The 286,510-nt window shown below is 38.3% G+C and overlaps 23 protein-coding genes across 40 annotated transcripts in view; 19 read left to right on the top strand and 4 right to left on the bottom strand.

Annotated features, from left to right (window-relative positions):
- Window positions 1–1,013: 1,013 nt before the first annotated feature.
- Window positions 1,014–11,616, top strand: wasf2 (WASP family member 2). The gene is made up of 9 exons (XM_079590856.1): window positions 1,014–1,137; window positions 3,127–3,283; window positions 3,363–3,497; window positions 4,824–4,977; window positions 5,567–5,684; window positions 5,783–5,907; window positions 5,987–6,154; window positions 6,998–7,449; window positions 10,622–11,616. The coding sequence occupies exons 2-9, from the start codon at window positions 3,151–3,153 to the stop codon at window positions 10,777–10,779; spliced, it is 1,443 nt and encodes a 480-aa protein (XP_079446982.1). The 5' UTR covers window positions 1,014–1,137; window positions 3,127–3,150; the 3' UTR covers window positions 10,780–11,616.
- A 411-nt stretch (window positions 11,617–12,027) lies between these two features.
- On the top strand, window positions 12,028–27,191 carry cd164l2 (CD164 sialomucin-like 2). Of its 3 annotated transcripts, none has more exons than XM_079591591.1 (6): window positions 12,028–12,234; window positions 22,164–22,268; window positions 23,824–23,901; window positions 25,736–25,771; window positions 25,876–26,017; window positions 26,127–26,917. In XM_079591591.1, exons 1-6 carry the CDS (start codon window positions 12,198–12,200, stop codon window positions 26,140–26,142), a joined length of 414 nt encoding a protein of 137 aa, XP_079447717.1. In that variant the 5' UTR covers window positions 12,028–12,197; the 3' UTR covers window positions 26,143–26,917. The 3 variants fall into 3 exon arrangements, with proteins under 3 accessions (XP_079447717.1, XP_079447715.1, XP_079447716.1); XM_079591589.1 differs by lacking the exon at window positions 12,028–12,234 and adding an exon at window positions 21,144–21,483 and having other exon boundaries at window positions 26,127–27,191; XM_079591590.1 differs by lacking the exon at window positions 12,028–12,234 and adding an exon at window positions 21,144–21,483 and having other exon boundaries at window positions 25,739–25,771.
- Window positions 14,403–23,476, bottom strand: gpr3 (G protein-coupled receptor 3). 3 transcript variants are annotated; one of them, XM_079591587.1, is made up of 6 exons: window positions 23,416–23,476; window positions 22,348–22,498; window positions 22,137–22,257; window positions 19,894–20,137; window positions 17,148–17,481; window positions 14,403–15,964 (listed from the first exon to the last, which is right to left on the bottom strand). In XM_079591587.1, exon 6 carries the CDS (start codon window positions 15,960–15,962, stop codon window positions 14,979–14,981), a length of 984 nt encoding a protein of 327 aa, XP_079447713.1. In that variant the 5' UTR covers window positions 15,963–15,964; window positions 17,148–17,481; window positions 19,894–20,137; window positions 22,137–22,257; window positions 22,348–22,498; window positions 23,416–23,476; the 3' UTR covers window positions 14,403–14,978. The 3 variants fall into 3 exon arrangements, with proteins under 3 accessions (XP_079447713.1, XP_079447712.1, XP_079447714.1); XM_079591586.1 differs by lacking the exon at window positions 23,416–23,476 and having other exon boundaries at window positions 22,352–22,421; XM_079591588.1 differs by lacking the exon at window positions 23,416–23,476 and having other exon boundaries at window positions 19,894–20,068; window positions 22,352–22,421.
- Window positions 27,192–31,508: 4,317 nt separating the features above from the next.
- On the top strand, window positions 31,509–42,041 carry LOC306987609 (uncharacterized protein). 3 transcript variants are annotated; one of them, XM_079592027.1, is made up of 14 exons: window positions 31,509–31,655; window positions 32,352–32,383; window positions 32,486–32,557; window positions 33,722–33,855; window positions 34,647–34,760; window positions 34,847–34,904; window positions 35,267–35,317; window positions 36,023–36,709; window positions 37,361–37,519; window positions 37,688–37,830; window positions 38,921–39,034; window positions 39,138–39,195; window positions 39,273–39,356; window positions 41,221–42,041. In XM_079592027.1, exons 2-14 carry the CDS (start codon window positions 32,359–32,361, stop codon window positions 41,898–41,900), a joined length of 2,379 nt encoding a protein of 792 aa, XP_079448153.1. In that variant the 5' UTR covers window positions 31,509–31,655; window positions 32,352–32,358; the 3' UTR covers window positions 41,901–42,041. The 3 variants fall into 3 exon arrangements, with proteins under 3 accessions (XP_079448153.1, XP_079448152.1, XP_079448154.1); XM_079592026.1 differs by having other exon boundaries at window positions 31,520–31,655; window positions 35,939–36,709; XM_079592028.1 differs by lacking the exons at window positions 31,509–31,655; window positions 32,352–32,383; window positions 32,486–32,557; ... (1 more) ...; window positions 34,647–34,760; window positions 34,847–34,904 and having other exon boundaries at window positions 35,261–35,317; window positions 35,944–36,709.
- Window positions 42,042–43,365: 1,324 nt separating this feature from the next.
- On the top strand, window positions 43,366–47,032 carry LOC306986565 (synaptonemal complex central element protein 1). The gene is made up of 10 exons (XM_079589909.1): window positions 43,366–43,707; window positions 43,811–43,858; window positions 44,096–44,155; window positions 44,239–44,313; window positions 44,733–44,780; window positions 44,949–45,003; window positions 45,285–45,374; window positions 45,675–45,738; window positions 45,866–45,932; window positions 46,889–47,032. The coding sequence occupies exons 1-10, from the start codon at window positions 43,692–43,694 to the stop codon at window positions 46,984–46,986; spliced, it is 621 nt and encodes a 206-aa protein (XP_079446035.1). The 5' UTR covers window positions 43,366–43,691; the 3' UTR covers window positions 46,987–47,032.
- A 154-nt stretch (window positions 47,033–47,186) lies between these two features.
- Window positions 47,187–56,542, bottom strand: fam83hb (family with sequence similarity 83 member Hb). The gene is made up of 6 exons (XM_079589907.1): window positions 56,063–56,542; window positions 52,638–53,107; window positions 51,946–52,110; window positions 51,736–51,860; window positions 48,844–51,649; window positions 47,187–48,419 (listed from the first exon to the last, which is right to left on the bottom strand). The coding sequence occupies exons 2-6, from the start codon at window positions 53,085–53,087 to the stop codon at window positions 48,399–48,401; spliced, it is 3,567 nt and encodes a 1,188-aa protein (XP_079446033.1). The 5' UTR covers window positions 53,088–53,107; window positions 56,063–56,542; the 3' UTR covers window positions 47,187–48,398.
- Window positions 56,543–65,744: 9,202 nt separating this feature from the next.
- LOC306987173 (hyaluronan synthase 1-like) lies at window positions 65,745–71,533 on the top strand (the record flags this gene model as incomplete). Its single annotated transcript, XM_079591245.1, has 4 exons — window positions 65,745–66,431; window positions 68,143–68,368; window positions 69,776–69,908; window positions 70,062–71,533. 4 exons carry the CDS (start codon window positions 65,745–65,747, stop codon window positions 70,735–70,737), a joined length of 1,722 nt encoding a protein of 573 aa, XP_079447371.1. The 3' UTR covers window positions 70,738–71,533.
- An 8,716-nt stretch (window positions 71,534–80,249) lies between these two features.
- LOC306987596 (hyaluronan synthase 1-like) lies at window positions 80,250–85,299 on the top strand (the record flags this gene model as incomplete). Its single annotated transcript, XM_079592009.1, has 4 exons — window positions 80,250–80,936; window positions 81,055–81,280; window positions 83,362–83,494; window positions 84,624–85,299. 4 exons carry the CDS (start codon window positions 80,250–80,252, stop codon window positions 85,297–85,299), a joined length of 1,722 nt encoding a protein of 573 aa, XP_079448135.1.
- A 7,083-nt stretch (window positions 85,300–92,382) lies between these two features.
- LOC306987597 (hyaluronan synthase 1-like) lies at window positions 92,383–97,051 on the top strand (the record flags this gene model as incomplete). Its single annotated transcript, XM_079592010.1, is given in 5 exon segments — window positions 92,383–93,024; window positions 93,028–93,069; window positions 93,182–93,407; window positions 94,556–94,688; window positions 95,900–97,051. Coding segments are annotated over 5 exon segments (1,719 nt in total). The 3' UTR covers window positions 96,576–97,051.
- Window positions 97,052–104,922: 7,871 nt separating this feature from the next.
- On the top strand, window positions 104,923–126,707 carry kiaa0319l (KIAA0319-like). Its single transcript, XM_079589730.1, is given in 23 exon segments — window positions 104,923–104,935; window positions 106,720–106,846; window positions 106,967–107,084; window positions 110,925–111,259; window positions 112,293–112,548; window positions 112,678–112,776; window positions 112,854–112,860; window positions 112,862–112,949; window positions 114,104–114,191; window positions 114,295–114,387; window positions 115,396–115,528; window positions 116,718–116,946; window positions 118,565–118,688; window positions 118,788–118,920; window positions 119,861–120,009; window positions 120,129–120,280; window positions 120,468–120,606; window positions 121,879–122,038; window positions 123,580–123,722; window positions 123,804–123,926; window positions 124,444–124,534; window positions 124,629–124,717; window positions 125,394–126,707. Coding segments are annotated over 21 exon segments (2,925 nt in total). The 5' UTR covers window positions 104,923–104,935; window positions 106,720–106,846; window positions 106,967–106,987; the 3' UTR covers window positions 125,591–126,707.
- Window positions 126,708–127,599: 892 nt separating this feature from the next.
- On the top strand, window positions 127,600–141,376 carry cap1 (CAP, adenylate cyclase-associated protein 1 (yeast)). Its single transcript, XM_079589729.1, has 13 exons — window positions 127,600–127,819; window positions 132,460–132,570; window positions 133,006–133,106; window positions 133,203–133,280; window positions 133,811–133,954; window positions 134,744–134,829; window positions 134,921–135,026; window positions 135,102–135,264; window positions 137,071–137,243; window positions 137,461–137,584; window positions 137,972–138,054; window positions 138,285–138,428; window positions 140,230–141,376. The coding sequence occupies exons 2-13, from the start codon at window positions 132,462–132,464 to the stop codon at window positions 140,311–140,313; spliced, it is 1,395 nt and encodes a 464-aa protein (XP_079445855.1). The 5' UTR covers window positions 127,600–127,819; window positions 132,460–132,461; the 3' UTR covers window positions 140,314–141,376.
- Window positions 141,377–142,256: 880 nt separating this feature from the next.
- On the bottom strand, window positions 142,257–147,546 carry ppt1 (palmitoyl-protein thioesterase 1 (ceroid-lipofuscinosis, neuronal 1, infantile)). Its single transcript, XM_079591884.1, has 10 exons — window positions 147,302–147,546; window positions 146,965–147,093; window positions 145,780–145,889; window positions 145,575–145,702; window positions 145,421–145,491; window positions 144,672–144,774; window positions 144,234–144,324; window positions 144,054–144,152; window positions 143,905–143,976; window positions 142,257–142,603 (listed from the first exon to the last, which is right to left on the bottom strand). The coding sequence occupies exons 2-10, from the start codon at window positions 147,077–147,079 to the stop codon at window positions 142,481–142,483; spliced, it is 912 nt and encodes a 303-aa protein (XP_079448010.1). The 5' UTR covers window positions 147,080–147,093; window positions 147,302–147,546; the 3' UTR covers window positions 142,257–142,480.
- On the top strand, window positions 147,424–159,589 carry LOC306987533 (sialin). The gene is made up of 11 exons (XM_079591883.1): window positions 147,424–147,704; window positions 149,859–150,023; window positions 150,639–150,856; window positions 152,090–152,323; window positions 153,708–153,882; window positions 156,341–156,459; window positions 156,633–156,794; window positions 156,875–157,007; window positions 158,312–158,459; window positions 159,059–159,149; window positions 159,234–159,589. The coding sequence occupies exons 2-11, from the start codon at window positions 149,927–149,929 to the stop codon at window positions 159,378–159,380; spliced, it is 1,524 nt and encodes a 507-aa protein (XP_079448009.1). The 5' UTR covers window positions 147,424–147,704; window positions 149,859–149,926; the 3' UTR covers window positions 159,381–159,589.
- Window positions 159,590–167,536: 7,947 nt separating this feature from the next.
- eef1a1l1 (eukaryotic translation elongation factor 1 alpha 1, like 1) lies at window positions 167,537–170,933 on the top strand. The gene is made up of 8 exons (XM_079591621.1): window positions 167,537–167,741; window positions 168,348–168,504; window positions 168,938–169,117; window positions 169,212–169,508; window positions 169,617–169,767; window positions 169,851–170,107; window positions 170,190–170,424; window positions 170,514–170,933. Exons 2-8 carry the CDS (start codon window positions 168,361–168,363, stop codon window positions 170,636–170,638), a joined length of 1,389 nt encoding a protein of 462 aa, XP_079447747.1. The 5' UTR covers window positions 167,537–167,741; window positions 168,348–168,360; the 3' UTR covers window positions 170,639–170,933.
- Window positions 170,934–171,012: 79 nt separating this feature from the next.
- On the top strand, window positions 171,013–176,297 carry eef1a1l2 (eukaryotic translation elongation factor 1 alpha 1, like 2). Its single transcript, XM_079591622.1, has 8 exons — window positions 171,013–171,268; window positions 172,144–172,300; window positions 173,272–173,451; window positions 173,570–173,866; window positions 173,985–174,135; window positions 175,312–175,568; window positions 175,651–175,885; window positions 175,977–176,297. Exons 2-8 carry the CDS (start codon window positions 172,157–172,159, stop codon window positions 176,099–176,101), a joined length of 1,389 nt encoding a protein of 462 aa, XP_079447748.1. The 5' UTR covers window positions 171,013–171,268; window positions 172,144–172,156; the 3' UTR covers window positions 176,102–176,297.
- Window positions 176,298–177,244: 947 nt separating this feature from the next.
- LOC306986954 (cyclic GMP-AMP synthase) lies at window positions 177,245–185,251 on the top strand. Its single transcript, XM_079590790.1, has 7 exons — window positions 177,245–177,372; window positions 177,678–177,769; window positions 177,870–178,093; window positions 178,981–179,209; window positions 182,515–182,778; window positions 182,910–183,009; window positions 184,213–185,251. Exons 2-7 carry the CDS (start codon window positions 177,742–177,744, stop codon window positions 184,772–184,774), a joined length of 1,407 nt encoding a protein of 468 aa, XP_079446916.1. The 5' UTR covers window positions 177,245–177,372; window positions 177,678–177,741; the 3' UTR covers window positions 184,775–185,251.
- A 602-nt stretch (window positions 185,252–185,853) lies between these two features.
- rpl11 (ribosomal protein L11) lies at window positions 185,854–190,169 on the top strand (the record flags this gene model as incomplete). Of its 2 annotated transcripts, XM_079590762.1 has the most annotated exons (6): window positions 185,854–185,951; window positions 186,506–186,656; window positions 187,897–188,003; window positions 188,893–189,024; window positions 189,300–189,410; window positions 190,091–190,169. In XM_079590762.1, 6 exons carry the CDS (start codon window positions 185,946–185,948, stop codon window positions 190,118–190,120), a joined length of 537 nt encoding a protein of 178 aa, XP_079446888.1. In that variant the 3' UTR covers window positions 190,121–190,169. The 2 variants fall into 2 exon arrangements, with proteins under 2 accessions (XP_079446888.1, XP_079446887.1); XM_079590761.1 differs by lacking the exon at window positions 185,854–185,951 and having other exon boundaries at window positions 186,488–186,656.
- Window positions 190,170–202,086, bottom strand: klhl43 (kelch-like family member 43). Its single transcript, XM_079590750.1, has 6 exons — window positions 201,893–202,086; window positions 197,823–198,443; window positions 196,447–196,793; window positions 194,616–194,915; window positions 193,912–194,087; window positions 190,170–193,003 (listed from the first exon to the last, which is right to left on the bottom strand). Exons 2-6 carry the CDS (start codon window positions 198,235–198,237, stop codon window positions 192,247–192,249), a joined length of 1,995 nt encoding a protein of 664 aa, XP_079446876.1. The 5' UTR covers window positions 198,238–198,443; window positions 201,893–202,086; the 3' UTR covers window positions 190,170–192,246.
- eloa (elongin A) lies at window positions 193,758–219,170 on the top strand. Of its 9 annotated transcripts, XM_079590759.1 has the most exons (21): window positions 193,829–194,090; window positions 194,628–194,937; window positions 195,023–195,142; window positions 196,454–196,764; window positions 197,948–198,194; window positions 198,354–198,415; window positions 199,224–199,335; window positions 199,414–199,497; window positions 202,507–202,577; window positions 205,261–205,405; window positions 206,964–207,020; window positions 207,119–207,234; window positions 209,089–209,594; window positions 210,034–210,311; window positions 210,383–210,494; window positions 211,635–211,787; window positions 212,054–212,151; window positions 213,289–213,469; window positions 214,210–214,336; window positions 216,935–217,086; window positions 218,558–219,170. In XM_079590759.1, exons 10-21 carry the CDS (start codon window positions 205,334–205,336, stop codon window positions 218,617–218,619), a joined length of 1,914 nt encoding a protein of 637 aa, XP_079446885.1. In that variant the 5' UTR covers window positions 193,829–194,090; window positions 194,628–194,937; window positions 195,023–195,142; window positions 196,454–196,764; window positions 197,948–198,194; window positions 198,354–198,415; window positions 199,224–199,335; window positions 199,414–199,497; window positions 202,507–202,577; window positions 205,261–205,333; the 3' UTR covers window positions 218,620–219,170. The 9 variants fall into 9 exon arrangements, with proteins under 9 accessions (XP_079446879.1, XP_079446882.1, XP_079446877.1 ...); XM_079590755.1 differs by lacking the exon at window positions 195,023–195,142 and having other exon boundaries at window positions 193,782–194,090; XM_079590754.1 differs by lacking the exon at window positions 199,224–199,335.
- Window positions 219,171–219,938: 768 nt separating this feature from the next.
- On the top strand, window positions 219,939–223,553 carry pithd1 (PITH (C-terminal proteasome-interacting domain of thioredoxin-like) domain containing 1). Its single transcript, XM_079590210.1, has 6 exons — window positions 219,939–220,364; window positions 221,274–221,317; window positions 221,471–221,548; window positions 221,656–221,760; window positions 222,258–222,366; window positions 222,561–223,553. Exons 1-6 carry the CDS (start codon window positions 220,170–220,172, stop codon window positions 222,660–222,662), a joined length of 633 nt encoding a protein of 210 aa, XP_079446336.1. The 5' UTR covers window positions 219,939–220,169; the 3' UTR covers window positions 222,663–223,553.
- Window positions 223,554–224,302: 749 nt separating this feature from the next.
- On the top strand, window positions 224,303–237,849 carry lypla2 (lysophospholipase 2). 2 transcript variants are annotated; one of them, XM_079589906.1, is made up of 11 exons: window positions 224,338–224,381; window positions 225,904–225,933; window positions 226,048–226,140; window positions 229,002–229,033; window positions 229,120–229,185; window positions 229,308–229,355; window positions 232,786–232,856; window positions 233,085–233,158; window positions 233,252–233,353; window positions 234,484–234,660; window positions 236,019–237,849. In XM_079589906.1, exons 3-11 carry the CDS (start codon window positions 226,063–226,065, stop codon window positions 236,067–236,069), a joined length of 699 nt encoding a protein of 232 aa, XP_079446032.1. In that variant the 5' UTR covers window positions 224,338–224,381; window positions 225,904–225,933; window positions 226,048–226,062; the 3' UTR covers window positions 236,070–237,849. The 2 variants fall into 2 exon arrangements, with proteins under 2 accessions (XP_079446031.1, XP_079446032.1); XM_079589905.1 differs by lacking the exon at window positions 225,904–225,933 and having other exon boundaries at window positions 224,303–224,381.
- Window positions 237,850–239,712: 1,863 nt separating this feature from the next.
- On the top strand, window positions 239,713–279,376 carry ankib1a (ankyrin repeat and IBR domain containing 1a). Of its 2 annotated transcripts, XM_079590744.1 has the most exons (21): window positions 239,713–239,940; window positions 246,212–246,491; window positions 257,865–258,165; window positions 260,041–260,223; window positions 261,645–261,762; window positions 264,741–264,949; window positions 265,045–265,133; window positions 265,895–266,039; window positions 266,351–266,511; window positions 267,567–267,655; window positions 267,821–267,951; window positions 269,796–269,930; window positions 271,115–271,201; window positions 271,300–271,366; window positions 271,510–271,655; window positions 273,430–273,608; window positions 274,347–274,398; window positions 274,588–274,662; window positions 275,996–276,116; window positions 276,217–276,260; window positions 277,629–279,376. In XM_079590744.1, exons 2-21 carry the CDS (start codon window positions 246,304–246,306, stop codon window positions 278,337–278,339), a joined length of 3,231 nt encoding a protein of 1,076 aa, XP_079446870.1. In that variant the 5' UTR covers window positions 239,713–239,940; window positions 246,212–246,303; the 3' UTR covers window positions 278,340–279,376. The 2 variants fall into 2 exon arrangements, with proteins under 2 accessions (XP_079446870.1, XP_079446871.1); XM_079590745.1 differs by lacking the exon at window positions 246,212–246,491 and having other exon boundaries at window positions 239,759–239,940.
- A 3,274-nt stretch (window positions 279,377–282,650) lies between these two features.
- The window catches only part of gatad1 (GATA zinc finger domain containing 1), a 4,555-nt gene continuing 695 nt past the window's right edge, over window positions 282,651–286,510 (top strand). Inside the window, exons 1-5 of the mRNA XM_079590747.1 lie at window positions 282,651–283,092; window positions 283,687–283,809; window positions 283,893–283,952; window positions 284,032–284,215; window positions 285,060–286,510. The exon at window positions 285,060–286,510 is cut by the window's right edge and continues 695 nt beyond it. Of these exons, the coding sequence (XP_079446873.1) occupies window positions 282,913–283,092; window positions 283,687–283,809; window positions 283,893–283,952; window positions 284,032–284,215; window positions 285,060–285,241 (729 nt within the window). The 5' untranslated portion in view covers window positions 282,651–282,912 and the 3' untranslated portion in view covers window positions 285,242–286,510. The remainder of the gene's footprint in view (window positions 283,093–283,686; window positions 283,810–283,892; window positions 283,953–284,031; window positions 284,216–285,059) is intronic.

Raw genomic sequence — 286,510 nt, 5'->3', positions numbered from 1 at the left:
TAAAACTTTTTATTCATCAAAGAATATCCTGAAAATGTATCTCAGGTTATATAAAAAAAATATTGAGCAGCACAACTGTTTCCAACATTAATAATAAATCAGCATATTAAAATGATTTCTGAAGGATCATGTGACACTGAAGAATGGAGTAATGATGGTAAAAATTCAGCTTTCCATCATAGGAATAAATTGCATTTTAAAGTATATTAAAATAGAAAACCCTTATTTTAAATTGTAATAATATTTCACAATATTACAGTTTTTTCCTGAATTTTGATCAAATAAATTCAGGCTTGATGAGCATTAGAGACTTATTTTAAACGCATTAAAAATAATAATGTTTCCAAACTTTTGACCGGCACCGTATGTATCTAAGAGTACTTTAAACCAAAGCAGGGATGTTTAATGAAGTTGAGATGTAAAATACATCACATTTTAAGAGGTAAAGTTGCATATTAGTATTTGTTTGATTGTTTCTGTCTGCGTTATTTGTTCTGCACGCCGTCTAGTGGTTGTGAACGGCACTGCAATAATTCAACCCTGCATTCAATCTATCACTGTGATAATATTACATTCACTTTAAAGTCATTTTCATACTAAAGGGCTACGTGCAATATTTTTCAAGTGCATTGTTTAATATGAAATAAACTATACGCAAGAAAAAAAAGGTCATCAGAGTCGTATTTTTTTCCGTGAACATGAAATCCTTGTTATAAACAAAACAAAAAAACATGTATTGCATGTTGTGGGGTTCTCTGAATTTCGCCATGTTTCGGATTTGTTCGGACTGGCCCGACCGACGTTCAGGAATTAGCCCTCCCCTCAAAACAGATGTTTTCAAGCCGCTAGGGTGGAGTTGCGCTTTCAAGATTCCAGTTTCCATATACGCCCCCTTTTTCTTTGAGTGACAGACTCATCAGCCAATCGAATGTTTGGATTCACACCCACCGTCCAATGAAAAGTTACCAAATGCGGGACTGAACTGTCGCTGCCGTACAGCTCTTGTTACAGTACTTGTAGACATTTTGTCGGCTCAGAAAATTATGGACGGCATGAAACTCAGGGAATGGAAATGCTGAGGTAGTTGAAAAGCCAGAAGACGTCGGCATCTAAGGCCAAATCCATACAAATATCCAGGTAAGACTGTGAAGTACTTTATATGCGCGTAAAGTGTGAAAGAGTTGGCGAGTTGACAGTATAGAGAGCTAACGCTAATCACTTCCTGTTCTGCACAGACGCTTCAGAGAGTTTAGGCCTTAGCTACTAGCTTTTGAAGCTTTTTAAACATTCGTGACAAATAACCCGGTGTCATTTTGATATCACCATTGCTTTTACTTCTGATGTAGAAATCAGTTTAATGGGAACCGCATTTGATTTGATTTGATCTTATCTTTTTTCCCCCCACAAACAAACAAAGTTAGGCTGGTATGTTGTGAGCCTCCACTCCCTCCCAATGTAGGAAGTCTGATGGGTGAACATTTATTCCTTCACGCTCAGGCATATAATTCTGGTATAGTCAGGATTTAAGTGTGTTAAAATGAATCCTAGTATTTTTTTAATGTATATTTAACACTCTCAAAACAAGTTATATCTGGTCTGACCTAGGAAAATTGACATATTCACCCTTTATTCAACAACAACAAATTATTTCGGTCCTCACAGTCAATTTTTCATAATAAAAAATATACATAAGCGAATAAGCCGTTGCTTATTAATATTATGCCTACACTTTATCCTACATGTGTATCTAAAAGCGTCACTTTGCTCAATAGATTTGATTCATACGAGATAAACAAAGTTACATACGACATAAATGCACATGCATATTTGTGTCGTTTTTACATTATTTATGTGTTTTCCAACATAATTTATGATCTAATATAACACCCAGAAATATATTTTCATGCACTCTTTCCGTTTCCTCATTATTAATTCTAATTTTAGCTTTGTTATTACCGGTAATTTGCCGATTACTAAAGATTATGAACTTTGTTTTAGTTAAATTCAATGACAATCTATTATCATCAAACCACCTTTTAAGACTATAAATTTTTTTCCCCCTGTATTCAGAAGCTGTTCCAAATTTTTAATTTTTAATATTTTAGACACTTTACAAATATAATTTATATACAGTACAAACAGTTTGGGGCCTAGCACCGAACCTTGTGGAACACCACAAGTGACATTCATTAGATCCGATTTAACATTATTATTATTTTTAATTTGTACAAATTGATATCTATCATCAAGATAACTTCTAAACCAAGATAAGCCTTTCCCTCTTATACCATATCTCTTCAGTTTCATCATTAATAAGCCGTGATCAATAGTGTCAAAAGGTTTTTTGTTTGTTTTTTAAACTTAAGAAAACCCCCACAGTTTATTCATTATTATCCTTCGCAGTGGAAATCTCTTCTACCAGTTCCATCACTGGCATTGAGGTTTCTGGAGGATCATGTGACACTGAAGACTGGAGTAATGGCTGATGAAAATTCAGCTTTGCACCAGAGAAATAAATTATATTTTAAAAGTATATTAAAATAGAAAACCACTATTGTAAATAGTGTTTGTTTTTTCCTGTATTTTTGATCAAATAAATGCTTGATGAGCATAAGATACTTTCAGAAACATTATAAATAGTAATGTTTCCAAACTTTTGACCGGTACTGTGGCCTGTAAAAACCACAGATGAAACACATTTTTTTAAATATACTTTTTATAAAGAACAAATTTATTAAAAATAACTGTTAATTGCATTTGCTTAGGTGTTCTTGACAATGTCACAAAGCCTGGTTTTAATATCAAAAAATGGTGTAGTATTTATTAACAGCATGTATTAGTATTGTATATTGTTTAGTGTAGCATGATGTACTATTGCCCAAAGACAAGAAGTGTTAAAGCAAGGGTAGTTGCTTGCTGGTGTTGAACTGCAGAAATTAGGCTATAAGTTGCAGCTTGGCAGAAGAAACACAGCAGCAGTTTTGGTTCTGCTTTAAGCACATATGAGGCTGTGGGTGTGTTGGATATGTACGATCTGAATAGAAACACTCCCCGTTATAAGGGAGTGTGTTATAAATGCAGCTAATGACAGAATTTGTATGTGAATTTTATTTCTGTCTAAAAGAGGAAGGTGACTGATAAGCTCCCATCATGCCTTTGGTGACGCGAAACATCGAGCCACGGCACCTCTGTCGCCAGTCACTGCCAAATACAATCAAGAGTGAACTGGAGTGTGTGACCAACATCACACTTGCCAACATCATTCGCCAGCTCGGATCACTTAGTAAGTGTTCGAGTAATGGGGTGTTTACTGAAGAAAATCAGGTGTGTGTTTCTGCTTTTAACGTGTCATTTAATCATAGGTAAGTATGCAGAGGACGTGTTCGGCGAACTGTTTATTCAAGCCAGCTCGTTTGCTGAACGGGTCAATACGCTGGGGGAGAGAGTGGACAAGCTGCAGGTCAAAGTCACCCAGCTGGACCCTAAAGAAGAGGAAGGTAAGACACAGACTGGGTTATAGTCAAGGCATTTCATTCATGTATGGCGCTGAGGAGTCATATGTAGATGTTGGACCACGTTGGTTTGTTGCAGAAAACAGAATTCATATTCAATATTTTGTTTTGTTCTTTTAGATTATTATTTTGTTGTTTTATTTTTCTTTGCATTTTCCTTTTTTTTAAATGTTAATTTAACATTCCTCTTATGTTAATATTTATTTATATTTTTCATCTTTTGTTTAGTTCTTTTGACTTTTATTTTATTTATTGAAAATAAATTATTGACTATTTATTTTCACTTTTTGTGCACATCCATCTATTTTTAGTTGTTTTACTCTTAAGGTCCTTGCACACGTTAAAAAATAAATACGACCTCACGTTATGTCAATCACGCTTGCAAACTTTCGTCCGTCATAAAAAATTCGGATCAGGCTTGATTTTCTGCATTTTCCGCATCCGTAGCAAGTATTTTGAATGTTTTTTTTTGACAATTCAGAGCCAATGAATCACGAATATGAAAAAAACGAATGCAAAAATTTCGGACTCGGTGTGCAAGGACCTTTACAAAAGAAGTGCATAATTAGATTTTTACAAATCAGTTTACAGTGTGTATGACATTACGGTGTATCACTGTAATGTCATACATAAAGGGCATTGGTATCTATAACTGTATCTGAATTTACTGTTTTTTTGCACACACACATTCATTGCATTGATATTCTGTATAAATAGAACATTAATGCCTCTGACGCACATGTTGTCTGATGCACTTCAGCATCATGTCAAGAGCAGAGGCAAAATAAGTGGTTTTCACCCATTCTTTCCAACAAATACTCCCCTATATCACTGGGCATCATAGTCATTACTATGGCAACACAAATTTGACATCACTTGCAAAAATGACTTGTCATAAAATAGGATCTATGTGCAGTGTGAACTGTCCACACCAAGGGCGATATATATTCAAGAAAGGTCTGAAAAACAATATGGTTGGAATTACTTTCAGAATGATTTATTTTTTCAGCTGATGCACGATAAAAACAATGACAGCCAATCAGAATCCACCAGACTTTAAAGAGCTAGACTATTTAAAGCGACAGATGACGAAATTGCAGTGTGTGCTTAGAATAAACCGAACTATATCATCCGCTGGTGTGGATGGACGCTAATATAGTTATCGTTATAGTTACCTTTATAGTTATCTTTCTTGGTGTGAACGGGCCTTTAGTTTGTGGTTTTTGAACAGTGATGAATTTATTTTAAATGTCATTATCGTTCTTTGTTTCTCTGTTTCCCTTTCCCCTATTTTATTCTTTCTTGTTCCAGTTTCTCTTCAGGCAATCACCAGCCGCAAAGCCTTCCACTCCAACTCCATCATGGATCAGCAGCTCTTCATTAGGTTATCACTACCACAACCGATCTATGAGACCTATCTGACCTGCAACGAGCCGCCCCCCCTCAACAACCTGAGCTCTTACAGGTATACACATTAACACATCCGTTTACCATCCAAAGAAAGGCAGAATGACGTAGTATTTTCATTTAATTTAACTTTAAAGAGGACCTGTTCTGTTTATTTACATCTTTAACTTTCTTTAGTGTGTAATGTTGCTGGTTGAGTTATGAAAAAGCTCTTTAAAGTTACAAAGTCCCTCCAGCGGGAGTTATTCTCTATATCAGTGTCACTGTTTCTGACTCCATTGTAGTCTTGATTTTTTTCTTCCGGAAACGAACACGTCACAATATTCCTCATTTAAATAATTCCCATCCAAGGCATATGCAAAATCAAGGGGTTAGCGAGTTAGTTAGTAGTGTGTTGAAACTGGCGGTTATGATAAGGGGTGTGACATTTCCCAATCACGCTCAAAGCGCTTGACCAATCACGTCACACTGATCCAGCCGACCAATCAGAGCACATTGTGCTTTTCATAGGTGTTTTTTAAACATTCAAGCATGAAAACAACAAAATTAAGGGCATAGTAGGTCCTCTTTAACTTAATTTGTTTTACCAATTCATGTTTTTTATAGTTTGTTTTTTAAGTGTTCAACAAGTGTTTTCTGTTTTCCAGGGATGATGGTAAGGAGGCTCTGAAGTTCTACACTGATCCGTCTTATTTCTTTGACCTTTGGAAAGAGAAAATGCTTCAAGATACCAAGGACATCATGAAAGAGAAACGCAAGCACAAGGTGAGTGATGCAAGTACACCGCCCTAAAATACCGTTCAGAATGCACGAGCTTCTTCAACGTGTCTGTGTTATTGTATTTCTGTGTTAATCGAGAGCAGAAGAAGAAAGACGACAACCCTAACCGAAGGAACTTTAACCCGCGAAAAATCAAAACCCGAAAAGATGAATGGGAACGCCGGAAAATGGGGGAGGAGTTCGTTGTCCCCAAACTCGATGCCATGGGGTAATAAAAACAACATGCACAGGATACTATTGATGTCTATATGCATTTAATATAATTTTTATGTATGTGTCTTTAACAGTAACTCCATAGAAGGGTTGAATGGCAGTATTGGCTCTGCTGATGATGGTTTTAATCAATCGGATGGGTATTTGGACCAAAGCACGAACTCCTACAGCTATGATCCCGCCTCTCCTCTCCCGCCTCCAATGCAAGAGGACTTCCCACCACCACCACCTCCAGACGTGCCGTGAGTGTCTTAAAATAGCCTACGATTTCCCTGTTGTTGAGTATCAAATTCAGGTTCATTTCTGAGCTTCTTCTAACTAATCAATCAAAACTACCGGTAACTTTAGCTGGACAATAACATTATTCTAGAGCTGCTGTAAAGCCAAAACAATCTGTTACTTTAATTTCCTATTATCACTGTAAAGCTGCTTTGAAACAATCTATATTGTTAAAAGCGCTATAGACCTTATGCGCCAGAGAATATTGTCTTTGAACTTCCGTTTTTTGCGGTAGCTCTGTATATTTCTATGGCATTGCTGTCGAAGACTAATTAGCTGGTGAAGTGGATTTACTTATTGTAGAGTTAACGAAAGTTATCATGAGTATTGTCATTTTTAAAGCAGATGTCTTAACAAATGTCAGAAGATTTTAAAACGGGCAGTTCATTCATAAATGTGTAAGATCGCTGTGGAAATACAAAGCGGAAGACGAAAGACAACAAGCGCAGCACTGAAAAGGGGCGGGGCTACATAAGGTCTATATAAATGAAGGTGACTTGACTTCTCTCTCAGGCAAATTGGCAACGTGCATTATCACAGACCAAAACAATAACAAATATTCCATCCTGGAAACGCACATTTCAAACGTGTGCGTTTGAAAGAGTGTTTTTCAGAGAAACGAGTTTGTGAACTTAGCATGTTTCCTCAATATTTGCAAACATATTATGGTATTTGTATGCTTTAGTAGAGTGAAAAAGTTACATACAGCACCTTTAATTTCCTATTATCACTGGAAAGCTGCTGTGAAACAATCTATTTTGTGAAAAAGCGCTATATAAATGAAAGTGACATGACTTCTCTTCCAGGTATAATGAATCTGGTGGTGCGACTACAAAGCGTGGCAGTCTGTTAAGCCCCAGTCATCCTCCTCCAGCTCCTCCTCCAGTAATGCCTTCTTCTCCAGGCCGTCCAACTGTGGCTCCACCTCTGGCGCCACCACCACCTCCACCTCCCGGTGGCATGATCCCACCTCCACCACCGCCAGGTTTCGATTCGCCCCCGTCTCCTCCCCCATTCTTCAGCAATTCTGCTTCTATGCCACCTCCACCACCCATGGATGCCTCTATTCCAGCTCCTCCTCCTCCACCCATGGGTGGTGGACCACCTCCTCCTCCCCCTCCCCCTCCCCCTCCAGGCCCTCCTCCACCCTCCGCTCCTGCTCCTTCAGTGGGACTTCATGCTCCCTCCGCTCCCAAAGCCCAGCCTCCTCCAGCCGAGGGTGATGTTCGCAGTGACCTTCTTTCAGCCATCCGTCAAGGTAACATAATTAGATACATTTACACACTTTTAAAAGCTTAATTTAGTCAGATTAAACAGGAATTTAAATTATGCTTCAAGGTGTGTCACATTTACCGTTACCAAAGACTATAGAATAAAACAAGACTCGTTTTTTTGGTCAATATGAAAAAAAAAGAAGTTTTCTGTCATAATTCGAGCATGTAGGAACAAAATTTATAGGGGCTTTCGCACCGGAGGAACCTTTTCATTGTTCCTAGACCTATTGGCAGAAGTGCCCGGCGTTTTCGCACCGGAGGATTTAGGAACGATTTTAGTTCTAGGAACTCCTTTTGGAGGAACTGATTTAGCTCCTACTTCAGAGTCCCGGTCTAAACCAGCACTATAGGAACTATCCGTGACGTTAGTGTACGCCGATTGGCCGAACGCACGTAATACACCAGCACCCGCCATTTTAAAAAAAACTGTGGAACATGGAAAACAGTGATAGATGAACCTCTTAACCTTAAACTCTAAGGAGAAAATCCAACGCAACTTTGAGGGGACCAAGCAAAACATGATTGTGTATTCATTTCTGCTCAGCTAGCAACACTTGACATCAACCACACGGCATACGCTTATAACTTTTCATTACGGTCTACTTTCTATGGATGATCTAATAACGTATTAGACAGATCGTAAACTAATGAACACGGAGAATGCGAGCACTGTTTGTTTGCTCAGGCTCTGACGTTCTTCTCAGTGCAGTCAAAATAAAAGTCACAACAACAAGCGTGGTTTACGTCACTTCAGAGTTCCTACTGGCGGTGCGAATGCAACCAGGAAAACGTTCAATTTTTTTACCGGTCCAATCAGCGGACAGAGGGAGTGGCTGAGAACGATGATGTTGAGGTCGTGCGTGGCTCTGGGCAGATCCAATAGTTTTAAACTTCAACAGAGTATCCGCCTTCAAGGAAGTTAACGCTTGTCAATGGAGAGTGGCCAGACTCTCTGTACAGATGAAATGTACGAGAGTCTGTTAGGACCAGGCTACCTAATGAGACCGTTGTTGTCAGATTTCATTGGTAATTTCAAATATGACATTTAATCGTAAGATTGTGAACAGTTTTGGGGAATTTGACGTTTCCCCATTTGAAGAGTTAGGAGCTGCACTTGGATGACTGAGAGGCGTTTCAAAGATGGCCGCCGAGTGAAATCCAGTCATTCCAATAGAAATCCACTCTATCCTTGAGGGTGAAAAAGTTCCATGCAGATTTTGCTTATGTTCAAGTTGTCATTCCGCATTCAAAATTATGTCACTACTGTTTTTGCGAAGTCGGACTAATAGACCTAGATGATGCAATAGTAGCACGTTTTCACCCGGCATGTATACACATTAATCACACTAATTGTCCTTGGGATTGTGTGCACACTACAAAAAACAGAGGTGACGCACGTTGTGCATTTAATTCTTTAAATATTTGATTGCGCTTTGTGCCACGTATACTTCGATAGACCGATGAAGACTGTAATTCAACTATGTAATAAAAATCTATTTCAGGTGATCTGAGCTCTAGTGGTAAGCTTTAACTTTACCAATTTATCTTAAATTTAGTTCAGTTTAGCAAAATCTTGTCACTGGAGGTCCTTAAGGTGCACTTGAGAACTTTATTCGGGGTTGTCTTTCAAATAATTTCTACTCTGGGTCAAAGTTTACAGATCAAAATAGATGTTTATGTACAGGTTATGAACAATGTGGTTAATTGTCAGCATTTAACAGCCTTTACTTACAAAACATGGAGGAAAGTGTATATGCAGTGCTTAGCATAAGTGAACACACCCATGCTGAAGTTGACTAAAAAGAGGAATAAAAAAATCATCGTTTGGAAATTGATCTTAATGCCTTAATTACAAAAATGAGGAAACCTCCAACCTTTTAGGACACCAGTTTTCTTTGTGAATGAATAATGTATTGTAATTAAATAAATGTTCTTCCTTAAAATACAGGGTGCATAAGTCAGTACACCCTTATGTTAAATTCCCATAGAGGCCGGGAAATATTAATTTTTAAAGCCCAGTTATTTCACGGATCCAGGACACTATGATCCTGATAAAGTTCCCTTGGCCTTTGGGATTAAAATAGCAGCATATAATCACACATTACATATTGTAATTAGGGCTGTCAAACGATTAAAATATTGAATCACGATTAATCGCATTAATGTCATAGTTAACTCGCGATTAATCGCACATTTTTATCTATTCTAAATGTCTCTTGATTTCTTTTTGTCCCATTATTTTTTTCTCATTTTAACGCTCTTATCAACATGGAAAAGTGGATCGGCTTGCTTTGTGTAAATGTTTTTTATTGAAAACAACATTGACATATACTGTGTTCAATTTCACACTAACATTCTCACTTGGAGCAAATCATCTCTCACACAATGTAACACTGTCCATCAATAAAAGGGTGAAAGAAATACTGTCGAGGTAACGTTACTGATATTGAGAATTCGCATCAGCTGTGTGTGAGCTTGACCATCAAGTGGTATTTAGACTGGACGTGCTGCGATGATAGCTCAGTTCACAACGACACAACACACAGATCACTTTGGTCTTGTCAACTAAACCATTTGGCAACTTTTTAAATGTAAACTTTCCATTCAGAATCTTATTGGCATCCATTTCGGCGTCTCGCGCTCATCATTCATCCTCTCAAAACGTAACGTTAAAGGGGGTCGCAGTCGCACACCGAACGAGAAGCGCAGCGCCGCGTATTTAAAATTCAAAAACATTATTCTCTCTGAGTGTACACACACCGGCGGCGCCATTCGGCGTTTTTATTGCTGGCCATAAACTGAGAAAGTGCGCGTCCGATGTGCGAAACGAGTTGTCCTAGACGCGGCTCGGCGCTTCTCGTCCACTCTTTGGCGGCTCGCAAGCCCAAACAAGTGTGTGCGGCGCGCCTGTTGTTTTGTTTCTGGTCTAGCTAGATCCGGTGTGGTGTTGTAGTTTTAACAACGTTACTAGTTGTTACAAAAGCATGTGAAAAAAACGACAAAGTTTGCTAGGCGTTAATCTCGCGTTAAAAAAATTGACGCCCTTAACATGGGTTTGCGTTAACGCCGTTAATAGCGCGTTTAACGGACAGCCCTAATTGTAATGTTTCTTAAAATGTGACAGCTTGATGAAATTGTGTGTGTGTGTGTGTGTAGGATTTAACCTGCGTAAAGTGGAGGAACAGCAAGAGCTGGAGAAGAGAGGTCGCACTGATAATGATGTCGCAGCGATCCTGTCCCGTCGCATTGCCGTGGAGTGCAGCGACTCCGAGGACGACTCATCCGAGATGGATGATGACGACTGGTCTGACTAAAGCTATCGTCCTGCTCTTCATCACCTGTGCTATGACATTAAGATCATTCCTTTTAGACCTCACACTTCTCATATTACCTGTTTACCTGCAGTGAGGCCAAAAGCAAATAAGGGGAAGAGGGCCAAAAAGTGTGTGTTAGGTGTGTGTGTGTGTGTGTGTGTGTGCGTGTGTGTGTGTGTGTGTCCAGAGGGTTGAGTCTAATCTAAATGAGAGAGTGAATTATTTAGTTGATAAGCCTTCTCCTGTTTCAGAACGGCTGTGCCTCTGTACAATGTGGCCAAAGGTAAACCGAGACTGTGTGTACTTGTGTGTGTGTGCGTGTGTGTGTGTGTGTGTTTGTGTACACTTGTATGCATGTTCTTCTATACTTTCTTCTTTATGCATCAGTATCGAGTAATCCCACGATTTAACATTACTCTGTATAAACTAATCAACTAAAGCCTTCCTTACAACTAAGACAAGACACGCGTTATAATGCAGATATTTAAAATAATAATATGTGTGTCTATGAAAGTTCTTGCACCTTGTAGGATGAAATAACCTTTTATTCCATTGCAACACATATTCATGACCAAAAGTCGTTGTCTGTTTCAATGGCACCGGCGGTGTCTGTACGGTTTTACAGTCCTCAGGTCTGACTGATGTAGTGTTTCTCTCTCTGTTCAGCCCAAGTGCCTGCTTCATAATGCCTGTTGTTTTAATGCCAAAGTTTTAGAAATTATGCAAGATTTTGAAATCAAAGAAAAGTGAGGTTTTTTTTATTTGATGTATGTGGTTAATAATTTTCTATCAGCAAATTGAAATAAAATCTTAAATATAATGTTGTGTCCTGCTGCTGTTACAGTCATTTCATAAGTGTGTGTGCATAGCTGAACTGTTTCTACAAGTTTGAGCTTGTGTGTGTGTGTGTAGGGGCTTCAGAGAGTTTACATGCCATTCATACTGCTTTATGTGGGGTAAACATTGAATCCACACACAGGTGCTCTACAGCTTTATGAATATTTTGGTAATTCACAGAAAATTGAAGAATGCGATAGTCCAGTCTGTAATATGACTTAGTTTTTATGGGCCTGATTTATAAAATGTTGCATAGAAACCGTCCAACGTTAGACTGGGTAAACTCAGCCCGATCTGCCGGCGATTTGATTTCAATCTTAAAAGATTGAGCTTGGTGATAGCCAGACTAGTCCAACGTTTGATCTTACGATCATTTCTCAAATGTGCGTCAGTGTGTGATTCAGAGAACCAACGTACACCCGTGTCTCTTCCAGACGGAAAGGTGGACAAAGTACACAACTTCCGGTAGTCACTTGGACTATTTTAACCATGATTTTAACGATGTTTTTACTAACTTTCTGGTCCGGCAAGTGAGACAGCTCTCAGAAATAATACAAAATATCTTAATTTGTGTTACGAAGATGAACGAAAGTCTTACGGGGTTGAAACAACACGAGGGTGAGTAATTACTGACAGAATTTTTGGGTGAACTAACCCTTTTAAGACCGTTTTTATAAATATGAACGTTCGCGCGGATTTTTGTTTTATAAATGAGGCCCTAGATCATTTAAAAAGATTAGATGTTTTTTTTTTCCAATAATTTATGAATGAGTATATAACTATTAAGTTATAATTCTATGTAAACATTAAAGTCCACACCACAGCTGTAACGACCGACGAACAATATTGCAATTACTTTCAGAATATTATTATTTTTTTCCTAGCTGATGAATGAAAGACACTGACCGCCAATCAGATTCCACCTGACTTTAAAGAGCTCGTGCATTTAACTCTTTCCTCGCCATGACAGAATTTTCAGAAGCTTTCCGTGTTTTCACTGATTTACGGTAGGGGGCGCTATTACACGTCTTCTTCTGAAAGAGTAGAATCTCCAAATCAAAACACAAGCAAAAAAGGAGCAGAAACAAGCGATAAAAGAAGGGCCTAAAATTAACACTCGCCAAGCACCAATGCGAGTAAAAATCGGCATCTGCAAGTATATGAGACGGTGTTAATCGCCAGTTGACCGCCGGTAACATTTTTATGAATCCTAACAAATAAAATGTTGTAAGAACATGAACTTGATTAAACGTGAACAACGCTAAGGACAGTTGTGCTGCATTATCACGAAAGTTGAACCTTGCCAATTTAAATATTCAAGCACAAGAAGACATTAAAGGGAACTTCATTAAATTCATTTTCTGAGAACACACATCTGAAGCGTGCGCCCAGAAAGCCGCATCTCAGGCAAATACTGGTACTCACTGGTATCTAAAATGTTGGTGTCATTGCCGGTTTTTGCAAAAACAGTTTAATGGCCATTAAAAAATATTTATGGTGGCTGGCTGGTAAATTTCAAAAAGTCAACGGCCATTGGCAGGTGTTGCAAAAAGATAGTTTTAGGCTATAGATACAAGATCATTGCTTATGCACGTTGTTTTATTTTTAAAAAACGCTGACGGGGAAAGAGCTAAAGGTGCAGTAAGCGATTTCTGAGAAACGCTGTTGATATTAAAATCACTGGGGAAAAAACACGCCCCTGCCCAAAAGAATCACACCCCTATCTTGATAGCTCCGCCCCCAAATACATAAACACGCTATGCAACACAGGCACCTCCCCCTAATGAGTCTAAACGCCCCTTAAAGGAACACGGCGACTTTTTGGGACTTTAGCTTATTCACCGTATCCCCCAGAGTTAGATAAGTCCACACATACCCTTCTCATCTCCGTGCGTGCCGTAACTCTGTCTGACGCACCCATCGCTAGCCTAGCTTAGCACAAACACTGGAGGTAAACGGCTCCAGCTAGCACACTGCTCCCAATAAGTGACAAAATAACACCAACATTTTCCTATTTACATGTTGTGATTTGTATAGTCACAGCGTGTACAAATAACAAGGTCACATGAGACAGCCATCTTCTAACCGTATACATACTGGGAACTATATTCTCAGAAGGCGAAGCACTGCTATGTGGGAGGAGTGAACAGCGTTTCTCAGAAATCTCTTACTGAACCTTTAAAGTGGCAGATGACAAAACGGCAGCGCGCGATTATAATAAACATAATGTTGGTAGTTATTGCTATAGGTATCATTCTTGGTGTGAACGGCCCTTACGTGTCCCACTCAGTATCAGCAGCACATTTAGTATACATTTAGTAATAATAAATATGACACTAGGTTGATTTTTACTGTTGCAGAAGGTTAAAAACCATGTAATTAAATTCTAGATATTCTTAGCAGTGTTCTTTTAGTATCGCTGAGATACTATTATAGTTTTTATTAATATTTAGAAAAAAAAAATCTGTTTAAAGTGTAATATTACGTAAAGATTAAGACATTTTATGTTTTAGCATTTTTTTGTAATGTAGCCTATATATCGTTTTTATTTCAGTTTTATTTATTTTATCAAGTTAAACTAAATGAAGTTAAAAACAATTGCGACCTTGGCAACTAGCTAAAATAAAATACATTTATTTATTTAAATTATTGCAGATGTTTTTTATGGTTTTAGTCAGCTTATAACCCTGATTCATATTTAATATTTAAATTTAAATTAAAGTTAAAACCACAAACTTTCCCACTTTCGATATAATAAAAATACTTGCAAAAAACACAACAGAAAATGTACAAAAGTTACAATTTATTATTTATAAACATATTCCATAAAACATCTCATTTCAACAATAAAACATTCACTCATACATTTGGACATTTTGTGCAACATTAATACATTGTAAGTGCAAACAAGACATTTATGAAGTATAAAAAACATCAGTCAGAATAACAAAACGGCAAATAATTTTGATTGTTAAAAACAAAAGTTTCAGCTTAAAAGTCAAGTCATCGTCGTAAAGTGCAAATGATTTTGATTCCATCAGTAACTCTGACCTTCAGAGGACATAAAATGAGGCACAAATCTGAGACGATAAAGCGGACGGGAGACTTTCTGCTTGGATCCCTTTAGTTGGCAACTAGCTAAAAGGATACAGTGGCAGTTTTCTCAATCAAAAATAAACAACACTGCTACATAACCCCTTTTAGAATGACATAACTTAATGCGGAGTAGCTCAGGTCACTGACAGTGGTCATGGTAACTGATTTGGCAACTGTTCCCAAACCGGAACAGACATAAAATGTGAAACGCAATCTTTAATGGCACCATAGAATCTTCTGAAGCGTTTTCTGATCGTTCTGACGTGTCAGACGTCACTGGGGGTGTGTGTGTGTTTGTTGGGTGTGTTGGGAAGACAGCAGCAGCAGGCCTGTCGCAGGACTCTCTGTATGTGTGTGTTCCTGTAGGCGTAGATCAGAGGGTTCAGCAGAGAGTTTCCAGTGACCGGAACCAGCGTGGCGTAAGTGTAGAGAGCCGGTGACGAGCCGTCGGCCAGAAGCCCGTACAAGGCGAAGGGCATCCAGCAGCTGGCGAACGTGGTGAGGATGAGCGCGAGCGTGTGAACCCGGCGGCGCGTGTGTGTGCGAGCGGACGGGAGTGTGTGCCTCTGGAGGGCGATTTGATGCGAGTGGCGGAGCACGACGCTGCAGATTCGGGCGTTCAGCTGCAGCATTAAAGCTAAGGTCAGCAGGAAGCCTCCACATAGAGTCGCCAGGTGCACTCGGGTCAAAGGTCGGAGCACGCTGCAGGATTCTCCATCATGCAAGCAGTTCCAGCCCAACGCAGGTAGAGCACCTTGCAGACCCGCAAAAGTCCAGCCGACGGCCAGAGCGCAGAGTGTTTGCGCGTGTGTGCGGCGGGATCCGTAAGTCAGCGCGCGGTGCAGCGAGAGGAACCGGTCCAGGGTGATCCCCAACAGAGAGAAGACTGACGCGCAGAGCGCGCTCACCAACAGACCCACACTTCCCAGCTCGAGAGCCTCCGAGTAAACGCACCGGCGGGACAGGAAGTGTAAAAGAAGCCCCGCCCCTGCCAGGAAGTCGGCCCACGCCAGGCTGCCGATCAACAAGAACATGGGAGCCCGCAGAGACGACGAGGAGAAGATGGTGGCCACCACGATGGCGTTCTCGCAGCAGATCACAGCTCCGGATACACACAGCGCCACGTCCCATGGAGTCATCACTGTGCCGGACTCCAGGGGTATAGGGGTCACGTTGGACGGGGTGAGCTCCAGGAGTTGGTCCATCGCCAAGATGACTTCTAAACCCACTTCAGAGTTGTTCAGGGCCATTTCTGTGGGGGAGGGAGAGAAGGGTTAGTCACGCAGTCCACAGCAGGGAGACCCCTGACCTCATTATGACACGCCGAGGAACCGCTGGGAACAACATCTGACAACCAAAGCTCACTACAAGCACTGCTCGAGATGCTGGCAAGGGAACACTTCTTTACATTAATGCATTTACATTTTAATGTACAAATAATATTGAATTATAATATATGGATGAATTCTGCATTGAAACATATAATATAAATACACTACTACTATATTTTATGCTCACCAAGGCGGGATTTATTTGATCAAAAATAAAGTAAAAACAGAAATATTATTATAATTTAAAAGAACTGTTTTCTACTTGAATATATTTTAAACTTGAATTTATTCCAGTGATCAAAGCTGAATTTCCAGCTTCATTACTCCAGTCTTCAGTGTCACATGATCCTTCAGAAATCATGATGATTTTCTGCTTAAAAACATTTATTATTATTATCAAAGTTGCTGTTATGTAGCCTAATATTTTTTTGTGGGCAGCATGGTACATTTACCTAAAATTATAAATGTCTTTGATGTGAGCTATATTATATAAAAATTATAAATTCTATATTAATATAATAAAATATTAATATTTCTTTTTCATTCTTGTGTCTGTATACATGCTACATTTTACGCATTTTTTTCACTGCATATTGCATTATTTTAGTGTTACCTAGGTGTGGTAAGGTATTGTTGGTAACATTTTACATTTACATTGTTCATAGAAAGGCTGATTTTAAACTTGCGGCCCTATTTTCATATCATCCTATCTATTTCAAAGCAATGTTTTCCATCCTCTTTGCAGCTGTAAGTAAATCTGAAATCTGAAAATTGAAAAAAAACTGAAATCTTTTTCTTTCACGTGACACACGAGTCATTACTTCAGTAGGTTTTGTAGGTGTATAATCAAAATAAATATTTTCAAGTATATCCCCTGAATCCTGTGGGGTTACACGTGCGCGCGCATGGGAATCACCGTTTTGAAGTTCTAGCTGATTGGTCTATACATACACGGTTATGTAAAATAAATACACAATGCAACCCTGTAACAATGCATTCAATATTCTCGCTGTATTTTCACAGCGCATTTCTGACAACACAGTAACTCAACTCAAATTTAACAAGCTTTCACATAGTACATATAAAGATGCATAAAACACTTACGGGTGAAGATTGCAAAGCTGACAATTCCTCACGCCAGCATCCAGCAGAAATCTGAGCTCGAGCCGCCAGTGAATAACAGGGATCCGTGCAAATCCAGGTCTCGTGAAAAAGATATCTGGCGAAGCTCAGCTGTCCTCGGTGTTTCCAGCGCTTCTGTATAACACTCGGCTCCGGTGGGCAGAGAGCTATACCCTCACCGATTCCCCAATGACGTCAGTTACGGTGATGACGGGCGATTCTGCCCCGGTTGGCCAATCAGGAGACTCGCAGGAACACCAGCCTCTGTCGTAGCTTTTTTCATTCATAAAAATACCGCATTCTTTCACCCCGCCCACTGCGACGGCGCGCGCGCGTGAGAGAGGGAGAGAGAGAGAGAGGGAGAGAGAGAGAGAGAGAGAGATGAATTGGCCTTGTTAAAGGCAGCCCTTGCGTGAACCAAAAGACACAGTCAGGGTTTTCTTAAAAATCTCGAAATATTACAACTAACTTAGTTGACTAACACAGCACACATAATGCACGCACCAATGGGTGTGTTGTGTTGCATGCATGCCCGAGCGAGTGTGATGGAGAGTGAATGTGCGAGTGAGTCACTGCTGTCCATGGTGCTGAAAAACTTGATGGTGACGTCAGTTGTGCCGCACTATTGGGGTGCGTGCGTGGCACGATTATTGCTTTCACAAAATCCCATGTGTTTCATCTGTAACCTTGACTAAGCTAATTGTATCATGTCGCATGCACGCACGCACACAACTGCCTAATTAAGCATTTGTTTTAATATGCTGCTATTCGGATGCCTGAAGGTTATACAGCTGAGCTATGACATAATTTCCCTGCAGATGAAGGAGATTATGGCGCTTCCCGGCAGATTCGGCGCGTGGGCGTCGCAGTGCTCGCGTGGCTCTGCATGTCAATGAAGCGAGTGGGCGCGCGCGCTACAATACGGGGAAACTCTCCTGTTCTCCGTAAAAGGGCATGTGCTTCCGGTGGTCACCAGCTAGAGGAATTTAATATCAACCCCCTTAGATACTGACTGATGATACTGTCAAGCAATCCTGTTTTTAAGACTACCCTGTTGCGGGAAACATCCAGCTGTGTTGTGGAACTGGTTTCTAACTGGTCTAAGCTGGACATTAGCTGGTACTATTAAAACATAAATTAGTTGGCTACCTTAAGCTGTTATGGAATGTATTTGTACCTTATGTTCATCGACTAAGCCAGGATTAGGCCTTCAATTAGGGCATTCCTATAAACATGTCTTAGAAAAAAACATTACTGGTGTGCATCTTGAGACAAAACAATGGCATTGACATATTTTAAGACGTGCCAGTGCAAGTTGCTTTCAGTTATAAACTCAAACATGCATTTTAGTCTGGGACTAACTTAAGCCTTGTCTGTGAAACCGCGAGTACGTATTAACTGGTTTGTTGGCACAATATAGTCTACAAGTGTGCACCAGCTAATTACTAGACCAGCTATAAACTAGTCACACTGAAAAATATATAATAACAAATACATCCGAATTAATATAAAATGTAATATTATTTGAAATCACTGAATCAACCGAAATACATTAGAATACACCAACCAGACTAACACAACTGGACCGTGTTGCATAAACACAGCAACAGTTTTCCAGGATTTCTGTCTGGGTGCAGCTTTAGTGTTCGCTTTATCAAACCTGTACAAATCTGTTTAGTAACAATCTACGTAATTAGCAATAAAACATCATTGGCCTAATGCAGTTCACGTGTCAGTCGGCACGAGCAGATATACAGCAGAAGCTCATTTCTGAGGTTCGCTGAGATTATGTCAATGAGAGAAATAAGAGGACAGACACTATTTAACATTCTAGCGCTGTCTCTCCTTGTCCTCAGTTTCGGCGGGAAGTCTGTGTGTGTGTGTGTGTGTGTGTGTGTGTGTGTGTGTGTGTGTGTGTGTGTGTGGTGGGGGGTGTACTGCGGAATTTCTCCCAGTTACCTAATATCTGCAGAGCGCATGCGCGTCTTTATCTCTGCACCTAGTTCTCCCTAGAGGAGGACGCCCACTCTCTCTCTCTCTCTCTCTCTCTCTCTCTCTCTCTCTCTCTCTCTCTCTCTCTCTCTCTCTCTCTTTATCTCAAATTCAAATTCAAATGAGCTTTATTGGCATGACTTGTACAGTATTGCCAAAGCATTGGCCATTACATTGGCAATGAACAGATCAATAAAATGAATCCGTAAACAAATGTATGAATACATTCATATATATATATATATACATAAAAAAAAAAAAAAAACACTTTTGTACATTTGTACCAACATTCAGACTTTAGTTTTGTCCACTGGCTGACTCTCGTAGTTTGTGGCAGGCTGTTACATACTTTGCTGCTGTTGTGATTGAGCTAGAGTTTATCTTTATCTCTCTCTCTCTGTCAATTCAATTCAAAATTGCTTTATTGGCATGACTGTACACAATACAATATTGCCAAAGCTTGGAATACATATAATAATTATAAACACATCAAAATAATAAAATATTATAACATCTGTCTCTCTCGCTCTCTCTCTCTCTCTCTTTCTCTCTCTCTCTCTCTCTCTCTCTCTCTCTCTCTCTCTCTCTCTCTTTCTCTCTCTCTCTATTCACACAGCCTTGCACTAACAATTGATCTTGCAAGTTTACAGAGTGATGGTGAGATTCTCAGTGGGTTTTAATTGAGCGGTGGGTCGGCACTGGATTTATTGTGTGTGTGGATAAAACAAATGCTGACCTGATTTGCAGAGATCCCAGATGTGTAAAATGATGTGGCACTGATAGTGGTGACCGCCTCCTCCTACATAAGATGACCTCCTGCACCCACATTCATTACATCATCACCTCCTCTGCCCACTTCATGATGTTGTGACTTTCGTGATCATCCAGGAGGACGGCGAGGATGCAGAGGACTTGAGGGATGGAGAAAGGGGAACTTGTTACGTAACTAAGTCAAAGTCTCAGTCTCTCCGGCTCTGACCCTACAGCAAAAAACAACAACATTTAAAATATACACTAAATATATGTTTGTTTAAACGGTCAAATGCCAAAATATATTAAAAAATGCACTTCAGGGGGCGAAAAAATATCTGTAGATACCGATAGTTTGATTTTCTTAAGGAAAAAAAAATCTCTCCCAACTGTAAATTATACAGGGAACCCTCTCATTTGGTACGTTACTATAATATTATAGCTATTATATTCAAATGCTATTTATTTTCTGATATAATAATTACACTAATAAAAACTGACATGTTTGTATACAACTCAGTTACACATGAGGTAGTTTTAAACACTTGTCTTCATGACGATATAATTGGCTTTTTAAACCGATCTTATGTAACAATCGGCTGATGGCCAATAAATAGGCTAATTGCTTTTATCGGCTGATATATATATATATATATTGTACAGTATAAATGTAAATAGAATGAAAATATACTCAAAAATGGCCAAAAAAAATACATTTAAGTAACTAAAACTTATTGAAAATATATTTATGCTAAAATCTATTTTTGTATATTTTGAAACATATAAATATTGTGACATTCCTGTTGGCCATCATTTGTGTTTTTTTCTTTTCCCTTTTGGTCTGTGTTTGTGTGTTATATTAAATATATAAATAGGCCATAGGCATCCACACAGCCTTTTACCCTTCCGCTATATTACAACTGGATCCCTAAAGCTTTTCTGGGCCACCAGAGAGATAGACAGATAGACAGAAGGTGGACAGAACCAGTATGGACCTGAATCTGGGCTGAGGTGTGACACATTTCTGCAGTCGGCTCGTGAAAAGGCAGAATTTCTTCAGTGGTGTGGATGTCAAGACATGGTCATGTCCCATTTGGTTGCTATGTTACCCGTCTCGCATTACACACCTTCCAGTCCCACTGAATCAAAGTGCATGACGTCAACACACACACACACACACACACACACACACACACACACACACTCCTCACAGTTCACAACGACCTTTCATCTGGAGGACACAGACATTTAGGACTGGATGTTAGCTTGACAGACACGTGTGTGTTTATGACTCCTATTCTTTAAGTTTTTAGTTTTCGGCTTTTTGGGGTGAGGAAAAGTTATTTGTGTGTTTCTCAGTTCATCGGGCGTTTCACTTTCAACCTGTTGGCTTGTTTCAGCTTTTAGCTGCTTTATTGGGCTCGTGTTCAGCCGAGTAAGTCTGACTATAAGTTCGACTGATTCGTTATTATCGGTGGAATCACCGTCGAGTCTTTGAGGATGAGGTGTGTGTTGGCCGCACTCTGTGGGACTGCACTTCTAACGCAGGTTATTATAACCAATTCACAAGAACCAGGTAAGAAGATTGTATGCTGAAGAATCTTAACTTTAAAAATAGTTTTCCCTTATCTTTATCTTTCTCTGATGTATCTCAGCCATGACATAAACTTTTATTTTAATCATTATATTTATGATTTTAGCTTATAAACAAGACATGTTAGTAAGATCTTAAATTAGTATTTTTAAAACATTACTATAATCCTTGCAATTTTTGAGATTGCAGAGTTTTGCTCAAATTTAGAGTAGCTAAGCCTTTATAAAAAAGTCTGTTTTGTTCAGTTGTATTTGAGTGTGTGCTGCTGAACGAGACTTACAATTATTAAGAGATTATTATGTATCAACTATTAGCATGTCCCCCTGTAACATTTCTAACTTCCCTCTCAAACATAAGGGCCTTTACAGACAGGGTTTAGATTAAGCCAGGAATAGGCCTTAGTTCAATTAGAACATTTAAATAGCTTTTTTTATTATTTTTTACATGCATTATACAACAATACTGGTGTGTTTCTCGAGACAAAACAATAGCACTGACATTGCTATTTTAGGATCAGTGCAAGTTGCTTTCAGTATAAAACAGCTCAAACATGCATTTTAGTCTGGGACTAGCTTAAACCTTGTCTGTGAAACCAGGGGATGAGGTGTTATGTGAGCAGGTGAATATAAGCTTACATCTTTTATCTCTTGATGGATTGACAGATGATTCACTCGGGGACTGTTCTCAGTTTGACTCGTGTGATGGCTGTATCAGCGGAGACCCGGCCCTCAACCTGACTCGATGTGTCTGGCAAAGCTGTAATGACGGTAAAAAACACATGTAGCATAGCATATGAGTTTGAATGTATTCTCCTGTGCAATGTCTCTGTTGTTTATGCACACATACATACAGAGGATCCCACTGACGGACATGCGATCCGAGCCACGGAGAGAGAGCTCAGGAACAACCCGGTGAATTATTCAAACACAGGCAGTTACAGCTCCCGTCCACACAGACATCAGACTCTGTAAATAATTCAACGCCATTATCCACCCTCCTGGAAATAAGTGTAAGGGAGACATAACGAGAGAGAGAGAGAGAGAGAGAGAGAGAGAGAGAGAGAGAGAGAGAGAGAGAGAGAGAGAGAGAGAGAGAGAGAGAGATGTTCAACAAGAAGTAGCATCTTAGTCTATTCATGCTCAGTTGCCAAGGCAACCATTTCTGTAACACAGTCTCTTTCTCGCTCTCATTTAGACCCATTTCTAAAATACAACTATAGGCTTACATGCTGTCTATAACGTTACCCACCCAGCTTTACACAAACACAACTTACATTACATTACATTTATTCGTTTAGCAGACGCTTTTATCCAAAATTACTTACAAATGAGAACAATAGAAGCAGTTTAACTAACAGTAAGACAACAAAATACAATTGCTACGACCCTTCTCAGTTTAAGCTAACGCAGAACACGTAACGTGTGCTTTTTTATTTTTTTAATAAATAGAATAGAAGAGAAAGTGTTAGTATTACTGGATCAAGTGCTGCCGAACTTAACTATTTAAAGGGATAGTTCACCAAAATACAAATTCTGTCATCATTTACTCAAGTTTACTCATTTACCTTAAGTTGTTCCAAACCTGTATGAATTTCTTCTGCTGAAAACAAAAGAAGATATTTTGAAGAATGTCTGTAACCAAGCGGTTAATGGTCCCCATTGACTTCCATAGTAATTTTTTTGTTTTCATAGCCTAGGCTACTATGGAAGTCAATGGGGTCATCAAATGGATTTGGTTACAGACATTCTTCAAAATATCTTCTTGTTCAGTAGAACAAAGAAACTCATACAGGTTTGGAATAACTTCAGGGTAAGTATTGGTATGTGGTAATGACCACATTTTGGGGTGAACTATCCCTTTAAGGACGTGTTTTAGGGTAGTGCTGCCCATTGGACAAAGCGTAACGCGGCCAACCTTGATAACCAATCACATTACAGCCTTGACGTCATTGAATTTCTCTCAGAGTTGTGCGACAGTCAATCACTGTTTGCGGATAGCCTACCATAGAAATTAATGAGAAATGCTGTAAATGGAATCCTACCTGTCGCAAAATAGTCAGCAACTTCTCTTATAAAATAGCATTTTCTCCGTAAACTCTTAAAATAGATCAATCCAAAACGAATGTTTAATGGCAAACATGTTGAAGCTTAGACGATAGCTGTCGATTCATTAATAACCGATTAGCAGTTTTACTGCAAAAGCAGGAAGCCTCTCCTCCATTGACATCATTAAAAAAAGTCCTCTGGCCTCTTCACTGTGTACTGTATTTTTGCTAACGTTGGAGGCTTGCCTTAAAGTGTAAAAAATGTGTTTAATTTTCAGGAAATGACACAAGATGCATGTCTGACACTGAAGACTCTGGAGGCTGCTCTGTCTACAATGAGACCGGCATGTGTCAAAGTGAGCAAAAAAAAAAAACTGATAATCTATGGCAAGCCGTTTTAACATTTAATCATTTAAGCCTACTAGTATCTATTTTCATGCTACTAGTACTTATTTTTTAGATACTAGTATCTATTCCATTAAGTACTAGTACTTATTCATTAGATACTAGTGCTTATTCTTTAGGTACTAGTACCTTTTTAAAGATACTAGTACTTATTCATTAGATACTAGTACCTAATAAATAGATACTAGTACTTATTCATTAGATACTAGTACTTATTCAATAGATACTAGTACTTATTCAATAGATACTAGTACTTATTCAATAGATACTAGTACTTATTCATTAGATACTAGTACTTATTCAATAGATACTAGTACTTATTCAATAGATACTAGTACTTATTCATTAGATACTAGTACTTATTTAAATAGTGACTAGTCACTATTTTTTTGTTACTAGTAAAAAAAATTTTTTTTTGCCATTGACTTCTATGGGATCTGTCATTTAGATATCAACTATTCACATCTGACTAGTATCTATTCCAATTGTGACTAGTACATATATATTAGATACTAGTACTTATTCATTAGGTACTAGTACTTATTTTTTAGATACTAGTACCTTTTAATAGATACTAGTACTTATTTTTTAGATACTAGTACTTATTCTTTAGATACTAGTGCTTATTATTTAGATACTAGTATCTATTAATTAGATACTAGTACTTATTCATTAGATACTAGTACTTATTCAATAGATACTAGTAACTATTTATTAGACACTAGTATCTTTTGTAATTGTTACTAGTAACTATTCTTATTTTACTAGTCACAACTGCTTTTTTACTAGTCTTATGTTATGACTAGTCAGAACGGCCACGGTAGAGTTCAATTAAAAATCTTACTAGTAAAATTTAAAATCTTACTAGTAACATTTGGAATAAATACTAGTATCTAATAAATAGGCACTAGTATCTATTAAATAAGTACTAGTATCTAATGAATAAGTACTAGTATCTAATGAATAAGTACTAGTATCTAAATAATAAGCACTAGTATCTAAATAATAAGCACTAGTATCTAAAGAATAAGTACTAGTATCTATTTAATAGCTACTAGTATCTATTTAATAGGTACTAGTATCTATAAAAATGTACTAGTATCTAAAAAATAAGTACTAGTACCTAATGAATAAGTACTAGTATCTAATATATATGTACTAGTCAAAATTGGAATAGATACTAGTCAGAAGTGATTAGTTGATATCTAAATGACAGATCCCATAGAAGTCAATGGCAAAAAAAGGTTTTTTTTACTAGTAACAAAAAAATAGTTACTAGTCACTATTTAAATAAGTACTAGTATCTAATGAATAGTATCTATTAAATAAGTACTAGTATCTAATGAATAAGTACTAGTATCTAATGAATAAGTACTAGTATCTAATGAATAAGTACTAGTATCTAATGAATAAGTACTAGTATCTATTGAATAAGTACTAGTATCTAATGAATAAGTACTAGTATCTATTTATTAGGTACTAGTATCTAATGAATAAGTACTAGTATCTTTAAAAAGGTACTAGTACCTAAAGAATAAGCACTAGTATCTAAAGAATAAGCACTAGTATCTAATGAATAAGTACTAGTATCTAATGAATAAGTACTAGTACTTAATGGAATAGATACTAGTATCTAAAAAATAAGTACTAGTAGCATGAAAATAGATACTAGTATGCTTAAATGATTAAATGTTAAAACGGCTTGCCATAGTATATCACAACCTGCGTACATTTGCAAATGAATGTTTTCTAAAGGGAGTGTGTTGATATATGTGTTGTCTTTAGCAGCAGATGGTGGATCCGCTGTTGGTGGAGGCAAAGGTGAGGCGTTTCATTTTCTCTGTATAAATCCTCACATGTCTGTGTTTTAGTTGTTTACTGAATTCTCTTTTTCATTCTCTGTCATAACACACTCTCACACACAGATAACGTGAGCTCTGAGTTCTCTCAAGCATCATTTGACCTGTCCAGCTTCATTGGGGGGATCATCCTGGTGTTGGTGTTGCAAGCTGGGGCTTTTTTCGCCATGCGGTTCCTCAAAACGAAAGACAGCACCTATGAAACTATGTGAGCAATATGCATTTATTAAGTGAAGTTTTGTCCTTCAATATTGAATGCAGTGTATAGGGCATGCACATGCAGAGCAGATCAGTAACTGTTCCCCCTTCTCTTACAGTGATCCTCCCCAGTGAGAAAAGGAGTTGTGAATGAGAGCGAAAATTACAAAACAAAACATAAAGAGAAGCAGATATTCAAAGGAAGAGATGTTGCATTTGGCGAGAAGTCTACAGACACTGTTTTCTCTGTTTGATGGTCCTAAAACATTATTAACCCTTTAATTGCTTTGGCAGTTCTTGAATGACAAAAACTATATTTGTGTGTGTGTATATAAGAGAGAAATGTGGAAAGGAAACAATATAGACGTGATATGAGAAATACATTAGAGGATTATTCACATTTGAATGTAGGTTTATGATGGTCTTAAGGTGTGTTCTTATCAGTTTAAGGTGATTTAAATCTCTTTGGTTTGCCTCCGTTTCTGTTTGTTATATTGATTTGGAAACCTATTCCGTTTCATATTTTGATTAATTGCATGCTCTTTTATTTGCTTTTTATTAAATGTTATGTTTTGTAGTTAGTTACCTGGACTCATGTAGCACTGAGTTTGTTATTCCTTTATGAATAATGAAGCAATAAAGTGATTAGACTCTGGGATGATATACAGCATTAATCCTATAGGTGTCAGTAGAATGCAGTTATTAACACAACACAAGATAATCTGGCAGATTTTGGACCCTATTCTCGTTTTCTGACAAGCCTAAAGTCCCGATTGTCTTGATGGTTCCACAGATTATTTGATCAGATCTTCCTGTGGTGTGAGGCTGAATCTTTTGTATGAGTTTATTTCTTCTGTTGAACACAAAATAAGATATTTTGAAGAATGTTGGTAATCAAACATTTGACGCATTTAAAATATCTCCTTTTGTGTTCAACAGAAGAAACTCGTACAGGTTTGGAACAACATAAGGGTGAGTAAATGATGACAGGATTTTCATTTTGGGGTGAACTATCCCTTTAAACTGCTCCTTGTTGACCTCCAATACGGGATATTAATGAGCCAGGAGCATGCATTATTAATAAAACACTTACGATTAATAACATATGTTGTGTTTTTGACAATATCTGAAATGGTCCTTCAGCTTTTTTCCTCAAGTATAGTATTCTAATAAAAAGTTTTTATAAAAAAAATTTTTAATGCCTGAAACATTCTTATATATAAATCTGTATGATCAATTTCCAGAAAGCACAGCAGACAGTTTCTACCATACATTTCAAATTTTACCATAAAATGACTGTCTCAAGTTTTTATCTTCTCACATAAAGAATATGCGAGTGTGTGTGTGTGGTAAGGGTGTAAAATGTGTGTCTGTAAATCAAACACAGGAGAATGAGAGAAGAAGCCTATTCTTCTCTCATTCTCCTGTGTTTGATTTACAGATTTGATTTGTACATTTCTCATCTATTACCACCATTTGCTACTTAAACCAACATTGGAAATAAGAGCATAGCAATATATGTGGGAGAGAGCATCTATGTGACTATTTCATTGCAATTAATATTGCATCAAGACAGGGTTATTATCAATGACTAAAACAAAACAAAATCTTTTAATTGTGAACTTAAGCTGAAATAAAATAAAATACAAATATAGTTGAAAAACTTGAGAAATTATGCCTATAAATAAACTAAAATAAGTTTAAGTTGAAGCTCTAAAATTATTAACTGGAAATACAACTATACTAATACTGAAACTGAAAAAAAAAAAAACTAAAGCCTTAAAAAAAAGAAAATAAACGGAATGGCAAAAGCTTATTTTTATTTCTAAAATTAAACAAGAGTATAATATACATGAAAACTAAAAATATAAAAAGTTACAGTTAATTCAGGATTAATTAAAAATAGATGTAGGCTATGAAATAATACACACGTTCATTGTGGAATACCCGAGAGATAAAGAAGGAGAGAAATAGAAAGAAAGTGTTGAAAAATGCCACTGAAGTCTTGAGTCTGGCATATGGATATAGGGGGCGGAGCTACAACAGCTTGCACTCACACACACACACACACACACACACACACTGAACATTTCAAAAACTTTTAGCCTTTTATGTTCAAACCGGAGTCAGACAATAATGGAGCGACTCAAGAAGAAGTGACAACATGTAGAAGCAACAGGACATTTCTGAATGGTTAGTTGATGAATTTATGTAGTTTATGTGTAGTTATCTTCTAGACATTGATTAGCATATTCTGTCATGATAATCTATAAATCTTGTTGCCGGGGGCGGGGTTTATGTAAATTTTAGGGTTAGTGATGTCACTAACCCCGGAGGAATGTCATGTAGTTCCTACCAGCCGTTTGTTGTAGTCCTTAAAAAACAATATCTTTAAAAGCTAATATCTCCCTTTGCTTTGAACTTTGAGCGTTGTAACTGCAGATGTTGTTTATAACAGCAACATTACACACTAACTAAAGTTAGAAAAGTGAACAAAACATAATCAACCACCCCTTTAAAAATGACTGACATTAATTTAGTGGTCAAATTTAACACTCTTATGAAAATATGATAATATTCTGTAATGATCATTTAAATCGGACACATTTTTAAATTGTTCTTAATAAATAAACATCTCAGGAAAATGTTATGGGGTTTCAAATCAAAATATGACTTTCTGTTACGAAACAAGACACTGATTTATCAGGCATTTTGGAAGACACAAGTGAATAGGGAAAGAAGTTATATTTCAATATATGAAATATTAGATATTATTACGAAAATCTTGCCAATTACTACTCCCTCACGCTTCTTTTTTGATTGCATGTTGCCCCAAGAACACATAATATGCAAATTAGATAAAATGTATAGATACATTGTTAGAACAAACATAGTTTTTTCTTACTCAGGGTTGACTGTCATCAGGACAGACCTCCACCAGCTGCAAAGGAGTGAATCAAAACAAAGAGATATGACAGAAAACAACCTTCACACAGACTTATTGAAACATTCTCCTCATTAATGTAGCATGAAGCAATGAATCAAGCGGATACACCTGAAGGAGTCGCTAGGAATGCAGAGGGAAAAATGTTTTCCCCATGGATTTAAGTTTTCTGAACCCACTGGCAGTTTTTTCTTATTATTTCAGGCATAAACTCACTCAATTTTATTGATTTTTCTCAGAAAACAAGTCTTAAGTAAATGTATCTTGATTTAAGAATGTTTCGATATTTGTACTGGAAAACAAGACAAAAATACTGAGTAAGAAAATCATCTTTTTGTTGTTGTTGCAGTGCATGACCCCAGGCATAGCTGGACTATATGGGGGTTAAAAGCATTCCTCTGTTGGGTCACCCTCAGGTCGCCTCTCAGATAAAACATGGCATGAATAAATGCACTTAAGAAGACTGTGATTAACTATAGACTATATAATAAATATAATTTGGTAGCTCACAAGTGAGTTGTATCATCTGCTTGTTTCTACCGGAAATACATATGTGTGTACTTTCCAGTTCGGCCTGGTTAAGCATATGCCTGGAAACATATGTCTTAAGAATAGATAAAGAGGGAAGTGGTGGTACGGTGAACTTATTAAAGTAGCAGTAATTATTTTTTTTTATCCACTGCCAAGGCTGACACAGTCACACTGGGCTTCAGAGAGACAACACAGAATTTGTGGATAGTTTATCACTTCCTCAGCCTTGAAGGGGAAGGAGATCACATTACAAAACACACTTAATAATAAGTAAAACTATTCATTCCTAAAATCTGAAATCTAAAGACAATGCATAAGATGCAAAGAATTCAAAACAAAAATCTTGCATATTTAAATATATCTTAGATCAGAACGAAGTCACTGATAAATGCAGTGCAGAGTAGAAGTCTACTGGTACCAGGGAATAAAGAATGACACACAGAAAATGTAGTTCATTCAGTCAGCTTTACAGTGTTCCCAATTTAGCAATTTTGTTGCTAGATTTAGCAACTTTTCAGACTACACTAGCAACTTTTTTTTCAAAAAGCACCTAGCAACAAATTTAGCAATTTTTAACATTTATTTGGCAACTTTTAGCAACTTATGGAAAGTGGCTCTAATCAAAACAGCACACTTACAAGCTAGCTAAATAGACTGATGGGATTATTCATAATTCCTTAAGATCGCTGTGGAAATTGCTGCAAAAACCGGAAGACAAAAGACAACGAGTAGGGGCGGGGCTACACAAGGTCTATTAAAGCCAGGCACGCACGAGACTGCAGGCGGCAGTAGCAAAAATTGTTTGTTGAGTGCAGCAGCAGTAGCACGCACGCATTTCACATTTTTGGCAAAATAATTCACATTTTTGGCAAAACAATTTAAATACATTAAGTTCAGTGTACAATTGTTTGGTTAGCAAGTCACAATTTAAAAACAAAAAAGGACAAATTGATAATTTCCTACACAAGTACCTTTAAAACTTAAAAAAGGGCTAATGCATGCTATTTCACTCACTGCTCACAAAACTTTAGTGAATTAAGTATTTTTTGTTTTTTAAAACTTACTTAATACATTTAAATAGTTCAACAACCAGTTCAAATCCAGTGAATATAGCTGTTAATGAATGTTTGATTAAAAAGTGTTGTTTGTATTCATTTTTAAAATGCTGTGTCTATATGTGTGTGTGTGTTTTTTTTAATTTATTTTACAAACAAATCTAAATTAGCATTTCAAATAATATTTTATATTTCAATAATTGCGTCGCGATTACGTAATGACGTCACGGCGCAATTACGTCACAACGTCATTTAGCAACTTTTAGCAACAAAACGATCTGCCTATAGCAACTTCCCCTGAAAATTAGTTGGCAACACTGCAGCTTTATTGTGCTCTCGTGCCATAGTTTATATAGCAAGTCTAGAGCGTAGGCTGAAACCAACAAACAAAATAACAAGTCCATATAGGAAAGAAAGGAGACTTTCAGCTGAGCCGAAAGAGTCCATAGAGAGACAAACAACTCCATTCATGATGCAACATTGCTCTTTATGGATAATAAGTAGGCCTAGCACATCTCTCACGAGTGTGTGACTCAGGGTGTACAAGAATTTATTCGATAGACAGAAAAGGAGACGCAAACATATTTATCCTAACACTGGCCTTCAGAGAGACAACACAGAATTTTTGGAATGGATAGTTTCACTTCCTCAGGCTTGAAGGGAAAGGACATCACATTACAAAACACACTAAATAAGGACAACTATTAATTCAATCTAAAGACAATGCATATGCAAAGAATTTTAGAGAGGAAAAAAAACGTGCATATTTAAATATATACAAAGACAAAGTGCAGCCTATGTGTATTTGTTATTTGAAAGTGTATGTGTATTTGTTATTTAAAAAACAACAACGAATGCAAATTGTGCAATTGTGTCCATCCGTGAGATTGAGCTTGCTTCACATTTTAATTATTTTTCAGCTCTTGCAAGTTTGTCTAGAAGAGTTTTGTTTCTTCATTCGTAGATTCACCACAGAAAACAAGATTCGTGAGCAAATATACACGAAGTAACTTAGTGCTGCTGACGTGTTAATGAATATTCACGACTCTATGCACACCTCCAAACCTCTCAGCATGCGCGCGTGCATTTAAGTTACCTCACAAAAGAATAAAGTACAGGTAGGCACGCGGATGATCATTTAACCCTTTGATAAACCACCTCTTATCTGTTTTTGTGTGCAGAGTTCAGAGTTGTATCGGATTGTAATCGACAAGCTAATCGCACGTGGTTTTGTGGTAGCGATACGTTCAGACTTTTACTTTTACGTGATGTCTCTATTCTCCCCTCCCAATGCTCCCAACGACGAAAACGGATGGATTGCTTGTTGGCAGCTTGTCGTCATGTTGGGTTTATAGCCGTTTTCTCTCTATTAATCAACTAAGTTCTATCAAGTTCTAATTTGATTAGAGTAAGAACAACCAACGATAGGTTACAATTACTGACATGTTCGCCAACAAATTCATATTCGTATTATCAATATCATCGGATTACGGTTTAGTGAGAATCCGTTGGTTTTTGTTTTTTTAAACAACGGCAGCAAACGTTTGTAACCCTTAGTTACGGCATACTACGTAGTTGAAATAGTTTGTAAAACAGTACACGTGATCAAAGATAAACATATTTAAAAAATTGGCATAACTTACTCCACACAGTATACATACTGTAAGTTACACGGCAGATAAAGTACGAGTATAATGTTAGTATGCTATTCTGAATGTATCTGTGGATAGCTTGCAAGTTTACTCTGTTTTGTTGTTTCTCTCTTTCTCCTTCATGTTGTTTCTTGACATTCTTGTTTGTTGTCTTCTCTGCAGCCCAGTTATGTTGTCTTCCAGCAGCTCGGCAGGTTTGTTCTGTCACTGATTCAGTCACACTCAGACTCCTGCTGCTATTATATAATATATTATGCCCTAGTTGTATTCCCTAATTGTTGTGAATTGTGTTCCAGGGTGCCACAGTCAACTGTATAATGCCATACGTTCATATCTGCACAATCAGAACAGAGAACAGCCCATCATTGGTGAGAGACATTCCAACATCTAAAAACGATTTAGGGGTGTGTGTTCACGGCACGCTTGACATGTTTGGTTTGATTAAAACTGTAAGTGTGGCATTGTTTTGAATGTTCGGTAAGTGCCATCTCGAAATATACATCATAAAAGTCAACCAATCAGGTTGTGAACATATCTCTATGCTTTTAGGTTCGGTATCTTTAGTGTTAAAAATGCTGATGTGAACGCTAAGCAGACCTGGGGCCCGTATCATGATGGAAGTGGACAACTAAAAGAAAAAGTCTTGCTATATCAGTGCAAGTAAAAATTGTGAAGTTACTTTATACAGTTGATAAAGGTATTGAGAGAATTTAACTTTTAAGCTCACATGTAGTCATTTTATAGCTTAATCTGTTGATTCTAAAGCGTATTTATATAACCTTTATATTTATAGGATAGGATAAACTTTATTTGTCCCTGAAGGGAAATTTATCTTGGGCAAAGTGCTACAGTATTACTCTGACCATACAATAACAACTAAGCAAACAACACAGTTAAAACATAAAAAAACATTGTGTTTTACTAACACAAGTTAGTAAAAGTTAAAACCTTTTTATTTAAGTATCTATTTTTTTTAAAGTATTTATTTTGTATTAATACATAACTTCACTGTATTAATTTTATAATGTAACATTATAGCGTGACATTTTGTCAATAATCGTCAAGCACAGGTGACTCCGCGTGGTGGGAGGGGGCCCCCAAATCAAATTCTGCTTAGGGCCCCCAAAAGCCTCGGGCCGGCACTGTCCATAGCCATCTTGCAATGTTTACTAATGACTTCGACGTCGCAGCGCTGTCCTCATCTCGCCTCTGGCCCGCCTATATCAGATAACCCGATGTGATTGGTGCAGCTCAGATACAAGGGCATATTTAATGAGCATCATTACTCGACACCAGAGTAACTCGCTGAGCAAATTCAACTCGTGCTCTCGTGAGAACTCAGGATTTCCAGGGTGCCTAAAACCCAGGGTTGGCGCAAACTAAAATGAAACACAGCTGGCTAGCCACCTAAACCGGCTTCATGGTATAGGCCCCGGACCAAACGAACCAAGCAAAACGAACACACCCTTAGTTAAGAAAACATCTGAAATCTGCTCTATATGTGTTCACTTGAACCTGTTTGGATGTTTCAGGCCTGAACTCCATCACTGAGGTGTTGACATACTGTCAGCCTGCACTGTACTTCTGTGATGTCTGCTTTTTGAGAATAACCAAGCCTGACATCAGAAACCACATCATGGGCAGCATTCACAGATACAATTACATAGTAAGATATTGAGATTTTTATATTTTTAAAGGGCTTAAACTTGAAATGACACGTTCTTAAAGAGCCCCTAAAGGGACATGGTAAAAAATAAAATATGAAATGGGAGGAAAAATAATAAGTCAGTGCTTTTGCGACCGAACACAAAGTTTCTCGGGGGAATCCAAATGTTTTTGTGAGCAAACGCAAAAGCATTGACTTATTATTTTTCCTCCCATTTCATATTTGGTTTTTTATTGTTATTATTTTTCCACCACCATGTCCCTTTAAGGGCTCCATAGTTTCTTCTGTTTTCTTCTATATTTTATATATAAGGAAATATGAAAATATATGATTTTATGATATATAATTTGCTTTTCTTATATTACGTATCATTATTAAGTATGTTTTGTTTGTTTAGCATATTTATTGTTTACAATTATTATGTTCTATTGTATAATTTTCTAATGAGCATATTTTTGTTTTGATTTTCCTCAATGCACTATTAATTTACTCTTTTATGACTCTTTAATACTGTATATACACAATTCTCTTGTGCTTGCATAGACCACTTCCATACAGAAGTACAGTATATTTTTATTAGATTTTGTAGTATAATGTGGTTATAGCAAATATTTGCGATTAGATCAAATAACCATGATTAAATGATTAATCCATGATCGCGATAGGCCTGCTTGATTTTTGTATTTGCTTCAAGTACTCATTTATTCAACTCGTTGTACATTTTTTTCCCACCGTCTGTCATCTCATCAGTTTTCTTATGTAATTATTTTTTGGGGTAATTTCCATAACAGAAATATCACCATGCATGTGGGTGGAAAGCTGACACAGACCTGACTCTTCTGGCTCGGCCTCTCATGGATATCGCCAAAATGGTTGAAAAGAGGGATGGAACAGGTGATGTACAGGTAAAGTAAAACTGCTGAGTATCAAACTAGTTTTGTTATTTATTAAAATATAGCTTCCCCACTAACCTTCCCTTTTCTCTCATAAGGTTCTGTGTGTGGATGAAGTAATCTACAACACGTTGACATCATTGCCTGTCACTGAGGGTCTGTCTTTAATGTCTTAATTTGCCTTCATTCAACACTTAAAATGGCTGCAATTAAAAAAACATGTATATTTATATTTTAAATAAGAGCGATCATCTCAGAAATATTTATCTTAGTTTTTGTGGAATTATGTTGTTTGAAGGCTGTTGAAACAGAAGTTTAATGTAGTTTACATTTATTAATTTAGCAGAATCCTCTATCTTTCTTGAGTGACTTTTTGTTCAGCTTTGCTGTTTACGGTAGTTCACATCAGATTTGGCCATTTTCACATTTTGTCACTTGGTACTAAATGCTCACTGGACTCTAAACAGTATTTTTGACATGTCTACCTACATAAACCGCTCTTTTCTAAATGTTCTTAGCTTTGGCTCAGATGAAGACAATTAAGAATCAGCAAGACAGCCCTTCTGAAGGTATGCATACTGTAATGTGTTTAACATGATTTAATCTGTTCTGATATACTGTAGTAATTGACCCTTCGCAGGGAGTTTGATTGACAGGCGATCTGACCAATCATACTTCGCCATCCGCCATTTTGTCCGACAAAGCAGTCAGGAGAGTTAGTAGATTAACATGGGAGGATTTGAACTTGAGAAGCGGAGTGTACTGACGCCTTTCCACGGTTAAAACTACATTCCTCCTGATGTTCATTCATGTTTATTTGATGCTATAAATGAACTAGAAGGAAGAAATGATCGGTTCACGAGCAGCTTTAACTGAGGCGACACAGCGATCTGTCACGACACATTAAAGAGCCATAAAACGGTATTTATTGTTTACATTTCTTTTTAAAAAATGACCAAATTTGAAAGGTGAGACTGTTTAATATCTAAAGTAACCTGGTCTAATCTGTCTGTCAGCGTGTTGTCAGTCTCCTCTCTGCTCCGCGATGTATTTTTCACTGTGTGAGAACATGGTGTGGCGTGAGAGCGGCGTAGCTTGTCGGACATAACAACAGTAACTAAAGGGGGCGGGTCTTTGCGAACGGTCAATTATATTGAAATATGTTTGGTATATTGTAATGTTTCTACAAGGACAGCGAGAGTCTGGATACACAGATGGGACTGCACAACTTCTAACTTCAGGATGTTTGTTCCCAACACAATCTGTATCTACAGCACCAAAAATGATTGACCTTCAAACAGTCTCAACCAATCCAACACTAAACGCATCGCCCCCTAGAACCGCAGGTCCTGCCAAACCATTACTCAGATGCCAGGAGGCATCTACACATCAGAGTCTTGAGGATTCTCATGTTTCATCGACGAAATCTTGTCTAGAAAGCTCCCCATCTCCAGCCTTCAGCCAACACATAAATCAGGATCAACCTCTGATCGCAGACAGAAATCAGAGTCTACAACGAAATGTGATGCCATCTGAAAACCAGTGTCTAACTGACACGAGGGCCATCACTGTCGTTAGACCACCAAGACAGTGGAGCCCCATTAGAATTGATTTCCAGAATGACACTTTGCATGCTAGGGAAGAAAATAATGTCATGCATTCATTTGGAGTCGGCTATGAAGCGCATCCTCTGCATCTGGCCCAAACCACGCCATATGAAGCCCAGCTGCAAACACCAGTGAGCAACATGGTACCAGAGATGACCCAGAGTCTAACAAGCAGGCATAGGTTTTTCATAAATGAAAGCTCACCTGATAGTCCAGATCCTGTCGGGGATGTGGAGATTACCAGTGTTATCATCAGAACCCAGATGCTAACAAAAGCTGCAACGCACGATTCAAATCACTGGCATGATGAGGCTAATCCGAAGGAACCAATCGTCATCAACCGGGTAGCATGTGGTAGTGTACTTTTTTTTTAGTTTTTACTCTCATTACAATGTTTTGATTTGGAACTTGCTATATTTAGATTTATTTTGAAGAAATTATTACTTTTATTAATTAAACAGTCATGTTTCAAAAGATTTCTGATTCAAATAAATGCTGGACTTTCTTGGTTTGCATCATCATTTCCACAAAAATATAAAAACTGTTTTCAACATTGATAGTAATGAGAAATGTGAGCAGCAAATCATCATATTAGAATGATTACTGAAGGATCATGTGACACTGAAGACTGGAGTAATGATGCTGAAAATTCAGCTTTGATCACAGGAATAAATTACATTTTAAAATATATTAAGTAGAAAACGGTTATTTTACATTGTAATAATTCACAATATTACTGTTTTTACTTTATTTTTTTATTGCTTGGTGAGCAAAAGAGACTTGTAACCCACAGCTACAATAATTGTGCAACTTAATTATCAAATATACTTGAATTTAATCCCATGGTTTCCCCAATGGAAAAGTGTAATTATATAAGTTGCACAACCAGATACTAATTGTGCTGTTCTGATTTCTCTAGTTGAATATGATAAATGTTGCACGCATATATTTTACAATATCAATATATTTTACTTTATTTTCTTTAATACCTATTTATATTTACAGTGGAGGCTCACTCAGACAGCTTTGATGAAGAGGACATCTTTCGGTTCTCACAAAACCCGATTGCCCAGTCCCCTCTTGCTCAGACTCAACGCTCTTCTAATCGAGTTGAATCCGTTGAGGATTTTCTAGAAAACTACAAGGGTCGAAAGCCTCTTATCGGTGAGTGCAGTCACATAGTGTGCGATCTCACTACACCCCAGATGAAATTAAGAATAAACTAAATGAATGAACACACTTTTGGTAATTTAGCACAATAGTCACGTACAAAAGATGATGCATTGATTCAAATTCACTGCACTAAACTGTGTGTGAGCATGTTTGTCACAGGTCTACAAGCTGTTATCAAGTGCCAGAGTGTGGACGGGAATCCACCTCCATGCTGTTACCTGTGTCAGTTGTGTGCTATGAAGCTGAAGAAGAATAAAATATTCAGCCACTTGACTAGCGGTGGCCACCGGCAAAACTACCTAGTAAGTGTGTACAGTGCTTCCTTTAACTTGTGAAACTTAAAGGGTTACTATTATGTCCCTCCAGCAGGAGTGACCCTGGACCACAAAACCAGTCACATTTTTTTAAATTGAGATTTATACATCATATGAAAGCTGAACAAAAAAGCTTTCCATTGATGTATGGTTTGTTAGGATGGGGTAATATGTGGCCGAGATACAACTATTTAAAAATCTGAAATCTGAGGGTGCAAAAAAAAATCTAACCATTCGGGAATCTCCTTTAAAGTTGTGCATTTATGTTCGCGATTGTGCTCCATTAACTCAAGAAAATACATGTTTTATATATTTACAGTAGGAAATTTACTAAATATCTCCATGGAACATGATCTTTACTTAATATCCTAATGATTTTGGCATAAACGAAAAATCTATAATTTTGACCCATGCAATGTATTGTTGGCTATTGCCACAAATATACCCGTGCGACATGTGACTGGTTTTGTGATCCAGGGTCACATATCAGTGTCAGTGTTTCTAAACTCCCTGAAACGCCTCCATTGTAGTCTTGAGTTTTATTCCGGTAACAAACACGTCACAATATTCCTTATTTAAATAATTCATATGCAGAATAAAGGGGCGGGGCCTGTTTGAGTTAGTAGTGTGTTCAAACGGGCGGTTATGGTAAGGGGCGGGACATTTCCCAAACACGCTGATCCAGTCGACCAATCAGTGCTTTTCGGAAGGAGGGCCTTCATAGAGACTAACCAGAGCGTGACCAGGGCTGCGTTCAGCCCCGACAAAAAGTTGAAATTAAGGTGTTTTTTGAGCATTCAAGCATGAAAACCTATTATAGTTGAAGAGCATAATAGGTCTTCTTTCATGTCTGGCAGCAACTAAATGAACTCCTAAATAAAATGTGACATGTAAATATTAATTTCTAGTCTAGTTAAAGGTGCTGAAACTCCCTAATAATGCATGTGAAACATTTGGATTATAACACTTTAAATGATTAGCTTTAATTATTCAATAATTATTATTTTTTTCTACCGTATGCTTTATACTGGCATCATATTTGTAGTTGCTGCTCATGCAAATATCTTCATGTTGGCAGAAAGTTCTCCACCCGCAGCTCCTGTCTATTAAGCGTAAACGCTGCATCACAAATGAGATGCTTGAGGATATTGCTATTCAGCTGGAGAAAGAGGACGGAAGAGGACAAATAAAGGTACCACCTATGTTCATATTATAAACTAATGTGATTTTCATAACCTTATTGGAATTAGATGTGATTGTGTAGAGCTGTTTGGTAATTTAATCTTGTTCTGAAGGTGATGAGGTTGTCCGCATGTCTCATAAGTGATGTTCTGCTCAAGGATTATCAATGGTGTAAGTACAGCAGATGAAAGCAAAATACGTTATACTTTGTCAGTGAGAGACAATATTCTCCTTTCTTTACCAAAAAGGTATGAATGTGTTGAACTGTGGAGCTGGTGTGGAGTGGAGATCAGATCTGCTGTCTTTCAAGGATAGAAGTGACAAAACCACAGGTGTGTGTGTGTGTGTGTGGGCGTGTGCGCGCTCAGTTTCTTCTGTCACTTGACCAATATCTCATGTTATAAAAGTTAAAATGCTTTTTAAGACAGTATTGGCTGTGACTCGACGACAAATGCTAGACGTCTACATTAATCCGTAGACATTTGAAAACGGTTTTATAACATTTGAGAAGCGTTTTCGGGACGTTTCAGTGTGGATGAGAAACTTTTGAAAAACGCCTGAAAACGTTAAATTCACCTTTACGCATGCGTAAAACCTCCACAAAAGATCACTTGATTTGATTCAGATGGAAAAATAAATAATGAAGTTATCGCGCAATTCTTCTGACAGGATAATTTTATTTAGTAAAATATCTCACCATCCACTGATGCGGTCCAGCTCGCACGCAGTCACCGTATGTTAGGTTTAAAACGCTTCTGCTCTCCTGTATTGCCGCAGGACAGCAAATGTGAGTAAATTCTGTCATCTTTGCAGGACTGTGATATGTGCAATGTAGAATATTTTTTAGCAACAGTGTGAAAGTGAATAGCACATAACAGGCACAATACTGGTATAAACAGGAATATCTATTGGTACAATATGACTAAATTTACGTCATCGTTTTTAAATACCCCCGGTTTCACAGTCCACACTACAACGTGAAAACGGCGTTTTCAAATGTATCCACTTTGGAGTGCGTTTTCAAAAAATCTTTTCATTAATAAAAACGCCGTTTCAGTGTGGACGGAAGGCCAAAACGGAGAGAAAAATAAACCAGAGAATGTCTAATAAGGGGAGAAGGTTCACTCTCACTACACTTCCGGCTTCTGAACTGGTTGCAGTTCCACTCTGATTCCATATGAGGGCGCTCACAGGACGAGTGCAGAATGAATGGAGGTCTATGGAGCTATACCCATCAAAATCCACTTTTCTCAAGATATAATTTTTTGTCTAGTAATTTGAATGTTGTATTCGAAAGGAGATGCAAAGAAATTGCACATTGCTGGGTGTTAGATTTTTTTCACTTAATTGCCTTAAAAAGTCTTTCAAAATGTCAATGACGTCACACACATCGTACGACCAGAGATACTGCTTTACGGCAATCTTCAGTCACTTTGGTGCTTTCGCGCTCTGCACTTTATTTTCTCTCGAGGCATCGCCAGCACAGCCGACACAGGTAAACACACGTGCTAGAAGAGTTTCTGCTAGAATACATTCTGTTCCCGCTTCGGATGCCACGATGCCATCAAGCGGTATCTCTGGTCGTAACCAGTCATTCACTGACCAATCAGCGTTCATTAGCAGAATGCTAGCGTGTTATGGGCAACAACAACTCGACCTGTAAGAAATCGAAAGGACATAAGTACTCGTTCATTAAATTTTCGACCTATAACCCATGTTGAACTTGCCAAACCTACAATCAAATCTGAGATTTCTCAACGGCAATCGGGTGAAAGAGACACATTTAGCCGTCTAGCCCCATAGACTCCCATTCATTTTGCACTCGGGCGATCGCCCCCAGTGGACTACAACCAAAAATTTGGTACAATAGGACTTAATAGGGAGTGGGCTGGCTCTCCGTAGACGGGCTCTGGTAAGACACTCTTCTCTGCCAAGCAATGTAGTTCCAGAGAGGTTGCTAAGCAACACATGCAGCAACAAAGAATCACAAACGGCAGTTGCGCAGTAACACTAATGTAATGTGGTCGGTAATTTACAACGGTTTCGAACACGGCTCAACCAATCAGAATCAAGGACTGGAACTACCCGTTTTATACGTTTTTTTTTTTTTCAAGGATCTTGTGATATTCATACTGGAAAACAAGACAAAGAAACATGGTTACAGACAGATAATAACATATTAATCTATTTCTGAAGGTCCCAGTCAGACTCTTAAACGCCCAGCCGAGTCTCTGCTGCCCCCTTCTGAGAAATGGCCCATTAAAGCTCCTGATGGACCTCCAACTCATCAGATGCCCAAAAAAATGAAGATTGACCATCCTAAGCATGGCATGAGCACTAACAAAGTAAAGAATCCTGTGTTTAAGGTAAGCCTGTCACTGCAGGAGGGACCCGTCGTGATTGAGAGAACTTCTCTAAGAGACACGGTCACAGTGGCGCCTGAGATCGAAGGCCAAAGACGTGCGTTAACATGCGTGGATGATGATGATGATGTGACGAACACACATCCTGAGGGACGCCCACACACAATACACTGCGAGAATACACATCAGTATCCTGAAGGAGATGTGCTCGCTCAGTCGGACGTTCCCACACACACGGAGGTGGTCTCACACACAGACAGCCGTACGTTTGAGGGTCCGTTCACGAATCCTGCTCATTATGCATACTCGGGGCAGTTTGACCAATCTCAAGGCATTCAAAAGGTTGACCCTTATATCAGACCTATGGACTGCGGTTCGGTGGAGGAGGTGGTCACTGTCACGTATGCTGATTGGCCGGGGCAGGACTGGTCCTTCTTTAACAACGAATGGATTGCGATGAGGCAAAACCATGGGAGTGATCATCCTTGGTGTGAAGGTCACATGCAGTACTGATGAGAATGAGTCTTCCAGCACTTCAGCGTCAGTAACAAATAGTTTGGGCATGTTTTTGAGAAGACTTTGCAACAGTATTCGGTCCAAACTGTATTTGTCTTTATTTTTTATTATTTTTTTAAGACGATTTTGTGCCGTTGGTAAAAAAAGAAATTATTGAACCATCACTGAATTTTTAAGCTGTATTTAGAAATCTGAGGAAACAAACACACAAAATGGCTTCTATCGTTTGTGTTTCTTTAGTTAATGCAGGTTAATCTATTGAATTTGTCTTTTGATGATGTGAAAACCTAAGCTTTAACTTCTTTTTGTAGATTTTTCATCAACGTGATTCATTTAACTTCCTCTATCAAAAAAACATTGATTATTTGTTGGTTAATACCTGCCTTTGTAGTTGTTGTATCAATTATTTTGAGGTGTGTGTGTGCTATATCTATCTATATATATATATATATATATATACACACACACACACACGTATATCTCAAAATAATTTATACTACAACTACAAAGGTGATGAAAAATCTACAAAAAGAAGTTAACGCTTAGGTTTTCACATCATCAAAAGACAAATTCAATGGATTAACCTGCATTAACTAAAGAAGCACAAACAATAGAAGCCCTTTTGTGTGTGTTTTCTTCTTCAGATTTTTAAATACAGATTAATAATTCAAATAGGTGTTGTTTTGGTTATACATGTAAAATGCATGTTATCCTTGGTTCAAATGTATGTTTTAGAATCCATGAACGATGGATCTGGTTTACAAGCATTACGTGCAATTCAAGTTTCTTTTGCAATTTTCAGTGTTAATGACAATTCATATTCTTTAAAATTCATTTAGAGAGAGACAACAGTTGAATGTTATGTCAATACTTGTTTAATCCAGTATTTCTTAATTTTTTTGTCACTGCTGTCATAATTGAATTTTAAGTTCGTTATCACAAGTATACTAATATAAAATTATTTTTATTGTAACTGATTGTTTTAACAGTAAATTCCTATTTCTAAATAAAAAGCTTGTTTTCCCAGACCTATAATTTTTTTTTGTATGTTACATATTTATTAGTCTGTATTTTATAACCAAGTTGATTAGAGAGAGTATTTAAAAACTTTGTAACATGGACACCCTAAAATAAAGTATAAATCAGTGTAATTATACATTTAAGGTAATGAGTAATAATAATTTAACTACATGAACTTACTATAGGGTTAGGATTAGGTTCGTTTTATGTAATTAAACACAATTTATAGTAATTATATACTATACTAAATGTAACCTGCAACAAAGACACTGTAAAATAACGTGTTTCTTTAGTTTAAACAAATCCCTTAGTAGTCTGATCCAACACTTGCTTAAGCGAACTGTAGTTTTGCATTTAAACGAGTAGCAAAGGATTCAAGAAAAGAGACTTTTAATTTGCCTATTAATTTTTATTCATAATTCCACGCTGCGTGTAATTCCGTGCTTTACCAGATGATGGCGCCAAATTACCAATTAACAAACCAAATGGCGTTTAGAGGTCTCTGTGATCCCTTGCTAAATCAATATTGATGAAATTAAGTTTAATTCATAATTGTATATAGATGTTATATAAAGGCATGGTTTAAGTTTTAACGAGAATACTCAATACAATTATTCAAAAGACAGCTGCGCGTGAACAGCAGTTGGAAAAGTGCGCGTGGACGATCAGATATTCCAACTGACAACAAACGACATTCTCATTAACATATTTATTCACTTTACAAATTTAGAGATATTTCGTTGTATTTAATACATAACTGGCGTCGTAATGAGTCTTCTACTTGGTAGGTTGTTGTTTTATTTTTGTGTAGAGGTGTTGACTAACGTTTGTCAGCTAAGCAGTTTGAGTTTTGAGTATTGCAGCTTGCTAAATATCGTTTTGTACAGAGTCATCATTCAGCATTGAAGATATTATAAAGACACCAAAAAGCCCAGGTATGACATGAATCGCTGACAAACTGTTATATTAATGATTTTCTATTACATCTCTTTTTAAAATAGTTAATTAAAAAATAATTCCACTAAACCGACGAGTTTGTGTTTGTTTCGTTACTTCTCTTAGTTTTTCCCATAGAGAAGGCCTCACCCATAAACCAGATTTTTAATGTTTGTCCACTCAATGGAACTTAATGCCTTTGTATTTCTTACACAACATTTGGTATTGTTTTATAGACAAGCGAACAGAACCGAGACCAGTGGAGCTGTTGATCAAACTCAGGAATCTGCAACAAGGTAAATTGCCAATTGGCACCTTTAAGACTGTAAATTAACACTTTTTAAAAAGCAAAAAATTAACACCCATATATTGATTTCAGCGAAGAAAAGCCTTGAAGATGAGGTGAAGGAAACTACACTCTTCATATGTGCTAGAAAGGAGGAGGAAGATACCTGTATGTATGATTGCATTACCTTAAAGGAATGCCAAAAATTAAAATTTTGTCATTGCTTACTCCACCTCAAGTTGTTCCAAACCTGTATGAGTTTCTTTGTTCTGTTGAACACAAAAGAAGATATTTTAAAGGATTATAGTAATCAAACAGGCGACGGTAGCTCTTGACTTGTATAGTAGGAAATAAATGACTCAATCAATGGCTACTGTCAACTGTCTGGTTACCAACGTTCTTCAAAATATATATTTTTTTGTGTTCAACACAAGAAAGAAATTAATACAGGTTTGGAAACACTTGATGGTCGGTAAATGATGACAGCATTTTCATTTTTGGGTGAACTATCCTTTTAAATGGCAAATGACCATGAATTATACATTACTATTCATTCAAATTCGTTTTCTTTTCTCTTTTTTTTACAGTAACTGCTGAAGCCTTACAGTTGGAGGGAACATTAAATGAAAAGGAAGGTGCTCGTCTAAAACCAAATACTGAGGGATTTGCATTTATATAACACTGTATAGAACCACACAAGTTGAATGATCATCATTACTGTACATGAAATCACCAATAAGTTACATTTAAGCCTTGTTATCAGATATATTTACAGTATTACCACAAATATTCTTTTCATACAGAGTTAAATAGATCTATGCAGCTCAAATGTGAGGACATCCAGCTAGAGGCACAAAGGTAGATATCCAAATAACACTCATGGGTATTTAAGCTCTGAATTACTGCACACCATATGGAAACTGCTAACGTGTAAAACACAACATGAGTCACCTAAACATTGAGCTCACTAAACATTGAGCTTTGGTCTTGTACAGGCCAGGGTGTGTATTCACTCAATACCAGTCCAGTACACACATCAGATTAAAAATAGGATGCCGTTGAGAGAAATTGTTGACAGAAATGTTTGTACCGGGTGTCATCTTCATGTCTGATTTAAAGTCTAACTTGTAACTCTGTAGGCAGCTTGAGCAGAACCATCAGAAAGAGGAACTGGTAAAGCAGTACTGCTTTCAGATCCAGGAGACGAAACTAAAGCACAGAAAGATTCGGTATGACTCACTGTTTATAGCAGCGAATGGAAACTCCTCCTCCCATTTAATTTAAGCATTACTATCTCTTTAGATATCAGAATTAGAGATGAGATGCTGTCACAACTTCTTAAAAAAAATAACATACTGTACATTTTTGCATGTATCGCTAGAACATTAATGCAATGCCCTGCCCATATTCTTAATGAAATGCGGAAACCTACTAGTTCAGCAGCCGTTGCTGATGGTATCAGGATTAAGAAATGTAAAATAAAAGAGCGTATTGTATATTGAAACTGATTTTTATCTCATTTATTTTAGAATGAAGTTTGAGAATCAGCTCCAGCAGTTAATTGAGCAGCATAAAAACCTGTCTACTGTCTTTGTAAGTGGTCTAATTAAATGGATATTTAAATAAAAACATATAAGCTTTCTCTACTTATAAAATGTAAACGGCTTTATTAGTTACAGATTGGTTGCATTTTGCGTTCCATTTTCTTTTCTTTTTACAGACTCCACAAAGACTTCCAGCAGAAATACAGTCTGCAGAATACACCACTGAGCAGCTGCTGAAAGCTGGTACGTTTTGTTCATTTTGTTCCATTGCTTAAGTTTTATGGCCCTTTCCAGTGTGACCAGTGTGTAGCTGCATGTTCAGTGTGACATTTGATGCTTTCTGGTTTCATTCAGCCATTGAAGTCAAATTAATACAGTCATTTTTCCGAAATGACTCATTTGACCAGTCCACGAGGCAGAATAGCGTATACAGTAGTGGCCAAAAGTAACGTCTGGAGGGGATATTTGTTTTTAATAACCCTAAAAGTTCAATTGAACCATCAAAATATGAGGAAAAATATTTACCGGTAAATATAAAGGAGGAACAAAACGTTAAACTTGGTTAAGGTATTTATCTGGCAAAATTATTTAGCAAAAAAGGCAAGCTACAGGTTTTATTTTATACTACTTTAAATTAAAATAATGTTGTGAATTCTTTGTACGCCCGTGTTTTAGCGCTTAGGAAAGAGCGTATCCACACCTTCATGACTAGGACTAGTCAAGTTTGCATGTGCATTCGCAGCATTTTAAAGCATTTCTCGCTTGTTTTTGCATGTTCATAAATTCTTTGTATGACAGCTTGGCCAAAAATGATGTCTGTACAATTTGGCATGTTTCAATACGTTATCATAAATAAAACTACATAATATCCTTACAATTTTTTGTATAATATTTTACAAAGGGTGAAGATGTCAATTTTCCAAGGCCAGACATCACTTTTGGCCACTACTGTATTAGCATGCTAGTGCTGAATAATGATAGTATAGTAAGAGTTGTATGGTATTCTGAATTCAGCCGCCGCCTTTTTTTTTTTACATCCTAAGGTTAGATGACTTGCAAGGATAGGATTGCACAGTAACCTCATTCACAAGTGTCCTCAAAACCTAAAACTGAGCTCTCCACATCCTTAAACAAGAGACCAACTTCATCCTCAGAGTAATCTGATACTTTCCTGTGTGTTTGTGTGTCTATCCCTACAGAGCAACAGAAGCTGGAGCAGTTGACCAAGCTGCTGGACGGGTTAAGCCACACCCAGCATGCAGAGATGCACATGGACACTTATGAAAAAGCACCATGAATGTGTCGCATTTCGCAAACTTGAGTTGAGTCCCTACTGAATTCCAACAAATGCTAATTTTACAGCAGATAGAGAAGTTAGAGAAGTGTTTTCTAACATCTAACTTGTTGCCATATGTACTGTTGTTGTGTTATGCCATCAAAAAAAAGTACAAATACTGATATAAACCTCAATTAAATCATACCCATACCTAGAATATACACGTTTCTAAACCATTTATTCAGAATTTATAAGACACAATAAAAAAAAGTTTGTAAACAAGCCTAAATTCCCCAAGATTTGTATTTATATACATAAACTGCATTGATGACACTCTATCAAATTCAAACTCCTCCATCCGATAATCCTCATTAGATCAACTTCCAGTTTCCATAAATCAGTCCTATGACACATCCAGCAGGGCACTCTGGGAATTCTTTGGTGTTCAGTAATACCATTCTATCTTAATTTCATTTTGCATTGACAAAATACAGGCCAAAGCCCAGTCCTGAGAACATCTTTATAAACCTAATATTTTACAGATTCTCCTGAAAACACAGTTAATGCAGGAATGTACATGTGTAGTAGGTCTGCAGCTATTATACTGCAAAATCTGATTGCTGGTGTAATAAAATTCATTTATCTTCCCCACATCACTTTCTCAGCTTTCAATCCACTTCCTTGACAGCACCATTTAAATAGAGGAATGAACAAGCATCCTTTCATTTTCATACATCCCTTTCCAGTCATTCCAGTCATTTTGTTGTAGTTTACATTTTCAGTTTCAGTGTTCTTTGCCTTCACAAGTAAAAGCGTTGTCTACCAACCATCTCCATTTTCCTTTATGCCTGTGATCCATTGGCACAGTCACCGCCAAAGCATAAATTCAGCATGACGTGTCCAGGGGCGTTTGTGTGGTGTACTTTAACGAGGGTGTGTTTTAGTGCCTTCAGAGTAGCATATCTCAGGTTCTGCCGTGACATGTTTATATATATATATATATGGATCACAAGGAACTAAAAGGTCCAGTAGAAAAAAAAAAGCCTCTTGATGTTCAAACCCTCCTTTGGCCTGATTTTGTGATTCTCTATCCAGCAGGGATTGTGTGCAATTACTGTTGAGGTATGCCCTGATGCCTTATAAGGACAAAGTGAATCATCTGTGGGCTCAGATTGGCACAGAGCGAGGAATATTTCTCCTGCTGCAGCAAGACTCCTCATATTTGAGCTTGTGCTATTTTCGTGGTGTTTATATGAGATCCATGGACCATTTAGGTTACTAGTCATTTAGCAGACGCTTTTATCTGAAGCGACTTACTTGCTTCTCTGTCAGTTCACAGCAGTATTGGGGATGTTTGGTACAATTTTTAGTTCAGTTTCAGGTTCTCTTTACAGTTCTCTGGGAGGAACATTGGCCCCTTCCTCCAAGTTTTGTTATCCCAGGTTATTCCCCATCTGTTGAAGTAGAGTGACAGATATGTGAATGAAACATCCCACAAATAGTACAGGAGATTCTGTGATAGTCTAATCCATTTATTTCTATCATAAATGAAAACATAAATAGATGAAACGCTGCATGAAATAGGATATAACGACACTGAATTTTAATGTTGAAATGTAAAGAGATTTGTAAATTCTATGCATACCACAAGAGAATGTAAAGGCAAATAATAAATAAACAACGTAAAGGGAAAAAGACAATTCGTCAATAAATATAACTAGACATTAAATGCTACATTATGCTTAGAATTTATATATTTCACAAAATACATTACAAATATGGTACAAGAATCTCATGTGATTAATGTAGTCAGACTTGCTCTGCCTTCTCTTTATTTCCCTGTTCCCAGCAACACTCTTCTTGGTTACGAAAAAGTACCTCAAAGCGACTGTAGACTTTCTTTTCTTTGCGCATGCTCTCTATTCTCTTCAGCAGATTGTCCCTCTCCTGTGGGTTGACTGGAGTGCGGCCGAACCGGTTTCTTTGAACCTGTAAGGATGAGTTGGAAACGTCGTCTACCTTGCTCCCCTCGCTTTTCCCAGACTCTTCATTCTGCTGTCTGTTCTTCTGGCTATTTGCTGAGATTTGCTCAAGGATCACCTTGGTATCATCCCTGAGGTTGCTGCTGAATATTACATTCGAGGTAGAGGACTGATAGCGTGATTGAGTCGGTTTAGCATTGGGCTTGTTGGTGTCTACTGTGGTTAAAGATGATTTGGATTCAGAGGGTTTCTCTTTGTCTGAGGGATCCTCTTGCACCTCAGGGACTGTTTTCATTGACTTGTCGTCTTGAGAGTTGGACACTCCTGAGTGCTTCTTTTCTCCCTTTGGCCCAAGCAAACCCTTCAGTCTCTGCGTTTGTTTCTTGAGGAAGTCAAGGGCCTTCGTATCTTTGCCATCAGAGTTCCCGAGGTGTAGGGAGCTCAGGCTTTCTTTGGACTCTGTGCGGGACATGCCCGATGAGCTGAGGCTGCGGGACTTCTTAAGCTTTTCAGCATCTGTCTTTTCAGCATCTGTCGCATCCGTGAGAATCTCCTCACCGCATGAGATCCGACGATGAGAGGTGGACTGAGAGCTTTTGAAAGGTTTTAAGAACTTGGGTGAAGGGAAAGTCCGGAGTGACTTAGTTGGTTCCTTAGCAGGTTCCTTAGCAGGCTCTTTCTTTGCTGCATCAGCTGTGCTCTCTGTCAGAGATTTGCTGTTTGTGTATGGCCTGTCCACACAGACTTCAGAAGGTTTTGGATGTGATGTGAATGCCAGGTGCTGTGTTACAGGATCTGATAGTGTATATGAGGGTTCTTGTGTCTTTACAGTGGACTCCTCTGAAGAAACAAACAGATTTGGAAGTTTGGTTGCTGTATCAGAGACGTCTGGCTTTTTCATGGCTGCTTCTCTACTTTTAACTAAATCTAACTCTGATTGTGAGGTCTTTCTCTTTTTTTCCTGATCTTTGAAATACTGAAGTCGGCTTGCTGGATCATTCACGTTTAGGGAAGAAGTTGTTTGCTGAGATGTCGAAGGCTTGGTTGGCTGTGTAACTTTATTGTCCTTAGGTTCAGGGTTGTCGGGTTTCTCCTTTTCTTTGATAGGCTCCTCTTTGGAGTCTCTGATCGTAGTCAGGTCACCTGTTGATGCATTTTTAACATCTTTTTCATCTGGTTTTTTATGCTTAGTCCAATCAAATGGCTCTCTTGACAGCGATCTCCTCTTCTCAAGAATCTCTGCCACAATGGATGAGTATCGAACAGGCTCACTCTCATCTCTCTCCTCTTGTAACTCCCCACCAGACTTAGCTTGCAAGGAACTGTGTTGCTCCAGCTTTGAGGAGCTGAAGATTAAAGAAGACCGTAGTCTTGAGCTCCTTTGCAACATTGGGTTAATTCGAGATCGGAACGACTCGTGCTTGGTAATGCTGATTTCCCTTGGTTCCCTTGTTTCCGCCTCCTTCTCATTGTCTGTTGAAGATGCTAGTGATGAAGCTGAAATAGCTGGCTTTAATGTATCAGTACTTGTGGGACCCAGGTCAGAGAGAATATCTTTTACCGGATTCCTATCTTGGATTATGGGTTTACCATAGCGCGGTCGCAAGTCAATGTTTGGCTTAGTTGGGATATTTGGACGCTCTCTATTTGGAAAATTAAGGCCTGGCCCCTCTGAGCCATGAAGTCTGCTGTCAGGTTGTTGATGTGGCTCATCAAAAGCATCAGGACCCATGGGCTGATGCAGGCCCTCCTCTCCTGTATCTTCATAAGTGCTGAGATAAGAGTTGATTCTCCAGCTCCGCAATCCCTGCTTCACACTGGGATCCTGGGACTGGCGTACCTGCTCTCCAGAGGAGAACAACTGCTTCTGGTCTGGAGGATGAGGCTGAGTTGGCGAACTCTGACAGGCATATGAGTGGCCCGCAGCAGGCCTCTTGTTGTTTTGTGGATCATAGCGTCCCCCTCCTGCGTAATATTGTTTTTCTGAATCACTTTTGAGGTCATCAGAGGATAAAACATTCATATTTCCTGGTGCTTCAAGTTCAGGGGGATATGCAGAATCAGACTGTTGATCTGTCTGGTACGTGCCATAGTTAAGACGGTCATATGGCCCGCGCTCAGAATCAGGTCCCATGCCCTCGCTCTGATAGTAATGCTGTTCTCGCTGGTAATGCGATTCCTTCTCCTCCAAGTTGTTCATTACACGATGTTTCATGTACTGCCGGGAGGAGGAGTAGGTCTCGCGGGTTCCCTCTGCATAGCTATGCCTCTTAAAGGCGTTCATTTCCAGCTGCTGGGACGCCATCATTGAGCGTCCTTGATCCAAGAATGACTGTTGCATCCTGAACTGCTGTGTTGCATATTTTGTGACCTGCATAGGACCTGCAATTGGTTCAATCGTATGGCGGAACTGGTCATCCCTCCGAAAAGGTAGTAAAGACTCAAGACGATCCCCGTATGGGTAACCAGTAAGTTCAGGCTGGCGAGGATATCCTCTGGGATTCCTTAGTGATTGAGTCCTTTTAAAGCCAAACTGGCTGCCAAGGTAACTATCTTGTGGCATGGGTACAAGGGCATTTTCAACAACAAGAGGCTGAGACTGAGCAAACAAAATACGAAACTCCTCATCAAAACTGGAAACTAGTTCTCCAAGGAACAGATGGGCGATGCAGCGGTGGATCTTCTCAAAAGACCACATAAAGCTGGAAAAAAGAGAGAAAGAAACATTTAGAATGCCATATGATCCAGAGAATAATTCTTATCTGCATTCAAATGTCACTGAGCTCACCTGTAATTTCCACTGATCACTGCTCTGCAGTCGGTCAGAAGAAAGCGGTCCATCACTTGACCTTTAAATGATTTCCCTGAGCGGCAGAAATAGGTAACGCCTGCTACTGTCCGTACCCGCATCATCTGTAACCAGTGAAGCCACCATTAAGCCTGTATTTTCTTAAACTTTTAATTAAAACTTAGGCTAGTTGAGATCAGCTGAACTTACATGGATCATATCCAGGTTAACTTTACAGCTTGCCACCATGTTAACAAAATGATGGGCATTTTGTTCATCCAGCAAGATATAGACAGGCACATGACGTGCTGTAGCATCCAGAAGATCAGAAAATATATCAACATCTGTGAAAATATCCATCACCACTGCAATGACCTGTTAGAAAGAGAGAGAAAAAAATTGCAATAAGGAATCACCTTGACAATTAAAACTAGTCAAGTTACAAGATACAAGCTTTTTTGCACTTTTACTAAACTTTACTTACAATTCAAGATTGTAAGAATGAAAAAATTAAAAAAGCATAGCTTTTTCCTAAAGAACCAACTGATATCGTCTAAATCTGATTTAAAATGACATGCAATTATGGCACAAAATGTGTATGATTTATGTTCTCAAAAGGTGCACAGTCATTTTTATGTTGCACTGACCAATATCAATGTCAGCGATATCACGATCAGCACTGATCACACAAACGTTTTCATTTACTGAAGCCATTGCAAAAATGCCCAATTTGCAGCCTGCTATGATCATTTTATTCTATGTGCAATAACCAACGTAAAATAAGTATTAATTGGCTGGTCATAGTCTTCATTTCATATAGCCTAAGTGCTCATCATTTTAAACATGTTTTTTTACAGAGGAAAATCCAGCCTGATGTTATTTATAAATTAGAAGTCACTAACCTGATGAGCATTTTTGATGAGTCGCCGTGCCTGCTCCTTAATGTTGGGCACTTCGGGTACACCAGGGTTTACCAAAACTGTGACCTCTGTGGGTCCCACAAAACAGTGTTGCTGCAGAGGCCAGCCGAGGTCTAGTTCTGGTGCATCCAAGTCAGAATGCATTGGCCAGTATGTGTCAGAAGACCCATCCTCATCTATGTCTTGATATGGCAGTTCTGGTACATTTCCAGCACACTGTGGTGAATGTACAGTGCTTTTAATATGCTCAATCTCTGACCTTGATAAAAAGTCAACTACATTAGCACTTTGTAAAAAGTTGTAGTAGCCCTCAGTGTCCTCCTCCACCAGGGCATCAATAGCCATGCGATACTCTTCCCGGTAATGCGGACGCAAATAATTGGGATCCAGGGGGTTGTCTCCCAATGAAGAACTCTGGGAGCGGTGGGCCATGGTGGAGCCGGGAAACCAACCTAAGAAACAACATTTTTCAATAAATAAGCATGTGGAATAATCTAATTAGAGCATCTGGAAACTATTCTATTACACTATTCTGTCCAATATTATTGCAGAAGATTTTGTGCAATTTTAGCACAAACATGTTTGCTGTAAGCAACGTCTGCCTACTACTAGGCAACAGTCATTATCAAATAGGAAATAACACTTATATAATTTACTATATGCACTATGAAACAACAGGATCCAGGAAGCACAAATTCTGCATGCTAAGACAATATTATTTGTTGTACAACTCAGATCATGAATCAGTCAAAAGACTAGAAGTGTATTATGAAATATTTATGCAAAAAAAAAAAAAAAAAAAGTGCATGCAAAGCATGCTAAGTAGGATCGACCTGCCGAAAAACTCTGCTTGACTCATTGTGTACATATGAAATTCCTATCTGTTCTCGGCCTTCAGACAATGACCCCTAAGCAAGGTTAGGCCACAGTATGAACGTTTTTGAAGGTTGTTGTGGCCACTTGTGTACATTTGTTTGTATTTTAGACATCACCAGGGAAACGGTGTCAGCCTGTTGGCGAGTGACTCATTGTGGGCAAGAGGGGAAGCGAAAAGACATAAACAGAAAGGGAAAAACTGAAGACACATGACTGAATCAAAGAAGGGAGTGTTTTGCTCTTGTGAAAGAGACTCGCTGCGTTAACTACGCAAGTTAGAATCAGACTTTGAGCAGGTCATAAATTAACCAAGACATGTTTCATAGCATGCCTATTATATGTTGTTAACTCCCATATGTACAAGAGACTCATAAAAATTTGTTAACGGGAATGTTATGTGATGCCCCCCAAAAATGCATCTACTCATGTCTAGCCTTGATTAATCATCATAATTAAGTTTTGTCAGCTTATCTGAAACCTGTGCTGTCAGCATGTTTCCTTAAGAGAGTCGACACCCAGACCTGTAAATCATGTTGGAGTGGATTCATCCGCACTGCTTCACTTTATTCTGAACTTAATGTAAACCCAATGACTGACTTATAATAATAATAATTCAGACTGTGTTGGTTTCGCAAATGGATGGCCAAATGTGAAAAGAAAAAAATACCCAAGAGATGTTATGAAATTACTTTGAACCAGAGCAAACCTTATACATGTGGGTCTACACTGCAAGTGCCAACAGTTAGATATGATTCACTTTTGCTTTTGAGAGTATGTACTGTATGTCTGCACATACCGAAGTGTCATTTTTGGATGAACTATCCCATTGACGACAGGCAGTGAGACAGGCAGTCACAGCTTTGTTTTTGTAATTATTTTCAGCAGGCAAAAAAATATTTTTGCATGACCAAATACATTTTCATAATGAATCCTTGACTCTTTTATGAAGAAGGTAATATTCGGCTCATAGTGAAATTTTGTTATATTTACAGCAGCAACAAATTGCGTATGATATTAAAATGAAGAAAAAAACTATATAACCATCTTTATTTCGATGCTTAAAAGGACAGTTCAAGTGATTTCTTTAGTTATCCTGACTAGACACACAATATATCAGTATCATAGTGGTTATTGGCCGATATTAGAGATTTTTATTTATTTATTGGTATGTTGTAGGCCTATATTCAGTTGTTATTTTTTACATTTAGATTACCTTTGCCATCATCTAATTCTCATTTACAGTTAATCTCAAACACTGATAATTGAATAACACTGTTACATGTAATCTTTAGCGAATCTCAAAGTGAATATCCATTTGTCATACTGTGCATTATAATGTTGTGATGCATTAATTCTCTTGTATTTAGAACAACACTGATTTTAGTGTTTTATTTTTACTTTATTTAATAGAATTTCAGCCATTTATCATTTTTGTTGGCCATAACATGAAAATATTTATTCATAGGTATCAGCAATAATATATTTCCATCTGCAAATGCTCTTCAAAATCACATTACAACATCCAGTTTTCTCTATTTATGTCCAACACTAATGTGACATTGAATATTTCTTTTAATGGCCCATTGTATTATTATTATTATTATTATTTTAAATACACACAGGCTACTTTAACTTTTGCCCATCTGGTTCTAGATATTTTTTATCTCAGCTCATTGAAACCATGCTAGATTTCCCTAAAACATTTCTTCCCAATAAAAACATCCAATAATTATTATAATGTGCTGTAAGTTAGTTTCTGTTAGATTTAGTCTGCCAGTAATCAACTATCAACACCCTCTTAGAAATCTCCAACAGAGCTTCTTGTTTCAACAAGTGCAAAATTAAAATGTCATATCATAACTCAAGCTCAACCATGTGTAGGGAATTATGAAAGATGACAATGAGAGGAATGCGCATGTCTGTTCATGGTGAGGTTTACCTGCCTCACCCACAAAAATAATCAGTGCAAGTACAAAATACAGATTGATAATTTAATATTTCGAGTTGTGCAATGTTTTGAGACAATGTAAGATGACATGAACCAATCCCTAACCAAAGTCCTACTTTGATAAAGGAACAATTTTGTGCGCCCACGACACTGAACCATTTCAAAGATCAATAGTAGACTAACTCTTAATAAAATACTAATATTTCGTAGTTTTAAGAACATTTACCGTGTTTATAACTGTTCATAAATGATGAAATAATCATGTCCACGCGCACAAAGCTTCACTCATCAACTCCAAACTGACTGTTCAGACAAGTTTAGGCTAACTCAATTGTTTTAATGCGCTTACTTCAAACTCTTTCAATAGGCTGGAATAGTTTAACCATGTCGTGTCTGTTTCAGATTAAAGTGCAAAGAACGTTTAATAATAAAAACGTTTGAAGCAAGCTTGATAGTTTCCATAGGCTACAACGTTTTTGCACTGTCAACCCTCAACTGCTCTTCAACACTTTTTGACTCTCTTCTGTTTCATAAACTTGAGACTCTCGCGCTCGTAAGTTGAGACTTTCGAACTCGTTCTTACCTTTACGGTTGGAGTTACTTGCAGTCGCCGCTGAATAAACTTTTTTCCGTCCCTAAAAAGTCGATTATTTTCTCCCCCTGTTCAGCGAACGCATCCGCGGTACATTCCTGGTGTCGGTGGAAACCCCACCCAAAGCTATTGAGCTTCAAGGCGAAAAGCAGCCCTGGCGAAACCTGTTCGCGCTCGGCCGAGTCCTGCCCGCTCGAACGTCTCAGCGCCGATAAGAAAACACAAGGGTCGGTTCGTAATGAACGGCTTAACCCTTTCAGTGTTGAAACTCCTCCCAGTCCCAACCATCGCCAGCGCTCATCTACAGTCACAGCTAACTGACAACTACAAACACAACGAAGGTGTTTTACTTCAGGCGTTGTTTGAGTTTGTCAATTTGCATAACGTACAAAAAATTTGCCCCGTGGAGTTTCACAAACGCACTCCATATCCCAGCTCTCCCTTCTTCTCTTCCTATCTCTTCCTCTTTCCACAGCGAGCAGACAGACAGATGGTGGATTGTTGCTCATGGGACAAAGCAAAGGCGCACCCAGGTCATGATCACACTGTTGAGTTGTGTATGTCTGCCATAGATGGTATACTATAGTATAGAAGATTAATTATTCATTTATAATGAATGTTTTAAAGCTCCCTTTTTCCAGCTAAGGCTCTAAGCTCACATCAAAACAAGTTTCTGTGCACGTGTAAACTGACTGAATATTAAAAGCTTATTAAAAGTTAATTCAGGTATTTTTCCTAACATCAAAGATCTACTGTCCCCATCTTTTTCTATATATGTAAATATGATTAGCCTATAAATATTGACTATTTATTCTCTCCATATAAATATTAAGATTTTATAGTGGATATTAGATGAAAAAAAAAATCTAAAATAAAAGTTTGTGTATAAATATTGCATGTGTGTATATAAATATATATATATGTGTGTGTGTGTGCGCTAAATCAAATATTTATTTTGTGGTTATAAATAATTGTCCTGTTCCTCTGTCAAATCAGGTTAAAATGCCTTGTATTATGGGCTTCCTTCCAAATTTTTACATAAATTACAGTTGGTACAAAATGCCGCAGCTCGAGTCACCACCAAAACGTAAATTTTTTAACATATTTCTCCCATTTACAAAATTTGCATTGGCTCCCAGTTAAATTCCGTGTAAATTTTAAGATTTGACTTTAACTTACAAAGCACTTAACAAATTGGCTCCTTCATATCTTGTAGATCTTGTTCATACTCCTTCCCGCATTTTAAGATTGGCTTCTGCACTTAAACTTGTTCCTCCACGCACTCACACAACTTCTATGGGGTCACAAAGCTTTTGGTTATTGTCACGGATAGTGATGAGGCAGACAGGCGAGTAAAATATAACGGATAATAATAATTCGTTACATTTATATAGCGCTTTTTCTGAGACCTCAAAGTGCTTTACATAGAAGCGGGGAATCTCCTCAACCACCACCAATGTGCAGCATCCACTTGGATGATGCGACGGCAGCCATATTGCGCCAGAACGCCCACCACACACCAGCTTACCGGTGGAGAGGAGACAGAGCCAATCAGTGTATGGGGATGATTAGGAGGCCATGATGGACAGAGGCCAAGGGGCATATTTTGGCCAGGACACCCCTACTCTTTTACGAAGGACATCCTGGGATTTCTATGTCCCACATAGTCTCGCGTAGCCAGACCTTCGACTGACGGCTGAAGGTCTGGAATTCATAGCAGCTTTCTTTGGCTAAGGCCCGCCCAAAAGGCCGTTTGACCGTCATGTCAAACAACCAATTACAGTTTGTTTCGTTCAGCGTCACGTTTCGGGGGCGTGGACATGTCCCCACAACAACAGACCGGCGTGCAATAAGTCTCCACTAAGTGCCTCAAACAAAACTCCTGGACATCTCTTAAAGAGTCTATGCCGTGAACCTCGCATACTCTCTACGTTTAGCTGATCTTGATAAATGCTCATTGTCACTCATGTAAACACAACAGTTTTTCTTCCGCAATCACACGTCTGCGCTTTGTTTCCCGGCGGACCAAAAATAAACGCGACACTCGCGCCCCCCGGAAATCCGATAAAATTCAACCAATCAGATGACGACTTCGACATTCCTGAAGTGTTTCCAGTTAAGTGTACCATATGCATCAGACGTTTAGCCAACGTTCCGTGGGCGTGACGTCTGAGGCTGAGACTAGGTCCCACACAGACCACAGGGTGAGCGCCCCCTGCTGGCCTCACTAACACCTCTACCAGCAGCAACCTGGATTTCCCAGGAGTCTCCCATCCAGGTACTAACCAGGCTCAGCCCCGCTTAGCTTCAGTGGGCAACCGGTCTTGGGCTACAGGGTGATATGGCTGCGGATGTTAATTTGAACAGAAGCACGGAAGCCAGCAGATGTAAATGGTGAGTTGAATACAATGAGGATGAGATGAATGGAACGTAGCTGATGAATAACAGAACTGCCCTTCACAGATGGAGATTGGAACGAGCTAGATGACAAACACAGGAGAGAGTCACTGGAGATGGCAGAAGGTTCGTGGAACGGAATCGGATGACGAGGATCACAGGTAAGTAGTTCAGGTAAGGGTTGAGGTAGCGTATGTGTGCATGGAAAGACGAGATCAGACAAGGATGTGAAGTGGAAGTGAATGTAATAGTGAGCAGGTGACGAGGTACAGGTATGGTGAATCAGTAATCCGGGGAGCGTGGGCGGAGTGTGCAGATGGTGGAGCCGTGACAGTTATGCGGCTCCCCATTATGGAACTCACTTCCTGTAGAAGTTTGCAACAGTTTTTCGGTCTTTAAATCTCGTCTTAAAATCTGTTTAGGCAGGCTTTTATTTGATTTAATGTTTGTTGCTGTATTGGTTTTATTGTTTAATGTCATTGCTTTTATGGATTTTGTAAGGTGTCCTTGAGTGCCATGAAATGTGCCTTAAAATGTATTATTATTATATTATTATTATTATATCACTGAACATGTTATGTGGATAGCAGATGAACCCAAGCGCAGACAGTATGCAACACACAATGTTTAATTAAAGACAAAAACAGGGAAAACAAAACCCACGAGGGGGCAAAACATAGACAGGAACAAAAGACTACTTTAGACAGACAACATAAGACTAAGACTCAGAAAATAAACTAGACACTAAACTAACAGTAAAGACAAGATCAAAAACTACTTTCCAGACAAGACTTACAACAGGTAACTCATGGGTAGTTTCACACAAAGTTTGACAACGTATGATAGACAATGAACCGGCACAGGACAGCAAACACAAGGGGATTAAATAGGGAGAAACTAATAATGTCAACAGGTGACAGATGAAACAATAATGACTAACGAGGAGAACAAGGGGGCGTGGATGAGTAACGAGACAACACAAGCACACAGCCCAAACACAAGGCCATGTGCTTGCACACAAAACATGGGTCTGTCATGATCCTGCCTCAAGACTTAAAGACAAGGACTAGATGCAGAATCATGACAGAACATTTATTTAACCACAGCCAAAGTACATTTCTTACTTATGTAAATTTTTCATTTCTATTTGTTGTGTTTATTTAAAATGAGAAATCTGATATTATTTTAATTGTATAGACTATCTGTTAGATGAGATAATTATTTAATGCTGATCTAACCAGCAGACGACGGGCTAACCAGGCTTAAATCCCAGTTGCTGCGTTACAATGTGCCCCTTTTACAACTATGCTATTATATTCTCTATATTTTTTTTTAGAGAAACCATGAAAAAAAAGGTGAATAAAGACTGAGAGTCATTATTCAGAAATTATGAATTGTTCAGAAATTATTATGTTTTAAACTAGCTGTATAGTTGTGTTTTGCTGTGTGTTTGTCAAACTCAAAAATTAGTTTATTTTTAATTATTAAAAAATGCCATTATTTTATATGAAAACGTTAATAATTGTATTTTTTTGAGAATTGTAGATTGTCTTGTATATTTTTTTATTAGATCAGATAACATTTTAATCTGTTTTATGGTCATGTTACAATGTAGGCTACCCCACCTATGGGGCATGTTGTCACATTTGACTAAACAAGAAAAAAGTATAGCCTATATTTCTACGGAAAAACGTATCTAATGAGGAGAAGGGGTAGCTTTTCTTTCTTATTATAGCCTACACCCTCTTGTTTCCTTGATAAGATACTGCAACACTGAACAATGACATCACTGACAGGTCAAGAAAGCATTTATAGTAATATGAAAATATGAACATTTAGAAGAAGAAAATACAGAAGAAGAAGAAAAGAGAAACTTTGAAATCTGTTAGGGAACAACTCTTGTTTGCATAACTCCAATGATTCAGATAAAAATATAAAGCTTCAACTTGGACATAGGCCTAGCCTACTGTATATTGAACATGCACACACGCACGCACACTTTTTTTTTTACATTTATTAATTTAGCAGACGCTTTTATCCAAAGCGACTTACAAATGAGAACAATAGAGCGCAAGTTTCTGGATGGCACATAAGTCTGAAGTAATGAGTTTAGGTACAGGGGAGCAGTGCCAGTGGTTGTTCTGTAGGCAAACGTCAGTGGCTTGAATTTGATGCGAGCGGCAACCGGCAACCAGTGCAATTTTGTGAGGAAAGGAGTGACGTGTGCTCTCTTCGGCTCGTTAAAGACCACTCTAGCTGCAGCATTCTGGATCAGTTGCAGAGGTTTGACAGAGCAAGCTGGAAGACCAGCCAGGAGAGCATTACAATAGTCCAGTCTGGATAGAACAAGCGCCTGGACAAGAAGCTGTGTAACATACTCTGATAGGAAGGTCTTTCTTTCAAAGATTTCTGACAGCTGATCTTTCTGTTTGTGAGCTCTCTTACACTGTGTTTTCAAATCCCTACTATTACTAACATACGTAAATCTAATGTCACACGTCGGAGGCGGTACAATCCTAACAACCTGCGTACATTTCCAGTGTCTTCTAGTATATTCTCTTTTCCTATTGGTCTCTGGAATTGCCAGTCCGCTGTAAACAAAGCTGATTTCATTACATCTTTTTCTAGTCATTCAGGTCTCAGCCTATTGGCCCTGACAGACCTGGATCAGATCAGAGGACACTGCCACACCGGTTGTCCTCTCCACTAACTTCATTTTTACACACACCCCTCGCCTGACTGGAAGGGGTGGAGGCATGCCCTAAGACTGATGTTCTCTCCTGCTGTTCGACTGCTTCTTCTAACAAGTACTATCAGATGTACGGTGTACATTTTAGGACATCCTCAGACCTCAGCCATATGAAGACAAGGCATCATGCCTCAGACTAAAAGGCTTCAGTCATTGGACAAAACGGCATCGCGCCTCAGACTGAAAAGCTTCAGGTCTCAGGAAAAACAATGTCAGGTGTCAGGTCTCGTACAATTAGGGATCAGACGAAACAGCCTCAGACCTCTCAGTCCGTTTCATCCGATGCCTTTATGTCTGAGTCCATTTCATCCGATGCCTTTATGTCTGAGTCCGTTTCATCCGATGCCTTTATGTCTGAGTCCGTTTCATCCGATGCCTTTATGTCTGAGTCCGTTTCATCCGATCCCTTTATGACTGAGTCCGTTTCATCCGATGCCTTTATGTCTGAGTCCGTTTCATCCGATGCCTTTATGTCTGAGTCCGTTTCATCCGATGCCTTTATGTCTGAGTCCGTTTCATCCGATGCCTTTATGTCTGAGTCCGTCTCATCCGATGCCTTTATGTCTGTGTCCGTTTCGCCCGATGCCTTTATGTCTGAGTCCGTTTCATCCGATGCCTTTATGACTGAGTCCGTTTCATCCGATGCCTTTATGTCTGAGTCCGTTTCGCCCGATGCCTTTATGTCTGAGTCCGTTTCATCCGATGCCTTTATGTCTGAGTCCGTTTCGCCCGATGCCTTTATGACTGAGTCCGTTTCATCCGATGCCTTTATGTCTGAGTCCGTTTCATCCGATGCCTTTATGTCTGAGTCCGTTTCATCCGATGCCTTTATGTCTGAGTCCGTTTCATCCGATGCCTTTATGACTGAGTCCGTTTCATCCGATGCCTTTATGTCTGAGTCCGTTTCGCCCGATGCCTTTGTGTCTGAGTCCGTTTCATCCGATGCCTTTATGTCTGAGTCCGTTTCATCCGATGCCTTTATGTCTGAGTCCGTTTCATCCGATGCCTTTATGTCTGAGTCCGTTTCGCCCGATGCCTTTATGTCTGAGTCCGTTTCATCCGATGCCTTTATTGTACAAGCAGAATGTGATGGTTGGTCGGTGTGTGTTAGGGTGGTGCAGAGTTAACAGGGCCCCAAGAGCAGATCAATTGAGAATGGAATTTATTATCCAAAAGGTTGAAGCAAAACAAAACAAAACACAAAATAATTAGTAGCCAAGCCACCAAGTAAGAGGGCGAGGCAGAGTCGAAATCCAATGGACAGGCTGGGGTCAAAAAAACAGTAACGAACCAAACGTTTCAAGGAAAAAGCCAAGTCAATAGTCCAGGACAGGCAGGGGGGTCAAAAACCAGGAAAGCAAGCTAAGTCGAGACAGGGAACAGGAACTAGGCAAATAAACAACAAAACAGGATTAAATTAATCAGACAAGGCTTTAAAGGTTTAAAAGCAACCAAAACAAGACTTTCGGGCAAGGGGACAGTGGTGAAACGGACGGAAACCAAGACACACTGACAGAGAACCAAAGAAAGAGAGAAGCATAAGGCCACATTTACACATAGCCGGGTATTTAGAGAAACGAATATTTCCCCCCCTCCGTTTTCAATAATAACATCGTGCACACAACCCGGATAAATACGCCGTCGAGCGCCATCATAACTATGCCAAACCTATGGGCGGCAGTGTAGGGAGAAGGATAAAGCCATGCAAGCCAATCAGAATCCTCAGAATCGACAAGAGAGAACCTAAAACCCCGTTTCTCCCAGTTGACACGACAACATATAACTGCCGTTTTCAGAAATCTCCACTTTGGCCGGAGTTTAGAGAAATAATCGTTTTCTGTGATAAAAACGGGGGTTTCGTGTAAATGAGAGGTCAAACCGCAGGGAAATATCTGCGTCTTCCCTTTGTGTAAACGGGCCTAAGTAGTGGAGACAATCAGTGCAGAAATGGGAAACAGGTGTGTGAGTAATGAGAGTGGGATTCAGCTGTGATGGTAGAGTGAGGTGAACTGACAATCAAGACACAAGACAAACACAGCAGAAAGGCTGAAGATCAAACCAGAGTCCTGACAGGTGTGGTATTAGTCCCGCCCCCCCTCCACTGTGATGGAGAAAAAGTGACAGTGATGAGCACTGCGTTTTACCCAAAGTTGAACATTCTTCAACTCTCTGCGACCTGTAAAAAACGTTGAGCGCTTCAGCGTAAAAAAGACACTCAGCGCCTCGTTACACTTGTGGCGTTTTAAAAGCGTGGCGCATTGAAAACAATTGAAAAAACACGCCAGCCGCGTTAAAATCTACTGAGAAAAGTAAACACTCACAGACTGATGTTCTCTCCTGCTGTTTGACGACTGCTTCTAACAAGTACTATCAGATGGGTACGTAATTTTTCAGAGTATAAGTCGCATCAGTCAAAAAATGCATCATGAAGAGGAAAAAAACATATATAAGTCGCAGTGGACTATATAAATTTATTTAGAAATTTATTTCACAAAATCCAAGACCAAGAACAGACATTTAATCTGGAAAGGCAAGTTATTCAACTACACAACAGCACACAGAACAACAGGCTGAAGGTGTCCGGTATGTTAACATAACACACTAACAGTTATTCAGCGACACAATAGCATAAAGAACATATTCCTGGGAGGCTGAATAGGCTAAATAACATAAGCCAGCGAGTGCAACAAGTTACCGGTAAACAAAAACCAAGCTCGCGCGATCTCATCATAGACAGTAGATAAGATGGACACAGCGACCCCATAGGTTTCAATGGAGAAAAGTGAAGTCAATTAGAAGCACTCACTTCCTGATGGCCGGGCGAACTGCGCAGGCTCAAACTGAGCTTGACGACGTAGATGTGACGTGAGTAACCTGTCTGACAGCTGTCCGTCTTCTAGTAGCTGTGCCGAGAGAAATCTGAATCATTCCCTTCCGAATCTCGCAGAGACGCAGAGCCTGAGTATTAGCTGTCCATGAGCTAGCAGCAGGAGCAACTTTATCACTCTCTATGGGCTTCTCCCTTGACTTTATGCCTCCACGTCCCCCCGATTGCTTGCGAGCTTCTCCGCCGGTCTATACGGTAATTTCTCGACTGTGCGACAGTCGCGTGGTTATGTTTATTTTTACAAAAACTGCTTCTACGGGGCCATAACGTAAGATACAAAGTAATGGAGCCTTTTATAAATTGTCGTGTTTCTTTAGAAATAAATAATGGACAAATGGAGTCTTTAAACACCTCAGATGTAAAGTTATTCGCTGTCAAAGTGACACCAAAATGTCAATGTCAAAAGTCAATGGAATGCTAACAGCACGTGATGTTCTGCTAGAATGGCGGCGCCCGGGGGAAGCTTCAGTTTCTGGCTGATGGATTACCCCCAGGAAACATAAAGCAGGAAACTGGAACATCAACTGTCTGCAGCAGTGCTAAATTAACAGTTTTTTCCATGCATCATTTTATTATATCCATGTGTTTGTGGTTAGTTACAGTCAAAACATATAAAACAGTGAAATCGCCCTCGAACTCTTCTGTCTTAACTGCACTCGAGACGGTGACGGTGAGCTCCACTGAAAGGCTTCTTTCCTAATGGTTGTCGCTCGCCAAAATCGCTTCTCATTTGCATAAAATTTAAATTGCTCAATTTTTGTCGCGTGCCGCTTGACACACCCAAATTCTGTCAAAGTTTCACATATTTTGGGTTTATTATCACATAAGTTGCTGTGTGTGGTTGGTAAATAAAGTGTCTTGTGTTTATGCTCAAGTGGGCTCAGTGATATGTTAATAACAATATTATGGTGTTTTCTGGCTCAAAGAGGGAAACCTCACGGTTGTAAGTCTCGAAAGAAACCAATGCATTTTGTGACCTAGATATTACACTTTTTTAAAATGAGACTATAAATCAAAAGGGGATGGGGAGCCTACAGAACCTCTCAGCCCTGGGGCCTAACTTCGCTCGTTTCTCTCTACCCGGCCTTTCCCGAACTCTCCGCATTGACCCTGAACTGCCGGAGCAAAATAAAAACCAGAATTTCACGATTATGGAGTATGTGCTAAAGTTATTAATTCAGGTTGGACTACACGGAACGCCTAGGTCTGATATGCATGATCCGCCACTCATATATACATACCTAAAAGGGAAATAGTGCAAAAATTTGTCCAAATTATCTGGAATGATCGTCCATCCTCAAGCCTCACATACCCAACAGTATGCAATAAGAAGAGTACTGAGTTGTGACGTATATTGAGTGAAGCATGCTTATAGATAGCCTATACGTTTGAGGTCCTGCAGTGAACAGTCAGATCTAGAGGAGAGCAGGTTAAGGAAAGGGTGAATAAACCTGGGTGAAGATTTGTCCGAAGAGGTATGTTAAAAACAACTTATTGATTTTAATTCTATACTATTTATTATACGTGTAATTTTACACATTATATTAAGAAAAAGAAAATTGCATTCGCGTTACTTTACCTGATGTTTGTCAGTACCAACTTTTCTTTTTTTCCATTATTTCTAGCAATTTGCTAATAAAATGGACATCAAGCCAACATTAAGATGTTTTGGCTCTCTGATCCGAGCCATTCTCACATTTCTTTTTGCTCTCCTGGTCCTTGGGGTGATGTTATGGGCGTTCATTTATGGTTTTGCTATAGCTAAATCTCCATATAACATCATCTCATTTGGTTTCTATGGACTGCTGCTAGGCGTCCACATCCTAATTCAGAGCTTTTTTGCCTTTGTGGAGCATCGGCGCATGCATGCAAGACGTAACACTTGCTCTTACACAAAATCCATTGGCTTTACTATATCAGCCTATCAGGAGGACCCTGCCTATCTCCATGAGTGCCTTCTGTCAGTATGGGGTCTGCAATACCCAACTGAGCTGCTACGCATTATCATGGTGGTGGACGGAAACTCTGAAGACGACCGCTACATGATGGAGATGTTCCGGGAGGTCTTTGCTGACCAGGATCCTGGCTGTTATGTGTGGCAAAACAACTACCACTCTTGGAACCCCACTGGCCAAGCTAACAATGCAGCCGAAGCTGATGGTACAGAAGGAAATGATGGGGTGATGTTTGAAGACCCCCAGCGCTCGGAGGTTGAAGAACTCATTAGGACCAAGAAGTGTGTTTGCATCATGCAAAAATGGGGAGGAAAGAGGGAAGTGATGTATACAGCATTCAAGGCACTAGGATCCTCTGTGGATTATATACAGGTTAGTGATATTTACAAGCATTTATGTTAAGAACAACTTGAGCATTGAATTTTAGAGTAACAAATATGTAAGAAATACTCTTCCATTTTCTTCATATTCTACTATTTGTAATCATTTACTATTTGTATCTCTTTTAAAAACTCATCTTTTTTATCTAACTCTAATTGCTGATATGTTGGTAGGTTGTTTGCTTTATGAGAGTTGTTAGATATATGTATTACACTGTATAAATGTTATATACATTCGCTATACATTCGCTCATTGCATGTTTCTACAAATTGTACAGCACATTGGTCAACTACCCGTTGTTTTGGTAACTTTACAATAAGGTTCATTAGTTAATGTATTAACTGACATGAACTAACCATGAGCAATGCATTTGTTACTGTATTTGTTAATCTTTGTTAACGTTAGTTAATAGAAATACAGCTGTTCATGTTAGTTCACAGTGCATTAACTAATGTGCACAAGATTTTAATAAAGTATTAGTAAATGTTGAAATTAATAAATGCTGTATACGTGCAATTCATTATTAGTTCATGTTAACTAATGTAGTTAAAGGAGAACTCCGGTCAATTTTAACATTGAGCTCATTTTGTTGTAAATATGGAGTGCTGTCAATACAGAGAACAATGACAAAAATCGGTGTTGCCTACACCGTGTTATCCTCTTTTTAAAATTTGCACCCTATTGACTTCAATGGGGCAAGTTTCAAACCTGCTTTTAGCACGAGCAAATCTGACTGCAGTAGATGTGAAAGATATGAATAAAATGATGTTATATCAGTCAGCGCACATACCTGTATTTAGTTCCTGTTTTCAGTCAAAGTCCAAAGTAGTCGATTGTCGAGTTCACGCGCATAAGTTTACCTATGATCACGCGCGTGAACTCGACAATCGACTACTTTGGACTTTGACCGAAAACAGGACATAAATACAGGTATGTGCGCTGGCTGATATAACATCATTTTATCCATATCTTTCACATCTACTGCAGTCAGATTCACTCGTGTTCACTCTGAAGGAATCACTCAACATGGCTGGGCACTTGTAATGACACATCAAGGATGTTAAGAGGCTAAAAGCAGGTTTAAAACTTGCCCCATTGAAGTCAATAGGGTCCAAATTTTTAAAAGAGGATAACACGGTGTAGGCAACACTGATTTTTGTCGTTGTTCTCTGTATTGACAGCACTCCAAATTTACAACAAAATTAGCTCAATGTTAAGATTGTTCTCCTTTAACTAATGTTAACTAACGAACCTTATTGTAAAGTGTTACCGTTGTTTTTAATTGTACTTTATGTAAGGGTTAATGCCCGACGAGGTGTCCATTGTCAGGTTTTAATGGACGACGACGAGGTGTGAACCGGCCGACGCGCAGCGGAGGACGGTTGCCTCTGCCGAAGTCCATTAAAACCTGACAATGGACACCTCGAAGGGCATTAACCCGCTTATACCATGGTCACTTGCCAAATAACACATTTTTAAAACATTAGTTTATATTTTAATTAGTTTTACAATCGAAATCTAAAGTTACAAGTTACAAACAATAACTTAATTTCCTTGGTTACGCCTGACAGTTTATTTAGGTGTCCTCTATCACTTTTTAACGGACACCCTGCAGCCAATCAGAATCGAGTATTCACCCAGACCATGGTATAAAAATAAATTACCTTACCTTACCTTACCTTACCTTACTATTTGTAATTAGGTATGTGACTCGGACACAAAATTAGACCCTCTGGCCACAGTGGAGCTCTGCAAGGTTCTGGAGGGCAACCAGAAATACGGTGCCGTGGGAGGCGACGTGATGATCCTCAATCTTAAAGACTCCTATATCAGCTTCATGAGCAGCCTGCGCTACTGGGTGGCGTTTAACATTGAGAGGTCCTGCCAGTCCTTCTTTGACTGTGTCTCCTGTATCAGTGGCCCTTTAGGTATGTAATACAGAACCTTTTAAACCAAAAGTGTATATGAAACTAAATTGATCCTATACTATGAATGCATGTTCTTGGTCATATACTGAATGAGTCTTCTGTGCAGCTTATTTCAAATAAAAAAAGTTTGTCTTCATAATCAAAACATTGAATACAATAACTTGTGCTGCCTCTGAAACAACACTCCTTTTCTGCGGATGTTACTACAGGCTACTGAATAATATTAAAAGCCAAATTGCTATTTAGACACTGTTTTAGAAAACTATAACATTCGGTTCCATTTCAGTATAGGCTATAACATTTTTATTTATTTTATTTATTTTTTTGCAATCGAATCAATTCAAGATGGATAAAATCAAGTCCTTCTTAGAATGAGTTTTCCTCATTGAATATTCACTCAATATTCCACTCAAAAACACTACAAAAGTGAAATGTGTTACAAACAGCATGTTCACTTCTGAACTGTCTAATGTTAAAAATAAAGGTAAATAAATAATAATAAATGAAGAAATCCATGGAACCTTTCCATTCCACAAAAGGTTATTCATAGTGGAAATGATTATTTATGTTCTTCACACTAAGAAAAAAAGTGGTTATTTTAAAAACTGTTCACTGACAGGCAGAGGTGGACAGTAAAGTACATTTACTTGAGTACCATACTGAGTACTTTTTTGAGTATCTGTACTTTACTTGAGTATTATTTTTTCTATAAACTTTTTTACTTTAACTTCACTACATTTGAAAGACAAATGTCGTACTTTTCACTACATTTCTGTCAAAGTCTTTGAGTAGAAAGTAGTAATGTCAGTCAGTGGATGATCTTGGTTGCATTTTGGTTGGAAATGAAAGTCGGTTTGACGTCAACATCCAGCGTCCTTTTGGGACCTTTATTTTTAAGAGTGTAGCATGAATAAAATATGTTTTTTAAAGTATTTAAACTATCTTTGGTTCACTCAGAGCACAGAGAAACAGTGATTAAAACGGTATTAGTACTCATCTGATCTAACCTAGTAATATTAAAGGTGGGGTATGTAATTCTCTTTTTTGGCCATTTTTTCAAAATCACTTAAAATCCTATTCCTACTTACAGCCACTGAGTTAGAAGCACTGAAATAAAAATTAAGCAATTTAATCATCTGTGGAACGGGCAGAACTCGAAAAACTCCATCCAATCATTTCCAAGACCACCTAGAATCATTGGACAGTAAGTGCGTCAATCAATCGGTCGTACCATCCCCCCTCCCCCCATCCATGTCCATGTTCTTTGAATGGGTGGAGTCAAAGGAAAGAAGGTAGGACCATTTGAGTTGTGTATTTTCTAAATCTGCCAGCCGTTTTGCAAATCACATACCCCACCTTAAATATTTTGTCTGTATGAATAACTGCGTTTGATGATCTTGGCTTCAGGTCTTTATAGGAATGACCTCCTCCAGCAGTTTCTTGAATCCTGGTACAACCAGAAGTTTCTCGGCACCCACTGCACTTTTGGGGATGACCGCCATCTCACCAATCGAATGCTAAGCATAGGCTATGCTACAAAGTAAGTATACTGTTTGCCCAAATATGATTTACCATTGATGATTTAGAAGTGATCATCCTCTATAATGAGCACAACATTCTTTTCATGTCAAATACTTGTAAACTGTATTTTTAATTTCAACCAGACATGTTTTAACGGTGAGTTTTTGTTAAGGTATACTGCCCGTGCTAAGTGCCACACCGAGACTCCCGGCCAGTTTCTGCGCTGGCTCAATCAGCAGACGCGTTGGACCAAATCCTACTTTCGTGAATGGCTCTACAATGCTATGTGGTGGCACAAGCATAACCTGTGGATGACCTACGAATCCATTGTCTCTGGCATCTTTCCTTTTTTTGTCACTGCCACCATTATCAAGCTCTTCTGGACACGCACTCTATGGGACATTTTGTGGGTTTTGTGCTGCATCCAGTTGATTGGTCTGATAAAGGCAGCCTATGTCTGCATCCTACGACAAAATGCAGTGATGCTCTTTATGTCCTTATACTCTGCCCTCTACATGACCAGCCTCCTGCCCGCCAAATACTTTGCCCTTTTCACCATAAATAAAAGCAGCTGGGGGACATCGGGTCGTCGTAAGATGGTGGGGAACTATATTCCCCTGGCACCCCTTTCACTGTGGGCAGCCATCTTGTTATCAGGCCTGGGGTACACCATCTACAGGGAATGCAATGTGAACTGGACAACAGATGGAAAAAAAGAGGAGATCAAGTTTTTGATATATGGATCTGCAGCTTATGTGTGCTACTGGCTTGTAATGATCGGCCTCTATTGGATGTGGTTTCGGAGATTATTACGAAACCGCTCACAGAGTTACACTGTGAATGTATAAGACAATTATTTGGGCACTCGGGTAGGTCCTTTAGGGTGTCGTGGAGGGGTGAGGTGTCTAAGACCCAACATCTAGCCACTGATTCAGCTAGGCTCGTCATCCATAACTCCATCAAGATCAGCCAGGAACCTTGGAGTTATAACTGATGACCAATTGAATTTCACAAACCACATTGCTAGCACTGCCCGGTCATGCAGATTTGCCTTGTACAACATAAAAGGATCAGGCCCTTCCTATCAGAGCATGCTACACAACTCCTTGTTCAGGAGCGTGTTCTATCCAGACTGGACTATTGTAATGCTCTCCTGGCTGGTCTTCTAGCTTGCTCTGTCAAACCTCTGCAACTGATCCAGAATCTGCAGCTAGAGTGGTCTTTAACGAGCCGAAGAGAGCACACGTCACTCCTCTCCTCACAAAATTGCACTGGTTGCCAGTTGCCGCTCGCATCAAATTCAAGTCACTGACGTTTGCCTACAGAACAACCACTGGCACTTATCCCTTGTACCTGAACTCATTACTTCAGACTTATGTGCCATCCAGAAACTTGCGCTCTGCAACCGAGCGGCGTCTTGTGGTGCCATCTCAAAAAGGCACGAAATCTCTCTCTCGGACCTTCACCATGACCAGTTCCCTGCTGGTGGAATGATCTGCCGAACTCAGCCAGAGCTGCTGAGTCCGTAGCCATTTTTAAGAAACTGCTGAAGACGTATCTTCTTCGGCAGCACTTGATCCATTAATACTAACACTTCCTTCTCTATTCTAACTTCTAACTTTATTCTAAAAAATAAATAAATAAATAAATAAATTGTGTTGTGTCCAAAAAGTGTTGGATTGAACTGTGAAGGGTCATAGCACTTACATACTGTTGTCCTACTGCTAGTTTAATTGCTTCTATTGTTTCTCATTTGTAAGTCGCTTTGGATAAAATAAATATTGCATGTGTGTATATAAATATATATGTGTGTGTGTGTGCGCTAAATCAAATATTTATTTTGTGGTTATAAATAATTGTTCTGTTCCTCTGTCAAATCAGGTTAAAATGCCTTGTTTTATGGGCTTCCTTCCAAATTTTTACATAAATTACAGTTGGTACAAAATGCCGCAGCTCGAGTCACCACCAAAACGTACATTTTTGAACATATTTCTCCCGTTTTACAAAATTTGCATTGGCTCCCAGTTAAATTCCGTGTAAATTTTTAGATTTGACTAACTTACAAAGCACTTAACAAATTAGCTCCTTCATATCTTGTAGATCTTGTTCATACTCCTTCCCGCATTTTAAAGGGGTCATGACATGAGAAACCAAATTTGCCTTGATCTTTTGGTATATAAGAGGTCTTTGTACCATTAAAATGTCCTGCAAGTTTCATAGCTTAAGACGTCCTCCCCATTATAAACGAATCATTTATTTAATCAAGCTCTAAATACAGCTCGTTCTGGATTCATGGTAAGAAGTGACGTCACGGTACGAAGTGACGTACCAGCGTTTGCATACGCCTCCAGAACAAGACAGCTACGCTTTAAGCGCAAGACAACTACGCTCATTTCGTATCGTTGTCGCGCCCGCGCGCCGTGCGCCTCACAAGTGTTCAGTCGACGGACAGCGAGTGGGTCTGTGTACAGGGAAATTACGATGCCGCAGATGTGCTGTTCCTGGCTGTGGACAAACAACATCTTTGAATACGCTGCGAAAGATCCAGTCGTCAGGGGAAAATGGATGCACTTTATTTTTTGCGGACGTCTCAGTCACGGCAGTGTTAGTTTAAGCGTCTGTTCTATACATTTAAAGGATGACTGTTTTGAGAACAAATCCCAAAATGATGCTGGCTTTGCCAGAAAACTGTTGCTCAAAGATAAGTCTGTGCCGACTATTCTGGGCTCAACAACGACAACGCAAACTGTAAGTAATGTGTTTAAAACTTTAAACTACTTTTTAAATACGCTGAATCCGCACAGGTTCTGGCTGGGGGCGTTAATAATTGATGCATGCACTGACGTTAGCCAATCATAACAGTGGGCGTTAACACTGAACTCTTAAAGGGGAAACACCCCCAAAACAGACTGTTTGAATCAGAGGATGAGAAACAGGGTGGGAAAAGGTCATAAATCACTACATTTTAAAAGTTTTTTGTAAAAAAAACTATAGTAATACTATATTTGCACCTAAGGGAACATAATAATAAAATAAAAAACCCCATGTCATGACCCCATGGCTTCTGCACTTAAACTTGTTCCTCCACGCACTCACACAACTTCTATGGGGTCACAAAGCTTTTGGTTATTGTCACGGATAGTGATGAGGCAGACAGGCGAGTAAAATATAACGGATAATAATAATTCGTTACATTTATATAGCGCTTTTTCTGAGACCTCAAAGCGCTTTACATAGAAGCAGGGAATCTCCTCAACCACCACCAATGTGCAGCATCCACTTGGATGATGCGACGGCAGCCATATTGCGCCAGAACGCCCACCACACACCAGCTTACCGGTGGAGAGGAGACAGAGCCAATCAGTGTATCGGGATGATTAGGAGGCCATGATGGACAGAGGCCAAGGGGCATATTTTGGCCAGGACACCCCTACTCTTTTACGAAGGACATCCTGGGATTTCTATGTCCCACATAGTCTCGCGTAGCCAGACCTTCGGCTGAAGGTCTGGAATTCATAGCAGCTTTCTTTGGCCAAGGCCCGCCCAAAAGGCCGTTTGACCGTCATGTCAAACAACCAATTACAGTTTGTTTCGTTCAGCGTCACGTTTCGGGGGCGTGGAAATGTCCCCACAACAACAGACCGGCGTGCAATAAGTCTCCACTAAGTGCCTCAAACAAAACTCCTGGACATCTCTTAAAGAGTCTATGCCGTGAACCTCGCATACTTTCTACGTTTAGCTGATCTTGATAAATGCTCATTGTCACTCATGTAAACACAACAGTTTTTCTTCCGCAATCACACGTCTGCGCTTTGTTTCCCGGCGGACCAAAAATAAACGCGACACTCGCGCCCCCCGGAAATCCGAAAAAATTCAACCAATCAGATGACGACTTCGACATTCCTGAAGTGTTTCCAGTTAAGTGTACCATATGCATCAGACGTTTAGCCAACGTTCCGTGGGCGTGACGTCTGAGGCTGAGACTAGGTCCCACACAGACCACAGGGTGAGCGCCCCCTGCTGGCCTCACTAACACCTCTACCAGCAGCAACCTGGATTTCCCAGGAGTCTCCCATCCAGGTACTAACCAGGCTCAGCCCCGCTTAGCTTCAGTGGGCAACCGGTCTTGGGCTACAGGGTGATATGGCTGCGGATGTTAATTTGAACAGAAGCACGGAAGCCAGCAGATGTAAATGGTGAGTTGAATACAATGAGGATGAGATGAATGGAACTTAGCTGATGAATAACAGAACTGCCCTTCACAGATGGAGATTGGAACGAGCTAGATGACAAACACAGGAGAGAGTCACTGGAGATGGCAGAAGGTTCGTGGAACGGAATCGGATGACGAGGATCACAGGTAAGTAGTTCAGGTAAGGGTTGAGGTAGCGTATGTGTGCATGGAAAGACGAGATCAGACAAGGATGTGAAGTGGAAGTGAATGTGATAGTGAGCAGGTGACGAGGTACAGGTATGGTGAATCAGTAATCCGGGGAGCGTGGGCGGAGTGTGCAGATGGTGGAGCCGTGACAGTTATGCGGCTCCCCATTATGGAACTCACTTCCTGTAGAAGTTTGCAACAGTTCTAGTCTTTCGGTCTTTTAATCTCATCTTAAATCTCGTATCTGTTTAGGCAGGCTTTTATTTGATTTAATGTTTGTTGCTGTATTGGTTTTATTGTTTAATGTCATTGCTTTTATGGATTTTGTAAGGTGTCCTTGAGTGCCATGAAATGTGCCTATAAATAAAATGTATCATTATTATTATTATATTATTATTATATCACTGAACATTTATTTAACCACAGCCAAAGTAAATTTCTTACTTATGTACATTTTTCATTTCTATTTGTTGTGTTTATTTAAAATGAGAAATCTGATATTATTTTAATCGTATAGACTATCTGTTATTTAACAGATGAGATAATTCTTTAATGCTGATCTAACCAGCAGAAGACGGGCTAAAATCCCAGTTGCGCAGTTGCTGCGTTACAATGTGCCCCTTTTACAACTATGCTATTATATTCTATATATTTTTTTTTAGAGAAACCATGAGAAAAAAAGGTGAATAAAGACTGACAGTCATTGTTCAGAAATTATGAATTGTTCAGAAATTATTATGTTTTAAACTAGCTGTATAGTTGTGTTTTGCTGTGTGTTTGTCAAACTCAAAAATTAGTTTATTTTTAATTATTTAAAAATGCCACTATTTTATATGAAAACGTTAATAATTTAATTTTTTTGAGAATTGTAGATCGTCTTGTATATTTTTTTATTAGATCAGATAACATTTAATCTGTTTTATGGTCCTGTTACAATGTAGGCTACCCCACCTATGGGGCATGTTGTCACATTTGACTAAACAAGAAAAAAGTATAGCCTATATTTCTACGGAAAAACGTATCTAATGAGGAGAAGGGGTAGCTTTTCGTTCTTATTATAGCCTACACCCTCTTGTTTCCTTGAAAAGATACTGCAACACTGAACAATTCCATCACTGACAGGTCAAGAAAGCATTTATAGTAATATGAAAATATTAACATTTAGAAGAAAAAAATACAGAAGAAGAAGAAAAGAGAAACTTTGAAATCTGTTAGGGAACAACTCTTGTTTGCATAACTCCAATGATTCAGATAAAAATATAAAGCATCAACTTGGACATAGGCCTAGCCTACTCTATATTGAACATGCACACACGCACGCACACACTTTTTTTTTTAACATTTATTAATTTAGCAGACGCTTTTATCCAAAGCGACTTACAAATGAGAACAATAGAGCGCAAGTTTCTGGATGGCACATAAGTCTGAAGTAATGAGTTTAGGTACAGGGGAGCAGTGCCAGTGGTTGTTCTGTAGGCAAACGTCAGTGACTTGAATTTGATGCGAGCGGCAACTGGCAACCAGTGCAATTTTGTGAGGAGAGGAGTGACGTGTGCTCTCTTCGGCTCGTTAAAGACCACTCTAGCTGCAGATTCTGGATCAGTTGCAGAGGTTTGACAGAGCAAGCTGGAAGACCAGCCAGGAGAGCATTACAATAGTCCAGTCTGGATAGAACAAGCGCCTGGACAAGAAGCTGTGTAACATGCTCTGATAGGAAGGTCTTTCTTTCAAAGATTTCTGACAGCTGATCTTTCTGTTTGTGAGCTCTCTTACACTGCGTTTTCAAATCCCTACTATTACTAACATACGTAAATCTAATGTCACACGTCGGAGGCGGTACAATCCTAACAACCTGCGTACATTTCCAGTGTCTTCTAGCATATTCTCTTTTCCTATTGGTCTCTGGAATTGCCAGTCCGCTGTAAACAAAGCTGATTTCATTACATCTTTTTCTAGTCATTCAGGTCTCAGCCTATTGGCCCTGACAGACCTGGATCAGATCAGAGGACACTGCCACACCGGTTGTCCTCTCCACTAACTTCATTTTTACACACACCCCTCGCCTGACTGGAAGGGGTGGAGGCATGCCCTAAGACTGATGTTCTCTCCTGCTGTTCGACTGCTTCTTCTAACAAGTACTATCAGATGTACGGTGTACATTTTAGGACATCCTCAGACCTCAGCCATATGAAGACAAGGCATCATGCCTCAGACTAAAAGGCTTCAGTCATTGGACAAAACGGCATCGCGTCTCAGACTGAAAAGCTTCAGGTCTCAGGAAAAACAATGTCAGGTGTCAGGTCTCGTACAATTAGGGATCAGACGAAACAGCCTCAGACCTCTGAGTCCGTTTCATCCGATACCTTTATGTCTGAGTCCGTTTCATCCGATGCCTTTATGTCTGAGTCCGTTTCGCCCGATGCCTTTATGTCTGAGTCCGTTTCGCCCGATGCCTTTATGACTGAGTCCGTTTCATCCGATGCCTTTATGACTGAGTCTGTTTCGCCCGATGCCTTTATGTCTGAGTCCGTTTCATCCGATGCCTTTATGACTGAGTCCGTTTCATCCGATGCCTTTATGTCTGAGTCCGTTTCGCCCTATGCCTTTATGTCTGAGTCCGTTTCATCCGATGCCTTTATGTCTGAGTCCGTTTCATCCGATGCCTTTATGTCTGAGTCCGTTTCATCCGATGCCTTTATGTCTGAGTCCGTTTCGCCCTATGCCTTTATGTCTGAGTCCGTTTCATCCGATGCCTTTATGTCTGAGTCCGTTTCATCCGATGCCTTTATGTCTGAGTCCGTTTCGCCCTATGCCTTTATGTCTGAGTCCGTTTCGCCCGATGCCTTTATGACTGAGTCCGTTTCGCCCGATGCCTTTATGTCTGAGTCCGTTTCGCCCGATGCCTTTATGTCTGAGTCCGTTTCATCCGATGCCTTTATGTCTGAGTCCGTTTCATCCGATGCCTTTATGTCTGAGTCCGTTTCATCCGATGCCTTTATGTCTGAGTCCGTTTCATCCGATGCCTTTATGTCTGAGTCCGTTTCATCCGATGCCTTTATGTCTGAGTCCGTTTCGCCCGATGCCTTTATGTCTGAGTCCGTTTCGCCCTATGCCTTTATGTCTGAGTCCGTTTCGCCCGATGCCTTTATGTCTGAGTCGGTTTCGCCCGATGCCTTTATGTCTGAGTCCGTTTCATCCGATGCCTTTATGTCTGAGTCCGTTTCATCCGATGCCTTTATGTCTGAGTCCGTTTCATCCGATGCCTTTATGTCTGAGTCCGTTTCATCCGATGCCTTTATGTCTGAGTCCGTTTCATCCGATGCCTTTATGTCTGAGTCCGTTTCGCCCGATGCCTTTATGTCTGAGTCCGTTTCGCCCGATGCCTTTATGTCTGAGTCCGTTTCGCCCAATGCCTTTATGTCTGAGTCCGTTTCGCCCGATGCCTTTATGTCTGAGTCCGTTTCGCCCGATGCCTTTATGTCTGAGTCGGCAATCAGTGCAGAAATGGGAAACAGGTGTGTGAGTAATGAGAGTGAGAGCACTGATTAGAATGGGATTCAGCTGTGATGGTAGAGTGAGGTGAACTGACAATCAAGACACAAGACAAACACAGCAGAAAGGCTGAAGATCAAACCAGAGTCCTGACAGGTGTGGTATTAGTCCCGCCCCCCCCTCCACTGTGATGGAGAAAAAGTGACAGTGATGAGCACTGCGTTTTACCCAAAGTTGAACATTCTTCAACTCTCGGCGACCTGTAAAAAACGTTGAGCGCTTCAGCGTAAAAAAGACACTCAGCGCCTCGTTACACTTATGCCGTTTTAAAAGCGTGGCGCATTGAAAACAATTGAAAAAACACGCCAGCCGCGTTAAAATCTACTGAGAAAAGTAAACACTCACAGACTGATGTTCTCTCCTGCTGTTTGACTGCTTCTAACAAGTACTATCAGATGGGTACGTCATTTTTCAGAGTATAAGTCGCATCAGTCAAAAAATGCATCATGAAGAGGAAAAAAACATATATAAGTCGCAGTGGACTATATAAGTTTATTTAGAAATTTATTTCACAAAATCCAAGACCAAGAACAGACATTTAATCTGGAAAGGCAAGTTATTCAGCTCCACAACAGCACACAGAACAACAGGCTGAAGGTGTCCGGTATGTTAACATAACACACTAACAGTTATTCAGCGACACAATAGCATAAAGAACATATTCCTGGGAGGCTGAATAGGCTAAATAACATAAGCCAGCGAGTCCAACAAGTTACCGGTAAACAAAAACCAAGCTCGCGCGATCTCATCATAGACAGTATATAAGATGGACACAGCGACCCCATAGGTTTCAATGGAGAAAAGTGAAGTCAATTAGAAGCACTCACTTCCTGATGGCCGGGCGAACTGCGCAGGCTCAAACTGAGCTTGACGACGTAGATGTGACGTGAGTAACCTGTCTGACAGCTGTCCGTCTTCTAGTAGCTGTGCCGAGAGAAATCTGAATCATTCCCTTCCGAATCTCGCAGAGCGTGAGCATTAGCTGTCCATGAGCTAGCAGCAGGAGCAACTTTATCACTCTTTATGGGCTTCTCCCTTGACTTTATGCCTCCACGTCCCCCCGATTGCTTGCGAGCTTCTCCGCCGGTCTATACGGTAATTTCTCGACTGTGCGACAGAGTCGCGTGGTTATTTTTATTTTTACAAAAACTGCTTCTACGCCATAACGTAAGATACAAAGTAATGGAGCCTTTTATAAATTGTCGTGTTTCTTTAGAAATAAGTAATGGACAAATGGAGTCTTTAAACGAAAGTTATTCGCTGTCAAAGTGACACCAAAATGTCAATGTCAATGTCAAAAGTCAATGGAATGCAGAATGGCGGCGCTCGGGGGAAGCTTCAGTTTCTGGCTGATGGATTACCCCCAGAAAACATAAAGCAGGAAACTGGAACATCAACTTTCTGCAGCAGTGCTAAATTAACAGTTTTTGGACAGTTTTTTTCCATGCATCATTTTATTATATCCATGTGTTTGTGGTTAGTTACAGTCAAAACATATAAAACAGTGAAATCACCCTCGAACTCTTCTGTCTTCACTGCACTCGAGACGGTGACGGGAGCTGAGCTCCACTGAAAGGCTTCTTTCCTAATGGTTGTCGCTGGCGAGAATCGCTTCTCATTTGCTTAAAGTTGAAATTGCTCAATTTTTGTCGCATGCCGCTTGACACACCCAAATTCTGTCATAGTTTCACATATTTTGGGTTTATTATCACATAAGTTGCTGTGTGTGGTTGGTAAATAAAGTGTCTTGTGTTTATGCTCAAGTGGGCTCAGTGATATGTTAATAACAATATTATGGTGTTTTCTGGCTCAAAGAGGGAAAACTCACCGTTGTAGGTCTCGAAAGAAACTAATGCATTTTGTGACCTAGATATTACACTTTTTTTTTTAAAATGAGACTATAAATCAAAAGGGGATGCTAAAGTTATTCATTCAGGTTGGACTAGGAAATGCATAGGTGTGTGAACTGCATGGCCCGCCACTGATATATACATACCTAAAAGGGAAATAGTGCAAAAAAAATTGAATAAATTATCTGGAATGATCGTCCATCCTCTGTAAGCCTCACATACCCAACAGTATGCAATAAGAAGAGTACTGAGTTGTGACGTATATTGTGTAAGGCATGCTTATAGACAGCCTATACGTTTGAGGTCCTGAGTGAACAGTCAGATCTAGAGGAGAGCAGGTTAAGGAAAGGGTGAATAAACCTGGGTGAAGATTTGTCCGAATAGGTATGTTAAAAACAACTTCTTGATTTTAATTCTATACTATTTATTATGTGTAATTTTACACATTATATTAAGTGTAATTTAAAAAAGAAAATTGCATTCGCATTACTTTACCTGATGTTTGTCCCAATTTTGAAGTAAATCTTTTTTTCATACTTTTCTTTTTTTCCATTATTTCTAGCAATTTGCTAATAAAATGGACATCAAGCCAGCATTAAGATGTTTTGGCTCTCTGATCCGAGCCATTCTTACATTTCTTTTTGCTCTCCTGGTCCTTGGGGTGATGTTATGGGCGTTCATTTATGGTTTTGCGATAGCTAAATCTCCATATAACATCATCTCATTTGGTTTCTATGGACTGCTGCTAGGCGTCCACATCCTAATTCAGAGCTTTTTTGCCTTTGTGGAGCATCGGCGCATGCATGCAAGTCGTAACCCTTGTTCTTACACAAAATCCATTGTCTTTACTATATCAGCCTATCAGGAGGACCCTGCCTATCTCCATGAGTGCCTTCTGTCAGTACGGGCTCTGCAATACCCGACTGAGCTGCTACGCATTATCATGGTGGTGGACGGAAACTCTGAAGACGACCGCTACATGATGGAGATGTTCCGGGAGGTCTTTGCTGACCAGGATCCTGGCTGTTATGTGTGGCAAAACAACTACCACTCTTGGAACCCCACTGGCCAAGCTAACAATGCAGCCGAAGCTGATGGTACAGAAGGAAATGATGGGGTGATGTTTGAAGACCCCCAGCGCTCGGAGGTTGAAGAACTCATTAGGACCAAGAAGTGTGTTTGCATCATGCAAAAATGGGGAGGAAAGAGGGAAGTGATGTATACAGCATTCAAGGCACTAGGATCCTCTGTGGATTATATACAGGTTAGTGATATTTACAAGCATTTATGTTATTAAGAACAACTTGAGCATCAAATTTTGGGGTAAGAAGAAATACTCCACCACTCTTCCATTTTATTCATATTCTACTATTTGTAATCAGGTATGTGACTCGGACACAAAATTAGACCCTCTGGCCACAGTGGAGCTCTGCAAGGTTCTGGAGAGTAACCAGAAATACGGTGCCGTGGGAGGCGACGTGATGATCCTTAATCTTAAAGACTCCTATATCAGCTTCATGAGCAGCCTGCGCTACTGGGTGGCGTTCAACATTGAGAGGTCCTGCCAGTCCTTCTTTGACTGTGTCTCCTGTATCAGTGGCCCTTTAGGTATGTAATACAGAACCTTTTAAATGTGAACTGTGCAGCTTTTTTTACCTTAACCGAACAGGATTGCGTTTCCCGAAAGCATCGTCAGCCAACTATGGTCGCAAGTTCCGTCGTTATCAGCATAGTTCAACGATTTGGTGTTTCCCGAAACCATCCAACGAACGTTCGCAAACAGCATCGCAAACTTGTGTGGTTGGAACGACAGCTCTCGAGCTGTGTTTAGAAGCATAGTTTCTAGTTAACATGAGATGTAGACTGAATAAATCCTTATCTTTAGCAAAATAAGCAAGCTGACATTCAGTGCAACCCGTGTTATTTATTTAGAATACATACAAATGTAATTTACGTCTTTTAGTTTGTCAAGAGATTTAAAGCACCGTTTTTGAAGACTGCGCATGTGCAAACGTGCTCAACTGTGTAAGAACGAGCCAAATATTGAGTTTGGTATTAAGCAAAATAACTGAGAAAAATTAGAAATGGTCTTCAGATGTTATGTTTGTAACTTGTATGACAAAATCTAGCGTTAATTCGATCTCAAACAGATTAATTAAAATAAGTTATTAGTCCACCACGTGCGAGACGTCATAAACCAACGTGGTTGAACGATACTTTGCGACATACGGTTTCGGGAAACAGTCGTGACTAGCTAGTTGATTTCTCCAATCATGCATCGTACTATGGTAGTTAAGCAGCGAGCTATATAGTTGTACGGGAAACGCACCCCAGCTTCGGAGTCATTGGAATGGTTATATTACTCTTTTCTGGTTGAATGGTGGTCGTTTCGCACCCCCCTATCGCATGTGAGCGGAAAAAAACACACTTGCAACTTTGAGCCGGCGGCCCGCAGGACGCGGAGTCGGGAAGTATCGCGTGATATCAGGTCTCGCGATGTAACGGATTGCTTTACGGCAAAAAGAAATCTGCAAAAATTGTATCATTATTGCGCTCCCTCACGCTGTTCGAACCCGAATGAAGACGACGTTGTAAAGAATGTCCCGTCTGCTGTGATGCCGTTGATCTACTAGCCTCTGGTATCTGAGAGTCGCCAATGAGTTTTTCGACAGTGTTCAAATATCATCTCCGAAGCTGTAGGGGGAGCTCTACAGAGAAACCTGCGAGCAAAAAGCGACAATACAGCGAAGAAATACTGCATATACTGCATAGCCCTGCTTTAGACCAAAAGTGTATATGAAACTAAATTGACCCTATACTATGTATAAATGCATGTTCTTGGTCTTATACTGAATGAGTCTTCTGTGCAGCTAATTTCAAATTAAAAAGTTTGTCTTCATAATCAAAACATTGAATACAATAACACTTGTGCAGCCTCTGCACAAGTTCACTCCTTTTCTGCAGATGTCATTATTGCATTATTGGACAGGCTATTGGATAATATTAAAAGCCAAATTGCTATTTAGGCATTGGTTTAGAAAACTATAACATTCGGTTTCATTTCAGTATAGGCTATAACATTTTTTTTTTTTTTTAAATCAAATCAATTCAAGATGGATAAAATCAAGTCCTTCTTGGAATGAGTTTTCCTCATTGAATATTCACTCAACCTTTCCATTCCACAAAAGGTTATTCATAGTGGAAAAGGTTCTTTATGTTCTTCACAATAAGAAAAAAATGCTTCTTTTAAAACGGCAGGCAGTGACATTTACTTGAGAACTGTACTTAAGTACACGTTTTGAGAATCTGTAATTTACTTGAGTATTTTTTTTCTAGAAACTTTTACTTTAACTTCACTACATTTGAAAGACAAATGTCATACTTTTCACTACATTTCTGTCAAGGTCTTTGAGTAGAAAGTAGTAACGTCAGTCAGTGGATGATCTTGGTTGCATTTTGGTTGGAAATGAAAGTTGGTTTGACGTCAACATCCAGCGTCCTTTTGGGACCTTTATTTTTAAGAGTGTAGCATGAATAAAATATATATATATATATATTTTTTTTAATATCTTTGGTTCACTCAGAGCACAGAGAAACAGTGATTAAAACTGTATTGGTATTCTCATCTGATCTAGTAATATTAATATTTTGTCTGTATGAATAACTGCGTTTGATGATCTTGGCTTCAGGTCTTTATAGGAATGACCTCCTCCAGCAGTTTCTGGAATCCTGGTACGACCAGAAGTTTCTCGGCACCCACTGCACTTTTGGGGATGACCGCCATCTCACCAATCGAATGCTAAGCATTGGCTATGCTACAAAGTATACTGTTTGGCCAAATATGATTCACCATCGGTCTTTGTCAGGTGACGTCACACTCGTGAAACACAAAGTGCATTATAGGCGTATCCGCCATTTGTAAGGTATCGATTCTGGGGTATTCTGTTGTTGGAGAATTGTGTTTTTCATTCTTTTTTCAAACTAAACCATCCTTAACATGACATTATCATCATCATCAATACAGCAAACCTATCTTTGCTGTTACTACTGTGTCCTTCGGTGGGAATGTAAATAAATCCTGTACACAGCCGTTGGTGAAATGTCCGTGGGCTTTAAAGTCCACATGATATCAAAATTGACCATATTTACTTTGTTTGCCTAAATTGATCGTTTTGTGGTGAAAAATTCATCCATGCAAGTCAATCCACACAAAAAAATTTTTGGCTTCGTAATCTTTAATCAAAATCTGAAAATGCCCCTCGCCTCTGCATTGGAGGACCTTCCCTGATGACGTAGGTTTGATGGTTTTGGTGTCCGCTTAACATCCGTAACCACGCCCCTCCAACTGACAGTAGACAGGCTGAATGAAACACCTACTTTTCTAGATCCAATCAGGTGCTAGTTGGAAAAAAGCCACGCCCACTATTTTTCCTCATTTAGTATCCCGTTTCTCTCGGAAATACGTCACAACACTGAGATAAAGTCGGTTGCAACTTCCGGTTCACACGGACTTAAAGAGATTTATAGTTTTTAAATTGTTCACTGGTATATGCGCTTATACCATAAACAAGATAGTTGACAATATTCAAGTATGAGGATGAGGAAAGCAATGCGGGATCAGCACTCCAACTCACTGCAGTATATGAATATATATGAATCTATGTTCTGAATGGATGACAATTTCTCCAGTTTTGCGAGTTATTTACTTGTTATCTCTACTCTTGTAATCTCTTCAATGCTCACAGTCAGTAGCGATACCTCAAAAATGGCGGCGCGGTGACGCCACACACAACAAACCCACGTGTCTGACAAAGACCGATTGATGATTTAGAAGTAAAATGGCTAAGTGATCATCCTCTATAATGAGCATAACATTCTTTTCATGTCAAATACTTGTAAACTGTATTTTTAATTTCAACCAGACATGTTTTAACGGTGAGTTTTTGTTAAGGTATACTGCCCGTGCTAAGTGCCACACCGAGACTCCCGCCCAGTTTCTGCGCTGGCTCAATCAGCAGACGCGTTGGACCAAATCCTACTTTCGTGAATGGCTCTACAATGCTATGTGGTGGCACAAGCATCACCTGTGGATGACCTACGAATCCATTGTCTCTGGCATCTTTCCTTTTTTTGTCACTGCCACCATTATCAAGCTCTTCTGGACACGCACTCTATGGGACATTTTGTGGGTTTTGTGCTGCATCCAGTTGATTGGTCTGATAAAGGCAGCCTATGTCTGCATCCTACGACAAAATGCAGTGATGCTCTTTATGTCCTTATACTCTGCCCTCTACATGACCAGCCTCCTGCCCGCCAAATACTTTGCCCTTTTCACCATAAATAAAAGCAGCTGGGGGACATCGGGTCGTCGTAAGATGGTGGGGAACTATATTCCCCTGGCACCCCTTTCACTGTGGGCAGCCATCTTGTTAGCAGGCCTGGCGTACACCATCTACAGGGAATGCAATGTGAACTGGAAAACAGATGAAAAAAAAGAGGAGATCAAGTTTTTGATTTATGGATCTGCAGCTTATGTGTGCTACTGGCTTGTAATGATCGGCCTCTATTGGATTTGGTTTCGGAGATTATTACGAAAACGCTCACAGAGTTACACTGTGAATGTATAAGTGGCAAATGGCACAAAAAATGGCACATTTTTATTTATTTAAGAAAACTTGCACTTTTTCATGGTCTTCATGCAACTTTATTTATAGATTGTTTTTAAACTTGCGATTTGATTTGTGATTTTGTGTGTGTGTGTATATGTTAGTATTGCACATGCTATGATGTCCATTAATAACATGAATTAACATGAAATTATGTGGAAACTACTTGTCTTTATGAAATAAAATGTCTGTATTAAATGTGTAGAAAGCAATAGTCAACATTTGATGCTGTAAGGTTTTATATTAAGCAAATATAGCCTAACAGTGAACCTCAATATTACTGATGTTATTTTTAGTAAGGGAATTGTAACATATCACTTTACATCATTGAGCTTACTGTGATATTGATTTATTAAGTGATATTGTGATATCTGATATAAGTGATATTTATTGTTGAGATAACTGAGAAAACATCCTGTTACAACACTTGTTTACACCTTTTTTTTTTTTTTACATATTTACAATGCTTGTAATTCTATCTGATGTAATGTGACGGCACATTTGTTGTCTTTTAGCTCTTGGTCTCTCCAAGTATGAAGAGTCAGTATTTATTGCCAGCAATATTTCCAAAAAGATTTGTTATTTAAACAACACAAGAGAATAAATTATTTTTTAAAGGAAACCGTACTGAACTTATTTCAACAATTGCTTTGACATTTGTTGAAAAATTGTCAATTTTGTCAAGATACCGGTCTCGTATCTCTCACGGGGGAGCGGAAGCATAAAAGGAGGAGCGACGACAGTGAAGAGGGAGAGAGGAACAGGCCTGATTTTAGGGAGTGAAGATGCGCCTCTCTCTCCAAATCATCTCAATCTTGACCCAGTGTCTACTGCCATCATCCTTGAAGAAGGTATTGTAATGGACATTCTCCAGAACCTACCTCAAGCACTTTCCCTCTTGTTTGGGCTGTCCTATGCGCTACACTTGGACTACCCTAAAGCTATGAAAGTAAGCCCTCGCGGACGACTGCTGGCCACACAAAACAGAAATAAAACACAACCTAAAATCAGGCCTGTTCCTCTCTCCCTCTTCACTGTCGTCGCTCCTCCTTTTATGCTTCCGCTCCTCCGTGAGAGATACGAGACCAGTGCGTCGCGCAGGTGTCGTTCATCATTAATCACGCCACCGGTCTCGCGCCGCTCCCTCACGTCTCTCGACCTCGTCCTGCTCGCCACAGCGGGCCAGAGGCGAGATGACATTAGTCATTAGTAAACATTGCAGGATGGCTGTGGATGAACACCAGTTGTTTGAAACGGCTTTGGGCGCAACAATGAAAGATTTAGACTTGCCTTTTTCTCTAAAAGAGGAACAGAAGACGGCGCTCGAATCGCTCATTTGCAAGAAGGACGTTTTTGCTGTTTTGCCGACCGGATACGGCAAAAGTATAATCTACCAGTTAACGAGAGGCGGGAACAGAGTAGATGTGATAAATTTGAAGTTACAAAAGAAAGAACGCCGTGGATTAGGAGGTGAGGTGAATTAACAGATATTTAATTGAATTAATTAGGTGAATTAATAGCCTGAACTTAAGTTGGACCGTCACCCAACTTTTCGAATGTAATCAACATTTTCCTAAGTTGGGCTATTTAACATGACATTTTAATTATATTATGCAGAAATGACTGAAATTACTCGAAAAAAGATTCGTTCATTTTGCTGAACGAGATTCTAAGATCCGAGTCAGTAAAATGATCCGGACTTCCCACTCCAATCCCCAAAGGGACTACACGACATTCCTCCGGGTTTAGTGACATCACCAACCCTAAAATGTACATAAGCCCCGCCCCCGGGAACACACAGTCCATGTTGAGAAGAGTTCTTGTAGTCGAGTACATTTGTGAGTCAGCTCCAACTTTAGCATCCATCTTTTCACATGCAATAGAAAGTCACTCTGTGTGCATCTCACAACAGTTCCTATAGGAGCGATTTATAGATTACCATGACAGAATATGCTAATTGAGTAAAGTTAACTCCACATCAGCAACATAAATTCATCAACTAACTATTCAGAGACGTCCTGTTGCTTCTACATGTTCTTGAGTCTCTCCATCTTTGTCTGACTCCAGTTTAACATTAAAGGCAGAACAGTTTCTGTCATTTTAGTGTGCGTCTGCGTGAGGTAATCGCAGCTGCTAACTTGAAACCCCGCCCTCTGCAGCAGCTCATTTGCATTTAAAGGGCCAGGCACAAAACGGTGCGTTTTTGGAAACCCTCAAAAAGTGACAACTTTAACATGCTATATAAAAATATCTGTGGGGTATTTTGTGCTAAAAATTCACACACACACTCTGGGGACATCAGTGACTTATTTTACATCTTGTGAAAATGACATTTGTTTGTGGATTTTAGGAGGAGGAAGAAGACACCGTTAATCCCAATCGCCATCCAGGGCAGTGAAGTGGAGATGGTCTCCAGTCACAGATATCTCGGTGTACAGCTTGATGATAAGCTGGACTGGAAGAGCCACATGGAGACAGTGTATAAGAAGGGTCAAAGCCGACTTTATTTTCTAAGAAGGCTGAGGTCATTTAACATCTGCCGTCCTCTACTGTGCAACGTCTATCAGACAGTGGTGGCAAGTGCTCTGTTCTTTGCTGTGGTGTGCTGGGGAGACGGTGCTCGCGTGGGAGATCTAAATCGAGTCAACAAATTGATAAAGAAATATAGACTGAATTTGATATGATCCAGCACCTGGCTGAGAAAAGAATACTCTCTAAGCTAAAATCAATCATGGACAATTCCTCACATCCAATCCATGCTCTTGGGGTGATCAACAAGAGCACCTTCAGCCATAGATTGATTGCACCAAAGTGCAAGTCTGAACGTACCAGGAAGTCCTTTGTACCAGCGGCCATCAGAATGTTTAATGTGTTATGAATATTCACATGTTACTGAATATTCTCTATTAATTTTTGTTACTGAATATTCTATATAGGTATTATTATTATTATTATTACTATTATTTGTTGTTTAACTGTAGATTGGTTAGAAGCAATCTGTTCTGTTAAATGTGGTGTTGTTGTTGTTTTTCTGCGTGTTAAAGCTGCCATGACAATATAATTTCCTACAAAGGATCAATAAAGTATCAACAACAACAACAAAAACATTTCACCACCCCTTTAAGTTTGATCATTAATCTGCTATGTCATGTTTATGACATATTTATGACAGGTTATGCTGTCTTGGTAATATCAAGTTGTCATACCAAGACACTGACAGGTTATAATTTATTGGTTTATGTCAAGTTGTCATATCAAAAATATCTCAAATATGTCATATTTGCATTATAAATGTCATAATCGAGAGAATAACACTTATGACAGTTGTCATAAACATGCATAAAATCCTCTTTCATATTCATGACATGTGTCATTTAATGATTATGAAGGTGTCATGTCAGTCTTATGCACACCTCTTCAAGTAAAAGAACAATTCATTTGAAATGCGTAATCTTAAATCACAGTTCATCAGTTCACATAACAATTATTTAATGAATTCACGTCAACTGAACATGATGGTGAAGCTTAAATAAAATGTAAACTTTTACGTTGGATTTATGTGATTAAATTGGATGGAAAATTGACATAACTGAAATACATAAGTTTTAACTTTTGGGGTTAAATATTTTTTTGAGTGATGACCATGCCCTCTTCCAGTGAATACTGTCAAAAATACCCGAGAGAAACGAGTTGTGACGTATATTGCGTGTAAGGTCACAAGGATGGAAGTGCTGTGAGTGAGGCTATGAGGTCCTGAGTATATAACAGTCAGATCTAGAGGAGAGCAGGTTATACATAATACATAAGTTTTATGTATTAAGTATTATGTATTAATACTTAAGTATTAATACATTAGTAATACATACGTATTATGTAAGAAATACATAGGCTAAGTTTTAACTTTTGGGGTTAAATATTTTTTTTGAGTGATGACCATGCCCTCTTCCAGTGAATACTGTCAAAAATACCCAACAGTAAATGCAATAAGAAGATAACCGAGTTGTGACGTATATTGCGTGTGAGTCACATGGATGGAAGTCCCGTGAGTGAGGCATGAGGTCCTGAGTATATCAGATCTAGAGGAGAGCAGGTTATCCAGGTTAAGCAGGTTAGATTAATACTTAAGTATTGATACATTAATACAGTAGTAATACATAAGTATTATGTAAGAAATACATCACAGTATACTGATCAATCGGCTTCATAATGAGATGGGATTATCAGGATCTGTCTTCAGTGGTTCTCTTCCTATATTCATGACAGAACCTTTAAAGTGGCTGTAAACAATGTACAGTCTGATGTGTCCAATTTGTCCTGCGGAGTGGCACAAGGGTCTGTTTTGGGTCCTGTTTGGTTTTTACTGTACATTTTGCCACTAGGTCAAATTAACGGTTGTTTCAAGGATGTATCATATCACTTCTACGCTGACGATGTCCAGTTGTACTGCTCTTTTAATGATGCTGAGTTCCATCGTTTGTCTTTGTTCCTAGAGTGTGTGTCTTCCATTAAAGACTGGCTGGCCACTAACTACTTGCAGATAAATTCGAACAAGACTGAAACGCTGATTTTTGCTCCAGACCATAAGATCCGGCTGATCCAACAGCACCTTGGCTCTCTGGGCTCCTCTGTCAAATCCAGCATCAGAAACTGGGGGTTGTGTTTGACCAGGCCATGTCTTTGGAGACACACTCAAAACAGCTCGTCCAAAATTGCTTTTAATCATCTTAGGAACATCTCTAAAATTCGTAAAATGTTGTCCAAAAAGGATCTGGAAATTATAATTCACGCTTTTATATCAACAAGACTCGACTACTGTGACTCTGTTTATACCTGTATGAATAAGTCTGCTCTGAACAAATTGCAAATTGTTCATAATTCTGCTGCTAGACTTTTAACAGGTGCCCCTCGAAGGTCTCACATCACTCCAGTCTTGTCGGCTCTCCATTGGCTCCCTGTGAACTTCAGGATTGATTTTAAAATTTTAGTGCTCACTTTCAGAGCCTTAACTGGTCAGGCCCCACAGTTCATCCTGGACCTTTTGAAGCCGTATTCCTCTGGCCGCACTCTTCGGTCCTCTGGCCAGAACCTGCTTGCCGTGTTTCCACCGAAATTACCCGGAACAATTTGTCCCAGGAACTTTTTTCCCAGGAACTTTTTTTGCCCCAGACCGGTTGCTTTCTGCGTTTACACCGCGGTCTAAAGTACCGGGAAGATTATAAACTGCGCGCGACTGCTCCTCCCAGTCTGCGACGCACAGTAATCAGTTTTGAGCGCCACATTTATAATAAGTATGGAGGAGATTCAAACTGTGCTGCAGTTGTGTTTGTGATGTATTGCGGACATTGAATGTGAGATGGCTGGGACGAACGCGCAGAAAATTTCCTGTTACACAAATACGCTTAATAAAGCCTCAACCTCGTCGTCGTTCCAGCTGGATTTTTTTGTTTTTTTTTATTAAATTCCGTATTTGCAGACAGACGACTCTTAATGCATGAAGCCACGAACCGCAATAGATTTTTAAAAATGCCGGTTAAAATAGAATGCGGCGTGAACACAACCAATCAGCACGTTCAGCGCACAAGTCCCACCCCCGAAAGTTCCTGAACTTTGAAAAAGTACTACCTCGCGAGCAGGGACTTTCGGAGGGGGAAATATTTACCCGGAACTTTATTTAGACCCTGATTCCTGCGGTGTAAACACACGAGTACCACCCCAAAGTTCCTAGTTCCTGGGGAAAGTTCCCGCGGTGGAAACGCGGCATAAGACTCGTTGTAAGACCCGAGGGGATCTGTCTTTCCAGTCTGTTGCTCCCAGACTGTGGAACGCCCTCTCCTCGTCCATGCGTCTGGCAGACTCTGGTGTCTCTTTTAAAAAGGATCTGAAAACATGTTTGTTCATGAAGGCTTTTGGTTGATGGGTTTTCACTAGTGTCACTTTCATTTTACATATGTATATTTTATATTGTTTGTTTTATCTATTCTCTTGTACAGCACTTTGTGATTTTATCTGTGAAAAGTGCTTTATAAATAAATTTTACTTACTTACTTACTTTACATAAGTTTTAACTTTTGGGGTTAAATATTTTTTTTGAGTGATGACCATGCCCTCTTCCAGTGAATACTGTCAAAAATACGCAACAGTAAATGCAATAAGAAGAGAACCGAGTTGTGACGTATATTGCGTGTGAGTCACATGGATGGAAGTCCCGTGAGTGAGGCATGAGGTCCTGAGTATATCAGATCTAGGAGAGCAGGTTATACATAATTCATAAGTATTAGGTATTATGTATTAATACTTAAGTAATGCATTAATACAGTAGTAATACATAAGTATTATGTAAGAAATACATCACAGTATACTGATCAATCGGCTTCATAATGAGATGGGATTATCAGGATCTGTCTTCAGTGGTTCTCTTCCTATATTCATGACAGAACCTTTAAAGTGGCTGTAAACAATGTACAGTCTGATGTGTCCAATTTGTCCTGCGGAGTGGCACAAGGGTCTGTTTTGGGTCCTATTTTGTTTTTACTGTACATTTTGCCACTAGGTCAAATTATCGGTTGTTTCAAGGATGTATCATATCACTTCTACGCTGATGATGTCCAGTTGTACTGTTCTTTTAATGATGCTGAGTTCCATCGTTTGTCTTTGTTGCGCAATAGGAAGAGAACCGAGTTGTGACGTATATTGTGTGTGAGTCACATGGATGGCAGTCCTGTGAGTGAGGCATGCTATGAGGTGCTGAGTATATAACAGTCAGATCTAGAGGAGAGCAGGTTAAGGAAAGGGTGAAGAAACCTGGGAGACCGAATAAGAGGTATGTTAAAAACAACTTATTGATTTTAATTCTATACTATTTATTATACGTGTAATTTTACACATTATATTAAGTGTAATTTAAAAAAGAAAATTATCTTTACCTGATGTTTGTCAGTACCAGTTTTGATGATGGTGATTACTAAAATAGTGTTTTTCCTTCAAAAGTAAATCTTTTTTTCATACTTTTCTTTTTTCCATTATTTCTAGCAATTTGCTAATAAAATGGACATCAAGCCAGCATTAAGGCGTTTGGGCTCTCTGATCCGAGCCATTCTCACATTTCTTTTTGCTCTCCTGGTCCTTGGGGTGATGTTATGGGCGTTCATTTATGGTTTTGCGATTGCTAAATCTCCATATAACATCATCTCATTTGGTTTCTATGGACTGCTGCTAGGCCTCCACATCCTAATTCAGAGCTTTTTTGCCTTTGTGGAGCATCGGCGCATGCATGCAAGACGTAACCCTTGTTCTTACACCAAATCCATTGGCTTTACTATATCAGCCTATCAGGAGGACCCTGCCTATCTCCATGAGTGCCTTCTGTCAGTACGGGCTCTGCAATACCCAACTGAGCTGCTACGCATTATCATGGTGGTGGACGGAAACTCTGAAGACGACCGCTACATGATGGAGATGTTCCGGGAGGTCTTTGCAGACCAGGATCCTGGCTGTTATGTGTGGCAAAACAACTACCACTCTTGGAACCCCACTGGCCAAGCTAACAATGCGGCCGGAGCTGATGGTACAGAAGGAAATGATGGGGTGATGTTTGAAGACCCCCAGCGCTTGGAGGTTGAAGAACTCATTAGGACCAAGAAGTGTGTTTGCATCATGCAAAAATGGGGAGGAAAGAGGGAAGTGATGTAAACAGCATTCAAGGCACTAGGATCCTCTGTGGATTATATACAGGTTAGTGATATTTACAAGCATTTATGTTAAGAACAAATTGAGCATTGAATTATGGGGTAAGAAATACTTCACCACTCTTCCATTTTATTCATATTCTACTATTTGTAATCAGGTATGTGACTCGGACACAAAATTAGACCCTCTGGCCACAGTGGAGCTCTGCAAGGTTCTGGAGAGTAACCAGAAATACGGTGCCGTGGGAGGCGACGTGATGATCCTCAATCTTAAAGACTCCTATATCAGCTTCATGAGCAGCCTGCGCTACTGGGTGGCGTTCAACATTGAGAGGTCCTGCCAGTCCTTCTTTGACTGTGTCTCCTGTATCAGTGGCCCTTTAGGTATGTAATACAGAACCTTTTAAATGTGAACTGTGCAGCTTTTTTTACCTTAACCAAACAGCTTCGGAGTCATTGGAATGGTTATATTACTCTTTTCTGGTTGAATGGTGGTCGTTTCGCACCCCCCTATCGCATGTGAGCGTAAAAAACACACTTGCAACTTTGAGCCGGCGGCCCGCAGGACGCGGAGTCGGGAAGTGTCGCGTGATATCAGGTCTCGCGATGTAACGGATTGCTTTACGGCAAAAAGAAATCTGCTAAAATGTTCTAAATCTGCTAATTTCAAATTAAAAAAGTTTGTCTTCATAATCACAACATTGAATACAATAACTTGTTGTGCAGCCTCTGAAACAACACTCCTTTTCTGCAGATGTCATTATTGCATTATTGGACAGGCTATTGGATAATATTAAAAGCCAAATTGCTATTTAGGCATTGGTTTAGAAAACTATAACATTCGGTTTCATTTCGGTATAGGCTTTAACATATATATATATATATATATATATATATATATTTTTTTTTTTTTTTTTTTTTTTTATCGAATCAATTCAAGATGGATAAAATCAAGTCCTTCTTGGAATGAGTTTTCCTCATTGAATATTCACTCAACCTTTCCATTCCACAAAAGGTTATTCATAGTGGAAAAGGTTCTTTAGATTATTTATTTTCTTCACAATAAGAAAAAAGTGGTTATTTTAAAAACGGCAGGCAGTGACAGGCGGTAAAGTACATTTACTTGAGAATCTGTAATTTACTTGAGTATTTTTTTTTTCTAGAAAATTTTACTTTAACTTCACTGCATTTGAAAGACAAATGTCGTACTTTTTACTCCACTACATTTCTGTCAAAGTCTTTGAGTAGAAAGTAGTAATGTCAGTCAGTGGATGATCTTGGTTGCATTTTGGTTGGAAATGAAAGTCGGTTTGACGTCAACATCCAGCGTCCTTTTGGAACTTTTATTTTTAAGAGTGTAGCATGAATAAAAAATATATATATATATTTTTTAAAATAAGTATTTAAACTATCTTTGGTTCACTCAGAGCACAGAGAAACAGTGATTTAAACTGTATTGGTATTCTCATCTGATCTAGTAATATTAATATTTTGTCTGTATGAATAACTGCGTTTGATTATCTTGGCTTCAGGTCTTTATAGGAATGACCTCCTCCAGCAGTTTCTGGAGTCCTGGTACAACCAGAAGTTTCTCGGCACACACTGCACTTTTGGGGATGACCGCCATCTCACCAATCGAATGCTAAGCATGGGCTATGCTACAAAGTAAGAATACTGTTTGGCCAAATATGATTCACCATCGGTCTTTGTCAGGTGACGTCACACTCGTGATACACAAAGTGCATTATGGGCGTATCCGCCATTTGTAAGGTATCGATGCTGGGGTATTCTGTTGTTGGAGAATTGTGTTTTTCATTCTTTTTTCAAACTAAACCATCCTTAACATGACATTATCATCATCATCAATACAGCAAACCTATCTTTGCTGTTACTACTGTGTCCTTCGGTGGGAATGTACCGTTGGTGAAATGTCCGTGGGCTTTAAAGTCCACATGATATCAAAATTGACCATATTTACTTTGTTTGCCTAAATTGATCGTTTTGTGGTGAACAATTCATCCATGCAAGTCAATCCACACAAAAACATTTTTTGGCTTCGTAATCTTTAATCAAAATTTGAAAATGCCCCTCTCCTCTGCATTGGAGGACCTTCCCTGATGACGTAGGTTTGATGGTTTTGGTGTCCGCTTAACATCCGTAACCACGCCCCTCCAACTGACAGTAGATAGGCTGAATAAAACACCTACTTTTCTAGATCCAATCAGGTGCTAGTTGGAAAAAGAAGCCACGCCCACTATTTTTCCTCATTTAGTATTCCGTTTTTCTCAGAAATACGTCACAACACTGAGATAAAGTCGGTTGCAACTTCCGGTTCACCGGACTTAAAGAGATTTATAGTTTTTAAATTGTTCACTGGTATATGCGCTTATACCATTAACAAGATAGTTGACAATATTCAAGTATGAGGATGAGGAAAGCAATGCGGGATCAGCACTCCAACTCACTGCAGTATATGAATATATATGAATATATATATATGCTCATATATAAATCTATGTTCTGAATGGATGACAATTTCTCCAAATAACGGTACCTGCCATATTTATCGAGTTTATTGCGGTACGGCCTTTTCTCAGTTTTCTTGTGCTTCTCCAGTTTTGCGAGTTATTTACTTGTTATCTCTACTCTTGTAATCTCTTCAATGCTCACAGTCAGTAGCGATACCTCAAAAATGGCGGCGCGGTGACGCCACACACAACAAACCCACGTGTCTGACAAAGACCGATTGATGATTTAGAAGTAAAATTGCTAAGTGATCATCCTCTATAATGAGCATAACATTCTTTTCATGTCAAATACTTGTAAACTGTATTTAATTTCAACCAGACATGTTTTAACTGTGAGTTTTTGTTAAGGTATACTGCCCGTGCTAAGTGCCACACCGAGACTCCCGCCCAGTTTCTGCGCTGGCTCAATCAGCAGACGCGTTGGACCAAATCCTACTTTCGTGAATGGCTCTACAATGCTATGTGGTGGCACAAGCATCACCTGTGGATGACCTACGAATCCATTGTCTCTGGCATCTTTCCTTTTTTTGTCACTGCCACCATTATCAAGCTCTTCTGGACACGCACTCTATGGGACATTTTGTGGGTTTTGTGCTGCATCCAGTTGATTGGTCTGATAAAGGCAGCCTATGTCTGCATCCTACGACAAAATGCAGTGATGCTCTTTATGTCCTTATACTCTGCCCTCTACATGACCAGCCTCCTGCCCGCCAAATACTTTGCCCTTTTCACCATAAATAAAAGCAGCTGGGGGACATCGGGTCGTCGTAAGATGGTGGGGAACTATATTCCCCTGGCACCCCTTTCACTGTGGGCAGCCATCTTGTTAGCAGGCCTGGCGTACACCATCTACAGGGAATGCAATGTGAACTGGACAACAGATGAAAAAAAAGAGGAGATCAAGTTTTTGATTTATGGATCTGCAGCTTATGTGTGCTACTGGCTTGTAATGATCGGCCTCTATTGGATGTGGTTTCGGAGATTATTACGAAAACGCTCACAGAGTTACACTGTGAATGTATAAGTGGCAAATGGCACATTTTTATTTATTTAAGAAAACTTGCACTTTTTCATGGTCTTCATGCAACTTTATTTATAGATTGTTTTTAAACTTGCGATTTGATTTGTGATTTTTGTTTGTGTGTGTATATGTTAGTATTGCACATGCAATGATGTCCATTAATAACATGAATTTAGAAATCAGAAATTATGTGGAAACTACTTGTCTTTATGAAATAAAATGACTGTATTAAATGTAGAAAGCAATAGTCAACATTTGATGCTGTAAGGTTTTATATTAAACAAATATAGCCTAGCAGTGAACCTCAATATTACTGATGTTATTTTTAGTAAGGGAATTGTAACATATCACTTTACATCATTGAGCTTACTGTGATATTGATTTATTAAGTGATATTGTGATATCTGATATAAGTGATATTTATTGTTGAGATAACTGAGGAAACACTAAGACATCCTGTTACAACACTTGTTTACACCTTATTTAAAGAATGCCATATTTATGCCTTATTTAACTGACCATGTGCTGAGGATGATGTATTAGCATTTGTTAGTATCAGAATGAGAACTAACACAAATACAACATAATTATTTATTAATAAATGTATTCATTATTAACACAAATATTTAATGAGAAGCAAGTGTGATGTGTGCTGATTTACAATGCTTGTAATTTTATCTGATGTAATGTGACGGCACATTTGTTGTCTTTTAGCTCTTGGAGAGAGTATGTTGAGTCAGTATTTATTGCCAGCAATATTTTGTAAATGTGAACCCAAAAATATTTGTTATTTAAACAACACAAGAGAATAAATTATTTTTTAAATGAAAACCGTGCTGAACTTATTTCAACCATTGCTTTGACATATGTTGATTTTTTTTATTATTATACTAATAGACAAGGACTCTGTGACAAACACTGAAACAACCAGGGATATATACACACAGAACTAACCATGAAACAGCGAACAGCTGGGAACAATGATGACGGGGAACAGCTGAGTGCAATGAACAGTGATTGGTACAGACAAGGATTGTGGGGAATGCAGTTCATAATGTGGATGACACCGTGGGGAAGAGGACCTCTAGTGGACACCAGGAATACACAAACCAGACACTGTGACACTACTTCAGTGAATACACGGGGTGACCTGAGGATCACAGTGGGGGGCTTACCCGCCGAGCCAATCTCCGTAGGCCTCCCTATTCTCCAGCGCATCGCAAGCTGTGGAGCTTCCAGGTGAGGTCTGGTCCTTCCCATGAGGGACCTAGCGTTTCATTCGGGGGTCCGGCGGACCAAGATCTGCATCGGAGGGTGAGCTAATGTCCTCCGGGGATGAAGATTCGGCTGCGTTGCCCCCTTCACAGAGAGTAGCGTTGCCCGAGTCTGACCCAGAGCTGACTGATATGCTTTCCCAGGCCGCTGAGAGTGTCAGGCTCAAGGGTAGGCCTCCACAGTGTCCCGAACGTTCAAGACTCGGGGTGGTTCACGCTGTTAAAGGAGAACTCCGGTCAATTTTAACATTGAGCTCATTTTTTTGTAAATTTGGAGTGCTGTCAATACAGAGAACAACGACAAAAATCGGTGTTGCCTACACCTTGTTATCCTCTTTTTAAAATTTGCACCCTATTGACTTCAATGGGGCAAGTTTTAAACCTGCTTTTAGCCTCTTAACATCTTTGATGTGTCATACAAGTGCCCAGCCATGTTGAGTGATCCCTGAACACGAGTGAATCTGACTGCAGTAGATGTGAAAGATATGAATAAAATGATGTTATTCCAGTCAGCGCACATACCTGTATTTAGTTCCTGTTTTCGGTCGAAGTCCAAAGTAGTCGATTGTCGAGTTCACGGGCATAGGTTTAGTTACCTACGTGTGAACTCGACAATCGACTTGTGTGTTTGTATTTTGTATTTAATTTTTTGTATTTTATTCCGTCTCCAGGCAGGGGCTGGCCCTCTGGATAGTGGTCGCCATAGTCTTGGCATACCAACCCAAGATCAGCCATGCCCCCTGGGGGTGAGTGTTGCTTCCTCCTGGGCACGGTGCCTCGCTAGCAGACATGTGATGAGCTGCGGGCTGGGCAACACCCAACACATTCGCTAGGTTTTACAACCTCCGTGTAGAGCCTGTGTTCTCCCGTGTACTCACCTCAGTAGCCTGTAGACGCTGGGGACCCGCTCGGTCGCTTTATTGCAATTTGTTTGTATGAGTAAGTGCATAGTTCACATGCATGGAAGTGTACATGGTGCAGGGGTGTAGAAAGTAGAGGATTTTGCCCCACCTTGAAAAGCCGGCATTTAAGGTGCATATCCGCCACCTACTGTGCTGGAGTGTGGGCCAGAAAAAAAAGCATCTTATCACTAACCTCTTATTTACCTTCTTTCTACCCTTAAAATAACTCCACTGATCAATTAAATCCTTTTTATTAAACCCTAAGGCGGAGTTACAGATTAGGTGTCCCTAAATAACCCGCGTATAACAGTAGTTCCGCATTAATTAATTTGCACGCAAGTTTTATTTATTTTTATACCGTGTATTCTCCGTGTATATTCATGCACCGAACCGTGACGCCCGCACCGTTTCGGTTCAATACGAACACATGTTCCGTCCCACCTCTAAGTTATGCCTATACTTACCAGACACCTGACCAACTCTCCACTGGTTCTCTTCTTCACACCAGATATTTATGTTTCTTCGATAGGAATTATGTAAATTTCTGTTTGGCTCCTCATCTGTCTCCCGCCTGGGAGGCTCAAAATTGTATGGCTGTGGGCCATCGTAGGTTTGAGGGATTGTGGATCTCCTCAGACTCAAAACTCTCCATACTTGAATATAACTTTGTTGGCTCGTCTCCCTTGTATGACGTCACAGCTCAGCTGCGTTTTAAAAATATGATCTTGACAGAAATGGCTATAAAGCTTATTGTAGGGCAGTTACAATAATAATTTTAATGATAATTACATTTTCACTCAGACATCTAAACCTTATTTAATATATCAAAAAAAAAAATTAACCTGACATAGGCCTACACACTTTAAAACATTCTCATTCTGGCAAACTTTTACCCCGGTATGGGGAAGTTTTGTTCAAATTCTTTGAAGATGATTTTTATTTTTTTGTGTGAACAGTTTTATGTTCTCTTCCTAGGGTTTATGACTTTATGATTGATTCTGAAAGTTTATAATCTTGTCAGTGTGTGTCTGTATTTGGTTTACCTTAGCAACCACTCAGGTAAGGGAGGGTGTGAGAAAGGGTGCGGCCCGCCGAGGAATGTGCCAACGCAACTGAGACATTTACCACGCCTAGGACACGTTCATTCCTCACACACACACACACACACACACACACACACACACACACACACACACACACACACACACACACACACACACACACACACACACACACACACACACCAGCATTCTTACCCTTTCTGTTGTGTACATAACCTTGCACACATTCAATTGAGGTCACACAAATCACAAAACATTACATACACATTACTTTTACCACAAATATGGCATATGCAAATATTCCCAACACTCTCATACTCATTCAGTCGTATCACAACATTCAGTTTTTCAGTACAACTGTGTGATGTGTTTCTCAGCAGTGCACATTCAGGCCTATAAACAAGGAGGAAAATATCAACTGAATTAAAATGTGTGTGTTGTTTTTTTTAAAGCCGGAGGGCCTTTTATTATAAAGACCAAAAACATTCCACCTCCCAGCTAAACGATTTGATCCAATCTAGCCAATCTAGAATATGTTGAAAGACAGTTTGAGATCATTTTTCTGCAAACTCAATCTTGTTTCATAACCTAAACAAGTTTTAGCATGATCTGCATCCATCCATCCGCTGAAGAGTGATCTTTAAAACAGTGCTGTGTTCTTTGAAACTGGGTGTCCTTTTGCTGTCTGGCGGAGTCCCACCCACAATTCCCCTCTCCTGCTGTAATATCACACCTGCGTATCATGTGACACAAGGCACTCTGTGCTCTTAAACACACACAGATGCACATAAACAAACTTTCATTATTCAGTGTAGTGTTAGTGCTGGGCAACGATTAATCGCATCCAAAATGAAAGTTTTGTGTTTACATCATAAATATGTGGGTACTGTGTAAAATAAATATTTGCATGTATATACTGTAAATATATATTTATATATAATTTATATTATATATATAAATATTTTTTTTATTCAATATACACATGCATGTAGCCTATATATTCAATAAATATTTGTTATTGTTATTATAGAGTGTGTGTGTGTGTGTGTGCGTGTGCGTGCGTGCGCGTGTGCCTGTGTGTGTGTGCACGTGTGCATGCGTGTGTGTGTGTGTGTGTGTGTGTGTGTGTGTGTGTGTGTGTGTGTGTGTGTGTGTGTGTGTGTGTGTGTGTGTACATACAAAATCATTTTACACAGTAGGCTTACCCACATAATTATTATGTAAACACAAAACTTTTATTTTGGATGTGATTAATCGCGATTAATCGTTGCACTACTTATGCATAGTTTACATTGAGGATTTCACTAGATGTTCTACTCACATCACCACATTTGATTTTTTGGTACACAATTTGTCACTTGCACATAGTACACCCAAGTGAATATCCACTGCGTCCATTCACGTGTTATATATTTGTTTTGTCATGTTTTTAATTATTTGTGTGTGATGGCACATTGCTGTTTCATTACTGACAAGTGCAGGTTTGTAATGTGAGTCTGAAACCGGTAAAGTAGCATGTTTTCACATTAAATGTCAAACCCCTGAAGTAATGAGCCAGTTTAATGCCTCATGTTCTCCAGTAATCATGTACACCTCGGGCTGTGTCGCGCTGAATTGTTTTTTATGACCTCACGCTCCGGTCCGTGTTCATCATCACACAATCAATCCAACCACAAAGAAAAACAATTCAGACAAACCAGTCTCCCATCTTGATATTCCATAAATGATTACGAAATGCTAGACATCAAATTCAAGAGCATTAATGATTATGACTGGACACTTTTTTATTATGCATATTTAAGTTTGGGATGATTTTATATAAGTCTGAAAGTTATGTCTCGTCAACCCGATCACACCAAATGCGTCTTTATAGCACGCAGTGTGTTTAACGTGTAATATATACGCGAAAATGAGTTTTACGTGCATAGTATAGGCTACGCATGGATAGCACATGGGTAGGTTTAGGGTGGTGTGGGGTGCGTGTGTATATCACGCAATAAAGTGCGTATCATATGCACGCGCAAAACTGCGTATCATATCCACGTAAAAACTCATTTTCGAGTATAAATTGCACGATAGAGACGCATTTGCGGGAGAACAGGCTGGTCTCGTATAGGCTACATGTGACTGATCTCTATCAACCAAATGCTTAAAATACCATTAGGTTGTAAGCAGTAAAGTTAAAGTCTGAGTGACTTAAGCATCCGTGTCATTAGCCATCATTGCTGTCATGTTTTCAAGAGAAGCAGCTTCACTTATTTCATGTTTACTGGACTCTTTTTGCCATTGAGATGTCTGGGAGAACGTGTCTCTGAATTCCTCTAAAGAAAGACGTTGCGGATACCACATAAATAATGACTGCAGTGTTTGGTAACACTTTATTTTACAGTGTTGTTACATATATGTTACGTGTAGCAATAACAGTAAATTATGCATAATTACATCCAACTAACCCTCCTAATCACCCTAACCCTATAGTAAGTACATGTAGCTGCTTAATATTACTCAGTACTTAAATATATAATTACACTAACAATGACGCCTTAAAATAAAGTGTAACCCAATGTTTTACTATTAGATAACTGTATAGTTAGGACTAGTTTCAACAGACAAGTAAAAAAAAGAAAGAAAAAAAGGTTATAAATAAATGTGAATTGAACTGATCTAGCTCTGATTGACTCAACAGAGGAGTTTTTCAGTTTCTATAGTCATGATCAACCATCCACATTCACAGATTAGACATATCATAAAACAAAATGCTAATGTATTCTACATAAACTGTCATCATTCATCACATTAACATCCTCACACAAACACCAGATATACTGACTTTTCATTATTTTGTATTATTACATTTTTTTATTAAAGCAAAATGTCTGAACTAAGTTAAACAAAATAAATGTAGTTTTTACACACCTATTTTTTCATGTAATTTAAACATTATTATTATTAATCAACAGCATTTGAGATTGAGTTTAGTTTATTGATCTCTCTGAATTTTTATGTTCATCTTGTCTAAAATATGTTTGTGACTGACAAATGTTGTTGGAAAAATATGTTTGATAGAAATGATCTGGTCTTTAATAACATTCTCAAAATGTTAGCAAAGGGTTATTTACACATTTAGTTGGATTAAACTAAACATTTGAGTTGGACGGTCAATGTTTTTCAAGTATTACTTGTTTCAAAACGTTCAGAGAACATTCCAAAGTAACATTCTCATAATTGTTTGGAATGTTAACGCTCGGATAAACAAGATAAGTTATCGACATGTTCTTAGAACATATTTTTTTGTTAGCTGGGAATGACTGATTATTAAAGGTGTTGTACATTATTTTTTAATAATCCGTAAAAAATCACAGTTAACAGCCAGGCTCTGTAAACCAAGCTCTATTATAGCATTCCCATTCATCTCAGTGGCAGATATCTGAACCATGATGTCCTGAAAGATCTGTATCTTGCTCATTGGCCTCAGTTTCAGATAGTTTTCTAAATATGATTCTTCTTTTTGAGGTAAACAATTACTAATATGTCATCTGTAAAACCTGCTTTCCTAAAGTCATTGTCGCAGTGAGGAGTGAGCCTCGCTGGTCAAACACAATACTCAGCCCCGCACCGGACATGCTCCTAATCTCCTGCTCCAGTCATATGCAAATATCCTGCCACACAGTTTACAATGGCATTTCACACATGAGCTGTATGGCCAGTGCACAGTATGCATATCTACACAAGAACCAAGTGTATTCCCTCCCTTGCTGATCTGAGGTCGTCGTGCCACAACAAGTGACATGGAAATTTAAGCTGCAAGTGCACAAAACAGATCAATGCACTGGAGAAACCTGTTGAATACACAGATGGCTTGTTACTGATATTAGGTCTGTTTGAAAGACAGACCTGTTGTGACCTCTGACCTTGATGATGTTGTATCAGTTCTTCAAAGCGCCTAGATACCAACGGGCTGTAAATCTTCAGAAGAGAGCAAACATGACATCATTGATAACATCTATACCCACCCTCCCGACTCATTCATGTCTAAAGCCCCAGATGTTTCCCCAGGACATGCAGCGTTCTGTCAACTTCCTGGCTATACTTCCAGGATATGTCTGATTTAGCTATAGAGCTTGAAAGAACTATGGAAAACACAAAACTATAACACAAGTAAAATATGTGAATTATGTAGTGTGATGTCTGCTGTTTTTCAAAAGCCACCCTTTGCCTAGATTACAGGTTTGCACGCACGCTCATTCTCCAACTCACGAGGGCCCTGCTTTTTCTCTGGCTCATTGCTTGGAAAAAAACATAATAATATTAATTTCTGTTTGTGTATAGCATTTTTGTGTCATACATATAACATTTATATTTCCCTACAAAGCTAATTTAACCCACACCAGTCCAAATCGTTGAATAGTAGGCTACTGTATGTGCGTGAGCTTGCATTCCCCCGCCTTGCGTTTACATTAAATAGGGACAGATAAGGAAACCGGAGACAGTCAGTTTTTTAATGTGAGAGAGAGCTAAAGGCCAGCAAGAAAGATAAACAGCGCTCTCTGGTGTGGTGAAATGATATCTGGAAAAAAAAAAGTCCATAAAAGACTCTTATATACTGTCTATGATAAAAGAGACACACATGAAAAAAACTAAACAAACGAAAACAATAAAATGCTTTTAAAAGGAATTAAGTTTTCATATGTCAGAAAATATTGTTCAATATACGTTTTAACATTAACTATTACATATACAAATATAAATCTGATATTATATATATGATTGGATCGAGAATTAAAATCGGAAGTGACGTTTCGGGGAATGTGTTCGGCCATGTTTGTGAGTGGCATCATCATTGCGTTATAATTTGCTAAATAAATTGTATTTTTAAAACTCTATTGATCACTTTATATATTGATAACTTCCACTAAAGTTCTGTTTTGTGATCGAATTCTAACGTTTTAAAATGATGACTCGGTGTGCGGGGCGGAAATGCGACGGTTCGCCGTGAGCGCGCGTCTGTTTCCGTCCGTGTGAGTGAGTGTGTGAGAGATTACTGACCCAGATCGAGATGAAAACAGGTCCTGCTGTAAGGGTCTAATGTCATTTTGCGCCACAGTAATCTGACTGACATTGAGCAGGTGAGTGACATATTTTGACACAATATATCGATAAAAACAGAGTCGCGTGATGATGTTGGCTCGTTCGTGAGTTAGTGGTAACTAACACTAAACAGCTGTTAGCAACCTGTCCACTGGTAATCACCAAAAACTGCCTTATACGCGCAAGCTTCAACCAGTCTTGCATAAAAAGAAGCAAAATACACAATGTCGGCTAAACGTGACGTTTTTGCGGGTTACAGTTATACATTTAGCTATATGCATCAGTGCGCAATGTGAGCGTTTCCAACTTGTAAATAACGTTAGTGTATTAAAAACGCATTACGATTTTTAACTGACATCCATTTTAATTATAATGGCAACCGTAAAGATGATTAGTGCAATATATTAAATTATTAATTTGATTATTTTAAGATGTTATCATCTTTATTTTCCGGTCACTCAGTTAAATGACATCGCAAACTCAGCATGCGCTTACACGGTAAATAAAACCTGCATGAATTACCCCTAATGAATCCGTTTACTTGTAATTGTATTTGTGTTGGCGCAAAGAAGGCCTGCAATGACAGCTTGCCAGCCCGGAATCCGGATCTTAACACGTCTTGTACACACACCTGTCTTCTCAAACGCGACGCGACGCGATGCTGTCACATCATCGCGTTTGCGGCGCGTCTGACAGTTAGACTTGCCTGTCCATCATAACATCAAAACAAGTGTGCTTTGGAATTATTTTGAAATACATAAAGTGAAATTTATGTTGATAAATATACCCAATGGTTTAAAGGAACATTTAAAACCGCCATTTATTCGCCTGTATGTTTTGTTAAATCCGCGTAGGATAGTCATTCTTCAGTGGAAAAACTGCTTCTGTCACCTTTCAATTTCATTGTAATGTATTTAATCCGAACGATGATTGAATCTGTCATTCTGCCAACCCATCTGCTTTTGTGTTTCAGAGAAGATTGAAAGTGTATAGGTTGAAAACAATATGCTGGTGATTAAATGACTGAAGAATATTTTGTGTGTCGGTGTGTGTGAACTATCTCTGTCCATTCCTTCACACCCTGATACAACCAGACATTGTTTGTTTGTAATTTTAAGAAGTGCTTATATGAATGTATTCCTGTTAGTGAAGTAATGTACCCAAACGTCTTTGAGATTTGAGCTTTTGGTTTTATTTTTCAGTGACATATTTTCTCCACAAATAGTTGAATGCAGTTTCTTACATCCTCATAAGTTGGGACATCTGCATAAGCCTGGCTTTAGATATTTAAAATTAAAAATGTATATTTAATTTAACAATGTTTGAGAATATATATATATTTTTTATAGTGTGTTATTTTTTATTATATATACTTATGTATTATATATTTAATATTATACTGTAGGCTATATTAATTATTTGTATTAGGCTATATTTAATTTATATACATTTTTACTACTGTCAAATCGATTAATCGCCTAATTAATAATATTAGTGGTGTCAAATCGATAATTTCACACCTAACATACAAGTTTTATGAATATATATATATATATATATATATATATATATATATATATATATATATATATATTCATAAATGTATATATAAATGTGTTCAGTAAATATATATAAATATATAAATGTGTTCAGTAAATCAAGTATTGATTTACTGAATCAAAATAATAATGGAAAAGCATTCATTAGATTAGGACACTATGATACATAAAAGTTTGTTGCTTTTAACAATACTGAGATCATATTTTTGCCCTAAATCTCTCGTCCCGTGTGTTTAATATGAATGTGTCAGCAGAATTCGCAGCGCTGTGCTGCCATGCGGCTGTGGCTCCAGGACGGGTTTGTGTGGACGACTCTTCACCTGTCTGCTCACAGCTCACATCATCTACCTCCCTGTATCGCTGGGGTTTCTGTATCGTTTTTGGGGAAAGGTATGAAAAACATTCTCTGGTATTGCTAAACTAATGTCTGTTGTGTAGTCTTGGCTTCTGTTTAACGTACGTACGATGAATCTCGCTGTACGAGTTTGATATCTTTTTTTTCTTTCCAAGGTCTGTGCTCTTGGTGAGAAGATGCTCAATGCGGAGCTGAGGATGCGCAGATGGAAATGGCCGGTCCAGTTTCCCTCGCTGTACCTGAGCTGTCTGTATTTCTTCTGTTCAGTCTCTGGTGAGCGGCTCCTGTAGTCATTTCTGTGATCTCTGGATGAAATAACTCCAATTCAGTGGCGTAAGAAGAATGATGTGTGCTGCTCACAGCTAAAGAACTGCAGGATAATATAGGGTGTGTTCACACTTGTAGTTCGGTTCTCTTACTGTACGTTCACACCACCGCCGGCGAGAGCGGCAAAATTCGATCTCGCCGACCTGCCGTCGACGCCGTGAGATTCGGGGACTCTCTTGCGCTCTGACGTAGATTTTAGAATGCGTGATTTTTTAAAAACTTTATTTAAAGGAGCCGCAAAGCAAATAAGAACTGAACATAAATCAGTATCATATTTTGTCCATACTGGCCACACGTAGGGTATAAGTTAACCTATTAAAATCTTTTAAATGTGAAAGTAACAAAACACCAACAATTTCAGACACCTTTTTCCATTCGTCGTTCTTTTTATTAATGTGCCTGTTTGTAAACAGGGACACGTCGTACAATAACGGGAAACCCGCAACAGAAATATTTTGCTTAGGAACTAATGTGGTCGGAACCAAAATTTACAGGATTGTGTTCTCTGGTATCCTCTCAGGCGGAGGACTTCTACATTCCGGTTGGTTGCCGCCGAACCGCGTCATAGCTTATTACCATAAAGTTGACAAATTTCAACTCTTCTCGCCGCCCACGACGCGCCGCCCTCGCCGGAAGTCGCCGCCGGCTCTCATTGAAAATGAATGGCTTCCGGCCAATTTGACGCTCTCACCGCCGGCGGTGTGAACGTACAGTTAGGCCTCATCCACACTACTGCGTTTTAGTTTAGAAATGGAGAATTAAAACGAATACGATCTCCGTCCACATTAAAACGACTGAGAACGTGGATCACGTGACTATTCTTAATATCTTAGCCAGCAGCCACATCACCCTGTAGCCCAAGACTGGTGGCCCACTGAAGCTAAGCGGGACTGAGTCTGGTTAGTACTTGGTTGGGAGACCTTCTGAGAAAACCAGGTTGCTGCTGGAAGTGGTGTTAGTGAGGCCAGCAGGGGGCGCTCACCCTGTGGTCTGTGTGGGCCTTAACTAGAGTGCGGATCGGGACAAATTTTTCTGTCCGCGTCCGACAGAGCAGTAACCAAACCCGACCCGAACCTGACAGGCATAAAGATATTTATGTCCAAGCCCGACCCGAGACCGGCAGTTAAAATCCAATTTTTTCCTCATATTAATGACAATTGTACGTTTGTTTGTGTGGAAAGCCCGCTTTTATTAAGCAACTGTAGGAAGGCAATCGAAAATGTCAACAGATGAACGCATCAGCGCGCGGAGCAATAAACGCTCTTAACACAGGCGCGCGCACATTATGCACGTGTTTCATTGTCACGGCTACATAAACAAATGTCCGCACACAGGAAGACTGATGTTATGGTAATATTTTACACTGAGCGCATGCATCTCCACTATGGTATGAGGCGTGACCTTTCCGTGCAACGTGCGCTAAGCTGCTGTCCAATCACAGCACAGGGTTCCTTGTGCCTTGTGCCAGTGGTTGGCTGGCACAATCAGAACTCGTTATGTATTTCTGAAGGAGGGACTTCATAGAACAAGGAAGTCATCAGCCCGTTTTTAGGACAGTGAAAACAGCGGTGTACAGATAAGTACATTTTGTGAAAAATAGTTGTTGTTTTTTACACGCGAAACATGAACACGTTATATTGCACACTGTAAACGCAATCAAAGCTTCAAAAACACAGGAAAAACGGGACCTTTAAAGGCCAGTTATTTCATGGATCCAGGATACTATGATCCTGATAAAGTTCCCTTGGCCTTTGGGATTAAAATAGCAGCACATCCTCACACACCGTTCACCATACCTAGAGATTGGCATGGGTTTATCTCAGTTGGCCTAATAGCTGGTTTGATTTGCATTGAGAGATGATCTTATGGAAAGTACCCCATGCCAACTCTATGGGCGTTTAGCATAGGGGTGTCCTGACTTATGCACCCTGTATTTTAAGGAAGAACATTTATTTATTTACGATACATTATTCATTCACAAAGAAAATTGGTGTCCTAAAATGTTGGAGGTTTCCTTATTTTTTTAAATTAGGGCATTAAGACCAATTTCCAAAAGATTATTTTTTAAGTCAACTTTAGCATGGGTGTGTTCATTATGCTAAGCACTGTATATGTTTGTGACTTGTTGCGGTGATGAGTGATGGCACTGATTTGGAGGATTACAAAGTGGGAAGCATAATGGACACCCTGTGTTCGTGTTCACAAAGGGGGTAAACCGCACAACAGGCCTATAGTCCCCCACCCCAAAGAAAAACTGCACGGGTGGGGCTTCCAACTGTGTCCTGCAGTTTAAGTTTCACTGCCACCCCATAATTAACGACCCTCTGTTGTCTTGGTAACAGCCTCTAGAGACAAAACCGTGTCTATGAAGGGATTGGGGAAGGGGGTGGATGTCTAACTGGACTCTGACTTCCTGGAACTTGTCAGTGCAGACACAAGTGTGTGTGATGTGTTAGTGACCTGTATGATAAACAGCCTTGTTTTGCAGCGGCACGGGTTATTTCCCATCGAATCAGGGCTCGATGTGAGTCTACATGCATGGACTGTGTCAGTAGCCTATTGTTCTGAGCTCTGCAGTTGAGCTTAATTGAGAGACATGTTGTTTTCTGAATCTAATAACCAATTGCATTGCTGCCAATATTAGCATATATTTAATTGTTCATGCTGATTATGTAAGGGTTAATGATGCCCGACGAGGTGTCCATTGTGAGGTATTAATGTACGACGGCGAGTCCATTAATACCTGACAATGGACACCTCGAAGGGCATTAACCCGCTTATACCAACATTAGTTTATATTTTAATTAGTTTTACAATCGAAATCTAACGGTTTTAGAACTCCTTTACTAGATGTCCTACATCACTTTTGAATTGACACCCTGTAGCCAATCAGAATCGAGTATTTACCCAGACCATGGTATAATTTGTATTATATTATTATTTTTCAGATTTAAATTACCTTTGCTGATATCTTATGCTCACATAAAATGATAAAATAATAGTTTTAATTAATTTTGTATTCCATTTAATTTAATAAAAAATTCAATGTATTCTTTAATTTAATATTTAATAATGAAAATAATTTAATAACACCTTTAAATGTATAGCCAATCCAAATATTTTTTTCATACTGTACATTATAATGTTGTGGTGACTAAAGTCACTTTTGGTATTTAAATGATGAATTTAATTCAATTAAATAATTTGTTTATTTGCTTGTTTGTTGATAGTTCATTTAGACAAAATCATTTAGAATTTTACTATCAGACATATATTGGTTATTAGACAATATTATAGTTTTTTTATTATTATTCTTATGTCATTTTTGGATACATATCATCCTAAATTGGATATTTGATGACCACATGGTCATTTTATTTAGTTATATATATATATATATATATATATATATATATATACACATATAATTATTTAATTTGTTAATCTATTTTTTATTTTTATTTAATCTGTGCATTATAATTTTGTGGTAACTAAAATCAGCCTGGGAATTTATATATATATATATATATATATATATATATATATATATATATATATATATACACATACACATGTATTTATTTATTTGACAAATTTAGCCATTTATCGGCCCTAACATAAAAGTATTTATCAGATTATTGGTATCCTGATATTTCTTTTTCTGATATCCCAGTACAAACAGTAAAACATTGACCCCTTTATTGTCATAGCTTTGCCATATTTAGTATTTTTTCTCAATTTTCTCCTGGTCAACCTGTATTTTTGCCTGGTATGTCCCTCTCTCAGGGGCTTCGGGCAGCATGTGCACAGTAACGGGTGGTGTCCTGGGTATCCACTGGAGCAGCGTCATCGGTCTGGGCTGGCAGCCACTGGCAGTGGATAATTTCGGGGCTCGATGCTGGGAATCGTGCTGTATGAAGCCCTCCTGCGGTGCCGTGTGGAGCCTCGGTGGGCGCTGCGTGTTGCTGTCCTGCACTCGAGCGAAGGGCTGTGCCATCAGGTCTCTCCCTCAGCCGTACGTGGAATCTCTGGGGCTTCTTCAGCATCTGAACACGGGCATGCGCAGTAAGAGGGACGTTTTCAACGCTGAGGATGTCAGAGTAATCAGGGAGACGGAGCGTGTAAGCCATATTATATGATCGTGTTCAGTGGTGGGTCTCATTCACTAATAAGTGCATACAAGTGTTCTTACTAATAAATGTTTTATAAATATCCACTGGCAAGTTGCGTACGCTTGCTGTTACCCTCGTTCTAATATTGATGAATCTGGATTATTCTACATGAGCTAGTGAATGAGACCCACTATCTCTGCACTAACTGTTGATTTGCAGCATATATTGTCTGATTAATGGACATTTAATTGTGCATGCTCATTTCCCATATTTTTTTACATTTAGATTACCATTGCCTAATCTTAAGATATCATTATTTATTTTTTTTATATTTAATTTAATGTGATATTTCATTTTATTTGATAATGAATAATAATATTTCATTTCATATTCAAAAATAATAAATTAATTAATTTACACTGTTAAATGTAATAGAAAATCTCAAAATGAATATTATTTTTTTATACTGTACTTCATAAAGTTGTGGTGACTTGTTGCATTTACACTTTGGGATTTTATTTTATTTTTATTTTGAAAAAATCATATATTTTCTTTTGATTCTATTTATATTGTATTTGTTACATTTAATTGTGCATGCTCATTTCCCATTTTTTACATTTAGATCACTGTATATTATTATATTGTGGTGACTTGTGGAATTTTCAAAAGTTATTTAGAATTTTAACATCACTTGAAGCATAAAATCTTGGACTTCAACTCTTTATTTGGAGCATATACGCATTTCATTTTATATAATTTCCCATATTTTACATTTAGATAACCTTTGCCATCATCTAATGTTAATTTAAAGTTAATTTAAACATTTTATTTAATAATGAAAATAATTGAATAAGTGTTAAATGTAATATTAAGTCTCAAAACGAATATGTACTTTTTAATACTGTACATTATAATGTTGAGTTTATTTGGAAAAATTTGCAATCAAATTTTAACACCACTGTCCTAAAGCATAAAAGTTTGCACTTTTACTCTTGATTTGCAGCGTATCTCTGTGAACTAACTGATGTTTTCACCCTCACAGGACATACAGGACCTGTCTGTTCACCCCACAGTGCCATTGACCACATCCCATGATGCAGCTCTTCCACATACAGCCGGTGAGATCTCCATCCAGTCCACCAGTGGCAGTGCCGAACATGAAGCGGCCTCAGTATCTGAGCATAATTCAACACTGGATGCAGACACTGGAGATCATTCAGCGTTAAACAACAGTAATCCGTCTCCACAGTCCACGTCTGACACACATGCAGTGACCCCAACAACAACACCACCAGCTGGTACGACATACTGCTCTATAATTACGTGTTGTGTTGTACTGTATGTATTTATTACCTTTCTTGTGAGGTTTTCAAAGGAAATGAAAAACCAGGCTACACAGCAGACTTATCTGTGACGTATTGTTTCAGTGCGAGAGCTGGTGGTGTCTGCTGGGAAGAACGTGGAGGTCACTTTACCCCGCAGTGAGGTGGAGCTGAATGCTTTTGTAGTGCCGGATCCCCCTTCAGGTGCTGCTCCACACAAGACATTGCGGTCTTGCGCTCCTCCTCTATCTTTGTTATAATTTCTCTGTTAATTCCTTTAGGGGCTAACTAACTATGACTGGCGTTTGAGGACGCATCCAAAAGACTATAGTGGAGAAATGGAGGGTAAACACAGCAAGACGCTTAAGCTCAGTAAGGTAAATAAAAGCGTTCTTTGTTTACAGGAGCTCTTCAGGAGCAGGATTGGACAACTCTGGCCTACATTTTTATATCTATACATATTAGGGCTGGGAATCAATAAAAAAAAAATAAAAAAAAACGAATTAATTGCACAATTTGCTGTAATTAATTGCGATTAATCGCATTTCCCCCAAGCTTGTAATTATCAATATTTAAATGTAGAATCACCTAATTAAACTAAACAGAAAAAAAGGAACAGAAAATAGCCCTATATTCAAATAATATTAAACATCAATATATCAACATATTATTCTTCATTCAGTTCTATTCAACATACTCGGATTTAACAGATTTTTTTTTTTTTTTTTTTTTTTTACTAATTATCAAAATAAAGTATAGTCCTACAAAGCTATTATTACCAGAGCATGTGATCAGAGCAGGTCATTTTACCATCGTTGCCCAGCATGGCTATACCAGCTCAGTAGTGCTATTGCAAACAGAAGTCTACTACTAAGAAATTTCACGTTATTTGAGTGGACTTTGCTTTTCCAGTGCGGGATCGGTACATGATTGGAGCGTTTAGGCCGTGAACGACAGAGCAGAACACACACACACACACGGAGTGGAAAAGACCCGCTCGTGAAACCTGATCGCCGGACACGGAGGGGCGGGGCGGCATATTTTCGGCTTATATTTTCAGCCTTTTTTCTCTTTCAGCCAAAAACCAAAAATGCCATTTTCGGCCGATAATTCGGTGCATCCAGCTTCTATGGTAGGCCTATTTGAATTCTGCTTTGCTAATTGTACACAGCATATTTGTTTGGTCAACCTTCAGGCAACTGTTTAAGTGCAAACATTCCTCCTAAAACGCCATCCTTCTCCATCATGACAGGGTGACTTGGTTCGGCACACTCACAATAGCAGCCGCAACCGAAAGTCATTAAAACGAGGCAATAAAAAAAGTGCTGCGTCAATTACGTCGTTTTTTGTTTTTTTTATGCGTTAAACATCTCAAATTAATCGCAAAGATTGACCGGTTAATTCCCCCAGCCCTAATATTTATAAATCAAACCTTTTAGACCTGGGTTGTCAAATACTGCTCCTGAAGAGCTAGTGTCCTGCAGAATAAAAATATTCTAAACTTTCCTAATATTTCAAATGTTTCTCTTAGCTGACAGTGGGTCTCTATGAGTTTGAGGTGGTCGTGGATGGTGACGGTGCTCATGGGGAGGGATACGTCAACGTTACTGTCAAACCAGGTAACTTTAGTATTGATGTACCTGATAAATTGTGTCCTGGAATCAGTTTTTCAGAGTTTTGTTGGGTCAGCCTGTATAAGTCCTGCGTTTCTTGCTTCTACAGAGCCACGAGTGAACAAGCCGCCTGTTGCTGTAGTTTCTCCAAAGTACCAGGAAATCTCCTTGCCTACAAGCTCCACTGTGATTGACGGTCAACGTGTGTATCACTTCTCTTTTTGCTTTCCCTAAACCAGTTTTTACTGTTCTATGAGCCATAATAAAATGTTATATTACTTGCATTATTAAAAAATAAAAAAAGTACTCTACCTTTCACCGCCAACTCCTGCGAGGACTTTAAATTACGCAAACTCTAAATCAACATGCACCAATGCTAACACTATCTATATGGCATAGTCATTTGTTAACAAACAAGTATTCATTACTTCAATGAGCTCATTGTTGCTGCCTTAAATTATTACATTGTTTAAATTAATATATTTTTTTAGCCAACTGTGATTTGTATTTGTACATTTCTGAAATACATAACTCATTCTTTTTATGTAAAGCTGCTTTGAAAAAGCGCTATACAAATAAATGTATGAATTTGAATGGAACCTTTAAAAAAAAATTGGAATCAGTAAAATATTTTGTTTTTGAAAAAAAGTTTGTTATGCTCACCAAGGTTGCATTTAATTGATTCAATTTACAGTAAAAACAATATTATGAAAGATTATTAAACATCGTGCAGCCCTACTTTTAACACATTGCTAAATATCTTTAAATATGATGTTCTCTGCGGTGGCCAAGAATGTCTTTTGAAACATTTGAGCTCATTGTTGCTGCCTTAAATTATTACATTGTTTAAATTAATATATTTTTTTAGCCAACTGTGATTTGTATTTGTACATTTCTGAAATACATAACTCATATATAAATAAAAGCTTTGAAATGATGTGTATTGTGAAAAGCGCTATACAAATAAATGTATGAGTTGAATTGAACCTTTAAAAAAATTTGGGATCACTAAAATATTTTGTTTTTGAAAAAAAAGGAATTTATGCTCACCAAGGTTGCATTTAATTTACAGTAAACGCAATATTGTGAAAGATTATTAAACATCATGCAGCCCTACTTTTAAAACATTGCTAAATATCTTTAAATATGATGTTCTCTGCGGTGGCCAAGCATGTCTTTTGAAACATTTGTGATGTCTTGTGTTTGTCAGTGAGTACTGATGATGATAAAGTGGTGTCATGGCATTGGGAGGAGGTGAAGGGGCCGCTCAGAGAAGAAAAGGCCTCCGCTGATACTGCTGTTCTCACCCTCACAAACCTGGTTCCTGGTAATTACACCTTCAGGTATGTCATATATCCATTATCTTGTTCATACCCTGTATTACGGCATGTTCAGCAGATAACCACTGCAAAACCCGGCAAACCAGTCCTCTGGCATACTATGTAGACACTCAAAAATAAACAGAGATGGCAAAAAAAGTACTCACTTTGCGTACTCAAGTAGAAGTACAGATACTTGTGTTAAAAAATACTCTGGTAAAAATAGAAGTACTGATTTAACTTCTTTACTCAAGTAAAAGTAACAAAGTACAGGCTTGGAAATTTACTTAAAGTATAAAAAGTAAAAGTAGCCTTGCAAATGACAACCATGTTTTTTGCAAAGCTACCTGGACTGCACAAATGTTACTAGAGTGCAAGCTGAAAGTGGATATGGGGAAAAGGGTCTTTATATGCCATTGCCTACATTTTAAAGGGATGTCTGGCAATAGGCTTAAAACATCACATATATGATTATTGTGACAGAGACTCCAGGTTAATAAGATTATGACTGAGTAGCAAGATAGTAATTCAATTGTGATTCTGTGAGAATTCACAGATCCAGTATCTGTTTTTTTAATCTTCCCCATAACATTTAAAGGAATATACACATGCGTGCGTGTGTGTGTGTGTGTGTGTGTGTGTGTGTGTGTGTGTGTGTGTGTGTGTGTGTGTGTGTGTGTGTGTGCTCAAATATGGCTTCTGGAAAGAAAATAAAGGATAAAATATGAATTACTAAACATGTCTTTGCTTGTCTGCCGAGTCTCTGGGATCTCCGTTTTCTTCTTTTTCAATAATGTCGCCGTCCATACTACTATGTGCTTATGTTACCGCCATCGAGCCGCAATGCTTTGCCGTGAATGAATGCCGTCGAGTCGTCTTGTAGTGGTGCGTCAAGTGCAACATAACTTCCTATCCAATTAGATTTAATTCGGTATTGATGATGCAAAAAATAATAACGGTAACTCCACTGAAATTATTTTAAATTAAAGTAACGAGCCAATTTTGTAAAATGTAAGGAGTAGAAAGTACAGATATTCGTGTTAAAAATGTAAGGAGTAAAAGTAAAAAGTAGTCACAAAAATAACAGTAAAAATATCAGAAAAATCTACTTCAGTACAGTGACGAAGTATTTGTACTTTGTTACTTCCCATCTCTGAAAATAAACAACAAATAAAAAAGGTTGTTATACTATATCATATTTTTTCTTTAACAGACTCACGGTGACTGACTCGGATGGAGCTCAGAATTCAACCCAAGCTATGTTGTTAGTCAACAAGGCCACGGACTACAAGCCTACAGCGAATGCTGGACCCAACCAAGTGATCACACTGCCACACAACTATATCACACTGTACGGCAACCAAAGCACTGACGACCATGAGAATCTGTCCTATGAGTGGTCACTCAGCCCTGAGAGCAAGGGCAAGGTGGTGGAGATGCAGGTACATGAGAAACACAATGCCATTTCACGCAGTACATCTGCATGATTAATCGTTAAAAGATCAGAAATTCAGCTTTGTCTATTAAACCTTTGACAAGTACGATCACAGCAAACATTCAGATCTGTGTTCTGACCCAGAGAGAGCAGTTGTCATGTATAGATATGAAACAGCTTCACAAACAGTGTTTTCAACCACACAGTATCATTATTTCTGTTCCAATAAATTAAATGATCACAGAAGCACTGGGGTAAAGGTTGATAGTTCGTATATAAAAACAGATGTCTACAGTAGCGATCAAAATAGAGTAAATCACCTTTTGAAAGTAACTTAATACTTCAAATAAAGATTGTATCAGTACATGGTTACACCAGTAGGTGGCGACAAGTGACTGTTAAAAAAAGCTCTTTGAATCATTCACTCAAGAGATTTGTTCATGCAGTTGTGCAAACCTGTGTTCGAAATTGCCCTCTATTGCTTATTCGCTACATTAGTCCACTAATATAGTCCGGTTGAAGGAGTGAATGAAAACGAGTGAGTGAGTGCGCCGGAAGGGCTGGCGGTTTTGCATAGTTTGTGTTTGCCGTTTAGTAATCATTTGAAACTTAGCAAACTGGCAGCTCCAGTAGAAATGAAAACATTTATCTTGAACTACCCTCATAGGCTCTATGCACGATCGCTTCCGCGTTTTGTCCGCCCAGTTACATCCGGTGCTGCGTCGGAAGCCGTTTTTGCATTAGGTGGAGATAATGGCAAATTACACTCGCTGTTTACAAGAACTTCCAGCGGTTAACGTGAATGATGTTAACAATATTGTGAGGCAGTTAGCCGTCACACCTAAGAGTAAGAAAGAGAATGGCTTTAAATTATATATTTCGAGTTACATAGACAACTATTCTCTCATATCATGCAAAATCCGACTAGCGAATCGGTTTCTAAAATCGTTGTCTCCGTTTCTGAGAAAATTAATTTTATTAAAGTTTTGCCGCCAGTACACTTCACTATAGAATGCACTATGCGGAAGTAAAGACGCTGGCTGAGATTCTACCGGGAATACGTCAGCAGCATATTGCACCTGCGGTTTGGAAAATAGACGGATGGATGATTCAGCTGCGGCGCCATCTTCTGGCGAGACGTGGTAATTCATTCGGCGTGACCCTCACATTGCATTATGGGTATTCTCTAGCCTTTGAGCGTACAGTACATTGGTTGTACACTCGTTATTGCGGTGCATTGTGGGATTGAATGAGTGCAATCGATAACATCCACGATGGTTTCGGTCACCACTACAAATTGCTGTCCCCTCAAATGGTGCCCTGTTTAAGGGTATGGGGCGATTTCACACACAGCCCAAGTCTTTAAGAGTGAGTCATTGAATCATTAATTCAAAATAATTAGATATTTTTTAACTAGACTGCTGCAATTAACATTTTGTCAGAACCTCTAATAAATGACATGTTATTTTGTTTAGTTGTTTGTTCAGAATCGTGATCTCTATTTAAAAAAAAAAGATTCTCAATTTATCCAGAATCGTGCATCTATATTTTGAATGCAGTTTATGCTGATTATTTTTCATTTGATAAGTGCATTAGTGAGCAGTCTTGTGTTTTGTTCTCCATAGGGTGTGAGGACGCCCACTCTGCAGCTTTCTGCCATGCAGGAGGGTGACTACACCTTTCAGCTGACCGTCACTGACTCGTCTGGCCAGCAAGACACGGCTCAGGTCACTGTCATTGTCCAGCCAGGTATCTTTTTCAATACAGGCCACAATGATTCATACTTAACTTGTAAATCTACATTTGAAGCTTCTGTTTGTGCTTGATCTCTATGTGAAATCCCCCCAGAGAATAACAAGCCCCCTGTAGCGGATGCTGGTCCGGATAAGGAGCTGACGCTGCCTGTCGATCGCACCACGCTGGACGGCAGCAAGAGCACCGACGACCAAAAGATTGCCACGTACCACTGGACAAAGAACACGTCAGTTACACACGATCACTCTTCCCGCGTTCATTTTTATGTGTATTTATAATTCGTAATAATTAAAATGTTCTTTGTACAAAATGTACAGTCTAATTTTATGGACTGGATTCATTTTGTTAAGGCCAATTTAACATACAACATTAAAAATGTGGGGTCAGTAAAGTATTTTTGGAAGACATACTTTTATTCAGCATGGATGCATTAAATTGATCAAAAGTGACAGTAAAGACTTATAATGTTATAAAAGATTTCGGTTTCAAATAAATGCTTTTGGACTTTCTATTCATCAAAGAATCCTGAAACAAATGCATCACTGTTTCCACGAATATTTTAAGCAGCTCAACGAATGCAGCAAAGCATCATATGAGAATGATTTCTGAAGGATCATGTGACACTGAAGACTGGAGTAATGATGCTGAAAATTCAGCTTTGCATCACAGGAATAAATTACATTTTAAAATATAATAAAGTAGAAAATGGTTATTTTAAATAGTAATATTGTGAAATATTTGTACAGTTTCTGCTGTATTTTTGATCAAATAAATGCAGATTTCATGAGCAATTAAATACCTTTTAAAAACATTTTAAAAATGTCAGACCCCAAATTATTTTTGAGTAGTGTGAATGTATTACAAACAATACGTATATACAAAAAAATATATATAACAAAAAAAACATTGACTATTCAATGGTTTACTCATCTACTTCAGTAGTGTGATGTCTTTAAATGATCTTGATTTGGGAGCTGTTCAGCAAATATTATGAAGAAAATATTATTTATTAATTTGATCAATTAATCTGCATATGTTTAATACATTTTTAATTGATTAACATCCCTACTTTCTGTATCAAATGTCTTACTTTTCAAATGCACAGGGTAGTAATGTAGTTATTTTAGTTGTAGACTCATGGCTTATATTTCTTGATGGTGTCACAGGGGTCCGGAAGGGGTGAAAATTGAAAATGCGGACACTGCGGTTGCTGTGGTGACGGGTCTGCAGGAGGGCGAGTACATTTTCATGTTGACGGTGACGGATGAAAGGATGCTGGAGAATTCTGACACCGTCTCTGTCATCGTCCGAGAAGGTGTGCGTCCTTAATTAAACCCAAGAAACGTTTTATGTTGGCGTTAAACTTTTAGTTTGGTCTATTGTGGTCTGTCTGTCATATCAGAAATAATTTTGCTTTCGCCTTGTTCAAATCAGAGGATGATCAGCCGCCTGTTGCCAAAGTGCTGTCCAGTCCTCCGATCACTCTTCCCGTGCGTACAGCAGTTCTGGATGGTTCTCGATCATCAGATGATAAGGGCAGCATCAGCTACCTCTGGACCCGTGAAGACACAAGCCCGGCTGCAGGGGTCAGTACTGTTTATAAAGCGAGATTCTTACTCGCATTCACATTCATGACTCTGTTGAATATTCAAGAATAGGTTGTGACAAAACAAGGGAAACCGGTTAATTTGGTTCAGTTCCTTAAAGAATGTGTTCCTCAAAGATTGAGGAGGCATTAATCAGGACCAGCAAACGATTGTTTTTCTCTTCCAGGATGTCCTGAATAACTCTGACCACCAGGCAGTGCTTTTTATTGGTAATCTGGTGGAAGGGAAGTACAGTTTCACCTTGACTGTAACTGACAGTAAGGGAAAGACCCATGCTGACAAAGGCACTGTAGAGGTTCGACCAGGTCTGTATGCTTGACATTTTTAATAGCATTGTATTAAAGAGGTTCTATTATGCTTTTTTATTTTCAACTTTTTTTAGTGTGCAATATTGCGGTTTGAGCATTCAAAGTCTTGATTTTGTTTGTGGCCTCTACTAGAATTGATTTTCATGTTTGAATGTTCATAAATCACCTTATATTTCCACATCTCTGACATTGTTGCAGCTCCTCTCTTCCCAGTCTGTCAGTAACGCTCTGTTTAGTTCCTGTCTCTATGAAGCCCCTCCTTCTGATAAGCACACTGTGCTCTGATTGGTCAGCTGGATCAGTGTGTTGTGATTGGTCGAGCGCTTCAAGCGTGTTTGGGAAATGTCCCGCCCCTTACCATAACCGCCAGTTTCAAAACTAACTCAACCAGGCCCCGCCCCTTTTCACAAGATGTAATATAAGTCTCTAATGTCCCCAGAATGTGTTTTTGAAGTTTCAACTCAAAATATCCCATCATTTGAGGGACTTTGTGCTTTGCAACTTTGCAGACATTTTTCATTCTCAAACAGCAACATTACACAGTGACACTAAAAACGTATAATAAAAAAAACTCCGGATTTTTACCATTATAGGCTGGTTGTTTACACACACTGTGGATACACATGTGTTCAAACACCTTATGAAAGTGAATTTTGCATAACAGGTCCCCTTGAAATGAGGAATATTGTGACGTGTTCGTTCCCGGAAGAAACTCAAGACTACAATAGAGGCGTTTCAGGAGTTCAGAAACAGTGACACTGATATAGAGAATAACTCCAGCTGGAGGGACTTTGTGTTTTGCAACTTTGCAGACATTTTTCATTCTCAAACAGCAACATTACACAGTGACACTAAAAAAAGTTGAACTTGTAAAAAAAAAAAGCATAAAAGAACCCTTTTAAGTAAAATATATTAAATTAGGGCTGTAAACGATTAATCGCAACCAAAATAAAAGTTTGTTTACATAATAAAAGTGCATGTACTGTGTATAATTATTTTGTATATATAAATACACACACATGCTTGTATATATTTAAGAAATATTTGCATGTATATAGATTTATATATAATTTATATTATATATAAATATTTTATATATAAATAACAAATTTTTCTTAAATATATACATGCACGTGTGTTTACATATATACAAAATAATTATACACAGTACACGCACTTTTATTATGTAAACAAACTTTTATTTTGGTTGCGATTAATCGTTTACAGCCCTATATTAAATTATACTATAATTCTCTCGTTCTTCCTCAGATGTTTATGCGCGAGACTTGGTGGAGCTGATCCTAGACGTTCCTGTGGATAAGGTGTCCCGCAGACAGAAGGATATGTTCATCAGGCAGGTTGGCGTCCTTCTGGGAGTCTTGGACAGTGACATCATTGTGCGAGAGATTAGCGCCTTCAATGAGCACAGGTAAAGTCCGGCTTAGCGCAAGTTAAGTCTTCATAGGCAGCGCTAAAGTTAACGCCTCATCTCCACTGATCTGATTAAAATACTTCATGGTACTGTAAAGAAACCACAGATGAACTTTGTTGTCACATGAATAGAATAGAGCGCTGCAGTGATTACGTATTTTTGTAGGTCATCACCATCACCCTGGTTCCTTCCACAAAAACCCAATTTTCCATTGGCTTTTGGATTATTGCAGAAAATAAGCTTTGTGATCAACAAAAGTTTATGATTCTTGCAAATTAACACACATTTTATGAATTTTGAAGCATAAATTCAGTCAGCAGAAGTGCAAAGCTAAATATAGGCTATAAAAAAACGACACTGCAGTCACAGCTTCAACGTCACCTGACAACTCTTTCAGTCTTTGTGTGAAAACATTTCCCCAGAAAGTTCGAGTTATAATAGTTTGCAGAGATTTCAGAGATTTAAATTCCCGAAGAAATAGGATAACCTTTCACTGGTGAGAATATGTTTGTTTTTTATATGTATATTCTAGGTTTTTACTATGTTTTTACATTTACTATGGTAACTTTTAATGTTGTGTTAGCTGACGCCTTCGTCTTGTATTGTGTTAGTTTAGCAAAATCATGTGCTGTAGTCTATTGCCGATTTAGATGTTCATACATATTACATAAGTATAACTTATTTGCAGATGCTCAGTCAACTTGCTCTCGAATGTTCATGGCTTTGCCCGTTCCACACGTACAGCGGCCCATAGAAACAGCCAATAATGAGGCATCGGTGTATACCGTATTTTCCGGACTATAAGTCGCATCGGTCAAAAAATGCGTCATGAAGAGGAAAAAAACATATATAAGTCGCACTGGACTATGTCGCATTTATTTAGAAATTTATTTCACAAAATCCAAGACCAAGAACAGACATTTAATCTGGAAAGGCAAGTTATTCAACTACACAACAACACACTAACAACCGGCTGAATAGTTGTCCGGTATGTTAGCGTAACACATTAACAGTTATTCAGCGACACAATACCATAAAGAACATATACCTGAGGCTGAATAGGCTAAATTAACATTAGCCAGCGAGTCCTACAAGTTACCGGTCAGCAAGTTCACCAAGCTCCCGATCTCATTCCTCAACACTGAATCTATTGAATTCTTCCTCGTTGTCGTTTCTGAACAACTCCTCTAACTAGAGCGCCCTCTCGCGGCTGTAGACGATAATGTTTTCTCTTGGTTCATCTCTGTCAGTATGAATTCATTTTGATATATAAGTCGCACCTGACTATAAGTCGCAGGACCAGACAAACTATGAAAAAAAAGTGTGACTTCTAGTCTGGAAAATACGGTAGATAACTATGAATGGAACCGGAAGTGCTAAAATGCTAACGTGTAACCGAATATGTCATCCCTGCAGCACTCTATAGTACTTTTGAAGTAAATGTTTAAAATAATGCTCACACACACGTTCCAGTCATATCAGAAGTTTTATAAAAGCTGTTTTATTTGATATATGATGATTACTTGTGTACTTTACAGCACCCGCCTGGTATTTCTGGTGTCTGGAGGTCCTGGACGACCTCCATTGACTGGCCACAGTGTCGCTATGGAACTACGCAACAAATTTCGCAAGCAAAAAAACGAATTCCTTATCTTTAGGGCCCGGCGAGTGGACACAGTTAGTGAGTATTCATATTAAACGCCCTTTAACCCGTGTTTTTATTGTAGCAGTGGTCTTGTATTAACCGGCTGGTTTTCCGCAGTCTGCCAGCTGAACTGCTCCAGTCACGGGGAGTGCGACTCCTTCACCAGACGTTGCGTGTGCCACCCGTTCTGGATGGAGAATTTATTCAGTACTTATTTTGGGGATGCTGTGAGCAACTGTGGTGAGGGCACACTAAAAATTGTTGAGGGAAGCTGCTTTAAAGAGGATCTATTATGCCTTTGATTGTATTTTTCGGCTCTACTAGAATACGTTTTCATGCTTGAACTTTCAAAAAACATTATTTTTCACATATCTATCTCTCTTCCCAGTCAGTCAGTAACACTCTGTTTAGTTCCTGTGTCTATGAAGCCCCTCCTGAAAAGCTTAATGTGCTCTCATTGGTAGGCTGGATCAGTGTGTTGTGATTGGTCAACTGCTTTGAGCGTGTTTGAGAAATGTCCCGCCTCTTAACATAACCACCAGTTTCAACACACTACTAACCAACTCAACCAGGCCCCGCCCCTTTATTTAGCTTGGGCGGGAATTATTTAAATTAGAAATATTGTGACTCAAGACTACAGTTGAAGCGTTTCTTTGCAACTTTGCCAACATTTTTCATGCTCACACAGCAACATTACACACTAAAGAAAGTTGAACAAAGTTACATGTAGTTTAATGGCGTGTTTGTTTTCTTTCAGAATGGAGTGTATTATATGTGACGATTGCATCATTCATGACTGTGGTTGGCATAGCGACTGTAATATGGGGTATTGTGTGCTGCTGTCGAAGGTAAGGGTTAGACCAATGATAATCTGTTTATTAGAGTCTTGATTTGGAGTTTATTGCTAGTGTTTATTAAAAGTGTTCTTGGTGTCTCGAGCAGACGGAAGAGCAAAGGGAGACGAAAGAGCCGCTATAAAATGCTGGATGGGGATGAACAAGAGGCTCTGGAATTACAGTTACCAAGACCTGGTAATTAAATGATTTAAATGAATAAATTACGTAATTAATGAGTTATTTAAAAATGTTTTCCCAAAGACAGAAGAATTGAATATACCTTACCATTCAAAAGATTTAGGGGCAGTAAGATTTTTTTATTTTTTATAATTTTATAATTTTATAATGATATTTTTATTCAGTAAGGATGCATTAAATTGATCAAAACTGACAGTAAATACATAATAACGTTACAAAAGATTTCTATTTCAAATAAATGCTGTTCTTTTGAACTTTCTATTCATCAAATAACCTTAAAAAGAATTATTGCAGTTTGTACAAAACATCAAGCAACAGTTTTTAATAATAATAATAATAATAATAATGCAGCCCTAGTTCAATATATTTGGAACATTATTAATAATGGTTTATAAATGCTTTTTTATATTTTATTCACTTTATACATTTTTTATTTTATTTTAAATTAATAAATTATTTTATGTTAAATTGACAGCCCTAGTTCAATATATTTGGAACAGTATTAATAATGGTTTATAAATGCTTTTTTTATATATTTTATTCACTTTATATATATTTTTATTTTAAATGAATGTTATTTTATATTAAATTAATGTGTTAAATTGACAGCCCTAGTTTATTTTAACCCTGTGATGCTAAGATGCTTCATCCTGTCCTCGACTGATTCCTCCAGGTCGCTTGAAGTCCGTTCCCGCTCCCTCATCCTCCGCGCTCATGCACTCTGACTCCGACCTGGAGAGCGACGACGGCCAGGCCGGCGTCCCGTGGTCCGATCGGGAGCGTGGAAAACTCCTGCCGCCCCAAAACGGATCTCTGCGTAACGGCCAAGGTCCTCATAAACCCAAAAAACTAAAAGAGGAGCTGCTTTAGCACACAGACCAAACCTCTCGTATCGTTCACCCCACGCGTCACGACTTTAATTCGGGAGGGACGTTCAGGAATGACCTCTGCATCCTCGGGTTGAATCGCAGCCCAGTCTGAGCCAAAATGAAAATGTATTTAAACCCGAAATGCTCAGATCTGTAGAGCCATGCACCTCAAAAGACAATGCGAATGTTCCTGCTTCACTGCAGAGGTGTATGCACTAGCCGAGAGGGTTGAGCATTTCAAAGTAGCTTCCTGAGGAACTTTTCCCCTCCAGAATGTCTCATCTCACCGCGGATAACTGAGCCTGCCTCACTGTCCCCTTCCTACCAAGCTTCCTGATATGACAGGCAGCCTGTCACATCCAAGCACTGCCTGGCATGTCTAATAATTTGTATATTTTTACTTTTGTTAATAATGCAGAGTGAGTCCTCCTAAGGCACACAGCAGTGCCATGTATGACTGCATGAGAAGCCAAGATGTTTTTTGTTCATGGTTTGCATGTATTAAATGGAGACGTGCGTGTGCTACTCTGCAGTCTTGCCCCTTTAAACACCAGCAAAAGTGACGTCTGCTGCATAATAGCCATGTTTGTCAAGGGTTTCTTTTCTTTGAGGAGGAATATCGTACACTGGAAATCGTATTGGATGTTGCACTGGAGCCAGTCTCTCACCCCCTCTGGTTTTGAGGATGAATATGACCGGATGGGGTCTGATTTACTCAAACCGGAACGGCCGCCAAATAATAAATCATGTTTTGTTACACTTGGCTTGCATTAGTACTGCATTTTACTCTTTTTGGATTTCTGGTAGATCAGAAATCATCATTTGGTTTTAAAATAGTTCCAGTTCAGCCAAGAATCTTTTCAGGTCCAATGTTATACTTGATGGTTTATTATGAAAAGGTTGAATGTTATTTTGACGATGTGTGCGAACTTGTTTTTTTGTTTTTTTATTATTAATTTTCCACCCTACATGTCTGAGTTGCAGAGGAGTGCATGGGGAAAATGAAGAATTTTTTTTTTAATCCATGCTTTTTTTGTTGTTGTTTTTAGTGAAGAATTCCCTGTTTCATGTGACTTGTTCTAATTCAACTGGAGTAAATTAAAAAATATATATTTACAGCTGTCTTTTTTTTTGTTATACTTCATTCCTGTCCTTCATCTCATAATTCTACACAATTTCTTGTAAACTAAATCACATGTTTACGGCTTCAAGTGGAGCTTAAACTCGCCAGAAACCAAATTAGATTCTATATGCCTATATTTTTGTTTTTAATTATTGTGATTCTTAGTGAATGAACACCTAATTTCTATCATTCAATGTTTTTTGGGAGATCTAAAAAAATTTTTTTTTTTTTAATAAGTGGTTATTTACTGACAGATTTTTATTTTGAGATTAACTATTTTGTGTATATAATGAGGAAAAATAAGATGCACTGCATTTTAAAGTCCTTCGTTTGTCATTATGCTTAGCTTTTTACTACTATATGTAACATCCATAACAATGACACTGTAAAATAGTGACTAAAATGGTGCTATAACTTCGGAAATTAGTGTTGGCAATGCCCGTGTGTTGGTTTAAAGCACACAGAGCCTACTAGTGAAAACTGTATTTATTACAAGTCAAAGCAGGCACTTGTTCGGTCCATGCAGAGTTTGTGCAGATCATGATTGTGACATCCACACTTCCTGTTTTGGCAACAATACTGAATCTCTAATGTCTCTTCCTCTCCAGCTCCACAAATAATTTTGACCAAGACTTCAAACCATAGACTGTAAAAAAATAAATAAATAAAAAAGTCTAATCAACCATAGACTGCTTCAAACCAGCCAGTTAGCAAGAGGAAAAACTAAGAAAATAGCACTTTCGTTATTACATAATTATGTCTTACATGGTAGACTGAGGGAATTCCTTTTATTAATGCTACATATAATTACCTAAATTGAGTTAAATCAATCAAACACAATTGATATTCGTACTCAGTCTTAAAGTCTTCCTGTTCCTGTTTTACTCTTTTTCATCACTTTATAACACACTCGTTCTCTCTCTCTCTCCTTTGTCCTTATAAGGAAGTGGATCTGTTGGTGGAGTTTGGGCGGAAACGGCGCGCGGTGACAGCTGGGAACTTCAACACGCTCATACAGGAAGACAACGCAGACGGGGAGCCCTAACACACCCATTCAACATCAAAGATTAAAGCCAGCACCACTGCAACATTTCTCAGACATTAAAGGTAAGGAGAAAAGGCTGAATGCATTGTCTAATTGATTAGATATCCGTGTTAAGCGACTTGCCGGCGGAAATCGTCTCTGCGCAAATCATGACAACTGAAACGGGCATCGCTCGCGCATAATGCTCTCAAAAGCGATACATCCTCGCACAGTGGCATTGGGCCTTATAAATAAAACGCTATTTATCATAAATTTGCACGTGTGCAGATTTCTTAACTGCAGTATACATGCGTCGGTTGGAAAAGTTCCTGATCTTGCAGAGCTCAGTGATGATGGGAAGTCCGACTCATCTCTGTGCGAATCGGTTCTTTCGAACAGAACTCAGCGATTCTTTTGCGTCATTATTACGTCATAGTGTTCCAATAAAACGCTTTTCAAATGTATGGATAGTTCAGACTGATGCGTTTTAACGGTCATCAGCATCGTAAATCCTGCAGTTTCTTATATTTTCAATCTTTAAAAAAAACTTACGTTCATTTTATTCTTCATATTATATTACCTTTGCATCAAATTAGATGCAATCTGATTCTAATACATACAGCGGCTGTGGCAGAGACATTAAAATTAACATCTTTCTCCCTTCTGACTATTTATTTTCTTCCTCTTTTGGGGAATTTTTATTTTGCTATTTGAGCAAATGGGAACACGAAACAATGTAGTCTCTTATTCACCTCTGTTATAAGAAGTTTACCCCAATATGACTACTTCCGCTTCTGAGAAACTCGGAAATGTGAAAATGGTCAATCAAGGTGTAAACATACGTTTTATTTGTAACATTTCTAGTATTCACCTGCATCAAGTCAAATCCTTGTTCACCGTGTGTGTCACAGATCATTCATTATTCTCGGGTGTAGTAGTAGTTGGTGAGATGTTGAATAGAAAACCGTTTGACAGTTGATTCAGTTTAATACATTTTTTTTAGACTCGGTTCAACTGATTCACTGAAAAGATCCGACTCAAAAGAACACCGAAAATCGCTACAGCGCAAATGTAGGAAGTGGGGCGGGTGTAAAGGGCAGGAAATATGAACACAAACTCGTCGCGATCGCTAAATTGTTTCCGTCTTATATTATTTTCTATAAACAATCGCTCAGTGTTGTCTGACTGAGCGCGCGACCGTGTTGTGCCGGCTGGCCTGATTATTCAGTCAAATCAAATCACATCAAATCTCTTGGCTTGTCTCTTGCTTCGTGTCCTATTGCAATCATATTAATGGCTTGATTGCTTGCCAATAAAACCCAGTAGACTATTGGTCGTGTCGTGTGTGTAATAATGTATGTTTAATAAATGGCACATTTCATCCGGTGCTGTGCCGAGAATGGATGTGATATGGCCTAGTTTTACTAGTCCTGAAGCATAAATGACCTGTTTTTATGTCCAGAAGAGCTGCTTACACCCATATGTATACAACATTTACTGTATTTTTCTTATCTTGTTTTGATATGTTTACCTTTAGGGTGTTTCCTACAGAATGTAAAGCAAGTGTGATGTAATGCTTCTGTATTGAAGCACAGAAACTATTGATTTGCTGGTCTTAACCATTATAAGCTGGGTTTGAAATAAAGGAATAGTTCATAATTTACTCACACACAAGTTGTTTCAAACCTGAGTTTTTTGTTTGTTCTGCTGAACACAAAGAAAGATATTTTGAAGAATGTTTGTAACCATTAACTTCCATAGCCTATACTATAGAAGTCAGTGTCATCAACTGTTTTTGGTGAACTATCACTTTAATTTAATTTAATAATGATTTAATAAACCAGATCACTTCTTATATTTTTTATTTCTGATTTTTTTGTTTTGGCTTGTAAAAGTTCTGAAAGGCTGGTAACTTAAAAAATTTAGTAGCCTGTCAAAGTTAATTTCAAACTGTGATTTTATAAGAAGTTAAGATCATCTCTAAATAATTACCCTCATATTCTGTATGTTACAATTTCTGCAATAATCGCTGGCTTCTCCTCAGTCTGGATTGTAGGGCGAGGACACTAGGAATTGGTCTGGAATTGTTTACCTGAGCCCGAGGAAATGAAATTTGACTACTCTAATTTGTATGTAAATATTTTCTTACAATGTGTACAGAGAGAAAAAAAGTGTAGAAAAAGAAAATTTGACTCTAGTTTGACTCCAGTCTGGTCGTTGACTTATGCCATAATCACTATCTTTATTATATTTGGCAAAAGTTGAAATTCTGCTTTGCACGTTTCCTCGAAGGTGAATGTACTTCTGTGATTTAAATGTTTTTTTAATTCCACTTGCCTGGAAACAGCCACAGTAAAATCTGTTATTATTCTAAGAGTAATGTTGACTAACTTACTCAAATCTTACTCCTTTTTTTTTCTTCTTTTTTTCGTATTGTATTTTATATACTAGGGCCATTTAATGTATCAGACATGAACTTGCTCACCTTTAATAGTTTAGTATTACAGCTGTAATGCAGTCTTGGGGGAAATGTGTGATTCCTGACGGAGTTACAAGATTTCCCTCGGGATTTGGTGCATGCTCATTAGAAGCAGGTGCTCATATATGGATACCTGTGCGTTTCCCAGAAGAGCATTCAGGAGTGAGTCAGTGAGCCAGATTTGTGTATCAGGTTTCTGTTACGTAATGTTACCTGTTCAGTGTGTGTGTGTGTGTGTGTGAAGGGGCAGTAAAGAGGGACTTGCCCTTTTGAAAGTTGCCCTGAGAAGGCAAACAAGATCTACTTCCTCCTTTTTTTTTCTTTTTTTTTTGTATCTTGAGGTTTGGCTAAATTTTTTCTTTAAATTGCTGATTTTTTTTCTTCCTGTTGCATTCTTGCGGGACAGCATGTTATGGCACGTCCTGCGTTCTCTCCAGGCTCGGCACATTGTTCACTTTTTATGTGCTCTGCCACTGGTGTTGTTTTTGTTGATTTTACTATAAATGAGAATAAATGAAATGCTGAAGTCAGAATACAAGAAGAGTCTTGAAAATTGGCATGAAATGAAAATTCACACCACTTTCTTATTGTGAGCAATGCATCCGTACATGTTTAAAAAAATTAAATTAACTGGCCTGCCACAATCATTAATTTTTTGCTGATGATAAATTGTCGTGAATAATGCACAAAACAAAAATCATTAATGGCATTTACATTGTAAGCCTAATACACTTTTTTTTTTTTTTTAATTTGCATGAAGGAAGACCTTTGACTATCCTTGTGTGCTCCATAAATGTTTATATATATATATATATTTTTTTTTTGCAGAATGTGATTGAAATTTAAACGACACAATTTGATCAAATAACACAGTCAGATGGTTAATCACGAAAGTTCAAAATCGAACCTTGATCTTCTGGTGTCCACTTAAACCCCACCCTTTCTTGTAATCAACTGCAAGCTTTCATTCAGATCTGCCTTCATCCAATCAACAACCGACGGTCCCAAGTCCCAGCCCTGTTTATTATTTTGTGATTATGATTTATCATCCGTTTCACAGAAGAAACAATTTTTCCATTTTCATTTGTTCTGTTCCATTTCACTCACTCACTCACTCACTCACTCACTCACTCACTCACTCACTCACTCACTCACTCACTCACTCACTCACTCACTCACTCACTCACTCACTCACTCACTCTTTCACTCACTCACTCTTTCTCACTCACTCTCTCTTTCTCACTCACACACACACTCGCTTGCTCACATACGTACACACTCACTCACTCACTCACTCACACTCTTTCTCACTCACTCACTCACTCTCTCTTTCTCACTCACACACACACTCGCTTGCTCACATACGTACACACACACTCACTCGCTTGCTCACATACGTACACACACACTCACTCACTCACTCACTCTCTCTTTCTCACTCACACACACACTTGCTTGCTCGCATACGTACACACTCACTCACTCACTCACTCACTCTCTCTCTCTTTCTCACTCACACACACACTCGCTTGCTCACATACGTACACACACACTCGCTTGCTCACATACGTACACACACACTCAATCACTCACTCACTCACTCACTCACACTCTTTCTCACTCACTCACTCACTCACTCTCTCTTTCTCACTCACACACACACACTCGCTTGCTCACATACGTACACACACACTCACTCACTCACTCACTCACACACTCTTTCTCACTCACTCACTCACTCACTCACTCACTCACTCACTCACTCACTCACTCTCTTTCTCTCTCACTCACTCACTCACTCACTCACTCACTCACTCACTCACTCACTCACTCACTCACTCACTCACTCACTCACTCACTCACTCACTCACTCACTCACTCACTCACTCACTCACTCACTCACTCACTCACTCACTCTCTTTCTTTCTCACTCACTCTCTTTCTCACTCACTCTCTTTCTCACTCACTCACTCTTTCTCACTCACTCACTCTTTCTCACTCACTCACTCTTTCTCACTCACTCACTCTTTCTCACTCACTCACTCTTTCTCACTCACTCACTCTCTTTCTCACTCACTCACTCACTCACTCACTCACTCACTCACTCACTCACTCACTCACTCACTCACTCACTCACTCACTCACTCACTCAAATAGCTTGGTGAAAGAAATCTTCACATTGCCAAAGCATTTAAAACACTATACAATATAAAGGATTATAAATAAATCTCTCTCTCTCCTCAGGTATGGCAGAGCTGTCGGGTCTAGTGCAGCGTTTGGAGGTGGCGGTGGGCCGTCTGGAGTCCATGTCTGCGGGTGGAGGTGGAGTAAGCGGCCCTGCTGCTGGATCTGGAGGTAAGAAGAGCCTAATGTAAACCAGTTCTGTCTGAAGATAATCACTGCCGCTCAGCAAGTGTGCACTTGGAGTTAGAAATGTGACCTTAAGTATTAAACTTCAAAGTATCACCTCCAATAATGCAGCTCGTTGAAGATGGATGTACTATTACTCTTCTAACCGTTTGAACAAACATCAAAAAACATTTCAATCTACATTTTCTCAGAATTGTATGTTGAACATCCGCACAAACACAAAAATTGGGCGTGGACCCTCCTGATCATTAGGAGGCCTCAAAGCCTCTTTTGTGACTGAAAATGACGTCATACTGAAGGATACTTTGGGCTTAAGTGAAACTCCACCATTGTGGCAATGTCATGAACAGACAAAGTGCTTGTTGCTGAAAGTCTTGTTAGAACATGGTGTAATTTTGCTCTTGTTTCTCTTCTCTCCAGCGGTGTCGGCGTATGTTGAAGCCTATGACGGTTTGATCTCTGGCCCTGTGGCTCAGTACGCTGCCCTCAGTCAGAAGATCGGGGGAGACGTTCAGAAGCACGTATGTAATCCTGCACTGTCATCGTAGTTCCTGAACACTGGCACACATTGATAAAGAGTCCACGCAATGTTCCTTATCCTTTGTTCTGTGTCACAGGCTGAGATGATGAAGCAGGCCTTTTCCTGTCAACGACAGCTTCTGGTCACTGCCTCCCGCTCTCAGAAACCTTCGGATGTAAGTATGATGTTACATTTTAAAATAAGATAAAATAGGAAATAATGTTGTATGTTTGAATGTTGTAAGGCTCCTTTTAATTGATCAACATACATTAAAACCAGTGACCCATCTAAATTTCTAAAAAAAATTCTATTTGAATATATTTTAATTATTCAGATGATCAAAGCTGAATTTTTAGCATCATTACTCCAGTCTTCAGTGTCACATGATCCTTCAGAAATCATGATAATATGATTATTTGCTGCTCGATAGACATTTATGATTATTATCAATGTGGAAAACAGTTGTGTTGATATATATTTTTATGGACTGAAACATTTTAAGTACTCTTTGATGAATAAAAAAGTGAAAAGAACAGCTTTTATTTACATAATAAATGTCTTCACTGTCACTTTTGATCAAATTAATGCATCCTTGCTTAATGGTCAGTTTAATTTCTTTAATTCTCGCTGATGCCAAGCTTTTAAATCTTTCACATCTATTTTTGCAACATCTTGTCATCTGTCTGTGCATCTTTTCCTCTATAGGCCGCCCTGGCCCCTCTGCTGGCGCCCGTGTCTAAAGTGATCACGGAGGTGCAGGCGTTCAGAGAGAAGAACCGCTCCTCTCCTCTCTTCAACCACCTCTCTGCGGTCAGCGAGAGCGTTCCCGCCCTCGGCTGGGTCGCTATGGTAAGTCTGGTGCTGTCCGTGTGTCGTTTCTGTTTGTAATTGAATCAGTTATTGGACAAATCAATTTCCTCCTCCTCAAGTGTGAACATTTCCTGCTGTGACTACATATACAAATATCTGGGTTAGGCTGGCATACTTTGCTTATCGTCACTGTCATGCGGAAATCTCATATGCCCAAAACCGCTGCTTTCCAGGAAATGGGGAAAAAACACTGTATGCATAATTAAACACTGTGTTAAAGTTGATATTGTGGCTTTATATATGGCCAGACACTTGCATGTGTCATTATATTATTAACATTTCACCAATATCAAGCTCAAATGCAGTTACAAGGTTTTCGATCTGCAAATATCAGACACGCATGTTTTATCCATCATTAGAATTTCTGCATCTAAGTGCATCGCATTACATTTTTTCATCAACTTACGGGTTATAAGGTTTATTGTAGCTATGTGGGCACTCAGTTTTTTCTGTAATTTGGCCAAAATCTCATGTTATAAAAGATGAAGTGCTTCACACAGGCTATTAAAAACACTATTAACTATGACTTGACTACAAATGCCAGACTAAGATGCTCTTCTCTGCTCCTCAAATACATAAATATGAAATATGGTGATACAAGTTTTCCGCCTGACAGCGATGATACGGTTTTTCAAGGATGTTATGCAGTGGTATCAAAGTCATTTCAAAGAAATGTTATTATGCAAAATGATTAAAAATATTGATATGCTCTTTTTGTCACTAGTTGAATGCAAGTAAATTTGCAACTCTGAATTTTTTTATTTTCAGGCCCCAAAGCCAGGCCCCTTTGTGAAGGACATGCAGGACGCAGCCATGTTTTACACCAACCGTGTGCTCAAGGATTACAAGGAGAAGTATGTGTCTGTCTGTGGTGTGAAGAGACTTGTACAGAAGCTAAATGGCACATCGGTCATTTTCCCACCTGCTTTATTGTCTTATTTTCAGAGATAAGATGCATGTGGATTGGGTCAATGCCTATGTGTCCATTTGGAGCGGGCTGCAGGCCTACATCAAGCAGCACCACACCACTGGACTGAGCTGGAGCAAGACTGTGAGTCTCATTCTCATGTGTTCAGTTTGTCCCACTTGATTCAGAATAAAAAGTTTAACTGCTTTTGTTTTACAGGGTCCCGTAGCTTCGGCCTCTGGTGGCGCTCCGGCTCCGCCTCCCCCCGGCCCTCCTCCACCCCCCATGGACTTCGGTGACAAGTCTTCAGGTGGAGAGTCTGGAGCAGTCTCTCGCAATGCTCTCTTCGCCTCTCTCAACAAGGGATCTGATATTACTAAAGGTATTACATGGATCCCTGGCTTGATGTGGTACTAAAGTGGCTCCAGTAGAGCCACAAAACATTCAGTGGCACATTTATTGCAGTTGAAATGATGGAAGGATCATCGCTAAATTATTAAAACGTCCTTTTGATTGATTGGAAATGATGTAGATTGTTCCACTTGATGCACTGTAATGGGAGCATCAGTGTATGTGAAAAGGTCATTGCAGCCTTCACAGCATAAAGGGCAAAGTTAGGGCTTGTTCTTAACGGTACGGTCCTGTGGCCCTCGTTTGTTCACGTCCGTGAGGCACTAGGGCAGGGGACGGCAACCTTTTTGCCATGAAGTGACACTTAAAGATAGGGTAGGTCAGAATTGTCTAAAAAAAAAACTTTTATTCAAATTTGTTTAAACTGTCTTTATATACCAATACATAATTAAAATGCAAGTACTCTGAAATAGAGAGTATAAAAAACTGAGTGACTCTAGTGTATTTAATCTTTAATAAACACAGCTCATTAATTCCATTCACTCCCACCTAAAAACGGGTACGTGGGCAGAGCCAGTAATAGCGGCGGTAGTCATGGCGACGGAGAGTGACAGTCGCGCAAGCCAATCACTTGTTTCGTCCCGGTAGGAATTAATGAGCTGTGTTTTTTGAAGATTAAATACACTATAGTCACTAAATTTTTATACTCTCTTTTCAAAGTACTTACATTTTAATTATGTATTGTATATAAAGACAGTTTAAGCCAATTTGAAAAAAAGATCTTTAGACAATTCTTACCTACCCAACCTTTAAAGGAATAGTTCACTTAAAAATTAAAATCAGACAGTTGATGGACCTCACTGACTTTCATAGTAGGAAAAAAAAAATACTGGAAGTCAATGGGGTCTATCAACTATTCTAATTCCGATATAGAATCATGGTTTTCAAATGAAAGATTGGTATTAAAAAGCACACCTAGGTTCCTTACTCACGACGAAGACTTGACAGAACATCCATCAAGTGTTAGACAGTATTCTAGGTTACTATGTGTAGAGGTTTTGTGTCCAATAATTCAAATCCGTTTTTTGTTTTTTTTCAGAATTAAGTAGGAAATTATTAGTCATCCAAGTCAGAAATTCCAATCCTAATGACAAAGATAAATTAATGATTTCACGAAGAGGACCTCTGGAAGCATCTCTTTCAGTAGCTTAGTTGGATAAAGGGTCTAACATGCATGGTTTTGATTAAGATGATTTGAAGAGTTTAGACGATTCTTCCTCTCCTATAGTAACGAATTAATGGGATTTTTCCTCGACACTACAATGCAGTGTCTGGTGCGATACTGTTGTAGACAGTTGCATGGTTATAATTTTATCTCTAAAATGATCAATCTTGCAAGTAAAGAAGTTCATAAAGTCATTCCTGCTGTGCTGTTTGGAAACGTCTGGAGTTGAAGCGTTATTTCTCGTTAATTTAGCCACTGTGTCAAATAAATACCTAGGGTTGTATTTGTTTTCTTTTAAGAGGGTCAAAAAATAAGCAGATCTAGCAGTTAAGGCCTTTCTGTACGCAATTGTGCTCCCTTTCCATGAAATGCGATAAACCTCTAGTCTAGTTTAGTATATACTGTTCCCATCCCTGCCCATACAATCATTGCAATAAAAAATTGTCAACAGTTTACGAGTGATCAGTAAAAACACAAGTCAAATGTCCCTCGTAAATTATTTGTTTTAGTATCGTTGAGATACTTTTATAGTATGTATTAATATTTTTAATTTATAACGAATTTATTGAAGATTTGTCTTTAATACCCCTATGTCTTTCAACTCCCTGTAAGGACTGAAGCATGTCTCTGATGACAAGAAGACCCACAAGAACCCTGCGCTCAAAACCCAAACCGGTCCTTTGCCTACTGGGCCCAAACCCTTCGCTTCTCGGCCCACGGCAGCTGCCAGCCCGGCCCGCACTCTTCCCCCAGTGCTGGAGCTGGACGGCAAGAAATGGAAAGTGGTGAGTGAGTCAGTAAGCCTGTTATAGTCTGTGTATGCAGCCGAGACTATTTTTGGAAATGCCATTTTGAACAGGTATTTTCCATCTCACACTCGGCTGTTTATACAAAAAGATGCAAAAAAAAGATGTGTTCGTGCTGACATTACACTGACATGACACTGTTTGGCCAGTTCATTTAACTTTGTATGCGATCCTCTCTTTGGCTTTTTGCCTATAGGAAAACCAGGAAGGTGCCCAGGGCCTTGTGATCAGTGACACAGAACTCAAACAGGTGGTTTATGCCTTTAAGTGCAACAACAGCACTTTACAGGTGAAGGGGAAGATCAACTCCATTATTGTAGGTCTGTACACACTACCAGCAGTTCCTCCATTGTACCAGTTTACATTTGTTAACATTAGATAATGCATCAACATGAACAAACACTTTTATTAACTAACAATAAAGGATAGTGCACCCAAAAATTAAAATTGTCATCTACTCACCCTCAAGTTGTACAGCTAAATGATGACAGATTTTTAGTTATTAAAAATGTTTGTTCATGTTAGTTCACAGTGCATTAACTAATGTTAACACATACAATGTTTGATTTTAAAAATGTATTAGTAAATATTCGGTTTAGGATTAACTAAGATTAATAAATGCTGTAGAAGTTCACTGTTAGTTCATGTGGTGACTAATGTTAACAAATTAAAAAGTAGAAAGTTTAGATGTGTTGTTTTCTCTGCAGATAACTGTAAGAAAATGGGTCTTGTCTTTGACGATGTTGTGGGAATTATTGAGGTGATCAACTGCAGGGATGTTAAGGTCCAGGTGTGTATGCTGTGCTTTATTACTCTCCTCTCTCTATACATGTACTTGAATGCAGAGTATCCACAGTGTTGTTGCAGTGTTTCACCTTTAATTAAAATGCTCTTAAAAGTAATTCCCTGAAACATCTACATTATCTTGTAATTGAAAGTAGTAGCATTGCCTTTTTTCTTTTCTTAGCACTCCTGTTTTGCATCTGCTCTTTGAGTCATTGTTCTTCTCTTGATTTCCAGGTTATGGGTAAAGTGCCAACCATCTCCATCAACAAGACCGACGGCTGCCATGTGTACCTGAGCAAAGACTCTCTGGCATGTGAAATCATCAGCGCTAAGAGCTCAGAGATGAACGTGCTGGTGCCCAACAAAGATGGAGAATATGTAAGCGAAGATATGAATTTGTTTATGAATTATTAACCTTTCCTGACACTAGAGCTGTTAAAAAAATCACTTTCATTTTTGTGATTTATGTTTTTAGTTTGTGTTAAAAATGTATAGCGTAACATTGATTTTTCCTGGCATCCTTTGGCTAGTGTAACGATATATGATCATGCTCTCATTCGTTCAAGTGCTTTTAAACCATTCAAACGCGATAAGGTGGCAATTCTGTACAGGTGTGCTGTTTGTGAAGCGGTTCTCTGTGAAACGCACATCCGACACTCATAAAGCCACCTCACCGTCAGCATGCCAGTGCCGATTTGAGTTCTCTTTCGCGTCTCATCGCGCTTGAACAGACAAAAACGCACAAAATTGTGAGAATCCTCATAAGCACAGTCATAAGGCAACAACACCCAGCTTTAAACAAGTTAAAGTCTTAGGCCCTGTTTACACGAGAACGCTCGCGGGTGAAAATGTAAAAATATTTTTTGCCTTTAGTTTAGACGGCGACGGCATTTTTGGGGCTTAAAAACGCAAAAAAGTGAAACCGAGTGGAAATCTTAAAAACACTCCACCGTCGCGTTCCCGTCTAAAGGGTAAAACCGCAAAAGTCTACTAGGGAGAGAAGTAGAAGGAAGGTTGTACGCAGGCGCGTGGACTTGGTGTAGTTGTGTGGCAGTGCTTCACATTGCCGCCTGGAGTGCACACTACATTGAATTTCACACACTTTTGCATCACCAAATGCACACAGATTTCGCTCCCGTAACGCTCGTCTAAACGCAGAATAAAAAAACGCCACTTTTGCGTTTTCTCTTCAGATCATTTCCGTGTAAACATAGCCTTTTAAATGAACATCAAGAGTTGGGAGAAAATCAAATGTGTGTGTTAGGGCTTAAAGTGACTGCAGCCTAATAAACCTGATGCAGTGTGTGTCTGATGTTAATCTAAGAACAAAAGAAAAAGAAAATCACTGACTTGCTATTAATCTGTATTTCATTTATACAGTTACTGTGCTGTGTTGTTTTACATGTGATTTGCTTGTAAGATTTTTAGGTTTGTCTTACAGTAATATTTGGGTAGGAAATATACAGAAATTGATTAAAGCACTGTTTACAAGGTTGCATGGATCAAAAACAACCAAGTAAAAATATTAACCGGCCCGACTGCTATATTAAAGGCACAGTTCACTTAAAGGTTGTGTAGGTAAGAATTGTCTAAAGAACTTGTTTTCAAATTGGCTTAAACTGTCTTTATATACCAATACATAATTAAAATGTAAGTACTTTGAAAAAGAGAGTATAAAAATTGAATGACTATAGTGTATTTAATCTTCAAAAAACACAGCTCATTAATTCCTACCGGGACGAAACAAGTGATTGGCTTGCGTGACTGTCACTCTCCGTCGCCATGACTACCGCCGCTATTACTGGCTCTGCCCACGTGCACGCAGTCGCGCACCCGTTTTTAGGTGGGAGTGAATGGAATTAATGAGCTGTGTTTATTGAAGATTAAATACACTAGAGTCACTCAGTTTTTTATACTCTCTATTTCAGAGTACTTGCATTTTAATTATGTATTGGTATATAAAGACAGTTTAAACAAATTTGAATACGTTTTTTTAGACAATTCTGACCTACCCTACCTTTAAGTTCACTTCACTCAAAATATTGAAAATAAATCGTCTTTAGTGAAATTATTACAATATAAAAATATATTTAAAAAATGTAATGTTAGGATAAAAATGTGCGATTAATTAGTCGACTGACAGCGCTACTTTTTATGTTTCTCTCCATTTTCTTTCAAGACTGAGATCCCAGTCCCTGAACAGTTCAAAACCATATGGGATGGCAGCAAGCTGGTCACCACAGCAACCGAGATTGCCGGATAAAGGACCAAACCTGAGAGCCCGCCCCCATTGCAGTGTCCTACCTGACTGACCAATGAGCTTAAACTACAAAGTAGAATGGAATGCCAACCAGGTCAACTCTCCCATCAGCCAATCACAGCGGCAATCACATCTTCCTTCAGCTAGTGACACGACTGCTTGCTTACCAGAAACACTCGCTCAGTCAATGGCAGGGCATCATTCTCCTCTATTCCATTGATTAAAACATTAGACTTGAAATCAATTGCCAACATTTGGGGTGTTTTCATGTTTTGTTTTTGTTTTGCAGCCATATAAAATAACACATGAATGGCCAACAAGAGGAATCAAGTCATTTTATCATAATTGTGTTTTGTATTTTTGATTTTTTTTTTTTTTTTTCATTTCTGGTCAGGGGGCAAGTATTGGGGGGAGGGTCACTGCGTTTTCTGTTTGACATATGCAATTCAGATATGAAGCACACAAATGTCCCTCTTCCGACCACTAACACAGACATTTACTGTAAATTTTATTAAATTTAATAATCCAATGGATAAATAGAATTGAAGATCTGTCAAATCTTTTTTTTAGAGGGTGAATTGGCATCTCGAGCAACTTGCAGAATCACAGTTATTATTCCAATCGTGTCATTGAAAAACTATAGTTGCTTTAGAAATTCTCCATTTCCCTCTTTATTTCATCTTGTATTCCAGAGCACATGCAACATTCCCTGTAATGTAAATAAATCAACATTCCATGGTTTGTGATGGAAAGCGTTTTGATGTCTGGAGTGTTTTTGGCACACACTGGAGCGGAGGCAGAAAAGACACACACACACAGCCTAATGTTCGGATGCTCATGGTACGGTCCGTGTCTTGATATGGCTTTACATGAGTCGTGTCCCACCTCTTGCTCTCATCACATGCTTTAACTAGTTTAGACCTTAATTCCAAACCTCTTAATCTTTACTTTCCATAATATTGAGGTCATGTGTAGCCTATGGAATTTCTTTTGTATCATTTGTCTTTTTGCTCTGAGAAATAGTACTGGAGAACAAACATCATTAAAACTGTTGCAATAAAAAACATTACTTTTTTTTGTGTCTTTGATTTACTTCATTGGAAATAATCGGCAGATAACTTGTTGTAAAAAGGTGATCTCGTGTTGAATTGTATTGCAAACAGCCACAAATGAATGCATGGCGTAGTTTAAAAAAATGTATATATTTTTCTGACCAGGTAGCGTATGTTTGATAAAGATGCATTAAACTGATCAAAAATGTTACAAAAATGCCAATGTTCTTACCTAACAGAGGCACTTAAACACGTGTCCTGTTTTATCCAATCAGAAACCTTTCTCTGTCTGAGCAGCTCAACCATAGACATGTATAAAGGCTAGATGGCTTACCGGCGCTGAGAGCCAATGGGACCCGACGACGTCACACGGCGGCCATCTTAAGACAGGTCCGCTCGTCCAGTTATAACATTAAAGTCTATTGTGCATGTAGTGCTGAAATAACTATATTTTGCTCAATTTTCAACCGATTTTCAAACGGCTTGGTGTGTCATAAACGTCAGGGATGCGGCTATTTAACTGCATACTTGTGAAAAAATATAGCCAAACATCGGTATCAGCACAAATCATAGCCACGTTAATAAGGTTTGTAATAAACCAAACCGTTTGTAAATCCGTCAAGAATTCAGCAAGTTACGAGCATTTGTCACTCACCTTCCGTCCACAGCAGCAGGGAGCAGCAGCGCAGTCTCCTGACTTAAGATGGCCGCCAAGCGACGACACAGCTGACTCCGCCTTGAGCCATCTAGCCTTTATACATGTCTATGAGCTCAACAAGCCTCTCAAGCATGTTTGATGCAGTTTAATATTAATCTTCTTCACATAGTTAGTAATGGTAGTGGCACACACTTTATGTGATTAGTAGTAAATCAATACATGGGAAACTGGGTTCGTAAGATTCAATGTTTTATTGCGTGAGAAAAATTAACTGAAAAATAGTAAACAATTTAAAGAATATTTCATTAAGAAGGTTTTTTTTTTCATTATTGAATCAGTCAAATAAAAATCAGATCAGTGCAACAAAACAAGACTGGTTTAATTCGTATATAAAACATAGTGTAAGACTAACAGTGTGCATAAACTCTCTCATTGGGAATAAAAGCGCGTCACCGTGTGTTTAGCGTATGTAGGGAAGTAAATGCTCATTAAACCACTCTCGGGTGAACTGTAGGTGATCTCCATCACTGGCGAGGAACACAAGCTTTCCTGCAGAATCCATCTCTGCCAACCCCAGGCGATCCTGACGGTACAAAATAATGGTAGACAAATCCTTATATATATATATATATATTCACTTAATATGGATATATGATTTATGAAGCTTCGAAACCTTTACGAATCATCTGTTTCGTTCAATAATTAGTAGTAGCGAGCAAAGTCACGTGATTTCAAGTTGGGGCGATGATCCCTGTTGATTTTATTTGTTTTATAAATGTATCATTTAAAATATTTAATAGCGTTAAAGGATAATTCCGGTATTTAAGACCTTGAGTCTATATTGTAGTTTGTTTTGGATGAACAAGAGTGGTGGACAACATTTTTTTGACAATGGTTCCTCTCTCGAGTTTTTGACTATAAAAGAATTGGCCATGGACCCATTTAACATTGGAGTCAATGGGCATGCTCGAAAATGTCATTAAAATAGCCAATAATGTTCGTTTACAAAACTGTTAAACTCACCGAGTGATTAGTGGTGTTCGTTGAGGATTATAAACAATATATCGTCGCAATATATGATTCCAATCCGTTTATTTTGCTATAGTGGAACTATTTTTTCAACAATGGGATTTTACAAAATGACAAATAAAACACGACAGAAACTGTATTTCGCAACACTTTTTGGTTCTGGAACATCAACTAACATCACTATAATCACTCGGTGAGTTGCACAGTTTTGAAAAATAATAATGTTAAATGTTGTTTTAATGACATTTTCGGACATGCCCATTGACTCCAATGTTAAATGGGTCCATGGCCAATTCTTTTATAGTCAAAAACTCGAGAGAGGAACCATTGTCAAAAAAATGTTGTCCACCACTCTTGTTCATCCAAAACAAACTACAATATAGACTCAAGGTGTTAAATAGGACTTATCCTTTAATCAAGCTCTCCATAAAACAAGTCCTACAATGTAATAAAATAATACATACAGACACTTCGTATTCAATGGTATTAGATTACTTGTTGAGTGCATTTAATAGATTACACTTTCAATAATAAATTTGCAATGGGTGTAAAAGATGTTTTTTATGCATGTCTTGCATTGTCGTTGCATTTACACTGTTTGACCAGCAGGAGTTACCAGCGTGCGGCGTTTGATTCATTTTGCGAAGGAGTTGATTCAATTGAATCAAAGTTTTCAAAGCTTCGTTTCTCCCATCAGGTTCAATTGAACAGGAAATGTGGCAACAGAGTATCAAAGTAATACATAAATACTAAATAGCAATATTACGCAGGATATAAAGTATTTAAAAATAAAATACAAAATGTGGGTTAAATGTAGATAATTAATGAGAGAGAAACAAAGACAAGCACGTTTACCTCTGTATATATTGCACTTTCTTGCAGCGTTTCCAGCTCTTTACCTTGACCAGCTTTATAGAAACCAAACCACTAATGACGAAAATTCAGTTAGTAAGAGATTTTAATTCAATAATAAAAGAGAGATTTTAAATAAACTGTTGATGTACCTCAGAATCCACGGGATCGACCATAGTGTCCTGCAGGAACTTGACCATGACAAACTTATTCAGAGACATGAGATTCTTCTTGTAGGTCTCGTTCACCACCTGACAGAAATATCAATCATTTACACCACACAGACAAATATATCTATTTTATAGTAATTGCTCCATTATCCTCAGACTTACGCGCTCCTGATTGATGTCAGCAAGGAAGAGACTGTACTTTTTATACAAGTCATCATTGAGGGGATCGTGCCAGTACTGTGCCTGCACCAAGCTAACATAAAACCACAATCAATATGCTTGACTAGACAATCACATAAAAATTATAAGTGTAAATAGCAAAAAAACGTATTTTCTTTGCACAAAGTGCAAACACTAGTTAGATGATATTTGTACAAAGTGCAAATAGTGGCAGATAGTATTTGCACCTCAGTGTATTGTAGTATATTATAAAACAGTATAACAACATATTCAGTGTATATTATCATATTGATTGCAATCATAGAAGCTGGACTTCTTTTGTAATTTTGACATTGGTGGGCGGAGTTCGTGTAAATAGACAATAATCAGTTTAGAATAACATGAACTGGTCTGTTGAGAAGCCCATAAGCAAGCACACACTGTTTTTGAATCGCATCAGTGTAGGCTCCTGAGTTCAGCTTCTTGCGAATCCAGTCACAGATATGAGAGCTTTCACCAGGACATCGAGGGAGACCAAATACCCCTGTGATTTACAGAAAAGAGGAAGAGAGAACCACATGTCAAACGAAAACAGGATTTAAAAAAAAGCGGTTTTGACTCATTTGAACTTTATATTCATCAAAAAATACTGAAAAATGTATCACGGTTTCCACAAAAATGTGAAGCAGCCCAGCTGTTTTCAACATTGATATTTCTTGAGCAGCAAATTAGAATTATTTCTGAAGGATCATGTGACACTGAAGACTGGAGTAATGATGCTGAAAATTCAGCTTTGATCACAGGAATAAATTACAGTTTACAATATATTAAAATAGAACAATATTCATTTTAAACCGCAATAATTTTACAATATTAGTTGTTTTTTTTACTATTAGTCTTGGTGAGCACATAAAAGACTTTCAAAAACCTCTTACTGACCCCAACATTTTTAACAGTAGTGTGTATAATTTTAAATGTTGTAATAGATTGTGACTGCAAATATTATATTCCATGTAACTTTATTCCAACTCCATTATTTAAAACAGTTGCATATCTTGAAGCAACATAATCAAAACAAGGTAGTTATGCCACATTGTTCCTGTAAACGGCTAACCACTTTTAGGAAGTAATTGTTGTTTTTTCAGAAAGTAAATCACCACAGCGTGAGCAGAGCACATCCGTCACATTACCTTGATGCTGCCCACCGACCGAGATCAGGTTCTTCATCGGGGGATCAGGACAGCGCTGAGCAACTGCTCGCCTTACGAAAGACGGAGAGGTAAACAGCACGATTACACTTCCGATAACCCTTTGCATGAATATATTTGTGTAATAACCACTCACAGAAACTGTGACCCTTGGGAGAAGCCCATTGCATTGTAGCCTCCCTTCAGTTTAGGGTCCTGGGACAGCTGATCACAAACGAAAGACACCTGCTCGTTGACATCCATGAAGAAGCCATTTTCAGTGTCCTGGGAAACAACGAAACAAAATCAGACACTTTTATTCGAATCAACTACGGCAATGACAAGAATGGAGGTTGCTTTACCTGTAGAACAGACTTGCCAATCATCAGGGAAAGCACATAAATTCCTGGGACTTCCTGTTCCACCATCTTCTTCATCGCACCCATGCTCAGTGGATTGCAACAACTGTCTCCTGCAAATCACACTGATAATTACCAATTATCTAGTTATCTTTATAGTAAACGCAGTAGGTAATGTGTGTGTTTAGGTCAGTTCACACAAAAAAATTGCCTTTTTCCATAGATCATGACACTAAAAGGTATTTATTAGAATAACAAATATCTTATTCTCACCCAGGCTTTATTAGAATACAGTAAAAATAGTAATATTATGAAATATCATTTCATTTTTAAATAGCCATTTTCTATTTGAATATACAGGTGAAACTCGAGAAATTTGAATATTGTGCAAAAGTTAATTTATATAAGGTGAAACTAATATATTATATAGACTCATTACATGCAAAGTGAGATATTACAAGCCTTTATTTGTTATCATTTTGATGATTATGGCTTACAGCTTATGAAAACCCGAAATTCAAAATCTCAGAAAATTTGAATATTACATGAAATCAATAAAAAAAAAGGATTTTAAATACAGAAATGTCGGCCCTCTGAACAGTATAATCATGCATATGTACTCAGTACTTGGTTTGGGCCTCTTTTGCATGAATTACTGCCTCAATGCAGCAAAATAAATGAACTTTTGCACGATATTCGAATTGGTCGAGTTTTACCTGTATATTTTTAATGTAATTTATTCCTGTCATCAAATCTAACTTTTCAGCATCATTACTCCAGTCTTCAGTGTCACATGATCCTTCAGAAATCATTCTTATGCTGATTTGCTGCCCATGAAACATTCATTGTTATTATCAATTTTGAAAAAAAGTTGTGCTGCTTAATATCTTAGGGGAAACTGTGATAACTGTTATCACATATTATATATTTACACCTTTCAGATTAGATACGATTCATCGATTTGACAAATTATTATATTTTCAAATTTATATATAAATTGCCTATATAAAAAAGTTGGTCAGTTTTTAGTTGCTAAGTTACTCTATGTACACAAAGGCCTTTTTGTGGAGTGACACTCTACATTACCCTAATGATTCCCGTTATTCAATGACTCAGGCCTATTATAGACTAGTGGGACCAGCAGGTTTGATTGATCTGGATGTGATGTTGTGATGTGATGTGTCTCACCCATGCCGTGCCATATGACCAGAGGAGCAGAGGCATTAGATCCGCACGATGAGCCGCACAGCAGCGACACACACACCGAAACAGCGACGAGGCGAAGCTCCATAGAGAACCTCATTCTTCAATCTCAGTCTGAAGATTCAACACATTTATAACACGCTTACAGGAAGAGAAAGCACTAAACAAGGAAGTGAATAACTCGATATCATTTCATTTCTTTAATATGTGTGAATATACAACCGGAAGCCTCGATTTTGCTGAAGCTAGGAATGGGTATCTTATATATGAATTGCGTTAATAAATGCTTAAAAATTATCAGTTTAAGCCACTGTGTACTTACTTTCTGTTCCTCAATCACATGACAGACGAAAACACACCGCTCACTTCCAACAAATGCTGTTTAAGAAAGATATTAGACTAATAAACCATAGGATAAAACCTGTCTATAGACACAAACACAGTCAGTCGATCCAGAGCGTTTTTAGATTATGATGTTTTCCAGATCAGGAAGTCTCGAGATCACGTGATCAACACGTAAGACAAAAACAGATCTGTGATTTTCTCGAAATGCAACATATCCACACCGGTCAGCATTAATGTTTCCCGCTATTTTAAACATTTAGTACTTATAGAAAAAAAAGTAAACGGTTTGTAAGGTTATGGAGGGCCCGTAAACGAATCATCTCCTTTATAAGACATCCAGCGTTTGTCCAGAATCTTACATTTGTTTGGGAAACATAATGGTAAGTATAAATTAAAAGTGCTCTATATGTCATAGGATACTTTGTATTTGTATAAATAACGTAATATATAAATTAATATACAACCCTTTGCATACGTGTGTGTGTGTGTGTACAAACACACACATACATAGGCTACATATAAACTATAATACTATATATATCATATGTTTTTACATTTCGCTGATATTTTTTTCACTTTTTAATATTTATGCTGAGTCAAGTAAAGAGGAGGCAAATAATGCCACCTGTATCACTGATGCTATGACATAGAGAAGTTGTGGCTGATGTTTATTCACAACATGTCAGCTGATCTATTATATTAACCTTTGTGTTGGTCATATGTTATGCTCAGATGCTGTCATGTGCTCAAGTTCTACACTAGAGATTATGGGAGTTTAAACCTATATGATATGATATTTTACAGTTTCTATAATGCTTGCACAATTTGCTACACAAGTTTTTGGGCTTCACAATAGATGCAGTCCACATCTGAGTGAGTATTTCTCTCTCTTTTTTTAAACCAAAAACTATTAAAATACTATTAGACCTTTTAAAATGAAGAGCTTCCTGATTAATTTGAGCAATAGTATTTAATGACATTAGATTGAAAGGAGAATGTGGAGATGCTGCTTACATATATGCAATGATATAACATATGACCTGAATTGCAATAAATAATATTAACGACTATAGAACAGATCTGGAGAGAAAAAAAACAGGATGAAAAAAAAAAAACAATGCTAAAGATGTAATTGTATTTGAAAGGAATCTATGAACCCAAAAGGTCACGAAGGAAGAACATTGTATTGGAATTCGTATAAAAGAATCAAAGAAAACTGAGACACACATTTGCATAATGAATGATGACAGGAAGATTTAAAAAATGTATATTGATCATGATGGATGGTCCAGCAGAAAAGGAACAGCCCACAGTGAATGGACTGATGATTTCAAACACTAATGTGGAGATATATTATTAGACAGAAATATATGGAATAGGAAACAGAATAGTAAATACAGCATCAGACACACACTGAGCCCACGATTGTTGTTGTTTTTGATGAAGAAATTGTTTAAGGTTAATGGATTTTGACACCACAAATGAGATCAGTTGCATTATCTGAAATGGGTCATGTCAAATCAACCAAATTTCAGAAACTTCCCTGGCTCAAATTTTTTATTGTAATATTTTTTTATAAAGATAGACAAACACAAATAGTGATGAAAGTCCAAAATATTAAGAGTAAAACTGACTTTAGTTTAGAATTATCTCCATATCTCTGGGATTGAATAATTTATGGTCTTTAAAATGAAGATGCCAAAAGAAATGTGTGTTAAGAAGAACCAGAATCTAAAAGGATATTAAGATATCTTTAATACTTCTTGAGTTACAGGCGTGCAAATTTGGGGCAACAAACAATAAGTGCTTTTTCCCATTTCTGAACTTTCACAGTTGGCATATAATGCAACAGAGCTTGATAAAGTCAACAGATTTAACTAATAAACCTATCAATCTCTGTGTAAAAATTAAATAATGATGCTTCCATCTTTCTAAAGTTATTTTTTACCCCCCTGGTAATTTGGCTATAAACGATTAATCCCATCCAAAATAAAAGTTTGTGTTTACATAATATATGTGTGTGTGTATTGTGTATGATTAAAATAGTAAAATAGTACTATAGATAAAATTGTTCTGTTTATATATAATATAAATTATATACAAATATATATGCCTTTGGTTTTGAAGAATTGTTTATTCTGAAAATATAAAATTGAGACTTGTACTGTATTACGTGGCAAATATTGTTTGAATGCTGTTTCCAATAAAATATATGAAAAAAAATAATATATATATATATGCAATATATAAATGCAAATATTTCTCAAATATATACATGCATGTGTGTGTATTTATATATACAAAATAATTATACACAATACACACATATATTATGTAAACACAAACTTTTATTTTGGATGCGATTAATCGTTTACAGCCCTAAATAATCATTATGACCATCTACATAACTGTGAATTACTCAGTAAATAAACATCTGTGACATATTTCCTTTACCAGAGGATCAAATACATCAGCCGGGGACCTCTGGTTGAGTTGACACTGGTTGGAATGACCCAAATGTCTTTTTGTTTCAGGATTTGTGGATGTCATACTTCAACTAGCTCAAGTTCAGCTCAAAACCTCCACCTTAACCACTGCGATCATGGCGCTAAACCGCGGATACTCCATTAACTCGAGCGCAGACGACCAGGACAGTGACACTGCGCCACTTTTAGAAAGAGAAGTGGAAAAAAACACAGGTTAGTCTGCGATTTGATCTTTTGCAGTTCGTTAAAAATCTGCATGAAAAGTTGTGCTGTGTTTTTAATGAGCTTCATAGGTCTTGTCACACAAATACCACTGTTCAAAAGTGTGGCGTCAGTGAGACTTTCAATGCTTTTCAAATTTATTTGATCCAAAATACAGTAATATTGTGAAATATTATTACAATTTTAAATAGCTGTTTTCTATTTGATCTATTTTAAAATGTAATTTATTCCTATTTTCTTTCGCCATTGTTTTATCCATGTTGAAAACAGTTTTATTTAATATATGTGTGTGTGGCCTGTATATTTTTATATTTATATTGATTAAATTTGTGTGTGTGTGTGTGTGTGTGTGTTTATACATATATATATATATATATATATATTATATATATATATACACACACACACACATATTATATGAACTCAAACTTTTGTTAGATGCGATTAATTGATTTTACAGCACTAAATATTTTCTTTCAAAAAGAAAAAAAATCTAACTGACTCCAAACTTATGAAAAGTAGTGTACTAAGTGACTATAATCTTTATAAATATTTTTGAAATATATAATGATTTGACATTTCAGAATGTGTTTGTATGTGTGACAGTGCCTCCCAAATGCTGCTCAGTACGATGCAATCTGGCTGCTATGATGTTCTTTGGCTTTGCTGTGGTTTATGGTCTGCGTGTAAATCTCAGCGTTGCCATGGTTGCTATGGTAAACGGAACCAATGACCAGCCGTCATCCAATAGCAATGTATCAAACGAGTGTCCAGGACCCTCCCATACACTTGACAACAACAGCCAAAGCTCAGATCAGCCAGGGGTAAGAATAAACCGCACGCAGCTTTTCATGCTCTGAACCTGAACATGTGTCATGGATTTGTCTTTATACACTTCCGTTCAAAAGTTTGGGGTTGGTAAGATCCTTCCCTCGGGCCATTTTGATTATAGGAGTTTTGCATAGATATATATACACTAGATTTCGCCTTGGCTACGCAGTTCATTGAAACGAATGCGTCAATAGAGCCGCCATCATGGAACAGGGAAGCCCCTCCTCTTTAATGCATCAGTGTAGGCAAAGGTCTAACGGAAAATAAAATCACCATAAATCGTCATGAATGCGATTTTCTAGTTTTTTTTTGGTTCGTTCCAACGGTCAGACATGTATTTATCATTGAGTCCAGAGAAAATTAAAACTTCCCAGTTCATATTTCGTTCGTGTGAACATCCATACGCAGCAAAAAAAGTCCGGCATCATCCATGAATTCGAAGTACAGGCGGAGATAGCAGCGTTACCTAGCTACTTCCTATGACAAGAGACCCCTGTTCCAAGATGGCGGCGGTTTTGACGCATGCTTAGAACCCCAAGGCGACATCTAGTGTATATATCTATGGAAGTTTTGTGGTTGAAATTTTAAAAAGTAACAAATCCTTCCCTCGCGGGTCAATTTGACCCCATTAGGAATGAATGGAATGCGAGGAATGCTTCAGTACTCATAGAAAAACCTAAAAATGTGAAAACTTCAATGATAATTGATTCAATTATTGATAAAAGCAAGGTTTTCATAAGCTGTAAGCCATAATCATCAACATTATAACAAATAAAGGCTTGAAATATCTCACTTTGCATGTAATGAGTCTATATAATATATTAGTTTCACCTTTTAAGTTGAATTACTGAAATAAATGAACTTTTGCACGATATTTAAATTTTTCGAGTTTCACCTGTATATGCAAATTTTAGTGCTGGGCAAAGATTAATCGCGATTAATCGCATCCAAAATATATTATACTGAATTAATTATATTATTTATATATAATATAAATTATATATAAATATATACACAGTATATAAATGCAAATATTTCTTAAATATATACAAGCATGTGTGTGTATTTACATATACAAAATAATTATACACAGTACACAAACACACATATATTATGGAAACACAAACTTTTATTTTGGATGCGATTAATCTAGATTCATCTTTGCCCAGCACTAATAAATTTTATGTTCTTGTCATATTTCTTACTCTTTAATTTTCTTTCCCAAGATTCCAAGATACCCATGGAGTCCCGAAACTCAGGGAATGCTGCTTGGTGCGTTCTTCTTTGGATACCTGTTCACTCAGGTCCCGGGAGGATACCTGTCGGGCCGTTTCGGAGGAAGCCTCTTCCTCGGTGGTGGTGTTCTGGGAACGGCCGTCCTCACTCTCCTCACTCCACTGTCGGCTCAGCTCGGGGCCAAGTGGCTGTTCGCCCTGCGTGCGCTCGAGGGATTCGGGGAGGTTAGGGACGTTTTTAGTGACCAGAAATCCTCCACACTGATACTTAGGTAACACTTTACAATAAGGTTCATTAATGCATTAACTAACATGAACTAACATTGATCAATACATGTGTTACTGCAATCTTTGGTTGTTAGTCAATAAAAATACAGCTGTTCATGTTAGTTCACAGTGCATTAACTAATGTTAACAATTGATTTTAATAATGTATTAGTAAATGTTGATATTAATATTAGCTAAGATTAATAAATGCTGTAGAAGTATTGTTCATTCCTAGTTCATGTTAACTAGGGTAGTTAACTAAAGAACATTATTGTAAAGTGTTACCCATGATTCAAATGGAGAGTGTGTAAATTACAGGTGAAACTCGAAAAATTCGAATATGGTGCAAAAGTTCATTTATTTCAGTAATTCAACTTAAAAGGTAAAACTAATATATTATATAGACTCATTACATGCAAAGTGAGATATTTCAAGCCTTTATTTGTTATAATTGTGATGATTATGGCTTACAGTTTATGAAAACCTTTTCACAATATTCTAATTTTGAATTTGGGGTTTCATAAGCTGTAAGCCATAATCATCAAAATTATAACAAATAAAGGCTTGAAATATCTCACTTTGCATGTAATGAGTCTATATAATATATTAGTTTCACCTTTTAAGTTGAATTACTGAAATAAATGAACTTTTTGCACGATAATCGAATTTTTCGAGTTTTAACTGTATGCATCTGTGTTTGAGTGGGTATGTGGTGCAACCTGTGATTTTAATAATGTATTAGTAAAGGTTGAAATTAATATTAGCTAAGATTAATAAATGCTGTAGAAGTATAGTTCATTCTTAGTTCATGTTAGGGTAGTTAACTAATAAACCTTATTGTAAAGTGTTACCCATGATTCAAATGGAGAGTGTGTAAAATGTGACCCATAATCGCAATATCTAACAATACATTGTGAGTCAAAATTATCGAAATTATTATTTTCTTTTATGCCAAAAATCATTAGGATATTAAGTAATGATCATGTTCCATGAAGATATATTTTTAATTTCCTACCGTAAATATATAAAACATGTATTTTTGTGAGTGAATGCAGCACAATCGTGAACATAAATGCACAACTTTAAAGGAGATTTTCTCAATGTTTCGATTTTTTTGCATCCTCGGATTCCAGATTTTCAATAGTTGTATCTCGGCCACCAAATATTGTCCTATCCTATCAAACCATACATCAACTGAAAGCGTATTTATTCAGCTTTCATGTGATGTATAAATCTCAATTTTATAAAATTGCTCCATGTGACTGGTTTTGTGGTCCAGGGTCACAAATATGTATCTGTGTTTGAGAGTGTGTGTGTGTGTGTGTGGTGTTCTTGTGTCTAGGGTGTGACGTTTCCTGCTATGATGGCGATGTGGTCCCGCTGGGCTCCTCCGCTAGAGAGGGCTCGTCTCATGACGTTCTCCGGCGCAGGGTCGAACTTCGGTGCCTTCGTGGCCCTTCCTCTCACTGGCCTCATCTGCCACACTCTGGGATGGCCCGCAGTCTTCTACTCCTGTGGTGAGGGATACACACGTTTGGGCTCAATAAGATTCAAATCAATAGAAATAGAAATTAATACAAAGATGCATTAAAGACATTTATTATGTTACAAAAGATTTATATTTAAAAAAAATGCTGTGCTTTTGAATTGTCTATTCATTTAAGAATTATGATATTTTTTTATCATGGTTTCTGCAAAAATATTAACTGTTTTCAACATGAAAACTTGATCAAACCATCATATCAGAATGATTTCTAAAGGATCATGTGACACTGAAGATTAGAGTAATGATGCTGAAAATTCAGCTTTGATCACAGGAATAAATTACATTAAAATATATATATTCAAATAGAAAATGGCTATTTTAAATTGAAATTATATTTCAGAATATTGCTATTTTTACTGTATTCTAATAAAGCCTTGGTGAGACTAAGATATTTGTTAATAAATACCTTTTAGTGTCATGATCTATGGAAAGATAGTGATTTTTTGTGAAATCACAGGAATAAATTACAGTTTAAAATGAATGAAAATATAAAATAATTATTTTAAATTGTAATAATATTTTGCAATATTACTGTTTTTACTGTATTTTTATCTCAAATAAATGCAACTTTGGTGAGCAGAAGAAACTTTTTCAAAACATTTTAAAAATAACCTTTGCGAGCTTGCTCTTGTCTTCATATTTTTAACATCACGATTAAAGGATTAGTTCACTTTAAAAAAACTTTTGCTGATAATTTACTCACCCCGATGTCATCCAAGATGTCCATGTCTTTCTTTCTTCAGTCGAAAAGAAATTAAGTTTTTAAAAAAAAACATTTCTCCATACAATGGACGTCAATGGGCCCCAAACGGTTCAAGGTCCAGATGACCGTGTCAGCGCCGCTTCAACGGGCTTTAAACGACACCAGACGATGAATACGGGTCTTATCTAGCGAAACCATCGTCATTTCAAAAATAAATAAAAAAGTTTAAGTTTTATAAGCACAAACGCTCGCCTTGCTCTGTTCTGTGATGCGCGTTCGTGACGTCACGTAATACGCAATTACGCAGAAAAGGTCACGCTTGACGAGTAGGGGTGTAACGGTACATGTATTCGTACCGGACCGTTTCGGTACAGGACTTTCGGTACGGTTCACATGTGCACCGAATGCAATCTTTCACGTAAATTAGGCTAGTTTTGTGTGCGGAATATACGTCAATACCGAGTTTCCACACGAACATATTAAGTGTCGGAAGTCTCCGCGTTGCACTGATTAAATCTGATTAATCGTTTTTGTGATTCAAATACATGTAAAATATTACCATAACATCTGTCTTCCTGTGTGCGGAATATTGTTTATGTTGCTGTGACAACAAAACACGTGCAAGCGCGCCTGTGTTAAGAGCGCTGATGCGCTCATCTGTGGACATTTCCAAATGCCTTTCTGTTAAAAGCGGGCTTTCCACACAAACAAACGTACATGTGTCATTAGTATGAGAACATTTTTTGGGACTTTAACTCTCGGGTCGGACTCGGACATAAATATCGCATAAATAAAGATCACCACATACACGGCACGCTCGCTTTAGCCCAGCCTCTCGCTAGCTAACGTTAGTGTCACGGCCAATATTGGTTTGAGAGTATTTTATTAGTGGAGAACTTTGCAGCAGTATTTTATTTCTTATTCTTTTTTTATTTTATATCTTTTTTATTTATTAGCCTAACGTTATATTTTATTAAAAAGTGTGTTTAAAAAAGTGTAAACAAATTGTTAAAAAAAGTTTATATTAAACAACCAGCAGTTTAATGTTTTGCATTTCTTTCCCTTACTGTACCGAAAATTAACCGAACCGTGACTTTAAAACCGAGGTACGTACCGAACCGTGATTTTTGCGTACCGTTACACCCCTATTGACGAGTCAGTGTTTACAGATGTGCGGAAGGAGGACCATACACACATATTCAAATGTCTTTGTGTCAGTTTATCGTTTAAAATGCCCATTTCGTGTGCGTATCCTGGGTGTGTTTAGACAGAAATTTTAGACTCTTCATAGAAGCGTGACCTTTTCAACGTAATTGCGTATTACATGACGTCACGAATGCGCATCACAGAACAGAGCAAGGTGAGCATTTGTGCTTATAAAACTTAAACTTTTTATTTTTATTTTTGAAATGACGATGGTTTCGCTAGAAAAGACTCGTCTGGTGTCGTTTAAAGTCCTTTGAAGCGGCGCTGACACTGTCATCTGGACCTTGAACCGGGTTTGGGGCCCATTGACGTCCATTATATGGAGAAATGTGTTCATCAAAAACCTTCATTTCTTTTCGACTGAAGAAAGAAAGACATGGACATCTTGGATGACATCGGGGTGAGTAAATCATCAGCAAAAGTTTTTTTTAAAGTGAACTAATCCTTTAATGTAATATAAAATGTTATCTATTATTTTTTGTATCCAAACATAAATGCATTAAAGTGTTTTTACCACCAGGTGGTGCAGGGTGTCTTTGGGCACTGGCTTGGTTTCTCTTGGTATCGGATGAACCCCGAACTCACCCAAGAATTAGTGACAGAGAGAAAGATTACATAATTACCTCAATCGGTTCACAGGTATGATCTACACTACAGTTTGGTCTCCTTCTCTATTCATCAGGGGTTAAGTCAGTCATGCTAAATGAACTAATCATCAAATAACATGCATTTCCAACATCATAATTAATCTGTGGTTTCGATCTACCGTAAATGCATTTATGATGTCGATTTGATATTTTCTCTGTTTTTAGGGGACTCCTCATGGTTGGTCAGTGCCTTTAGTATCTATGCTGTTCTCTGTGCCTCTTTGGGCCATAATCGTCTCACAGATGTGCTCCAACTGGTCTTATTACACCCTCCTCACCTCACTTCCTATCTACATGGACACTGTGCTCCACTTTGATCTGCAGCAGGTGAGCCGATCGGGAGATTTCGATTGAGCCAGTCTGGTTTCTATACTGGTTTCGTCTCACACTGTCTTGTCATCTTTCAGAACTCGTTCCTCTCCGCTCTGCCGTATCTGTTTGGCTGGCTGTTCTCAGTGGGCTCAGGTGTGCTGGCGGACGAGCTGCTGGAGAGAGAGCTCCTGAGTATCACCGCCATACGCAAAATATTCACTTTCATTGGTATGTGATTTGAATCAATCTAAACTACGGAGCCGTGCTCATGACGTGCGGACAAGAAATGTATATCGTGGCCACGGGTTAACAATTCGTTCTCTCGTTTTAGTAATATATAAATATATTTCATGCTGACGTATTAGTAAGTCGTGGGAAAGAATTGATGATTAGTGGCCATGATATACTTAGTTTTTTCGTGTGTGGGGATCCATACAAAATAAAAAAGATAATTGCAACTTTATTATCTCACAATTCTGACTTTTTTCTCCTAATATCACAATTTTGAGTAAAAAAATTCAGAATTGTAGTCGCAATTAAAAAAAAGTAATTTTGACTTCTTTTGTCACAATTCTGACAATTTATATCTCGCAATTTTGACTTTATAACGTGCAAATTTGAGTTTATATCACAATTCTGAGGAAAACTTTTTCTCAGTTCTGACTGTATTTCTCAGAATTGTCTCACAATTTTGACTTTTTTCTTGTAATTTTAGGTTTATATCTCACAATAAAAAGGAAAAACTTCTGACTTTATTTCTCAGAATTGTGAGATATAAACCTAAAATTGCAAGAAAAAAGTAAAAATTGTGAGACGTAAACTCGTATTTGCGCCTTTTTATCTCACAATTCTGACCTTTGTTCTCGCAATTGCGGGTTTATCACAATTCTGTCTTTATTTCTCTCAATTATGACTTTATTCCTTAGAATTGCGAGTTTGCACTTTGCACTTTATAACTATATTCCAAGTTTATATCTTACAATTCTGACTTTTTCCTCACAATTGTGATTTATATCTCGCAATTCTGACTTTATAACATGCAAATGTAAGTTTATATCACAATTCTGAGGAAAACTTTTTCTTAGTTCTGACTGTATTTCTTAGAATTCCTTTGTTCTCGCAATTGCGAGTTTATCACAATTCTGTCTTTATTTCTCTCAATTCTGTCTTTATTTCTCTCAATTATGACTTTATTTCTCAGAATTGCGAGTTTGCAGTTTGCACTTTATAACTATATTCCAAGTTTATATCTTACAATTTTGCTTCAATTGCGAGTTGATATCTCTTCATTTCTCAGAATTGTGAGACAGACTCGAAATTGTGAGAAAAATGTCCAAAAATTGTGAGATAATTAGTCACAATTCTGTGGACTGGACAATTTGGGACGTTTTTTTTTTTTGTCACAAATTTTAATTAATATTTATTATGGTGACCAAGTGTAAGAGGGGACATATACATATGTTACTGACAGTTCAATTGTAATGCAGCTTATAGGCAATTGTATTGACATTTTTGTGTCTTGTGTCCCATAGGTCTGTTTCTTCCGGCTGTGTTCCTGGTGGCGGTGGGCTTCTCGGGCTGTAGCGGTGCCATGGCCGTGACCTTTCTGACCTTGTCCAGTGCGTTTGGGGGTTTCAGTGCCGCTGGGGTCTTCCTTAACCAGATTGATATTGCTCCACGGTACAGACACTAAACTGCTTGACTGGCTGACCAAAGCTGTTCAGTCGTGATGTAGTTTTGTAGGCTATGAGTTCTGTGTAGAATTTCCTATTGGTTTTTGAAGAATTTTGAAGAAAAAGAGTAAAATCAAGTGTGTGGTTAAAATGATTTGTTATGCTATGTGAAATCTAACATGCATCAGACAGTCTATCAATTAAGTGCATCATCCACTTTTTTTTTTAGTTTACAGGCGAAACTCGAAAAATGTGAATATCGTGCAAAAGTTCATTTATTTCAGTAATTCAACTTAAAAGGTGAAACTAATATATTATATATACTCATTACATGCAAAGTGAGATATTTCAAGCCTTTATTTGTTATAATTTTGACTATTATGGCTTACAGCTTATGAAAACCTTTTCACAATATTCTAATTTTGAATTTGGGGTTTTCATAAGCTGTAAGCCATAATCATCAAAATTATAACAAATAAAGGCTTGAAATATCTCACTTTGCATGTAATGAGTCTATATAATATATTAGTTTCACCTTTTAAGTTGAATTACTGAAATAAATGAACTTTTCCACGATATTTCACCTGTATATCCATATTTTCTCAGGTACGCGGGAATGCTTCTAGGAATCACAAACACTTTTGGGACCATCCCTGGTGTTCTTGCACCAATTGTAGTGGGTTACTTGACCAAAGATGTAAGCTGTCCTTCCATACATTAATATATCTGCAGTTTGATGTCATTTTGATATGTTTTTTGATATGTCCTTTGCTCCGAACAGCACTCGGTTACAGGGTGGAGGCATGTGTTCTGGTTGTCAGCCGGAGTGAGCGCCTTCGGAGCCGTCGTTTACGTCATCTTCGGCACCGGAAAGATTCAGAGCTGGGCGAGGACAGATGAGGAATCAGACACAGATACACACAATTAAACATTCCAGTTGACCAATTCAGAGGGATATTAGGACTGACTTATTTAAGTTGTATCCCATATCCAACACATATGTTACTAGTCAAAAGTTTGGACACACTTCACTTTGTTTTTCATGATCTAAAAAAAATTATATTGGTAACACTTTATTTTACAGTCATTGTATAATATATATATATATATATATATTACATGCAGTTAACTCTAAATCGTACCTAACCCTATAGTAAGTACATGTTGTTACTTAATATTATTCGGTACTTAAAGCTACACTGTGTGATTTTTACCCCCATCTAGCGGTGAAAAGGTATATGACCATCCAGAGAATATTAGTTTCTGTTCCTCTCAATTCCGATTTCGTTTTAACTCCTACGGTGGCCAATGTAGTCTAAGATTAACATGGCTTCCAGTTCGACCTCGTCCATGAGTATTCCTTCAAGTGATGAGGTTACTTTAGAAAACTATTATAATTTACAGTAATTTAATTTGTCAGTTAACATATAGGTTATGACATCTATGTAAAATGAATAATAGTTTTATGTTTTTGTTATTTTTTTACATCAGTCCCAGACGAATGCAAGCTAATCTTAGTAAAGTAACTTTTATCAGTGCTATCGTTATTCTGTATATTGCACGACATCACTAGCGTAAGGCAAAGTTTACATTGTAGGCTATATCATTTTCTCCGTGAGCAGAGATCAGCTGATGTGACGGAGGTGCGAGGGAAAGGTAAAGGGAAAGGAAAAAATAAAAACAGGGTCGGTGCCAGTGAATTGCGGAGACGCGAAAGGCGAAGCTTGAATTAACGGGTATGTCCCTCTTTGGCTAATGTACTTTCAAGATGGAGGGGCAACATGGCAACCGACATTCGAACCCCTCACCGTATGTATTTTCAATGGCATATTATACACTCACGAGAATACTTTATTACTTGAATGAAGTAAATGTACATTAATGAGCACATATATTTTTGAAAGAACTAGTGTTTTTAGCTAAGAATAAACAAAAAAAAGTTACACAGTCTAGCTTTAAATGTATAATTACAGTGTAACAAAGACACCTTAAAATAAAGTAACCAAAAATAGTTACTTTAAAATAAATGCTTAGACAAATATAAAATGTGCCTAATACTACCAATTCTTTTAAACGAACCAGATAGTATTTTTTTTTAGGTCACTACATAATTTCCATACTTTAAATACTATTATTTATTTTTTTTTAAACAGAAATGGCATTAAAAAAAATGTCTGTCCAAACTTTTGACTCTGATATTAATTATATTTCACTCAGGGTTTTTACGGGAGAATCGGAAGTGCCTTAACAACAAGTGCTGTTTATTATTCCGGCGATATTTTACTCGTTGAGTTAATCATATATACGGAATAATTCCGTTTTATAATTCTATTACTTTTGCTATCTTATAAATAAGTGTAATATGTGTTACATTGGTGAAAAGGAACAAATTTAGAGAATTCAACCATATTTTATTGCATTTGAAAATACTTATAAATAAGCACTTTAATTTATCAGTAATGAAAATACTTGACTCTTTTTGGTACCAGATGTTTTTATGTAATTTTAATCTTGCTAATGAAGTAACGACTCTATTAATTGTGTCCGTTCAGCTCTGGCTGCCATCTAACATCTTCATGAAAACTATGATCTTTCCGTTTTACTGACAGATCACTGTTCATATTTACTGGAATAGTCCAGACGGAAATTATTGTTTCATTATTGTTTATAACTTGCCTTTCTCAAAAGTTTAAATGTTTAATGAGTTAAGTGATTAAGTTTCACTTAATGTTTATTTTAAGCACTCAATGTCTCTCTGTTTGAGTCACAATGGCAACGACATGAATATATCAATGCTTAAAATTTCCAAGTATTTTAATTTTATTTTTTTAATTATAAATCATAAATATTTCTGTACAATAAATGCAATGCAATGTTTACGGTACAGACTTAAAATCATGTTCCTTCTGCTTTGTCAGCACTTGTTTGTTATCTGCAAGTGAACAGATCACTAATCAAACATTTGCATTCCTATGTGCAATTACAGATTACATAACCTCGCATAATTATAATTGCTACAGTGATATATGATATATGATAAGATATATGAGCCAATAGAGCCAACTACACTATAATTAAAGGGATAGTTAACCCAAAATTATGTCATCGTTTGCTCACCCTCATGTTGTTTCAAACCTTTTTCTTCTGTTGATCACAAAAGTATGTCTTGTTACCAATATTCTTTAAAATATGATCTTTTGCGTTCGACACAATAAAGAAACTCATACAGGTTTGATTTTTTAATTTTTGGGTGAACTATCCCTTTAACTGACGCTGTGCGGGCACGGCCAGCAGGGGGCGCATCACATCGGGGATAAATGGCTAGATTAAGATTATAAGAATGTCGCAAATTTTACAGCAGATAGTACTGAGTGTTTAAATGCTATATGTATTTAAAATGTGTTGGACTATAACTAAAACGGTTGATGGGTAACAATACCAGATATATGCACAATGACACTGCCTCCGGTATTGATTTACATTACATCAGCACTGTTGAGAAAACGACCCGGATGTACTTTGCTGAATGCGGCAAGATCTCACGTGATTGCTTATTTACATGCGTGACCCTGATGTAAGCGTGAATAATGTAATCTAGCCTGACTGGATGTTTTAATTAACTCTTCGTTTAATTGATATAGTGCGAATTTTTTATGTGATATATCGATTTTATCAACAAGACAGCGGAATATCCTTACTATTTTAGGCTAGTCTTTTTTAATTGTTCCTATTGTAAAAGCACTTATTCCTTATTTCCAAAATGTTGTGTGTAAATAAATGATCTGGCGCACAAAACTAAGCCTGGGAGAGTCGTAAAATAACCTTTCTTGTGTTACAGTTTTACTGGCTGTTCAAGGGAGCAAAGTATTTGATCTATGAACTTGAACTTTCCATAACATACCCTGTTATATTGTTTTTTATTACTGTAGATGATTCATATTTTCGTTTCTGCCTGAAAGACCGTATCGAGGAAACCTATTAGGCTTATATAGCCTTTATATTAACTCGTTTTTTAATTTTTTTAAAATAAATTAGTCAAATTGTATATTATTTTGCATATAACTTATTTTTTTAGCAGTTGTGAATTGACTTCCTTTCATTCATAAAATCACCAAATGTCTGAGACAGATGCATGGGGTTCTCACACATGCAGATGTGTGTTCACTGACCCCCCCAACCATTTGCATTACACATTAAAAATGCATGAGGGATTTGCAAGTGTAAGTTTGTTGCCTTGAGGGGGAGGTGGAGGATTTCTACCTTTTAGGTTAAAGGTATTTATTCTTTGTTACAAGAAGATAGGCCTAATATTTATGGACATTTTCAAGGACATTTATAAAGGTGTGTTATGTTTGAATATTTTAAAAGCAATGTTGTTTTAATCTTTAGAACTAGAGTACAATAATTTAATTGTATGTCAAATAATGTATTTCATATCTCATTTAAAGCCCAAGGAGTCTTAGTCACCACATCAATATTGACCCTTTTTTGTATGGAATATTGCAGTATTTATTATAAATGATTTATCCGTGCACATGATTATTTTCATGTGCCTCATAATCTATAATCAAAATAATTGATCTCCCTTTTGCAGCGACATTTCTTCTCTTCTCTGATGATGTGTTTACTGGCGGGAGGGCGGAGCAACCTGTCACTCACATGAGATCGACCAATAGCAAACCACAACCATCCAATCAATTCCTCACAGACAAAATCAAGTCCCGCCCTACATTTTTAAAGCTTTTCTTTCTTTATTTTTTATTTTAAAAAAACAAACAGATAATGCAAATATAGGTTAGGTTAGGTATACTTTATTGTCCCAAAGGGAAATATGTTGTTTTTTTGTTGAAATTTGTTCACCAAAGGGAAATTTGAAAAACAGAAAGAAAAAAAGATACACATTTACAATCAAGTAATTGGCCTCACGCCTCACGCTACAGTATACATTGAAAAGTAATATACAAACACATTCAGGAGTACATTAAGGTTAAAAAAAAAATACATGCATATAAAGAGGATAAATAAAAGACAAAGAAATGTTTTACAAGTTTGTAGGGAAACAATACTAACGGGATATACTAGATAATTAGAAAGAGAGAAAAAAAACAATGTATAAGAGAAAGCTAAAACAACAGTTATTACTAACGAATCTTTCATATTGTTTCAGGATTCCATCACATTTTTTCATTGCTATATTTAAACTAAAAGACTTAAGCAGTGAGTTTACCTCAATCAAAACATCGGAGAGAGTATAAGGTGAGCCCATAAATGTCTGTTTATGGATGAAAAATTTGCCAAACAAAATAAAAAAGTTTTTTCTTCTTGTTCCAGAAGCTTTTTTATTCGGATATACATCACAAATATAGGGAGACTTCCATTTAATGCAGCCTTAAAAATAGATGCATGTATAGAAATAGATGCATGTATAGCAAAAAAAAAACAATTTACATTACATTTGCATTTATTCATTTAGCAGAAACTTTGATCCAAACCGATTTATGAGGTGAAACTCGTAAGCATTGCTGCAATACTTAAAAAGTAAGCCATAATACAAAGCTATCTGCACTGAGGACTTCTGTGTTTGAGCCTTGAGAGAGAGAGAGAGAGAGAGAGAGAGAGAGAGAGAGAGAGAGAGAGACGTTCAGAAAGTTCAGGCCTTTCCCTCTGTATTGCATGACTCAACACTGATCTCATGCCAGACTCTGACGTTGATTCGTGGCACACATTCCCTGCCCTCCCCCACACTTGTGGAGTGCTTGAGATAGAAACCAAATGGCAATTTATCTGGATAAATAGCTATTAAGCCTGTTAGCATTGTGCTGCTACATGAACCAGGCAAACAGGTCAGACCAGCCCAAGAGTCGCCCCGATAAACAAAACGACTAATGTTCAGTGGTTTGAAGCGGTGTGAGACGCAGAGCTGTGCTTGTAAGACTCCAGACAGCTGTGCTGAATAGTGATCATCTTCTGTGTGTGTGTGTGTGTGTGTGTGTGTGTGTGTGTGTGTGTGTGTGTGTGTGTGTGTGTGTGTGTGTGTGTGTGTGTGTGTGTGGGCTTGGTTTATTGTGTGTGTGTGTGTGTGTGTGTGTGTGTGTGTGTGTGTGTGTGTGTGTGTGTGTGTGTGTGTGAGGAAAAGTGGGAATCACCGCAGTTCACTTAGTAAATGTGCCAACTTTTTTCTTTTTTTTTTTCAATTGCTGTGGAATCTCTTTTTTATTTCAGTCATATGACTGGTTGCTTACACAATTTTGTTTCCTTCATTTTATAGGATTACTGTTAAATCATGATTAATAAAGAGACTTTTAAAAGGATTTGTTTGTTTATTTACTGACCTTGTAGGTTCGGGTTGACTAGTTGTTCAGGCTTTTTTTTTTTTTTTTTTTTATTATTATTTAGATTAGCTGTTTCCCAAGCATCAAGTTGACAGGTAAACTAAACAATTTTTTAATTAAAATAAAGTTTCTTACCAAAATGATGTAACGCCAGCGGGAAGCAATATTGAAACAAAATTGCAATGTGGAAGTAAAACAATTTTGATTGTGTGTTAAATATATTTTGCACATTAATTGAATATTGATGAATGTTTAATTTACTTATTTTATGCAGTGTAACAAGCGTAGTAGTTTTATCAACTGATGTCTTTTGTGGACATACATAATCAAATTCCAATGTCCTCCTGAACCCAATAAACTTACTTTTCACTCAATTTATTGCAAATTTGGAAAACTGGTTTATACTGTGCTGCCCTGCACATTGTCTCATTAATATTAATGCATAAAATTCAGCTTTTTAATTCTATGTATTATCTGCTATGCAATTGCTTGCATGAAGGACAACAGTACTGTTAATGCAATTATGACTGATTATATTTTACTCAAATAAACAGTCAATCCTTATCACTGTCGTCTGTGTGATGTGAAGTGGGGCACAAACATATGTGATCTGTAGTGAAATATTGGTCTATTATGCTAGTTTTTATAAGTTCTTATGCATTACAAGTTATATTCACTGACGGAAGTGAATCAAAATAACTTTAGCTGGAAAATATCTTTATTCAAGAACCGCTATAAAGCCAAAACAATCTGTTACCTTAAATTATCCATTTATCACTGTAAAGCTGCTTTGAAACAATCTACATTGTTAAAAGCGCTGTATAAATGAAGATGACTTGACTTGATATTATAAAAGTTTTGTTCCCCTTTTTCTTTTATGACTGCAGTACTTTTGAGCTGCAAGTTTGTGTAAAACTGTTTTATCATGTTCTCCAGCATTTTTTTAAAGCCTGAAACATTATTTATTAGCATGTTTAAATAAAAAAATCTTATATTTGCATTGATTTCTTTGACTTTTCGACTCTGATTGTCACAGTATATGTGACCCGACTGTGCGCCTGCTGCTGATCTTGACTGAAAATAGCAGCTGTGGACCAAGCATCTGTTACCTAGAGAGAGTTAACTGGAGATGCCAGCTCTTTGAAATAAAGCTATGAGGAATGCAAGACACTGAGGATGGCGTTAAAGGCTTGTATGGCATTGAAGATTTTAAAAACAATGAACTCTGAATGCATGAGATGCATGCAAACTAAGGGATATTACGAAAGTTGCATTGCCTCCCAGTCCCATGCATGGGCTTATGTTTTAAAATAGGCTCGTCAAAATCTCACCATCCTGCAAATAGTCCTATCTGATGGCATTTAAATCTGAATAGAGGAGCCAGCGGGTCGAGATGCATCTGAGACAATAGAGCTGAGTGGCCTTGACGACTTTGCTATTGCTGACTAATTTACATACAGGACTCGGCTGATCACTGCGTCTCTGTTGGTTTCATCAAATAAAATGCAATTATAATTCCTGCATATTCACTGAAACTGATGCATGTGAACAAGAAGTCAGCCGTATAATCATATTTTTGTATTTTGAGAGTAAGCTCAAAGATGAAAAAGAAATGAACAGTAACTTTAACCAAACCCAAATAATTAAATGTGAACTTTTAAGAAGCAAAGGCAATGCAAGTTTATTTATATAGCACATTTCATACACAATGGTAATTCAAAGTGCTTTACATAGAAGAAATGTAAATAATCAAAAGAAATAAGAATAATTAAAACAGTTTAGAATAAAAAAAAAATATTTAAAAGAAGTAAATGTGATGAAGTGATTTAATCACTGATATAATGCCCATTATGTACAGTACCGGTCAAAATTAGTAAATGTTTCTGAAAGAAGTTTCTTATGCTCATCAAGGCTGTGTTTATTTTATCAAAAATACAAAAAAAAAATGAAATATTGTGAAATATTATTACACTTAAAAATAATTGTTTCCTGTTGTAAAATGTAATAGCCTATTTTGGAATAAAGCTGAATTTTCAGCATCATTACTCCAGTCTTCAGTGTCACATGATCTTTCAGAAAATCATTATAATATGATGATTTGCTCAAGAAACATTAATATTTATTATCAATGTTGAAACCAGTTGTGCTGCTTAATATTTTTCTTTTTAGGAAACCATGATACACTATTCAAAGGTTTGGGTTAAGTAATATAGGCCTATAGAAAAACAAACTTTTATTCAGCAAGGACGCATTAAATTGGTAAAAAAAAGAGATAAAAGTGAAGACATTTAGATTTTATATTTCAAATAAATAGGGCCTGTTATTTTTACCTTTCTATTAAAAGAATCCAGACAAAAATGTATCACATTTTCCTCAAACATTTGCATTAAGCATGGTTTTAACATGGATACAAATAATAACCATTATTAATAACTAACTGAGCACAAATAATAATCAGCATTTTATGATTTCTAAGGATAATGTGACACTGAAGACTGGAGTAATGATGCTGCTTTGAATAAATTACAGTTTAAAATATAGCCTATTACAAAAGTAATTTTAAATTGTAACAATATTTCACATTATTACTGTTTTTACTTTTGGCTGTAGACATTTTTTATCAAGTAAATGCAGCCTCGGTGAAATTAATACTTGCAAAAACATTAATGTTTCCAAACTTTACTGTATCGCAACATATCTCAAAATTATTTGTAAAAAATATATATAATTTAAACTAGTGAACCCGATGCTCGGTGAAACAAAGTCGTGACGCATTCATGACGAGGCGGGGAGATTTTCACGCAAGAGTGTGTGATTTGCGGGTCGATTAGGGAGGGAGAGGAAGCGGGGGGTTGTTCCTCCTCCCGCGTATAAATTCGCCAACCAAAGCATTTTTCTTCCTCTTTCTGTTACCTGGCAAAGGGGAGCAGCAGCTGAGGAGTTATCTCGCAATCCTGGTGAGTGCCTTTTCCTGCTGTCTAGGCCTTGGGTTTTTAGTCTGCTATTGTCTGCTAGCAACTTTTGGACAATTTGAGAAATTTTCATCAGGTTGGCGGTTTCTTTTTAAATGTCTGCGGTGTTCCGTTACTTTGCGTGTTTTTATCACTGCCGGTTTATATAATGGTTTCTCTAGTAATTTTGTGTTTTAATGTTGCGGGTCTTCTATTTGTATGTTTAGAGGAGTTTAGGTTTATTTATATTCCCATGGTTTCCGTGTATGTTAATCGTTCAAAGAATGGGAACCGGCAAGAGAACAAAGACACTAACCGGACTGAAGTCATAGGCCTGTTAATAGGCTTCCACACATTCTCGCATCCAACAGCTGTGACTAGAGACAGATGTCTGACTCCTTATGGATGCCTTTCAGATATTTTAGATGTTTATTGTAACTTAATACCGCACTACTCTAAAGAAACACGTGTCGCAGTCCCCTTATGTGAAGTAGGCCGGTTGAAAGATTGGTTATCTATTACTGCGAAATCCCCAATCAAAAGTTTTGAATATGAAAAATCTGTGTTTGTCTTGTGCGTTATTAAGCTTCCAATTTTTATTTTTTAATACAGAAACTAATCAATCATGGGAAAGGAAAAGATCCACATTAACATCGTGGTTATTGGCCACGTCGACTCCGGAAAGTCCACCACCACCGGTCATCTGATCTACAAATGCGGTGGAATCGACAAGAGAACCATTGAGAAGTTTGAGAAGGAAGCTGCTGAGGTGAGTGTTTGGACCCTTTAACGTTTTTGTTCGTAAATAGATTGCGGCATAAGTTGAGGTAACAAGAGCCAAAATGGCGGCGGTAGCACGCGTTCCTGGGCTCAAGCCGGCTGGGTGTGGGAGTGGGCGGAGCTTAAGCGGGACTCGCTCTGACGTTGCATTTTCTGTAATGGCGCCTAGTAGGCCGAGCAACATGTGCACTAGTTCTATTCAAGCTTTTTAATTTCACATCAATTGTTAATTTAAAAAAAATTGATTAACTTTAAATCAAAATTAACTATTTAAAAATGTGCAAAATGTAGTTTGTGCCCTCATCTTTAAACAAAATGATTTTTTTTGTACCCTTTTTATCTTTATTCTTACTATTGCAACATGTTTCATGTTAAAGTTATGCCTCCCTTTTAATAATGGTTATTATCTGTTTGTTAAACAGATGGGCAAGGGCTCCTTCAAATATGCCTGGGTGCTGGACAAACTGAAGGCCGAGCGTGAGCGTGGTATCACTATTGATATTGCTCTCTGGAAGTTCGAGACCGCAAAGTACTACGTCACCATCATTGATGCCCCTGGACACAGAGACTTCATCAAGAACATGATCACTGGTACTTCTCAGGTAGGCCTACACTCCATTCTTGCATAATTGTGCTATTTGGGAGTAATCCTGAAGTAGGGTGTGGTTTAACTGTTCTTGTTTTCTTCCCACCCAGGCTGACTGTGCTGTGCTGATTGTTGCTGGTGGTGTTGGTGAGTTTGAGGCTGGTATCTCCAAGAACGGACAAACCCGTGAACATGCCCTCCTTGCTTTCACCCTGGGAGTGAAACAGCTTATTGTTGGAGTCAACAAGATGGACTCCACCGAGCCCCCCTACAGCCAGGCCCGCTTTGAGGAAATCACCAAGGAAGTCAGCGCCTACATCAAGAAGATCGGCTACAACCCCGCCAGTGTTGCTTTCGTCCCAATTTCTGGATGGCACGGTGACAACATGCTGGAGGCCAGCTCAAATGTAAGTAATTTTGCTGATTTGCATTGCCGAAGTTGTCAAATTGAGCAATTTTGCAGTATGCTCTGGTTTTCAGTTTTTAATTGGCATTTTTTTATCTTCCTTTTTTAGATGGGCTGGTTCAAGGGATGGAAGGTTGAGCGCAAGGAGGGTAATGGTAGCGGTGTTACTCTTCTTGATGCCTTGGATGCCATCTTGCCCCCAAGCCGTCCCACCGACAAGCCCCTCCGTCTGCCACTTCAGGATGTCTACAAAATTGGAGGTTTGTATTAATACTCCATATGTTTTCAAGTTCTGAATGCTAAACGCTTGGATTGTCTTTAATGTAGTTTTAATCTCTTCAAGGTATTGGAACTGTACCCGTGGGTCGTGTGGAGACCGGTGTCCTCAAGCCTGGTATGGTTGTGACCTTTGCCCCTGCCAACGTGACCACTGAGGTTAAATCTGTTGAGATGCACCACGAGTCTCTTACCGAGGCCACTCCTGGTGACAACGTTGGCTTCAACGTCAAGAACGTGTCTGTCAAGGACATCCGTCGTGGAAACGTGGCTGGAGACAGCAAGAACGACCCACCAATGGAGGCTGGCAGCTTCTTGGCTCAGGTTAGGCCTTTTCCATTATTCCGGTTGCTTTTTATAGTCAGTCTTGATGTAAACTCCTGTATTAACTCATGTTGTCTTGCAGGTCATCATCCTGAACCACCCCGGTCAGATCTCTCAGGGCTACGCCCCAGTGCTGGACTGCCACACTGCTCACATCGCCTGCAAGTTCGCTGAGCTCAAGGAGAAAATCGACCGTCGTTCTGGCAAGAAGCTTGAGGACAACCCCAAGGCCCTTAAATCTGGAGATGCCGCCATTGTTGAGATGATCCCTGGCAAGCCCATGTGTGTGGAGAGCTTCTCTACCTACCCCCCTCTTGGTAAGTTCACATACTAATTGACATTCTCTCATCCATATCGTCAGTATCCATTTGTATTGAACATGATGCTAATCGCTCTCCATCCACAGGTCGCTTCGCTGTGCGTGACATGAGGCAGACCGTTGCCGTTGGTGTCATCAAGAGCGTTGAGAAGAAGGCTGCCGGCTCTGGCAAGGTCACGAAGTCTGCACAGAAGGCTGCCAAGACCAAGTGAATTACCCTTGATCACGCTGTTCCAAAGGTTGTGGTATGTTCTGCCCAACCTCCTGGAATATCTCTAAACCTGGGCACTCTACTTAAGGACTGGCTAATGCTGATTAAAACTCATCGGAAAAATTTTCGCAGGAAAGGAAAACAACTTGGATTAAGTGTGGCTTTATTGATTGACTGATAGTGCCTCTTTCAGTTATTAAATTTGTGTTGAAATGGTTTAGAACTTGCACCTGTTGCCACAGTAAAATTTGGAAAGAAGCTGCTGAATAAACTAATAAAGGTATTAAAAATCGAAATTGTGCTCTGTCTCCTGTTATGACTTGGGAAATGGGTGGGATTTAAGGATGAGCAACTGTGAAGTGATTCGTCAGGGTCATTGCAGCTGTTTTAACACGTGTTGCAGCCCCTTTTTTTTTTCCTACCTTGTGCCCACTTAAGTGATGTCTCTTCCTCCAATCGCAAATAGTGAGTGCACAGTAAAGCTACCAATGGTACCTCATCTAAGCAGTATCTATGTGGCTTGAGTTTTCATATCCCACCCCTGTCTGAACCGGTATAAATTTAGACGACCAGTGAGACTCGCTCCTTTTTCTCCAGTCTGCTCGGGGCTGTCTGTAGTGCTTGTAGTCGGGTAAGTTATTACTGCGTTTTTATTCACTCAATCCTTGTGTAATTTGCAGCATGACAAAAAGGTCCTTTTAAATCTAATTTCCCATAATTGTCTTCTGGCTAACTGTTCAGATCAGGTTTTACTCAACTGGTTTGACAATCGGATTACATCAGGGTTATTTTCTTGCTCTACTGCCCCCTTTTCACTGACATGCACATGTAGATAGCAAAGACTTATTGGCAAAGCTGTAGAGAACATGGCTGGTGCTGTCATTCCAGTCCTTCAACATGGAGGACAAGTGAATCGAGGGAGGGGAGGGTTGCCAGCTCTCTCGAAAAAGAAGCCTTGCACTGAGAAAAGCCTTGGTTTCTTCACGAAAATGTGGGATTTTTAATAGGCTAAAATAAATAGTATCAAGCAGTAGGTGAAATGTAACGGTTAATCGCATTTTATTGTGCTATGCTGACACCCCCATTTTATTAGAAACACCCTCACAGCAGCGTTAACTTTTTTTTTGGTTGTGTAATTTGATGCAGAGGTAATGTAATACGAAGTAAAGTGTTATAAAAATGTGCATTAATAAAATGGAAACCTTAAATACAGGATTTATTATGAAGCTGATGACAGTTAATACGTGTCATCACAGTCTGGAAAAAAATGTCCATTATATACTGACTTGGCAACAATGCTGCGCGTTCACGCAGCCATGGCCCTGACTGGAATGCGCGCGCATTGTGTTATGCATCGTTCATATACTGTCATTGTGATTTTTTTGTTTGTTTTGTTATTTACCATAGATATTCCAATTCCTTGAACATTAATAATGTGTAATCTGTGTTTAAACGTTGCGACAATGTTTATGCCGTCGAAACTAAACCAGCAATGTCTTTCCACAGTTACATTTACAATATGGGTAAGGAAAAGATTCATATTAACATCGTGGTTATCGGCCACGTCGATTCTGGCAAGTCCACCACCACCGGCCATCTCATATACAAATGTGGAGGCATCGATAAGAGAACCATCGAGAAGTTTGAGAAAGAAGCCGCTGAGGTACGTCATCAGCCGGGTGACTGACTTCCGGTGACTAATATATCCATATGACAAGAATATTCTGGGCGTGTGTCTTTTTTTTTTAGACACCGTGTGTTGTGAGCGACATCTAGAGTTTGGTTTTATTGGTATTGGTCAGTTCTGAATATCTCAACTGAGCATAAATGCTGGAATTTCTATTAGAATATTATCATTCGTGAAATGTTAAGAATTATGATAATTACAATGGTTCAGTTAATGCATAATTTGTAGACGTCATGTTTGTAAAGATATTTATCTATCTAATCATGTTTGGAAATATGTTAAACTAATATAGTATCTGTCTATCTATCTATCTATCTATCTATCTATCTATCTATCTATCTATCTATCTATCTATCTATCTATCTATCTATCTATCTGTCTATCTATCTATCTATCTATCTATCTATCTATCTATCTATCATGTTTGAAAATGTTAAACTATCCATCCATCTATCTATCATGTTTGAAAATATGTTTATCTATCTATCTATCTATCTATCTATCTATCTATCTATCTATCTATCTATCTATCTATCTATCATGTTTGAAAATATGTTAAAAACATCCATCCATCCATCCATCCATCTATCATGTTTGAAAATGTTTATCTATCTATCTATCTATCTATCTATCTATCTATCTATCTATCTATCTATCTATCTATCTATCTATCTATCTATCTATCTATCTATCTATCTATCTATCTATCTATCTATCTATCTATCTATCATGTTTGAAAATATGTTAAAAACATCCATCCATCCATCCATCCATCTATCATGTTTGAAAATGTTTATCTATCTATCTATCTATCTATCTATCTATCTATCTATCTATCTATTTATCTATCTTTCTATCTGTCTGTCTGTCTGTCTGTCTGTCATTATTTTGTCCATTTGGTCTCTAAAACATCTCAAATATGATTCTAAATATTTTTCTCCATCAAGATGGGCAAGGGCTCCTTCAAATATGCCTGGGTGCTGGACAAACTGAAGGCCGAGCGTGAGCGTGGTATCACTATTGATATTTCTCTCTGGAAGTTCGAGACCGCAAAGTACTACGTCACCATCATCGATGCCCCTGGACACAGAGACTTCATCAAGAACATGATCACTGGTACTTCTCAGGTAGGATTTTTTGTATTGTATTTCAACACATCCATCACAGGTTACTGTGCATATCGCATTGTTTTCTTTGTTTAATTTAAATGTCATGATTTTTATTTTGTTTCCTTCCTCCACCCAGGCTGACTGCGCCGTGCTCATCGTCGCTGCCGGTGTTGGTGAGTTTGAGGCTGGTATCTCCAAGAACGGGCAGACCCGTGAACATGCCCTGCTTGCCTACACCCTGGGAGTGAAGCAGCTTATTGTTGGAGTCAACAAGATGGACTCCACCGAGCCCCCCTACAGCCAGAAGCGTTATGAGGAAATCACCAAGGAAGTCAGCGCCTACATCAAGAAGATCGGCTACAACCCCGCCACCGTCGCCTTCGTTCCAATCTCCGGATGGCACGGAGACAACATGCTGGAGCCCAGCACAAACGTGAGTGAGCGTCTGCTTTTTCCTGGGTCGGAAGAAGTTGCATAGATGCTTCTAAAGGGTTTGTGATTAATGCTTTTGTTCATGCTTTGTCTTTTGCATTTTCTTGTTTGGATTATAGATGGGCTGGTTCAAGGGATGGAAGATTGAGAGGAAGGAAGGAGCTGCCGGTGGTGTAACTCTTCTCGAGGGCCTGGACTCTATTCTGCCACCCAGTCGACCCACCGACAAGCCTCTTCGCTTGCCTCTGCAGGATGTGTATAAGATTGGAGGTAACATTAACCAATAACCACCAACCAGGGCTATTATATCTTTATTTATTTTCTCTTTTTTTTGTTGATATTTTGTTATTTGTCTTTTCAGTTTAGTCGGTGTTCACTGTAGTTTTCATTTTAGTTTGTTTATTTAGTTTTAGTATTTTGGGGGCTGCCATAATTAATCATTTAAATTTCAAATAATTTATATTTATTTATTATAGTAAATCATTTTTTTAGTTTAGTCAAGAGCAGTGATTTTCCACCAGGGGGCCTCAAAATCAAGTACAAATCAAGATATTTATTATTTTTTATAAATAATATATTTAATTATAAGATATTTATAAATAAGTGTTTTTTTTTTTATTTGTTTTTTTTATGAGGAGGTCTAATGTTAAAAGTCTGATTTCTAGACCTGGAAAAGTTAAGGGTATTGTATAATGATATACATTTGTTTAGTTATGCCAAGATCTAAAATATTTTACTGGGTATAACTTGTAAAAAAAATTATCTTAAAAAATCATATTTTTTATATTACTATTACTAATAATATAATAATGCGTTACATTTATAAAGCGCTTTTTCTGAGACGTCAAAGCGCTTACTTTCCCAGTAAGTGTCATTTTCATGTTTAATGCAAACTGGTTATAAAGGTTATATATTTTATAGTATACCATGAATCCACAACTAAAATGTATTTGCAAACTTTTTATTTAGTTTCAGTGACATTAAAAATTAATTTTAAATTAAATAAAATAAAGTTTGTGTTTCCCAGTTATATTGGTTATTTTCATTAGTGTGTAATGTTGCTGTTTGAGCATGAAAAAGCTCTGCAAAGTTACAATTGACAAATCACAACACACTGATCCAGCCGACCAATCAGAGCACAGTGTGATTTTCAGTAGGAGGGGCTTCATAGAGACAGGAAATAAACAGAGCGTTACTGACAGACTGGGAAGAGAGGAGCCGCAATAATAGAAAATATGTGAAAAATAATGACTTTTTTGAACATTCAAGCATGAAAACCTGTTCTAGTGTCTAGTAATCAAGACTTTGTAAAAGGGCATAATATGGCTTCTTTAACAAAAGTGTTTGCTATTATTTGTTAGCTTTCGTTAACAATAACAACACTGCCTCCATCCTTATTCACAATTTTCTCTGATGAGAGACCATGTTCAAACATTTTTCCTTCAGGTATTGGAACTGTACCCGTCGGTCGTGTGGAGACCGGAACCCTGAAGGCTGGTATGGTTGTGACCTTTGCCCCTGCCAACGTGACCACTGAGGTTAAATCTGTTGAGATGCACCACGAGTCTCTTGTTGAGGCTCTTCCCGGTGACAACGTTGGCTTCAACGTCAAGAACGTGTCTGTCAAGGACATCCGGCGTGGAAACGTGGCTGGAGACAGCAAGAACGACCCACCAATGGAGGCTGCCAACTTCACGGCTCAGGTTAGGCCTTTTCCATTATTCCGGTTGCGTTTTATAGTCAGTCTTGATGTAAACTCCTGTATTAACTGGTGTTGTCTTGCAGGTCATCATCCTGAACCACCCCGGTCAGATCTCTCAGGGCTACGCCCCAGTGCTGGACTGCCACACTGCTCACATCGCCTGCAAGTTTTCTGAGCTCAAGGAGAAAATCGACCGGCGTTCTGGCAAGAAGCTTGAGGACAACCCCAAGGCCCTTAAATCTGGAGATGCCGCCATTATCGTTATGATCCCCGGCAAGCCCATGTGTGTGGAGAGCTTCTCTCAGTACCCGCCACTGGGTAAGTGTGATCATTTATGTCAAATACGCAATTTTTACGTAAACATTCTGGTTGTGTTTAAACTCCCTACCATCTCGCTACTACTCTTCAGGTCGCTTCGCTGTGCGTGACATGAGGCAGACCGTCGCTGTGGGGGTCATCAAGGCAGTGGACAAGAAAGCCGCCTCTGCTGGCAAGGTCACCAAGTCTGCTCAGAAGGCTGCCAAAGTTAAATGAATCGTCCCGTCAGACACACAGCAAGCCTCATTGACATCCTACACTCTAATATTTCAGAACCTGAGCACGGTTTTAAAGGACTGGCTTATGCTGATAAAAACCCATCGTAAAAGCTTCAGAAGGAAAGGAGGAAATCATGTATTTCTGAACATATTTAGAGAAAATGATTAGTAAAATAAACAATGATCATACATCACAGATTGTGCCATTATTCTTTCTTGTCAACGTCTTATGAATGGGTTTTATTGTAAGTGCATTCATAAATAAATTATTTTTGAACATGATAAATATAAATAAGTTTCTAATTCTTTTTTTTGCCTTAATATTCTTGCTTTTCTGCCATCTCTGCTGTTATTGTTAACTGTTGCTGTTAAATTATTTAAAATAATTTTGTCAGCTGATATGAAATTTTATATTTAAAATTAGATGAAAAAGTTGAAGTACTAAAATGACAAAAACTGAAATAATAATAATGCTTTCCTGTAGCTCATCAGAGCATTTAGCGCTTGCAACGCCAAGGTCATGGGTTTGATTCCCAGGGAAAGCAAGAACTGATAAGAATGTAAATGTGTACCTTGAAATGCAATGTAAGTCGCTTTGGATAAAAGCGTCTGCCAAATGCATAAATGTAAATGTAAAATAATAAATTAAATATTAAATAGAAATAAAAAAACGAATAACAAAAAAATAATACTAAACTAACACGGTTTGTCACCCACATATCCATACTTTTATTCACTAATGCTATTGTTGATTAAAAACACCTGTCATTCATCATTTTGTAATAGTTCATTTTATCCAGTTGCTTAGATATCAAAGAAAGGAGTTTTAATTTCATAGTCACACTTTAAATACAGCCTCCCAAAACACATGTTCACCATTTCATTAAAGAAGACAGAAGAACTCTATACAACATACAGCCATCATTCAGACGTGTTTATTTAAATTGTGTGCAGTCCACAGAGAAATACTTTTAAAGCCACTAAGGGTTGAACTTTGGTCAGTACATTACATCAGACCAAGGCTTTTGAACGGAGATATTTCAGCTGAATCAGTACTTTACATCTGTAAATGCGTCACCTGTGTGACCTCAGCAGGTAAACATCATGTCTTCCTTAAGTTTCGGTTTTACAGGATCACAGACAGACACACCCTGAGGCATTTACTGTAAAGGGAAAGATCGTCAAATGTGGGAGGGAGAAGCTTCGAGTCCATATACACTTTGTGCTGGATCTGTACTAATGGATCATATTCTCTAGACCAGGAAGAAGGTGAGTCTGCATTCATGCATATCACTGATTGGGAAAGTTTAAATAACAAATAGATCAAATGTGTGTGCACCACAAAGTTAACTAGCTTAACTAGCATTCAAGTTTTAATGACTAGTGCGTGTGCCATTCTTTTGTTTTTGTAGCAAGATACACATAAATAGATCAAAACATCCCTGAGTTTAAGTTCTCAGTCTTAAAATTCATGAAAGCCATGAAAAAAGGGTGTATGCTCTGGCTGTGAAACAATAATGTCAGTTTTTCTTCAGGCGCATTTCATTTGCATTGACACTGCATGTAAATTTCAGGCAGGATTGAGCGTTGGAGGATCAAACACTGAATCTGAGACCTTGGGATATTCAACGCTCCATCATGGAAAGTCAACGGAGAATGAGATCAAGTAATGGGGAGGATACTGTGTTTGTGTATTGTGGTCCTGAGGCAATTGTATTCAGTGTTGTTTTAAGAATAACCTGTTTGTTCTGTTATGATAAATGTAGTTTCTGTTGGGACTCCTGGAGATGATGTTTCGCAGGAGCTGGACCGCTTGATCAAGCTGAGAGGTCGAGATCTACGGCTGCGTAAGGTTGACCAACAGAATGCTGCGAAGATAGTAAATCATCTCATCGAAAGCCTTCTGGACTTCCTGAAGAATAATGAGGATCAGCCGTTGTTCAGGGACGTCTCGGTTCTCACCAGCGGCAGCTACTATGAGATGGTGAAGGTGAGAAATATGAATACTTACAACAATTAGCTTGTGTCTAATTGAAAGAGTTTAGTATCAGGAATGAATATACACTACTGTTCAAAAGTTTGGGTTTTAAATAAAAAGAAATGAATGCTTTTATTCAGCAACAAGGAAGCATTAAATTGATAAAAAGTGACAGATTTCTATTTATTTTTTTGTATTCATCAAAGAATCCTGAAAAATATGAAACTCAAAAAATTTGAATATCGTGCAAAAGTTCATTTATTTCAGTAATTCACTTTAAAAGGTGAAACTAATATATTATATAGACTCATTACATGCAAAGTGAGATATTTCAAGCCTTCATTTGTTATAATTTTGATGATTATGAAAACCTTTTCACAATATTCTAATTTTGAATTTGGGGTTTTCATAAGCTGTAAGCCATAATCATCAAAATTATTACAAATAAAGGCTTGAAATATCTCACTTTGCATGTAACGAGTCTATATAATATATTAGTTTCACCTTTTTAAGTTGAATTGCTGAAATAAATGAACTTTTGCATGATATTCTCATCTTTCGAGTTTCACCTGTATCCCAGTGTCCACATAAATATGAAGCAGAACCACTCTGTAGTGATAATAATACAAAATTATGCTAACAATTCAGCTTTCATCACAGGAATACATTATATGTTAACATATATTCACATAGAAAACAGTTATTTGAAATTTTAACGATATATCACTATTTTTATTTGATCAAATAAATGCAAGAGACTTCTTTGAAAAACATTAAAACATCTTACTAACCCCAAACTTTTCAACGGTAGTGTAATACATCTCGATGACTGAAATTATTCATGAATGTTTGAACTTAATGCGTAATGGAATGACAAACATGAATTTTATTACCAACAGATCAACAAACCCAATGAGTTCGACATTATGCTGAAACTGAAAGTCCCAAGGCTCGAAATGTCAGAATTGGAAGAATATCAAGGAGTGTTTTATAATTTGAAGCTTTTAAAATACACACGCGAAGAAATCAAGCACTTTCTTCTGGAAGATGAACGAACCGTCTCAGCCACCAAAATCAAAGCAGAAATGCACCGCTTGGTCCGCAAATTCATTAGCAGTCATTTTAAAGGTGTGTTGATGTCATAAACTGCTTGAGGACGCAGACAGTGGTGATCCAAATGCAGGCTTTAATTAGAGGAGAATCCAGAGACAGGTACAAGGAAACAGGCAGGGGTCAAAACCAGGTAAGCAGTCCAATATCAGAAGTACAATGCAGGGAGAAGGCAAACGGGAAAACCAGATACAGGCAAAGAATCCAGGAACCGTGAAACTAGAAAATACAAAGGAACTCGGAAAACGCTGGGTAATGCAGTAAGACACAAACAATACTGAGCCAAGACACAAAGGAAAACCAAGGCTTAAATCATAGAATCTAACAAGCATAATCAAAACCAGGTGAAAGATATAAAGCATAATCAGTCCAAATGAAACCATAAGCAGTAATGAAAACTAGAGAAGGAGTGCCCCCCAGTGGCTCAAGCGGGCACTCCAGCCGCTGATTGTCACATAACCCCCCCTCTAAGGAGCGGCTTCCAGACGCTCCAAAGAGCTCCGGGGGGAGGTCAACGGGGGATGGGATGGAGGGCCAGGCCCGTGCAGGGGAACAGGAGCAGGACACAGGCAGACCGGGCCTGGGCCATGGAGCGTGGGCGACCAGGGCGGAGCAGGGCGTGCCGACGGCCAGGGCGGAGCACACTCAGAAGGGAGACAGGGTGGAGCACACTTAACACAGGACCAGGGCAGAGTACACTTAACAGGGGACCAGGGCGGAGCACACTTAACACAGGACCAAGACGTAGGGAGCACAGGGCTGGCCAGGACCAGTGACAAGAGCTCAGCCGAAGGTGGACATGCAGAGGTCCATGTAGGCGCCGCCTCCATGGCCCTCACAGGGTACCTACGGCCCCCCCCCAAAAAATACTTGGGGAAGTCTAAGGCTAAAGCCTCCAGGCTGGAAACTGCCACAGGAAGAGGCGCAGGTAAAACGAGGCGAAGAGGCGGAGCCGGCAGGGCGAGGCGCAGAGGCGGGGCCGGCAGGGCGAGGCGCAGAGGCGGGGCCGGCAGGGCGAGGCGCAGAGGCGGGGCCGGCAGGGCGAGGCGCAGAGGCGGGGCCGGCAGGGCGAGGCGCAGAGGCGGGGCCGGCAGGGCGAGGAGTCTGGGAACGCCCTCCGGAGCCTGGCGAGCCCAACGAGTCCTCCTTCTCCTTCTGCGACGGCGCTTCACTGGGCTTGATTCATTACAGGATGCACTTGACTCAGTTGACTCACAGGATGCACTTGACTCAGTTGACTCACAGGATGCACTTGACTCAGTTGACTCACAGGATGCACTTGACTCAGTTGACTCACAGGATGCACTTGACTCAGTTGACTCACAGGATGCACTTGACTCAGTTGACTCACAGGATGCACTTGACTCAGTTGACTCACAGGATGCACTTGACTCAGTTGACTCACTTGACTCAGTTGACTCACAGGATGCACTTGACTCAGTTGACTCACAGGATGCACTTGACTCAGTTGACTCACAGGATGCACTTGACTCAGTTGACTCACAGGATGCACTTGACTCACAGGATGCACTTGACTCACAGGATGCACTTGACTCAGTTGACTCACAGGATGCACTTGACTCAGTTGACTCACAGGATGCACTTGACTCAGTTGACTCACAGGATGCACTTGACTCAGTTGACTCAGTTGACTCACAGGATGCACTTGACTCAGTTGACTCACAGGATGCACTTGACTCAGTTGACTCACAGGATGCACTTGACTCAGTTGACTCACAGGATGCACTTGACTCAGTTGACTCACAGGATGCACTTGACTCAGTTGACTCACTCGATTCACTCGGCTCACTTGGTTCGTCGAGGCTGACGTGAAGCTCCGGTTCATCGAGCGCGGCCTCGGCTGGCACGCGCTCAGACTCAGTAGAAAACCCTTGAGGCAGGAATACAACTGAGGTCACGTGAAGTGTCCGAACGTCGGGATTCACATATTGCGTGGATACGGCGGACCCCTTACGAAGCGCTGCTTCACCGGGAGACAATAGATGCGTGGATTCAGTGTACAATGGCGAATCGTCGGGCTTTCTGTGAAGCAAAAGTTCCAAAAAATCCACAGTAAAAAGCGAACCGCCCATGGAAAGGGCCAGGTCAATATATTGGGTTAGAGTCCAGCTTGAAATTGGAAACGGTATAGCAGAGCCGAGCGGTTCAGACAGTCCTCCCCGAAAGAACATCATTAAACAGAAATCATCTAAATAGGACTGACGAGAGAGCTTCAAAAAATCGGTCACAAAAACCTTGAGAGGACGTTCCCCCTGACGGAGGCATACGATCTGCGCTGTGGGATCCATGACGAGGTCCGTGTCTCTCTCAGCCGCTGGATCAGTAGTGGCTCAGTATTCTGTCATAAACTGCTCGAGGACGCAGACAGTGGTGATCCAAATGCAGGCTTTAATTAGAGGAGAATCCAGAGACAGGTACAAGGAAACAGGCAGGGGTCAAAACCAGGTAAGCAGTCCAATATCAGAAGTACAATGCAGGGAGAAGGCAAACGGGAAAACCAGATACAGGCAAAGAATCCAGGAACCGTGAAACTAGAAAATACAAAGGAACTCGGAAAACGCTGGGTAATGCAGTAAGACACAAACAATACTGAGCCAAGACACAAAGGAAAACCAAGGCTTAAATCATAGAATCTAACAAGCATAATCAAAACCAGGTGAAAGATATAAAGCATAATCAGTCCAAATGAAACCATAAGCAGTAATGAAAACTAGAGAAGGAGTGCCCCCCAGTGGCTCAAGCGGGCACTCCAGCCGCTGATTGTCACAGTTGATCAGTTTCTCAACAAGTTCACTTACATTGGCTCTTTTATACACTACCAGTTAAAAGGTTTTTTTTCCTTTTCCTTTTTTTTTCTTCTTCTAAAAATACAGTAAAAATAGTAACTCTATTTTCAGTTTTCCATGTGAATATTTTTAAAAATGTAGTTTATTCCTGTGATCAAAGCATCATTACTCTAGTTTTCAGTGTCACATGATCCTTCAGAAATAATTCTAATATGATGATTTGCTGCTCATGAAACATTTCTTATTATTATCAATGTTGAAAACAGTTAAAGTCAGCATGAAACAGAACTTGCGTTATTCTTTTCTATTGTGACGTATCCGAGTGAAACGGCTCAAACAATAAAAAATTTATGACTGGACTTGATTTTGTTCATGTGAAAACATTTTAAATGTATCTTTTGGTCAGTTTAATGCATTATTTCTGAATAAAAATAGTAATTTCTTTCTTTAAACCTAAACTTTAGTGATGTATCGTATGCATTTGAGATAGTTTTTGGTTCTGTCGCCCGTTCACAGGTAAAGGATGGGTGGTATGCAGGAAACTGGTCAATTCACCGGCGGTGACTCTTGAGTTTAACAACAAAGAGAAAGAAGATGACGTGATGTCTGTAGATATCGTACCTACTCTCGAGGTGCCACAAGGTTGGCCACAAGCGGCACGGGCCGGTCCCAATATAAACAACTGGCTTGGAAAGAAATGCCGCCGCCAGATTGTAAGCAAGGCTGTGTATTTCGTCCCAAAGAGACCTAAAGGAAGAACCCTCACAGATAATGCCAAAGGTAAGTTATTTGGTAATCATTTAAGACATTTTTCCTTGTATAGAATATGTTTGGCGTTAAATGTTCTTTCAAAATTTGTCAAAAACCATATAAAAGCATTTTATTGATATATTTGCTGTATATGTTTTCAGAGAGCTGGCGGATATCCTTCTCTCACATTGAAAAAGAGATGATGCAGTATCATGGCAATAAGAAGACGTGTTGTGAGAGTTCTTCCAATAAGTGTTGCCGGTAAGTATAGGTTCAGATTAGGTAGGTTAAAAGGTTTGGTCACCCACATTTTTTTTTATTCTGTCATTAATTACTCACCTTCATGTCGTTCCAAACCCATACGACTTTCGTTCATCTTCAGAACACAAATGAAGATCTTTTACATGAAATCTGAGAGCTTTCTGTCCCTCCATTGACAGCTACGCAACTACCACTTTCAAGGCCCAGAAAGGTAGTAAAGACATCATTAAAGTAATCCATGTGACTCCAGTGGTTTAACCTTGATTATGCAAAAAAGCATAATTTACTACTTTTAATAACAAAATCTCCAACGCACGTTCACGAGAGCACAACGACGCATGCGTGTTGTGGCGAAAGTAGATGGTGTTGTGTGAACGTGCATTGGAGATTTTGTTATTAAAAGTGGTATATTATGCTTTTTGTGCACAAAGTTGTTTCATAAAATTGAGGTTAAACTTCTTGGATTACTTTAAAACGCACCGTTTTTGTGTCTGTCCCTTTAAATGCAAATGAGCTGCTGCTCCCGGCACAAGGGGCGGAGCTTCAAAAGCTCGTCCTTTTACCTCACACACACATGCACTGAAAATTTCAAAAACTTTTAGCCTTTTATGTTCAAACCGAAGTCAGACAATGATGGAGAGACTCAAGAAGAAGTGACAACATGTAGAAGCAACAGGACATTTCTGAATGGTTTGTTGGTTAATTTATGTTTATGTTATCTTCTAGTCATTGATTAGCATATTCTGTCATGATAATCTATAAATCGTGTTCAGGGGGCGGTGTATGTAAATTCTAGGGTTGGTCATATCACTAACCCGGGAGGAATGTCATGACTCATGTAGTCCCTACCAGCCGTTTGTTGTAGTCCTTTAAAAGCAAATATCTCCCTTTGCTTTGAACTTTGAGCGTCGTAACTTTGCAGATGTTGTTTATGATCAAACAGCAACATTACACACTAACTAAAGTTAGAAAAGTGAAATCATAATCAACCTCCCCTTTAATGATGTCTTTATTTCTGGGCCTTGAAAGTGGTAGTTGCATAGCTGTCAATGGAGGGACAGAAAGCTCTCAGATTTCATTTAAAAAGATGAACGAAAGTCTTACAGGTTTGGCACGACATGAAGGTGAGAAATTAATGACAGAATTTAAATGTTTGGGTGAACTAAAGTCATGCTTGCCCAAACCTGTTCTCTCCTCTCTCAGGAAACGCTGTTTGCGGCTTCTCAAGTGTCTGATTGAGGGACTGAAGCAACGGTATCCCCAAGAGCTTGAGCCTCTGTGTTCCTACCACGGGAAAACGGCCTTCCTCCACGTGCTCTCAGACCGGGTGACGGATTCCCTCTGGTCTCCGAGCCAGCTGTCCGTCTCCTTCATGAATCTGTTCGGATACTTCGAGCGACGTGCACTTGATGGTTCACTACCCCACTTCTTCGTTTGCCATCATAATCTCTTCTCTCCGCCTGCGTTTCCCAAGAGAGCGCTTGCATTTCTGACCAACGCCCTGAAGGAGCAAAGAGATCTGGGACTCCCTGTTTTAAAGATGCCGAGTCCTTCCGCTGCTCTTGTTCCTGATCCTGATGCTCTTGTTCCTGATCCTGATGCTCTTGTTCCTGATCCTGATGCTCTTGTTCCTGATCCTGATGCTCTCATTCATCCAAACCCAATCAATGACACTGACAGTATTGTTGCCGCACGTTCTTATGTCTTAGTCTATATCGGGTTACTGGTTGTTATTGTGTGTGTTGGAATCGGATGTGCATTTTAAAAACTGATTTTGTAGAATCTCCAAATGGAAAGATAGGCCGGTAACACTTTATTTTACAGTGTCCTTGTTGTTATGTACTTACCATAGTAATAACAGTAAATTATGCATAATTACACGCAACTAACCCTCAACCAAATCCTTATCCCTAACCCTAGTAAGTACAGTAAATGCCTAATATTACTCAGTACTTAAATATATAATTAGACTGTATGACACCTTAATATAAAGTGTAACTGATAAGCCTTATTATTGTACAATACAATATCTTTGGTTTTATATATTTTTACAATTTTTAATTTATGTTAAAGATTGATGCATTTATGGCATATACTTAAATTATTATTATTATTTTTCCCCCCTGAAATGTATAGTCAATAGTGCATGTATTGGAAACAGTATAAATGTGAAGTGCATGTAAACTCTTTTTTTGTATGGATCATTGTGAACTGTGAAATTAAACATGTTAAAAATTTCTTCAGTAGGCTATCATTTCATTTTTGAAAAACAGATTTGATTTCCATATTCTGAAGAATAAAACAGACAAATTAAATAAAAAAGTTTTTATATAGGCTAGTATATAAACTTTATATAAACTTCCTTTCCTCGTAAAGTGCAATTTATCTCTATAAATTTAGGCCTATACAATTTGGTACTTTTCAAAAGTGGGCCTTCAAAAGGCAACGTGTTTGAACTTCGGATGAAAAATCTGATTTAATAAACACCTAATTTCCTGTTTTACAACCAAATTTGCAGGTAATATGACATAAAAGACGGTGCTCTCTGGATCATATTTATGTCACATATGCGTCCACAAATGTGTAACTAAAATTAACTGCTTCAAAAAAAGTCAAATTTTGATTTTATTTATTTATATGTGTATATATATATATAGGGTGATATCAGGTAAAATGGGCCATCACGTAGCCTATATACTTTTTTTTTTTACAGGATCTTAAACATTTTCAAGCATATACATATATCAAATATGTACACTTATTCTAGCACAATTTAACAATCCCATATTAGACAAAATTAGTAACACCAATTTTGATTAATACCGGAAAATCGTCCTTGAGCGCAAAGCATGATGGGAAGTGTAGTTCTGAGTGGTTAAAACGCAACATAAATTCTCTGCGCCGGAAGTGTATCGTCCTTTTCTGAGTGATCAAACATGGCGGTGAGTACAGCAGAAATTGTGATCACGAAGGAGTATCATTCAAATCAACAACCATCTGCTTGTTTTTATGCAATAATCACGTCAAGCACAACGTTATCAGTCGCCGTTGATGTGACTAACAGAACGATGGCGATATTTGTGGCCGGAATGATTTGATGTGGCGTATATTGGCGTTAGCTTCACCGTAGTGCCGACACGGCATGTCATTGACTCGTTTAAAGTTACGTGTGTGTTTCCAACACTGCCTGAACTTAGTTTCTATGAAAAAAATTTAATCCGGATGATTAACCGAGAGCTCAGTTGTATGAAGTGCTCAATATGACAGTATGTTGACTTGTAATGCTATGCTAGCTCTCCAAATGGTGGATATGTCCGGGCATGTTCACTAGACTTCGCCTCTTATTTGAAGAGCTTACACTCCACACTAGTAACGTACGTGCTATAACGCAAAACAGCTGTTTGATCTACAGCTTTAGTATGATATTTAGAAAGCTGGTGCAGGTTTGTGAGATTGTGCGTTCGTGACAACTAACGTTATGCATTTCTCCGTACAGGAACAGTCCGAGAAGAAGGAGAACCCCATGAAGGAGCTTCGCATCCGCAAGCTCTGCATGAACATCTGTGTGGGAGAGAGTGGTGACAGGCTGACCCGAGCTGCTAAAGTCCTGGAACAGCTGACAGGACAGACTCCTGTCTTCTCCAAGGGTAGGCCACTTCTTCCATCCCCTTTCCAACATTCACCAAAGCTGCATTTCTCCAAATGTCTTAATCATTTGTTAACAAACAAGTATTCATTACTTAATTGGGCTCATTGTTTCTTCATTTAATTATTGCATTGTTTAAATACGTTTTTCGCTTACTGTGACATTTGCTTTAACTTAGACAGTTACCTCTGATAACAGATCACTGTAATTTGTAATGTGGATTAGGGCTGAAGATATGGACAAAATTTCATATCTCGATTTTCATGTCAGATATCTCGATATCGATACAATACGATATGACTACGGGGTTCGGTGAAAACCAAGCATTTCTCAGAAAAATAAAGATCATAATACAAAAAAATGTAGAAAGTATAGTTTTATAGTTACACACTAATGTCTATGGAAGAGGTAATAATCTTTCCATTATAATTCGACATGTTTTATTTATATCAGATACACATTGTGTAAGTAACTTCAGTGTTTACTCTATTCTATTCCCAGTTCACCAGCCACTTACTTTTAAGTATTTCGGGAGAAGTGGATGAATTCACGTGTTGTAAATCCAACAAATCCGATTCTCTAAACTGCGTCTGCGGCACAAACTAACACGGCGGCGCCCATCGCGCATACAGCTCAACTAACGCGATCGTTATAAAGGAGTTTAAACAACAATATACTTCCACTTGCATGTATTTGACAATGGGAATATCAGATATTTCATGCCATAGCTAACACATTTGTGAATATTCTGAATAAAAAAGGAAAAATGTCATAAATGCAGATCATCATTCATTCAGCGCTGTTGCTGCTGCGGTGTGTCACGTGACAAGCAATGACGCGTCACCATGGAAACGCCGCCCCCCCTCTCACAATATAGTTCCCACGTCCCTGGTAGTGTGTGCGCGCTGGCTTTAGCTGTGCATTCAAAGGCACTCGTAAAACTGATGTTTGTTGCGACTGCCAGAGGGGGAATCTATATCGTCGATATCGTTGCTTTTTTCGATAGTAATATCTTAAGTTCATAACGAGACATAGATACGATAACGATATATCGTTCAGCCCTAATGTGGATTTATGCATTTTTTGGAAAGCTGCTTTAAAATGTGCATTGTGAAAAGCGCTATACAAATAAATGTGAATTGACTCTCTTGCGCATTCTGCTGCACCTCATGAATGTTGAGTGACACTTGTTGCTGTTTGTAAAGTTGTGCCATGCATTAATTGCAAATGTTTCCCACCAGCCCGCTACACTGTGCGATCCTTTGGCATCCGTAGAAATGAAAAGATTGCAGTCCACTGCACGGTCCGTGGAGCCAAGGCTGAGGAAATCCTGGAGAAGGGACTGAAGGTGAGAGGAATGTTTATTGGAATTGACTACTCGGGAATATTTGGTGTATTACAATTAGCCATGACTGTACCTCTATCGCTCACACAGTTCGAGTTCGGACACTTGGGAGGTTGTGAGCCATTGCACGTGTTGCAAGTCAGTTATTGTTGTGTATCCAGACCTTCAGACTCAAGACAGAAGGTCTGGACTCCATAGCAGCTTTCATTGGCTGAGCGTCCAGAGGCCGCCTGACTGACATGTAAAGCAACCAGTAACAGTTTGTTTTGTTCAGCGTCATGTTTAGGGGTGGATAAACTGTAAAATGTAAAGTTGATGTCCCTACAATAACAAACGGGTGTGTGTAAAACATTAAGGGTATGCCTAAAATTAAAAGACTTGGTGAAAACATGGAGGCTACAAGCCTATGAACAGTGTAGGAAAACTAATACTGGCTTTTGGGTGATAGGTAAATAAATATGGAAAAAAATCTATTTTTGGCCTTTGAGAATCGATTTTGAATCGACCACATTTTAGAAATCGATTAATCGAAAAATATTTTTTTTTGCCCAGCCCTATCACCGGGATGTAATATATTCATAAATCTAGCCTATGTGACGTGGTTGTGTATGATTTGGCAATAGGAAACGGCCTATACACTGATTAAAATCAGGCAGACTCCCTGAATCTAAACATGTTTAAAAATTATCGGGAGGTGTACGTAACCTACTCGGCTCGTAATTCCTCACAATGCGAGCATCAATATTTCCACTATTTCTCCCGAGAGAAAAAACAAATCCTCTGCGAGCTCATGCAACAGCAAAAATTAAAGTGTACTCCCAACTTTATAGTCCACAGTGGGCTTTAAAAAAAAGAAATCATTCATTTTTTGATATTCTTTTATTTTGTCCAGGTGCGTGAGTACGAGTTGAGGAAGAACAACTTCTCAGACACAGGAAACTTTGGCTTTGGTATCCAGGAACACATTGATTTGGGCATCAAGTACGACCCAAGCATTGGAATCTACGGCTTGGACTTCTACGTGGTGAGTGACATAAATGATGATAATATGCACCCATTTATATCACAGCTGAACCTGTTATAATTCAGGCTTTTAGGAGTTTGTTTGAGTTGTGAATTGATTTTTTGCTGCTATGCTCAGGCTGGCTGAAACTAGTAGTTCAATGGATGTTGTAAAAATTTGTATTTGAGGGATACCGTGCAGAACGGATGAAAGCAATCACATAATTTAACCGTAACCTGTAACTGCTGTGTGTCTGTGATGGAAATAAATAAGCATTCTTTACCGGTTTACTGTAGGTTCTTGGCAGACCCGGTTTCAGTATTGCTGACAAGAAGAGGAAGCAGGGCCGCATCGGTGCCAAGCACCGGATCCGCAAGGAGGAGGCAATGCGCTGGTTCCAACAGAAGGTGTGTTTAAATACCCGTCACACAACTTGACTCCATTCCCAAACAGTGCATGTTCTAGTATATCTACTCTCTGCACAGATTGCGGACCTTGTTTGGCTCAATACTGCTTTCCAGTGCTTTCTTTAGTTGATTTGATGCTAGACACATCTTGGTCTGCTGTCTTATTACAGCGGTAGCTGTGATATTGAGACTGTTTTTTGTTTTTTCCAGTTAAATCATTTAGAGTGAGCCGGAAGTTGTAAAATTCCCAAAATTGTACTGTTAAAATAGGCAAACAAGTGGTACAATCATTCTAGTTTCATGATGGAAAGAAATAGTTTGTAACTAGTTCAGTTTCTGCAGTGTATTCCATGTGATTTATTTATTTGCTTATTAATATTAATCTTTTAACCTGTCAGAAGTTCAAGCCTCTTATTGTATATAGATTTACTGAAGATAAATCCTCAGTTGTTCACATTCTAGTGCTGACTGTAATATTGATAACTTTGTCTTAGTGTTTTCCAATTGTTAAAAAAAAGTTTACACCTGTAATGTAGAAACATGCATTTTCTAAGAAGCTGCTTTGAAACTATATATATATATATATATTGAAAGGAGCTATACAAGTAAATGTAAGTAGATAAGTCCAATGTGTCTTCTGTTCTTCTGAATTTACTTAAACCATTTTCTTTGTCTTTCAGTATGATGGCATCATCCTCCCCGGCAAGTAAAGGACCATCTTTTTTGAATTTGTAACACAAATAAAAGAAAAATCCCAAATTTGATGCAGTCTGTGTCTTTATTTATGTAAAGTACAGTTGTGTTGTTGCTCAATTCACATCTTGTATTTGTGTGACTAATTATGACATGAAACGAATAGCAAGCGATTTAAAAACCTAAATATCAGCTGTACTTGTTTGTATACTGTAAAAAATAATCATGATTCACCATATTTGTCAAATCAACTTTGATCAGGGTTCCTATGCATTTTTGCAAAGTATGGAATTTTATTTGAATAACTTCCAAGTATGGAAAAAAATTTCCAGGCTATTACCCTTTTAGTTTTCTGAAATATACAATTATCATACAAAGAGTGTGATTTCATGGCAAAAGATTAGTGGTTGTCGAACACTATTGAATGAATTTAACGTGCATATTTTCATTACTCAACTTCTTTACCAAAAGTCAGTCTATTTTGAGACTGAAGTATTTTAGCTCAAATGCTACTCAAACCGGCAACAGATAAAGCAGCAAACGATCATCTAAATTAGACTACTTTCCTGTTTGGTGATCGTGCAACATCAAACCTGATTTACGGTATTAAACGGATCTGTCAGGTGAATATATGCAGGTTATAAAGTGTTTTAGGTTTCTTATGTAAGTGCATGTATGAATAATTAAACATGGTCTGAAAAATAGCAACTCAAGTTTTTAGTTTCAGTGAACTCCATTTTTAAGGTGATCCGGTTACTTTAAGTTAGAAAAACAAATAGTTTTTTTTATTGTTTTTAAAGCTGAGATGTCCTTGAAGTACATCTATTTCATTACCAAAACACTTAACTTCTGATAGTTGAGGGTGGACTGGTGACTGACTGTCATTTCATGTTTAAGTGAGTATTGCAAAGGAATGAAGAGACATTTTTGTTTTTAATCAATTTTGCTTTTAGTTAAATCCCAGAGATCTAGTCCCAGACACACTCCAGACTCCTAAATCTGCTACTTTTTCCAATGTCATGCTTTAATTTCTATTTTGTTCAATCATTGATATTTTTCTTGGATATTTTAACTGGTTCTCTTAAGGTCTTTATCAATTATACAATTATATGTAGTTGTTGTGACCACTACACATGCAGGTAAATGCCCTTAATGACACTTTAAACAAGAATTATATCAATCGGTATGGTAAGCATGAGACATTTTATCGATAGCAAGTCTAGACTAACTGGGTTAATATGTGTGGTGTTATGCACATTCTTTGGTGGGCAATATCAATGCATTGGTGCTTAATTGTGTGTCTATGGGGGCATTGATATTTGCACTGTGCCTCTTTGCATATTATAAAAAAAAACCTGAACAACTTTTAAAAGCCAGACCCAATAACTGCAAGAGAGAAAACTGATAAACTTGATTAAAAAAAAAAAAGCAATAAATAATGTGAGAAATAAACAAACTGATGTACTTGATTCAGTACTACTGAATTTAGCATGGTTTTTGATGATCCCACAATGGTATTTTCAATAAAACTGCCCCTGAAAGCACATGTACATCTCGGAGATGTTTATTTGATGTGTGTGTTTTCATCTGCAAGATATATTAAGAGTGTTTGCTCTTCTGTAGGCTAATACGTCCTTTCAGATGCTAAATAGACGATTAGAAATGTCTTTAAGATGTTTATAATTGTAGAATGTATGCTAAACTGATTTTTAAAGATGTTTGTGCACAGCAGATGCTTTCCAGATGAACTGCTCTTTAACAGAAATCTTGGAGACGTACGTGTGCTATCCGAGGCATGGCTCAATTTCTAAAACTCATTAAATCTCAGAAACTCATAGATATATCACTAAATTCCTCGCACTGCTGAGGCTGAAATGTACCTTTCACATTCTTCATAAGTAGGCCCTAGTTAGTACCTTTTCTTTAAACTCTTGCGTCCCTAAATGCATCTTTGGAGTTTAAGAACAACAATACTTCTGTGCTGGCTTTTCCCTTTATGTTGTTACTCCTTACTTTCTACTCTCTAAATTTCCTTTTCACCAATACGTCCCTTTCTCTCTCGCTCTCTCTTTTCTACACTCTAACAATCTCTTCTTTCACGATGTCTCTCTCTTGCTCTTTGACTTTCCCCAGCTTTCATTTCTCATGCGGTGTTGTGCTGTGTCGCACTGCTCTGGTCTTCATGGGAAGGGGTGTTTCGGTGTCTTCGGGACGCTTGACGTGGGGGCAAAGGTAGGGCACAGCAAGACACTCCCACTATGGGTTCTGGCAGGTCTTCCACTGCTGACCAGCTGTCAGTGCCTGGGTCAAAGCGCTGGACCGCGGACTTGTAACGTTTCTCTTCTTCATTCCAGCCACCCAGCAGGTACAGGTGATCTCCAAGTGGGGACATGCCAGCTGTGCTCACTCCTAAGGGAAGGCTTGCCGCTCTCGTCCACTCTTTGCTCTCAGGCGAGAAGACTTCCATGGTCATTACATCAACGCGGACTCCACCGAGACCAAGCTGGCTTCCACCTACAACGTACACCTTTCCACCTACTGTTGCAGAGCAGTGCCATCCTCGAGGTGTTTCCAACTCTCCCTGCTCGCTCCAAGTGTCGGTGTCAATGCTATAATGGATGACCGAGCGAGAGTAAGCGCAGTTGACATAGCCGCCAGTCACCAAGATGTCTCCTGATGGTAGGACTGCACTGGCATGGCAGCATCGAGGCATATCCATTGGCGTACGGAGATGCCAAGTGTTGGTCGAGGGCTGGTAACTCTCAATAGTGGCCAAGAGGCCTTCGGTGTTACGGCCGCCAATGGCATACAGCCGCCCACCAGTAGCCACCAAACTGAAATGTGTACGTCTTTGGCGCATGCTGGTCAGATGCAGCCAGGTGTTGAAGCGAGGATCATATCTGAGGACCAGAAGGTAATGCGGACGGTCAAAAAGATTTTAGACCAGGGGTGTTCAACCGTGTTTCTGGAGTGCAGAGTTTAGCCGAAACCTGCTCAAACACACACTTGCCTGGAAGTACCTGCTAATCTTGAAGATTTTGACTAGCTGGCGTGTTTAATCAGGTTTCTAACCTCTATAGCAGTGGTCTCAAACTCAATTCCTGGAGCGCCACAGCTCTGGGCTGGGTTTCCCAAAAGCATCGTAAGCCTAAGTTGATCGTAGAGACCATTGGTGGCAATTGTTCTACGATCAACTTAAGCTTACGATGCTTTTGGGAAACCCTGCCCTGGACAGTTTAGCTCCAACTCACACTTGCACTTATAATCCACTATGGGGTTGATTTATTATTATTTTTATTCCCTTACTAAATTGTTTAATGCAGCATTCTATATGTATATAGGTGAGTTTCAGTTGTTTACATTTTTTTTAAATAATTAATATATAGAGTTGTTTGTGGTAGGGTAAATTAAACGCAATATGTTGCATTGTGGTATATGGAGCTGTCTGAAGTGTACATATGAAGTTAGACTCGCTCCCTCTGTCAAAATCGAGGGAACGAGGGTCTGTCCATATAAACTTTCCTCGTCCACTTCATGAAGTGGAACGCACTTCAAAATGGCGGCTTCCCAAGAGGGGAAGTTTGCAAGTGCGTGTCTAAAAGTGGACTGGAACGCAGCCCTGGAAGTTAATAGTAATCCGGAAGACCTTGATTAGCTTGATCAGGTGTGTTTGATTAGGGTTGGAGCAAAATTGTGCATGACTTCCAGGAACTGAGTTTGAGATCACTGCTCTATAGCAAGATGGCTCTCCAGGAGCAGGATTGGACCACCCCTGTATTAGATTCAATTATTTATGATGATAACGCACCTGCTAAGAGTGCCAACAGCATGTTTAGCCTGGTTTCGGGCATCGTTCTGATCTTCTCCTCCCGCCACATACAGGAATCCGTCCATCACAGCCACACACTGGTTGAAGCTCTTTGCTGGCAGCTGAGTAAGATGGCGCCATGTAGTCGTTCCCTCTCGAGGATCTCTCCACAGCACCTGGTGAGCAATCAAAATAAAGTATTTTAAAAAAGTGGATCAAAAAAGTTCGTCAAAGTTGTCCTAAGACAAGAACGGTTCAAAATGCAATGCAAACTTTGATGAAAGGTTTTGATCCACTTCAAATGTGGACTGCTGTATTCTCTTATGCGCACGGATCAGGGAGTCCATTCCTGCTCATGGAGGGCCAGAGTTTAGCTTCAAACTTAATTAAACCTAGCCAAGGTATTCAGTATTACGAGATTTGGTGTGTTGGAGCAGGATGGAGATAAACTCGCTTTATGCACAGCTGCACTACTTCCTGAACTTTAGCCAGCTCCTTAGTTTCCTGTCTGCCATTATTGGACAAACTGATTAATCCAGGTGTGCCTGACCAACAACAATACTCAGACACACCTGGATTAATCAGTTTGTCCAATAATGGCAGACAGGAAACAAAGGAGCTGGCTAAAGTTCAAGAAGTTGTGCATAAAGCCCATTGGACACCCATGAATCAAAAATATGTCATGGACTTTGTTCAACATGTACCTCTCGACTCAGGGCTCGCTCAGTTAGAGACGGGCGACCCCCGATGGTCAGAAGAGCGTTCTGGCTTCCCCGGACCTTTGAGCGCCGTGACTGCAGTGTGTTTTGCTGGTAAGGCAGCAAATGGTAGTTCATGGCATCCACCAGTAGACGGTGACACCGAGGATCCAGCATCATACGAGCCACTGGCTGGATCTCACTGACCAGCTCGTTGGCAGGGATGGTCTCTAAGCGCACATGAGACAGCACTTCTGCAGCATGTTCCTGCCTCTTTGGGTCAAAGTCTAACCACTTCATTGCCATCTAGATTCCAAGAAAAGATAAAGTGAGTGAGTGATCCATATTTAGTATCTAATTCAGTCTACTTTATAAATAGTGTTCATCCTGTGCATGTCTATGTCCTTCTCAAGACTCTGTAGCTATATCTCTTTTTATAGTATGTGCTGTGTTTGCTGACATTTAGCTTTTGGTTCACTGTATAAATGGGGAGTTCTTAAAGGGGTCATCGGATGCACATTTTCCACTAGTTGGTATGATTTTTTAGGGTCTTCATGTAAAGTTTGTAACATACTTTGGATAGAATTCCTCAATGGTTGTGTAAAACAACACCCTTTTTACACTGTAAAAAATGACCGTGATTTTAATGGTAAAAGACTGTAAAAATGCTACAGTGAAAAACTGTTAATTGGTTAACAGAAAGTTTCCGTACTATATACGGTAAATAACTGTGATAGATCTAATGGTATATTTCATATAATTTTACTGTAAAATACCGTTCAATTTACAGTTTTTGAAAGTGAAAAAGAACAACTCATTGTATAATTTACGGTGAAAAATCGTAAATTGACATTCCCACAATTCCCTGTGTGACACTTCACATTTGATGTATTTTTGTTGAAATAACTGTTTCTTTATAGTTTTCTTAGTTTTTTCTAATCAGTTATGTACATTAGGGATTAATGTTACATTTAATGTTGTTAAATGAATGTTTATTGCATTTTTAAAATTTCATGTTTTACCATGATGGTGTTAAATGTTTGTGTGAATGACACTGTGCAGCTTCTGTATATTAGTATTAACTTTCTTGTGGAAGAGCTGCTTGTGATGAGCTTTGATTGATCATGTGACTCTCATCACTGCTGTGATTGGTGGTTATCAGTGTATCACAAAGGTACAAAACAGATATTAATACTTCAATAGGACGGTAAATTCACATTATATCAGATATTAAAATTTCTGTAAAATTTCGGTTTATTACTGTAAATTGTAAGTCTGTCAAACCAATAACGTTGCTACCGTATTTTTGACGGTAAAGTTCTGGCAACCACAGCTGCCGTTTTTTTACCGTAAAAATTACGGTTTAATTTTTTACAGTGTACCTCCTCATAAACGGCTCTGTTCACAGCGACCCATTTCGGTACATTTCTCTTTAAATGATAATGAGCCATTATCCCCCCCATCTTCCATGGGCCGTGTAGATACAAGACAAGTAAACTGCTGCTTTGGCAGACAGTATACAAATGGCTGAGGGCGGAAATATGCTAATACGGGACAGTCCGTCAGCGGTCATCATGGGCGGAGTATGAGCAATATGACATCATATTGCTAAAAAAAAAATCCAAACGGCTTGATTATTGAGAATGTTTAAGCTTTTTGAGGATAAAAAAAAAAAAGAAAAAAAAAAAGGAGTGAATGGATTTTTTTAATTGTATGGTGGTTGTGTCCACACACTGCAAAGACCATATAAAAGTGAATTTTGCATCCAATGACCCCTTTAAGCTTTTGTAAAATCTCTATTTCTCCTGCGTTTTCATCCGTCTCTCCTTACACTGACCTGGAAGGTGGTGACCTCCGAGGGAAGAACGAGGTTGTCGTCTTGCAGGAAAGATGTGATCTGCTCCAGGGTGAGTTGGTTGAACTGGGCTGTCTCACAAAACTGGGCAAAATTCTCCAGAATGAAGCGCCGGGCGGCCTCGCGAACGGGCATCAGGCCGTACGCAGCGCCGATGTTCCAGATGTACACACACGTGTGAGCGTTCAGCTCGGACAGCATGAAGTCCATGCACATCTGGAGAAGATGAGGGATCTGCATTGTGCTCGCCGCAGACACCGTGCAGCCAATGGTGTACAGGGACATGTGCACACGGCCCAGGTAAGCAAATGTAATCACATTGGCAAGTCCTGAGGAGAGAGATATGTTATGAATATTTAAAATACAGTCAAAACTAAAATTATTCAGACACCAGATATTTTTTTACTAGTGGGTGCAGGACACTATAGTTCATTTATGTAAGTGAGGCTAGCAAAATAAAGTAAACTGACATTTTATACCCCCAAATTTGCGACCAAAAATTATTCTGACACTTTGACCTGATCATGTTTTGCTGAAGTGTTTTTTCTTTAATTGCTAATGCGACCTTTTAACACCACAGACTGAACTAAATTAAGCATTGCTTGGTAATTGGTTGACCTAAAAATGGTTTTATCCAATTGTGTCCTTAAATTTAACAGCTGACAGCTATTCAACCTTATTCATTTGTGAGGCTATAGCGAATAAACTGTGATAATGTGAGAAATGTTGATGTGTCTGAATACATTTTTGTTTGACTGTAGATTATTCCAGTTGTTTGGGTCACTTGAAATATTTAGTAACCCTTTTCTATTTATTTATTTATTTATTCATTTTGTGGGATGTTTTGGGTTGGGTAGAGTTAAGAGTGTTCTATTGTATATTTTTTCTTTATTCATTTCTATGGATGTTTAAAAAAGCAGGTTGTGATGTTTTTCATACATGCCATGCACATATTGTCATTTAAAAATCTGCTTAATAATAAAAAAATATATAAAAAAAGAAGAAATATTTAGTCACATTAATAAATGCACACTCTAAAAAATGCTGGGTTGTTTCAACCCAATTTTGGGTCAAATATGGACAAACCCAAACGTTGGGTTAAAAAATGTAAAATTTAACCCAACGGCTGGGTTTGTCCATATTTGACCCAAAATTGGGTTGAAACAACCCAGCATTTTTTAGAGTGCAGCCGTGTCAGGAGGTGACCCTGTTCCTGGAGACCTCGTTCTGCAAATATTCGTTCCGATCCGAATGTCTGTAATTCTCAAGTGATCCTGAAGACATGGTTAGTTTAGGTTTGCTAAATTTAGCAGGACAGCGGGTCTCCGGAAGCACCTCTGATATGTTTTAAGGCTTACCGAGAGGTGAGAGAGTGGGAAGTTCCAGTCGTTTGAGTCCAGGGTCTTTAGCCAGGACTTCACGGAGATACTGGCTGACTGAGGAAATGACTAGTTTGTGAACATCGAACGCCTTGGTTTTGCAGGCCAACTCCATGTCAGTGAGGAAGCGTTCCTGCCTCATGCGGCTCAGCTCCTCCAGCATTGCGGATCCATGCAGGGGACGGGTGAGCTCAGTGCCCAGACCAAAACCCTTCTCGCCGGGTCGGATCACAGGGGGCGGCAGGGGAACCCCATTGAGCCGGTTCAGCTGCTCAATATTAAGGGGAAACTCCAGCTTTTTAACGCCCGGCTCTGGGACAACCACTCCACTCTCAACTGTTGTCAATTCAGGTATGGACTTCTTAGGCCGTGGTGACTTCTTTTTGGGAGCCATTGTAATGTGTAATGTAGGATAGCTTTTTAACAATAGATTCTGTGCTGATAATGACCCAACACCACTTAAAGTTGTATTTGTGGTTTTAACTGAGCTATGACACTTTTTCCAACCAGAGCCCTGGATTGACAGAGATAATAGATGGACAGACAGTTGCAAACTAACAAAGTGGAGTACAGTGAGTGATCCGCTTCAGCACACGCTGCCTGAAAAGAAACACAATAAACGTACAGTATGAGTACAATAAACATGAAATGCTTCATACTATCATGGTCAACATGTGTGGGTTTATCTCATCTAACTCGTTTACAGTGGGAGGATATAAGGGTGATTGACAGGTGCATGTGGTTCTCGAAGGGAGTTCCCAAAAAAGGATAGCCAGGCTTACAATTTATTATAAGCAAGCTGAGTCATTTACAAATGGCGTGTACATCAGTTTTTATTTTCATTCCAAATTGAAGATTTATAGTTTATATATATATATATATATATAGTTTGGGTGCTGTCATTTATATATATATAAATAATTTAGTGATTTTATTTTTGTAGTTTATTTAAATTATTTGCAATGAATTTGTGGGAACACTTTACAGTAAGGTTTCATTTGTTAACATTAGTTAACATGAACTAACAACGAAACATTTTTCTAAAGCATTTATTAATCTCAGTTAATGTTAATCTCAACATTTACTAATACATGATCAAAATCAAAAGTTGTATCTGTTAACACTAGTTGAACTAACATGAACTAACAGTTGTATTTTTATTAATTAATGTTAACAAAGATTAATAAGTACTGTAACGAATGTAATGCTCATTGTTAGTTAACATTAGTTGATGCATTAACTAACCTTAACTAATGGAAACTTATTGCAGTGTAACTGGATTTTATAAATGTGTTATTATATTCCATGTAGTCTCTCATTTGTTATGAGTGCATAAAAACTTGCAGTTACATTACTAAATTTAATTGATTTTTATTATAGGATTCAGCCTGTAATGGAGAATGTGTGGTTACTCTTATATCAGTAATCCTCACTCATCTGGCAGTTATTATAGTAACCAGGCATGTTACAGATCACGGCATATGCATGCAAAGTAATTTCTTTCCGTAATCTCACTTATTTTTGGCCAAGTTGTTTTTGATCCGCTCATTGCAAATTTGTATTGTTTCAGAAAGGGGATTGTGCTGTTATCAAAACCAGAACAAAGCAGTCCCCTCAGATAAACAAACCAGTATGATTGGATTGTGACAGACAGGTGTGTTTATGTCTCTTCTAAAAATATTCTAAAGCCACATAATAAAATACGGCAGAGGTCGTGCAGCTTAAATTACACTCCCACCGTCACCAGTCCCCCTTCTCACCTTCAAACCACAACATAAAGGTCTATCCGTGTCTCAAAATCAGATGCAGTTGCTCTCATTTAAGTGGAAATGCACGGAAATGACTCGATCATTGTGCAAAGTGAACCCGCTTATTTACTATGACAACGCTTTTCACCAGGGATAACCAGGGTTAGATAAAGACTGCGGCTCGAGTTTCAGCAACAAGTGTTCAAAATATGAGGTGTCTACTTTAAAAAAGAGCATTCTATGATGGAAATGACAGAATAGAAATGATTTTTTTTTAAATTCTTGGAATAAAATGAACTTTTTGTCTGGCTAAGGCTAATGTTAAAATAAAATCAATCTCTGAGACATTTTAGTATATTGTACAGTCAGAGAACTGTATTTTTTTGTGATCCAACAACAAAATGTTCTGTTTAGACATTACAATACTTTCTTTCCTTGCTGGGCGTTAACATGGCGAGATTATAGTTTCAGTGCTGGGTACATTACTTTAAATTTTAAATTTAAATCACAAAAATTGTAGCTCGTAACGTGAGCCATCATATTATTTCTTTTTTTTAAATTACTTTTAGATTACTTTTGACCTTTCTCGTTTATCACATAGATTTGAATAGGATAACCGTGTACCATATTAATATAAAAATACAAAGAGAAAGAAAATATATCCCATTCTTTGTCATCAACAACATGAAGTGAATGAAATGTTAAATTATATCAGGGGTTTCCAGACTGGGGTTTGTGAGTTCAATGAAAAGCTGTTAAGTAAGTAATAATATATATTTTTAAAATTAAAATAATGAAAAACTAAAAAAACTATCAAAATAAAACACTTAATTAATTTACCTGCATGTCATGTGACCATTAACCATCATCAGAGAACCATGAACTTAATATTATTATTATTGACTTAATTTTTTATCATTGACCTAACTTTTTAACTTAAAATCAAACTTTTAGTAAATATATTAGGTCAAAGAACTTCAGCTGACAAAAAAAGTTAGGGAATCTCTGAATTACATGTCAATATGAAATGACATGAACTTGTAAATTTTAATGTGTTTGAAAGACAAAAGCCTTCTAAAGACAGTAATACAAGGTTAAATGTCTCACTGAGTGATATTGCATATCTAATCAACTCCTGACAATTAATTATTTGAATTGTTTAAATGTTGAGAAAACACTTGAAATGATTTCTCTATTTTCCGGTCTCAGTTTTCAGTGATATAGTTGTGCAATTCCACAAACGTATTCTGAATGTAAAGCAGAAGTAGACTTTTATATAAAGAAAAAAGAAGAAGAAAAAAAACAAGTACGTTTTGTGACACTTAATATAATTTAGATCAAACCTGCAGTTGTCTGCATGTGTTTAAATGATTTCAGGAGTGTTGCAACATAATGTCCGTCATAAAAACTCTGTCACTTCTTGTATTTCACCACAGCAGCTGCTGGCCCTGCTGACTATGACACACACACACACACACACACGCGCGCGAGCACACACGCGCACACACAAACCCACAGCTATTAACAGCATAGAGGGGAAAGAATAAATGACTAAAATAATTTTCAGTAGTTTAATGAATGTTTCAGTGATGGGCATGCAACTATTTGACCCAGATAGACTAATGAAAGTCAACCGGAGATCCTGTAAGATTAGTGAAAAAATTGATCGGTTCATGTTCTGATGCTGTCATGATGTCCAGGCATCAATATGAAAGGTTAGAGGTAAGTAGGGGACAAGGACATTTCTATACATCGCGGAAAGGGAAGGATAAAAGAGAGGATGAAGAGATTGAAAAGAAGCAGCTGCTACACACGTCAGTCCTGAAAGCTGAATGCCAGGCTGTCTCTCTTCAGTCTAAAACGCTGTAGTGTCGTGGAAAGTCCTACAAACTATTTGTGTCCAACCTCCAACAAGCTTCACCCTCCGCTGGTTATTTATAGAGAGTGAGAAACAACCCTCATGTCTTTATTTTTTTCAAGGGTCAATTTAAATTTAGACCACCCGACTACAGTGGGATGCCATTGATTAGAAACTCTAACTCTGTGAGATGTCAGGGATGCATATCCAAAGTGACGTTTTGTTTTCAATAATCTCAAATTGAAGCATTTCTACATGCATGATTAAAGCTTATATTAAACCCAATTAATTTGTGAAGCGAACTCGTGCATTAAAAGAATATGCATAAGAATAAGTTTTGTTGCTGTTAAAACATTCACATGCCAATGTCTAATTTAATGTACATGTATTATTACACCCCAATGCATTCATCAAAAGAAAGAAAAGCAGTCAGGATGTTTTACCTCTACTTTACAGCTCTCCTTCTTTGTTCTCTCATTCGCTTTCTCCCAGCTCTTGAATCCACACGGTTTTCTTTCTCTTCTTGCTAATCTCCTTCTGTCTGTCAGGGCAGATCTCTGTCGGCAGCAGGAGTTAGTGGGAAAGATGAACCAACCACAGCTCTGCAACACAATCCAACCAGTCCCCAACCCCACCTACATATCCTTCTCCATATATATATATATATACAGCCATCCACCCCTCCCCAAAAAACACTGTCCATATCCAGCTTGCCCTCCTAACTCAACCCTGATAGGCCATAGAGGCGGTGTTATTCTTACAGCCATGACGAGATCAGGGCCATCACCAACATAGACATTTACATTTAGCAGATGCTTTTATCCAAAGCGACTTACAACTGAGACATTGCCCAATATTTAGATCAGAGTGGTATTTTTCAATGGCAGATTCTTATGCGATTATGTTTGGTCCTACTCCAAAATGTATAATAATAATAATATCCTAATAATATTATTATATTAACCAGCTAGTACCGTGGTATTGTCACAGTATTTCTGTTAGGATAATGTATGATGTCTGTATATTATTTTACATTTTGCTTGCCTGTACATTTCAGTCTCCAGTCTGTGATGATGCTTGAACATTTGCTTACGTCTTTAGTCGAGAAGATGTTTTACTGTTGTTATGGTGAGTCTTTATGATTTATTTTAATAATTTAAAGGGATAGTTCACCCCAAAAAAATATTTTCTTTCATTAATTACTCACCCTCATGTCGTTTCAAAGGCTTTCGTTCATCTTCAGAACACAAATGAAGATCTTTTTGATGAAATCTGAGAGTTTTCTGTCCCTCCATTGACAGCTACGCAACTACTACCTTGACGCTTCAAAAAGTTCATTAAGAGATCGTAAAACTAATCCATTTGAATTGGGTGTTTTAGTCCAAAATTTCGAAAGAGACTCGGCCGCTTTATATAAAGAACAGATTGAATTTTGTCTTTTATTCACATGTAAACCTTGATCAGTGAACATAAACAGAAGCTCAACCGAACCTGCTTGACGCGCGAGAACCATAGACTGTATATAAACTGGACACAGCGACCCCATAGGTTTCAACGGAGAAAAGTGAAGTCAATTAGAAGCACTCACTTCATGATCGCCAGGCAAACTGCGCAGACTCAAACTGAGCTTGACGACGTAGATGTGACGTGAGTAACCTGTCTGACAGCTGTCAGTCTTCTAGTAGCTGTGCCGAGAGAAATCTGAATCATTCCCTTCCGAATCTCGCAGAGACGGAGAGCGTGAGCATTAGCTGTCCATGAGCTAGCAGCGGGAGCTTTATCACTCTCTATGGGCTTCTCCCTTGACTTTATGCCTCCACGTCTTCCCGATTGCTTGCGAGCTTCTCCGCCGGTCTATACGGTCATTTCTCGACTAGCCTATTTTTACAAAAACTGCTTCTACGGGGCCATAGCGTAAGATACAAGGTAATGGAGCCTTTTATACATTGTTGTGTTTCTTTAGAAATAAATAATGTACAAATGGAGTCTTTGAATGCCTCCGATGTAAAGTTATTCGCTGTCAAAGTGACGCCAAAATGAATGGGAGTCAATGGAATGCTAACAGCAGGTGATGCTCTGCTACAATGGCGGCCCCGGGGGAAGCTTCGGTTTCCGGCTGATGGATTACCCCCTTGGTGAGAACAAACCTCTTGCAGAAGCTCAAACGTGCTGCGTAACACGAGACTGAACCTAATTGGTTATTACAGAAGCTCAAACGTGCTGCGTAACACGAGACTGAACCTAATTGGTTATTACAGAAGCTCAAACGTGCTGCGTAACACGGGAACGAACCTCATTGGTTCTTTCAGAAGCTCAAACGTGCTGCGTAACACGAGAATGAACCTCATTGGTTCTTGCTGAAGCTCAAACGTGCTGCGTAACACGGGAATGAACCTCATTGGTTATTACAGAAGCTCAAACGTGCTGCGTAACACAAGAATGAACCTCATTGGTTATTACAGAAGCTCAAACGTGCTGCGTAACACGAGACTGAACCTAATTGGTTATTACAGAAGCTCAAACGTGCTGCGTAACACGAGACTGAACCTCATTGGTTATTACAGAAGCTCAAACGTGCTGCGTAACACGAGAATGAACCTCATTGGTTCTTGCTGAAGCTCAAACGTGCTGCGTAACACGGGAATGAACCTCATTGGTTATTACAGAAGCTCAAACGTGCTGCGTAACACGGGAACGAACCTCATTGGTTCTTGCTGAAGCTCAAACGTGCTGCGTAACACAAGAATGAACCTCATTGGTTATTACAGAAGCTCAAACGTGCTGCGTAACACGAGACTGAACCTAATTGGTTATTACAGAAGCTCAAACGTGCTGCGTAACACGGGAACGAACCTCATTGGTTCTTGCTGAAGCTCAAACGTGCTGCGTAACACGGGAACGAACCTCATTGGTTCTTGCTGAAGCTCAAACGTGCTGCGTAACACGGGAATGAACCTCATTGGTTCTTACAGAAGCTCAAACGTGCTGCGTAACACAAGAATGAACCTCATTGGTTATTACAGAAGCTCAAACGTGCTGCGTAACACGGGAATGAACCTCATTGGTTCTTACAGAAGCTCAAACGTGCTGCGTAACACGGGAATGAACCTCATTGGTTATTACAGAAGCTCAAACGTGCTGCGTAACACGGGAACGAACCTCATTGGTTCTTGCTGAAGCTCAAACGTGCTGCGTAACACAAGAATGAACCTCATTGGTTATTACAGAAGCTCAAACGTGCTGCGTAACACGAGACTGAACCTAATTGGTTATTACAGAAGCTCAAACGTGCTGCGTAACACGGGAACGAACCTCATTGGTTCTTGCTGAAGCTCAAACGTGCTGCGTAACACGGGAACGAACCTCATTGGTTCTTGCTGAAGCTCAAACGTGCTGCGTAACACGGGAATGAACCTCATTGGTTATTACAGAAGCTCAAACGTGCTGCGTAACACGTGAAGGAACCTCATTGGTTCTTGCAGAAGCTCAAACGTGATGCGTAACTCAAGAATGAACCTCATTGGTTCTCGCACCTCAAGCGAACATGCTTTAGCTTCTGTTTACCACAACTGATGTGCGAGTTGATGAATAAAAGCCTAAATTCAGTCTGTTCATCATATAAAGCGATTGTAAATAATAAGCATATCTATATAACTGACCACTCTATTTAACCTCTCTTAGTACGATGTATCTGAAATACCCACAACCTTGAATTATAAAAGCTTAACGATAAATACATCATGACCTCATCGAGTGATCAAGATGGCTTTATGACAGCAGTATGACGTGTTTCCGGTTTTTGTTTTCGGAGTGACGGAAGTTCGTAGCAGTCTGAGAAACAACAGCAGGCCCCCACTTCCGGACAATATGTACCAGCTGTAAACATGGCGGAGGAGCTAATGGAAGCAGTCGAGAAGTTACGGTTGAGGCTCGATGAGAATCAAGAGCCTCGCAAGGTAATAAACCCTTTCTCTGAGACGAAGCCAACGCTTAACGTCGACGATTTCGCGCCGTGTATGACGGTGTTATACGCGCTTCTGCTCGTGGCTAGTCAGTGGATCGTGCAAAATTGATATCCAGAAATCCAACGTATAACAATTACAACAGCAGCAGACCGTGAAATGAATGATCGATTAGATAGATCAATCTGGATGGAACTTTTTCCTTAAATATGCTTCAGCCGAAGCAGAATCGGGCACTTTCTCAAATGCTAGTGCTCAGTTAGCAGAAATGACAACCATAGCAATTTATTATGATAAGTGACAGATGAAGACAGGCCGTGATAGTGCAGCAGAGTGCATGTTACTCTCTATAAAACATGATTCCTCCGCAATACTCACTGTACTTGTCTTACACTAAGGCTGTGTCTCAAATTTAGTGAACTGCCTACGTAACGTTAGGTGTCATTATTGTGTAGAGCCGAGTTTCACATGCGACCCCCCTGTTCCCCTGGAGGCCACGACTACACTTTAAGTGCACTTAAATGTCTTGTTTGGTAATTCTGGCATAAAAATGAGTCTTGGACACTATACAACAAACTAATAACTTTGACACTACTGTTATTTACACCGATGTCTCTGTGTACAACACAAATATCACAGTACTACCATGTTATTTGGACACTGCACCATGTTCTTACCATGCTTTTTTTGCCATGAACAATTCCTTGAAATGTGTACATATCATGGTGGATGATATGCTACTGCCAGTATTTTTCTAAGAGTTATCTATATAGTTAATCTATATTTTGTGTTTGGGTCAGTGCTGTCAAATCGATTAATTGCGTGTAACATAATATGTGTGTGTGTAGTGTATATATATATATACTATATGTCTCTGTGTGTGTGCGTGTGTGTGTGTGTGTGTATACGTATATATAATATACACAGAAACGTACACTCATATGTATTAATATATTATGTACACCCATTATGTAAACAAAACCTTTTATGTTAGATGCGATTAATCGATTTGACAGGACTAATTTGAGTGTATATATATATATATATATATATATATATATATATATATATATATATATATATAGCTTAGCCTATATATTATATTTATATATATATATATATATATATATATATATATATATATATATATATAGCTTAGCCTATATATTATATTTTTATATATATTTTTAGGTTTTAGATTTAGTTTTATACAATGATGCGATTAGTATTTTAGTATTATGTTAAATACATTGCAAGTTATTTTTTTTGTAGTAAGTTATAAGAATAGTGTAGTTGTCCACAAACAGTGTAGATAAATGCTTGATTTTATCATTTTGATAATATGGTCCTAACAATATTGTTGTTGTTATGGTCCAAAATGAAAATTTCCGCAATGGTGAGTGTTACGAGAAAATGTACCAGCCATAAATGCTTATTACTGGCAATGCAACTGTATATATATATATACACACACACACACTGTATAATCATGACAATTAATTAATCTCTTGTCTGTGAGATGCGTTCTTATATTTTTCCTTGTTCTGTCTAGCTTCTGAAAACTCTCAAAAGGTTGGGGGAGCTGCCCATGACTGTAGACATCTTGGTGGTAAGATCAAAATATTGCTTATCTTCACATCTATTACTTTTGGTTTGATCTCACAGATCTCTAGCTTTTAATTTGTTTGTTTTCTCCGATTCTTTCAGGAAACTGGCATTGGGAAGGCTGTGAATTCTCTGCGCAAACATGAATTTGCTGGGGAGGTTGCGAAGAACCTTGTGGCCAAGTGGAAAAAGCTGGTGCCAGAGAGATCTGCAGACAGGTAAGCTTCTTAAAGTGATCTATTATCCGCTAATTTCATTGCAATTAAATTTTTTAAAGTAATGAAAATGCAGAACAACTTAGTAAAGAAAACTGAAACAACTGTTCTTTAGAATATGCTCATGGTCCAGAATGAACTTTTTTGCCACAACTGCCTATGGCGAGTGATTTGAGAGATATGTATGGGCCATAAATTTTTTTTCTTGAAGTCTCTTATGCTCAGAAAGTCTACATATATTTGATCAAAAATCCAGTAAAACAGTAATATTGATCCTTGTAACATGATCCTTCAGACATCATTCTAATATGCTGATTTTCTACTCAAGAAACATTTATTATTATCGATGTTAATGGGATACTTCAGGATTTAGCATTAAGCTTTGTATCAGTAGAAAACTTGTAGTATTTTCAAATTACCGTGCTTCCCTCCCTCATATCCCCCTGAGACGAGAGATTTATGTATTTTTTTGTCTGTAAAAAATCCACAGATGACGCAAAAATCGTAATTTTGCATCATCAGAGGCTTTTTTGGCCAGAGGCTAGAGACCACAGCCAGTAGAAGGCGCTAGATCCGCATGTTTTCAGCCCGCCCATAGAGGGGATCTCACTCACAGAATGTACAGATAGTGTCAGCTATCTTTTTTTTTTGGAAGCTAAGCTAACAGGCTCTTGTTCTGTGGAGAAAGCGGAGTAGTAGGGGTTACCATCCTCTTTTTTCCCGGACACGTTCGGCGTCGAGATCGTCCAAAATGTCCGGGATTTGGCTTTTGCTTTCTGCAGTTGCCATTCATTGTTCACATACACACTTTTTGTTTCAATCTAACTGAATTCATTCCGATTGGTGAATCTGAATGTAGTGTTTACAAGTGATGGTGTACAAAAGGCTAAGCTTTAATGACGCTGGTGCCCTCCAATGAAATTGCAGCAATAATAGTCAGGTGATTCAGAGATAATGCGTATATTCGAAAGTGCAACATATTAAATGTCCAGCAGAGGGCACCAGCGTCATTAAAGCTTAGCCTTTTGTACAGATGTGTTAATGTGCGTTTTAACCGAGCTAAGAAAATTCCCGCTCCTCCGTGAGAGCTACGACACCGGTGCGTCTCACAGGTGCCGCTCATCAGTAATCACGCCACCGGCCTCGCGCCGTTCTCCCGCGGCCGTCAGTCTCGTCCTGCTCGCCGCCGTAAACATGATGAATGGCGACTGTAGAACGCAGAAGCCGAATCCCGGACATTTTGGGCGGTCTCGAAATCCCAGGCAGACTCGTCACTGAGATTCTCTAGTAGCCTAGCCTTGTTGTTTAACTGCGCTCTTACCGGTAGGCGTGGCTTGGGCGTGGCCTCGTAGGGCAGTGAAGCAAGTGCATTCTGGGAGTTGTTGTTTTTCATCCACATGAGCCACAAATACATTTTCTGGCTTTTCTCAGTCTAGAAGGCTCCAAATTCAAAAATAATGTCACATTTCTACTACATAAATGACCCATTTTAAATACACATTCATCTTTACAGAGGTGAAGTATCCCTTTAAAAGCAACTTATTAACTTTAATTATTTTGTGTGAACATGATCATTTTTTTCAGGATTCTTTGATAAATAGAAATGACAAAAGAACAGCATTCATTTGAAAGATGTATATATTTGTAACAATGTAGATGTCTTTACTGTCAATTGTGATCAATTTAATAGATCCTTGCCGAGTAAAAGTATTAATTTCTTTTTATAAAATCTTAATGACCCCAAGCTTTTGAACGATTACTCTAATTTGATGTTTGTTGGGTGTTCATTTTGGAAACTTGGCAATGTTGTGAGATAAGAGATGAATAAGTTTATATATAATTCATGTTTATTAATAGACCTGCTGTAAAGGAGGGGCGTTCCCACTCACGCATTGAGTCTGGAGGGCACAAACGAGTCCGGGAACGGTCTCCAGATGAACCTCCACTTATGGAGGAGGAGCAACACGACGAGATGGAATACCAGCATGGCTACTCGCCCTCGCCTCCACAGCACTACAGCTCACAGTACAGACACGGCAGTGCAAGGGGGTATCAGTCAGATGAGTATGAAAGCCCTCCTGAAGAGGAGGCAGAGGCAGAGCCAGAGCCGGAGCCTGAGCCTAGTCCCCCACGAAATGACATTAGACACAACAAGCCACACAAAGAGCCAGTCAGAGAGCACAGTTCCCAAGACATTCGGGAACAGGAGAGACGGAAGCACCGACCCACGGGTGGCGGCAGCAGCAAGGAGAGGACGCACAGAGACGAACGAGAGCAACAGGGTGGGACGAGTCACAAATCTAAACATGATCGACATTTAAGCTCACACGAGAGCAAGAAGGAAAAGAAAGGAGGAAGTGATGGTAAGAATTTGCATATATTTCATGACATTACAGTAATATTGTGAAATATTAGTACAAATTAAAACGGCTGTTTTCTGTTTTAATGCATTTTAAAATCAACTATTTTCAGCATTGTTACTCCAGACTTAAGCGTCACATGATCCTTCAGAAATCATTCAAATATGCTCAAGAAACATTTCTGATTATTATCATTGTAATTTGTTGAAAACTGTTGTGCTGCTCAATATTTTTGTGGAAACCATGATTGTTTCAAGGATTCTTTGATGAATAGAAAGCTCAAAAGAACAGCATTTATATGACGCATCATCTTTTGTAACATTATAAATGTCTTTACTGTCAATTTAATTCATTCTTTAATACATTCTTTCTGACTATGAGTTGTGAGTTGTTTGTTTATTCTAAGTATAAGATTTTAATTGGATCTTCTTTTGTCTTTAAGGAAAATCAAGGGAGAGGGGGGAAGTTCCAGAGAAAATGGACGAGGAAGAGGAGCCATTTGAAGCTCCAACCATGTCTTTTGAATCTTTCCTCACGTACGACGCTCCGACCCCAACCAAAAAGAAGAAAAAGCAGCAGCCCTCGCGACCCCCTCAGCCTCCTGCCCCGGTTCCTTCGGCTTCCTCGAAGTCTGGCAAGGCTAACGGGACCAGCAGTAAACACTCAAAGCCATCCTCTTCCTCCGTGACCACGCCTGCTGTTCCAGAGAAACGCAGGAAGGTGAGGCTGAACTTGTTATTCTGGTGGGGTGATGGGATTTGTCAGAGGATTTCTAATCATTATTTCTCCAGGTAGTGGATGTGGTTCCCATGCTGCCTGATATCCCTTTGCCAGCCATCCTGCCCAACTACAGACCACTGCCCTCCATTGATCTTACGCCACTGTCCCCCCAGAGACGCAAAAGTACGTGTTTTTTAGTTTAAGAACACTTTTAAAGAAGACCTATTATGTTCAACTTTCTTTAGTGTGTAATGTTTCTGTTTGAGCATAAAAAAGCTCTGCAAAAGTCCCTCCAGCGAGAGTTATTCTCTATATCAGTGTGACTATTTCTGAACTCCCTGAAACGCCTCTCTCCATTGTAGTCTTGAGTTTTCTTCCAGAAATGAACATGTCACAATATTCCTCATTTAAATAATTCCGACAGAACTGGTTGAGTTAGTTAGTAGTGTGTTGAAACTGACGTGCACTTGCGAAGTTCCCTAAGCACTTTCCCTCGGGGGAATCCCTGCCGCCATTTTGAAGTGCGTTCTATTTCGGGAAGTGGACGAGGGAAGTTTATATAGAGGGAGCGAGTCTACTTTATATGTACACTTCAGACAGCTCCATATACCACAATGCAACACGATTGTGACGTCAACGCATATTGCGTTTTAATTTACAACTTATATATTAATTATTTTACTTTTTTATTGTTTAAACAATGCAAACACGCCTATATTCATATAGAATGCTACATTAAACAATTTCGTAAGGATAAATAAATAATAAATCAACCCCATAGTGGATTCTAAGGGCTTAGCACGTTCCAATTCAGCCTATTGCAAAGTAGTGTGCGTTCATGCAACGTAAGCAATGACGTACATCCGAGTGAACGAGATAGTTAGCGAGTGAAGTACATGACAATTTTGGACTGGAACGCAGCCCAGGCGGTTATGGTAAGGGGCGGGACATGTCACAAACACGCTCAAAGTGCTTGACCAATCACAACACACTGGTCCAGCCGACCAATCAGAGCACAGTGTGCTTTCAGAAGGAGGGGCTTCATAGAGACAGGAACTAAACAGAGCGTTACTGACAGACTGGGAAGAGAAGAGCTGCAACAATGTCAAATGTTTGACAAAATAAGTTGTTGTTTTTTTACCTAAGATTTAAAAAAAATAAGAAACCTATTCTAGTAGAGCCCAAAAACAAAAGACAAAATATGCCCCTTCAAATCAAACTGCCTAACATGCCTGAAAGAAACAGAATTGAAATTAAAAGAAGTGTATACATCCCAATGATACTGTCTGCGTTGACTCAAAGCAACATGTTTTTCTCCTTCAGTCGCTGTGTCAAATGACGAAGAGGATCTTGGCTGCGCAGGTCGAAGGCTGAACTCCAAAATGGTTGTGTACTCTGGGTCCAAGTCGGCGTATTTGCCGAAAATGATGTCTCTGTATGATCAGTGCATTAGAGTCCTGCAGAACAATATAGATTGTGAGTTTTCTCATTCTCTGATTATTTGTTTTAATAATATTTTAATTCAGTATAGTATTTAACCCTTATGGGATGTTACATAACAAATCACATCTCAAGAGTCACAGATGGCTGTGTGTGAAAAAATCTGGTGACAGTGACCGCACTTAAAATGGCCATGTTCAAATCGCTGTAAAGGATGTCATGATGTTTCAGTGTTTACCACATAAATCACCTAAAAATTAATCAGCTTTACTGATAGTTCTTGTATTTTTTTTTTTTTTAAGCAATTGATGAAGTGGGCGGAGTGCCATTTGAGATTCTGGAGCCGGTTCTGGAGAGATGTACGCCTGAGCAGCTTTACCGCATTGAGCAGTGTAATCAGGTATGTGTGTCAAGTTGTCGTCACAGTCATGTGCAGATTGTTTATTTTACAGTTTTGATCGCATATCTAGTTGTGATCTTCTACATGCATTATATTAATACATTAAATTAAACATAAGCAACAGTAAAAACATTTATAATTTTACTTAAGATTTAGTTAGTAGGCTCTTGAGAAGGCGAGCTTTAGAGAGACCGAAGAGGAGATGTTGTACTGTATGTTATAAGAATTTTATTTATTTATTTTTTATCTTGGATGCATGTAAACCTACTGTTGGAGACCTCCAAAACAAAGGTCAGAAAGGACAGAAAGGGTGTTTAATACGCGGTATTAAAATAAAGCAGTAGTGCAAGTGTACAATGCAATAGGCTATCACTTGCGAAGCAAACATCCACAAGCAAATGAAAGGCGCTTTCCGAAGTTGGCCTCTCTAGCGATACGTTATCTCTGTATTCCTGGGACATCTGTGCCATCGGCGACCCAGACTAACCCCACATCATGTAGACATGTTACTTTTGTTTAAATAAGAACTAGACAAGCTGTGGATAGAGGTAGGCCTGCTATTTTTATTTGACGAAAAAACGTATTCTGATGGGGAAAAAAACCCGTTTTTTTTTTCAAAGCTTCAACCTGATGCAGTGTTTTCTTCTTGTCATCTTAATTTGTTAATTTAAGTTTAAAAAATATATTTAGTGTAGGCCTATTTTAGTTTTTTTATATATATTATTTAATTCAGTTTTTCTCTGTTGTCACTGTCAGAAATGCTGCAGGTGCGTGATCATTTGATGTGGATCCAGGTTGTGTTGTTGATCTGTTCTGCTGCTGTTTACACGTTAAAATAAACCTGTGATCTTTTTTTTTTGGTATTTTTAACGGGTCACAGACGCTCGTTAATTTTATTTGTATTTAATGTCAATTCAATATTATAATCTTATCAGTTTTACGGTTAATAATCGGATAACGAGCGGCGGTTTTCGGTCGGGAAAATTAACCGAAATGAGCATCCCTACTTCTTACAAAACATAAAAAAAAGCTTGTTAACCCCATTAACGCTGCATGCACGGTTTTCCCATTAAAACTTATCATGAAGATTTTTAGCTAATTTTTGACAAATCTTTGATTGCAAGTGTATCTTCTCAGTATTTCACAGAAGAGTCGGATGATCTGTGGAACAGACACTGCCAGCGGGATTTTAAACGTGAAACTCCTCAAGAGTATGAATCCTGGAGGGAGATGTATCTCCGGCTCCATGAAGAACGGGAAGAACGTCTGCGCAAGCTCACGATGAACATCAGTTCTGCCCATGCAAACAAACCTAAAGGTGCTCGCAGGCATTTGTCAGCATAATTTAGATCAAGACTTGTTATATTACTGGTGTATATATAGTAAACATATATATTTGACTTAAAGGTGCAGTATGCAATTTCGAAAACTCAATGTTGAACACTTGATATTTTAAAATCAATCCAAACAAACACACCCTCCTTTCATTGCTCCGCCCTCAAAATGCACAAACACACAGTACAATGGATGTCTCTTTATCCTAGAAGAAGTGAAGCAAATTAATGCTTGTGAAAAATAAAGCGAGGAAGTCGTATTCCTCTGAGCATTTCTCTTTTGTAATGTCTCTCAGCCATTTCTTTCTACAGTCTTTCTTCAAATCTCCCTCTTGCTCACTCTCTCTCCTCCCCCATCATGAAGACACGCCCCCTACTGCTGATTGGCTACATGTTAGTTGTGGTGCTTGTTCCGATCCACTTTCAACAGTGTTTCTCAGAAATCACTTACTGCACCTTAAGTCACTTTTTATAATGTCTATTCAAAGCTTTACATTCTGACATGTCAGATGTCTTTGAAAATCATCCATTTCAATATTTGGTGAGAAACTCCTCCAAATTAAGATGATTCAATTAATGAATCAGCATATCATGCAGTTAATTCAACTCAATATGCTTAAGCAATTGACTTTTTTTGCAAAAAATATTAACTAAACGAGTAAAATAAAAATGTGAGACCAGTTCTCACAATCAATGTTTGTAATATATCATTGACTTTTAACAGGACGGCAAGTTAAAATGGCGTATGTGAACTCAGCCGCTAAGCCTCCACGGAATATCCTCCGTCTTCAAGAGAAGTTTGGCACTAAAAATGGTTCTACCAGCACAAGCTCTGCTCCTCCATCTGCCAGGTGAGTGAATGCTGCATTACTTTATCATGATGTTCCTGCTGACAATCTGGTTTTCTTCAACCCGACGGGCCGGGTTCGGACAGATATTTAGAAATGATGTTCGGGTTCGGGCTCAGTCACATCAGCGCGATAAGTTATTGAACATTTTAAATTTAAAAAAAGCTTATTACGTAGGTATAACCAATGGGCCTGTTTCACTTGATGCAAAGGTTAGTTTTTGTGATTAAAATTAATTTTAAATATTACCCTAGCATCCGTCTTCCTGCGTGCATAAATTTGTTTATGTAGCCGTGACAACGAAACACGTGCATAATGTGCACGCCTGTGTTAACGTGCGCTTGTTGCCCCGTGTGCGCTGATGCGCTCATCTGTTGTACATTTACGAATGCCTTTCTAAAGTTACTTAATAAAAGCGGGTGTTCCACACGAACAAACATACATGTGTCATTAGTATGAGAAAATAAGATTTTAACTGTGTCTGGCTCGGACAAAAATATATTAATGCCTGTCGGATTCGGTCACTGCTCTGTCGGACGCGGGCCGTGCTCGGAGTTGGACAGAAAAATGCGTCCCGATCCGCACTCTAGTTCACACTTGGCTGGTTTGTTTTGATTAAAACAAACTCTGGTGCGATTGCTCTATTAGTGCGGTTCATTTGACTAACTGTGAATGCTTTGCGACACCAAACAAGTGGACCGAGACGCTGAAAAGATGTATCTCACTCCTTTTCCAAACAAACTCTGGTGCGGTTCGAATGAAATATGAACGCAACACTGACCAAAGACCAAAACCGGTACATGTCACAAGATGTGACCCTAAAAAGTGTTTGTTTATCTTCGTTCGTGTGTGTGTGACGGATGTATTCCTGCCGCTGTTTTGACTCCTTTTCACATTTTATAAGCTCTACAGGAGTTCTCAGCTGGTCAAAATACCATCATATGAAGCTACGCACATACAACGAGCGTATTTAGCCCTCGATTTGGATGTTCGTTCGGTGGCCGGGTGCACAATGTGCAATTTACGATTGTTCCTTTTCAGACTGTACGAACATGCCATGTCACAATATAAGATCCAAGTTGTCAATGTCAGACTTTACGATAGTCAAGACGTGTTAAAAATGGACAAGCAAGAAAACTCGTCCGCAGTTTTACATCATCAATCAGTGACGCGTTCGGTGACCGTGAGCTTCATTATGCCTAGTTCACACTAGAGGATTTTAAGCCCGATTTGCAAATCGTTGAGCTCGCCGACAGGTCGGGTTGTTATCGCGTGCAAATCGCGGGGGATTAGCGGCCGATGAACGCTCGCCAATCTGTTAGTATGAAAGAGCCAACAACGCATCAAAGACGCTCGCAGACGCCTCGCGGACGCGTCGCCGAGCCCAGAAAAATATCTAGCATGCTAGATATCTGGAGCTGTCGCACGACTCAACCACATGTGATGCCATGAGCTACAGCCAATCAGAGCAAGGCATGGGTTGAGGTCACTGGGAAAATACCGTTTATATACTGTCTATGGGATTTTTTTTTTTTTCAGAGCAAATCATCACGCAAACAGTTTGCAGCACTAATTTCTTTCTGACGTCCATATTCAAACAAAGACTCGCGTGTTGTGCACTTGTGTTCTTCTTCGCTGGGTAGTGGCGCGCGTGCTGTATTGCGTCATTTCCGGTTCGTTTTATCGCGTGATTTCTTCGTGATAAAACGTGGTTTGTAGACAAGATAGAATCGTTGGCTGACAGAGTTGTTGTCACCTCGTGTAGTGAGTTACCTCCTGTTGCGGATCAATCACGTTGTGTCGTGTGGTGTGAACAGCTCAACAACTTGAACACTCCTGATTTCACAAAGAGCAAGTCATGTAGTGTGAACTGCACAGTTCAGCCCGACGTTTTAAAATCCTGTAGTGTGCACTTGCCTTTACACGCTGGATTGAAATGGTGGCTACAAATCTCTAACGTTAATTTTGGTCATGGCTTGTCTTGAAAAACTAAGACAATTTGACGGTCGTCGTAGCAGAAGTCACACTGCAGGACTGTGAGTCAAATCTTCTGACACTGCCAGAATAAAGTTTTAGCGCAATGGTCATTAATCAGCTGTCGGTCAACATGTCAAATTAACGATCAAAGACTTCAAATTTTAGCTTAGGATCAGGGGAATCTTTTAGGTTTTGCAAAATTTGTCTCAGATGGCCAAAATCGTACAGTGTGTACCTGGCTTAAGTTCCATTGTGAAATGTATACATGATAAAAGCCGACCAATCAGGTTGTGAACGTATCCCTGTGTATTTGAAGTGTGAAAGCTTAGCGGACCAGGACCAAAAAAACCAAGCGAACCGAACTTCAAGTGTGAACACACCCTAAAGTCAGCATGAAATCAAAATAGACAATACTTGTTTTTATAATGAAATATTCTAGTATTTATTATAAATGATTTATCTGTACACACTGTTATAAAAAAAAAAGAAGCAAGTCCCGCCCTATACTTGTTGTTGTTGGAGAAGCCGTTTCACTTGGATTTACGTCACAATATGGGAAGAAAAGACTAACGCAACCGTTTCATGATGACTTTAAAATGCTACTTCTTGATTCTTCATATGCAGGATCAGACCAGCTACAAACTACAGCTCCCATAGCAAACCCGCTGAGGTTGGTCAGTCTTCTTCTGTTAGCAGCCCCGCTGAGTCCTCCTCGCGCTCCTCTGCTCCCAGCACTGCTGGTGGACACAGTGCCAGAGACAAACCACAAGTCAAAAGTGAGTCAAACATAAACACGATCGCTCAGCTGCTGCTGTTACACATTTATCTACAGCTACATGTACTTGAGCTCCTTGTTATACAGTGCTATGCATAAGTTTAGACACCTATGCTAAAGTTGCCTAAAAAGAGGAATAAAAAATCATCTTTTGGAAATTTATCTTAATGCCTTAATTTAAAAAATGAGGAAAAATCCAACCTTTAAGGACACCAATTTTCTTTGTGAATGAATAATGTATCGTTAAAAAATAAATGTTCTTCTTTAAAATACAGGGTGCATAAGTTTGGACACCCCTATGTTAAATTCCCATAGAGGCAGGCAGATTTTTATTTTTAAAGGCCAGTTACTTCATGGATCCAGGATACTCTGCATCCTGATAAAGTTCCCTTGGCCTTTGGGATTAAAATAGCCCCACATCATCACACACCCTTCACCATACCTGGAGATTGACATGGGGTACTTTCCATAAGATCATCTTTCAATGCAAATCAAACCAGCTGTTAGGCTAACTGAAATAAAACCATGCCAATCTCCAGGTATGGTGAAGGGTGTGTGATGATGTGGGGCTATTTTAATCCCAAAGGCCAAGGGAACTTTATCAGGATGCAGAGTATCCTGGATCCATGAAGTAACTGGCCTTTAAAAATAAAAATCTGCCTGCCTCTATGGGAATTTAACATAGGGGTGTCCAAACTTATGCACCCTGTATTTTAAGGAAGAACATTTATTTTTTAACGATACATTATTCATTCTCAAAGAAAATTGGTGTCCTTAAAGGTTGGATTTTTCCTCATTTTTTAAATTAAGGCATTAAGATCAATTTCCAAAAGATGATTTTTTATTCCTCTTTTTAGGCAACTTTAGCATGGGTGTCTAAACTTATGCATAGCACTGTATATACAATGATTTCTTTCATAGAAATGGATGTATTGTACAGTAGTGGCCAAAAGTGATGTTCGGCCTAGGAACATTTACTCAAGCCTTTATTCTAATGTTAAAGATTTTGTAAACATATTACAGTCAATTGTTAAATTGTACGGACATAATTTTTGGACAATCTTTTCATACAAAGAAATTATGAACGCATGCAAAAACTAGAGACATCCACCAAAATAGTCTTAGTTGCTTATGTTAGTCAATTTTATTTCTATGCATTTTTTTTTTTTGCATCGTCAAATAAATCCTGTTGCTGTAGTTTGCCTTTTTCTGCCAAATAATTTTGTAAGATAAAGTGTATTTTTGTAACACAACATTTAGTGTTTTGTTCTTCCCTTTTATTTAAAATATATCAATATTTTCCTAATTTTGATGGTTTAATCAAACTTTTGTAGGATCATTAAAACCAAATATCAAACACTTTTGACCACTACTGTATATTAACCATTGGTGTTGATAACATGTCCAATATTTGCCCATTGAACTGGTTGTGTTTGAACATTTTTACTACGTTTCTGTTCTTTCTGTTTCAGAAATTGCTCCTATGATGGCTAAGACTATCAAGGCATTCAAGAACAGATTTTCTCGGCGGTAAAAGGGAAAAATGTTTTATGTGTGTGTGATATATGAGAGAACAACTGGAGAAAAAAAAAAAACTTTTATTCTGTAATGCTTCATAGGAAATGTGCAATGCCCTCTCACTTCTTATGTTTTAATGCTTTTTATTACCAGTACAGCTCAATGGACGCAATTAAAAAAAAAAAAAAAAAACACCAGCATCAGCAACCATCCACACTCAATTGTCATAGCATGTCGTAAGCTTTTTACAAACACCGAAAACATGTGGTACACTACAGATGACCATGAGACACCACAACCCAGATTCACTGTTACATGTTTATTTAATTGCTTAACTATAATCACTGCATCGTCATGGGACTAAGTATATGATTTTATGGTAGAGTGAGAACGAGATAAGATGTAAAAAGTTCAAGGACTGTACACTTCCTCACCATCATATTTATTATTTTAAATCTTGGACCTGGCAGCCCTGGACCTTGCCTTGAATGAAAGATCAAGTCATTTTAATAGATTTTATGAAGTGTTCTATGGACATTTTTAATAAAATCCATGTGTTGCTCTCACTATTTTCTTATTTATTTATGAATGTATATTCAATGTCATTTTATGCAGAATTGATTCAGTTATGAACCAGCAACTTTTCACTCTGTCCTTCCTTTCACCTAAAATTAACATTTTCACTTCTCATGTTGTCCCAAAGCCTGTATGACTTTCTTTTGTCAGTGGAACACAAAAGATGTTACTGGCTAATTCACTATATATATATATATATTTTTATTTTTTTATTTTTTTATTTTTTTTTATACAATGAAAGTAAAACGAGATGTTGTATTTCTGCCAAAAACATTTAGTGTTTGAAGTCTAGATTAGAGGTTAAGAACCGTGAGTACATAATGGCAATTTTCCAATTAATTTAATTGCTTTAATTTATTGTAACTGACTGTTTTTTTTTATTGAATGCAAAATCTGAATACAACAAAATGGCATAAAACAGTCAATGCACAGAGAAAAAACTGGCACTGAAAGCTCGCTACAGCAGAACCTTATAGAATACAAAATATACATAATACATCAAATTAAATAATAACCTGCAACAGACATGATATAATAATACAAGCGAATTATACAGCTGTATTGCATTTTACTGATGGCATCTGACACGTATTTTAATTCGTATAATAACCAAAGTATATACGTATTTTAATTCGTATAATAACCAGAGTATGGTGTTTAAAGAATCTACATTTATGTATAAAGTATTTTCCCTGGAACGGACTGTTTTGTTTCTACTTTATTTACGATGACGTGCAGACGCGGAGCGACAAATGCGTCACAAGAACGCGACTCCAAATTCGGCTCCTCATTGGTTCCCTTGCTTCTTAAGGTCCAATCACATTCCACCTTTCGTATTTGCGTGTTGTCTGCTTTGCAGCTTCTACCACCTGACTGTGTGTAACTGTGCGATTTTAGCATATGTCACAGAAGCCGCTCGAGCTGTCGAATATCTCTCTCATTAGATTATAGTGGTGAGTGTTTTGGCACTTTCCCCGTTGTTCACACACCATGTCTGGACACGGTCACGGCCACGGCCACGGCCACGGCTGCTGTGAATGCGAGCACGAGCCCGCAGAGCGAGGAGTGGAGTACGAGCTGTACAAACGCATTGACATCGAGAAGCTTCAGTGTTTGAATGAGAGCCGAGACGGAGACGGGAAACTGGTCTTCAAGCCTTGGGATCAACGCGCTGACAGGACGAAGGTACGCTATTATATAGTATGGAATAGTTTTGCAGGAGGTTTTTGACAGCAAGCTTAGAGCCACCACATATATTATAATCTTAAAACTAAAAGTAAAGGTTTGCCACTTTTTTTTTACACATTACATGTGCGGTCATAGGTGCCAGGTGGCGATGGCATGTTTGTGCTCACAATCTTAAAAGTAAATAAAGGTTTACCACATTTTTTACACATTTTATGTGCTTTCTTAGGTGGCGATGGCATGTTTGTTGTATATCTTTTTTGTGTGTGTATATAACGTTATATATATGTATAAGAATGCATACAAATGCGTCTGTGTATACACACACACACACACACATTTATTTATATATATATATATATATATTAGGGCTGTCAAAAGATTAATCATGATTAATCACATCCAAAATAAAATGTTTACATAATATATGTGTGTGTACTGTGTATAATTATTTATATATATAAAAACGCACACAATCATGTATATATTTAATTTTATAAATTGGTTATTTATATATAATATAAATTATATAAATATATATACAGTATATAAATGTAAATATTTCTTAAATATATACATGAATGTGTGTGTATTTATACATAATAATAATAATACACAGTACACACACATATATTATGCAAACACAGACTTTTATTTTAGATGTGATTAATCGTGATTAATCTTTTGACAGCCCTAATATATGTGTGTGTGTGTGTATGTATGTATATATATATATATATCATATTATACAGACGATACGCACATAACATACACACACACTCATACATAATGTTATTTATATGTGTGTATATATATATATAAAAAATAATAGATAAATTAATACACTTTCTGTTTTCTTATCAGATTGCTCTTGTTTGTTGTAATTTATGTCTCCCATTTCATTTTCAGTTTGTTGAAAGTGATGCTGACGAGGAGCTTCTGTTCAATATACCGTAAGATTTATATTGCAACAGCATTCATCCTCCTAGACTAATTTCAATTTCTGTTCTGTTCTTATTCATGTTCTATTTAATACAGTTTGTCTGGGTAAGAAACGCTTTGCCAGCAGATGTGGATGTGGTTCATGCACGTGGTTAAATCTGCAGGTTTACAGGTAGCGTGAAGCTGAAAGGGATCATCATTGCTGGAGAAGATGACGAGTCGCACCCAGCTGAAATGAGACTGTGAGTTTGCTCTCCCTGGAAAATGAGACCTCTCTTGCAGCGTCACATATGGATAATGCAACTACAATTTACATGATTGGGTGTTGCAACTGGTGCTTTTTGATCAGGTACAAGAACATACCCCAAATGTCATTTGATGATACAAGCAGAGAGCCAGAACAAGCCTTTCGCCTAAACAGGGATCCGCATGCCGAGCTTGAGTATCCAACCAAGTAAGCAATTTTAAAGGATAATTCCGGTATTTAACACCTTGAGTCTATATTGTAGTTTGTTTTGGATGAACAAGAGTGGTGGACAACATTTTTTTGACAATGGTTCCTCTCTCGAGTTTTGCGGGTTTTTCACGACAGAAACTGTATTTCGCAACACTTTTTGTTTCTGGAACATCAACTAACATCACTAATTACTCGGTGAGTTTAACAGTTTTGTAAACGAACATTATTGGCTGTTTTAATGACATTTTCGGACATGCCCATTGACTCCAATGTTAAATGGGTCCATGGTCAATTCTATTATAGTCAAAAACTCGAGAGAGGAACCATTGTCAAAAAAATGTTGTCCACCACTCTTGTTCATCCAAAACAAACTACAATATAGACTCAAGGTGTTAAATACCGGAATTATCCTTTAAGTATGTACACATTAATAATTACACATCTGGTATGCTGGACACTAAATCTATGTTGACCACCCTCAACATTTTATATAGGATTGCGAGATTCTCCAATGTGGAGCACTTATCCATCCACATATCTCGAAACTTTGGGGCAGAATCCACTCGCGTGTATTACATCGGTCTGCGGGGAGAATATGCAGAGGTCAGTACTGGATTAAACAAATCCTGCTATAACAATAACACCAGTTCTATTGTCACTATCAATAACTGTTTGGAAATGCACTACATACTTACGATATTATGTTCGTGTTGCTGTTTTTATAAAGTTGTTTCACCTTGGAAAGGAAAATAGGATCATAAAATCCTTAATCTAGTATCTTTTTATCTCTCTTTCAGCCTCACAGACATGAGGTGACGATCTGCAACTATGAAGCAGCAGCCAATCCTGCAGATCACAAAGTGAAGAGCCTTACGCCCCAGACACAGTTCATATCATGACAAACGGAGGACAGAGAATCTCACGCCTGCTGTGTCAAACTATAAACGTGTGCTTGAGTTTTGGTAACGGCCAGATGAACTGATGTGTAACGGATTAATTTACTATGGTTTGTTCGTCTGCTAATTTGCCAATAAACATTAAGCTATATAAGCAGAATTACTGAATGTATGCTTATGTCAATTAAACGCTTTACATAACAGAACAGATGAGCCATGCAAGAAGTCTGTTCTTTAAAAATCTAGTGGAAAGTTTATGCTCTCAGTTTGGTTTTACAATTTAGTATTCATCCATTTAATATTTTTTTGCATTATTTGGTTCAAATGTGAGATTAAAAACCATTTGGGAAATGTGTTCTAATCGGGTCCTCGAAGTGTTTAATATTGATTGATTCCCGCAGTTTGTTTAAAAATTAATTTTCAATCACTTTTGGCATTTCATAATATCACACACATTTTATAACAACTTATGCATTATGCTGTTGTTAGTTAAATCCAAATACAGTAACACTTTAATTTACAGTGTCCTTGTTACATATGTTACAGTACATGTACTTACCATAATAATAACAGTAAACTATGCATAATTAACTATGCAACTAACCCTCAACCAAATCCCCCAAAATGTTGATTAATATCAGTACTTACATATAGAATTACACTGTAACAATGACACCTTAAAATAAAGTGTAACCAAAGATACAATCTCAGGTTTTTCACAAATTAATGTGATAGGAGCAGTGAATATGAAACTGTTTGACTATCCATCACTTCAAATCCATTTCTCCTCACTTATGCATAAGAATTTGTTGCTAATAAGTTATAATTGAGGCTTTCTTAGTGTAAAAGGTTTGTTTCAAGTGCAATCCTGATGGGTTAAATATTACAATGTTTAAAATAGTTTTGGGTCTGTTGTGGTATTTTTTTTAACAGATTTCCAACAATTTTTTTATTTTTTTTTATAAAAACAAATTCATATAATACATAAAGCTTTTATTGGGCTTTTTTTTTTTTTTTTTTTTTTTTTTTTTTTTGGTGTTACAAAGTCTGCTTGCATTGCAAAATTCACAATCCAGCAGTATATTAGACAATCATACAGTGAATTTAAGGATAGTTCACCCACATTTTTTTTTGTCAAAATGTACTCACCCTTATGTTATTCCAAACCAGTGTGAGTTTCTTCTGTTGAAAACTACAATATATTTTAAAGAATGTCAGTAACCAGACAGTTGACAGCACCCATTGACATTTATTTTTCCTACTATTGAAGTCAATGGGTGCTGTCAACTGTCTGGTTGCAAACATTCTTTAAAATATATTTTTCAACAGAAGAAAGAAACTCATACAGGGTTGTAACATAATGAGGGTGAATAAGTATTGACATTTTTTTTTTTTTTTTTAGACATATAAACAAAATTACATTAGCTTTTGATCATGTATTGAGTGATGTTTTTTGCAGATGGTTTTTAAATTAGTGTTTATTTATTTTTGTAATACTTTTATTTCGTCCATTCAGTACAGCACTGTGATCAACACTGTTGTTTTATTATGTCCTTTACAAATAAATTGGAATTGTAGACTTTTACATGTACAAAATAAGGTACAGATTGCTCGCTTTTGCAATCACGCGGTTGAAGTAACGCGATGACGTCACGGCGCCGTGTCCCCGCCCCTCTCCGGCAGAAGGAGCGGAAGTTCCGTTGTGACCTGGGATAGCAAGCGGTGAGTCAATACATTTGTTGCAGTTAACCGCTGTTTATATCTGTTTTTTTCCCTTCCTGAACACTAAAATGTATTCTACCCCCTGACCTTGGCTGTAACGATCGCTATAAAAGCGCAAGTTTGTCGCGGAGCAGCGTTATAGTGGGCTTAACCGCGGGGGTAGAGAGATCCAGCTAGCTCCATCTCTGAGGCTGTGGGTTCATTGTGACAATAATACAGGCGAAACAGGATTACGCTGCCGATCGAGTATTAATGAAACGACTTAGCGGCTTTATTTATACATGAATCATGTCCTTGATTCCATCAGCCTTGAAAAAATAAGCTATGTGTCTCTATTGTTTTCACTGCCCATCCCTTCCTATTCATTGTGAATATATGATCGTGGTGTTCATGTGAAGGATTATTGAACTGACGCATTAGAGATGATCAATACACTCATTTGTGACTGTGTATCAATGAGCCATTGTGTGGCGAACACTCAAACTGGTGCATAAGGACACCATGCAGTTTCATTTGGAAAAGTCCTTTGTAATATTCTTCTGGTATTTTGTGGAGATTCCATAAGCAGGTGGTTTAATAAAAGTATTTAATATGTGCATTTCTAAAGTCTAGGAAGCCAGACTGACCGATATAAACTCAGACAGGCACATATATTCAAGTGTTTGTTTGAAACTAGGGATGCACCGATATGAAAATTTGGCTGATACCGATAACATATAATTCTTTATATTTAACAGCCGATAACCGATATATTTCCAGATAAATCTAAATCACAATTTTTATATAATTTGAGAGCCTGATTAGACAAAAAAAAAAGTCTCACCATTAAAAGCCATATTAACATTTTCTCATTATAATTTTATGTAGCCTATATAACGGACTTGCGCTGCACATTTTACACTTCACTGCATTTTATTTTTATAGTGATTCGTTCTAACCATTTTTTAAAGCAATTTAAACCCCTCATGGCGAACAGTGCACATCTCAAGTGTCTCAGCTGATGAGATAATCCACGATTTATCGACGTTATTATATCGGCCAAAAATAAAAAAATAAACATATATCTGCCGATATTACGTGCAACCCTATTTGAAACACTCCAGGCTTGTATCACAGTCACCCAGGCCTCTCAGAAACACGAATGAATCCATTAAACCGTAAACTGGAGTGTTTTGCCTCCTGCAACTGTCAAGATTTGATTTCTCAGCGCTGTCATGTGGTTCCAGGAAAACAGGGACCCGTGGTTTCCATTTAGGCTTCATTAGTTTTCTGGGAACTCGTCTTAAGCAGACGTCTGCAAGTACAAACTTGTGATCTGTAGAAAATGAAGCTCTGCGTGTATGATTAACATAAGCGTCAGTGCTTATCCCGTAGACTTAATCACCCTGTAATTTTTCACTTTTTTCTTTTCCTCGTCTAGATTTCAATAGAGCACTTTTAGTTTTAGATGGGCTTGAGTTGCTAGTTAAAATGACTTTAACAACACTGGCAATTAAACCAACTTTTGTTAATCATTCTGCAGCCTGCTGACAGTTTCTTTCTAAAATTGCTGGTTTGTATCTTTAATAACCATTTCTCCCATACTTAATGCCTGGGCCTTTGTGTTTTACATAAACATGTTGTTCTGATTGCTTTTGAACGTGTTGTTTTTGTATTTTTCTAAAAGCACTCCTCACATTGTATGTGTGGCAACAACATGTCTGTACCTCTGCTCGCTGAAGCCGTGACCGTGTCTGGGACGGAGAAGGAGACGGCTGTGGTGAGAGAACCGTCCAATCATTAACCAAAATCTGATTCATTAGCATTACAGAGGCCAGGCTTCAAATATAGCAACTCAGTTTCCTTGAATGGTTTGTTCTCCCCAAAATAAAAATTCTGTCATCATTTACTCATCCTCGTGTTGTTCCAAAACCATAAGACTTTGATTCCTCTTCTTCAAAACACAAATTGACGTATTTTTAAAGGTCCTGTTCTTCGTGATCCCATTTTTTAAACTTTAGCTAGTGTGTAATGTTGCTGTGAGAGCATAAATAATACCTGTAAAATTATAAAGCTCAAAGTTCAATGCCAAGCGAGATATTTTATTTAACAGAAGTTTCCTTTCAAAGCCTACAGCGAACGGCCGGTTCGGACTAGCCTACATCCTCTACTTCCTGCTTTAATGACGTCACTAGAACAGTTTTTTGACTAACCTCCGCACACAGGAATACACAAAAAAAGGGGGCGTGGTTTTGTTGCGCTCCTACAGAGAAGAGGAAGAGTTGCGTTTGTAGAGTGTGTGTGTCGCCATGTCGTCGAGACGCTGTTATTTTCATCGCGGAGTCAAATCACCTTACATTAACACTGAGCGCATGCATCTCCACGTTACGGTAAGAGGCGTGACCTTTCCGGGCAACGTGCGCTAAGCTGCTGTCCAATCACAACACAGGAACCGCTGGCACAATCAGAACTCGTTACGTATTTCTGAAGGAGGGACTTCATAGAACAAGGAAGTCATCAGCCCGTTTTTAGGACAGTGAAAACAGCGGTATACAGAGAAGTACATTTAGTAAAAAATACTGTGTTTTTTTACACGCAAAACATGAACACATGTTATATTGCACACTAGCCTGGCTAACGCCAGACCCAATTCTCGTTGAGACTTGGGTCTGGGAACCACATGTACATTTTCTCGTATTTGAGGCGTGGTTTACGAATGCCCGGCGCCGTTTATTGGGCGCTACGAATGTCTATCAAATGCGCCTGTACGCTCATAGCCAATCGTTTCCATTATACCAGATGACGTATGTAGAGCGACAGAAATTAGACGATGGGTAAGATATTTTTGTGTAAACAAAGACGTTCAGCGACTATTGCCGTTTGTGCAAGATAAACGGGAGGGTTGAAGGTATATATGGACACTCCACAGACATGTTTTTATAAAAAAAGGCGAAAATCTGGTCCATGGTATCCAGACTGCCTTTCAGCGTGAATAAAATCGCGCTGCACAAAGGCAGTATGGGGAAACCCAGGCTAATTGCACACTGTAAACACAATCAAAGCTTCAGAAACACAGGAAAAACGGGACCTTTAATTAAAGGTGCAGTGTGTGATTTTTAGCGGCGTCTAGTGGTGAGATTTGTGAATTGCAAACCGCCAGTCACTTACGGCCTATCCCTCCCTTTTCAAACTCGAAGGGGAAGCTACGGTGGCCGACGTAACCAGCGCATTTCTCCCCACATAGCAAACCCACAACACAGCGAGGGAGAAGATTAGTAAAAGTTTAGCTGGCTAATATGAGCTGTTATGCTGTAGGCTAACGCTAGTGTTTCACGGTCAATAGTATAATCAGCTGATTGTCTCACGAACGTAACCAGCACATTTATTCCCACATAACACAGCAAGGGAGAAGAACTAAGTTAAATGAAACAATATAACTACATATAACACCACTGACAAGGGAAAAGTCACTTCTCACGGTGTCTATGGCTAGCTAGCTTCTAGGTAATGCTAACATTACGAAACAACAGTTTTCATTTGCATTGTTCAAGTTGGAATACCTATCCAGCAGAAAAAAGGCAACTTCGGCGTCGCTTTGAAAGCCTTTTTCCCAAATAAGACCCTTCCATCGGTGAAAAGCCACACCGATGTTGACCCGTGATTTTTGCCTTCATTTCTCCCTTATTTTTCTATAAAATATCTGTGTGTTCGCTGTCGACTACGGTAGAAACATGACGTCACAATATGTCGATCTTCATAGAAGGGGGTGCCTGCGCTTATGTAGATATAAATGACTCATTCTAAGGTAATGCAACATAACGGTTCATTAAGTAAGGTCTTTATACGCCACTGAAAACATAGTTATGGATCTTATATTGCATTTCTGTCAATAGATCCTCAGAAATAATACACATTGCACCTTTAAGACTAAGACGTTCCTGAAAGACTTCTGGTCATAAAGGCGTCGTAAATCAAGTCGACTGATTAAATCCAAGTCTTCTGAAGAGACATGATCGGTTTATATGATAAACAGATTTAATTTAGGCTTTTATTCACACACATGGATAGAGCTCATCAAATATGGTAAACACGGACACTCAAAATTTTATGTGATTCATGAGAACCAATGAGATTTGTTCTAGAGTGTGATGTTTAGCATATGTGATTTTCTCTATATATGTGTATAAAAGCCTAAATTAAATCTATTCATCATATAAAGCGATCATATCTCTTCACAATACTTGGATTAAACCATCCAATTCATATAGATTAATTTCAAAAACCTTTTATGATCTTTCAAGTTTTGGTTACATGGACGTACAGTGGACTTTCGTTAAAAATATCTTTATTTGTGTTTTAAACATTAACAAGTTTAATGGGTTTGGAACAACGTGAGGGTGAGTAAATTCATATTTTTGGATGAACTATTCCTGTAATAAGAATGCTCTTTCACAGTCTGAATGAAAGTCTATCTGCCGCCTTCTTTATCGGAAGAAATAGATACACAGAAAGCTGAAGCTTGCTATTGAGATGGTATCTTCATATGAAATAACCAAGAGTCAGCATCGAGCACAGGAAGTCGCTCCTCTTTTGGGCTTTGCAGAGAGATTAGTTTCACATCATGTTCTGTTAACTTTGCAGGTGATCTTCCTTCATGGCTTGGGTGACACAGGGTAAGTTCTGTTCATTACGGGCCGGTTGCAGGATCTTCTGATGTTCCTCGTCCCGCATGAAAATAACCCTGTTGTGTTGCTTATAGACACGGCTGGGCTGATTCCATGACGTCTATTAGACTGCCGTACATCAAATACATCTGTCCACACGCGTAAGTGACGTGCAAAACATGTTAGATGCATTGGTTGTTATGCAATAAAGAAATATTGTTAGTTTTAATTTTTCTTTGTGTAGTTTTATTGCAAACTAGTCTGTCGTTCTTTCTGACTCTAGACCCAGAATCCCTGTAACGCTCAACATGAAGATGACCATGCCCTCATGGTAAGCCGCCGCTGCTGCGGGTACATTACAGTTCTAGTAATGCCTGGCTCAGATTACGCCATTTTTCTGTCTGTTACGATCGTCACTGTGTCAGATTACGCGATTTTGACTCGTAAAATCTTGTCGTGTTGTGGACAAGAAACATGTCAGACTACACGTTGCTTTCCGACCAGCCATCGCGTGCCGTCTCACACACACACACACACACACACACACACTCTCTCTCCTCTACTCACTCACTCACTCACTCACACACGCACTCACTCGCACACATTCACTCACACACATACACACACACACACACACACACACACACACACACACACACACACACACACACACACACACACACACACACACACACACACACACTCTCTCTCTCTTCTGCTTACTCACTCACTCGCACACATTCACTCGCACACATACACACACACACACACACACTCTCTCTCTCTCTCCTGCTCACTCACTCACTCGCACACATTCACTCGCACACATTCACTCGCACACATACACACACACACACACACACACTCACACACACACACACACACACACACACACACACACACACACACACACACACACACACACACACTCACACTCTCACACACACACACACACATACTCTCACACACACACACTCTCACACACACACACACACACACACACACACTCACTCTCTCTCCTGCTCACTCACTCACACACGCACTCACTCGCACACAAAAACGCACACATACTCACTCACTAGCACTCACTCACTCACACAAAAACGCACACATACTCACTCACTAGCACTCACTCACTCACACAAAAACGCACACATGCTCACTCACTAGCACTCACTCACTCACAAACTCACTCACACACAAAAATGCACACATGCTCACTCACTCACTCACTCACTCACTCACTCACTCACACACTCACTTACTCACACACAAAAACGCACACATGCTCACTCACTAGCACTCACTCGCTCGCTCACTCACTAGCACTCACTCACACACAAAAATGCACACATGCTCACTCACTAGCACTCACTCACAAACTCACTCACACAAAAACGCACACATGCTCGCTCGCTCACTCAAACTCACTCACTCACACACACACAAAAACACACATGCTCACTCACTAGCACTCACTCACAAACTCACTCACACACACAAAAACGCACACATGCTCGCTCGCTCACTCACTCACTCACACACAAAAATGCACACATACTCACTCACTCACTCACACACACAAAAACGCACACATACTCACTCACTAGCACTCACTCACTCACACACACACAAAAACACACATGCTCACTCACTCACTCACTCACTCACTCACTCACTCACACACTCACTTACTCACACACAAAAACGCACACATGCTCACTCACTAGCACTCACTCGCTCGCTCACTCACTAGCACTCACTCACACACAAAAATGCACACATGCTCACTCACTAGCACTCACTCACAAACTCACTCACACAAAAACGCACACATGCTCGCTCGCTCACTCAAACTCACTCACTCACACACACACAAAAATGCACACATGCTCACTCACTCACTCACTCACTCACTCACTCACTCACTCACTCACTCACTCACTCACTCACTCACTCACTCACACACTCACTTACTCACACACAAAAATGCACACATGCTCACTCACTAGCACTCACTCACAAACTCACTCGCACAAAAACGCACACATGCTCGCTCGCTCACTCAAACTCACTCACTCACACACACACAAAAACACACATGCTCACTCACTAGCACTCACTCACAAACTCACTCACACACACAAAAACGCACACATGCTCGCTCGCTCACTCACTCACTCACACACAAAAATGCACACATACTCACTCACTCACACACACAAAAACGCACACATACTCACTCAAACTCACTCACTCACACACACAAAAATGCACACATGCTCACTCACTAGCACTCACTCACAAACTCACTCACACACACAAAAACGCACACATGCTCGCTCACTCACTCACTAGCACTCACACACAAAAATGCACACATACTAACTCACTCACTCACACACACAAAAACGCACACATACTCACTCACTCACTCACTCACTCACTCACTCACTCACACACACAAAAACGCACACATGCTCACTCACTCACTCACTCACTCACTCACTCACTCACTCACTCACTCACTCACTCACTCACTCACTCACTCACTCACTCACTCACACACACAAAAACGCACACATGCTCACTCACTCACTCACTCACTCACTCACTCACTCACTCACTCACTCACTCACTCACTCACTCACTCACTCACACACACAAAAACGCACACATACTCACTCACTCACTCACTCACTCACACACACAAAAACGCACACATGCTCACTCACTCACTAGTCTCTCGTTGTGGAGGACCGAAAAAAAAAATCAAACATGCTAGTCTTTTTGTCGTGATGTCGTGAAGCATCGCAGACGCGACGTAGGTTGTCGCCCACTATGACACACTATACGAGATGAAACGATCGAATCTTGCGTCCCGACGCCCGTTGTCGTTTACGAATCCCCACGACACCCTATGCCAAACGAACCGTGCCAAAATCGTGTAATCTGAACCAGGCATAAAAGTGCTGGGGGGATTTAACATGTAATTGAAACCTGGAAGTAAACCATGTTTGATGAATTTGAGAAATGTAAAAGAAAGGAAATGTATGATGTAGTATTTCAGATTCAGCACTATTCTTGGTCATCTAATTAAATAAGTACATTTGTGACTTCGTACAGACAGTCAAATGCTTTATACTTGTGGTTAAAGTGAAAAGGATTTGTCAGGTTGCTGATGTAATATAATATAATCAGCTTTGAAATCACAAGAACCAATTATTTAAAAATATATTACAAAATTATTTAAATTGTAAATTAAAAATACATACCAACATTTTAAAATTTATTAAAATAGAATATTTTTAATCAAATAAATGCAGCATTGGTGAGCATTTATGACTATATATTATAATCAGTGTTATTTTAGTTTTATAGTTTTATTAATATTTGAAATGACTTATTTTTATTTTTATTTCAGTTGAATTTTTAGTTATTTATTTGTGTGCTTTTTTATATTTTTTTATATTACTATATAGGCTTAATTAATTTTTTATTTTAGTTTTGGTTAGTTTCATATATTTTCTGTTAATAAATTTAGCGCTTAAACTTATTTCGTCTTATTGCTAAGGCAACATTTCAAATTTTCCGACGTTAATATATCGGCCAAAGGTTTTTAATAGTTTTAGTTTTAGGTAATATAGTATAAAACGGGGAAAACTGTATTAATACAATTCTAAATAAAAGCATTTTTCACAAGTGGACTTGTACTTTTCGGAGTCTTTTTTAAAATTCTTGTCTAATTTTCTTCTTCTCAGGTTTGACCTGATGGGCTTAAGCCCAGAATCCCCAGAGGATGAAGCAGGGATTAAGAGAGCGGCAGAGAACAGTGAGCAACATTTGTTTTTGGACACACATGCACATTGGGGCAGTTTCCTGAATACAGTATAAGCCGTCCATGACTTAAAAACATCCAAAAATGATCTTAGTCTGTGTCAGCGAATGTAAAACCACATGAAGATACACAGCAAGTTAATGAGGAACACATGTAACGCGAGATAATACTGTTATCTGCTGAAATTTGATTATGTGGCTCTAAGTATAGTCTCTTCAACAGTAAAGGCCATCATCGATCACGAGGTAAAGAATGGTATACCATCCAATCGTATTCTTCTGGGTGGCTTCTCTCAGGTAAGTGGTCTCTCTCCTGAAGGTGTGTACGAGGAGTTAAACTGCTGAGACTGCAGATGATCTTCAGGTCCTGGTTTGTTGTTTGATGTTCAGGGTGGAGCTCTGTCTCTCTACACCGCTCTGACCTCGCAGCAGCAACTAGCCGGTGTTGTTGGACTTAGCTGTTGGCTTCCACTTCACAAGACTTTCCCACAGGTACAAGACATTCAGCAGTGTGTGTGTGTGTGTGTGTGTGTGTGTGTGTGTGTGTGTGTGTGTGTGTGTGTGTGTGTGTGTGTGTGTGTATACAGGTGAAAATCAAAAAATTAGAATATGGTGCAAAAGTTAATTTATTTCAGTAATTCAACTTAAAAGGTGAAACTAATATATTATATAGACTCATTACATGCAAAGTGAGATATTTCAAGCCTTTATTTGTCATTTGTTATCATTTTGATGATTATGGCTTACAGCTTATGAAAACCTTTTCACAATATTCTAATTTTGAATTTGGGGTTTTCATAAGCTGTAAGCCATAATCATCAAACTTATAACAAATAAAGGCTTGAAATATCTCACTTTGCATGTAATGAGTCTATATAATATATTAATTTCACCTTTTAAGTTGAATTACTGAAATAAATGAACTTTTGCACCATATTCAAATTTTTCGAGTTTCACCTGTGTGTAAATATATGTGTATTCAGGGCTTGACATGTATTTCAGCAGTGGCGTTTAACACAGTCACTTTGGCGGGTTGAATTTTATATATAATATATAAATTTTTTAATTAAAATTTTTCCGACAGCGAGTGACACACAAACCCGCCTCTCCTCACTCTCTTGTTTAATTTGCTTCGGATGAATATTGTTGGTGTTGGCTTGAATTTCGACATGGGATTGCACATATTTTTCTTGTTCCTGCAGATTTTGAGCTCACACCCAAAGTGCGGCACATAAAGCCGCTTCTCAGAACTAAATAGATTTTTTTTTCACTGCTATTTGCGCTTAAACTGTCAAATACACACATAATAATGTCAAAATGCTGGTTTAGGCGGTATTCACATAAACACAGTCACTTATGTTTTAAGTGAACGTAAACAGTTGAGAAAGAAAACATGTGTACAGTGTAATGGATCAGTGCGTCAGGTCTTAAAGTGACAGCAGCCTAATATACTGCAGCCAAATTATGAGATGATATTAAAAATATATATTTGGCAGTTTTTCCCCATGGTATCAATGTCAAAATTGTGACTAGTGAAAATGCTGAATCGGAATTGTCAATGCTGTCAATGCTCAGCCCTGATATATATATATGTCAATATGTATCTGCTTTTCCCCCATTAGGCTGCAAGTGGGAGTGGAAACAAGGGCACTCCCATTCTGCAGTGTCATGGCGAGATGGATCCCATGATCCCGGTGCAGTTCGGGGCCATGACAGCAGAGAAGCTCAAGACCATCGTGTCTCCAGGGAACATCACCTTCCGCACTTACCCGGGTCTCATGCATAGCTCCTGTCCTCAGGTGAGTCTGTCCGTTGCGCTCACAGAAACCTCAGGCCTTGTCCTCACTCATACGTCTTCGTTCCAAAACGCATCTTTTTCTCTCCGGTTTGGCCTTCTGTCCACTTTGAGACGGTGTTTTTGTCAATGAAGACTGAGGTTTTTGAAAACGTTCTTCCATGTAGGTCAATTTAAAAAAAATGTTGCATGTTTACTACTAGTCATGTGACACATATTGTACCCATAGATAATATCTATGGTTATACCGGCATTGGTGTGCCTGCTATATACTTTCATAGTGTTGCTAAAGAGAAATGTTCATATTGCATTCCTGCAAAGATGACTGAAAATGAACTCGCAGTTGCTGTCCTGCTTCAAAACATGAGGACAATTGCGTTTTAGACCGTGTGGCTTTGAGTGCCACACTGAGTGGTGGGAAATTTTGTTAATACAATGATGGTGCCAGAAGAATAGCGTGAGAACTTTGTCTGCTCTCTTGGTATCATCTTGTGAACTTTTAGTATGTTTTACTGCATGCGCATTAAAGTTGATTTAAGCATTTTCTGATGGATGAGCAACTTTTGGAAAACGCTAATGTGGACAGGGAGCATTTTGAAATTAAAATGCCGTTTTCAAATGTATCCGGATTAATGTAGACTCAATTTAACACAGGATTTTAGAGATTCCTCTGGGAAAAAAAGTATCTGCCAAATACATTTGGACCACCGATATGTCTTTATTTGAGTAGTTGTCCTTCAAAAGTAAGATTTTTTTTTTAATGCTTTTGATTTTATTCTCTTATGCTCACCAAGGCAGCTGTAAAGTTATTACTTTCACAATATTTTGTGAAATATTAAAATTTTAAAGACCTGTTTTATTTTATTTTACTATATTGTACAATTTAACTTATTCCTGTGATCAAAGCTGAATGTTCAGCATCATTACTCCAGTCTTCAGTGTCACATGATCCTTCAGAAATCATTCTAATATGCAGATTTGCTGCTCAAGAAACATTTATGATTATTATTATCAATTTAAAAAAAAAAGTTGTGCTGCCTCATATTTTTGTGGAAACTGTGATACATTTTTTGATGAGTAGAAAGTTCAAAACAGCTCTTTTGAATCCGACACTGTAAGTGTCTTCTGTCTTTCATTTATTGCCTTTTGATCAATTTAATGTATTAACTTTTTGAAAATAAAATGTAAATATTGCTCAGAACTAAAATTTAGAAGCAAACTCCTGTGAATCAATAACAGGATGAGGTCTGAACTAAAATCATGCACAATATTATCTTAGATGTTGTACAGTAGTTATGTCAAACAATATTATGTGTCCATACTAGTTCTAACACCCACACTGCTCTCTGATTGGCTTTACAGGAGATGTCCGCTGTGAAGGAATTCATTGAAAAGCAGTTGCCCCGAGTCTGACCTCAATCTAACTCACTGTGACCCTTAGACACTGACCTCTCACCTCCGACCTGCCATTCTCTCACAGGAAACAGCCATGATCCCCAACAACACAACATGCGCATGAACATTCAGTTGTACATACTGTGAACATGCAACACATGCAAACCATCTCATCTCACGCCTTTCTTAGTAATTATTTCATACATCGTTAAAAAGTGATATTATTATTATTATTATTATTATTATAAGTGACAACAGTTGGCATCCCGTACATACAATAATTTCCCATGAAGCATTTGCTCTTTTCTTTAAGAGAGACTCATTAACTTTCATCATGCATTCCTGTAAGCATTAAATCTCAAACCGTTTCCCAGTGTCTCTCTCTCTCTCTCTCTCTCTCTCTCTCTCTCTCTCTCTCTCTCTCTCTCTCTCTCTCTCTCTCTCTCTCTCTCTCTCTCTCTCTCTTTCTCTTTCTCTTTCTCTTTCTCTTAAGCAAGGCGGTAAACGTAACATTTTTCTGGACAGCTTTGTGGCAGAACTTGGGAAAGTTCGAGTGTCCGTCTGGAGTGAGTCTCGCCGCGCTGCTCTGCATGCTGGTCCCGCGGCGCATGGCTTCATCGGGATGCTGCAACTCATACTTCTGTTTAGTTGATCTAGAAATGCGAGAAAGGCAAGCAAACATGTCTCAAATAAACTACTAAAAATGACTCATTTGAATCGTCCTGGATGCTTTGTTCTCCGTGGAATATGAATTCTGGCACCAAGTCTATATGCAAAATTAGCTGATTTAATTACACCATGCTTGAACTTGTATAATATACTTATTTAAATTAACAAATGCACATAACCAGCTTTATATCGGAGTATCTCATTATAAAATAATCAACGATAACATCACTTATTATTGATAATAATAATAATAATAATCAAAGTGAGTCACTCCAGACGGGGCCGATCATTTTTTTCCAGTAGCTTTAAATAGCTTTCCCAAATCCTCCCTAATTCCCTGTTCACCTCATAACCGCATCATCCTCCACCCATGTGACCAAACACACTCAAGTGTTCTGGGGTCTCAGATGGCATATGTATATACATTTCAGGTTCCATATTATTGCATAAAAGTATTGTTTACTGACACGATCTATTAACAAAAGATGGAAGGTCACAGTTACGCCAGCAGCGTGGCGGATTAAGCCTGCTGATATTAAACAATTATGAGGTAACCTTAATTATTAACTATTAAAATTGAAATATGAGTCATTTCTCTCACAGTTTGCTTGTATACATTTGAAAATGGATTATTAAAACGTGTGATGATATCTCTAAACCAGTTGTTTGCAATGTAGTGAATGTTGCTTTTTTAATCTAAATAGATGTTCTTCTTCGATTATATATTATTTCAGTGTTATTTTATCTTCTATCTAAGTCCATTTGACTTCCATGTTTTCATAACTGCTATGATCCCCTCTTTTATAATTGGCATTATTCCTTCTTATTAGTTTCTGAGCTTCAGACAGGTTTCCTATTTTGCCCTGTGGCTTGAATGTTTATTGTATGAATCATGGGAAGGCCAGGCACAAGTTGGTCAGCAGAAACGGGCGATATCTTTGGGTTTAACAGTTTATGTCCACCCGAGTTGTTTTGTTGCTGTTTTTTATTTTTTTTTGTCTTTAAAAAAAAAAAAAATCTGTTATGTTCCGTTGTCGTTGTCTTTATTTGAAGTGTACTGAGGAACAATTGGTTCTTCAGAAACTTTCCCAAAACACCTGTATGTGAAATAAATGATGCAAATCACAGCAATGCAGTCTTGTTTTATTAATAATGTCAACTTCAACCAAGCAAGACAAAAAAAAAAAAACATCACAGACATCAATGCACAGCAACATATTATGGTTATGTACAGTGTACATTGCACACACTGTCTCTCCTTTTATTTTCCTAACAGGAGGCAAGTAAATAGACCAAAGGGTGTAACAGGTTTAAGGCATGAGAATGTGTATAGGATACGCCTTGAGTAAAAAACGAGAACTTCCAGTAAATATTTTATTTGCTATTTATCTTTTAATTAAATGAGGTCCAAAGTCGGTCGAAATGTGTAAAACCACTAAAGAAAGTGATCCAGCTGGAGCAGAACTGCTGTCCTCAACACATGTACAGAAATCAAAACGAAGAATATGCCACATCAAAACAGATTTTATTTAAAGGGACATGCATTTGATCTAAATCATTTGATAAATGTATTTACATAACATCTATAAATATCAAAATAGCAAGATTGGTTCAGTTCATTCATATTTCCACAAAATGACTCGAGCGCACAGACTGAGTTCGGAGGCGATATAAAATGTTCCTGTAGGTGGCGCAATGATGTTCAATCTGTTATTTTACCCATTTATTTCCAACTGGTTACATTTGCATAGACAGTATGCACATTTGTAACCAAATGTTTCTTCTGCGTTTGAGTAGTCTAAAGTCTAAAGTGCACAGAACTGTGAACAATGAATGAAAATGCAAACTGCGCTCATTTCACGTGAAAAACCAGTGAAAATACACCTACCATATAACTATGGTTAAAATAGAATGAAAATAAAGTAAATGCAAAATACAAGTAATATAAATAATTAATAAATATACAATATTTAATTTTAAATACATAAATATAGACACAGTCTATACAAGTTAAAAATGAATCCAGAAAATAATAATAATACATGCATAATAAATAAATATAAAATAAAATAAATTCTGGACTAAATTAATCGTATTGTGTTTTTTCAAGTTATTAATTAATTTAATAATTCACACTCATAAGTTGTCAAATCTGTTGCTTTAAAAGTGTTTTACACACAAATAAATTGTTTTAAATCATATACACTCACATAAGTTGAAGAAGCCAGTCATATCAGTAGCCTTGTACATTTAATAAAAAACTAAACAAAACAGAACAAAACAATTATGGCCCAAATCTGTGGAGGACCAAAGAAAGACAATATTGTGAAATATATTAAACAATAAATGTGCTTTCATGGAATTTTACAAAATGAATACATACATTTATTTATATATATAAAAGAGGCACAAAATCTCTTTCTCGGACCTTTACCATGATCAGTTCCCTGCTGGTGGAATGATCTGCCTAACTCAGCCAGAGCCGCTGAGTCCATACCCATTTTTAAGAAATTGCTGAAGACGTATCTTTTTCGGCAGCATTTAATCCAGTAATACTAACACACTCTTCTTTATTCTAACAAAAAAAAAAAAAAAAAAAGTACTGTACGTTGGATTGTACTGTGAAGGGTCATAGCATTTACATACTGTTGGTCTACTGCTAGTTTAATTGCTTCTATTGTTTCTCATTTGTAAGTCGCTTTGGATAAAAGCGTCTGCTAAATGAATAAATGTAAATATATATATATATATAAAACAAATTATAATGTTTTTATTTATTTATTTACTATTAGATCAGAATAAACTCGCACATTTAATCGTTTTTTTATCGAATTCATTATTTATTTAAATATTTAACTATATTTATTATAATATACGCATTGTATTATTATTATTTTATTTATTATTTTCTGTTTGATTTTGAACTGTGCTCCTCCTGTGCGGTAGGTGGCGGTAAGTCGCTCTTAGACTCGGTCCTTCATCTGCCGTTAACACCGCGAAGGAGGCGCAGATTATTGTCCTATGAAATGAGAGCATGACCAGCAAACACAGCCACGAGCACCACCCCTATGATTATACAGTTCTTTATCATTTCTTTTTACATAATCGCTAACATGATCGAAGGTCTGCTGCCTGATAACAATCTCGATATAAACTTTTGACACGCCGCTTGCTCTGGTCATTTGATGTGTCAACGCTTAATGGATACGTCAGTGATGAGGTACGTGTGTGTGTGTGTGTGTGTGTGTGTGTGTGATTGTTTGTTGATCGCTAATGTCAACTCGCCTGTTGTCGGAATCTCCGCTTGACCAGCTTAGAGTCTAGAAGATTAAAGCTGTGCTTTATCAAACATGTTGGTCGATAGCGATGTGTCAGTCATAGACCGGTAATGATGAACTGATGATGCTGATCAGCTGTCAACACAGCAAATGCATCCTTGGAGAAACTACATCCAGAGTTTCAGATCTTTGCTTTAATCCTCTCCACCACCACTGTAAACATGAACAAATATGCAGTTCACAGAGCTAGTGTGCAGCATTAATCTTCATACATTGGGATGGATTATTATGAAACTCAGGCTTTTGTGTCTGTTGGGATATTGTAAGTAATTGCTTTCTTTTTAAAGCCACAGAGTAATCTATAAACAGTTTATGTATTTAGTTTGTCTCTATGTTTGGGTAACGTAAGTTCCCTTAAAGGGAAGATTATGTCATTATTTACTCGCCCTTCATGCTGGTCTAAACCCGTATGACTTTCTTTCTTCTGAACAACACAAAGGAGATGTTGTTCAGCATGTTATTCGCTTTCATTGAATGAAAAAAAGAAGAAGACTGTAAGTACTATGGACTAGCATTAAATACCTACAAGACTATGGGTTTTCTGTGTAACTAGTCGTTCTGGAAAATCCCACATTTACTGCTATTAAGTTTAAGGTATGTTAGGGTTAGGAGCAGGGGCGGACTGGCCATCTGTGTGATCTGGAGAATCACAGAACGGCCGGTACTCCAGGACGGCCGGCGGGCCGGCCCACCACCCGCCACACACGCAGTCATCACCTGTTTTTTTCCGTTAACGCGGCCGCGGGTAAAAAACGGAAAGAAAAGGGCGGGGCTGAGAAGGCGAGATACATTTTTTTTGCGGAATTTAGATACTGAAGCCGCTAAATGTCGCAAACTAACTGAAATATTTAGCAGCACAGCCAGCAGCAGCACCTCACAGGTAAATATTAGCAGCAGTGAAGAAGTGAGCCAGACAGCTGTGCAGCAACATGCCACCAGTGATGATGAGGACAGAAAGATGAGCTGTTCCACAGGTAGATCCAGGGCAAGTAAGTATGGAACATGAGAGGAGAAACAGAGTTACTTGCTAGGGATGATGTTAGGAAGTGATATTCAGGTTGCTAAATTTTTAATGATTACAGTAGTTAAAACAGCAAAACTTCAACATTTTAGCTGTAAAATGCCACATGCAGTAGCTAATATTAAGAAATATGTTGTGCTTTTACTTTTAAAAATGTTGGTAACGTTACAGTTAATGCTTACAAACTTTGAAGAGTTTGAATACAGAAGTTACATTTGTAATGGTGTATTTTCATTTAGATGTGGTATTATTATTTGTGCAGTAAGATTAATTAGGCTACTGCATAAATTAATAAAGATTATTAAGTAATAAATTATTTTTAAGACAGCATGGAATAGATTGTATAATATGCTGTTATAACAGTATTCATAATCTATTCCATGCTATCTTGGAATAAAACCTGTTTTTTTTTTTTTTTTATCCATTCCATCATTTGTTTATTCAGGTTGAGCTTAGACTAAGAGAAGAGAAAGACACCCACTCCAGCTCAACTTTAAATTACTTTAAGCGCCCCAAGTCAGACAGTCACAGCCTAGAGGTTTTTTATACAGGACTGCAGTGTGTTGAGACCTCCATTTATATGTAGTATTCAAGTTAATCTAGAATAATGTGCTTTTAACACAACATCACAGGGCTATTGCTATAATTTGGATGGTATAGTATCATGAGCCACAATTAAAGTCTTGTGACACTCATGCCAGGCGTTATTGTTGTTGTTGACGAGTTTCCGCGCGCCGATTGCTTTGGGCCGGGCCTAGTCAAAGTCCAGGGCCGTTTTTTAGTCCCAGTCCGTCCCTGGTTAGGAGTGAGATTTTTGTGGGTTAGGCCTAAAGTTAACAGTGTAGCTGCAATGCAAGTATTATAAATGACAATACGCACAATTACTAGTGTGTATACGTACATAATAAGTGTATTTTAATACGTTTATGGAAGGCCATCTAGTATAAGTCATACTGACATTCCTCATTGGGCGTTAAAGGGACAGTTCACTTTGAAATAAACTGTTGGTATGTTTTATCTTACCTGAAGTGCATCCAAGATGTAGGTGTCTGTCTCCGCAGTAGTTTCAATTTTGATATTTTTAGGTCAAACCGTTCTTGTCTGTCAGTCATATAATGCAGGTCTATGGTCACTGTCTCTAATAGCATGCAGAGAAAAGTCCAAATTAAAAAATTCCCCATTGTAAGTGCACATTGATGGCCTAAGACACGAAACAAGTGGTTTGTGTGATAAAACGAACAGTGTTGTTTATATCGTTTTGATCTCTTTTACACAACCACGTCCAAGTCATCTGTTTACTTCCCAAATAAACAGTAATTCTGAGGCACTCAAAAGGAATATAAGTTTAAAAAGCCTTTATTTAAACTTGGCTATCCATTAAAAAACATATGCCAACATGTTTCGGCCTCTTTGGCCTTCTTCAGGGCAAATTCAAAATGGTAGTCCGTAGACTGCATGCTATATATCTGCATGTGGTCACATGACCTAGAAGCACAGGTGCTCATCTGCACATATCATTTGACAGAGAGCAATTACAACAAGTTACTTTAGATAAGACAAGTCACATTTTCACATCAAGATAGTTTAAAATATCAATATAAATGGATACTTAGTCTGCGCAAGCGACGTAAAGCGCCGGAAGGGTGAAGTGATCTCTCTCGCGCGTGTACATCACTCATTGTTTACACCAGAACCTGTGCACAGAACAGAGATTGTAGGTAGGACGGCTAATAGAAATGGTACTAGTTTGCGCTTATACGGGATGTTTAAACCGATGTAAAAAAAATACATTTACATATGCTCGCGCGAACTCATCCGGGAGACCACTTCCGGCGCTCTACGGCGCTTACGCAGACTAAGTAAACAGATGACTTGGACGTGGTTGTGTAAAAGAGATCAAAACGATATAAATACTGTTCGTTTTATCACACAAACCGCTTGTTTCGTGTCTTAGGCCATCAATGTGCAGTTACGATGGGGAATTTTTTAATTTGGACTTTTCTCTGCATGCTTTTGGAGACAGTGCCTATATACCTGCATTATATGACTGACAGACAAGAACGGTTTGACCTAAAAATATCAAAATTGAAACTACTGCGGAGACAAAGACACCTACATCTTGGATGCACTTCAGGTAAGATAAAAACTAAAATTTAATTTTAAAGTGAACTATCCCTTTAATGCTAAAAAGACATTTGTACAGGTTTGGTACTGTCGCTTTAAATGTCAGGTTACTGCATGCTGTTCGAGTCGGCCATGGTTATTAATTAGCCTGGAGTTTCAGACATTGTTAAAAGTGAAAACGGCAGTTGAGGATCATCTTTTAACACAAAGCCTGCATTGTTTGAAAGTAGCCCACTGCCTGTAAAATGAATGCAAATGGAGTTTTACCATTAATGGACACACAGTATGTTTAATGATTGAGCTCTGGTGTGGGGGAAGAAACGCTTCCCTCTCTTTGTGTGCCTGCCAAGTGCTGCTCTTAATTCATCCGTTCTGCATTCTCAGACGTCCCACCTGAAAATGAGCTGAAAAAAGCTTTTATGTGCAAAAAGTGCATTTATAATGTTCTGCAATGTGCTTTGTTTTCTAGTGTAACTCCACAGACGGTTTATGTGAAACAATGTGGAAAAGAACAACAGAGCAGACAGAATGACCTAAAAAGTGTGTTGCGCTCACACTCGCTCATGCCCGATCCGATCCGTGCACCTGCTGCCACTCTCTGCTCACACACACAACCCTCTCAAGTAGATTTATTAGAGCATGATGTGATGCATGCTGGTTGTTTTGCTGATGAAACATTATATCCCTTAGGTCATGCAACCTTCTAAAAAGGTTTGAACGTTTTTTTTTGTGTGTTTAAAAAAAAAAAGAGGCAATGCAGTTTTATTTGATGTACATGTTTAGAAAAAATGTGTAACGATATCAGATAAGGGCACCTGTGCAAGATTGATATTTGCACTATGTGGTCATATGCAAATGAGTGTGTTGTGTGAAGCAGACTGGTTTTGTTTCATTAGGGATTTCCATAAGATAGTTATGAGAGTTGGATAGTGGCTTGTTTATTTTTCCCACAAAAGTACAGTAGCTCTTCACATTAGTTATCTTTAAAGCTTAACAAATACTGGTTTTACTGTTAAATAATATGATTTAGCAAAAATACCTATATGGGGCTGTTCACACTCAAGTTAAAGGACTCCTATGATGCTTTTTTACATGTTCAACTTTCTTTAGTGTGTAATGTTGCTGTTTGAGCATGAAAAATTGTTTAAGTTATTTCTCTATATCAGTGTCACGGACTGAACTCCCTGAAACGCCTCCATTGCAGTCTTGACTCTTGAGTATTTTTCCAGGAACAAACACGTCACAATATTCCTCATTTAAAGGGATACTCCACTTTTTTTGGAAATAGGCTCATTTTACAACCTCCCCAGAGTTAAACAGTTGAGTTTTACCTTTTTCTAATCCATTCAGCCGAACTCCGGGTTTGACGGTACCACTTTTAGCATAGCTTAGCATAGATCATTGATTCTAATGAGTCCAGTAGCATTTCTTTCAAAATGACCAACGAGTTTAAATATTTTTCCTATTTAAAGAAGATTTTAAAAAGATGAGATTTTCCAAGCCTATATGGCTAGGAACTACTCTCATTCCGGCGTAAGAATCAAGGAACTGTGCGGCCGTACCACGGGTGCAGCAGGCGTAATGATATGACGAAGCACTTGCCGTCAACAAACCAACGTGACGACCTGCTTCCACAGAGAGCGTGCCTTGTATGGAGACATTTGTGAGAGACGATTTAGATGACATTTACTTTGGTGCTGATCCCGAACCGTATTTATTTGGAAACCTAATTTGCCGCCTAAAAACTACACAAACTTAGTCCCGGTCATGTTGGAAGTTACCAAGCTGGGGACTATTTTCAGGTGCTTCGTCATATCATTACGCCTGCTGCACCCGTGGTACGGCAAACACACTGGAATCTGATCCAGCCGACCAATCAGAGCACAGTGTGCTTTTCAGTAGGAGGGGTTTCATAGAGACAAGAACTAAACAGAGCGCTACTGACAGAGTGGGAAGAGAGAAGCCACAACAATGGAGAATGGGGAAAATAATGTTTTTTTTGAACAGACCCAAAAAACAAATTCAAGACATTTGCATGTTTTTTTTCCTATACCACTTAACAGCAAACTCCGATTTCATTGATCAACTCGGGCACTCAGTCACCCATCAAGAAAAGTTCAAGGATTCAGTTCAGAGTTCAGAAAGATCCTTTCTTCGATTCAAACAGTAATATTATCTCAACCAATAATATGATTGTCCGGGGTTATCTGTAAGGCTGACCATTGATGGACAAGGAAAGTGTAGGATTTTCCTTTTTTTGCAAGATCTTGCATTTCCAGGCAAATGGGATGAATGTGTTCATAATAAATGTATTATTTATAATTTATTATTATTTTTCAATTTAAGTGCATCCATTAAAAATAAAAGACCTAACTATTGTTTTCATTTTGCAAATAGAAATGACCAGACTGTATAGATGTCGATTTGGACTTGCATAAGACCTACCCATGTATATTTTTTATTAAAAAAATATATTGAACTTTTAAAAAGCTTTCTCCTGGGAAAATATTTGAATGATCAAATTGAAAGATTTGATATAACTTATTATTTGTATTATTTATTGTTGTTTATCATTTATTTCTATATATTTGTTTGTAGAGATAATATTGTTAAATGATTGTATACTATTAATTTAAATATTATTGTTTTTATGAGTATTTTAAATGTTATTACTATTGAGTTTGCCTTAAATATAGGCCTAGGCTCTGATGCTGATATGGCTTTAAATGATAAATAAATAAATATATTTTACATTTCCATTTGGATGCTTCTGGTGCAGAAATTTTGCACTTTAGCTTTAAGACTTTAAAAAAAAGGTGAAGGGAATGGACTTAGTAGTGGGCGTAGAGATAATGCCGCACATTCAGAGCAAAACCTGATTGTCTGGTCTCATATTTTTAAATAGAGAATGGCGCTGTTGATTTTACACATTGATTTTACATCCCATGATGCACACCACGAATAACAGATTGTAGGCAATAACTGTGACCATGTTGGTGTGTTTACAGGACTTGCGGTATGCGGCCCGTCCACTCTCACGCTGGCTGAGTGCTGAAGACTGCATGTGGGCCGCTCTGCGGGTCCCAGTCCAGCTCCCGCCATGGGAAACACCGCCACCAAGTTTCGTAAAGCACTTATCAGTGGAGATGAAGGCCTGGCTTGTCAGCTCTATGACAGCAACCCCCAATTTAAAGAGTCTCTGGAGCCCAACGCATCTTATGGGGAGCCCTATCAACACAACACACCCCTGCTCTACGCCTCACGCCACGCCATGACGCGCCTCATCAGGTTAGAGCTTCAAATCAATGGGCACCCAAATACAAGCATTAGCATCCATGGGCGAGTTGTAATTGTTCACCTTAAAGGGTAACTAAACCCTGAAACAACTTTTTTTAGTTAATGATCTGTAAGACTGGGGCTTTATTAATGCTGTTCATTGATTTGAGTAAATGTTTTGACATTTGGGTGTAAAGTGTTTTAATTCTACAATATATGGTGTAAAAAACGTCTGAGTGCTGCCCTCTTCAGGTTGAACGGTGGTTACTGCAGTTGAATTTTCCTATTGGAAGTTGTGGTGACATATGATGGCTCTGCCAACGGCTCACAGGTTCTTTGCTTTGTAAGAATATTCGTGTCACTAATATTTATAAACATTTTAAACTCTCTAAAATGACTGAATATAGAGCTGGTAAGTCCCGCCCCTCCGTAAAACCCCGCTGGACCTCAAAGTTGAAAAAGCGTCAATGCAAGTGAATGGGAGAAAATAATTATTTTCTGGTCCCGTTTGAATTGTGCCATGAATGTGAACATATGTTGTCTGTGAATTTTTTATATAATCTTTCGTGTGAAGAATGCTACAATTTAGCGGGTAGAAGTTTGATACGGGTAGACTTTGTGTGAGAGCACTTTGTGGACTACAACTCTTCGCTGCTTTCGGCGCGTTTGAAACGTCAACACCACTAGCTCACGGCTCTAGCTCACGGATCCCGCTAGACATGGCTGTGTCTTTGGTGCACTTCACCGCCTTCTTTCAGGGAGAGGACAAAATCGTTGAGGTTGGCGAAAACCACGGGTAACTCAACTTTATGGGGTGACGTCACATAGGCGACATGTAGTCTTTCTCGTTATGTCTTTTCCACAACTGCTAGCCGACGAATCATACCATATACTGTCAAACTTGTAACATGAAAGATTATATAAAAAATTCACAGACAACATATGTTCACATTCATGGCACAATTCAAACGGGACCAGAAAATAATTATTTTCTCCCATTCACTTGCATTGACGCTTTTTCAACTTTGAGGTCCAGCGGGGTTTTACGGAGGGGGCGGGACTTACCAGCTCTATAAGACTGGAATTGACCCTTCGCAGGGAGCTTGATTGACAGGTGATCTGACCAATCATACTTCGCCATCCGCCATTTTGTCCGACAAAGCAGTCAGGAGAGTTAGTAGATTAACACGGGAGGATTTGAATTGAGAAGCGGAGTGTACCAGTGGCGACTGCTGGTCTTTCAAAGAGGGGAAGCTCATTTTCGGCCTACATCATAAAAATGGTCCAAAACTTCCATCAAAATATGTGTATCGTGATTGTCAAAACATTAGGTATTTAAACAGAATTTTATTACGTTTAGTAAAAACATGTTACAATGTTTACATGGTACAATGACTGTAGGCTACTGGTTTTATTATTGCTTGACACACGATTTCATTTCAATTTAATTTAATTCTTTTGATTTGATTCGGATCTTGATTCAATATCGATTCATTTGGATAAATATTAGGTAGCCTAACTTACATTAAAAAATTTTTTCAAGAAAAAAAAACTCATCTAATGCTGTAAACATACAGAGAGCCCTGGGTTAAATAACAACTCAAATTAAATATAATACAAATATAATATAAATATGTCATACAGTGCACATATTTAGCAAAATACTCCTCTCTGTAGCTAATTTTTCTAGCCAACTAACGTGCAATGGTTATTAAATGGCTTTCTTGATCCTGAGGTAACGTAACTTTACGTTAAAACTAAACGTTGTGACATTTTTCTCCAGCTGTGTTATTGACCTCTTTCCGCGTTGAAAAACACTGATTGCTCGATATTAAGTATGAGGCATATACATTTTGGTAAGTTGTACTGGATCTTTCAACATGCTGATTCGTGTTTATTTATTATTTACTAGTTGTAAAGAGTGAGAGATGATCTGTCACGTCACATTTACAAGTGCTAAAGCGATATTTATTGTTTGAATTTCGTAATACAATTTACAGAATCGGAGAGCTGAGAATTTGCTTATCAAAAGTAACCTTCTCTTTGTTGTCTGTCAGTGTCCTCTTTGCTTCGAGATTTTTCCCTGCGTGAGAAAAGCGTTTTTCAGTTTACTTTTCACTGAGCTCGAATAGCTTCAGCTATTGACAGAAATTCTGTCAATCAAAAGGAGACGACAGACCCTCCAATCACCACGCAGACGCTCGGAGTCCGGGCCCGCCCACTCCTCCATTCCCCCCAGAGACGCTGAGCGTCCGTGGGCGGGACATAATCGCAGCATTTATCCAATGACCGTCTAGTTTCGGAGCACTGAAAAAAACTGTTCAAAGCAGCCCCATTGAAGTCAATGGACGCTCGGCTTCAACAGAAAAATGCACTGTGACGCTGCGGGAATTAATGAGAAGGAAATCGAGTCAGCTGACCAGCTGCTGATTCTGATCGAACTCGTCTTCGAGATGAACGTGTTCTAAAGCATTTTTAGTCAATAAAATGTTAACAAAATAGTACATATATTTGACCATTAATTGTTGACATTATAGGGAAAGCCGAGCTTCCCTTGCAGTCTTAAAGAAATTGCCACTGGAGTGTACTGACGCCTTTCCGCAGTTAACTATATTCTTTCTGATGTTTATTTGATGCTATAAATGAACTAGAAGGAAGAGATGATCGGTTCACGAGCAGCTTTAACTGATGCTCTACAGCGATCTGTCGCGACACACTAAAGAGCCATAAAACGGTATTTATTGTTTAAATTTCTTCTAAAAAATTACCAAATTTGAAAGGTGAGACTTTGTTTAATATTTTTAATATCAAAAGTAACCGAAAAGTAAGCTGGTCTGTGTCTGCCGGCGTGTTGTCTCCTCTCTGCTCCGCGATGTGTTTTTCACTGCATGAGAACATGGTGTGGCGTGAGTGCGGCGTAGCTTGTCAGACATAGCGACAGTAACTAAGGGGGGCGGGTCTTTTCGAACGGTCAATTGTAAACGATAACACCATTTTTTTTTTTTTTTTTTTTTTCGCTAGGGGTCGCTAACCTCTTAAAATAACAAAGCCGTAGATTGATGATGCAGTGATGAGCGGAATTATGGAACTTGTCGCCATGCCAATTGATCTACCGTATTTTCCGGACTATAAATCACACTTTTTTTCCATAGTTTGTCTGGTCCTGTGACTTAGTCAGGTGCGACTTGTATATCAAAATTAATTCATACTGACTGAGATGAACCAAGGGAAAACATTATCGTCTACAGCCGCGAGAGGGCGCTCTAGTTAGCGGAGTTGTTCAGAAGCGACACCGAGGAAGAATTCAATAGATTCAGTGTTGTGGAGTGAGATCGGGAGCTTGGTGATCTTGCTGACCGGTAACTTGTTGGACTCGCTGGCTAATGTTAATTTAGCCTATTCAGCCTCCCAGGTAGATGTTCTTTATGTTATTGTGTCGCTGAATAACTGTTAATGTGTTACGCTAACATACCGGACACCTATTCAGCCTGTTGTTCTGTGTGCTGTTGTGGAGCTGAATAACTTGCCTTTCCAGATTAAATGTCTGTTCTTGGTCTTGGATTTTGTGAAATAAATTTCTAAATAAATGCGATTTATAGTCCAGTGCGATTTATATGTTTTTTTCCTCTTCATGACGCATTTTTTGACTGATGCGACTTATAATCCGGAAAATACGGTAATAAAGTTTACGGATGAGTGAAAACATTCATGTTTTTTTTTAACATGTGGTATAAAGCTGTGTGCGATTGCTAATGAGAGACAGATATCAGCGCCACACACGATACGATATAAAGGAATGAGATCAATTCTACCGAACTACACGCAAGTGCTGTATTAATACTCACAGGACAGTTTATTTGACGAATGAAACTTGTGAGGTAACGCAGCGCGGCTTCACTCGCTCTACACTATCACACTAAACTGCATTTGAGTGTTGAAAGTTATAATGTTATTCTGTGTGTTAGTTTGTCTGTATGAGACTAGCAGTAAGCTAGATCAACATTAGAATAACATACTGATCAAATTCTAACATTTCATCATGTTGAGCTATATAACATTGATTCGTTTTATGTACCGTACATTTGCTCACCTGTCTAATAAAGTAAATGCAAGAGCGCGTCCCTGTCAAGTCCAAGTTAGTCGCGGACACGGAGTTCACAGCATCTCGAAAACGCCTCGCCGATATTGATCCTCGTTTTAGTTTTCCTTTTGTCCCAAAGTCTGCTTGCCATGATCCATAATGTTTGAACGAAACAACAACAGCGTGAGCGCGCCGCTAGACGTAACGCAGTTGTCCACGTCTGTCGCCATGGTTACTATGCCAGTACGAGCGGAAACCAGGGATAACGCGGATATTACGTCATTGACGGTTGACAAGTGAACAGGGACGGCCCTTTTAAAATTGTGAATTTCTCTGAATTTATAAATTCCTGGAAACATTTAGGATAATGTAAGTACACAATTAAAAAAAAAAAAAAAAACACTGTGCAAGTGTTTTTTTGGGGGATATTTTGATACAGAATTCTTACATATTGTACCTTTTAATGTCATAGGGAAACCCAAACAGTATGTCTACTTTAACAGCACAGCAGGGTTTGTAGGGTTGTTGCTTCAGTGAGAACAAAAAACTGAATAACATTCCCATGTTGGCCCCGAACAGACAAGACCCAAAGCAAATATGCATGGAATGGGAAGCTTATGTAGAGCCTGTGGTGTTTTTGTGCAATGCAAGGTTATTTTTGCATGGTTGTTGAGTTCCAGTGCTTGGTATTTGAGTCAAGACCACTTGGAGCCATGAGGCCAACTCTTACTTGTGTAAGTGTAGTAGTTAATGCACCCTTCTGAGAAAATGGTTGGTAATTACCAGTCTGAACAGCTGGCCACTCGCTCTCCCTCCTTTTTCCTTGTCACTTTCCTCTCTTTATTTTACAGCACTTTGAAACACAATACCTCAATAATTTCAGAGCCTGATTTCAATTAACAGACCTTTTTTAAAAAAACAAATAGTTTTAGGTTTAGTTAACAATAATAGTGGGCATAACTGTACCTTTGAAACACTGTAGGGTCGCTAGCCCAAATTCTGGCCTACGTACGTAGACTGAAAAAGAGCAACTGATACACATGTAAAGTGACAAACAACAGTAGGGGTGTGCCATATCATACCGTCCACGATAATACCGGTATACATTTTTACATGATAAAAAACTGTCATATTGCGATATCAATGATATAGTGACGCAATGACGTATGGCGCATTTACGTTCCCTAGCGCGCACAACAACAACACCTGTCTGACCCAGGGAATGCAAAATTGTGTAATAATTCCGGTCTTGGTAAGTGTACTCGTAAACACAGTCGGTTATGTATAAAACGCATGTGACAGTGTGACAGACAGTATATTGAAAACAGTAATGGATCCGTGCACTAGCAGTAAAAGTGACAGCAGCCATACGTGTCTGTCATTAATGTTGTCGTCAAAACAACAAAAGATAGCTTTAATTGTAATGAATGAGAATTAATAGCCTATGTATTTAATTTAGTCAGGAATCAGCGATAAAATACTTTAAGTGTTATTTTACATTTTATTATTTTTATTCTGTGTCTGTAGTATTTCTGAATACTAGTTAGACCTACCCAAAAACTTTTTTTCTTTATTTGTATCTTTATTATTTTGTATAAATTTTTGCTTCTTTTTTAAATTTAATTCAAAGATTGAAATCAAGCTTCCTTCTGTTGTGTAAACTCTTAACAACAAAATTATCCCATTGAAAAAACGCAATCAGTGAGCAAACATTTAGGTGAAATAAACGTAATAAAAAAAATTAAAAAAGTATATCGTCATAAATATCAAAGATCGCTTGGCATTCTCCACAAACTGTTGGATGGTAAACACTGGAAATATGGCAGTCAATATATATATATATAGGCACTGATTAGTATTTCAGCTCGTCCTAATGTATTCAGTACTGATATTTTTTTCAAAGACACAACTCACAAAAGCAAGCAGTTTGTAAAGTTTTGCTTGTGAATATCTAGTTTACTTGCTGTAGACTATGGTCCAGATTTACTAACAGCTTGCTCCAGCACAAACCCTCTTACTTTTGGCATTAGAAAAATACTGTCAGGATTTACTAAAGACACGCAGTGAAAAATTAGCGCTGAAAAGGTGTGAACACTGTTATTTTTGAAGCTGAACTTATTGCATTTGGAGGAGTTTCCCTTTCAGGCGCAAAATTTATGGGAGGAGAGTATTTATATGAATGATGCAAGGTGATTTACTAAGGTTTGCGCTAGTTAATTGACCGTTCGCAAAGACCCGCCCCCCCTTAGTTACTGTCGCTATGTCCGACATGCTACGCCGCTATCACGCCACACCATGTTCTCACGCAGTGAAAAATACATCGCGGAGCAGAGGAGACTGACAACACACCGACAGACACAGACCAGCTTACTTTCGGTTACTTTTGATATTAAACATATTAAACAGTCTCACCTTTCAAATTTGGTCATTTTTTAAAAGAAATTTAAACAATAAATACCGTTTTGTGGCTCTTTAATGTGTCGTGACAGATCGCTGTGTCGCCTCAGTTAAAGCTGCTCGTGAACCGATCATCTCTTCCTTCTAGTTCATTTATAGTATCAAATAAACATGAATGAACATCAGAAGGAAAGTTGTTTTAAACCGCAGAAAGGCGTCAGTACACTCCGCTTCTCAAGCTCAAATCCTCCCATGTTAATCTACTAACTCTCCTGACTGCTTTGTCAGACAAAATGGTGGATGGCGAAGTATGATTGGTCAGATCACCATCAAGTTCCCTGCGAAGGGTCAATTCACTGGTAGTTGCGCCATTATTTACCGCCCCCCAAAAAAGCACGTCTTAAACCAGATGCTAATTTGCGCTGGTCTTGGTAGATTGTGTTGATCATTATAGAAATGTTCTGGGTTTGTCTGTTCTTTCATTTTCGTGTCGTCCGTAGATCACGTCCACTCCCATCTTTGCTTTTTTGGAATTGCGCTCACGCCCCGTTTTAGTAAATCTGGCCCTTTATATGTTTTAAAGATTTGATGTCATTAACCTGGCAAACTTTGTCTAATCTTGTTATCATTTCTTTCTCAAAAGTACTAGCTGCATAAATAGATACTTTATAAACACGATTTCCAGGCGGACTATTCCTCAAAGTTTCTTAAAGGGATAGTTCACTCAAAAATACCCTCATGTCGCTCCAAACCCGCAAGACTTTGGTTCATCTTCAGAACACAAATAAATATCTTTTTGATGAAATCTGAGAGCTTTCTGTTGGACAAAACTTTGGACTAAACCGCTCAATTCATATGGATTAGTTTTACGATCTCTTTATGAATTTTTGAAGCATCAAAGTGGTAGTTGCGTAGCTGTCAATGGAGGGACAGAAAGCTCTCTGATTTCACCAAAAAGATGTTCATTTGTGTTCTGAAGATGAACAAAGGTTAAGAACGACAAGAAATTAATGACAGAAATTGTATTTTATTTTTGTGTGAACTCCCTTTTAAAGTCAGCCAACCAAATTAGAGCTAAAAAACGTCTGTCATTCTTCTTTGTGTCCTTTGTTTGACCGTTTGGGAACAAAGATGTTGACTAAACTACAAACACCACAGTGAGAACCACCTCCCTCACTAGAACGGCCAGTTTGAAGTGGTTAAATATGTAAATCCTTATAGCCGACTTCAGTATATCCTGTAACTGGAATTCTGATTCACTTTTTGGCTGCTTCTGATCCTTGTAAAAAACAGCCTGCCAGTCTAGACTACACCCAAAAATGCTGAGGCGAAATATGTGTAGCTCTGGTATTTGGCCTAATGTAGCATGTATTTATTTATTTAATTGTTTATTTAAAAGGGACAATGCGTATTAACCCGTTTAATCCCAAATTTTTTCTTGCAATTTGAATACATGCATTTTACTCCTTAGACCTCCCTAACACACAAACTTTATGCCCTTATTGATTTTATGTTGGTTAAGTTAGTGAAATATTAGGTTTTATACTTGGTCACAATAGTGACCGGTGGGAAACAACATAGTCAGAATTCATACAAATTCTTCAATTAGGCCTATTTACGCAACACATTCCAAGACATCCATAACCTCGCTTTGTCATTTCACGAAGGAGGTTTAGTGAGATGAAAAGGTTGTCATGGACAGAGTTACACCCTGGATGAACTTCCGCTTGTTCGGCTAGACCTCTATGGGCTAGAGTAGACCAAAGACTACACTTGGGCCCTGCCTATAGGCCAGTTTCAGGGAGATGTGTGTGCACTCATTCAGTGCACTAAAGATGGGCTGTACGTTGTAGAAAGGGTTGTTTGTGGTGATGTGTGGCGCACACCAATTGGTTCTCATGAACATCTGCCTCATCCTCCAGATGTTTCACCTCTGCATCTTCATTCAATAATCTATCTGGCAAATAGGCCGTTTCACCCTGGTACTCCCTATCTGATCCATCACTATCAATCACTTTTAAATGCCTCTGTTTGCTGCACACAGCACTTGGGGGGGTCACGTACGTCTAGAAGGTCCAACACATCTGATAGTTTTAAACTGTATAATAATAAAAAATTGATAACTAGGATTAACAGCCAAAACCTGTGTTTTCAACTGAAACACTGTGTTATACTACCGGTCACAATTGTGACCGTTAACAAATTTACGTGTCTTACGAGCAAAACATATATGCAGGAGTATAATTCTAAAAATATATCAGTAGTAGACCCTTTAAAGAATATATGTACAAAATTTGATAGTTCTATCTGTTAATTAAGGTGTTTTATATACTACTTTTTGTAGTAGTGTGAGGAAGACATCTTCTTCTAGATGTGCAAGCAGGAAATAAACTGATCTAGTCATGTGACCTTTCACACCAGTCACATGACATTTATAAATTTTAATCAAAACAATCTATTTTTTCTTTTAAAAGTTGAATTTCTTGCCCAAAGCCAATAACAACACTTTTAGAGCTTCCAGAAATAAGAAAAAATATGCGGTCACAATTGTGACCGGTGGGATTAAACGGGTTAATGAACATCTTAGCTTTTCAGCAATGTAAATATGCCAGTGTTAGTCCCAAGGCTATTTTACATCTGCAGTCCCCCGTCAGGTCAGTACCAAGTAACACAGCTAAACATGGAAATTAAATACGATACAACACAATTTAAAAGACGCCACAATTTTCAACAACATATTATGAGAGAGTCCACAGTTAGCAGACAGGGCATCTAATACGGAGGACACACACATATACACATATACAGTAAAGTGCTATTCTATAGCGACAAAGTCGCTTGTAGTGTGAACGTAGCTTTATATATAGCACAGGCATATTTGAACTTTAGATTTTTTTTTTAAATTTTCTAGAAAATGTAATGTATACCCTTTGTGTGGTCTTGTGTTTATTATGATCACACTTTATAGCCAGTGTACAGCAGAACAAAACACAAGATATCTGTCCCATGCTTGTCTAGACATTATCCTTGAATGTTGGTGTCATTGCTGATGAACCGCTTGGCTTTGCATTTGTCATTATTGTAATAAGGCTCTATTGTTACATCTCGCGGGATCTAACAGGTGCATTGTTAACAGGTGTCCGTGGCAATTTCCTAGAAGTCCAACCGGTCTTTCTGGCCTGTCGGGTGCAGTTGGGTCAGGAGAATGCTGGGAGTTAAAGCTGTTGTTTTCAGTTGCATCAACTAATAAACTCCCAGTGCTAGATTCACATCACAGACTTCCCAGAACAGCTCGCTGAGTCATTTCCACTGAAAGGCATTAGAGTCTGCTGAATGCATTCACTAATTTCACTCTTAAATCTTACAAGGATGTAAGTTTGCTAAGTCCTTTGTAGGGCGCATTATCACTTACTTTTAAAGCTCCCACAATTAATCGGCTGAAAATGATATTAGTCTTTCTAATTCCCTCCAGGCTGGGAGACCCTGAGGACTCCAGCTGCATTGAAAAGTGTCATGACATTTTCATTGATTATGTGGTTATGATCTTTCTGATGCGCGCTCATGTTATTATGAGATGCATGCACTAGCGCTCCTGTATTTCTTCAAGCAATAATTCTGGGAGGGTGGCAAAAGACAAAGGTTGTCTTTAAATTATACCTGTATCTGTGTTTTATAGAGGCTTATACAATTGATATACCTGAGAGTACCTTATTGGTCAATACAGCATGCCATAATTTACAAAATATTAACAGTTTTGTTTAATAGGCTAACTCCTGTTCACCATAACATGGCACCCTTGAGGCTTTAATCATGCAAAATCAATGAATATTGGTAATAGGTTATTCACAGTGATATGTTTTATTAATATTTTGAATTAGCTTGTATTTTTATATATTTAGTTTTCATGTTAATTTTAGTTTAGCCTATTTTTTTGTAGTTTCCTTATGTGCTTTTGTCATTTTAATACTTTTTTGTTTTGTTTTAAGTATTGCTATTTGGGTTAAATTTAGTTTTAGTTTTATTTATTTCCAGTTAATAATTTTAAAGCTTCAACTTTAAACTTATTTCAGTTTATTGCCTAAGAAATATTTCTAATTTTAAGTTTTTCAACTTTATTTTATTTAATCTTTTTTCCAACTAACAGAAATGTTTTTAATAGGTTTAGTTTTAGTTAACGTTAGTAATAACCCTGGTATGATATATTCATATTTTTCATATATATTTAGTATTTTCGCTACAAACCAGCATGTTTGATTACGATAATAAATTAATATGATGACAAATATCAGTTTACAATATCAAACAACAAACACACATTTGTTTTTGTTTTTTGTTTGTTTGCTGTTGATGTTTTTTTTTCTGAGTCCGTATTTACTTTAAAAATAAGGTGCAAATTACTTATAATAAATCACAGATTTTAATAAAAGACAAATAAAAATATATTCTGGAAATATATATATTTTTTTTAAATTGAGTTTTCCAGGAAAGGAGATTTAATAAAATCTTAAAAATCATGGAAATTTCTATCATTTCTATGCATTTTTATAGTTATGATAATCTAATTTCAGCAGATAGATATAAAATGTAATATAGAAATATATTGCTAAATATAATAGCAATAAGTCATAGTTAATCATGCCTGATTTTTAAGTGATTTGTTCTTTTGAGTCTGTTATTTTCAAAGAATCAGATGAAGCTGTTTACAGATCAGTCTAAATGATTCATTAAATAATCAGCCTAAATAATTATTGTGCACAAAATGAATACGCACAAAGACTACCTTATTAATCTTCAGTATTTTTGCATTTTGATTCATAGCATCTACTGTTTATTTTGCTGTTGTAATTTGTATTCTTAATGACAGTTTGTACTTACTCTAGTTCCCTTCCTTTGCTCCTATCCTGCAGGTCTTTCCTTTTCTCCAAAGATGGAAACCCCAACAAGTGCAACGTTCACAATGAGACGGCGCTGCACCTGCTGTGTATGGGCCCGCAGATCCTGCTGTGTGAAGGAGCGCTTCAGCCGCGGATCAGCCGCCCGCAGGAGGACCAGCAGAACCGGGCCGAGTGCCTCCAGATGATCCTGCAGTGGACCGGAGCTAAGCTGGACAAGGGCGAGTATGAGAGAGCCAACGTCAACGCCGCCGACAACAGAAAGAGCACCTGCCTGCACTACGCAGCGGCCGCTGGCATGAAGAACTGTGTCGAGGTAATCAGATTTGTACTTATGTAGTTTAGGCCTTGAAATTGTGCATGTATTATGTGGTGTATTTTCACTCTTAAAGGGATAGTTCACCCAAAAATGACTCGCCCTCATGTCGTTTCAAATCCATAAAACTATCGTTCATCTATTTTTTTATAAAATCTAAGAGTTTTCTGTCCCTCCATTAACCGCTACTTAACCACTTTGATCCTTAATAAAAAAAGTTTATAAAGAGATCATGAAACTAATCCTTATGAATTGAGCGGTTCGAGACTCGATCACTTTATATGATGAACCGATTAAATGCGTTCATCAACTCACACACCAGTTGTTAGAGACAGAAGCTCAAGCATGTTCGCTTGATGTGCAAGAACAGATGAGGTTCATTCTCGTGTTACGCATCACGTTTGAGCTTCTGCAAGAACCAATGAGGTTCATTCTCGTGTTACGCATCACGTTTGAGCTTCTGCAAGAACCAATGAGGTTCATTCTTGTGTTACGCGGCACATTTTGAGCTTCTGCAAGAGGTTTGTTCTCGCGCGTCAAGCAGGTTCGGTTGAACTTCTGTTTATGTTCACTGATCAAAGTTTATATGTGAATAAAAGCCTTATTTCAATCTGTTCATCATATAAAGCGACTAAACCGCTCAATTCATATGGATTAGTTTTACGATCTCTTTACGTACTTTTTGAAGCGTCAAAGTGGTAGTTGCGTAGCTGTCAATGGAGGGAGAGAAATCTCTCAGATTTCATCAAAAAGATCTTCATTTGTGTTCTGAAGATGAAAGTCTTACTGGTTTGGAACGAGTGACGCGAGTAATTAATGACAGAATTATTTTATTTTTGGGTGAACTAACCCTTTAAAGTGCCCCTAATATGCTATTTCGGATATTATTTTCATGCAGTTTGTCTTGTAGCTGATTGTAAAAGAATGTAAAAGGTCTGCAAAGTTTCAAAGTGCAGATAAATGGAGTTACTGTCTTCCAAATGAAACGAGTCGTCAGTAATTCCAATCTCACTTCCTGCACGAACATATGTAGGTTTGTAATACATTTGCATAATGCCAGCCTATGGTCTTCATTGGCTGCCTGCGAACAATGTCTACTTTGCCCCGCCCTCAAACACTGTAGTTGTAGCTGAGGCCTGGAAGAGTTTGGTTCGTGTTGTCGACATGTCGAGAAGACGCTGTTTTCTGCTGCGAAAGCAAATCCACTTTGATGCTTTTCCAAAGGATGAGGACTCGGGCTCGAATTGATACGGTAAAACCGACACCATCGTTACTCTTCGCATCACTGTTTAAACAAGTGCTGAGGAAGATTCAGAGCTGAAATTCAGATATGGTAATGAGCATTTTGTTTCCGACACACGTTGTAAACAACAGACTGGGCCATCTGACCAATCAGAGCAGAGTAGGCTTCTAAGAAAGGCGGGGTTTAGAGAGACTGAGTCCTTTATCGAACCGTTTAGACACTGAGAAAAGAGCTGATACTTTAATTTTCTCATAATATATATTGCAACGACCTTGGATGCATGTAAACCTATGTTAGGAGACTCCAAAACAACATTAGGAGCCTTTAAAATAGCATAATAAATATCCATAAGGAACCTTTAACATCCATGGAACTTTATAGTGGAAAACGGTTCTTCAGATTATTAAAATGTTCTTCAGAGTAAGACAATTTTTTTTCTGGATCTTTAGGGAACCAAAAATGGTTGTTTTATAGCATCTCTGCGAAAACCCTACATTTGTAAGAATTTAGTCTTAGACTCATTAAAACTCCAGGACCATACAAGATTACTTTTCTGTTTTAATTGTAGGATACTATCATGATTGATCATAACATTGAAGCCTCTAGCTAAGGGCTGGTCTTGTGTTTTACAGCTGTTAGTGAAGAACGATGCAGATCTGTTCGTGGAGAACGAGGACCGGGAGACGCCGTGTGACTGTGCGGAGAAACGGCATCACAAGGAGCTGGCGCTCAGTCTGGAGTCTCAGATGGTTTTCTCTCAGGATGCTGGAGCTCAGGAGATCGAAGCGGAGTATGCCGCCCTCGACCGACGAGAGGTACGGTGGTGTTAAAAACTGTGCTTTCTGAGTTTAGATACTGTGACATTTTGTTTATATATATATATATATATATATATAATGAATAAAAGTATTAAAGTATATATATATAATATATATAAAATATATATATATAGAACTAATTTTAATACTTCTATTTAGCAAGGATACATTAAATTGGTCAAAAGTGTCAGTTTATAATGTTAGTTTATAATGTTATAATCTATAACAATAGATTTTAATTTCAAATAAATAACTTTCACTTCTTATTTTACAGTGTCCTTGTTACATATGTTACATGCACTTACCATAGTAATAAACATAAATTATGCATAATTACATGCAACTAACCCTCAACCAAATCCTAATCCTACCCTAACCCTATAGTAAGTACATGTAGTTGCTTAATATTACCAGAGACAATTTATATAAGAGACATGCCACTTCCTCAATCCTCAATACAACTATATAAGGAAAACCCGTAGCGGCCAAGATGGCGGTTGTATGCACATGTCCCGCCCCTCCCGCTGGAAAGCCAATCATCTGCTTTTAACAGTCACGCCGGGGAACATTTCAGCCTATCGTCTGGTTCCACTGACGCATGCGCACAGTTGACGTTTTGCCTGTTGGTGTCGTGAACCCTTGCGCATGCGCAGTTAAAGTATAACCTGTGGGCGTTTAAAACCTTATTTTGCGGCAAAGTCATCAAACTTTTTCAGCGATTTTTATCATATTTTACTGATGTTTCTATACATGCAGTTTTTATGTCCCGGTGACCAGTGAAAGTGCAGTTCTGACTCTCTGCCCATCTAGATAGGAGCCTGGTCTTGTTAGTCCGAAATAGCTGCCCGGAGGCGTTGCCAAGATGGCGGCCGAGTGGCACGACTTGCCTAAAAGGACTTTGATATTACTCAGTACTTAAATATATAATTACACTGTAACAATTACACCTTAAAATAAAGTGTAACCAAAATATTTAAGAGTTTTTAATGGTCCTTGAATGGTTCTATGCAAGTTTTTTTCAACAAACACTGATTTAAACACTGATGCAATTATTTGCACTATCAGCATATTGTGTACCGTAATTAAATTAACTCGATTTACAGCCCAATATATAATATAGGTAGAAGTTTCCGAGTGCATGTTCGCTGTTATTTCTGTGCGGCGGTGTGCACTGAAGAATTGAGCTCAAGATAAATCACAGCTTGGTAATGTAATGTCACAGGATATTACATCAATCAGAAGTGGATAGACAGACTCATGATTGCTTTGTTTTGCTGTTCCAGACAGACCTAGCAATAGTGAAGTTTAAAAAGAAAAGCTTTATTAGTCCTCTTTCCATCACCTCTCTTATATCCTCGTTGCTTCACACTTGTCATTTTTAACCTGTCATTTATCCCTTCATCTTTCTTTCTCTGCAGCCATATGAGGGATTGAAGCTTCAGGACTTGCGTCGGCTGAAAGACATGTTGATCGTGGAGACGGCGGACATGCTTCAGGCTCCTCTCTTCACGGCCGAGGCGCTTCTGCGAGCTCACGGTACGGATTTACTGCAGCTACTGTTAAAATCACACAATTCCCCGTCAGCCAATGAGAACGCTACGTTTATGTGCATTCAATTTTACAATTGCATTACAAGTGAATCCCAAGACTTTCTGAACAGGCTCTGCTGGTTTTCTTTTAGACATGTTCATGGTATTCTGTGAAACATAATGTAGTGCCATGTAAAAGTTTAATTTAAAATGTACTATAGTACTGCTGCAGTACTTATTATAAGAGATTATATATATATTGCAGAAGACTGTCACCGTGCCAGCTGATCCATTTGATCAGTTAAAGTTGGGTCAATTTCCAAGATCGTTCATTCTTCAAGATATTACAAGCAAAAGGGTTTGGCTCGTCTTTATTACTGAGCAAATTATAAAAAGCCTTGCTTTAAAGGATTAGTTCACTTTCAAAAAATGTTTTGCTGATAATTTACTCACCCCAATGTCATCCAAGTTATCCATGTCTTTCTTTCTTCAGTCGAAAAGAAATTACGTTTTTTTTAAGGAAAACATTCCAGGATTTTTCTACACAGAATGGACTTCAATGACAACCATCTATCCCAATGTTTAAAAGAAGGTTCAAATGTCCGTCTCAATGGAGCTTCAAAGTCTCGACACGATCCCAGTCGAGGAGTAAGGGTCTTATCTAGTGAAACGATCGGTCATTTTCTAATATAAAAATAAAAATGTATATACTTTTTAATACAAATGTTCATCTTGTGCTGGTCTGCGACGCGCCACGCATTCACTTAATCACGTTGGAAATGTCACGTTTACGTCATCTATCTAAGTTATTTGTCTGTGTATTCCGGTTCAAAAAAGTGAACTCCATCTCATTTTCTCTTCCAACTTCAAAATCGTTCGACATCTTTGTTTTAATTAATTAATTTATTTATTTTCGTGACCTTTTCAACGTGATGACGTAATACCTAGCGCGTCGCAGACCAGCACAAGACGAACAATTGTGATTAAAAAGTAAAAAATGTTTAGAAAATGACCGATCATTTTGCTAGATAAGACCCTTATTTCTCGACTGGGATCGTGTCGAGACTTTGAAGCTGCATTGAGACGGACATTGAATCCTCTTTAAACGTTTGAATAGATGGTTGTCATTGAAGTCCATTCTGTGTAGAAAAATCCTGGAATGTTTTCCTCAAAAACCTTAATTTCTTTTCGACTGAAGAAAGAAAGACATGGAAATCTTGAATGACATCGGGGGGAATAAATTATCAGCAATTTCTTTTTTTTTAAAGTGAACTAATCCTTTAAGTCACCATGAAGTCAAAATTGGCAAATCTTATTTTTTATGGAATACCGCAGTATTATTTATTATAAATTATGAATCTGTACGCATCATTTTTTTTGTTTAATGTGCGGGGGAACTTGTCACTCACATGAGATCGACCAATAGCAAACCACAACCATCCAAACAATTACCACTGGACAAAATCAAGCCCGCCCTACATTTTTTCTCATTTGATATATTTTTTTGAAAATTAAAATGACTAATGGCAGAATTCTGTTAGAATTGTATATGGCTGTTTTGGAGACAATCTGGAATAAATTGCTTTTAACGCATCAATCATATCAGGTGTAGGCCTATGTGATTTTGAAAAAAATGGATGTTAAAGGTTAATTCTGAAGGCATATCTGACCTTTATACTGAGAGATGTTTGCATATTATATCAGTGCGCACTATTTCTGAAATCCCTGGAATGCCTTGATTATAGTCTTGAGTTTTCTTCCAGGAACGAACATATTCCTCATTTACATAAGTCACAGATATTCCTCATTTCAATAATTCCTGCCCAAGACATGCGCAGAATAATACGCAGGACGGGGTCTGGTTAGTAGTGTGTTAAATTGGCAATTATGGTAACGGGCGGGGCATTTCCCAAACACACTCGAAGTGGTTGACCAATCACACAACACACTGCTCCAGCCGACCAATAAGAGCACAGTGTGCTTTTCAGAAGGAGGGGCTTGATAGAGACAAGAACTAAACGGAGTGTTACTGACAGACCGGGAAGAGAGGAGCTGCAGCAATGGGGAAAATAATGTGTTTTTTAAAGGGCCCGTTTTTCCTGTGTTTTTGAAGCTTTGATTGTGTTTACAGTGTGCAATATAACATGTTCATGTTTCGCGTGTAAAAAACACAGTATTTTTCACAAAATGTACTTATCTGTATACCGCTGTTTTCACTGTCCTAAAAACGGCTGATGACTTCCTTGTTCTATGACGTCCCTCCTTCAGAAATACGTAACGAGTTCTGATTGTGCCAGCGGTTCCTGTGTTGTGATTGGACAGCAGCTTAGCGCACGTTGCATGGAAAGGTCACGCCTCTTACCGTAACGTGGAGATGCATGCGCTCAGTGTTATTGTGAACATGGCCAAACAAAAGTGATTTGACTCCGGGATGAAAATAACAGCGTCTCGACGACATGGCAACACACACACTCTACAAACGCAACTCTTCCTCTTCTCCGTAGGAGCGCAACAAGACCACGCGCATTTTTATTGTGTATTCCTGTGTGCGGAGGTTAGTCAAAAAACTGTTCTAGCGACGTCATTAAAGCAGGAAGTAGAGGATGTAGTCCAAACCGGCCGTTCGCTGTAGGCTTTGAAAGGAAACTTCTGTTAAATCAAATATCTCGCTTGGCATTGAACTTTGAGCTTTATCATTTTACAGGTATTATTTATGCTCTCACAGCAACATTACACACTAGCTAAAGTTTAAAAAATTAGATCACGAAGAACAGGACCTTTAACATTTAAGCTTGAAGTTGTAGTACACTTTTCTAGTTTGTTTATAAAAAATTATAAAAACAAGAAGCTTTGTCATAATTCTGGCCAAAATACTGGTGGAAATCTCTTCCCTCATTTTATTTGATGTATTATGTTTTCTATAAACATTGTGTTGGAAGTTTTACCTGTCAGTCGTTAAGTTCAACCTTCTTTTCTGCCGTACAGACTGGGACAGGGAAAAGCTTCTGGAGGACTGGATGTCTAATGCAGAGGACTGCTGCCAGCGCTCCGGTGTTCAGATGCCAACTCCCCCACCGAGCGGATACAATGCGTGGGACACTCTGCCTTCACCGAGGACTCCCAGAACCACTCGTTCCTCCGTCACCTCGCCTGACGAGATCAGCCTGCTGTCTCCTGCTGACGGCCTTGCCCTGGTTAGATCCATCTCTGTGCAGGACATCATGATCCACATTCTGCATCATGAAAACATATTGACACCGTCTGTTCAATGTTTCTTATGCCCATGTAGTGTGGAATTTGCATGTGCACCATATCTGTGTTTGAGGACCCTGTGGACATGTCGTGTGGACACGAGTTCTGCCGGGCATGCTGGGAAGGGTAAGCATTGGAATATAAGTTTGTTTTAAAGCACAAGTTCAGGTCATGTTTGTGTTTAGTTGTCTTCATAATATATCCATTACGGTTAACTACTTACACTACCGTTTCAAAGTTTGGGGTCATCAAGAGTTTTTTTTAAAAGAAATTAATACTTTTATTTGTCAAGACTGCATTAAATGGATTAAAAGTGACAGTAAAGACCTTTTATAATGTTACAAATTTCAAATAAATGCTGTTCTTTTGAAATTTGTTCATCAAAGAATCCTGAAAAAAGTTTCCACAAAAATATTAATATTAATTATAGGTTAATATTATAATAATAATCAGCATATTAGAATGATTTCTGAAGGATCATGTGACACTGAAGTAATGATGCAGAAAATGTAGCTTTGATCACAGGAATAAATTAAATTTTCAAATATATCCAAATAGAAAATATTTGAAGTGTTAACAATATTTCACATTAATAGTAGTTTTGCTATTGTTTTGATCAACCAATTGCCTCTTTCAATACATTAAAAAATCTGACTTTTGAAAGCCCTGGATTAGTTTGCAATAAACTTAAAATATATTAGCTTTTATACTTATAATAATAAACATTTTTATTTATTTTTTGCTTAAAGCAATGCTGTTGTGAATTTTGTGAAAAGTCCTGTGGAGAAAATGAATAGAAAAACACTTCCTTTGAAAAAGCACTATATTGTGAGTTGTTTATGATCCATATATTCATAACCTTTAAACACTGTTTGTCTGGATGTCAGGTTTTTGAATCTGAAGATCCAAGAAGGGGAAGCACATAACATCTTTTGCCCTGCTTATGACTGCTTCCAGCTGGTTCCTGTGGAGGTCATTGAAAGCGTTGTCTCCAGAGAGATGGATAAGCGCTACCTGCAGTTTGACATTAAGGTACAATTGGAGCTCACTAAGCCCTGGAAACCGTTTCAGAGCTGCCATTTCTTTTCTCTTATCATAGACTGTCTGATGCTGGCTTTGAATCAAAATGCTGACAGCGTCCTGCTGTTGGTTGAGTTTTTGCCAGAGATTGTTTGAGCAGAAAAAGCTTCTGTAAACACACTTGCTCAGAAGTCAAATGTTTGATTGTTGGGTAAATATCACGTCGATTTGATTTGAATGATTTAAAGATTCTAATTGGTTTTGGGTTATTTACGTCATCCAAAACAAATAGCGTGTTTCAACACATTTCTCTCCATCTCCAGGCTTTTGTGGATAATAATCCTGCCATCCGCTGGTGCCCCGTAGCCAGATGTGAAAGAGCCGTACGACTGACTAGACCCGGACCTGGAGCCTCTGACTCCCGGAGCTTCCCTTTGCTCAAAGCCCCCGCTGTAGACTGTGGGAAAGGCCATCTCTTCTGCTGGTGTGTTAAAGAGGGCCTATTATGCCCTTTTACAAAGGTTTTCATGCTTGTGTATTCAAAAAAAATATTTTTCACTTTGTTGCAGCTCCTCTCTTCACAGTCTGTCAGTTACGCTCTGTTTAGTTCCTGTCTCTATGAAGCCCCTCCTTCTGAAATACGTAATGTGCTCTGATTGGTCGGCTGGAGCAGTGTGTTGTGATTGGTCAACCACGTTGAGCGTGTTTGAGAAATGTCCCCACCCTTACCATAACCACCAGTTTCAACACACTACTAACCAACTCAACCAGGCCCCGCCCCTTTATTCTGCATATTAATTATTTAAATGAGGAATATTGTGATGCGTTCCTTCCCGGAAGAAAACTCAAGACTACAATGGAGGCGTTTCAGGAGTTCAGAAACACTGACGCTGATATAGAGAATAACTCTCGCTGGAGGGACTTTGTGCTTTGTAACTTTTCAGAGCTTTTTCATGCTCAAACTAAAGAAAGTTAAACATGTACAAAGCATAATAGGTCCTCTTTAACCAGCTTTTTCCTTTATCTATGCATAATTTCTTTGTCTTCAGTCACACTTACTACAGTAGGTCTGATATATTTGTTATTGTAGGGTCTTAAAGCAATGTAAACCATACAACAAAGGTCAGTTTATTTTCTGAACCACTTTTTACAGGTCACATCTCACCTTAAAATCAAAAAGTTTTTCTATTTTTAATTTTTTTTAACTATTTCTTCCCTTTTCCATTACTATGTGTCTTGACATTTTACATGCAGAGACTTATGAAATAAAAATATAATACCTTAAAATATAAGGTAATACTGTACCTTTTTTCCACTGTAGTATTTTTTGTGATTTATTATAGTAATGGGAGCTCGGAGGACTGGTGGATACAAAACCCCCAAATTATAAAAAAAAATGAACTTTATTTTAAAGAAATGATTAATATAATTGTTTCTTTTGATTTTGAAAGACCCATTCTTGACAGTTTTCATGAGATTCACCAGATGTTAATGTGCATCCTGCAAAATGCCATGCTTACCTCTTGGTTTTGTTCTCAGGGAGTGTCTTGGTGACGCTCATGAACCGTGTGACTGTGAGACGTGGAAGATGTGGCTGCAGAAGGTGTCTGAGATGAAGCCTGAAGAATGTAGGAACTCCAGACTTTTTATTGTATCGTTCTTCCAGACCATGCATTTAATCAAATGACCCCAGCATGCATTAACGTTTGACCTGCATCTTTATTTAATGGATGTTCATGACATAACCTGCTGCTGTAGGTTTTGATATTGAGCTCCTCCCTGTGTCTGAACAGTAGCCGGTGTGAGCGAAGCTTATGAAGATGCTGCCAACTGCCTGTGGCTGCTCACCAACTCCAAACCTTGTGCCAACTGCAAATCCCCCATCCAGAAAAACGAAGGCTGTAATCACATGCAGTGCTCGAAGGTCAGTACAGAATGGCTTATGTGGGAAAAAACCCAAACATCTGCAGCCACTCGAATGTCAGCCCGCTAAACTCTTAACGGGATCTGTCTGAAAATTATCAACTGTTACATTATGGACTAAAAAGGTCAGATATCGTCAATGGAGAAGTTGGCAATCACACATATAGGGCACGTTTATTAATGTTCAATATTTGATTCCTAAAAAATGATCAAGGGCATTTTTACCTTAATGAGAGCATTGTTTTTTTTAAAGCATTTAAAAACGCTTTTTGTAAATAAAATACATTTAATCAATTGACTGAAAGAAGCTGAAGTAGATTATTCATATACTGTATGTAGATTTTAATTGCAGTTTTGCAATGTTATTTACGGTAGTACAAAAAGCAATAGTGATTTAAACAATATTTTTAATATAATATGTACAAATAAGTTGAGTGAATTTAATTTTAAACACAACATGGCCAGCTATTCTATTGATAAGCAATAATAGCGCTCTTGGAAAACGACATGTATATTGTTGGGATATTTTTGCCATATTTTAAATATCTATTTTTGTCATGTTAATGGCATGTTGTATCTAAGCTAGAGGAAACTCAACACTGGAGAATTGTATTAAACTGATGATTTTTTGGGATGCTTTTGGACCTTGAACTAATAGCTCCCTTCATAACGGTCTTGACAGCAAAATTGCACAGGCATTAAATGAACATTTACATAGTATTTGTCCGATAAGATATCATGTAATGCACAAAGTCCTCATTATAAAATCTCTTACATACATCATAGGAGTGTGTGTCCATGACACAAGATGTATGTGTGATGCAAACCGACCCTTTGACGTCAGAGCAGGTGTTTGAACAAAGGCAGAGCGGAGGTCATATCCTCCCTGTTTTCTTAATGAAGGCTTAACTAAGGCTCTGATTGACAGGCGCAGGGGGAAGGGGAAGCTGTTCACACCACCACCCTGTGAAGAAACTAAACAAATGTTGAATGCTCACTCATGCCGGCTATTTATATTGTCGAATACAAAGGGTCTTGTGCTATCTAATCTGTGGTTCTTTTAGCACACTCATTTGTTGTCTAGTAACATTTATGCAGGTAACTACGACCTGGTTTATGCCCTTCCACAAAGTCTTGATTTTGTTTTTTGGCCTCTACTAGAATAGGTTTTCATGCTTGAATATAAAAAAAATCCCCATATTTTTCACATATTATCACACTGTCAGTAACGCTCTGTTTAGTTCCTGTCTCTATGAAGCCCCTCCTTCTGAAAAGCACACTGCGCTCTGATTGGTCGGCTGGATCAGTGTGTTGTGATTGGTCAACTTCAAGTGTGTTTGGGAAATGTCCCGCCCCTTACCATAGCCGCCAGTTTCAACACACTACTAACTAACTCAAACAGGCCCCGCCCCTTTATTATGCATATTAATTATTTAAATGAGGAATATTGTGGCGTGTTTGTTCCCGGAAGAAAACTCAAGACTACAATGGAGGCGTTTCAGGAGTTCAGAAACAGTGACACTGATATAAAGAATAACTCCTGTTGGAGGGACTTTGTGATTTGTAACTTTACAGAGCTTTTTCATACTCAACCAGCAACATTAAAGAAAGTTGAACTTGTTAAAATTAATGTAAAATAGAACACCGTCAGGTCCTTACTCTCATTAATTGAATTAATCACATAATTGATGCACATGTAAATATAGGCATTGATAAAGAGTAAGAGAAGAGTCAGTTTTTCAGTTCAAAACAATCTTTAAATCAACTTTATATCTGCTTAGTGCTTATTTGATCCTGCTCAATAATTCTGTCTTGCTCTCCGTTCTCATCTCGATCTCTTTGCAGTGCAAGTATGATTTCTGCTGGATTTGTCTTGAGGAATGGAAGAAACACAGCTCCTCGACCGGAGGATACTACCGATGCACGCGCTACGAGGTCATCCAACAGGTGGAGGAACAGTCCAAGGAAATGACTGTGGAGGTACTCGCGCCTAAAAGGAGTGTACACACACGGCAGCCATTCAACCGATGCATTTACTTGGAGCTTTTGTGATTTGTTTGTGGACTGCCATTAATGGTGTTAGTGAATAAAGTCTCAAAACACTAAACGTTTACTTTCAAGGCTTATATTTCTCATGTGTAAGAAGTAATAAAATAGGTTCTGCTTTATACAGTAGTAGCCAAACGTAATGTCTGGTCTAGGAAAATTGACATCTTCATCTATTAAAAAAACATTGTTAAAGGGATAGTTCACTTTCAAATGAACATTTGGTCATCATATACTCACCCTCAAGTTGTTTCAAACCTGTATGAATTTCTTTCTTCTACTGAACACAAAGGAAGATATTTTGAAGAACGTCAGTAACCAAACAGTTAACTGGTCCCATTGACTTTCATAGTAGGAAAAAAAAAATACTATGGCAGTCAATGGCTCCAGTTAACTGTCTGGTTACTGACATTCTTCATAATATCTTCCTTTGTGTTCAGCAGAAGAAAGAAATTCATACTGGTTTGAAACAACTTGAGGGTGAGTATATGATGCCCGAATGTTCATTTGAAAGTGAACTATCTATCCCTTTAAAGATTTTGTATGCATATTGCGTAGTTGTGTTTGGAGTCAATATTTTTTTAACCATTTAAATATTAATAAGTGATTATGTTGTAGTCAATGTATGCTTTTTTTTTCTTTTCTTTTTTTTTTGTTTTTCTGTGCTTTTTTTTTTGCATAGTAAAATAAAACCTGTTACTGTAGCCTTTTTTGCCAAATAATTTTGTCAGATAAATACCTTTACCAAGTTTAGCGTTTTGTTCTTCCGTCATATTTAAAATACATCAAATATTTTCCTCATATTTTGATGGATTAATCAAACTTGCAAGGCAAGGCAAGGCAAGGCAAGTTTATTTATATAGCACATTTCATACACAATGGTAATTCAAAGTGCTTTACATAGAAGAAATTAAAATAATCAAAAGAAATAAGAATAATTAAAACAGTTTAGAATAAAAAATAAAATACAGTGCAAACAGTCGGACGAACAGTAGGGTTATTAAAAACAAATATCCCCTCTGGACATCACTTTTGGCCACTACTGTATGTGGTTATGAGCTTGACTTTCAGTCTTGAAGTTGGGAGTCACTCTTGCTTTTATGTTTTGTGTCTCACAGGCAGAAAAAAAGCACAAGAGTTTTCAGGAACTTGACTGTTTTATGCATTATTACACTCGATACAAGAACCACGAACACAGTTACCAGGTAGGAATTTTTATGTATTGGATGTCTTTGATATATTCCAGTTTTCGCACTACTGTTTGTTGACAGTCACTCATCAAAGGTGATTTCCTTTAAACTAGTTAGAAGAAAGACTCCTGAAAACAGCCAAAGAGAAGATGGAGCAACTGAGCAAAGCTTTCATTGGAAGTGAGTAGGAATTTGATTAATCGGACCATGTCGGACATATTTTACACTATTTACGCATGTTTTAAATGTTATTCTAAACAAATGTATGGTGCATTTTGAATAATATGAATATGTAAAAAAGTCAATGTATCTGTTTCTTTCAGGGGACGGAGCCCCACCTGACACCACGTTCATTGAGAACGGTGTGCTTGAACTTCTCAAGACCCGACGCATCCTTAAGTGCTCTTATCCATATAGTTTCTTCCTGGAGCCCAAAAGCAGAAAGAAAGAAATATTTGAACTTATGCAGGTTCTGAGATCGATATTCATTCACTGCTTAAAGGGATAGTTCACACAAAATTGTTTTAATTCTGTCATCATTTACTCTCGTGTCGTTCCAAACCCATACGATCTTCGGAACACAACTTAAGATATTATTAATGAAATCTAAGGGGTTTCTGTTCCTCTATTGAAAGTCTATTCAACCAAAACTCTGACACAAGTTCATAAAGAGATCCTTGGATTAAATTCATCCATTCATTTCGATTTTTTTCTAAGTCTTCTGAAGAGACATGATCGTTTTGTGGTTTTTATTCAAATACATTTAGGTTTTTATTCACCTGTAAACAGGGCTTGACATGAACACCCGTTAACCCCGCCAAATGCAGTGGTGTTTAACGCAGTCACTCCTACTAGCCACTTTTCAGATTGAATTTTACATATTTATACATATCAAATGTAGTCTTTTAAAAAGGCATTGAAATAATAAACTAAGTGCTATGTAGTGTTGTCAAATTTTTTTATTTTTCAATAGAAATCGATACTGAAATATCTGAAACAGCGAGTGACACACAAACCCGCCTCTCTTCACTCACTCGTTTCAGATGCTCCAGATGAATATTGTTAAATCTACAGATAAAGCATTGTCGGGATAATTTCGGTTTCGCGTATCTACCCCGAAGTGATAAAATTCTGTCTAAAAATATTTAAGGCCAGACATGTAGTTTAAAGCTTGGTTTGTAGGGAATTACAAACATGCGCACATATATTCAAATGCGCATAACTATAGAATTAATTATTGATGCGCACGTGAGCGCCATCAGCGTTTCTCACAGGTTCAGTTTAAAGTCTGTGTAGAGAGAACGGTGTCGTCTTAGCGGCCCCTAATTTAATAACTAATGATCGTTGCGACGGAAGTGAATCAATCAAAACTAACTTTAGCTGGAAAATAACATTATTCAAGAACCGCTATGAAGCCAAACCAATCTGTTATCTTAAATTATACGTTTATCACTGTAAAGCCGCTTTGCAACAATCTACATTGTTAAAAGCACTATATAAATGAAGATGACTTGACTTAAGTGAATGTAAACGGTTGAGAAAGAAAACGCATGTGTAACCGTATAATGGATCTGTGGGTCAGGTCTTAAAGTGACAGCAGCCTAATATACCTGCTGCTAAATTATGAGTTCATATTAAAAATATCTATATGGCCATTTTTGTCAAAATTGTGGCCAGTGAAAATGCTAAATGGCTAGTAACTTTGGAAAACCCCTAGCCACAGTGGCCGGTGTGCAAAAATGTTAGTCTCAAGCCCTGCCTGTAAATATTAATCAGCCAACATAAATGGAAGCTCAACCATACTTGCTTGACGAGCGAGAATGAAACTCATTTGTTCTTGAGCTTTCTTTTACTATATTTGAGTGCTCTATGTATGTTTGCCGATCAGTGTTTGTATGTGAATGAAAGTAAATGTAAATCTGTTCATCACATAAAGCGATCGTGTCTCTTCAGAAGAACCACTTGATTCATATGGATTTCTTTTACGATCACTTTATGAACATTTTGAAGCTTCTGAGTTTTGGATGAATAGACTTTCTAATGAAGGGATAGAAATCCCTCAGTTTTCATTCAAAATACATTAATTTGTGTTTTGAAGATGAACTAAAGTTTTATTGATGACTGAATTTTCATTTTTTGGGTGAACTATCCCTTTAAGAAAAGCAACACCATGTGAAATTTTTTTTTTGGTCTAAAGTTTTCATGCACAACATGCTCTTATTTTCTCTTTCCACCATCCACAGACTGATTTAGAGATGGTCACTGAAGACCTCGCGCAGAAGGTGAACAGGCCTTACCTCCGCACCCCTCGCCATAAGATCATCAGTGCCACGTTTCTGGTGCAGCAGAAGAGACGGGAGTTCCTGGCCTCTGTGGCTCGAGGTGTCGCTCCCAATGATTCCCCCGAGGCTCCGCGCCGCAGGTAAAGACGTGTGTGTGCTGCCGTCACGGATACGGACCCGTCACCTTCTGGTGAAAATCGCTCTCTGTAAATCGGTAAAGAAAAGCTGTAAGGTCTCCCTGCGGTTTTCTACCCAAAATAAAATCTCTATGGTTTAATGTTTAAAAAGTAAATGAAGACAGCCATAAATATTAGTATTGTATTTTTAAAAATATGCATATAGCCATTGTTGCTGATATGGTGTTAAATCATAAATAAACTATTTATTATTTACTCTACTATTACTATAGCAACTATTTATTATTATAGAATTAAATAGTATTATTTACTATAGTAATAATAATAATTAAATACTCATATATTACTATTTTATATTGCAAGACTAAATCATATTTACTATAATACTACTGTACCATAGTAACTATTTATTATTGCTATAATAATAATGATGATAGTTAGTTTTACTATTAGTATATGGTCATATATCACCTTTTTAATTTTGCATCCCCGGCTATGTTTTTTGGGCATTTACTATAAAAAGTTGCTTGAAAGAATGCCATGGTGCTACTACAGTACTTTAAACAATACTATATTATTATGATATTACTATGGTTAATGTCCACAAAATTACATTGACATTACATTATTACCTTGGTACCATGTCCAAAATATAGTTTATATCAGCCACAGTACTTTTTTCCCCACAGTATTTTCACAGTATATATTATAATAGTGCAAACATTTTCTCCTCTTCTGCAGTTTTGCTGGTGGGACGTGGGACTGGGAGTATCTGGGATTTGCCTCTCCTGAGGTATTTGCTGCATCTCTGCTTTTGTGTTTAAATATTTCTGTTTTTAACTAACCTCTGTTATTGCTCCCCCAGAGTTGCATCTCACTAGACTGTTAATACCCTCTTTCTGTCTCTCCTTGTTTTAATGTAAGAGAGTTGTGTGATGCTGTGAAGTACTAGCAGTCATTGAATCTCATTCTGTGTCCAAAGATGGTGAGGAATCACCCAGTACGGGGATCAAATGCACAGCGTGAGAGCAATTACAATGCAGGAGGCCAGCCGCAGGTACTGCTGAAAACACAAAACAAAACATACCTCAAAATTCACTCATTATATATTATGCTATTAGCATAAATGTAATCCGGTGGTTAGCAGTTTAGGCTGGTCATCTCCTGGAATATTCCAGATAACGGACTATACCATTATTACTCAACTCAGAGGGTTAATTAAACCTGAATTCCTGTCCTGTGGTCAACGAAATGTGGACACTGTTGTAGGGTTGCTTTGTCATGCACTCAGTGTGACTATGAATGAACGGCGGTCAGTCTTTCTAACCACTGCACAATTCATATAAAATTAGCTGCTCTTTTTTTTTCTTGTTTTTTATGCCTAAATACAGCGGACTTAAAAAGGATTTGGACACTTACTGTGAATTCTATATTAAACTATGAGAAATCTGCAAACAAATTATGCTACACATAGTTTTCTGATTGGTTGACTTTTAACAAACAAGGTCATTTTTAGTAGTTTATGAAGTTCATCCTTGCAGAATAACCGCCGGTGTAGTTAATCACATTAACCTTAAACATTTTCTACTACATTTTCACTAATGCTTCACAACCAGAAAGTATCGAAATACTTTGGGGTCAAATTATAAAACGGTGGAAACAAGGGTTTTGCTTAAAGTGTTTGTGTGTGTTTGTTTAAAATAAAACCGTGGTTGGATATTTTGTTACATAATGCCAAGACGTGTGGCTTTAAGGAACCTATTATGCCCTTTTACGAAGTCTTGATTTAGTTTATTTTGCTCTACTAGGATAGATTTTCATGCTTGAATGTTCAAAACACATTATTTTCCTCATATTCTCCATTGTTGCTGCTCCTCTCTTCCCAGTCTGTCAGTAACACTCTGTTTACTTCCTGTCTCTATGAAGCCCCTCCTTCTGAAAAGCACAATGTGCTCTGATTGGTCGGCTGGATCAGTGTGTTGTGATTGGTCAACCGCTTCCAGCATGTTTGAGAAATGCCCCGCCCCTTACCATAACTGCCATTTTCAACCAGGTTTCAACACACTACTAACTAACTCAACCAGGCCCCGCCCCTTTATTCTCCATATTAATTATTTAAATGAGGAATATTGTGACGTGTTTATAAAGCATAATAGGACCCCAGGGTCACTGTATTTTATTTTAATTCATAGTTTAGGGACACAGGGCACAGTTTATCACAGTATATGCTATATATAACAACAATACATTTGTAAATCTCTTTTATTCAGTACTTGTAATATAGATGTCAATCATTATTCTCTGTCCTAATCATTTCTATCATTAATAACTGCTCCTTGTCAACAGATCATGTATTTTCGTAATTAATCTGAAGTTGATGGTTCCTGCAGGATTACTCTGAGTTCCAGTACAGACGGAGACACCGACAGCGGCGTCGAGGAGACTTGCTCCGACTCCACAGCCTTCGCAGTAACACCCCCGAACCACACGACCCCGCCGACAACACTTCAGGTACAGCTCCTGACGAGGCCACATGATGTGAAAATAAAGAGTTGCTTTAAATCTGTGTTACTCCGTTTGAAATCCATGTGTGTCCAATATGTGTCTACAGAAACGCATGAGGGAGGCGGTTCACAAAGGCATGGGATCTCCACGGTAAATATACCGATTTTCTAACATGTGATGCAGTGTCCGTTTTTACCAGGGATGTTCCCGAAGCTTAAAGGGATAGTTCACTCAAAAATTTAATTCTGTCAGTAATTACTCTCCCTCATGTTGTTCCAACCCCGTAAGACTTTCGTTCATCCTCGGAACATAAATTAAGATATTTTTTTATTAAATCTGAGAGCTGTCTCACTCCTACATAGGCTTCTGTTGTAATTTAAACTTGCCGGCCCAGAAAGTTAGTAAAGACAATGTTTAAAATAGTCCAAGTGACTACAGTGGCTCAACCATAAGTTTATCAAGCGACGAGAATACTTTTTGTGCGCAAAAAAACAAACAAAAATAACGACTTTATTCAACTATTCATTTTCTTCTGTGTGCCTCTGAGTGAGTTCATGTAGTGTAACAGCGCAGCGCTTCTGGGTTGTACGTCAGAACGGAGGCTCACTATTGGCCAGCATCTCACGCATCACACACATGACCAGCGTCGGCCAATAGTGAGCCGTTTTTTTGACCACATTTTGTATTTCAATTATAATAAAATAATTCATTAATTTTAGTCATATTTATTACAAAATGGTTTCTAAATTCAGTTAACAAAAATACAAAATTTAACTAAATTTACAAATGTCAAAACCAAACACATTTTATATATTATTTTAAACATGTAACAACATTTAAAATTATGCAGTTAAACCGTTTGGTATCTATACGTTTCTTTTTGTTGTTGTTAGTTTTTTTGCAAATAAGTCTCAGTAAAAATACAGTAAAAGTATAAATATTATAACATTTTATTACAACTTAAACCGTTATCTATGTGAATACATTTTAATATGTAATTTATTCCTGTGATCAAAGCAGAATTTTCAGCATCATTACTTCAGTTGTCAGTGTCACATGATTCTTCAGAATTCATTATAATATGTTGATTTGCTGCTCAAGAAACATTTTTTATCGTTATCAATGTTAATATTAATATTTTTTTCGGAATTCTTGGATGAATAGAGTTCAAAAGAGCACCATTTAAAATAGAATTATTTTGTAGCATTATACATTTATTTATAACATCTGCCACGTTTGATCAATTTAATGCATGCTTGATAATTATTATTATTTATTTTTTTCTTACCATTTACTTCCTAATTTGTATGGAGCCCCTAAAGGGACCTTTGCAAAAATAGAAATATACAGACTTTTACGTGCGCACGCAAAGGTTTCTCGTGAGCACGTGAAAGTCAATATTTTTATTTTTGCAAAGGTCCCTTTAGGGGCTCCGTACATTTGAATGGTAGTGTAGTTCACTCACAAATGAGTCAATGAGCATCTATTGAGAATTTGAATCCCTTTTAATCCTCTCAGGCACTTGATTCTCTGGATGAGGATGACCCCAATATTTTGTTGGCTATCCAGCTGTCTCTACAGGAGTCCGGGCTGGCCTTGGACCCCGAGCCTCAGGATGGTCTCAGTAACGACGCCTCTGTAGGGGCCAGCGGTTCCTCTCTGTCCTCTAGACTGGATTCTGCGGATCCTCCCCGGGCTTCCATGAGCAGCTCTGAGCTTCTGGAGCTGGGAGACAGCCTTATGAGACTGGGCAACATTACCAGCCACTATACACCCTTTAACATGAGCTCCTTCCCTGATGCCTTCACCCCGAGTGACCCGGACTGCCTGGACCCTTCCACTAATGCCAACCTGCTTGGCAACATTATGGCCTGGTTCCACGATATGAATCCACAGAGCATTGCACTGATTCCCTCAGCCACCTCGGATGCCGGTCCCGAGCCACTCGCGTTTGGAGAGGAACAACCCGCCAAAGCCCAGGACGAGGAGAACGGAGAGGGGAGTCCTGAGGAAGACTCCCTATCGCTGACTAAAGAGAGTTCAGAGATGTTGGCGACGCAACTTTTGGAGCTTGAATGTGTGGATGATGCACAACCTCCTAAAGCAGAGCCAGGCTTGGAGGATTCGGGCAGTGTAGATCTCACCAGTGCAGTTTGTCCTGAAAGCAGTGCTGATCCGCAGGGAACCGAACTCTCCTCGGAGTGGGAGGAAGAAGTGCACCTAGTGTGAGGAATGAGTCCAATTACGTTTACCAACTGAGTGCTCTTACTGTGCCAAAACACTAAATAAAACAAAACTGCTCGTGCAAAAATGGAGAAGTGTGAACGAGGTGCAGTGGGGGGTTAGACGGGACTCGTCTCGGTTGTGTGTTGCACCGCGTCTGAAACAAGAAAACGTGCTCCGATTCAAGCTAAAGAAAGTAGACGAGAGAAGATTGGGTCTCATTCACTTACCGTATTTGTGTGTGTGAATGTTTTTGCCATAGTTCATCAATAAGTTTGCACTTTTTTTCTACATTCAGCAAACAATTTAGAACCAACTAAAACGCCATTTATGTAAAAATCAGACCTCGGGGCCCAAAAAACAAGCTTTAAGCCGAAAAGTTTTATATTTAATTGAAAATCTGACCCAGGATTTAATTTTTTTTTAACATTTAAGTGCGTTATTGTTTGATCTGGAGTAGTTGCATAAAAAGATGTTGTTAGGCTTATTTAAAAGCTCTTTATATGGAAAGCCACTGTATGGAGATGGTTAGGACACTAGTTATGCTTATTGCTAACTTTAGGCACATTTATGTAAGATAATCTGGCAGTAAGAGCAAATTTATGTGCATATCTGTTGTGAATCGGGTGGCAATTTTGTGTGAGAACCTTTTCTGTGCACATAAGAACATACGGTTATTAGTGAATGTTGCAAAGTATTAAAGTCGCAATGAAATGGAAGAAGTGCCATCTTTTCTTCCATATTGTGACGTACATCTGAGTGAAATGGATGATTTGAAAAGGAAAAAATGTAGGGCGAGGACTTTTATATCCATCGTTCGTTGATTGGATGGAGGCAGATAAGAAAGGGGCGGGGTTTAAGCGGACTAAATGATTGGAGAGTTCCAGCATACGTCATTTTCACTTGAAAATATGACATTTCGATTGAAAATTATGAGGTCAAAAGGAAAAAATTAATTGTCCACAATAAGTTTAAAGGGATGGTTCGGAGTAATTTCAACCTAGGGTCCTTTGCACCATGACCTCGAGCCAAACACCCCCCCCCCCCCCCCCCCCCCAGAAGCTTTTTTCCCCATTATTAAAGTTAGTTTATTTTGAGATATCAGCCGAATGGCTTAGTGCAGGCGCTAATGGATCCAAGGTTGCATCTCGTAAATTACCCCACTAATAATGCCCGGGATGGCACCAAACTTCTACAGTAGTACAAATAGGTTCTGTGCTCATAAAACGAGGCATTTGAAAGTTTGTAACTACATCAGGAGTTTTTTTTAAATAACACTTGCCTGATGGCTTATGCCATAGATATACATAATAAAGGCTAGATGTCTCGTCCGCGCTGCTGGCCAATGGAGGTCGACGTCCGCACCTGGCGGCCATCTTGTCACAGTCAGCTCGCTCACTCGTAATATTGTGTTTTAATGGTGCATGTACTTTTTTACATAACCAACTTGCTCAATTTTCTACTGATTTTCAAACAGGTTGGTTTGTTATAAACGTCAGAGATGTAGTTATGACACTGCGTACTTATGAATAATTATAATATTATATATTTCAACATGTTCAAGCATCCAGAATTATAGCCACGCTAATAACGTTTGTAAGAAACCAAATCGTTTGTAAATCCGTCAAGATTTCAGCGAGATAAGAGTGTGTGTGTTTGTGCAGATCACTCGCCGTACATCAGGAACCACAGAGCCCGCCAGAAAGCTTTCTTGTGACAAGATGGCCACCGGGTGATGCCGTTAGAGACTCCGCCGTAAGACATCTAGCCTTTATTATGTATATCTATGGCTTATTCTACCGCTAACATGGGTCACTTCTGTGATTTGGGAAAAGCTTGTAAAAGTCCTGGCAGAAAGCGTTGGAAAAACCCCATAAAAGTCCTGGGAGAAAGCGATGCATAAGGATGTAGTGTAACGACGCCCAGTTCCAGGAATGCACTAATATTTTGTTGATAGTACCAGTTTGCAACAATTATTAGTTAACACCAAGTTGTCAACACTTAGAAAAAACAATAAAAAAAATTGGCATATACCAAAAAACTTTTTCAGCAACATTGGGTGATCGCACGAGACATCACAGAAGTGACCTCGACATCCGGGTTAGCAGTAATTTACGAGATACAAACTTCGGATCCATTAGCGCCTGCATTAAGCCATTCGGCTGATATCTCTAAATAAGCTCTGACTTTAATAATGTTCGACCAAGGAAAAAAAAAAGCTTCTTTGGAGATCGAGGTTCGGCTCGAGGTCATGGTGCAAAGGGACCCTAGGTTGAAATTACTCCGAACCATCCCTTTAATAACCTGCATATAGAAATTTTTCATTTTAAGGTAAGCAAGGCCAGAAATCATGCTGTGCGTGCCATTAGAGAAAGCTCCATTTGTATTAGATTAGAAATTAATTCATTCTTTTAAAGAGAAATTAATAAATTTTTGATAGTTGTATCTTTCTGGAAAAAAAAAAGGGAATGTTTACATGCAGAAACATGAATTCGTGAATGCATGCATCCAGTGTGAAGCCAATATTAAGACCTGCATCAGGTTGCATAAACCTCTAAGACATCGATTTGTTTTCTTTAAAACTGTTCATAGCTTTTTTTTTTAATCCGTTACATAAAAACGTAGATTTGCCTAATTTGATACCGAAAACTAAGACTGACTGCCCCTGACTAACTGCGAGTGGGTCATACTTGAACTTAAGACACTGTCTTAACATCCATGTTTATGCAACCGGCCCCTGAACGTTTTAATTAGTTATTTTATTTTTATTCTACAGCATCTCTTTTACTTAGCAATGCCGATCTGATGCTTTATTTAAAAACACTAATGTTCTTTCTATGCCATATTTAATGCAATTGGTGCGCACAATGCACATTCACATATTATAAAAGAGAAGTGTTTGAGCAGTGTGAAGTGTTGTTTGCTTCAGAAAGGGAACGCTTGATGTAAATGAAAACGTGATGGCATTGATTACCTTATCTTTTTGTGACTACTACACACAACACCTCTGATATATCCAGGGTTGTGCATTTCATCGGGCTCATGAATATATTCATAGAGACACTGCACAGGTCTACTGAAGCAATAGAGAGATAAAAACAGTGGTTTATCTGATTTCGTTTGCGTGCCACACTCAGAAACACAGGAAGTTGTTATCTTTACCAACAAAAACGGTTCTAGATTCTCCTGTTGTATGTGGCCATAATGATATTAACATCTTCTCTGACTAAACCTACTGTGCAGTAAACAAAACTTAAAAGAATATTCCAGGTTTAATGCAGTTTAAGATTTACAGACGGCATCGGTGGCGTGGTATTGAGTACCACATTTTTATTTTTAACAAAAAAAGCAATGCATTTAAAAACGAACTCTGATGCTGTCAATATCTTAAAGCGTTATTTAAACCAGAATATTAATCTAACAGTCATAAATACCAGAGTTTGATTTCTATTACTGATACATAATTGTTGGAAGTTTATAGATGTGAGAGAGAGTTTTTTTTGTGTTTGTTTTATTCTACTGTGCTCATGTGTGCCTTTTTGTACTTTTTTTCTTATTTATGTACATGTTGCCTAATTAAGTTAGTGTTTGCTGTGTCAATCAAATACAATCACCCCCCCCCCCCCCCCCCCCCCCCACATTATATAGTCTTTGTTTCATGTTGACAACAGCCTCATATTTTGTATTACTCTGAATTGGTTGCCATTTTTTTATGGCTTCTCATTACAGTTTTAATGACAGAATGATATAAGGGGAAAGAAGGAATAGACGATGTAGAGTTGGTGATTGTAGTTGGTGTATTTAGTTTGGCTTTTTTTCTTTCAGATACATTTTACATTGGAATTGATGAGCAGTTTATCATCTTGCTTTTTAATTGATGACCAGTTTTTACATCTTAATCTGACTGTTGTGTGTAAAAATGGTTGAAGTTTGGATGGTTTGTTTCTATTTTTTTAACCTAAGTATTTATGGTGGTGGTATTTTTATGATTTCATTTGATTTGATTTTTTTTTTAAACGTGACCATTAACCCTGAATTGTCATTTGCACACTCATAGACTATACTTGATACATTCCCAGTTTGTATGATGTGTAGCCAATAAACAGAAAGTATTGGAGAAGGTTTGGTCGGATTAAAAAGTTTAAAATGGAGTCCTCCTATTTGTTGTGGTTCATGGAGAAAATAATAATAATGCTACATACTGTACTTGCTTTCTTAAAATTAAATGGCAATGAACAGCGCCCTCCAGTGAAATCTTTTCACAGACAGTTTTTAGACCTTTATTTTGAAATTAAGCATCGCGCAGTCAGGACTTTTATTTTACATTGGCATATTTCGTATCCGGGAAGTTTTTTTTCTGCCTGATAAAACCAAACATACGGGACCTATCATTCATTGTTTTCAAAATGAAAGATATGTATTTGAGGTTAAACTAATGATCATATTTTTTCGAGGTTCTCCATTCATTGTAGATTTTTGGTCGTATTACAGGAAAAACACGACGGTTTAGTTCAGAATTAACTTTGCAAGACCGTTGTAAACGCAGCCTTGCCAGGCTGCTGCTTTATGGTCAGCAAACATGCCTCTTGGTTTAAAGCCATGTTGTGCTGTCTGCAAGACGAACTCTTCTTCCATGTGGAAAAAAGGAAACCAGGGGGAAATTTTGTGTAACAATTGCACGGGTAAAATTGTAACAAGTGGAGGATCCGGAGCATCTGCTTCATCCACCATCCAGCAGAATAATGGCGGAGGAAAACAGGTTTGAAATCTTCCTTCAATTGCTTTCTAACATGTAATTTACGTAACCTATCATTTAGACTTCAAGCTACACATTTATAATCAAAGAAGTGCTACTTATTACACGACATCGCTCCCATTTTTAACGTAACTTGTTAACGTTACTTGTTGAAAAGGCGCGCTCTTCTTTTTTTAGCTTATGAAATTTGATGAAGACATTTTTGTAAAGATTTTTATATATTTTAAAGAAATATGGTTAAAATGGTGTACACTTGCACGAGACTACAGACATAACAGTTATCCAGCTTTATTGTAAATGGAGCTGGTCGCCCCCTTCTGGGCGCCGCCATGTTTACGTTACAACTGTCAAACAATTACTACCATTATCTGTACATAGATATGTTTAAACTAAGCTAAAAAAGTATTGGTCTACACTTGCACGAGACTACAGACATAAGTTATCTAGCTTTATTGTACATGGAGCGGGTCGCCCCCTTCTGGGCGCCGCCATTTTAATGTCACAACTGTCTAACGATTTTACCATATTATCTGTACATAGTGTTTCTGAAAAAAACAAACAATGGTACTATTTTTGTTTTCTGTTTTTATTTTACAGTCCAAACAGGAAATCCACAGACGCTCCGCTCGGTTACGGAGCACCAAGTACAAAGCGCCGGCATCTGAGAAAAAAGTCTCAACCAAAGGAAAGGGCAGACGACACATTTTCAAATTGAAAAATGTAAGTGTTTTTCACTCAAGCTTGTGTATGATTGTTTAATGAAATGGTTCAATGACATTTTATTCTTCCTTCATGTTCCACAGCCTATCAAAGCACCAGAGTCTGTGTCAACAATCATCACGTCAGAGTCCATGTTTTACAAGGTAACCACTCCTCTCTCTACTATTCAAAATGTTTGTTTTATCTGCCGCTTCCTATCTAACCTGTACTTCTTGTGTTCAGGGTGTCTATTATCAAATAGGAGATGTCATTAAAGTAATAGACGAGGATGACGGTAAACCGTATTACGCACAGATTCGTGGTTTCGTCCAGGACCAGTACTGCGAGAAAAGTGCTGCGTTAACTTGGCTGATCCCAACTCAGGCCAGTCCTCGAGATCGATTTGATCCAGGAACATACATTGTTGGTAAGTTCCTGCAGAAATAACTTCTTATGTTCCTTGCTGACAAATGTAATGTGAATTATTGGTGGTATAATGCCCTTTTCACAAGATGTAAAATAAGTCTCTGATGTCCCCAGAGTGTGTGTGTGTGAAGTTTTAGCTCAAAATACCCCACAGATATTTTTATATAGCATGTTAAAGTTGTCACTTTTTGAGGGTGAGCAAAAACGCACCGTTTTCGTGTCTTGCCCCTTTAAATGCAAATGAGCTGCTGCTCCCGGCACAGGGGGCGGAGCTTCAAAAGTGTCCTTTTACCTCACATGCACTGAACATTTCAAAAACTTTTAGCCTTTTATGTTCAAACCGAAGTCAGACAATGATGGAAAGACTGAAGAAGTGACAACATGTAGACAACATTTCTGAATGGCTAGTTGATGAATTGATGTAGTTATCTTCTAGTCATTGATTAGCATATTCTGTCTTGATGATCTATAAATCGTGTTCACGGGGGCGGGGTTTATGTAAATTTTAGGGTTGGTGATGTCACTAACCCGGGAGGAATGTCGTGTAGTTCCTACCAGCCGTTTGTTGTAGTCCTTAAAAAGCGATTTCTTTAAAAGCAAATATCTTCCTTTGCTTTGAGCGTTGTAACTTTGCAGATGTTGTTTATGTTCAAACAGCAACATTACACACTAACTAAAGTTAGAAAAGTGAAATCATAATCAACGACCCCTTTAAAAAAGGATATTTGAATTGATTTAGTAAACCCGAATATCTTGGGTTAAGTGCATCACCAGTCATATATCCTAATTTCAAACAAGATTTCTTTATTTAATGGCTGCATAAACACATTTATTTCTTTGCTTAGGCCCTGAAGAAGACTTGCCGAGAAAAATGGAATACCTGGAGTTTGTCTGTCACGCTCCATCAGAGTATTTCAAATCGAGAAGTTGCCCTTTCCCAACAATACCAGTTCGTCCAGATAAAGGCTACGTCTGGACTCATATAGGACCAACACCTGCTGTGGCCATCAAAGAAACTGTAGGGTGAAGTTAACCCCTAAAATCATTGTACATTCAGACTGAACTTTTTTTTTTGGCTTGCCTTTTCAGTCCTCTTTCAAAAACTGAACTATTATGCTTGAATTAGGATATGTGTGGTATTGGCCATCGAATATTTTCTACTATTACATTTGTAACTCAAGTGTACAGAATATTCCAGAGCGCTTCTTTTCCTCAGAACGCCTGATTCACAGTTAAACGTGTAAGCCGCAAATATTCTACACTACAACATAGAAGTCAAATTGAAAAGAAACTTTGAGTACAAAGTTAATTTGGAATAAATTCAGTGTTCATGTGAGTTTACATGATTTGTACTTGTGCATCTCCCAAATGTGTTTTCAACCAACGCAATGTTAACACAAGACCATGAACGAAAGGAGGATGATGATCAACTGAACGTGGAACAGGTGAGAACTAAAGTTGTGACCCTGGATCACAAAACCAGTCACATGACGCACGGGTATATCTGTGGCAATAGCCAACTATACATTGTATGGGTCAAAATTATCGATTTTTCTTTTATGCCAAAAATCATTAGGATATTAAGTAAAGATCATGTTCCATGAAGATATTTTGTAAATTTTCCTACCGTAAATATATAAAACATGTATTGTTGTGAGTGAATGCAGCACAATCGTGAACATAAATGCACAATGAGATTTTCTCAAGGTTTTGATTTTATTTGCACCCTCAGATTCCAGATTTACAAATAATTGTATCTCAACCAAATATTGTCCTATCCTAACAAACCACACATCAATAGAAAGCTTATTTATTCAACTTTCAGATGATGTTTAAATCTCAATTTCATAGAATAGACCCATGTGACTGGTTTTGTGGTCACAAATAAGGATCTTAAGCATCTCAATCAGATCCCTCGCTTCCTAGGTTGTGAACCAGAATGTGTCGTACACTAATTTGGGCGCTGGTAAGGACTCTATATAAGGAATAAGTAATTAATTCACGATCACTAAAGTATGTTCTATATAGTATGAATGTACATCCGCCATGTTGTCATTATCATGTGACCTGCAGCATCAGTTGTGACGCGTCACTGTTATTCACAAATCCTCTGCCGTGGCCTCATGGGATATTAAAGTGTCCATCGTGCACACTTCAAGATCTCGCCGGAAGTAGCAGGTCATCCGGGTATTTTTTGCCTAATGAGTACTGTGAATTCAGACATACTTTTGTCACATGCTGTTTTCGCCTACTATATACTTGGGAAGTATGCGATTTCGGATGTAGAATTTTTTTT

This window comes from Phoxinus phoxinus, assembly GCF_949152265.1.
Source record: "Phoxinus phoxinus genome assembly, chromosome: 19".
NCBI lineage: Eukaryota > Metazoa > Chordata > Actinopteri > Cypriniformes > Leuciscidae > Phoxinus > Phoxinus phoxinus.
Note: the sequence above shows the minus strand (reverse complement) of the source record. Positions and strands in the feature narration are given on the sequence as shown.

What these genes read in the sequence shown, in the direction of transcription:
- wasf2 (XM_079590856.1), top strand. Translation starts at nt 3,151, where the DNA reads ATGCCTTTGGTGACGCGAAACATCGAGCCACGGCACCTCTGTCGCCAG. An exon ending in AAGAGAAACGCAAGCACAAG is followed by an intron (nt 5,685 to 5,782) that starts GTGAGTGATGCA and finishes AATCGAGAGCAG; the next exon opens with AAGAAGAAAGACGACAACCC. An exon ending in CCACCACCTCCAGACGTGCC is followed by an intron (nt 6,155 to 6,997) that starts GTGAGTGTCTTA and finishes CTTCTCTTCCAG; the next exon opens with GTATAATGAATCTGGTGGTG.
- gpr3 (XM_079591587.1), bottom strand. Translation starts at nt 15,962, where the DNA reads ATGGCCCTGAACAACTCTGAAGTGGGTTTAGAAGTCATCTTGGCGATG.
- cd164l2 (XM_079591589.1), top strand. Translation starts at nt 21,408, where the DNA reads ATGAGGTGTGTGTTGGCCGCACTCTGTGGGACTGCACTTCTAACGCAG. An exon ending in AACCAATTCACAAGAACCAG is followed by an intron (nt 21,484 to 22,163) that starts GTAAGAAGATTG and finishes ATGGATTGACAG; the next exon opens with ATGATTCACTCGGGGACTGT. An exon ending in CGCTGTTGGTGGAGGCAAAG is followed by an intron (nt 25,772 to 25,875) that starts GTGAGGCGTTTC and finishes TCTCACACACAG; the next exon opens with ATAACGTGAGCTCTGAGTTC.
- LOC306987609 (XM_079592026.1), top strand. Translation starts at nt 32,359, where the DNA reads ATGTTGTCTTCCAGCAGCTCGGCAG. An exon ending in GCAAGACAGCCCTTCTGAAG is followed by an intron (nt 35,318 to 35,938) that starts GTATGCATACTG and finishes TGTTTCTACAAG; the next exon opens with GACAGCGAGAGTCTGGATAC. An exon ending in ACGGAAGAGGACAAATAAAG is followed by an intron (nt 39,035 to 39,137) that starts GTACCACCTATG and finishes CTTGTTCTGAAG; the next exon opens with GTGATGAGGTTGTCCGCATG.
- LOC306986565 (XM_079589909.1), top strand. An exon ending in CTAAAGCACAGAAAGATTCG is followed by an intron (nt 45,375 to 45,674) that starts GTATGACTCACT and finishes CATTTATTTTAG; the next exon opens with AATGAAGTTTGAGAATCAGC. An exon ending in TGAGCAGCTGCTGAAAGCTG is followed by an intron (nt 45,933 to 46,888) that starts GTACGTTTTGTT and finishes CTATCCCTACAG; the next exon opens with AGCAACAGAAGCTGGAGCAG.
- fam83hb (XM_079589907.1), bottom strand. Translation starts at nt 53,087, where the DNA reads ATGGCCCACCGCTCCCAGAGTTCTTCATTGGGAGACAACCCCCTGGAT. An exon ending in TTAACCTGGATATGATCCAT is followed by an intron (nt 51,861 to 51,945) that starts GTAAGTTCAGCT and finishes CACTGGTTACAG; the next exon opens with ATGATGCGGGTACGGACAGT. An exon ending in GTGATCAGTGGAAATTACAG is followed by an intron (nt 51,650 to 51,735) that starts GTGAGCTCAGTG and finishes TCTTTTTTCCAG; the next exon opens with CTTTATGTGGTCTTTTGAGA.
- cap1 (XM_079589729.1), top strand. Translation starts at nt 132,462, where the DNA reads ATGGCAGAGCTGTCGGGTCTAGTGCAGCGTTTGGAGGTGGCGGTGGGC. An exon ending in GGGGAGACGTTCAGAAGCAC is followed by an intron (nt 133,107 to 133,202) that starts GTATGTAATCCT and finishes TCTGTGTCACAG; the next exon opens with GCTGAGATGATGAAGCAGGC. An exon ending in GCTCTCAGAAACCTTCGGAT is followed by an intron (nt 133,281 to 133,810) that starts GTAAGTATGATG and finishes TTTCCTCTATAG; the next exon opens with GCCGCCCTGGCCCCTCTGCT.
- ppt1 (XM_079591884.1), bottom strand. Translation starts at nt 147,079, where the DNA reads ATGAGGTTCTCTATGGAGCTTCGCCTCGTCGCTGTTTCGGTGTGTGTG. An exon ending in TCCCAAGGGTCACAGTTTCT is followed by an intron (nt 145,492 to 145,574) that starts GTGAGTGGTTAT and finishes GTCTTTCGTAAG; the next exon opens with GCGAGCAGTTGCTCAGCGCT. An exon ending in CTGACATCAATCAGGAGCGC is followed by an intron (nt 144,153 to 144,233) that starts GTAAGTCTGAGG and finishes TATTTCTGTCAG; the next exon opens with GTGGTGAACGAGACCTACAA.
- LOC306987533 (XM_079591883.1), top strand. Translation starts at nt 149,927, where the DNA reads ATGGCGCTAAACCGCGGATACTCCATTAACTCGAGCGCAGACGACCAG. An exon ending in AGAAGTGGAAAAAAACACAG is followed by an intron (nt 150,024 to 150,638) that starts GTTAGTCTGCGA and finishes TATGTGTGACAG; the next exon opens with TGCCTCCCAAATGCTGCTCA. An exon ending in CAGATTGATATTGCTCCACG is followed by an intron (nt 158,460 to 159,058) that starts GTACAGACACTA and finishes ATATTTTCTCAG; the next exon opens with GTACGCGGGAATGCTTCTAG.
- eef1a1l1 (XM_079591621.1), top strand. Translation starts at nt 168,361, where the DNA reads ATGGGAAAGGAAAAGATCCACATTAACATCGTGGTTATTGGCCACGTC. An exon ending in TTGAGAAGGAAGCTGCTGAG is followed by an intron (nt 168,505 to 168,937) that starts GTGAGTGTTTGG and finishes TTTGTTAAACAG; the next exon opens with ATGGGCAAGGGCTCCTTCAA. An exon ending in TGATCACTGGTACTTCTCAG is followed by an intron (nt 169,118 to 169,211) that starts GTAGGCCTACAC and finishes CTTCCCACCCAG; the next exon opens with GCTGACTGTGCTGTGCTGAT.
- eef1a1l2 (XM_079591622.1), top strand. Translation starts at nt 172,157, where the DNA reads ATGGGTAAGGAAAAGATTCATATTAACATCGTGGTTATCGGCCACGTC. An exon ending in TTGAGAAAGAAGCCGCTGAG is followed by an intron (nt 172,301 to 173,271) that starts GTACGTCATCAG and finishes TTCTCCATCAAG; the next exon opens with ATGGGCAAGGGCTCCTTCAA. An exon ending in CTGCCAACTTCACGGCTCAG is followed by an intron (nt 175,569 to 175,650) that starts GTTAGGCCTTTT and finishes GTTGTCTTGCAG; the next exon opens with GTCATCATCCTGAACCACCC.
- LOC306986954 (XM_079590790.1), top strand. Translation starts at nt 177,742, where the DNA reads ATGGAAAGTCAACGGAGAATGAGATCAA. An exon ending in CATTAGCAGTCATTTTAAAG is followed by an intron (nt 179,210 to 182,514) that starts GTGTGTTGATGT and finishes GCCCGTTCACAG; the next exon opens with GTAAAGGATGGGTGGTATGC. An exon ending in TCTTCCAATAAGTGTTGCCG is followed by an intron (nt 183,010 to 184,212) that starts GTAAGTATAGGT and finishes CTCCTCTCTCAG; the next exon opens with GAAACGCTGTTTGCGGCTTC.
- klhl43 (XM_079590750.1), bottom strand. Translation starts at nt 198,237, where the DNA reads ATGGCTCCCAAAAAGAAGTCACCACGGCCTAAGAAGTCCATACCTGAA. An exon ending in TCCCACTCTCTCACCTCTCG is followed by an intron (nt 196,794 to 197,822) that starts GTAAGCCTTAAA and finishes CTCTCTCCTCAG; the next exon opens with GACTTGCCAATGTGATTACA. An exon ending in GCTGTTGGCACTCTTAGCAG is followed by an intron (nt 193,004 to 193,911) that starts GTGCGTTATCAT and finishes TCTGGTCCTCAG; the next exon opens with ATATGATCCTCGCTTCAACA.
- eloa (XM_079590756.1), top strand. Translation starts at nt 205,334, where the DNA reads ATGGCGGAGGAGCTAATGGAAGCAGTCGAGAAGTTACGGTTGAGGCTC. An exon ending in AAAGAAAGGAGGAAGTGATG is followed by an intron (nt 209,595 to 210,033) that starts GTAAGAATTTGC and finishes TTTGTCTTTAAG; the next exon opens with GAAAATCAAGGGAGAGGGGG. An exon ending in CCATGCAAACAAACCTAAAG is followed by an intron (nt 213,470 to 214,209) that starts GTGCTCGCAGGC and finishes GACTTTTAACAG; the next exon opens with GACGGCAAGTTAAAATGGCG.
- pithd1 (XM_079590210.1), top strand. Translation starts at nt 220,170, where the DNA reads ATGTCTGGACACGGTCACGGCCACGGCCACGGCCACGGCTGCTGTGAA. An exon ending in AACGCGCTGACAGGACGAAG is followed by an intron (nt 220,365 to 221,273) that starts GTACGCTATTAT and finishes TTTCATTTTCAG; the next exon opens with TTTGTTGAAAGTGATGCTGA. An exon ending in TGCGGGGAGAATATGCAGAG is followed by an intron (nt 222,367 to 222,560) that starts GTCAGTACTGGA and finishes TCTCTCTTTCAG; the next exon opens with CCTCACAGACATGAGGTGAC.
- lypla2 (XM_079589905.1), top strand. Translation starts at nt 226,063, where the DNA reads ATGTGTGGCAACAACATGTCTGTACCTCTGCTCGCTGAAGCCGTGACC. An exon ending in AAATACATCTGTCCACACGC is followed by an intron (nt 229,186 to 229,307) that starts GTAAGTGACGTG and finishes TTCTGACTCTAG; the next exon opens with ACCCAGAATCCCTGTAACGC. An exon ending in AAGATGACCATGCCCTCATG is followed by an intron (nt 229,356 to 232,785) that starts GTAAGCCGCCGC and finishes TCTTCTTCTCAG; the next exon opens with GTTTGACCTGATGGGCTTAA.
- ankib1a (XM_079590744.1), top strand. Translation starts at nt 246,304, where the DNA reads ATGGGAAACACCGCCACCAAGTTTCGTAAAGCACTTATCAGTGGAGAT. An exon ending in ACCACGAACACAGTTACCAG is followed by an intron (nt 271,202 to 271,299) that starts GTAGGAATTTTT and finishes CCTTTAAACTAG; the next exon opens with TTAGAAGAAAGACTCCTGAA. An exon ending in ATGCAGGAGGCCAGCCGCAG is followed by an intron (nt 274,663 to 275,995) that starts GTACTGCTGAAA and finishes TGGTTCCTGCAG; the next exon opens with GATTACTCTGAGTTCCAGTA.